General features: G+C 43.5%; 12 protein-coding genes and 1 long non-coding RNA gene across 15 annotated transcripts; 5 read left to right on the top strand and 8 right to left on the bottom strand.

Moving 5' to 3' along the window:
• Window positions 1-4346: 4346 nt before the first annotated feature.
• On the top strand, window positions 4347-51177 carry LOC311099595 (sodium/calcium exchanger 1-like; the record flags this gene model as incomplete). The annotated part of the gene is made up of 7 exons (XM_084140297.1): window positions 4347-5672; window positions 5884-6389; window positions 38218-38324; window positions 39669-39787; window positions 49720-49819; window positions 50387-50659; window positions 50798-51177. The coding sequence occupies 7 exons, from the start codon at window positions 4347-4349 to the stop codon at window positions 51175-51177; spliced, it is 2811 nt and encodes a 936-aa protein (XP_083996423.1).
• A 24618-nt stretch (window positions 51178-75795) lies between these two features.
• LOC311099459 (protein phosphatase 1 regulatory subunit 14B-like) lies at window positions 75796-80267 on the top strand. Its single transcript, XM_084140144.1, has 4 exons — window positions 75796-76212; window positions 77965-78048; window positions 78249-78281; window positions 78491-80267. Exons 1-4 carry the CDS (start codon window positions 76018-76020, stop codon window positions 78575-78577), a joined length of 399 nt encoding a protein of 132 aa, XP_083996270.1. The 5' UTR covers window positions 75796-76017; the 3' UTR covers window positions 78578-80267.
• A 77-nt stretch (window positions 80268-80344) lies between these two features.
• On the bottom strand, window positions 80345-84409 carry LOC311099332 (peptidyl-prolyl cis-trans isomerase FKBP2-like). The gene is made up of 6 exons (XM_084140053.1): window positions 84301-84409; window positions 83667-83824; window positions 82044-82156; window positions 81799-81845; window positions 81521-81556; window positions 80345-81394 (listed from the first exon to the last, which is right to left on the bottom strand). The coding sequence occupies exons 2-6, from the start codon at window positions 83820-83822 to the stop codon at window positions 81333-81335; spliced, it is 414 nt and encodes a 137-aa protein (XP_083996179.1). The 5' UTR covers window positions 83823-83824; window positions 84301-84409; the 3' UTR covers window positions 80345-81332.
• A 10175-nt stretch (window positions 84410-94584) lies between these two features.
• Window positions 94585-95645, bottom strand: LOC311099315. Its single transcript, XR_014609717.1, has 2 exons — window positions 95450-95645; window positions 94585-94923 (listed from the first exon to the last, which is right to left on the bottom strand). It is a non-coding gene; the product is annotated as an uncharacterized lncRNA (long non-coding RNA).
• A 4166-nt stretch (window positions 95646-99811) lies between these two features.
• Window positions 99812-212698, bottom strand: LOC311099505 (pyruvate carboxylase, mitochondrial-like). The gene is made up of 21 exons (XM_084140208.1): window positions 211236-212698; window positions 199771-199912; window positions 199437-199621; window positions 199149-199314; window positions 198817-198962; window positions 198603-198720; window positions 198360-198511; window positions 191409-191527; window positions 179654-179816; window positions 139483-139665; window positions 116084-116228; window positions 113464-113553; window positions 113117-113338; window positions 112042-112198; window positions 111619-111859; window positions 111201-111450; window positions 104943-105187; window positions 103674-103853; window positions 102561-102809; window positions 102277-102417; window positions 99812-102123 (listed from the first exon to the last, which is right to left on the bottom strand). The coding sequence occupies exons 2-21, from the start codon at window positions 199910-199912 to the stop codon at window positions 101872-101874; spliced, it is 3546 nt and encodes a 1181-aa protein (XP_083996334.1). The 5' UTR covers window positions 211236-212698; the 3' UTR covers window positions 99812-101871.
• On the top strand, window positions 124386-129520 carry LOC311099504 (leucine-rich repeat and fibronectin type-III domain-containing protein 4-like). The gene is made up of 2 exons (XM_084140207.1): window positions 124386-126431; window positions 128332-129520. The coding sequence occupies exons 1-2, from the start codon at window positions 124735-124737 to the stop codon at window positions 129422-129424; spliced, it is 2790 nt and encodes a 929-aa protein (XP_083996333.1). The 5' UTR covers window positions 124386-124734; the 3' UTR covers window positions 129425-129520.
• Window positions 212699-213847: 1149 nt separating the features above from the next.
• Window positions 213848-221615, bottom strand: LOC311100146 (calmodulin-1). Its single transcript, XM_084140923.1, has 6 exons — window positions 221124-221615; window positions 219730-219760; window positions 219488-219631; window positions 216733-216839; window positions 216367-216502; window positions 213848-215345 (listed from the first exon to the last, which is right to left on the bottom strand). Exons 1-6 carry the CDS (start codon window positions 221124-221126, stop codon window positions 215317-215319), a joined length of 450 nt encoding a protein of 149 aa, XP_083997049.1. The 5' UTR covers window positions 221127-221615; the 3' UTR covers window positions 213848-215316.
• A 1346-nt stretch (window positions 221616-222961) lies between these two features.
• LOC311099771 (amino acid transporter heavy chain SLC3A2-like) lies at window positions 222962-228805 on the bottom strand. Its single transcript, XM_084140515.1, has 9 exons — window positions 228668-228805; window positions 227572-227815; window positions 227251-227441; window positions 225715-225888; window positions 225497-225591; window positions 225274-225410; window positions 224548-224863; window positions 224347-224412; window positions 222962-224264 (listed from the first exon to the last, which is right to left on the bottom strand). Exons 2-9 carry the CDS (start codon window positions 227787-227789, stop codon window positions 223917-223919), a joined length of 1545 nt encoding a protein of 514 aa, XP_083996641.1. The 5' UTR covers window positions 227790-227815; window positions 228668-228805; the 3' UTR covers window positions 222962-223916.
• A 24304-nt stretch (window positions 228806-253109) lies between these two features.
• Window positions 253110-258415, bottom strand: tmem151a (transmembrane protein 151A; the record flags this gene model as incomplete). The annotated part of the gene is given in 3 exon segments (XM_084140545.1): window positions 253110-254925; window positions 258260-258337; window positions 258341-258415. Coding segments are annotated over 3 exon segments (1818 nt in total). The 3' UTR covers window positions 253110-253260.
• A 990-nt stretch (window positions 258416-259405) lies between these two features.
• Window positions 259406-264413, bottom strand: LOC311100248 (cofilin-2-like). 3 transcript variants are annotated; one of them, XM_084141090.1, is made up of 5 exons: window positions 264382-264413; window positions 263937-264040; window positions 260819-261129; window positions 260624-260700; window positions 259406-260507 (listed from the first exon to the last, which is right to left on the bottom strand). In XM_084141090.1, exons 2-5 carry the CDS (start codon window positions 263937-263939, stop codon window positions 260395-260397), a joined length of 504 nt encoding a protein of 167 aa, XP_083997216.1. In that variant the 5' UTR covers window positions 263940-264040; window positions 264382-264413; the 3' UTR covers window positions 259406-260394. The 3 variants fall into 3 exon arrangements, with proteins under 3 accessions (XP_083997216.1, XP_083997214.1, XP_083997215.1); XM_084141088.1 differs by having other exon boundaries at window positions 264354-264392; XM_084141089.1 differs by lacking the exon at window positions 264382-264413 and having other exon boundaries at window positions 263937-264044.
• A 1185-nt stretch (window positions 264414-265598) lies between these two features.
• tmem223 (transmembrane protein 223) lies at window positions 265599-267363 on the top strand. The gene is made up of 2 exons (XM_084141087.1): window positions 265599-266356; window positions 266464-267363. Exons 1-2 carry the CDS (start codon window positions 265735-265737, stop codon window positions 266760-266762), a joined length of 921 nt encoding a protein of 306 aa, XP_083997213.1. The 5' UTR covers window positions 265599-265734; the 3' UTR covers window positions 266763-267363.
• A 6980-nt stretch (window positions 267364-274343) lies between these two features.
• LOC311099568 (coiled-coil domain-containing protein 85B-like) lies at window positions 274344-274943 on the bottom strand (the record flags this gene model as incomplete). Its single annotated transcript, XM_084140266.1, has 1 exon — window positions 274344-274943. The coding sequence occupies one exon, from the start codon at window positions 274941-274943 to the stop codon at window positions 274344-274346; it is 600 nt and encodes a 199-aa protein (XP_083996392.1).
• A 1208-nt stretch (window positions 274944-276151) lies between these two features.
• fibpb (fibroblast growth factor (acidic) intracellular binding protein b) lies at window positions 276152-287993 on the top strand. The gene is made up of 11 exons (XM_084140245.1): window positions 276152-276163; window positions 276707-276799; window positions 277010-277208; window positions 283425-283551; window positions 283916-284016; window positions 284279-284412; window positions 286155-286263; window positions 286397-286460; window positions 286839-286925; window positions 287276-287373; window positions 287825-287993. Exons 2-11 carry the CDS (start codon window positions 276715-276717, stop codon window positions 287892-287894), a joined length of 1074 nt encoding a protein of 357 aa, XP_083996371.1. The 5' UTR covers window positions 276152-276163; window positions 276707-276714; the 3' UTR covers window positions 287895-287993.
• The last annotated feature ends 365 nt before the right edge of the window (window positions 287994-288358 follow it).

Genomic DNA, 288358 nt, shown 5'->3' with positions numbered 1-288358 from the left:
TGCCAACAAGGGTTTTGCCACCAAGTACTAAGTCATGTTTTGCAGAGGGGTCAAATACTTATTTCCCTCATTTAAAATGCAAATCAATTTATAAATTTTTTGTCATGCATTTTTCTGGATTTTGTTGTTGTTATTCTGTCTCTCACTGTTCAAATAAACCTACCATTAAAATTATAGACTGATCATGTCTTTGTCAGTGGGCAAACGTACAAAATCAGCAGGGGATCAAATACTTTTTTCCCTCACTGTACGTTACATGGCCTCGAAGAGATTGCCTTCATGGTAAGTCTCAGTATTAGAACGTTGGCACTGAATTGATTTTACGGTCCCTGGGCCACCATGAAAACTGCAAAAAGGAGAGTATAGGCATATCAATGATCAGTTACTGTATTGTACGATTTACATGATCTGTGTAGCATTGCTCAGTAGAGTGGAGGGAGTTGCTGTCAGGAGGTAGATGAAGACAGAGGGGAGGTGTGGTTAATATTGACTAGGCTGGACTGAAGAGGCAGAGTGAGGCAGATATGGTGTAAATACAGTATTGACTGCTTTTGGTGCCCAAACCTTAACCCCCTACCACATTGAATCTGCACAAGTACAACAGGTCTGAAATATATAGATGGTTTGGTATAGTTGTGCAGTGTTCCATAGACTCATACAAGACAACAATTTGCATTAATGCTAACTGACATCCATGGGTATACCATCAAGTCTATGTAGGTAACAATAAAATTGCTTTTGCACAGATATCCTACAAATGTTAAATAGCAATTGAGATGAAGTGCGGTACCCAGTCTAGACACAGTGGAACTTTGAGGGAAATTGAATCAATTTGTACAAGCATATTCTGCTCAAGAAAAATCAGAAATGGCACCACATTTATGGAGTGTATGGTTTGCTTATGTTGTTTCCAACTCTATTTGTTGTTTCTGGCCTGTTGGCTTTGGTCACTGTAGGCAGAGAGAGACGATGGCTGGCTGATTGGACCACTGATTAATTATCTACCACGCACACAGCTGATGTCCAGTTCTGGATCTGGTCTGAGTCTCTGAACCCAACGAATTGGTGTTGTCTGAAATCTGGATATTTGCACCTGATGTCTCTGCTGATGGGCTTGTCACAGTCTCTATACTGTATGCCTGGTCTGGGTCTCCTGAGATTCGGTCCTGACTTCCCCTCTGGTTGAGATGATTCTGTGTTTCTAAGGCCAATTGTGTCTGTCAGTCTATTTTAGCACCTGACTCACCTCCAAGAGCGAAGGGAGCTCCCTACAGAAAATCAGTATTTTTACTCCTCATCTAATCCAACCATAATCCTATCTTAATCCATAACACATCTCCTTCTCAATATTCATGCAGTCTTTTTCTTCTTGGCATCTTGAATTCCTGAATGACTGAATGTTTTTGACCCCTCGACAGTGTGCCTCATTTTCTAAAGGTTTACATGCTTGAAGACGTTTGCCGTTTTAAGGGTGCAAATCAATGAACCAAACCAATGGAAAGGGGCTCAGAGGCTTCGATGTCCTTTCGATGTGACGCAGACATTTTGTCCTTAGCTGACCGGACATGGATGCACACTGTTATCCAGATCTCTGTTCCTTATCATTAAATCAAATCAAATTAAATGTATTTGTCACATGCGCCGAATACAACAGGTGAAACAGTGAAATGCTCACTTACAAGCCCAGTTTTAAGAAAAATAAGAGTTAAGTACAAAATAGATAACTTAAAAATAACAAATAATTAAAGAGCAGCAGTAAAATAACAGTAGCGAGGCTATATACAGGGGGTACCGGTACAGAGTCAATGTGTGGGGGCACAGGTTAGTCGAGGTAATATGTACATGTAGGTAGAGTTAAAGTGACTGTGCACAGATAATAAACAGAGAGTAGCAGCAGTGTAAAAGAGGGGGTTTTGGTGGGGGGGACAATGCAAATAGTCCAGGTAGCCATTTGATTAGCTGTTCAGGAGTCTTATGGCTTGGGGGTAGAAGCTGTTAAGAAGCCTTCTGGACCTAGACTTGGCGCTCCGGTACCGCTTGCCGTGCGGTAGCAGAGAGAACATTCTATGACTAGGGTGGCTGGAGTCTTTGACAATTTTTGGATGTCATGGTGCATACATGTGCGTGCCTTGTCCACAGAATGTTTAGCCTGTTGATCATTAGGGAACTACAGCTACTCTCCAGTCTCACACTACGTTGGGCTATGTTGTGTGGTAAGTTAAGTTAATTTGCTAGCTGGCTCCATCACCCAGGACTAATAAAGTGTTGGCCTGATAAGGCGAGATAGCAACTCTGACCGTTGACTGGCAACACCGCTGCCGGAAGCTTCTCCTTATGGTAGTATATACAGACATTTCCTTCAACGCAGGAAATAACAGATGGGTTTCATGATTTACATAAATTCACTGAAAACCTGCACTAACTCACGGTTATATTAACAGCATTGCACTTTTCATGTAGCCTAATTTTGGCCAGCTAATAGCCTAACCACCGATCAAGCAACATTATGGACTAAACATTCAAATCCTGTTGCTGCAGGATTATTTTGCTGCGACAATACTGGTCAAATTAAGATCCAACATCTGTATAGGGCAAACCATGCATCATATACCGCACAGCAGTGTGTTTATGTAGGGGGGTTGGATTGCTTATAGTGGCTGCATGATTTTTCCTTGGGAAAATGGAAGGCAGGCAAAAATACTATAATTCCCCTCCAAGTAGTTGAAGTTCAAGGGAGAGCCATTGGAGTGTACAGGCAGGCTGATGAAAATGTCAGTGCACTGTGAATAGAGCACTAGATCCACTCCACAGATCAGTGATGCTGTTCGGTTCACCCACCTCTGAGTAATCTCTTCTTTAGTGCGTAAACCGCTATGGCCAAATGTACTTACCCAGAGAGGCTGTTTCTGTTGTTATTGGGGGTACAATAGCTGTCGGTGGTCTCATTGTTTGGAAACGAAGCAGTCCTGTAGTGTTGCTTATAGGGTTATGGCGGTCATCCAAAGAGGTGGGCGACTGGTGAGGTGTTCACATGGAGAGGGGAGGGGAGGCTGGCACTAGGAGGTGAGAGACTGTGGACATTGTATGGCTTGGAGGGACAGGAGCTGCTGATGTGACTGTACTGTGCTGTTTGTGGAGAAAGAGAGGCTAAGGAAGCAGAGGCATCATTGGTCATCCATGCGTGATACAGGCTCTTATAAAACACGCCTCAGCCAGGACATTTCAGGGATGAGAAGGAAAAAACACTTTCTCTTTCTGTGAATATGACACATTACTCTGTTATTGTTACCACTGACTCTGGGCCACGGTTTAACACATTTGTTAAGCTCCTTAGACAGAAACATTTAGAAGAGTGAGGGTTAGTGTTTTCAAAAAGTGTATTACAAAGTGAACACTCACTGTGCTTGCTGTATTACAGAGTTAACATTGACACGGCAGCATTATAGGCAGTCAGTCACACAACAGAGAGCTGTTGGATGTGATATTCAGATAATTAATGTTTTAAAGTACTGGTTGACAGCATCAGCTACAGCAGCAGCAATGGCTATTGTAACACCAATAACAACAGAAACAGGGTTACGGTAAGTGCATTTGGCCTGGTGCTTTATTTTCCAAAGAGGAGATTTACTCAGGTGGGAAAATAACGGTGGTGCTCATCTGTACTGTGATGACATCTGAAACAGCAGTCGATAATTCAGGTTCTGGAGATCTACTTACTTGGTCTGCTGGTTTTCATTGTCATCCAGGCCTCAATTAATGAACCAGATATGTGGGTTGGAATGAACTATCACTGTAACTAACTCCCCCATCACATTGTGATTGACCACTGGAACACCTAGCCTTAGGGAAAGATGAGGACTTGCAGACCCTACACTGATCTATCTGCAGCAGCTAACAATCAATATTCTGCTTGTGCTAGTCTTTCTTGTAACTCACTACACTTCTTCGCCTGAGTGGCGCAGTGGTCTAAGGCACTGCATCGCAGTGCTAACTGTGCCACTAGAGATCCTGGTTCGAATCCAGGCTCTGTCGCAGCCGTCTGCGACCGGGAGACTCATGGGCGGCGCACAATTGGCCCAGCGTTGTCCAGGGTAGGGGAGGGAATGGCCGGCAGGGATGCAGGGATGCAGGGTTGTGGGTTCGATTCCCACGGGGGGCCAGTATAAAAAATTAAAATAAAAAATAAATAAAAATATGTATTCACTAACTGTAAGTCGCTCTGGATAAGAGCGTCTGCTAAATGACTAAAATGTAAAAAATGTGTCTTCCAGGGGTGTCTGTTGAGACGTTGGATGTGAAGTGGACTGATCTCTGGAGCCAGCTGACTCGAATGTCCGGACGCCGGCATGTTACACACCCGCATTCTGAGCCTTGCCCACCCCTCCTCCTCCTGCCTCGCCACGTCCCTCTTCCTCCTCTTCCTCCTGGGGCTCACCCACCTCTCCCAGGCCGGCTCAGACCATGCACCACCCAGCAGCCCGCCCAGCAACTGCTCCGATGGAGACCCCTGCTCTGAGGGCGTGGTCCTGCCCATGTGGAACCCTCAGAACCCGTCGGTTGGTGACAAGGTGGCGCGGGCCATCGTCTACTTCGTGGCTCTCATCTACATGTTCCTGGGCATGTCCATCATCGCTGACCGCTTCATGTCTTCTATTGAGGTCATCACCTCTCAGGAGAAAGAGATCACCATCAAGAAGCCCAACGGAGAGACCACCACAGCCACCGTACGCATCTGGAACGAGACAGTATCCAACCTGACACTGATGGCCCTAGGCTCGTCTGCCCCAGAGATCCTGCTGTCTGTCATCGAGGTGTGTGGCCACTCGTTTGAGGCAGGCTCCCTAGGCCCCAGCACCATCGTGGGCAGCGCAGCCTTCAACATGTTCGTCATCATCGCCCTCTGTGTGTATGTGGTGCCAGAGAACGAGACACGCAGGATCAAGCACCTGAGGGTGTTCTTTGTCACGGCAGCCTGGAGCATTTTTGCCTACATCTGGCTCTACCTGATCCTGGCTGTCATCTCCCCGGGGGAGGTAGAGGTGTGGGAGGCCGTGCTCACCTTCATGTTCTTCCCCATCTGTGTGGTTCAGGCTTGGGTCGCGGACCGACGCCTGCTCTTCTACAAGTACATCCACAAGCGTTACCGTGTCGACAAGGCCCGCGGCATCATCATTGAGACGGAGGGAGACTGCATGTTCACCAAGATGGACATGGAGATGGATGGCCAGAGGGGCAACTCCCACCCCAAGGAGGTGCTGGACGGCATGCTGGAGGGGGTGGAAGAGGGCGGGGGGATGGGCTCAGAGGAGGATGAAGCTCGGAGGGACATGGCCCGCACTCTGAAGGAGCTGAAACAGAGGCACCCAGACAAGGACACGGAGCAGCTGATTGAGATGGCCAACTACCAGGTTCTGGTCCAGCAGCAGAAGAGCAGGGCCTTCTACCGCATCCAGGCCACACGCATGATGATCGGTGCTGGGAACATCCTGAAGAAGCATGCTGCCGACCAGGCCAGGAAGGTGGTGAGCTGCCATGAGGCCAGTGGACAGGAGGAGGATCCCCACACGATCTACCTGCAGTTTGAACCCTCCCACTACCAGTGCTTCGAGAACTGTGGCTCGCTCAAGCTGTCTGTTGGGCGCCATGGGGGCGAAAGCGGCTGCACAGTCAAGGTCAGTGGGGACAAGCTACTCGTATTTGTCTTTGTGACTAATTATACTGTATAAGATTATTATGTTAAAAATCAATCACTCAAGCTACATGTAATAATGGGAAAGGTTTTTAGATGAGATAAGGGTCGAGCCAGGAGGACATTTTAATTATTTCTGTCTAGTGAATAAATTAAATCGGCATTGAGTTGGTTTTGTTCCTGGGTCACCTCAGGTGGACTACCGGACCGAGGACGGCACAGCCAATGCTGGCTCAGACTATGAGTTTGCTGAGGGCACGCTGGTCTTCAAACCCGGTGAGATGCTGAAGGAGCTGACCGTGGGGGTTATTGATGACGACATCTTTGAAGAGGATGAGCACTTCTACGTGCACCTCCGCAACCCTCGCATCGTGCACCGTGCCGAGGTGGCTATCCTGGAGCCCAGCACCATCACCACCACCAGCAGCATGCGCAACTTGCCCCCCAAGGCCGCCCTGGGCAATGCCCACACCGCCACGGTAACCATCTATGACGATGACCACGCAGGCATCTTCACGTTTGAAGTAGATTCGATGAGGGTGAGCGAGAGCGTGGGCACCATGCAGGTGAAGGTGCACCGGATGTCCGGGGCCAGGGGTAAAGTGGCCATACCCTACCACACCCTGGAGGGCACCGCCAAGGCTGAGGAGGACTACGAGGAGGTAGCTGGGAAACTGGAGTTCCAGAACGACGAGACCATGTGAGTAACACCACTTCCTGTCCTGTCCACTGCTCGCTGCTGTTGATGGCTTGTGTGTTATATTTCAGCATAGTATTCTATGGGTCATTTTTTATGGCATAGATTGCACATATTTTAAGCAGGATTGGAGAGGAGATCAACAGCAGGAGATCTAACAGTGGGGCTGCAGTGTGGAGGACAGAGATAGAGGAATTGGTAGTGATAAAAGAGAGAAATAAATGTAGCTATATTAAAACACTATAGTTTCTATGGGAGTTCATTAATTGTAATGGGTAGATAATGGGTAAGTAATGGTTGGCATTTGGGATTTCACCATTTTCATAGATACTATGCCTTGCAAAAGTATTCATCCCCCATGGCGTTTTTCCTATTTTGTTGCATTACAACCTGTAATTTAAATTGATTTTTATTTGGATTTCATGTAATAGACATACACAAAATAGTGTAATGAAAAAAATAACTTGTTTAAAAAAATTCAAAAAAATAAATAATGGAAAAGTGGTGCGTGCATATGTATTCACCCCCTTTGCTATGAGGCCCCTAAATAAGATCTGGTGCAACCAATTACCTTCAAAAGTCACATAATTAGTTAAATAAAGTCCACCTGTGTGCAATCTAAGTGTCACATGATCTGTCACATGATCTCAGTATATATACACCTGTTCTGAAAGGCCCCAGAGTCTGCAACACCACTAATCAAGGGGCACCACCAAGCAAGCGGCACCATGAAGACCAAGGAGCTCTCCAAACAGGTCAGGGACAAAGTTGTGGAGAAGTACAGATCAGGGTTGGGTTCTAAAAAAATGTCAGAAACTTTGAACATCCCACGGAGCACCATTAAATCCATTATAAAAAAATTGAAAGAATATGGCACCACAACAAACCTGCCAAGAGAGGGCCGCCCACCAAAACACCAGGCAAGGAGGACATTAATCAGAGAGGCAACAAAGAGACCAAAGATAACCCTGAAGGAGCTGCAAAGCTCCACAGCGGAGATTGGAGTATCTGTCCATAGGACCACTTTAAGCCGTACACTCCACAGAGCTGGGCTTTACGGAAGAGTGGCCAGAAAAAAGCCATTGCTTGAAGAAAAAAATAAGCAAACACGTTTGGTGTTCGCCAAAAGCCATGTGGGAGACTCCCCAAACATATGGAAGAAGGTACTCTGGTCAGATGAGACTAAAATTGAGCTTTTTGGCCATCAAGGAAAACGCTATGTCTGGCATAAACCCAACACCTCTTATCACCCCGAGAACACCATCCCCACAGTGAAGCATGGTGGTGGCAGCATCATGCCGTGGGGATGTTTTTCATCGGCAGGGACTGGGAAACTGGTCAGAATCGAAGGAATGATGGATGGCGCTAAATAGGGATAGGGAAACCTGTTTCAGTCTTCCAGAGATTTGAGACTGGGACGGAGGTTCACCTTCCTGCAGGACAATGACCCTAAGCATACTGCTAAAGCAACACTCGAGTGGTTTAAGGGGAAACATTTAAATGTCTTGGAATGGCCTAGTCAAAACCCAGACCTCAATCCAATTGAGAATCTGTGGTATGACTTAAAGATTGCTGTACACCAGCAGAACCATCCAACTTGAAGGTGCTGAAGAAGTTTTGCCTTGAAGAATGGGCAAAAATCCCAGTGGCTAGATGTGCCAAGCTTATAGAGACATACCCCAAGAGACTTGCAGCTGTAATTGCTGCTCTACAAAGTATTGACTTTGGGGGGGGGGGGTTATGCACGCCCAATGTCTTTTTTCATTATACATTTTTTTTTTCACAGAAAAAAATATTTTGCATCTTCAAAGTGGTAGGCATGTTGTGTAAATCAAAGGATACAAACCCCCCAATATCCATTTTAATTCCAGGTTGTAAGGCAACAAAATAGGAAAAATGCCAAGGGGGGTGAATACTTTCGCAAGCCACTGTAGAAGGTAATATAGAGACATGAAAGAGAGACTAGTAAAAAAGAGAGGGTGAAACTAAATAAATATTGCTAGAAAAAGATGGTGGCCAAGTATGTAAAGGATGATAAATAAAGAACAGGGGACTGAGAGATAAAAGGGTAAAGCAGTGGGTTTAGAAAATGGAACCGGTTTGTGTGATAGTGATGATTTGAATGATGATTTAGGCTAGAGAAAAATTTGATTTCGCAGTAGAGAGGAGGTAAGAGGGCGTAAGGAGAGGTAGAGAGGGGATGAGAGTGCAAAGCTCTGTGTTTTAACATTCGTCTCTCACTGTAGGCAGGGTTGGCTGACTGATGAGGAAGAGAGCTTAGAGAGTGGTGTGTGGGCGTTTGTGTTTGTGCTTCATGGAGGGTTGTTCCACCTCAAAAAGCACAAGAAAGAGGATTTTGACACCCACCATCTCAGATTGTTCTGAAACCGTTTCTGTAGTTAGACTTAGCATTCCTGCCGCATCATTATTTTGTTGAAATATAATTTGATCTCTGATAAATTAAAGTAATTGTTTGCAACTAAATTTAAAAAAAAATCTAAAGCCACCCACAGACCCCCCAACCACACGCCAATCCCAGCCCAATAACCAGTATACAGTATAAGTTATCTATGTCTGACATGTAGTATGGTGCTGCGGCTTGGAGTATTCTTCATGCTATGTATTGTATTCCGATCGAATTTGGTGATGGTTATTTTCCCTGTTCAGAGAAATTTGTAATTGAAGTTGTTAGGTTTATGTCCCATCCTGCATCCTGATATATTTGTGGCACAAATCCAATGCAAGTCAATGGTACCTATATGAGCATTTTCATGCTTTATGTCAAAATCATCCTAAAGTATCAAAAAATTGATTGTGTAAATCAATGAAGTTACCAGCCAGGTCACCCGTGATACAAGTCAGTATTCGACAGCCATCCATTTCTGAGGACGTCTGGAGATGATGTGGAAACCGGCCACTAGGGGCAACAGTGAGCGCTGATCTACGGTGTCCACAGATCAATTTATAAGCAAAAATGTCGGTCAGAACCAGTACCAGAACCATGCAGCTCCCCTAACCAGGGGACTTTACATCTAAGAGGTATAACCATTCAGAGTTAATGCCTAACCTTAAGATTTCTGAGTTAATGCCTAAACTTAACCTTAAACACTTCGAAATTTGACGTTTGCAACAACTTCGAAATGTTATGTTTGAGGAACATGGATGAACGTCCAATTCTGACGTGAGACTGTGAGAGCCAGTTGGCAGTTACCTATGTGATTTGGGCATGAAGCACAAAATGCAAATAAATGTACCAGTAGCTAGGTTTCCATCCAATTTGTGACAGATTTTCATGCAAATATTATAACAACTTTTTTTTTTCACCAGGTTTGTTTCCATTAAAATGGCTTGTTGCAGATAAAAGCCTGTGCGTGATGATGTAGTGCACATTACAACCACTTTTGCACTAAAGTTGTACCGAATAAAAAACATAAGTTCAATGTGTTTCCATTGCATTTTCTACTCTATCGATGATTTTGTCACACAAACTGTTGCGATAAATGGCAAACTTGCCCAATTCGCGCATGCTCTCTAGACAACAGTGAACTGATAAAGTGGACAGGTTAGGTTATATGATGAGATGGATAAGAGCAAGATCATTCTTATTTGTTAATTGGCAGCTAAGCACCAATCATCATGTCACTCAGTGGAGGCTATTGATGGGAGGACAGCTCATAATAATGGCTGGAATGGAGCAAATGGAATGGCATCAAACACATGGAAACCATGTAATTGATGTATTTGATACCATCCCACTTATTCTGCTCCAGCCATTATCACGAGCCCGTCCTCCCCAATTAAGGTGCCACCAACCTCCTGTGATGTCACTAGCATACAAATTAAGACCCTCAATATTTATTGGAAAAGGGCATCAAGCTCATCACCGTGCACTTTCACCACCCTGTGAAGTTCATCATAACTTATTTCATCTGTAGCAAAAAAAAACAGAGCATTATTTTTCAAGTTGTAGTGAGAGGACCACACAACATAGCATCGCCTGACTGCAAATTTACCTCGACATGATGGTTATTCTATCAACAATTGCGCAATAAATAGTTTCCACCGCAATTTGTCACATAATTCGTTTTACAGACACAAAAAGATCCCACCATATCGAATGAACAAATTGTCTGTCGACATTGTCTGAAATTGTACCGTCACTTCCTGTTTCCATCACAGCTGTCGTGATTTTATTTTTTTATACTGTATGACTTTCCTCAAATAAAAACTGTGGATGGAAACATGGTTATTGACTTGCTTTGGATTTGTACCATAAATGCTACAACAGTGGCCAGGTAAACAACACCAAAGCATGGATTGCTGTCAATAGACTTCTTACAGGGTAAGGAAACAAATATGTCATTTTGTAATTTGGGGGGGAATTCACAAATTCTTTTCACCTAGGAAAATGCTTATCTTATCTGTTTCTAACTGCAGACAACATTTCAGAACAATCTGAGATGGTGGGTGTCATTGTTTGCTAAAATGACATGGAACAACCCTGGAATGTGTGACGAGAAAAGCGCTGGTAATCATGCCTGGGGAAAAAAGTGGTGTGTATACGTGTTAGATGAGTGGGTGGAGGGACAGGTGCATATGTTGTCTTCATCTGAGGTGGATCTGTGAGTGTGTGTGTGTTTGTGTGTGTTTGTGTAGGTTTGTGTGTGTTTGTGTGAGTGTGTGAGTGTGTGTGTATTTGTGTGTGCGTGACAGTGAGAGTAGAGGAGTAGTAAAGGAGGAGGCCAACTTTAACAGGCAAACTAATGAGCTTAGAATTGAAGCATGCAGTTTGCTGTGTTTGCCTTCCAGTTCTGAGCTCCATTAAATACACTGGGATTTGCAGACAAACCTCCCATCCTAAAAAAGAAACACGGAGAGATGTCACATTCTCTAGATTTGTGGATTAGTGTTTCTGTAAACACCCCTTTCTATTTTTCTATTTGTGTGTGTCTGTTTGTTTCTGTCTGCTCTTCAGTGTGTAGAGCACTGACTGCACTCTTGTGTTTATTCTCCTATTCTAGGCCCGAGAGGGAAAAACAAGCATAAAACAATGCAATGAAACAGGAAATGAAATGGGGAAAGGGGCCAGTTATATAAGCAGATGAGCTGGGAGAGAGACAGGCTCTACAGGGGGGAATCAATACAGCCATTTTCCTCACTACCCTGGGTCTACGACTTCACTGACTACTGGATCAATAACCACCTGAGCATTCTGACACACACACACACACACACACACGCTCACTCGTGGCAGGGTCAGGGGTTAGTTAAGCAATAAGGGCCGAGTACTGGTAACCTGTGTATATAGCCAAGTTATTGTTACTCATTGTGCATTTATTCCTTGTGTTATTATTTATATTTTTTAAGAGAAGCGGAGTGCCTGGATACAGCCCTTAGTGGTATATTGGGCATATACCACAAACCCCCAAGGTGCCTTATTGCTATTATAAACAGGTTACCAACATAAGAATAACAGTAAACAAGTAGTTTTGCTTCATACCCATGGTATATTGTCTGATATACACATAGCTAGAATGCTGTTCACCCAATCAGAATCCAGGTCCCAAATTACCCAGTTTATAATAGTTATTTGAACACATATGAGTCTATTTGAATTTCACCAGAAGAGTGATTTTTTTAGAAAGAGGTTACAAAAAGCTCTGAACTTTGAAGATGTTGTTATTTGGAAAGAGCAAAATAACACACCGGTTTGTTAAGTAATCCATATCTTTGGGAGAGGTGAAAAGCACTGAATTTTCCCAGTAGATGTCTTCAAGGTTTCTTTCTCTCTTCTCCCTTTTCATCTCTCTCTGTTCCTCTGTTCCTCTGCTCCTCTGCTCCTCTGCTCCTCTGTTCCTCTGTTCCTCTTCCTCTGCTCCCTGTCCTTATTTCTTATTCTGTACTACCTGGTATATTTCCCGCATGTCTCTCATCTGGCAGTCATTTGGAATAGCAATTACACTGTGTTACCCAGCTACTTAAATGAGTTAGGACACTCACAGTATGGGGAATAACATACCGTAGATACTGCAGCTATAGTGTTAAATACATTCACAGTTCTTATCCACATAATCATCTTGCCTCATTTTAGCTGGTCTTTTTGATGTGTTAAACAATCCTCTACCCTGGATTCATCCAAAAGACTGAAATACACACACACACACACACACACACACACACACACACACACACACACACACACACACACACACACACACACACACACACACACGGACATACACATTCAGTAATGTATGTACACACACATACACACACCCAGGGGGAGGGATATCTCATACGAAACAAGTATTATTCTAGCGTCTCCAATTCTTATATTATTTTTCTTTATGAAGGGAATTACAGATTGACTGGGGAAAATGTTTCCCCATGATAGTGGCAGCTTTGATTAGTATTTATAGTGTATTGTCTTTTTCTGTGTGATTTTATTTTCTTCATCCGTTTGATCAAATGGCCGCTCAGATCATGAACACACGCTGACTTTTGCCAAAGCACAGAACCATAATAGACTCTAATCCCTACGCTATAAGGTGCTGCTGCAGTGATGAGCAAATCTACATCTCTGCCAAAACCAAAAGCATCATTACATTGGAGATATATCAGGTGTTACAAATCAGGAGAAGAGAGGAGTCAGATTATTTCATTTATTTGTTTTGTTTTCATTTTATTTCCGTTGTGAATGTTTTGGCGAGATGTTAAAGGGTGTGTCCTATTTCACACTCTCCTGTATAACTAGAGCAGGAAACAAATACAATTAAACAAATAAATCAAAAGAAAAATACAGTAGTCTGAGTTTCCATGTTTGTCGAAAACTGGGTCATGTTCTCAAGTCTCCCCTGCACCCCTGCCCTGTGTCTCTGTGGTTATTGAGGACCTAGCCGTGCTCAGCAGGCAGTGTTGGGTGACCCCAGCTCCTCACCTGCTACCCCGCAGCCCACCAGGGTCCTCTGACACACCATAGCAGCTGCTCCTTGCCTCCCTCCATCACTCCCTCACTTATTCACTCACTTCAGCCTTCAGGGCCGTGTAGAGAAATCTGATGTGGATCTGTTGACTGTGTCTCTGTATCTGTTGACTGTATCTCTGTATCTGTTGACTGTGTCTCTGTATCTGTTGACTGTGTCTCTGTATCTGTTGACTGTGTCTCTGTAGCTGTTGACTGTGTCTCTGTAGCTGTTGACTGTGTCTCTGTAGCTGTTGACTGTGTCTCTGTAGCTGTTGACTGTATCTCTGTATCTGTTGACTGTGTCTCTGTATCTGTTGACTGTGTCTCTGTATCTGTTGACTGTGTCTTTGTATCTATTCACTGTGTCTCTGTATCTGTTGACTGTCTTTGTATCTCTTGACTGTGTCTCTGTATCTGTTGACTGTGTCTCTGTATCTGTTGACTGTGTCTCTGTATCTGTTGACTGTGTCTCTGTACCTGTTGACTGTGTCTCTGTATCTGTTGACTGTGTCTCTGTATCTGTTGACTGTCTCTCTGTATCTGTTGACTGTCTCTCTGTATCTGTTGACTGTCTCTCTGTATCTTTCCTGTCTCTGTCCTGCTCTTTTTCTCTTGCATGTATTTTAGGAGAGGATCCAAGTAATATCTGTGTACAGTAACGTCACAGTCTGTAGCTTTTCTCTCATTACCCCTCCTTAGTGCAGCAGTTTAGTGTTCTGTTATCAGCATGCTCTACTCAGTCATTACACATCAAATCAAATCAAATTGTATAGGGTGTGTGTGACGTCACACTGACTCTTCTGTAAAAGCCTTTTTATTTTTTTTGCTAGCCAAACCACTGCCTGTGCGTGTCCAAGCTTGTGTTTGTGTGTGTGGACAGAAATAGACAGCCGCCCACATATCATTAGGGAGATGGAGGGAGATGGATAGAAACTGAGGTAATTTGAGAGTGCAGGGGAGTGTGGAGGGCTGATGCAAACACACGGGCTCCCATTGAGACGTACTAAAGAGCACACCACAGGAGCCGAACATTTATAGTTTCAGACTACATTTACTATGTGTCTGGCTCTGACTGGGTGCTTCCATGTCTTTTGTACGTCAGTGAGTATAATATGCTACGCGCAGTAAAAAACACACATATATAGTATCACTTAAACAACCCACATGTACACACAAAACTCTGTTACCACACACTAATGGGAATATTGCCAATGCAGCAGTGTACTGGTTCTAGAGTTCTATACCGCAACTGTTTTTCTGCATGAAACTGAACAGCCCTCATATACAGTACATTTCACAACCTACTGCAGTAATTTTTTCTGGTTTATTTACGTTTCCCCCTTGGCCATTAACACTGCGTACACAAATATGTGGCATGGAACTCAAACACAACGTTGGACGCTCTGTCGCAGTTCACGAGAGCTTGTAATTAGGGACTAGGGACTTCTTCTCCGTCACAGGATCGTGTTGCCAAAGCTACCCCTACTATGCTACTTTACCATGGAGATTGTTGCTACCACTGCAGCTACTGTACCATGGTTAATGCTGCTATCACAATACTATCAGCAGTATCTGATGTCTGCTGTTAGGACTCATAAACACAACTGAATGTACATAATTGTATAGATATTGTAATGGTGGTAAAAGAGAGTTCTGTGTGTTGTTGCTTTGAAATTAGTTTGCCATTGAGCAGCGATGTTACAGGGGAAATGACACATACAGGAGAAATGAGCGTTAAGTGCCTTTCTCATGGGCACATCGACAGATTTTTCATCTAGTCGGCTCGTGGATTCAAACCAGTGACCTTTCGGTTATTGTCCCAACACTCTTAACCGCTAGGCTACCTGCCGCCCCAACATCAAAACTCAACATCTCAACATCAAAAATGTTTAGACAGATGACATCTATCTCTACCTGTCTCTATCTCGCTGTACTTTTGTCGTTACCACCTCCTCAGATTCACTGAGTAGAGAATTTGTAGTTTATATCTCAGCATCAGATGTATGTGATGAGAGGTGTATTTTCTATTTCACTGCAGAAAGAGAGAAGACAGGCTGCTGATAGATGGAGAGATAGCTCCCTGCATGCTGGGTTAGCCATTAACACGATCACCTTTTCCCTAGTCGCTCTCTCTCTCTCCCTCTTTCTCTCTCCTCATCTCTGTCTCTCGCTCAGTCTCCCCCAGACACTCACCCCCACAGTATATGTTAAACAATTAGGGACTACAGAGGGTTATAATTCCTACGCCAGGGAAGAGAACTGGGTGAAGATTAATTACGTTCTTCATCTTATATCATACCTCAGATCGCTCTCTCTCTCTCTCTCGGTCTCAGTCTCTCTCTCTCTCTCTCTGTCTCTCTCTCTCTCTCTCTCTCTCTCACAGTAATTATGAGGTGGCTCTGTTTCAGAGTTGTTCCCTAAATCCCTCCTCTCATCTCTTCCGTGAGGTTCTTCCTCTTCACCTCAGCAGCTCCTTCTCGCTTGCTCTAGCATTCTGTCTTCCTCTATGAAAAATAAAGAAGTATTGATAAAACAGGGCTTTTGATGTATGACTAACATTTTACAGTGATAATTTTAGGGTGATCAAAAATATAACAATACTTTTAGCAAAAATGTTTATTTTCAATTTACAATCTGTAGAAACAATGAGAATAGAAGGATTCAGAACTTTTATGAAACATCACAGTACAGTTGAAAAATATATGGCAAATAGAACTCCAATATGGATGGTGTTAAGAGACAGATGGGAGGTGTTGGATGGAGCTGAAGGACGAGACTAATAACAACTAACAACTAATAACAACAAGATAACTAATGTAAAGCACATTGTGTCCATAATAAGTATATAGGTTATAGATTGAGAGCTTTTGTGACAGAGCACAGTTAGAAAGATATGGCATATAGAAGCAAACCGGATGGACATCATGAAAATAATCGGAGAAGTTGAGGGTAGAGGAAGTTCAGGAGTAAAAACAAACAAAATATAATTATTGTAAAATTGACTGTGTCCATAAAATCTATATAGTATGTATAAGCTGGAAGTAGAGGCCTAAGCATTGTTGTTCAGTAGTTTACTCCAATTAGGGAAGGGATGGTGGGGTTGGAAAGTAATAAAGATAAATATATTTTTTTAAAGGATATGTATACATATGTATATGTACACTACCGTTCAAAAGTTTGGGGTCACTTAGAAATGTCCTTGTTTTCGAAAGAAAATCAATTATTTTGTCAGACTCTGGGATGCTGACCTTCTAGGCAGTGTTGCAAAGAAAAAGCCATATCTTAGACTGCCCATCTTAATATTTTATTTTTATTGTCCAGTCTGAGATATGGCTTTTTCTTTGCAACTCTGCCTAGAAGGTCAGCATCCCGGAGTCGCCTCTTCACTGTTGATGTTGAGACTGGTGTTTTGCCGGTACTATTTAATGAAGCTGCCAGTTGAGGACCTGTGAGGCGTCTGTTTCTCAAACTAGACACTAATGTATTTGTCCTCTTGCTCAGTTGTGCACTGGGGCCTCCCACTCCTCTTTCTATTCTGGTTAGAGCCAGTTTGCGCTGTTCTGTGAAGGGAGTAGTACACAGCGTTGTACGAGATCTTCAGTTTCTTGGCAATTTCTCGCATGGAATAGCCTTCATTTCTCAGAACAAGAATAGACTGACGAGTTTCAGAAGAAAGTTCTTTGTTTCTGGCCATTTTGAGCATGTAATCGAACCCACAATTGCTGATGCTCCAGATACTCAACTAGTCTCAAGAAGGCCAGTTTTATTGCTTCTTTAATCAGCACAACAGTTTTCCATTGTGCTAACATAATTGCAAAAGGGTTTTCTAATGATCAATTAGCCTTTTAAAATGATAAACTTGGATTAGCAAACACAACGTGCCATTGGAACACAGGACTGATGGTTGCTGATAATGGGCCTCTGTACGCCTATGTAGATATTCCATAAGAAATCAGCCGTTTCCAGCTACAATAGCCATTTACAACATTAACAATGTCTACACTGTATTTCTGATCAATTTGATGTTATTTTAATGGACAAAAAAATTGCTTTTCTTTTGAAAACAAGGAAATTTGTAAGTGACCCCAAACTTTTGAACGGTAGTGTATGTGTATGTATGTGTATGTATATATATATACAGTTGAAGTCGGAAGTTTACATACACTTAGGTTGGAGTCATTCAAACTCATTTTTCAACCACTCCACAAATGTCTTGTTAACAAACTATTGTTTTGGCAAGTCGGTTAGGACATCTAATTTGTGCATGACACAAGTAATTTTTCCAACAATTCTATACAGACAGATTGTTTCACTTAAAATTCACTGTATCACAATTCCAGTGGGTCAGAAGTTTACATACACTAAATTGACCGTGCCTTTAAACAACTTGGAAAATTCCAGAAAATTATGTCATGGCTTTAGAAGCTTCTGATAGGCTAATTGACATAATTTGAGTCAATTGGAGGTGTACCTGTGGATGTATTTCAAGGCCTACCTTCAAACTCAGTGCCTCTTTGCTTGACATCATGGGAAAATCAAAAGAAATCAGCCAAGACCTCAGAAAAAAATGGTAGACCTCCACAAGTCTGGTTCATCCTTGGGAGCAATTTCCAAATGCCTGAAGGTACCACGTTCATCTGTACAAACAATAGTACGCAAGTATAAACACCATGGGACCACGCAGCCATCATACTGCTCAGGAAGGAGACATGTTCTGTCTCCTAGAGATGAACGTACTTTGGTGCGAAATGCGCAAATAAATCCCAGAACAACAGCAAAGGACCTTGTGAAGATGCTGGAGGAAACAGGTACAAAAGTATTTAGTATATCCACAGTAAAACGAGTCCTATATCGACACAACCTGAAAGGCCGCTCAGCAAGGAAGAAGCCACTGCTCCAAAACCGCCATAAAAAAGCCAGACTACAGTTTGCAACTGCAGATGGGGACAAATATCGTACACCAGTTACACCAGCTCTGTCAGGAGGAATGGGCCAAAATTCACCCAACTAATTGTGGGAAGCTTATGGAAGGCTACCCGAAACATTTGACCCAAGTCAAACAATTTAAAGGCAATGCTACCAAATACTAATTGAGTGTATGTAAACTTCTGACCCACTGGGATTGTGATGAATGAAATAAAAGCTGAAATAAATCATTCTCTCAACTATTATTCTGACATTTCACATTCTTAAAATAAAGTGGTGATCCTAACTGACCTAAGACAGGGAATATTTACTAGGATTAACAAATAATAATAATAAATTTAGAGTGGTTTTTGGTGTATAGAAATAGTTAATTGTTGGAAGAAAAGCAGTTGCATTACCCTTATTAAAGGTATGGCTTTTACACTATTAGCATCAGGCAAACAAGGCAGACAGTGTGGGAGAGAGTATAAACGCTAAAGAAAAGGAGAGAGCTTTCCAAAGAAAGTGTGGGAAGAGAACAGGGACAGAGAAAAGAGGAGCTAGGGGAGAGATATCATTGATCTTGGCCATTGAGAATGGCTGACACAGACACCCTATTAGGAACAAGCACAGCTCATAGGGCTATGCAGGAGATTTACATTCATTTTTAAATGGAGAAGTACAGAGATAAAAAAGTAGAATTTATTGCCTAATATACACTTTCTCCAGAGGATCCTCACTCCCAGTGCCAGAGCAGCCTCCTCTTGGGAGAGGTATAATGTTTTCCAGCCCTGCCACTACAATGCACTAGCCTCAGGCCCACAGAGCAGTAGAATGGCCTCACCACTATCTCACCCTTTCAATGCTAAAGCCACATTAATACTATACATTTAACATTTAAGTCATTGAGCAGACGCTCTTATCCAGAGCGACTTACAAATTGGTGCATTCAACTTAGGATAGCCAGTGGGACACCACTCCCTTTTTTTTTTTTGGTGGGGGGGGGGGGGGGGGGGTAGAAGGATTACTGTTATACTATTCCAGGTATTCCTTAAAGAGGTAGGGTTTCAAGTGTCTCTGGAAGGTGGTCAGTGACTCCGCTGTCCTGGCGTCGTGGGGGAGCTTGTTCCACCATTGGGGTGCCAGAGCAGCGAATAGCTTTGACTGGGCTGAGCGGGAACTGTGCTTCTGTAGAGGTAGGGGGGCTAGGAGGCCAGAGGTGGATGAATGTAGTGCCCTTGTTTGGGTGTAGGGTCTGATCAGAGCCTGAAGGTAAGGAGGTGCCGTTCCCCTCACAGCTCCGTAGGCAAGCACCATGGTTTTGTAGTAGATGCGAGCTTCAACTGGAAGCCAGTGGAGTGTGCGGAGGAGCGGGGTGACATGAGAGAACTTGGGAAGGTTGAACACCAGACGGGCTGCAGTGTTCTGGATAAGTTGTAGGGTTTCATGGCACAGGCAGGGAGCCCAGCCAACAGCGAGTTGCAGTAATCCAGACGGGAGATGACAAGTGCCTGGATTAGGACCTGTGCCGCTTTCTGTGTAAGGTAGGGTCGTACTATGTGAATGTTGTAGAGCATGAACCTGCAGGATCGGGTCACCACTTTGATGTTAGCGGAGAATGACAGGGTGTTGTCCAGGGTTACGCCAAGGTTCTTTACACTCTGGGAGAAGGACACAATGGAGTTGTCAACCGTGATGGCGAGATCATGGAGCGGGCAGTCCTTCCCCGGGAGGAAGAGCTCCGTCTTGCCGAAGTTCAGCTTGAGGTGGTGATCCGACATCCACACTGATATGTCTTCCAGACATGCAGAGATGCGATTCACCACCTGGTTATCAGAAGGGGGAAAGGAGAAAATGAATTGTGTGTCATCTGCGTAGCAATGATAGGAGAGACCATGTGAGGATATGACAGAGCCATGTGACTTGGTGTATAGAGAGAATAGGAGAGGGCCTAGAACTGAGCCCTGGGGGACACCAGTGGTGAGAGCACGTGGTGCGGAGACAGATTCTCGCTACGCCACCTGGTAGGAGCAACCTGTCAGGTAGGACGTGTGCAGCGCCGGAGATGCCCAACTCGGAGAGGGTGGAGAGGAGGATCTGATGGTTCACAGTATCAAAGGCAGCAGATAGGTCTAGAAGGATAAGAGCAGAGGAGAGAGAGTTAGCTTTAGCAGTGCGGAGAGCCTCCGTGACACAGAGAAGAGCAGTCTCAGTTGAATGACCAGTCTTGAAACCTGAATGGTTTGGATCAAGAAGGTCATTTTGAGAGAGATAGCAGGAGAGTTGGCTAGAGACGGCACGCTCAAGAGTTTTGGAGAGAAAAGAAAGAAGGGATACTGGTCTGTAGTTGTTGACATCGGAGGGATCAAGTGTAGGTTTTTTGAGGAGGGGTGCAACTCTCACTCTCTTGAAGACTGAAGGGACATAGCCAGCGGTCATGGATGAGTTGATGAGCGAGGTGAGGTAAGGGAGAAGGTCTCCGGAAATGGTCTGGAGAAGAGAGGAGGGGATAGGGTCAATCGTGCAGGTTGTTGGGCGGCCGGCCGTCACAAGTCGCAAGATTTCATCTGGAGAGAGAGGGGAGAAAGAGGTCAAAGCATATGGTAGGGCAGTGTGAGCAGGACCAGTGGTGTCATTTGATTTAATAAATGAGGATTGGATGTCGTCAACCTTCTTTTCAAAATGGTTGACAAAGTCATCCACAGAGAGGGAGAAGGGAGGGGGAGGAGGAGGATTCAGCAAGGAGGAGAAGGTGGCAAAGACCTTCCTAGGGTAACAGGCAGAGGCTTGAAATTTAGAGTGGTAGAAAGTGGCTTTAGCAGCAGAAACAGAGGAAGAAAATGTAGAGAGGAGGGAGTGAAAAGATGACAGGTCCGCAGGGAGTCTATTTTTCCTCCATTTCCGCTCGGCTGCCCGGAGCCCTGTTCTGTGAGCTCACAATGAGTCATCAAGCCACGGAGCAGGAGGGGAGGACCGAGCCGGCCGGGAGGATAGGGGACATAGAGAGTCAAAAGATGCAGAAAGGGAGGAGAGGAGGGTTGAGGAGGCAGAATCAGGAGATCGGAGGGAGAAGGATTTAGCAGAGGGAAGAGATGATAGGATGGAAGAGGAGAGAGTAGCGGGAGAGAGAGAGCGAAGGTTGCGACGGCACATTACCATCTGAGTAGGGGCAGAGTGAATAGTGTTGGAGGAGAGCGAGAGAGAAAAGGATACAAAGTAGTAGTCGGAGACTTGGAGGGGAGATGCAGTGAGATTAGTAGAAGAACAGCATCTAGTAAAGATGAGGTCAAGCGTATTGCCTGCCTTGTGAGTAGGGGGGGGGGGGGGGGGGTGGTGAGGTCAAAAGAGGAAAGGAGTGGAAAGAAGGAGGCAGAGAGAAATGAGTCAAAGGCAGACGTAGGGAGGTTAAAGTCACCCAGAACTGTGAGGGGTGAGCCATCCTCAGGAAAGGAACTTATCAAGGCGTCAAGCTCATTGATGAACTCTCCAAGGGAACCTGGAGGGCGATAATGATAAGGATGTTAAGCTTGAATGGGCTAGTGACTGTGACAGCATGGAATTCAAATGAGGAGATAGACAGATGGGTCAGGGGGAAAGAGAGAATGTCCACTTGGGAGAGATGAGGATTCCTGTGCCACCTCCGTGCTGACCAGATGCTCTTGGTGTATGCGAGAACACATGATCAGACGAGGAAAGAGCAGTAATAATAATAATAATAAGCCATTTAGCAGACGCTTTTATCCAAAGCGACTTACAGTCATGTGTGCATCATTTTTTTTGTGTATGGGTGGTCCCGGGGATCGAACCCACTACCTTGGCGTTACAAGCGCCGTGCTCTACCAGCTGAGCTACAGAGGACCACGGTAGCAGTGTTTTCAGTGGAAATCCATGTTTCCGTCAGCGCCAAGAAGTCGAGGGACTGGAGGGTAGCATAGGCTGAGATGAACTCTGCCTTGTTGGCCGCAGAACGGCAGTTCCAGAGGCTGCCGGAGACCTGGAACTCCACGTGGGTTGTGCGCGCAGGGACCACCAGATTAGAGTGGCAGCAGCCACGCGGTGTGAAGCGTTTGTATGGCCTGTGCAGAGAGGAGAGAACAGGGATAGACAGACACATACAGTGGGGGAAAAAAGTATTTAGTCAGCCACCAATTGTGCATGTTCTCCCACTTAAAAAGATGAGAAAGGCCTGTAATTTTCATCATAGGTACACGTCAACTATGACAGACAAAATGAGGAAAAAAAATCCAGAAAATCACATTGTAGGATTTTTTATGAATTTATTTGCAAATTATGGTGGAAAATACGTTTTTGGTCAATAACAAAAGTTTCTCAATACTTTGTTATATACCCTTTGTTGGCAATGACACAGGTCAAATGTTTTCTGTAAGTCTTCACAAGGTTTTCACACACTGTTGCTGGTATTTTGGCCCATTCCTCCATGCAGATCTCCTCTAGAGCAGTGATGTTTTGGGGCTGTCGCTGGGCAACACAGACTTTCAACTCCCTCCAAAGATTTTCTATGGGGTTGAGATCTGGAGACTGGCTAGGCCACTCCAGGACCTTGAAATGCTTCTTACGAAGCCACTCCTTCGTTGCCCGGGCGGTGTGTTTGGGATCATTGTCATGCTGAAAGACCCAGCCACGTTTCATCTTCAATGCCCTTGCTGATGGAAGGAGGTTTTCACTCAAAATCTCACGATACATGGCCCCATTCATTCTTTCCTTTACACGGATCAGTCGTCCTGGTCCCTTTGCAGAAGAACAGCCCCAAAGCACGATGTTTCCACCCCCATGCTTCACAGTAGATATGGTGTTCTTTGGATGCAACTCAGCATTCTTTGTCCTCCAAACACGACGAGTTGAGTTTTTACCAAAAAGTTCTATTTTGGTTTCATCTGACCATATGACATTCTCCCAATCCTCTTCTGGATCATCCAAATGCATTCTAGCAAACTTCAGACGGGCCTGGACATGTACTGGCTTAAGCAGGGGGACACGTCTGGCACTGCAGGATTTGATTCCCTGGCGGCGTAGTGTGTTACTGATGGTAGGCTTTGTTACTTTGGTCCCAGCTCTCTGCAGGTCATTCACTAGGTCCCCCCGTGTGGTTCTGGGATTTTTGCTCACCGTTCTTGTGATCATTTTGACCCCACGGGGTGAGATCTTGCATGGAGCCCCAGATCGAGGGAGATTATCAGTGGTCTTGTATGTCTTCCATTTCCTAATAATTGCTCCCACAGTTGATTTCTTCAAACCAAGCTGCTTACCTATTGCAGATTCAGTCTTCGCAGCCTGGTGCAGGTCTACAATTTTGTTTCTGGTGTCCTTTGACAGCTCTTTGGTCTTGGCCATAGTGGAGTTTGGAGTGTGACTGTTTGAGGTTGTGGACAGGTGTGTTTTATACTGATAACAAGTTCAAACAGGTGCCATTAATACAGGTAACGAGTGGATGACAGAGGACGCTCTTAAAGAAGAAGTTACAGGTCTGTGAGAGCCAGAAATCTTGCTTGTTTGTAGGTGACCAAATACTTACTTTCCACCATAATTTGCAAATAAATTCATTAAAAATCCTACAATGTGATTTTCTGGAGAAAAAATTTCTCAATTTGTCTGTCATAGTTGACGTGTACCTATGATGAAAATTACAGGCCTCTCATCTTTTTAAGTGGGAGAACTTGCACAATTGGTGGCTGACTAAATACTTTTTTTTCCCACTGTAGTTGACAGGCTACAGAAAAGGCTACAATAATGCAAAAGAGATCGGAATAAAATTAACTAAACATCTGGGGAAGCGAGAGAGCGGGGCCTCCCTCACTTACCTTTCACTGAAATACTCAAATATAACTCTCCCAACTTCCACTTTAGAAATTATAATTGTTCTAAACTACAGCGGTTCAATGTTTTCTAGGAATAGACTTTAACTTAGTTTATTCAGCTAGCTAACTTGGTACAGTATTCTTCCGTGAAAACCACCCAGGGCACCGTATCCTATGACGCCATAGCTAACTAGCATGCTAGCTTCCAATAACACACGGTTTAGCACCAATACTCGGTTATAACAAACTAAACTGTGTTAACACACTAAACAGATAATTTGTGTCCGTGTCTAACGTTGTGTAAATAACATTGGAAACAACTATCCACAGTTGCTAATAGCTAATAGGCACCCATGCAAAGCACTGTGTGTCTGTCCTGCTCTGCTGTTGTCCAGATGTGAGGCTTCACTAACTCTGCATTAATGAAATAGATATATATATATATATATATATATATATATATATATATATATATATATATATATATATATACAGTTGAAGTCAGAAGTTTACATACACTTAGGTTGGAGTCATTAAAACTTGTTTTTCAACCACTCCACACATTTCTTTTTAACAAACTAGAGTTTTGGCAAGTCGGTTAGGACATCTACTTTGTGCATGACACAAGTACTTTTTCAAACAATTGTTTACAGACAGATTATTTCACTTATAATTCACTGTATCACAATTCCAGTGGGTCAGAAGTTTACATACACTAAGTTGACTGTGCCTTTAAACAGCTTGGAAAATTCCAGAAAATGATGTCATTGCTTTAGAAGCTTCTGATAGGCTAATTGACATCATTTGAGTCAATTGGAGGTGTACCTGTGGATGTATTTCAAGGCCTACCTTCAAACTCAGTGCCTCTTTGCTTGACATCATGGGAAAATCAAAAGAAATAAGCCAAGACCTCAGAAAAAAATGGTAGACCTCCACAAGTCTGGTTCATCCTTGGGAGTGATTTCCAAACGCCTGAAGGTACCACGTTCATCTGTACAAACAATAGTACGCAAGTAGCAAATAGAAATCCAATATGGATGGTGTTAAGAGATAGATGGGAGGTGTTGAATGGAGCTGAAGGATGGGACTAATAACAACAACTAATAACAACAAGATAACTAGTGTAAGACATGTTGTGTCCATAATAAGTATATAGGTTATATATTGTGAGCTTTTGTGAAAGAGCACAGTTAGAAAGATATGGCATATAGAAGCATACCAGATGGACATCATGAAAATGATCAGAGGAAGTTCAGGAGTAAAAACAAACAAAATATAATTATTGACTGTGTCCATAAAATGTATATAGTATGTATAAGCATGAAGTAGAGGCCTAAGCATTGTTGTTCACTAGTTTACTCCAATTAGGGAGGGGATGGTGGGGTTGGAAAGTAATAAAGGGAAATATATATATATTTTTAAAGGATATGTATGTATATACAGTGAGGGGAAAAAGTATTTGATCCCCTGCTGATTTTGTATGTTTGCCCACTGACAAAGACATGATCAGTCTATAGTTTTAATGGTAGGTTTATTTGAACAGTGAGAGACAGAATAACAACAAATAAATCCAGAAAAACGCATGTAAAAAATGTTATAAATTGATTTGCATTTTAATGAGGGAAATAAGTATTTGACCCCTCTGCAAAACATGACTTACAGTGAGGGAAACAAGTATTTGATCCCCTGCTGATTTTGTACGTTTGCCCACTGACAAAGACATGATCAGTCTATAGTTTTAATGGTAGGTTTATTTGAACAGTGAGAGACAGAATAACAACAAATAAATCCAGAAAAACGCATGTAAAAAATGTTATAAATTGATTTGCATTTTAATGAGGGAAATAAGTATTTGACCCCTCTGCAAAACATGACTTACAGTGAGGGAAACAAGTATTTGATCCCCTGCTGATTTTGTACGTTTGCCCACTGACAAAGACATGATCAGTCTATAGTTTTAATGGTAGGTTTATTTGAACAGTGAGAGACAGAATAACAACCAAAAAAATCCAGACAAGCATGTCAAAAATGTTATAAATTGATTTGCATTTTAATGAGGGAAATAAGTATTTGACCCCTCTGCAAAACATGACTTACAGTGAGGGAAAAAAGTATTTGATCCCCTGCTGATTTTGTACATTTGCCCACTGACAAAGACATGATCAGTCTATAATTTTAACGGTAGGTTTATTTGAACAGTGAGAGACAGAATAACAACAAAAAAATCCAGAAAAACGCATGTAAAAAATTTTATGAATTGATTTGCATTTTAATGAGGGAAATAAGTATTTGACCCCTCTGCAAAACATGACTTAGTACTTGGTGGCAAAACCCTTGTTGGCAATCACAGAGGTCAGACGTTTCTTGTAGTTGGCCACCAGGTTTGCACACATCTCAGGAGGGATTTTGTTCCACTCCTCTTTTCAGATCTTCTCCAAGTCATTAAGGTTTTGAGCCTGACGTTTGGCAACTCAAACCTTCAGCTCCCTCCACAGATTTTCTATGGGATTAAGGTCTGGAGACTGGCTAGGCCACTCCAGGACCTTAATGTGCTTCCTCTTGAGCCACTCCTTTGTTGCCTTGGCCGTGTGTTTTGGGTCATTGTCATGCTGGAATACCCATCCACGACCCATTTTCAATGCCCTGGCTGAGGGAAGGAGGTTCTCACCCAAGATTTGACGGTACATGGCGCCGTCCATCATCCCTTTGATGCGGTGAAGTTGTCCTGTCCCCTTAGCAGAAAAACACCCCCAAAGCATAATGTTTCCACCTCCATGTTTGACGGTGGGGATGGTGTTCTTGGGGTCATAGGCAGCATTCCTCGTCCTCCAAACATGGCGAGTTGAGTTGATGCCAAAGAGCTCGATTTTGGTCTCATCTGACCACAACACTTTCACCCAGTTCTCCTCTGAATCATTCAGATGTTCATTGGCAAACTTCAGACGGCCCTGTATATGTGCTTTCTTGAGCAGGGGGACCTTGCGGGCGCTGCAGGATTTCAGTCCACGGTGTAGTGTGTTACCAATTGTTTTCTTGGTGACTATGGTCCCAGCTGCCTTGAGATCATTGACAAGATCCTCCCGTGTAGTTCTGGGCTGATTCCTCACCGTTCTCATGATCATTGCAACTCCACGAGGTGAAATCTTGCATGGTGCCCCAGGCCGAGGGAGATTGACAGTTATTTTGTGTTTCTTCCATTTGCGAATAATCGCACCAACTGTTGTCACCTTCTCACCAAGCTGCTTGGCGATGGTCTTGTAGCCCATTCCAGCCTTGTGTAGGTCTACAATCTTGTCCCTGACATCCTTGGAGAGCTCTTTGGTCTTGGCCATGGTGGAGAGTTTGGAATCTGATTGATTGATTGCTTCTGTGGACAGGTGTCTTTTATACAGGTAACAAACTGAGATTAGGAGCACTCCCTTTAAGAGTGTGCTCCTAATCTCAGCTCGGTACCTGTATAAAAGACACCTGGGAGCCAGAAATCTTTCTGATTGAGAGGGGGTCAAATACTTATTTCCCTCATTAAAATGCAAATGAATTTATAACATTTTTGACATGTGTTTTTCTGGATTTTGTTGTTGTTATTCTGTCTCTCACTGTTCAAATAAACCTACCATTAAAAGTATAGACTGATCATGTCTTTGTCAGTGGGCAAACGTACAAAATCAGCAGGGGATCAAATACTTTTTTCCCTCACTGTATATATGCGAGAAAAAAAAAAAAAAACATATGGGGGATTGGAAGTGACGCAGACAATTACATTGATGGAAGTTACAATCTATCTGCAATATTAAAGCTGATCTACCCCCTAAAAAAAAAAAAAAAAAAAAAAAACTATAGTACGGAAGTATAAACACCATGGGACCATGCAGCCGTCATACCGCTCAGGAAGGAGACGCGTTCTGTCTCATAGAGATGAGCGTACTTTGGTGCGAAAAGTGCAAATCAATCCCAGAACAACAGCAAAGGACCTTGTGAAGATGCTGGAGGAAACAGGTACAAAAGTATCTATATCCACAGTAAAACAAGTCCTATATCGACATAACCTGAAAGGCCGCTCAGCAAGGAAGAAGCCACTGCTCCAAAACCGCCATAAAAAAGCTTGTACATTTTGGAGAAATGTCCTCTGGTCTGATTAAACAAAAATAGAACTGTTTGGCCATATTGACCATCGTTATGTTTGGAGGACGAAGGGGGATGCTTGCAAGCCAAAGAACACCATCCCAACCGTGAAGCATGGGGGTGGCAGCATCATGCTGTGGGGGTGCTTTGCTGCAGGAGGGACTGGTGCACTTCACAAAATAGATGGCATCATGAGGAAGGAAAATTACGTGGATATTTTGAAGCAACATCTCAAGACATCAGTCAGGAAGTTAAAGCTTGGTCGTAAATTGGTCTTCCAAATGGACAATGACCCCAAGCATACTTCCAAAGTTGTGGCAAAATGGCTTAAGGACAACAAAGTCAAGGTATTGGAGTGGCCATCACAAAGCCCTGACCTCAATCCTATAGGAAATGTGTGGGCAGAACTGAAAAAGTGTGCGCGAGCAAGGAGGCCTACAAACCTGACTCAGTTACACAAGCTCTGTCAGGAGGAATGGGCTAAAATTCACCCAACTAATTGTGGGAAGCTTGTGGAAGGCTACCCGAAATGTTTGACCCAAGTTAAACAATTTAAAGGCAATGCTACCAAATACTAATTGAGTGTATGTAAACTTCTGACCCACTGGGAATGTGATGAAAGAAATAAAAGCTGAAATAAATCATTCTCTCTACTATTATTCTGACATTTCACATTGACTGACCTAAGACAGGGAATTTGTACTAGGATTAAATGTCAGGAATTGTGAAAAACTGAGTTGAAATGTATTTGGCTAAGGTGTATGTAAACTTCCGACTTCATCTGTATATATAAGCTTTGATTTGAAAAGAGCCCAGTTAGGTGATGCAATATATAGAACAACATTTCACAGAGACACAGCGGATGAAGAGAATGGTCCCCCCCCCCATTTCACAGAGACACAGCGGATGAAGAGAAGCATCACAAGTCAGTTGTGCACCCCCCCCCCCCCCCTCCCCCCACAGGGATGCTGGCCCATGTTGACTCCATTGCTTCCCACAGTTGTGTCAAGTTGGCTGGATGTCCTTTGGGTGGTGGACCATTCTTAACACACACAGGAAACTGTTGAGCATGAAAAACCCATCAGTGTTGCAGTTCTTGATCCTTCTTTAATCTGTCTCCTCCCTTTCATCTACACTGATTGAAGTGGATTTAACAAGTGACATCCATAAGGGATCATAGCTTTCACCTGGTCAGTGTATGTCATGGAAAGAACAGGTGTCATTAATGTTTTGTACACTCAGTGTATACCAATTATGGGGTCAATTTTACTAATGGTTTATGTTCAGATTTGTGAAATATTTTCAGCGTTACTTTGAATGCAGCAACTAAACATTCTCAAATTCATTAGAGGCTAATTAATTTAGTATATACACCAAATCTGTAGTCAATGTGACTTATGGTTCATGTGAAGAAGATTTTTAAAGTATCTTTAGCATTAGCATATGTGCTAACGTGCAGCTATAGGTACAGTGCGCACATATTTGAATGAAGTAAAATATATATATATCTCAAAGCCATTAAATAAGTCTAAATAATGAGTCTAAATACAAATGTGTCGGATTCTGGAGTGAATCTGACATAAGGTTCATGAGGAGAAGAAGATTGCAGAAGATTTTGAGCATTAGCGTTACAAATGCAAAGAGTTGTTAATCGTCGTTAATAGTTTCCTCGTTTTTGACATATCAATACCAAATTCAGTGTGGTTAATCTTAGGGATGTCCATGGTAGCAATGACATGTTTAAAGTGGATAGACCATTGTGGACTGGATTTACAAAGGATATAAATGGATACCTAAAATCGGATTTTCCAATAACTCCGCCATCTCTTAACCAAACTAAGTTAAAAGATGTACCATGGGCCTACATACCGAATCTGGTGTTACAGTATATGGACTTACGGTTCATGAGAAGTTTTTCTAAATGTCCAAGATGGAGGAAAATCTATCTGGACGGACCTTATGGGTCCTTGAGGCACATTTTTTCAGCATGTGGAAAGACACCTACATACAAAGACCAAATAACTCATGGCCTCTAGTTTTTGTGTGCCAAATTAGAAAGAAAGTGACCAACCTATGCTTGAGTTATTTGACCATGTCATCAACATTTTTTACATCTAAGAATAATAATAGGTTAACCTCTTAAGGATCGGACCCTTTTTTTCCATTTTTGCCTAAGATGACATACGCAAATCTAACTGCCTGTAGCTCAGGACCTGAAGCAAGGATATGCATATTGTTGATACCATTTGAAAGGAAACACTTTGAAGTTTGTGGAAATTTGAAATTAATGTAGGAGAATATAACACATTAGATCTGGTAAAAGATAATACCAACAAAAAAACACACGTTTTCTAAACTTTTTTTGGTTCCATCATCTTTGATATGCAAGAGAAAGGCCACAATATAATATTGCAGTTTAGGCGCAAGTTAGATTTTGGCCACTAGATGGCAGCAGTGCGTGTGCAAAGTTTCAGATTAATCCAGTGAAGCATTGCAATACTGGACATTTTGTATCAAGTCTGCCCAAATGTGCCGAATTGGTCAATTGATACATTTTCAAGTCCATAACTATAGAGAACATACAAAAATGATATGGTAATACAAAATGTAAGTTTACATTTAAGTCCTTTCGCAGACGCTCTTATCCAGAGCGACTTACATTTACATTTTAGTCATTTAGTAGACGCTCTTATCCAGAGCGACTTACAGGAGCAATCAGGGTTAAGTGCCTTGCTCAAGGGCACATCGACAGATTTTTCACCTAGTCGGCTTGGGGATTAGAAGCAGCGACCTTTCGGTTACTGGCACAACGCTCTTAACCACTAAGCTACCTGCCGCCCCAGGATTGTCATACATGATGGATCATTAGCTTATACACCAACTTTCACACATCTAGATGGCCGGGCGGGGTGGGTGTGGAGCCAGAGACAGCAAGGGTTCAAACTGTAGAACCCAGTTCCTACATTTGAATATACAAATGGATTTTATCAAATAAAACTATGCTACATTTTATCTCTGGGACCCTCAGGATGACAAATCAGAGCCAGGTTACTGAATGTAAGTACATTATTTACCTTCAGAGGTGAATGTATCAACATTTTTCACTGTAATAGCTACTATAAAATGAACAGTGCAGTTAGATTAACAATAATTTATGCTTTCTGCCCATATAAGACGTGTCTATGTCCTGGAAAGTATGCTGTTACTTACAACAGTCATGCTAATCACATTAGGCCACGTTAGCTCAACCGTCCCATATACGGGACACCGATCCCGTAGAGGTTAATAGCTTCGCTGTGAACCCCTAATAGAATATGCAACGTATATATCGCTTTTCAATGACCCAAAGCCATACAGCAGTTGTGCAAAAACAATAAGCACAAGCAGCATGAGACAGAGAAAAGGATCTGAGAAGAAGGAAGTAGCTGGAATCAAAAGTTGATGAGTGGTGAACAATCCAGAATTGCGAATCAGACATACAGAGTATTGTAGAAGAACGAGGTAAAGAAGAAAAGGGGGAGTAAGACAGGAGACAGGAAGAGGGCGGGAAAAGGGGGAGTAAGACAGGAGACAGGAAGAGGGCGGGAAAAGGGGGAGTAAGACAGGAGACAGGAAGAGGGTGGGAAAAGGGGGAGTAAGACAGGAGACAGGAAGAGGGTGGGAAAAGGGGGAGTAAGACAGGTGACAGGAAGAGGGCGGGAAAAGGGGGAGTAAGACAGGAGACAGGAAGAGGGTGGGAAAAGGGGGAGTAAGACAGGAAGAGGGTGGGAAAAGGGGGAGTAAGACAGGTGACAGGAAGAGGGCGGGAAAAGGGGGAGTAAGACAGGTGACAGGAAGAGGGCGGGAAAAGGGTGCGTAAGACAGGAGACAGGAAGAGGGTGGGAAAAGGGGGAGTAAGACAGGTGACAGGAAGAGGGCGGGAAAAGGGGGAGTAAGACAGGAGACAGGAAGAGGGTGGGAAAAGGGGGAGTAAGACAGGAAACAGGAAGAGGGTGGGAAAAGGGGGAGTAAGACAGGAAGAGGGTGGGAAAAGGGGGCCAGCTTTCCCATCGTTCTCTCTAATCATCACTCCTCAGGGATTCTGGAGCTCCTTTTCATCAGCCATCCAGAAGCACATTGAGTCAGGGATTCAGATGCTGTGGTAGAGCGATTAACCAGAGCTGCAGGTGAACCCATACTGCAGCTCACAACCATTCCTCAGGTACACAAATCGACAGACACAACGGCTCTGGTTTGATGAGACAATAATTAATCAAACAAACTGTTACCAACATATTAAAATAACATTGAATTACATATTTTCATTAACCTTATTTTGATAAGTAAATTCATAGAATTTCATTTTTCCACCAGAAGATATAGTCCGGACAAAAATCTGGTTGTTAGTTCGTTTGGCCATGTTGCTAAAGATGTGTCCCAGACGCGAATTATTTTTGCATAGTTGCTATGCAAAAGGACTGGTCGTCCGTTATAAACAAAATGGTTCCAATGCAGGCTGGATAACGTTCTTGTCACTTAATAAATAAGGTAATTTTTGATCACACCTAAATGGTTGCTGTTTGTCATCAGTCTTTAACATGGTGCCACATGTGGCAGGGGCTACAGTCCATTACAGATTACAAGGAAGACCCAGCCGTGATCTGCCCAATGATGGCTCTCTACCAGACAAACTCAATGGATTTTATGCACGCTTTCGACAATAACAACACTGTGCCATGCGTGAGGGCCCACACTGACCTAGAGGACTGGGTGATCTCGCTCTCCGAGGCCGATGTGAGTAAGGTCTTTAATCAGGTCAACACTCACAAGGCCGTGGGGCCAGACGGTATTCCAGGGTGTGCTCTCAGAGCATGAGCAGAACAGCTGGCAGGCATATTCACAGTCATTTTCAACCTCTCATTGTCCCAGTCTGTAATCCCCACATGTCTTAAAGGGACATAAAAAAATATATATACTTCATATTCATCATCTACAGCACCACCCCAATATCAAAAACAGGTTTTTAGACTTTTTTGGCAAATGTATAAAAAAACAGAAGTACCTTATTTACATAAGTATTCAGACCCTTTGCTATGAGACTCGAAATTGAGTTCAGGTGCATCCTGTTTCCATTGATCATCCTTGAGAAGTTTCCACAACTTGATTGGATTCCACCTGTGGTAAATTCAATTGATTGGACATGATTTGGAAAGGCACACACCTGTCTATATAAGGTCCCACAGTTGACAGTGCATGTCAGAGCAAAAACCAAGCCATGAAGTCGAAGGAATTGTCCGTAGAGCTCTGAGACAGATCTGGGGAAGGGCAGCATTGAAGGTCCCCAAGAACATAATGGCCTCCATCATTCTTAAATGGAAGAAGTTTGGAACCACCAAGACTTCCTAGAGCTGGCCGCCCGACCAAACTGAGCAATCAGGGGAGAAGGGCCTTGGTCAGGGAGGTGACCAAGAACCCGATGGTCACTCTGACAGAGCGCCAGAGTTCCTCTGTGGAGATGGGAGAACATTCCAGAAGGACAACCATCTCTGCAGCACACCACAAATCAGGCCTTTATGGTAGAGGGGCCAGACGGAAGCCACTCCTCAGTAAAAGGCACATGACTGCACGCTTGGAGTTTGCCAAAAGGCACCAAAAGACTCTCAGACCATGAGATTCTCTGGTCTGATGAAACCAAGATTGAACTCTGGCCTGAATGCCAAGCGTCACGTCTGGAGGAACCCTGGCACCATCCCTACGGTGAAGCATGGTGGTGGCAGCATCATGCTGTGGGGATGTTTTTCAGTGGCAGGGACTGGGAGACTAGTCAGGATCGAGAAAAGATGAGCGGAGCAAAGTACAGAGAGATCCTTGATGAAAACCTGCTCCAGAGCGCTCAGGACCTCAGACTGGGGCGAAGGTTCACCTTCCAACAGGACAATGACCCTAAGCACACAGCCAAGACAACGCAGGAGTGGCTTGGGGACAAGTCTTTGAATGTAGGCGCACATGATTTAGCCACAGGGTCCACCGGGTAGGCAGTTTGTCTTTTTAGACAAATGAAATAGTTCAAAATGGTAACACTTTGCCTACATGGTGCACAGGGCTTCTGAATTAAGTGCCAACAGCGCAACACCAATAAAAAAAGTGCAAAACTTTGTTGGCTTTGCTACAGAAATGTTTGGTGATCGACTAGGATCACGATTGACTGGTTGGTGACCACTGGACTACAGGAAACAGGGGGGCGAGCACGCCCCCATCCACATCGGCAGGGCTGCAGTGGAGCAGGTCGAGAGCTTCAAGTTCCTCGGTGGCCAAATCACTAAGGAGGTTGAAAAGGTTTAGCATGGGTACTCAAATCCTCAAAAAGTTATACAGCTTCAACATTGAGAGCATTTTGACTGGCTGCATCACTGCTTGGTATGGCAACAGCACCGCCCTCGATCGCATGGCGCTGCTGAGGATGGTGCGGACATCCCAGTACATCACTGGGGGCCGAGCTCCCTGCCATCCAGGACCTCTATATCAGGCGGTGTGAAAGGAAGGCCCGGAAAATTGTTATAGACTCCAGCTACCCAAGCCATAGACTGATATTAATAGCCATAATATGGTATTGGAACTGACCCTCTATATACTGTAGCTTACTTACTTCTTGTGTTCTTGTTATTTCTTATTTTTGTTCTACCTTATGTTATGTTTAACTATATTGACACTGATTACTACATTGTTGGATTTACAACTAGCAAGACAGGCATTTCACTGTACCTGTGCACATGATATTAAAACTTGAAATTGAAATTGAAGCACTTCTCTCCTATACCATTTAAAAGATATGAGATGGATTACAACAGAAACATAGAGCGAAATACGAGGATACTTTTTTTTATTTTACTAGTCTCTCCTGCTTCCTCTACCTCTTCCACGCTCTGACTACAGCTATCTTTGCGAAGTCCATGACTTTTTAACAGAACATACACTATTGCCACCTGTTGCCATGCCAACACCATGAATTTGTGTTTCATACACTTCACCCACAGCTGCGCATGCAAAACCATAATTTGACCGTGCTAATGTGTTAGTGTTGACGTTAATATTCTACACCTCATTTATGTTTGCCTTATGTTTTATCTGTCCATGTTCTCTCACCGGAGAGAAAGGCATCCTGGTCAGTCTGTAATTCATTTTCAGTGTTCCCCTCCCATATACTGGTGTACCAGAGGCCAACTGCAACCCACGCAAAGCTGGAGGGCCCCAAGCAATTCAGGGCCCCTACCCACACACTCATCTGTAATGTATTGGACATTTGGAAAATGTCTGTTCAACAAATGTTGTGATCCCACCCAATCCATTTCTATTTATTCGGGCACATTATCTTGTAACTACCTCAATCATGATGGCTGCAATCAAATGCAATGGGAGAGTTTGTTCTCTAATTGGTTGATGTATCGCAGGCGTACAGACCCGGGAAGAGGCCAGACTCTAAATGAACATAAATGAACTTTTAGTTTTATAAAAACAAATAGCGTCTCTGCTAGGGGTGTAACGATTCGTTTTAACAACGATTCGATTTGTATCACGATTCGTGGTTGTCGATACGATTCAAGGACGATATTGGTTCATTTAGAACGATACGATCCGAAACGATTCAGTGACTTGAAATCGATTCAGTAACCTTTTAGCCAAAAATTCAACCAGTGTGACTGAAATAAATACCTGGATACTGGACAGTGCAGGTGAAGTTTCCTAGATTCCTGTTTCTTGTAAGGACCGCAATGGTGGCTTGATAATTTCTCGCTCGTCGGCTTCTCCTCTGTCGTCCGCCATGCTATGTTTTGTTGTCTTGGCGCCTTTGCGCTGCAGCTGGCGCGATGACGTCACGGATAGGCAGACTGAATCGAGTAATGTTTAAAGCCTTTATCAATAAAAGTGCTAAGAAAAAACATCCATATAAAGTCTGACGTGCTTAAATCCAATGGGTTATTTCCTAGTATCGATACAATCGATTTATTACATTTTAAAACGATGTTAGATCGATATATGTTGTCCAAAAGGCCAACTCGCCGAGCACAGATCGATGTAGTTGGATCATAGGAATATAAATCGATACATCGATGTAGTAGATGGATCGTTACACCCCTAGTCTCTGCTGAAGAAATAGAACGTAATTCAATCTGTAGCTGCACTTTTTCACACAGTCTAGCATGGGCTACTATCTGCATGCACATTAAAATTCAACTCAACATATATTTCACACTCCCAATTAATGGAATAATATTATGTAGCTATCAACATTCAAAACAGTAGGTTCGTTAGACACTATGCAAGGTCTCATACTTGGTATTTCATTCACTGCACTGCTCGATGCGAGCGTGCTGTTGGGGTGTACCCAGGGGAGTAAGTCAATTTGTATGTGTGTGGAGTGGTTATTTTCAGTCTACTTACTGTTTGTTTGTGTGTGTGTGTGTGTGTGTGTGTGTGTGTGTGTGTGTTTGTTTTGAGTTTTTGCTCCAGTGAGTAACAGTGCCATTCAATACCTGAAGGCCACTGTGTTAGGGCGGCAGGTAGCTTAGTGGTTAAGAGCATTGTGCCAGTAACCGAAAGGTCGCTGGTTCTAATCCCCGAGCCGACTAGGTGAAAAATCTGTCGATGTGCCCTTGAGCAAGGCACTTAACCCTAATTGCTCCTGTAAGTCGCTCTGGATAAGAGCGTCTGCTAAATGACTAAAATGTAAATGTAAGGCCTCGTGCTTAAAGAGATAAATGCACAAATGCAGTTTTCCTGCTCGCTCACGTTTCCTCCTCCTTCCTCCTGTTCTCATCATCCGTCTCAATCAGGCCGTGTGCACCTTTTCCTGTCTTCCGGGACGGCCCGTCAGTCTGCGTGGGGACTGTGTAGGCAGGGGGAGTTGACACCTGGGTTCCTCTCCACTCATCTGTGTGTACCAGAGCCTGTCTGCCAGAGGGTGTCTGTTTGTGTGAGGCAGAGGTCTGCTGGGCATAGGAGCACAGTGGATCCGGGACTATTCTTATCTCTACACTGTGTGGCTTGGCCCATCTGCTGGAGCCAGCCCTGCAGTCTTAACATGGGCTGATAGGCCTCTCTGATAGCTGTCCACCGCTGTCTGTTTGGCTTGGAAGTGTTTGGCTGCCGTGGAGCTTAGAGTTCAGCCACCCATGGGAATAGTCCAGCGAGCGACAAGGCTGCTTTAGACACATTTACACTGATATGAGGCACCACTTGGACAGGCTTTCTGGGTCACTGGAATCTAGTCAAGAGAACAGAGAGATGGGGGGGAGGGAGCAGTGAGGGGTGGGGAGAAATCATGTGATTAACACTGTGCCATCCAATACAAGATTTCCTATTAAATGTAATTAAAGTGAACTCTGTGAGGGCTTAAGCATCGAGTTTGGGTTGCAGGGCAAGATGGAAAGGACCATAAGATAATGAATTGCATTTAAGTGATAACTCATAGACAGACACATTAATTAAAAAGGTAGCTAGTGATAAGGTTAGAGGAAAATTAGGGGTTGTGTGTGTGTGTGTGTGTGCGTGCGTGCGTGTGTGCATTCGCATGTGTGTGTTTGTGCATCGTGGCCGTAATGCATATGGCTTAACCGCTTAATTGTTTGTTCCCAGAAGTGTCTCTGTCCCTGTCTGCCTTGGTGCCTTTCTTCATTATTCATTAACCCTAATTACCAGCATCCTGGACATCTGTGCCGCCCACCCTGCTCTCCTCTTTCTATCACTCTCACGTTCTCATCCAGCCAATGGAAGAAAATAAAGAGATAGCAAGCTGTTTTCTCTCCATGCTGCTATTCATCACCCCTAATCTATTTCTTTGCCCTTCCTCACCTCTGTCTCTTCACCCTTCTCTTTCCCCATCACTCTCTCCTTCTGAAGAGCTTCTCCATTCTCTGTCCCCATCTCTCTCTCCTTCTGAAGAGCTTCTCCATTCTCTGTCCCCATCTCTGTATCCTTCTGAAGAGCTGTCTGGTTCTATGTCTCTGACCCAACATGTATGTTTTTCCCTGTCTGTCCCCATCTGCAGGAAGCTGTTGGAGGTGAAGGTCATTGATGATGAGGAGTATGAGAAGAACAAGACCTTCATCATCCAGCTGGGCGAGCCTGTGCTGCTGGAGATCGGACGGAAACATGGTCAGTGCAGAGCCCTGCGGGTGCAAAGCTGCCATTTAGCAGCCTCATGTTATCACTGTCATATTTAACAGTCTTAAATGTTCTGTTTCACACGATCAGTTATTGGAAAAACACAACAGCTGTATATGAAGGATAGAATGATAATTCTGGTAGTGCTGTAGTTTTTTGTTGTTGCCCCTGGCAGATCCATGTTGTTGTAAGTGATGAGGTTGCGGCACATAGAATCACAACACATGACATCCTTAACCTGTCATTTATGTTATTCCAAATATAGGGATTATGTTACTTTCATAAACCCATTAGTGGGGATTGGTAACATAAACGCCCATTAAGAAATACATATTGAAAAACAAACACATCACCGAAATGTATGTTATGGCCAGGATATGTCCCTGAGTGTACTAATGGTTATAGCTGCACATTAATTGGCATTAGTGACTTGGGGGGGATTTCATCAAGACTGAGAGTAGTTGGTTCATGTTGGAGCTGTTTCTCCAGGCTATTCTTCTCACTGCACATGAATTATAGTCTTTTACACTAATGTAATGTTGTTGGTGCATTTAAATGATTCCTGCAACGCTGATACCCACGATAACTTTTTTTAAAAATAATCCCCCCTCACAGAACTCTGTATATTGATACATAGGTATAGTGTTTATGCACAGAGCATTAATTTGATAAGTAAATTACATTGCGTTTTTGTATACAGTGAGCTCCAAAAGTATTGGGACAGTGACATTATTATAATTTTTTTGGCTCTGTAATCCAGCCAGCATGTTGGATTTGAAATGACACAATGACTATGAGGTTCAAGAGCAGACTGTCAGCTTTAATTTGAGGATATTGTCATCCACATCTGGTGAACCGTTTAGAAATTACATCCCTTTTGGTACATAGTCCCTCCATTTTAGGGGACCAAAAGTATTGGGACAAATGCACTATATTAAAGTAGTAGAAAGTTAAGTATTTGGTCCCATATTCATAGCAAGCAATGACTACATCAAGCTTGTGACTCTGCAAATTTGTGGGTATGCATTTACTGTTTGTTTTCGTTGTGTTTCAGATTATTTTGTGCCCAATAGAAATGGGTGGTAAATAATGTATTGTGCCATTTTGGAGTCACTTTTATTGTAAATAAGAAACACTTCTACATTAATGTGGATGCTACCATGACTACGGATAATCCTGAATGAATCGTGAATAATGATGAGTGAGAAAGTTAGATGCACAAATATCATACCCCCAAGACATGCTAACCTCTCACCATTATAATAACAAGGGAGGTTAGCATTTTTTGGGGGGGGTATGATATTTGACATTGAAGTGTTCCTCTCTGCTTCACAGGAGACTCCAATGAGAACAAGCCAGCCAATGATGAGGAGGAGGTGTCCAAGATGGGCTGTCCCAGCCTGGGAGAACACACCAAGCTGGAGGTGGTGATAGAGGAGTCCTACGAGTTTAAGGTAACCCACAAAAACAAACCCCCACAGACACCCCCTCTCTCCCCTGTCCCCCTCTCTCTTCTGTCCCCCTCTGTGCCCTTCTCTCCTCTGTCCCCCACAGACACACCCCTCTCTCCTCTGTCCCCCTCTGTGCCCTTCTCTCCTCTGTCCCCCTCTGTGTCCCTCTCTCCTCTGTCCCCCACAGACACTCCCCTCTCTCCTCTGTCCCCCTCTGTGTCCCTCTCTCCTCTGTCCCCCACATACACCCCCCTCTCTCCTCTGTCCCCCTCTGTGCCCTTCTCTCCTCTGTCCCCCACAGACACACCCATCTCTCCTCTGTCCCCCACAGACACCCCCCTCTCTCCTCTGTCCCCCTCTGTGCCCTTCTCTCCTCTGTCCCCCACAGACACCCCCCTCTCTCCTCTGTCCCCCTTTGTGCCCCTCTTTCCTCTGTCCCCCACAGACACCCCCCTCTCTCCTCTGTCCCCCTCTGTGCCCCTCTCTCCTCTGTCCCCCACAGACACCCCCCTCTCTCCTCTGTCCCCCTCTGTGCCCCTCTTTCCTCTGTCCCCCACAGACACACCCCTCTCTCCTCTGTCCCCCTCTGTGCCTCTCTCTCCTCTGTCCCCCTCTGTGCCTCTCTCTCCTCTGTCCCCCACAGATGCACCCCTCTCTCCTCTGTCCCCCATAGACACACCCCTCTCTCCTCTGTCCCCCTCTGTGCCTCTCTCTCTCCTCTGTCCCCCACAGACGCACCCTCTCTCCTTTGTCCCCCTCTGTCCCTGCAGCATCATATTTGTGACCGGTCTTATGTTGGATAAAAGTAGAGACTCAGAGCTACAAAATGGTATATCGTACACTGCAGTTGAGGAACAATGGGAAAGTAATTTTGCTTTGAAAGTTAATAAACTTGTAACCCCACTTTTTAGAAAATGGCCCTTGAATGTTTTGGTACACCTACTGGAGAGCTCTTCTTTGTCTACACCTATTCAGCATCTTTCACACCCTTTTAAGCCTTAACCCCACCCATCACTTTAAGGATTCACATGTGAGGCCATGTGCTAAACAGAGTGAGTAAAGAAGAGCAGTAAACAACCAATGATTTTCAGACTAAAAGTCTAAAAGATACAGTGGGGAAAAAAGTATTTAGTCAGCCACCAATTGTGCAAGTTCTCCCACTTAAAAAGATGAGAGAGGCCTGTAATTTTCATCATAGGTACACGTCAACTAGAGACAAATTGAGAATTTTTTTTCCAGAAAATCACATTGTAGGATTTTTTATGAATGTATTTGCAAATTATGGTGGAAAATAAGTATTTGGTCACCTGTAGCTCAGCTGGTAGAGCACGGCGCTTGTAACGCCAAGGTAGTGGGTTCGATCCCCGGGACCACCCATACACACAAAAAAAAAATATGTATGCACGCATGACTGTAAGTCGCTTTGGATAAAAGCGTCTGCTAAATGGCATATTATATTATATTATATTACCTACAAACAAACAAGATATCTGGCTCTCACAGACCTGTAACTTCTTCTTTAAGAGGCTCCTCTGTCCTCCACTCATTACCTGTATTAATGGCACCTGTTTGAACTTGTTATCAGTATAAAAGACACCTGTCCATAACCTCAAACAGTCACACTCCAAACTCCACTATGGCCAAGACCAAAGAGCTGTCAAAGGACACCAGAAACAAAATTGTAGACCTGCACCAGGCTGGGAAGACTGAATCTGCAATAGGTAAGCAGCTTGGTTTGAAGAAATCAACTGTGGGAGCAATTATTAGGAAATGGAAGACATACAAGACCACTGATAATCTCCCTCGATCTGGGGCTCCATGCAAGATCTCACCCCGCGGGGTCAAAATGATCACAAGAACGGTGAGCAAAAATCCCAGAACCACACGGGGGGACCTAGTGAATGACCTGCAGAGAGCTGGGACCAAAGTAACAAAGCCTACCATCAGTAACACACTACGCCGCCAGGGACTCAAATCCTGCAGTGCCAGACGTGTCCCCCTGCTTAAGCCAGTACATGTCCAGGCCCGTCTGAAGTTTGCTAGAGTGCATTTGGATGATCCAGAAGAGGATTGGGAGAATGTCATATGGTCAGATGAAACCAAAATATAACTTTTGGTAAAAACTCAACTCGTCGTGTTTGGAGGACAAAGAATGCTGAGTTGCATCCAAAGAACACCATACCTACTGTGAAGCATGGGGGTGGAAACATCATGCTTTGGGGCTGTTTTTCTGCAAAGGGACCAGGACGACTGATCCGTGTAAAGGAAAGAATGAATGGGACCATGTATCGTGAGATTTTGAGTGAAAACCTCCTTCCATCAGCAAGGGCATTGAAGATGAAACGTGGCTGGGTCTTTCAGCATGACAATGATCCCAAACAAACCGCCCGGGCAACAAAGGAGTGGCTTCGTAAGAAGCATTTCAAGGTCCTGGAGTGGCCTAGCCAGTCTCCAGATCTCAATCCCATAGAAAATCTTTGGAGGGAGTTGAAAGTCTGTGTTGCCCAGCGACAGCCCCAAAACATCACTGCTCTAGAGGAGATCTGCATGGAGGAATGGGCCAAAATACCAGCAACAGTGTGTGAAAACCTTGTGAAGACTTACAGAAAACGTTTGACCTGTGTCATTGCCAACAAAGGGTATATAACAAAGTATTGAGAAACTTTTGTTATTGACCAAATACTTATTTTCCACCATAATTTGCAAATAAATGTCAGGAGTTGCTATGGTAGGTGTGGTGTGGAATCAGGCGCAGGAGGCAGAAGTAAAGTCCAACAAAAATACTTTAGTAGATATCACAATAAATATCCAAAACCAGCCCGGAGGCGAGAAAAGCGCGCACAGGCGTATACAAACGGGCGCAATCAACAAGTGCGTAATCTACTCCTAAAACACAAACAAGGAGGAAAGCACAAAATAGCGCACCAAAATACATGCAGCGCAGCAACACGACATGGAACAATTACACACAACACCTAACTAACAACAAGGAAACTAAATAGGGTGCTAATTGAGACATAACACAAAACAGGTGTGACAAACAGACAAAACCAATCAAACAAGAAACATAGAGCGGTGGCAGCTAGTACTCCGGAGACGACGACCGCCGAAACCTGCCCGAACAAGGAGGAGGGGCCGCCTCGGCCGAAACCGTGACAGTACCCCCCCCTTGACGCGCGGCTCCAGCCGTGCGCCGCCCCCGGCCTCGGGGACGACCAGGAGGACGCGTAGCAGGGCGCGTAGGATGACCACGATGGAATTCGGTCAGCAGGGACGGATCCAGAATGTCCCTCCTCGGCACCCAGCACCGCTCCTCCGGACCGTACCCCTCCCACTCCACAAGATATTGGAGACCCCCCATCCGGCATCTCGAATCCAGGATGGTCCGAACAGTGTACGCCGGAGCCCCCTCGATGTCCAACGGGGGCGGAGGAGTCTCCTCAATCTCAAAGTCCTGGAGTGGACCAGCTACCACCGGCCTGAGGAGAGACACATGGAACGAGGGGTTAATATTCTTGTAATCAATGGGCAGTTGTAACCTGTAACACACCTCGTTCAATCTCCTCAGGACTTTAAAAGGCCCCACAAACCGCCGACCCAGCTTCCGGCAGGGCAGGCGGAGGGGCAGGTTTCTGGTTGAGAGCCAGACTCGATCTCCAGGTGCGTACACTGGCCCCTCACTGCGGTGTAGGTCGGCGCTCGTCTTCTGTCGACGGATGGCTCGCTGCAGATGGACGTGTGCAGCGTTCCACGTCTCCTCCGAGCGCCGCACCCACTCATCCACAGCAGGGGCCTCGATCTGGCTCTCATGCCAAGGTGCCAGAACCGGCTGGTACCCTAACACACACTGGAAAGGGGTTAGTCTCGTGGAGGAGTGGCGGAGAGAGTTCTGTGCCATCTCGGCCCAGGGCACATATCTCGCCCACTCCTCCGGCCGGCCCTGACAATATGACCTCAGAAACCTACCCACATCCTGGTTGACTCGTTCGACCTGCCCATTACTCTCCGGGTGGTAACCCGAGGTAAGGCTCACCGAGACCCCCAACCGTTCCATAAAGGCTCTCCAGACTCTGGAGGTAAACTGGGGGCCTCGATCGGACACTATATCCTCGGGTACCCCGTAATGCCGGAAGACGTGAGTAAATAGAGCCTCAGCGGTCTGTAGGGCAGTAGGAAGACCCGGCATGGGAAGGAGACGACAGGCCTTCGAGAACCGATCCACAACGACCAGGATGGTGGTATTCCCTTGTGAGGAGGGAAGGTCGGTAACAAAATCCACCGAGAGGTGAGACCAGGGTCGTTGTGGAACGGGCAGGGGTTGTAATTTACCCCTGGGCAAGTGTCTGGGCGCCTTACACTGGGCACACACTGAGCAGGAGGAGACATAAACCCTCACATCCCTGGCTAACGTTGGCCACCAGTACTTCGTACTAAGGCAGTGCACTGTCCGGCCAATACCTGGATGTCCAGAGGAGGGGGACGTGTGAGCCCAATAAATCAGCCGATCCCGGACCTCGAGCGGGACGTACGTCCGACCCACCGGACACTGTGGAGGGCTAGGGTCGGTGCGTAATGCCCGCTCGATCTCCGCATCGACCTCCCACACAACCGGTGCCACCAGACAAGACTCCGGTAGTATGGGAATGGGCTCCACGCACCTCTCCTCCGTGTCATACCGCCGGGACAGGGCATCTGCCTTCCCGTTCTGGGACCCAGGGATGTAAGTGATCTTGAACACAAACCGGGCGAGAAACATAGTCCATCGAGCCTGGCGAGGATTCAGTCTCCTAGCTGCCCGAATGTATTCCAGGTTACGGTGGTCGGTCAGAATGAGGAAAGGGTGCTGAGCCCCCTCAAGCCAATGCCTCCACACCTTTAGGGCCTGTACTACGGCTAACAGCTCCCTGTCCCCTACGTCATAATTCCGCTCCGCCGGACTGAGCTTCTTAGAATAAAAAGCACAGGGGCGGAGCTTAGGTGGTGTGCCGGACCGTTGTGAAAGAACTGCCCCGATACCGGCCTCAGACGCGTCCACCTCTACTTGGAAGGGTAAAGTGGGATCCGGGTGCGCCAGCACCGGAGCCGAGGTAAACAGGTCCTTCAGTCTCCCAAAGGCCCTGTCCGCCTCAGCCGACCACTGCAAGCGCACCGGACCCCCCTTAAGAAGAGACGTTATGGGAGCTGCCACCTGTCCAAAACCCCGGATAAACCTTCGGTAGTAATTCGCAAAACCCAAGAACCGCTGCACCTCTTTAACCGTAGTTGGGGTTTGCCAATTACGCACGGCGGACACTCGGTCCACCTCCATTCTCACCCCTGACGCAGACAACTGGTAACCCAAAAAGGAGACTGACTCCTGAAAGAACAGACATTTCTCGGCTTTGACATACAGGTCATGCTCCAACAGTCTCCTCAATACCCTGCGCACCAGGGCTACATGCTCGGCCTGAGTAGAACTGTACACAAGAATATCATCTATGTACACCACTACTCCCTGCGCCTGCATGTCCCGGAAAATCTCATCTACAAACGATTGGAAGACTGATGGAGCATTCATTAACCCATATGGCATGACGAGATACTCGTAATGGCCGGAGGTAGTACTAAATGCTGTCTTCCACTCATCGCCCTCCCTAATGCGCACCAAGTTATATGCGCTCCTGAGGTCCAATTTTGTGAAGAACCGTGCCCCGTGTAATGACTCCGTCATGGTCGCAATCAGCGGGAGTGGATAACTATATTTCACAGTCACCTGATTGAGACCGCGGTAATCAATACACGGACGCAAACCTCCATCCTTTTTCTTCACAAAAAAGAAGCTCGAGGACGCGGGAGAAGTGGAGGGCCGTATGTATCCCTGTCTCAGAGACTCGGCAATGTAAGTCTCCATTGCCCTTTTCTCCTCCTGTGACAAAGGATACACATGGCTCCGCGGGAGCGCAGCTCCTGTCTGGAGGTCTATCGCACAATCCCCCTGTCTATGAGGTGGCAACCTTGCCGCTCTGGTCTTACTAAACACGAGTGCCAAATCCTCATACTCAGGCGGAATGTGCAGTGCTGGCATCTGGTTCGGGCTCTCCACCGAGGTCGCCCCTACGGAAACACCCAGACATAGCCCCTCACACTGAGCAGACCACCCTTTAAGAGCCTTCTCTCGCCACGAAATCGTAGGATCATGGGTAATCAACCAGGGAAGCCCCAGTACCACCGGATACGCAGGAGAGTCGATCAGATAGAGTTGAATCGTCTCCTCATGACCCCCCTGCGTCATCATCCTAAGTGGCGCCGTGACCTCCCTAATTAACCCAGATCCTAACGGACGACTATCTAAGGCATGTACAGGGAAGTGTTTATCGACTGGAAGGAGGGGAATCCCTAACTTAACACAGAATTTACGATCTACAAAATTCCCAGCTGCGCCTGAATCGACTAGCGCCTTATGCTGGGAACGAGGTGCAACCTGTGGGAAACAAACAGGTAATGTAATGTGTACGACAGAAAGCTCTGGGTAAGTAGGGCGCCTACTCACCTGGGAGGACTCCCCAATGTGTGACCTGCCATCTCCCTCACCAGGGGACCCTCCCCAGCACCTAGCCGCGGTGTGCCCTCCGCGGCCACAGTTGGTGCAGGAGACTGCCCCCCTCGGGTTCCTTCCTCTCTTCCCTCTAGCGCCAGCACCTCCAAGCTCCATCGGGCTCTGCTCGGAGGCGCTGGAGGGTGGAATGGGAGGCCCCCACCTGGGACGTCCGCGGGTCGCGAGCAGGGTGTCCAGCCGAATGGCCATGTCCACCAGCTGGTCAAATGTTAGTGTAGTATCCCTGCACGCTAACTCTCTGCGGACGTCCTCACGAAGGCTACATCTAAAGTGGTCTATGAGGGCCCTCTCATTCCACCCTGCATCGGCCGCTAGAGTCCGGAACTCCAGCGCAAACTCTTGAGCGCTCCTCATCCCCTGTCGGAGGTGGAATAGACGCTCCCCCGCCGCCTTCCCTTCTGGTGGATGGTCGAAGACAGCACGGAAGCGGCGGGAGAACTCCGCATAGGTGACTGTGGCGGCGTCTATTCCCCTCCATTCGGCGTTGGCCCACTCCAACGCCTTGCCGGTGAGACAGGAGATGAGGGCGGAAACGCTCTCGTATCCCGAGGGCGCCGGGTGTATGGTGGCAAGGTAGAGTTCCACTTGTAATAGGAACCCCTGACACCCGGCAGCGGTGCCGTCGTACGCCCTCGGGAGCGAGAGCCGAATCCCACTGGGTTCCGGTAGTTGGACAGGCGGGCTGTCCGATGGTGATGGTGCGATAGGTGGGGGTGTGGGTACCCCGCTGGTTTCCCATCGATGGAGGGTGTTCATTACGCGGTCCAAGGCGTGCCCGATCTGGTTGATTCGATCCTCTTGACCGCGAAGACGCTCCTCCATGATGTCGGTGGGTGCTCCTGCTGATTCCATATGGGGTGTGTAATTCTGTCAGGAGTTGCTATGGTAGGTGTGGTGTGGAATCAGGCGCAGGAGGCAGAAGTAAAGTCCAACAAAAATACTTTAGTAGATATCACAATAAATATCCAAAACCAGCCCGGAGGCGAGAAAAGCGCGCACAGGCGTATACAAACGGGCGCAATCAACAAGTGCGTAATCTACTCCTAAAACACAAACAAGGAGGAAAGCACAAAATAGCGCACCAAAATACATGCAGCGCAGCAACACGACATGGAACAATTACACACAACACCTAACTAACAACAAGGAAACTAAATAGGGTGCTAATTGAGACATAACACAAAACAGGTGTGACAAACAGACAAAACCAATCAAACAAGAAACATAGAGCGGTGGCAGCTAGTACTCCGGAGACGACGACCGCCGAAACCTGCCCGAACAAGGAGGAGGGGCCGCCTCGGCCGAAACCGTGACAATAAATTCATTAAAAATCCTACAATGTGATTTTCTGGATTTTTTTTTCTCATTTTGTCTGTCATAGTTGATGTGTACCTATGATGAAAATTACAGGCCTCTCTCATCTTTTTAAGTGGGAGAACTTGCACAATTGGTGGCTGACTAAATACTTTTTTCCCCCACTGTATAGTCCTTGGCCTATATCGTAATCTGACTTTGATGCAGGTCATATTGTTCTTCACATTACTGTCTCTGGTAAACACACACTATATCAAATAAAATCAAAGTTTGTTTTTCACATGCACAGAATACAGAAGGTGTAAATGGTACAGTGAAATGGTTACTTGCATATTTGCCTAGTAGCAATATCAAAAATAGAAAGTGTCCAGATAAAAATATTTTATAAATATTCTATAATTATTAGATGATGCTTACCCAGACACCTGTCTAAATTGAGGGGTCATGTGAAATAAATGCTATAACCACCCCCCAGCCACATCTAGCTAAGTGGATGGGTCCCATGTAGCTCAGTTGGTAGAGCATGGTGCTTGCAACGCCAGGGTTGTGAGTTTGATTCCCACGGGGGGCCAGTATGAAAAAATGAAAAAATGTATGCACTCACTAACTGTATGTCGCTCTGGATAAGATCGTCTGCTAAATGACTAAAATGTAAATGTGAAATGTCACTATTTTCTAGACATTTTCATAAAATACAACAGATGGCTGTAATCACCCCCAGACACACCTGGCTAACTTGAGGGGTCATGTAATCATCTATCATCTGGCGAAGTGGAGTCTTTTTTTAAACATAGCTAGTTAGCTAAACAATGAACCATAATCCCAACCCATACTACTAGCAATACAAAACAGATTGTCATAGCTAGCCACCATTCATGAAATGCTGTAGTATGAATCTGCAGGTAGCTAACCAACTAGGTTCAATGTTATCTAGATAGTTAGCCTTACAATATGTTATAACTAGCAATGCAAATGGATTTCTGAGACACTAATAATATTACTACACAGATCATACATGTAATGTTAGCTAGCAGTACGCTTGAACTTTCAATGAAAACAAATTTCTGACAAAATTAGAAACGTATAATATCTGAAAATGTAGCTAGACTCTTACCCGTATACATGGACGAACGCTTCACAGCAGACTTGAACCCCTTTAACTTTTTTTTTGTACAGCTTGTTTAGCCTGCATTGTGTCAAGTCACTCCGGTTCATGCTGACTGTGTGCAGAAAGTAGTCCATCGCTAAATTCAGGGCAGTAATGTTGTTGAGAGCAGTAGCAACACTTTTGCAGTTCTCCATGGCTAACGTTATATCTTTCAAAAAAGCTGCAGTAGCAATGATTATCTACACACACTGAGCAGCTCATGTTATAGACAGAAGCATGCTACATGGCAGACCAATCCGAACTCATCTCTCGGCATGTCCAGCCCATCCATTATCTCAGGCAATCATAGCTAGCGGGAAGGTTCCTGTCTTTTTCCATGGCTAAACCAACTAGGCTTGTAATTTAACAATTTTATTTATATTTACAGATGACATACAAGTTTGTTTTTAAGGCACATGAAGGTTCACATGTTCCAGAAGGCATTTCTGCCAAAAAAAACGAATTGCCTCTCCTGTGACTTGCGACATACGCCTAGCTTCCTGAAATGGGTCACATTTATTAAAAGCATTTCTTTCGCCAGTGAGAGAGGTCACTGTCTTGTTACTCCTGTCGAGGTCTGCCCTCCCTCCTCCTCCTGAGAGGAGACAGTCTGGACAGAGAGGCCAGCCAGGTCGCCCGCTCGGTAGAGCCACTGAGAAAGACGGATGGGTCATTGCCCTCTGCCAAAGGAAAAACAAACGGGGCGAGATGACATTGACAAATGACAAACCACACAAATCGTAAACATCAGACCAACCCTGACCCCTTCCACTCAAAATATGACATCACTTCTATCCATTCTATGTATTGATAACTCTAGTCTAGGCTGAAATCTGTTTTTATTTTCTTGCTTTTTTGTTTGTTTGTGTGTTTGTGTAGAACACAGTGGATAAGCTGATTAAGAAGACTAACCTTGCTCTGGTGGTGGGCAGCAGTAGCTGGAGAGAGCAGTTTGTCAATGCTGTCACTGTCAGTGCAGGTGAGTGCCTCTCTCTCCTTCACTCCTAAATCTCTGGGACAGACTCACTAACGCTGCATGCTCTTGTATTAATGGAGAGTTAGAAGTGTGGTGTTCAGGTCAGAGAAATCACACTCTCTACTTTGGGAGGTAGCAGTAATGAAGTCACAGACATGCAAAGTTGCTGTTTGAAAATGTATAGATGCAAGAAGCAGTGTCAAGTTCAACTTCATCCCAAGCAAAGCAATAAAAGGGTAATGAATTTCGAAACTATATAATTGCACCAACATTCACACTTTTAACACACACTTTTATTTTCCTACTAGCACTGACTTTGTTGATAACTACTGTACCTTATTGAGGAAAAATGGCCTTACTATGACTGTGATATGTTGTTGTCTCACCTAACTATCTTAGGATGAATGCACTAACTGTAAGTCGCTCTGGATAAGAGCGTCTGCTTGCTAAATTACTCAAATGTAAAATGTAACTGTAATTTTGTACCACATAAAAGTTGAATAAAACGCTGTATCTCATTAGAATGATTTGTACTGCATGTGTAAACACCTCTGTCATTCTCTCCCCCAGGGGATGATGATGAGGAGGAGAGTGGGGAGGAGCGCCTGCCATCCTGTTTCGACTACATCATGCACTTCCTCACAGTGTTTTGGAAGGTTCTGTTCGCCTTTGTCCCGCCCACAGAGTACTGGAATGGCTGGGCCTGCTTCTTTGTGTCCATCTCCCTGATTGGTGTTCTGACGGCTGTGACCGGGGACCTGGCCTCTCATTTTGGCTGCACAGTAGGGCTCAAGGACTCTGTCACTGCCGTAGTATTTGTGGCTCTGGGGACTTCCGTTCCAGGTGGGTGCCTGTCTATCTCTGTGTAGCCTACTCTCTCTGTCTGTCACTCTTTCTCTGGGCTGTATCTGTGTCATGTCTCTGTCAGAATCAGTTACTGTTTTCTAACTGTCTATTTCTACTTACTTAATGTTCTCCCAGACACCTTTGCCAGTAAAGTGGCGGCCATCCAGGACCAGTACGCTGATGCCTCCTTCGGCAACGTAACGGGCAGTAATGCGGTGAACGTGTTCCTGGGCATCGGCGTGGCATGGACCATCGCGGCTGTCTACTGGAAGACCAAGGGCAAGAAGTTTCTTGTAGAGACTGGCTCGCTGGCCTTCTCCGTCACCCTGTTCACCATCATGGCGTTTGTGTGTGTCCTGGTGCTGATGTACCGCCGCCGGGCCGGCGTGGCAGGGGGAGAACTGGGGGGCCCACGGACAGCGAAACTCCTCACCTCCCTCTTCTTCTTCTCCCTCTGGTTCCTCTACATCATGCTGGCCTCCCTGGAGGCCTACTGCCACGTGCCAGGCTTCTGAGAGAGAGAGCGAGAGGGAGAGGGAGCGAGAGGGAGAGGGAGCGAGAGGGAGAGGGAGCGAGACAGAGAGAGAGAGAGCGAGAGGGAGAGGGAGCGAGAGGGAGCGAGAGAGAGAGAGAGAGAGCGAGAGAGAGAGAAAGTGGAGAAAGCTTGTCTCCTATTGTTTACATGTCTATCCCTCTCATTTTGGTGTACAGTGGCTTGCGAAAGTATTCACCCCCCTTGGCATTTTTCCTATTTTGTTGCCTTACAACCTGGAATTAAAATTGATTTTGGGGGGGTTTGTATCATTTGATTTACACAACATGTCTACCACTTTGAAGATGCAAAAAAAAAAATTTTTGTGAGACAAACAAGAAATAAGACAAAAAAAACAGAAAACTTGAGCGTGCATAACTATTCACTCCCCCAAAGTCAATACTTTGTAGAGGCACCTTTTGCAGCAATTACAGCTGCAAGTCTCTTGGGGTATGTCTCTATAAGCTTGGCACATCTAGCCACTGGGATTTTTGCCCATTCTTCAAGGCAAAACTGCTTCAGCTCCTTCAAGTTGGATGGGTTCCGCTGGTGTACAGCAATCTTTAAGTCATGCCACAGATTCTCAATTGGATTGAGGTCTGTGTTTTGACTAGGCCATTCCAAGACATTTAAATGTTTCCCCTTAAACCACTTGAGTGTTGCTTTAGCAGTATGCTTAGGGTCATTGTCCTGCTGGAAGGTGAACCTCCGTCCCATTCTCAAATCTCTGGAAGACTGAAACAGGTTTCCCTCAAGAATTTCCCTGTATTTAGCGCCATCCATCATTCCTTCAATTCTGACCAGTTCCCCAGTCCCTGCCGATGAAAAACATCCCCACGGCATGATGCTGCCACCACCATGCTTCACTGTGAGGATGGTGTTCTCGGGGTGATGAGAGGTGTTGGGTTTGCGCCAAACATAGCGTTTTCCTTGATGGCCAAAAAGCTCAATTTTAGTCTCATCTAACTAGAGAACCTTCTTCCATATGTTTGGGGAGTCTCCCACATGCCTTTTGGCGAACACGTGTACATTTTACATTTTAGTAATTTAGCAGACGCTCTTATCCAGAGCGACTTACAGTTAGTGAGTGCATACATTTTCAAACACCAAATGTGTTTGCTTATTTTTTTCTTTAAGCAATGGCTTTTTTCTGGCCACTCTTCCGTAAAGCCCAGCTCTGTGGAGTGTACGGCTTAAAGTGGTCCTATGGACAGATACTCCAATCTCCGCTGTGGAGCTTTGCAGCGCCTTCAGGGTTATCTTTGGTCTCTTTGTTGCCTCTCTGATTAATGCCCTCCTTGCCTGGTCCGTGAGTTTTGGTGGGCAGCCCTCTCTTGGCAGGTTTGTTGTGGTGCCATATTCTTTCAATTTTTTAATAATGGATTAAATGGTGCTCCGTGGGATGTTCAAAGTTTGACATTTTTTTATAACCCAACCCTGATCTGTACTTCTCCACAACTTTGTCCCTGACCTGTTTGGAGAGCTCCTTGGTCTTCATGGTGCCGCTTGCTTGATGGTGCCCCTTGCTTAGTGGTGTTGCAGACTCTGGGGCCTTTCAGAACAGGTGTATATATACTGAGATCATGTGACAGATCGTGTGACACTTAAATAAAGTCCACCTGTGTGCGATCTAACTAATTATGTGACTTCTGAAGGTAATTGGTTGCACCAGATCTTATTTAGGGGCTTCATAGGAAAGGGGTTAAATACATATGCACGCACCACTTTTCCGTTATTTATTTTTTTAGAAACAAGTTATTTTTTTCATTTCACTTCACCAATTTGGACTATTTTGTGTATGTCCATTACATGAAATCCAATTAAAAATCAATTTTAATTACAGGTTGTAATGCAACAAAATAGGAAAAACGCCATGGGGGATGAATACTTTTGCAAGGCACTGTACTTTTCTGAGTATTTTAAAGTATTTATATTGTTTATTATTATTGCTACTGTGGATGCTTGACTCTGATGACTTTTATCCCATTTACAATGACGTGGATGGCAGCCTTAGCCATTCTCTTGGAAGCGTGCTGGGACCAGCTAATGACTTGGTGTATATTTTCGGAGGACTCATGCCTTGAGGCATAGCTTTATCTAACTAGGCTGTGTGCACAAACGAGGGATATGAAATGACCCTTGACTCTTCTGAGAATGCTCCTATTTTATTTATAGCCTATCCTGAACCCTTAGCTCTTTTAGCCCCACGGATCCTCTCCTGCATCTCTACATTCAGATAGAGGATGACCCTAGTTAATCAGTCTGAATGTCTTGAAGGTGATGCACACTGACTCAGAAGAGCTGGCCCAGATCCTCCCTCTCCCCATGTCTGAACATGGTTCCTGGTTGACCAACTATCTAACCCCTGATGCCTACCAAGCACAATCATTCCCATGAAGGTTCTCAGCCTCTGCCCTGAACAGTGACTACTACCCTCACCCCATCCCACCCCGCTCTTCTTTTTCAACAACGTCATGTGCTTGTCTTGTGGAAATTTTAGAAAATGATTTTCTTTTTTGAAAAGCCAAGATAGTCAAGATGTTTGAAAAATCTTTGAACAGGGTCTAAAAAGAACTTGTGATAGGAGTTAGTGGGATAACTACAGTTGGCATGGTACTGCATTAGAATTAGCAGCCACTGAGACCAAAACATAATGTCAGATGTTATTCAGGAAATGGTGATCAGTTTAACAAAGCTGTTGAAGTTTGTTAATAAGATTAATATTAATATTTATTATCTCAATCTATTTGTTGTATATCATGTCAAAATAATAATATTACTACTAGGTGTGTACATGTGGGCGAGTGTGAGTGTGTTTTGTTGTATTGAGTGAAGAATTGTATGATAGAAACATTTTGAAGTATTGTATGTAACATTTGAATACGGTTATCCTCATGAGTGAAAGTCTAGATGTGAATCCAAGCTAAACACAGTAATGTGAGTATATCACTGCCTGGTTCCCTGATCCACACTGCCTGGGGACAACCTTAGTCTCATAAGGACTTCTTCCAATATACTTTTTATACAGGACACTAATCTATGTGAGATTTCCAGCTTCTTGAAAAGTGTGCTTTAACATTTAAATTTGGGACCATGTTGAAGTACATTTTTTTCCAAGGGTTTTGTATGAGTGTGCTAGCGTGTGGATGTGAATCATAATTGAAGTTATATGTGCTCCTTGTCTTCAAAGTTTGATGGAAGGCATGGCTTTATTCCATCCTAAATGTTTACTCAACATGGGAGTATGGATTTCAATGATGAAATGTCTACACTTCTGAGTTATGTGTCAAGGAGTCCTCACAAATCTTTTTGCATTATTCTCTGTCACATTCAGGCTTTGAACATATTTCAAAGCACTGCATAGAGGAGAAAAAAAAGTGTTGTTTATTTCCTAAACATAGCACTTACGGTGTACGGTTTTTGAAATGGCAACAAATTAACAAAACTATGACGATACTGTACTGTTATGAAAAAATACCAAAACCAAATGATTGCCAAACCTTACTATAATTTGCATAAAGATATTGTGTAGGCCTTATGTTTTTAAAATGTAGGATCCTCAGATACATTCTTATTATTTCTAGATGTATTTATAATTACATGATCATTGCTGCTTTTATTTTGATTAATATGCACGCTTAATGTATGATCAGTGGAAATAAAAGTTGTTTTTCTCAAAATTGAGTTTTATTTATTCTTTAATCAGGACTTGGATCCCTTTTTAATCATAACTGGTGGCTGATTTTACAGGATATATCAAAAATAGCATTCTTCCCATGCAGAGAGAAAGCATGTTTAGATCAGTATGCTGTTTCTTATTGATTCAAATGGGTAAACATTGTTTTGTTGAATCTGAACCACATTTGTCAGTGTAAAACAATGTGCTTGACAGATCCTGGTTACTGTGATTGATCGAGTAGGTTCAGTAATCCAGTTATTGCCACAGCTGACCCATCGCTGCACATTCATTACTCTCTCACTGTTTACTTTTTGTTCAGTGTAAAAGTCTCCATAAATAACTTTTCTTACATTAGTCTCTGCACCCTCATTTCTTCGCCCTCCTCCATCTGCTCTGATCAACCTGGGACATATGCTTCTAGAAGTTTTCATGATGCTTGTTGTTGTTTGGCATCTCAATGGCTCACACACCACAAGCAGGGAATTTATGACTTTTTTTCTCTAACCCCCTAAGTAGAGTCCCAGTTTCTCCACAGACAAGACATTTTCCAGGTTGCTAAAACGGTCACATCAGTCTGTAGCAATTACATTTTAGTCATTTAGCAGACGCTCTTATCCAGAGCGACTTACAGTTAGTGAGTGCATACATTTTCATACTGGCCCCCCGTGGGAAACGAACCCACAACCCTGGCGTTGCAAGCGCCATGCTCTACCAACTGAGCTATAGGGGACTTTGGCATGAAACACGTTTCTTTGATGCAGATCCTGGTGCTGCGACAGCAGATTCAAGTAGAGAGAGTTCTACAGAGAATTCCTGTAGTTGATTAGTTACATGTAGTTAGTTAACCTTAGTTATTGGACTTTGGATTGAATCAACTGAACAGTATTAGGACACTAACATTTTAATTCAATCTCAGAAATATTGATGTCAGGGTCATCAAGCACGAATCTGAGTCAGATCTGAAGTCATAGTCTGTATTTTTGCGACTTAGCACTCTATTCAATCTGCATTGCTGAAACGTTAGAGATTGCACAATATAAATTAAAGGTAATTTCAAACTGAGCCGACATATACAGCGTTTACCGTGAATGCAGTCTCCTATAACTCGGGAATATTGCCTTTAAGGTCTCTATTTAATCCGTATCCCGGAAATTCAGCGTTATAGTGTAATTGAAGGGGGGGAGGGGGGTTCTAAGCTGACATATGGAATTGTTTTAAGATGGTGATACTATGGATCATTCAGCTATTTGATTTTGAATTTTAGGATCCCTTTAGATATAAAAAAATATATATAGAAAAATGTTTTTGGATAAAATATTGAATTTGGCCTTTACTACTATAGCCCATAGAAACGCATTGAATAACATTCATAAATGGCAAAAAAAGACAGTCAAAACATAAATCATAAGAAACAAGGTTTTGAAGTGTCTGTCCTATATCTAGGGGATATAAAAAAAGCTCTGAAAATATATACAGTTGAAGTCGGAAGTTTACATACACTTAGGTTGGAGTCATTAAAACTTGTTTTTCAACAACTCCACAAATTTCTTGTTAACAAACTATAGTTTTGGCAAGTCAGTTAGGACATCTACTTTGTGCATGACACAAGTAATTTGTCCAACAATTGTTTACAGACAGATTATTTCACTTATAATTCACTGTATCACAATTCCAGTGGGTCAGAAGTTTACATACACTAAGTTGACTGTGCCTTTAAACAGCTTGGAAAATTCCAGAAAATGATGTCATGGCGTTAGAAGCTTCTGATTTACTTTATTTATTTAGCTAATTTACATCATTTGAGTCAATTGGAGGTGTACCTATGGACAGTGGCGGCTCCTGAAAAAATTCTCAGGAGGGGCAATTTTTCTGATGATTTAGGTGACCTACACACATTTTAAAAAAGATATGTCCAGCAACAACATGAAGACAGGGGCAGCATATAAGTCAATACCAGAAGCATTTATTGACTGATCTGGGGAGATGGATTCCAGTTTCTGTGACAGATTATAAATAATCTCTGATGCCTTTGTTATATTAGCTTTTGGTTGAATGTACTGTCGTAGTAAATATATAATGTTATAGCTTGGTCTGACTAAAATCTTGTGCATGACCCATTTTGTGTTGGGCGTTTGTTTTCAATCAATGCTGTTCCTATCCTATAACAATGGACAAAAGAGTCCTATCTTGTCAGCCTTGTCAGCAGGTGGCCAAGGACAACACCCACGCCATAGGTCTCTCAGTTCTTCCAACTCACGAGTTCTTGCTCTGAGGACACACACACACACACACACACACACACACACACACATCATCACTGATAACACACACACACACACACATCATCACTGTTAAACACACACACACACAAAAATCCCCTCTCTTTAGGCTGAACATTTGAAGACAGAGAACCCGACTCAGAGCCAATGCAACAGTGGAGGGGACCTCGCCCAACTCATCAGGACCAATCAGAAGATCAGAACTACTAGATTCAACCTACATCATTTATTGTATAAAATGTCTGCACACAATGTTTTCGGGGCTCTCTTCAGATAGCTCCCTAAGAGTTTGACGAACGAGTCCGTGCACGCGATTCCAGATATCTTTACCTCTGAATAAACTGCCTTTATTATACCATATCCACCCTGTCCAAAGTCTCTACTTGGTCTCAGTTCTCCAGTAAACTTGTGATTATCAACAGTACACAACGGTAACAAACAATTGGGGGAACTCACGGGGCAGATAGTAAGGTCGCAGTGACACAGAAAGCAGTTCAATGTCGGGGGTACAGAGTCGCTCTCTTACCAGGATCGATTTTCCCTGTGACTGTCAGATCGCGGTCCGCTCTGACCAGGGTGAAGCCGGCCGGCTCCACTTCTCTGTCCGGGACTCTGTCATCCAGCCAAGTCTCCCAGCTGTATTGGATTCCGCTGCCAGCAGCGTTTTCATTATTTAGTCCGTTCGTAGCGGGTATGTACACGATCAACAAGATCAGTCCAAAACCCACCACTGGAAATCCATGGTTGGCAGAATGTTTGTAAACTAAGTGTACAAATTAAAAACATAAAATAACGGCACTAAGTGTACAAATTAAAAACATAAGATAACGCCACACTGCAGGTCGCAACAGAGACGCTGCTAGCCGCTATTTTCTTAGTTACGTTCATGGTTACGTCACGTATGACGAAAGCGCGTAAGTGCAAGCCCACAGACACCCATAGAGATTGTATTGAAAGCTTTGAAATTTGAAAAAAATAGATTTTACATGGGAGTCTATGACAGACTTCTGGGCGATTTTCAACCTGACTGAAATCGCCCCAAAAACGGGCGGGGCCATTTGAAGCACGACTTTAGCCTGATTTGACATTTAGTGGCAGTCAGATCAGATTAGAACACTGATAACTACTGTTGCCGTGATATAATTGATTAGAAAAAAAATCCCTTCCTTTTCCCGTTTGGCAGTGCGTCGCCCATATCGCCCTATTGAACACACCGCCCCTGCCTATGGATGTATTTCAAGGCCTACCTTCAAACTCAGTGCCTAGGTTTTCGACTCTGTCAACCACCGCATTCTTATTGGCAGACTAAATAGCCTTGGTTTCTCAAATGACTGCCTCGCCTGGTTCACCAACTACTTCTCAGATAGAGTTCAATGTGTCAAATCGGAGGGCCTGTTGTCTGGACCTATGGCAGTCTCTATGGGGGTGCCACAGGGTTCAATTCTTGGGCCGACTCTTTTCTCCGTGTATATCAATGATGTTGCTCTTGCTGCTGGTGACTCTCAGATCCACCTCTACGCAGACGACACCATTTTGTATACATCTGGCCCTTCATTGGACACTGTGTTAGCAAACCGCCAAACAAGCTTCAATGCCATACAACACTCCTTCCGTAGCCTCCAACTGCTCTTAAACACTAGTAAAACTAAATGCATGCTCTTCAATCGAACGCTGCTGGCACCCGCCCACCCGACTAGAATCACTACAAATACCTAGGTGTCTGATTAGACTGTAAACTCTCCTTCCAGACTCACATTAAGCATCTCCAATCCAAAGTTAAATCTAGAATCGGCTTCCTATTTCGCAACAAAGCCTCCTTCACTCATGCTGCCAAACATGCCCTCGTAAAACTGACTATCCTACCGATCCTTGACTTCGGCGATGTCATTTACAAAATAGCCTCCAACACTCTACTCAGCAAATTGGATGTAGTCTATCACAGTGCCATCCGTTTTGTCACCAAAGCCCCATATACTACCCACCACTGTGACCTGTACGCTCTTGTTGGCTGGTCCTCACTACATATTCGTCGCCAAACCCACTGGCTCCAGGCCATCTATAAATCACTGCTAGGCAAATCCCTGCCTTATCTTAGCTCATTGGTCACCATAGCAACACCCATCCGTAGTATGCTCTCCAGCAGGTATATCTCACTGGTCATCCCCAAAGCCAACACCTCCTTTGGCCGCCATTCCTTCCAGTTCTCTGCTGCCGATGACTGGAACGAATTGCAAAAATCTCTGAAGCTGGAGACTCTTATCTCCCTCACTAACTTTAAGCATCAGTTGTCAGAGCACCTTACCGATCACTGCACCTGTACACAGCCCATCTGAAATTAGCCCACCCAACTACCTCATCCCCATATTGTTATTTATTTTGCTCATTTGCACCCCAGTATCTCTATTTGCACATCATCTCTTGCACATCTATCATTCCAGTGTTAATACTAATTGTAATTATTTTGCACTATGGCCTATTTATTGCCTTACCTCCATAACTTGCAACATTTGCACACAGTGTATATATATTTTTTGTTGTATTTTTGACTTTGTTTTGTTTTACCCCATATGTAACTCTGTGTTGTTGTTTTTTATTGCACTGCTTTGCTTTATCTTGGCCAGGTCGCAGTTGTAAATGAGAACTTGTTCTCAACTGGCTTACCTGGTTAAATAAAACATTTAATAAATATACAGTGGGGAGAACAAGTTTTTGATACACTGCCGATTTTGCAGGTTTTCCTACTTACAAAGCATGTACAATGTTATTTTCTGGATTTTTGTTTTAGATTCCGTCTCTCACAGTTGAAGTGTACCTATGATAAAAAATTACAGACCTCTACATGCTTTGTAAGTAGGAAAACCTGCAAAATCGGCAGTGTATCAAATACTTGTTCTCCCCACTGTATATACAGTACCAGTCAAAGGTTTGGACACATCTACTCATTCAAGGGTTTTTCTTTATTTTTACTATTTTCTACATTGTAGAATAATAGTGAAGACATCAAAACTATGAAATAACACATATGGAATCATGTAGTAACCAAAAAAAAGTGTTCAACAAATCAAAATATATTTTATATTTTAGATTCTTCAAAGTAGCCACCCTTAGCCTTGATGACAGCTTTGCACACGCTTGGCATTCTCTCAACCAGCTTCATGAGGTAGTCACCTGGAATGCTTTTCCAATAGTCTTGAAGGAGTTCCCACATATGCTGAACACTTGTGTGTAGATTGATGAGGATTAATTTTTCAGTTCCAAACGCTGCCAGAGTCCAGGAATTCCACATGGGTTGTGCACGCAGCGTGCACTAAATTAGAAGGGTTACAACCAAGGGGTGGGGAGCGTCTGTAAAGCCTACAGGGAGACGAGCGAACAGGTATAGAAAACACACACATAGTTGTCAAAGCTACAAAAGAGCTAAATTAGATCATCATAAATAACTAGGTAAGATACTCAAGTGAGAGAGTGGTGTGGAGTCTTCCTCTCTTTCCTTCCTTGAACAACTCGGCAGAACCATCTTTGTTACGGCAGCGGTTTTAGTTTTGGCGCCGAGACCGCCGCTGACACGACCACCGCTGAGAAAACAAGGGAGACTAAAGTACTAACAATAATGGCTAATTGCCTTGAAGAGGTGAAGAGCACACCTCCCAGTACTAATTACTGATTGCCTAGGAGAGGAGAAACCACTCCCCCTCCAATACAGCCACTGATTAAGAAAACAACAGTCACAAATTGCCCTTCCCCTTAATCCTGGTTGTCAACAGTCATCTGCAAGTTATGAGCAGTCAGCAATTCACACACCAAGTAGGCTACTGGGAAGACAGGCAGCACTTAAAGTAGATGGCCCTAGCTAGCAAAAAGACAGTACTAGACAACAACAGATGAAGACAAAAAATTATACTTATCACTCCTGGAGATATCAGGAGTCCTCTCGTTATAGAATGAAGCACACTGATATGGAGCCTGAGAACCTGGTTATATACTCAGCGGTAATGCTGACCTTCCGTGATACGGATTGAAAAGAGGCCTTAGGTGTGAGTCCTCAACTCTGGTAGAAATGTTGCCTCTACTGAATGCCTGTGTCTCTCATATCAGGTCCTGTACGGCCACGGACCTGGCTTGCTTTAAAGAGCAATCCAAAGTCAAGGTTATACCAATCAAGCCACAGAACACTTCAAATTGGGCAATTATGACTGTTGGAGTGAAACCATGCCAACTTTGTACCCTGCAGCACCTGGCATGATTCCCTCTTCCCCCCAATCCCCTCTTTATCGGTTGAACTTTTCTCCTATTACCCAGTCGATGCTGGTTACTGTGGTGTTTCAGCAGTAGAAAGCTATTTTATGATCTCTTATCTATGAGAGTAGCAATTAATTTAAATAATTTAGACGCTTGACCTGTCGTAAGCCTTGCCAGATGTCAAACGTCACAGGTCAATTGTTATTCCAGACAGTTTTCAGTATCAAGAGTTGGTTTGACATCAAGCACAGCATAGGAGGATAAAGATCACAATTCAATTTCAAGGGCATGTATAGTCAATATGAACATTCAATATTCTATAATATACTATGTATTATTCATTCTGGTCCATTGAACACTTCACATAAATCACAGAAAAAATGTCACAGTACATCCTTGTTGTTGATATTGTCCTTAATCAGATATGTTTTGCGACATCACCAGAAATAGGAAAATAATGTTTTTCAGGTATGGGGCACCCCTGGGAGGGAAGTTTCTGCTCTACAGCTTCAAATGGATTTCTCTGGTCCTTAGGCTGTAACAAAAGTTAATGTGCTCATATTTCGAAGTGTGTTTAATACATTTATTCATATACTTGTAGCAAATAGAGGCAAGATAAAGTGCGCACCTCTGTATGTATTTTTAGTGCTTCTTGTTGCTAGGCGACCTCTCAAAGAGTCATTGTCTTTCTGTCATTGTGTTGTCTGTTGTCAGTGCAGTTAAGTGGGCGTGTTGTGGGCGTGTTGTGGGCGGGTTGGTTGTAATTTCCATTTAAGGTCATTCTCCTCGTCTCTCTGACTCACTGCATATAGAGTAAATTAGTTATTGTGAAAGAGTTAATCTTATTCAAACAAAAATAGGTATCTCTTCGAGAGAGAGAGAGAGAGAGAGAGAGAGAGAGAGAGAGAGAGAGAGAGAGAGAGAGAGAGAGAGAGAGAGAGAGACAGAGAGAGAGCGAGAGCTCAGGAATAGACTAGCAACGTTAACCCAGGCACGGATGCCCTAGGATAGTGAGTCATAATAGCCCCCACGCCATGAGGAAAGTTTAGCAGCACAACTACTGTATGATACGTTGGCGTATGCTTTTATATGATTCAACTTCCTATGTAAAGAGTATTTTGAGAGATGCACTGTTTGTGTTGTGTTCTGCATGATGTTTGTATGGTGCTATGCTTTAAGCTCTGTATACCAGTTGATGCATTAGGCTGGCCAGTTTGTATTTTCAGCAATCCTATGACAATCTGTGCTTGGTTTTAAATGAAATACTATTTGACAGAAATACCTGGGTTGTTCCATGAAATGAGTGCATTTCTTGTCCCTTTGATATTTTATTGAGAAATTGTCCACCAATTTTGAATTTGAAAAGCCTGCTATATTTAGTGAAGTTCCCTTTAATATTGACCACATGGAGAATTTAATAAATCTAATTTTTTAATATAAATAAAGACTTGCTAAAGTGACAAAACTCTGCATTTTGACATGTCCCTCCGTGCACCCTCTGTGACGTCCAGGAAGATTTTAAACCACTTAATCCCACAATTTCTTCAAGTTTTCACCATCATTGTAAAGCCTTAGTTATTTTGTTGCTTTGACAAAGTCCTTTCCGAAGATTATTATTTATTATGTGATTCATAAAAAATTTAAATAAACTGTCCCTCATTTTAAGGTCAACCCTGAACTGAACTCTCATTTTAATATGGTGAAACTATTTTAATTAGATTTTTTTAAATCAAAAGAAACATTGAACAACTAATAGTCAAATCATAGTGTAAAAGTAGGTGAGCTGGCTCTACTCTTTTTGGCAATTTTCTGGTGTTATGTGGTGGAAAACTGAGTGGGTCAAGCATAACATGTCAATCCTGTTACCCATAGATAGACAGGCAAAACATTTTTATAACTATTTCGTTTTTTTGGTGAAGGTTGCAGTCAATTGCCCCTCTCCCTGTTGCACACAAGCTTACATTTCCCCTGTCACAAGGGGATTTATGGCTGATTTAAGATGAAATCGTCAACCCTGTTACGGTCAACTGTGTTGCTTTATTTGGCACTTACTATACTATTTTTTTCATTGACCTCTTGAGATGGGAAAACTTGTTTTTTATTAAGTTCTCTTTATGACAGAATTTGATGACATAAAATGTTTGTTTTTTTAACCAAGTTACCCATCTTTGGTGGAACGACCCAACACCTAGTTCAACTAAAACATTCAGTAATTGTTCTACAGTATTATTGTCTTGTATTCTGGTCTATGGGTACATATACTTCCCAACAAAGAGTGAGTGAGTAGGTGCAAGAGTGCGTGAGTGATGGGTGAGTGAGTGAGTGCGTCAGTGAGTGAGTACGAGAGTGAGTGAGTCAGTACTTAAGTGAGTGCTTGAGTGAGTGTTGAGTGCGTCAGTGAGTGCACATATAAGAGAGTATTACTTTCCAAGCATTCTTATATTCCAATTGCACAGTCATGTTAAAATGACAGATAATTTTTCGTAATAAACATTTTGTTTGCTGTTCTCTAATGCATTACCTTTATTAATTGAATTTCACAATTTCTTCATTATGAAACTATGATATTGATGAACATTTATTGCTAACATTTATCTTCCAAAATCCAAAAAAGCAGAAACTAAGTTTTAATGAAAAGAAAATGCAGGCATGAATGGGGAGAGACATTATATTGCTTTCTAAGATCCGGTGTTACCAGAATGTCTGACAGATTGTTCCTGACCCAGACGTATTCTCCCAAAGACAGGAGAACTGCACAGCAGTGCAAAACAGTCACTAGAGAGAGAAAAGGAGAGAGAAAAAAGAACAAAAAAATCTGAAATGCAGAAAGAAAAAAGAATTGAAGCCTCACAGGGAAATCAGATAGAGCTGCCGTAAATACCCGTATTAATTCAATTACTTCAGAACACTGCAGCAGAGACTTGTCAAAACATTACTCTAAAGCGATACGACTGGGCCAGGGTGATATGGAAATAGAAGCAAAATAACTGTTGGCACTATGCATTCGGGCAGGTAGCGTTCTACAGATTCGTCCGTTGGACTGCCAGATGGTGAAGCGTGATTCATCACGCCAGAGAACGCGTTTCCACTGCTCCAGAGTCCAATGGCGACAAGCTTGACACCACTCCAGCCGACGCTTGGCATTGCAAATGGTGATCTTAGGCTTGTGTGCGGCTGCTCGGCCATGGAAACCCATTTCATGAAGCTCCTGACGAACAGTTATTGCGCTGACGTTGCTTCCAGAGGCAGTTTGAAACTCGGTAGTGAGTGTTGCAACCGAGGACAGACGATTTTTACGCGTTACGTGCTTCAGCACTCGGCGGTCCCATTCTGTGAGCTTGTGTGGCCTACCACTTCGCGGCTGAGCCGTTGTTGCTCCTAGACGTTTCCACTTCACAATAACAGCACTTACAGTTGACCGGGGCAGCTCTAGCAGGGCAGAAATTTGACAAACTAACTTGTTGGAAAGGTAGAATCCTGTGACGGTGCCACGTTGAAATTCACTGAGCTCTTCACTAAGGCCATTCTACTGCCAAAGTTTGGAGATTATGGAGATTGCATGGCTGTGTGCACGATTTTATACACCTGTCAGCAATGGGTGTGGCTGAAATAGCCAAATCCACTAATTTGAAGGGGTGTCCACATACATTTGTATATATAGTGTATATATTCATACTGATGCGATGATCGAGAGCTCAGGCACATCAAATACCAGAGCTGGACAAGAGTTTGAACTTAGATGTAGGGCTGGTAGTTAATAATGCATTTGAGCTGAATCACATTCTCTGCATCTTAATGTTCGGCTTCACCCAAAGGAAAAGCAGCATTTTCTCAGTGATGGCTAAGTGCCTTTGGACTGTCAAGTGAGCCTTCCTTGTGTCTAAAACCCTGTGGCTGCCTCTGCTTTGGTGATCGCCCATCCTCCCTCTCTGAGCGTGCAGTGTACACCTCCCCAACACTGGTGCATCTAATCCACATAGATGCCTCCCAGCATTTCAATCAATCAATCAAATTGTATTTATAAAGCCCTTTTTACATCAGCAGATGTTACTAAGTGCTATACAGAAACCCAGCCTAAAACCCCAAACAGCATGCAATGCAGATGTAGAAGCACAGGGGCCTAGCGTTTGTGTTTAGGATTAGTATTGTTTGCGACACTGTTTCTTTTTGTCTTTGAAAGAAGTCTGTGGGAAAAACCTCCTCCGCACCTGCCACAAGCCTCTCATCTTGAGAAAAGGATTCTACCTCAAGTGAAACTTCCTGGTTCTCACCTGTAGTTTGAGTGGATTCTGTGAGGATTAGTTACCTACATCTGCTCTTAGTTGTAACTGTTTAATGTGGCCCTCCATCTGGGTATGTAGCTGTCGATGGCTAAGCTTTGAAAGTGCCAATCCGCAGTTGAGAAAATAACAAAGTGGTCACCCTGCCTCTGTTTTTGTAAAAAGCTGAGGGAGGGCTTGGAGAAATGTGGGCACAGACGTTAATTCAACGTCTATTTCACGTTGGTTCCACGTAATTTCATTGCGTTGACGTGGAAACAACGTTGATTCAACCAGTGTGTGCCCAGCGGGATGCCATTATGTGTACCGTATGTCTATGCTTTGTTGAGCTCCATCAGTTACAGTAACAGAACCTTGTGACTCAGAGCCTGATGCTGGCTGCCAGAGGGGAAAACCTTAAAACACCATTGTTTTTATGATACAGTGACCTGAGCCAGACTCTGTTATTGCTAGCTGTGTTTTCACGTGCACCGCAGTGACAACCACCTCCACTGTAATTCACTGTCATCCATCACACATCGCAGTTGCCACGACAGCAATTCATGCATGACTCAGCTTAATGGTCAGCGGATCACTTGCACGTAGTTGTTATTGGAAATTGATTCCATTCTGTTCAATTATGCTTGTCATGTTTCATGTATCTAAACTGTAGTGTTAGTCATCTGACACATGAAGGGCACACTTTTTGCTAGAGTGACATCATTTTGTTCAGTGTCACAAATGAAAACTATTTAATATAATGACTTACGTAACTGGAACATGGATATTGCAGGGGGGACATGAGTTTGAGTTGTTTTGTAAAAATAGCATGTACCCGGCACATATACAGTAATTTAAATATCAAGAGTACAGTAATATATCTGTCTATTCATCATCACATATTATTCTTCTTCAAAAGTGGATGCACAGAGCTTTTGAATTACACTATACAGTGCATTCGGAAAGTATTCAGACCCCTTCACTTTTTCCACATTTCGTTAATTTACAGCCTTATTCTAAAATTGATTAATATATTTTTTTCCTCATCAATCTACACACAATACCCCATAACGACAAAGCGAAAACAGGTTTTTAGAAAATTGTGCACATTTATAAAAACGTAAAAACAGAAATACCTTATTTACATAAGTATTCAGACCGTTTGCTATGAGACTCGAAATTGAGCTCAGGTGCATCCTGTTTCCATTGACCATCCTTGAGATGTTTCTACAACTTGATTGGAGTCTATCTGTGGTAAATTCAATTCAAATTCAATTGATTGGACATGATTTGGAAAGGCACACACCTGTCTATATAAGGTCCCACAGTTGACAGCGCATGTCAGAGCAAAAATCAAGCCATGAGGTCGAAGGAATTGTCCGTAGAGTTCCGAGACAGGATTGTGTCGAGGCACAGATCTGGGGAAGGGTACCAAAAATATTCTGCAGCATTGAAGGTCCCCAAGAACACAGTGGCCTCCATCATTCTTAAATGGAAGTTTGAAACCACCAAGACTTCCTAAACTGAGCTAACGGGGGAGAAGGGCCTTGGTCAGGGAGGTGACCAAGAACCCGTTGGTCACTGATAGAGCTCCAGAGTTCATCTGTGGAGATGGGAGAACCTTCCAGAAGGACAACCATCTCTGCAGCACTCCACCAATCAGGCCTTTATGGTAGAGTGGCCAGACGGAAGCCACTCCTCAGTAAAAGGCACATGACAGCTCGCTTGGAGTTTTCCAAAAGGCACCCAAAGGACTCTCAGACCATGAGAAACAAGATTCTCTGGTCTGATGAAACCAAGATTGAACTCTTTGGCCTGAATGCCAAGCGTCACGTCTGGAGGAAACCTGGCACCGGTCATCACCTGGCCAATACCATCCCTACGGTGAAGTATGGTGGTGGCAGCATCATGCTGTGGGGATGTTTTTCAGCGGCAGGGACTGGGAGAATAGTCAGGATGGAGGGAAAGATGAACGGAGCAAAGTGCAGAGAGATCCTTGATGAAAACCTGCTCCAGAGCACTCAGGACCTCAGACTGGGGCAAAGGTTCACCTTCCAACAGGACAACGACCCTAAGCACACAGTCAAGACAACACAGTAGTGGCTTCGGGAGAAGTCTATGAATGTCCTAGAGTGGCCCGGACTTGAACCCGATTGAACATCTCTGGAGAGACCTGAAAATAGCTGTGCAGCGACGCTCCCCATCGAACCTGACAGACAGAGCTTGAGAGGATCTGCAGAGAAGACATGCACTGTCAACTGTGGGCCTTTCCAAATCATGTCCAATCAATTGAATTTACCACAGTTGTACTCCAATGAAGTTGTAGAAACATCTCAAGGATGATCAGTGGAAACCTGAGCTCAATTTCGAGTCTCATAGCAAAGGCTCTGAATACTTATGTAAAAAAGGTATTTCTGTTTTCAATTTTTTTAAACCTGTTTTTGCTTTGTCATTACGGGCTATTATGTGTAGATTGATGAGTAAATAAAATATTTAATCCTTTTTAGAATAAGGCTGTAACAAAATGTGGAAAAAGTGAAGGGGTCTGAATACTTTCCGAAGGCACTGTAAATACAATAGAATTCATCAGAACAAACTTGGCTGTTTTGGACAATGAGTCACATAGTGAATCGTGTTAGTCATCATGATAGTGTCACCTCCAAGAGTGAGGATGAATCAGACACAGAGAAAAGCAACCCAAAGACATGGCTAATGTAATCCCACTTGATTAACCCTGATACACAGCTATGCTACTGTTTGTAGCACCACTTGATCCAGTGTTTTCCATTTCAATAATAAATGGAATATTGGTGAGTGTGTTGCAATAGAGCACAAATAATTTAGGTAAGATGAGAAATAACGTCTAGGGGAGGCTCGATTAAATCTGTATTGCTGAAGCATTAAAGATTGTGTGATCGAAATGTCATATTGAGCCGACATATGCAGCGTTTACCGTGAATGTAGTCTCCGCTAACGCGGGAACATTGCCTTTAAATTTTAATCACGCTGTAACACTGAACTTCAGCGCTACGGATTGAATCCAGCCCCATTCTCCCAAATGTCTGGTGGCTAAATCAAGTGGAAATGCCCTGCTAGAGTTCCCACACACTTAATGATAATCACATCAGTACCAGCACAACACTTGAACAGTAAGGCACCACAGCTCTTCACGCCTGTCAGATCGTTGAAAATGGAATTGATATTCTGCTTAGAGAGTTCATGTTTGTGTGCCTTTTAATGACTTGAGAGAGGAGAGTGAGAGAGAGAGAAAATATTAAAGCTAAAAGGCTTTCTGTTATGGTAGATTTTACCCTCAACCCCCTCCACACACTTAAGGAAGAGCTAATACAGCAAAATAAATGTATTTCATTTTTTTACGCTTTGCTACATTTAGCTGATTAACTTTTAAACAACCGAGCCACTCCTGTGAAATCCTCATGTATTTTTGATTGGCTTTTTGTAGGACTGCAATCTTCACTTGACAAAGAGCATTCACTGAGAATGAGGAGGGAGGAGGAAAGTGTGCCGTGGAGGACCATACTTCTCTAATCTGGATCACTGATACACATGACCCCTGAGCCAATGACATTAGGGATGAAGGGATGAGGTACACAAACTCTGAAACCCCCCCCCAGACTGCAATAAACAGATGGAATTTACAGGTCCTGCTCGGGCACATTCTCAGCCAGGATACTGTACAGCTAGGATACTGTAGGCTCCACTGTCATCAGCCTTGCTGGAGAGAAAATATGCCATCTGAAGGCTCAACACAGTAGGTGTTCCTCAGTAACCGTAGGGACCATGTCTTATTGATAAGGCATGATGATAGAGGACGTGGCTTGGAACCAAATTTCAGAGAAGTGTACATTACAGTTGACCTTCACCAAGCTCCATGCATGACCAAATCCCCGCTTCGGTTGACCTTCACCCCTGCTTCCCTCACCAGTTCTATTTAATCTGAGTCCTAATATTCTTCCAATATCAGCCAGCCTGATCCCCATGGCCTCTGTGTTCATAGATACAGTCTCATTCATGCCTCTGTTCTGGCCCTCCAGTGGTGGAATGACAACACTGTCAACCATGGTAATGGATGAGGCATTGCTTCCCAGGTATTGTAGATACGAATAATGGTTGCTGTCTGCCCTCTGGTGGTAGGCCTACCTTTTCACAATGACCTTTCTCACTTATCTTGCTTTCTTCATAGCGTTGATTTCACTTTGCAATTGTGTTAATACTCACAGGGCAAAAATGAGTTGAATCAACGTTGTTTCAACATAATTTCAACCAAAAAGTTACATGTGATGACGTTGAATCAACGTGGGAAACTGATTGGATTTGCAAAAAGTCATCAACTTAAGGGAATTTTGTCATTTTTTTTCTCACAAAACTTAACCTAAGGGAGTGAAGTTATATATAATAAGGGTTACTTTATATTTGACCTAAACCGCTTGAAAAAAAAACGCTTGAAAAAAAAAAAATGGTGAACCTCCCCTATACCCAAAATAATAACTACAACATGAAGTGGATAGCAGAGAACATGTATACTGTTTACCCTAACTTCTTGGACAGACCAGAGCCTTAGATATGTAGTTTTAGAAACCGTCCTGTAAGCATTACATGGTAACGCAGGAATTTTGATAGCGCACAGGGCTGCGGGCCAGAAGGTTGTGTGTTCGCAGACCCCGGTGGAGAAGAGTAGAAGTGGAAATATCTACGTTATAGTAAAAGCATTGCATGAATCTATCATTGTATTTGCAGGTCAGAGAAAAAATTGACTTTTGTAAACATTTCATGCAATTCTACGTCATTTGACATATTAGCAGAATCATTTTTAATACCACACAAATGACTGGAATTACAGGCTAAGAATGGACAGAGAGATAGGCCTATGTGTTCATCTTATCATATTTCTCCAATGCCAAATCAGTGTGTCTTGTTTGCAACGAAACTGTCCTTGTTTGCAAATAAATAAATCTGAGATTAGGAATCTAGCGCTGTTATAGATTACTTTATATAATCAGATACGTTTTATTTTCTTCAAAATCTTAAGCTAACAAGGGGTAGGCCTGTGCTTTTTGCCATTTTCTTTAATAAAAACTAGGCATATGGCATACCCTCTCAATTCGAGTCTTGGTTTGAACTTAATAGCCCTTCACTGACACCGAGGTAGGCTATTTAAAGAATGCGTGGGTGGAGGAATTGACTGACAAATCTATGGATATAGCAGCCTATAGCTTAATTTCGTCTGTCAAACAGTTAGGCCTACCTCTTATTTCTTAAATAGAAAGGAATAGTTAAGTATAATTAAAATGAGGACGGTTGAAATGAATTATGCCTACTCGAATTTGCTTACTTTCAGCACCATGAGCTGTCCATTTCCGATTAATTGTTCCACGGCTGCTGCTTCAAGTTTTAGCGCCACAATGTAAATTACTTGAATCTGGCTTATTGTGAGGTCAATCAATCTGATAAATAGGCCTACATCATGGGCAAGAAACATATAGTTTATAATCTAATCAATTATAGTAGTAGCAAGCTATCAAAGTTGACTTCCGGTCCTCCTCAATTTGGCGCTCTCCTTCTCAAACTGAACAGAACATAGGCTATAGGCTAGTTCCCCGGCAAGATAGTGCATTTTTTGGACTAGGCCTAATAAATAAAAACATTAGGAAGAAGCCTTTGACTCTCCTTCTGAACTTCCACCTTAGGCCTACACAGCACAACCATTGGTTAGGCAGCACACAGAAACGTTTTTGATCAGCAAGAGCAGAGCAGGCCGGGTCTCAGGGTTGGAATATCCATTGTAGCGTGTAATGCAGCCTAGTTTTATTTACACCATCCCAGCAGCTATCTTAACCCTCCCGTTGTCCTAGGGTCAAAATGACCCGCCAATGTGTTGAACCAACTTACTTTAATTTTTATATTTTTTGGATCATTTGTGAGAAGGAGGCAGTGATACTTTCTTTAAAGTCTCACTGCCTCCTTCTCACAAATGATCCCAAAAATATAAAAATTAAAGAAAGTTGGTTCAACACAGTGGCGGGTCATTTTGACCCTAGGACAACGGGAGGGTTAACAAATATAACTTTGCTCTGTGCTTCTCCGAGCATGCACTTCGTAGCCTATAGGCTATGGATCATTTGATTGAGACCACACTAAATAGCCTATAGGCACACTTGATATAGCCCCAGCTGAGAATCAGAGATGAGGGGTGGCATCGGGCACACATCGATATACAGTGAGGGAAAAAAGTATTTGATCCCCTGCTGATTTTGTACATTTGCCCACTGACAAAGACATGATCAGTCTATAATTTTAACGGTAGGTTTATTTGAACAGTGAGAGACAGAATAACACAAAAAAAATCCAGAAAAACGCATGTAAAAAATGTTATGAATTGATTTGCATTTTAATGAGGGAAATAAGTATTTGACCCCTCTGCAAAACATGACTTAGTACTTGGTGTCAAAACCCTTGTTGGCAATCACAGAGGTCAGACGTTTCTTGTAGTTGGCCCCCAGGTTTGCACACATCTCAGGAGTGATTTTTGTCCTACTCCTCTTTGCAGATCTTCTTCAAGTCATTAAGGTTTCGAGCCTGACGTTTGGCAACTCGAACCTTCAGCTCCCTCCACAGATTTTCTATGGGATTATGGTCTGGAGACTGGCTAGGCCACTCCAGGACCTTAATGTGCTTCTTCTTGAGCCACTCCTTTGTTGCCTTGGCCGTGTGTTTTGGGTCATTGTCATGCTGGAATACCCATCCACAACCCATTTTAAATGCCCTGGCTGAGGGAAGGAGGTTCTCACCCAAGATTTGACGGTACATGGCCCCGTCCATCGTCCCTTTGATGCGGTGAAGTTGTCCTGTCCCCTTAGCAGAAAAACACCCCCAAAGCATAATGTTTCCACCTCCATGTTTGACGGTGGGGATGGTGTTCTTGGGGTTATAGGCAGCATTCCTCCTCCTCCAAACACGGCGAGTTGAGTTGATGCCAAAGAGCTCCATTTTGGTCTCATCTGACCACAGCACTTTCACCCAGTTCTCCTCTGAATCATTCAGATGTTCACTGGCAAACTTCAGACGGGCCTGTATATGTGCTTTCTTGAGCAGGGGGACCTTGCGGGCACTGCAGGATTTCAGTCCTTCACGGCATAGTGTGTTACCAATTGTTTTCTTGGTGACTATTGTCCCAGCTGCCTTGAGATCATTGACAAGATCCTCCTGTGAAGTTCTGGGCTGATTCCTCACCGTTCTCATGATCATTGCAACTCCACGAGGTGAGATCTTGCATGGAGCCCCAGGCCGAGGGAGATTGACAGTTCTTTTGTGTTTCTTCCATTTGCGAATAATCGCAACAACTGTTGTCACCTTCTCACCAAGCTGCTTGCCGATGGTCTTGTAGCCCATTCCAGCCTTGTGTAGGTCTACAATCTTGTCCCTGACATCCTTGGAGAGCTCTTTGGTCTTGGCCATGGTGGAGAGTTTGGAATCTGATTGATTGATTGCTGCTGTGGACAGGTGTCTTTTATATAGGTAACAAACTGAGATTAGGAGCACTCCCTTTAAGAGTGTGCTCCTAATCTCAGCTCGTTACCTGTATAAAAGACACCTGGGAGCCAGAAATCTTTCTGATTGAGAGGGGGTCAAATACTTATTTCACTCATTAAAATGCTAATCAATTTATAACATTTTTGACATGTGTTTTTCTGGATTATTGTTGTTGTTATTCTGTCTCTCACTGTTCAAATAAACCTACCATTAAAAGTATAGACTGATCATTTCTTTGTCAGTGGGCAAACGTACAAAATCAGCAGGGGATCAAATACTTTTTTACCTCACTGTATAGCCTAATAAGCAACTAATTCTAAAACACTGAGAAACATAGAATTGTCATCAATTACAAATTACATGACCCTCCCCTGGACTAGATTAAAAAATATACTATACCCTGCACTTAACTGAAATTGGAAAACGCATGGCCCTCCCCCATTTTCCTCCAGGTACCCATTATGTAAATTTCCATCCACCCCTAAATCCAATGACAGGGTGAAATGTTTGGTTGATTTTATGTTGAATTCACATTAGTTGACAACTCAACCAAATGTAAATCAAAACTAGAAGTTGAACTGACGTCTGTGCACACTGGGGTATATCCAATGCATGACAGTCTGATGTGTAGGCTACAGCCCTTTAATAAACTCCATCCAGTCTGCATGTTGTAATTATTATGTCATCATTTCTGGAGAATTGCAGACCACTGTTCAGTGTTATAGGCCTATACAGTGCATTCGGAAAGTATTCAGACCCCTTGACTTTTTCCACATTTTGTTATGTTACAGCCTTACTCTAAAATGTATTAAATTATATTTTTTCCTCATCAATCTACACACAATACACCATAATAACAAAGCAAAAACAGATTTTTTTAAATGTCGTACATTTATTAATAATAAAAACAGAAATACCTTATTTACATAAGTATTCAGACCTTTTGCTATGAGAATCGACATTGAGCTCAGGTGCATCCTGTTTCCATTGATCATCCTTGAGATGTTTTTACAACTTGATTGGAGTCCACCTGTGGTAAATTCTACTGATTGGAAAGGCACAAACCTGTCTATATAAGGTCCCACAGTTGACATTTCATGTCAAAGAAAAAACCAAGCCATGAGGTTGAAGGAATTGTCCGTAGAGCTCTGAGACAGGATTGTGTCGAGGCACAGATCTGGGGAAGGGTACCAAAACAATTCTGCAGCATTGAAGGTCCGCAAGAACACAGTGGCCTCACTCATTCTTAAATGGAAGAAGTTTGGAACCACCAAGACTCTTCCTAGAGCTGGCCGCCCGACCAAACTGAGCAATCAGGGGAGAAGGGCCTTGGTCAGGGAGGTGACCAAGAACCCGATGGTCACTCTGACAGAGCTCCAGAGTTCCTCTGTGGAGATGGGAGAACCTTCCAGAAGAACAACCATCTCTGCAGCACTCCACCAATAAGGCCTTTATGGTAGAGTGGCCAGACGGAAGCCACTCCTCAGTAAAAGGCCCATGACAGCCCGCTTGGAGTTTTCCAAAAGGCACCTAAAGGACTCTCAGACCATGAGAAACAAGATTCTCTAGTCTGATGAAACCAAGATTTAACTCTTTGGCGTGAATGCCAAGCATCACGTCTGGAGGAAACCTGGCACCATCCCTATCAGGATCGAGGGAAAGATGAACTGAACAAAGTACAGAGATCCTTGATGAAAACCTGCTCCAGAGCGCTCAGGACCTCAGACTGGGGAGAAGGTTCACCTTCCAACAGGACAACGCAGGAGTGGCTTCGGGACAAGTCTCAATGTCCTTGAATGGCCCAGCCAGAGCCAGACTTGAACCCGATCGAACATATCTGGAGAGACCTGAAAATAGCTGTGCAGCGACGCTACCCTTCCAACCTGACAGAGCTTGAGAGGATCTGCAGAGAAGAATGGGAGAAACTCCCCAAATACAGGTGTGCCAAGCTTGTAGCGTCATACCCAAGAAGAATCGAGGCTGTAATTGCTGCCAACGTTGCTTAAACAAAGTACTGAGTAAAGTGTCTGAGTACTTATGTAAATTGTATTTTTAAAACATTTGCTAAAATTTCTAAAAACCTGTTTTTGCTTTGTCATTATGGGGTATTGTGTGTAGATTGATGAAGAAAAAAATAACTATTTAATCAATTTTAGAATAAGGCTGTAACGTAACAAAATGTGGAAAAAGTCAAGGGGCCTGAATACTTTCCGAATGTATTGAATGTCACTATGGCGTGGCCAATCCATAAAAATGTGAAGTAAATGTGCATGATTCATAATCATTGACATTTGGTACTTGGGATAGTCCAAAATAGAAATATGGGGAATGGGAGACTGCAATGACGAATTATGTAAGAGTTATTACCATGTGATTTATCTATAAGAATTTTGTCGGCTACAGGTACAATTAAATGCATATTGTTTTTAACTTGGTATATAACGGTGTGTTAGTAAGTACCAAGTGACAGGGCCTAATACCGGATTTGGACTGTGCAACAACCTTGCCTATACCAGTATAGGACTGTAGGCCTACAGCTGAATGAGGTGAATCTGCTCTATGCTCACTCATTTTTCACCTGCCTGTAATCTTTTGTAATCGATCATTGTAATTTAATCAGTGTGAATCGCTTGCGTGAGTATTCTAGCCTAAATTATTTTAATGAGTAGTTCAGTAATTTTGGAAAATACAATGCAAGTTCGGTCAGAGAGAACTATAGCGTATTGCACACCCGGTATTTAAACTGCTGATAAGAAAGAAAGACCGAATAACCGCATCTAAATTCGTACCGGTCTTATCTAGACGGGAATAGGACAATGGCGACGTTAACAAGCCAGGACTCAACCGCTCAAGCGCGGGTTTATTTCCAAACGCCTCCCGGTACCGAGGATTCAGAAGTCGTCCAGAAGCAAGGGCGGGTAACCGTGAAATACGATAGAAAAGAGCTGAGGAAGCGACTCAATTTGGAGGAGTGGATAATTGAGCAGTTAACGGATTTATACGACTGTGAGGTAGGCAATGACACAATCTATTCTTTGTTTACAGTAGACTTTTCCCCATTCGTTTTTTGTTTTTGTTTTACAATCTTCAACGATCTCTACCTTGATTGGGATCTATGTAGGCTATAGGATTGCAGTAATATTAAAACATAGGGGCTACAATAATATAACAAAATATGAGTGGGAATTACAGACACAATGTAGGGCGTGGCCACATCATTGTAATACTGTACTAAACAATAGAAGAAATGAGGTGTTTCCTCAAGTAGTGAGGGACAAAATGTGCTGTTTCAATAAAATGTGTGCATAATATATTGACAAGTAGGAGGATAGGCCGGTTGGCACTGAGCAATATGGCCACTGCACCTGCGAAGCAATTACAGTACAGCCTACCTACTCTGTAGGATTAGCAGATGATGACCACTTCAAATGTTACATAATGGCAATGCCTGATTGTCTTTAACAAAGAAAATATCATTGACTATGGATAGATATCCCACCCCACCCTCTCTGCTTCTCCATGGAAATGGCACATACTGCACTACAGTGCACAGCATTACATGTTTGTGATGTATTCTGCATGAAGTGATCATCTTCATGAATGACCCCTGTAAGCAACATATTTTTACAGCACCTCTTAGACATGTCTAGAGTCCAGTGGTTCCCAACTCCGGTCCACAAATACCCCTGAGGGCCTGATAATTAGTTGACAAGTTTAATCAGGTGTGCTTGTCTGGGGCTACAATAAAAATGTGTACTGTTGGGGATACTCGAGGACTGGAGCTGGGAACCACTGGTCTAGACCACTGAATTGATCAGTTTGTTTTGACACACAATAACACATGAACTATTCACATAAAAGGGTTGCAGCAGCACCTATGCATCAGCTAAGTTGGGAACAATGTGGTTAACATTATAGGTTGAGAAGTAACATGCAGCACCGGCACATTACGCATTATTGGACTGTAATGACATTGACCATTACTTATGTCAAATGGTCCTCAAAGAGACCATCTGGACTAGTAAAATGCTAATTGGACTAATAATGACCTTGGCTGGAGCAGACGGTGACATATGGTGGGAGATATGAATGTGATTGATCAGCGTTTGATTTAGGCAACTCTGCTCTTCAGGGTTGTGCCAGGGTTGGATGAGATGCTGAGTGTTTTCTGATTGTTCTATGTTATGTGAGTGTGGGCTCTTGCAACTACTCCTTGACCTCCTGACTAGGTCCTTGGGCTGTAGATTATAGTCATTTAAACAGCAATACAATGTACTAACTGGATATTGTATTGTAATATTGTATTTCTATAGTGATGGCTACTTCTAGACAGTCATGTTTAAGGCCTCCTGTAGCTCAGTTGGTAGAGCATGGCGCTTGCAACGCCAGGGTTGTGGGTTCGATTCCCACGGGGGGCCAGTATGAAAAATGTATGCACTCACTAACTGTAATTCGCTCTGGATAAGAGCATCTGCTAAATGACTAAAATGTCATGTTCAATTGAGTAGACAGCGGTCAGGAAGTCAGAGTGTATTGTTATCAGTACACACCACATAGGGGGTTCAGCCCATCCTGTTATGTTGAAAAGCAAAGGGAGGAAGCCAGGGACCTATGGAGGATGTTCAGAGGTGAGACTGTTGTGCAAAAATATTTAGCCTGTCTGATCTATTCATTACAGTTTTTTCCTCCTCTCCTTGTTGTTTTCTGTTTCTATGTCTTTGTCTATCACTGTCTCTCTCTCTCCCTGGCTTTGCCTCTCTCAGGAGGAGGAGATTCCAGAGTTGGAGATTGACGTGGATGAGCTGTTGGATATGCTCACTGATGGAGACCGGGCCTCCAGGGTCAAGGTGACCACTAAACCCTATTCGATGTTGACTACAAATCCATTATTGCTCATTTGTATCAAGGGTCGATCTCAAAATGTTATTGCAAATCTCCCATTGATATCATTACATGCATTTACAACAGTTACCCATGTGGATTTCAAGTTAGGATTCGGCTCTTCTAATAGAGTTAATTTCCTCTTTCACTTCCTATTGTTTTGCAGGGTTTGCTGGTTGACTGTTACAAACCTACAGATGTAAGTTCAAAATTAGAATCAGATTATTCTCTGCTACTGTTAAGCTTTAAACCCAGCATTAGAGTGACTGATCAACTGAAAATAACTCTCTGGAACCAACTTCCCATCCATTGTTTTGACCAAGTTTCTCAAATAAATGAGTAATACAGTAACATGTATGATAATAGTTGTTCAGTCTCACACCACCCTCCATTGTTCATTTACTGCAGGACTTTGTCACGGCTCTCCTGGAGAAGGTTAAAGGTCTGCAGAAACTCAGCACTCTGCCCAAAAAGAATGAAAAATCTCCTCCTTAGCCTCAGAACGACCCCAACCGATTACAACTCAGTTCTACACAGGGACACCCAGCTAGAATCCCTCAGCATCTAGAATCCTTCAGTCAGCAGGATTGATAGAGGGAAGAAGATCGACCAATCAAATCTCTGCAGCAGGGATTACTATGTCTCTGTCTTTGTTTAAACAACTTCTTGTCAATTTATAATCATGTTATACATATACAGTAGTAAGTGATGAGTGTTATATCATAATAATATAGTACATAATATTGATAAACTGATAAACTGATTTGTTGACACGGAGGAAGAATATAACAACATTTAACTTGAGCTATAGGTCACCAGCAAAGCATGACAAGTACATAAACATCATGACAGCTCATAGTGAGTCATGACAGAGGCAACATTATGCAGTCTAACAAATGTAACTCTTTGGTTAGTTGATTAGTTAACTTACATTATTGTATGTATAATGACAGCTAGAAATAGTGAACTGTCATTGGTTGGTAATAGCTGGAGCCATGTCATTTTTACGATGCCATTTTAACCAGGATTTATAGAGAAGCAAAGTGTTACTGAGAATGGTTTATGTAGGAAACGGTAGTTAAGTCTGTGTAATGATTTCAAGCCGAGCACTGTCATCATCTGTCAAATATTTTTTTGGGAAAGGGAAGCATGAAGGGCTTTTTAACATTTCACACTAGACTACTGGGAGTGAACATTATGCTTTTCTTTGTTATACCTTTGACATGAGCAAGTGTGGACAGTTGTCAAAGACAAACACCAGCATGCCACACATAAGGTACTGTAATAACATCAGTAGCCTACACATTTTCATTGCGCAAAAATTGTTATATAATTTTGGGAGTAATGCATGACTTACTCCATAAAACACAGGAAAACATTAGGAGATTAGGGTTAGGGTCCATTTAAATCCATTACATGAACTGTCACTACAGTAAACGCTTTTGAGCCCTACTATAACATATGGTTAAACTGTTTTCCTCTACACATCCTCCACCCTGGTGCCTGAGAGTTAGGGGGTGGGTCTGTTTCTCTCAGACCTGCCTGACCCAAGTAGATAGAAAGGCCTTTGCTTTATATAGCTTTTTATTTGTTTCTCAAACCAAATAAACCTTGTCATTAACCATACAGTAAGCACTGCGAAAAGGACATGAAAGGCCTTAGAAGACAATGGCAATGATTGTATTGACTATTGTGGATTAAGCAATGTCTTTGAAAAGTATGACAATTGGTCCTGCATTTCGCTGCACCCGCTATAACATCTGTTAAACTGTGTACGCGACCAATAAACGTTGATTTTGGAGTGTAGAAATGTACTATACTGTATGCTGGTATCCACTGTACCAAGAAGTTTCCTTGATATGTAAATTGACCGTGTATACCATACGACTATCATGACTGGGTGGATACCTTATTACTATAATTCCTTCATCTTTTGTACCTCATTGAGATGTTATTTTGGGCAGGCTTTTAACTACCAGATTCACAGTGTATCCCCTAGAACCTGCATCACGTTGAAGACTGAATCAAATCATAAACTGAGTGCTGGAGGTAGGCGACTGCATAATCTGTGGTGTGTGTGTTCAAGATGTGATTGCAAAACTGTAGTGACGTAATGTAGCAATACTTAACGGTGCTGTTTAACAATTTGTTAAATTTTTATTAAAATTCAATAAGTGTTTTACCTACTCTGACTTGCGTGCACTTTAGATGTTACTGTAATGTACTGTAGCTAAATATCTTCCAGGACAGAAATACTAGCAGTCACACTTTGAAAATCCAAATCTTTAATGAATTTAAACATACTGAAACATGAACATTGGTCAAGTCTTGTACACCAATTAAGTGAAATGGGAATTCCAAAACTAAAATTAATTAATTGACACATAATCCATTCAATAGAGCCCAAAAACCTATTGAACAGTGCACCATCGCTTATCTTGTGCTACCATATAGCATGTGTGTTGTTCGACTAGTTCCCTCAGCATGATACTTACCCTGTAAGTTACACTTATCAGGCTGGTAAATTACTCAAAAATGTGAATGACGATTCATTTAAGTCAAGAGCTAGTTGGTCTCACATTCTGAAAAACGTAACACTGGAATGATGGAAGGGGCAACTTTGAATGCGGAACTAAAAATTATTATTTGTTTGCAAAAACGTATAATTTTTAAGGCATTGGAGTTCAAATTCACCAGGGAGTACCACAGTTACATATGATGTTAGCTATAGTTGAATAGTATCTATATTATGGAACTCCTGAGTGGCGCAGTGGTCTAAGGCACTGCATCGCAGTGCTAACTGTGCCACTAGAGATCCTGGTTCGAATCCAGGCTCTGTCGCAGCCGGCCGCGACCGGGAGACTCATGGGCGGCGCACAATTGGCCCAGCGTCGTCCAGGGTAGGGGAGGGAATGGCCGGCAGGGATGTAGCTCAGTTGATAGAGCATGGCGTTTGCAACGCCAGGGTTGTGGGTTTGATTCCCACGGGGGGCCAGTATAAAAAAAACAAATATGTATTCCCTAACTGTAAGTCGCTCTGGATAAGAGCGTCTGCTAAATGACGTAAATGTAAATGTAATGCAGGATCTTCAACAGCTTTTAGCACCATACAGTATTTCAGTGCAATGACTAATGGTAAAGAGAAACGGTCACCCTGTGCGTTGGTCTTGGGTAAGTAGGAGTTATGGTAGGGCACAGTGACTTAAAAACAGCACTAACAGGCAGCTTTTTTGTTTTAAATTAATGTTCACTATAAGTCAGACCTCCTCTCGATGCCGAGTAGTTCCACTTCAAAAATGAGAGTGGCACCACCTGTTGGAGAGACAGGGTAGTTACAAACTAACATGGTGGAAAGATATTCACAATAAAGACATGGTTACCCCAGAGACTGACTTGTGGAGCAAGCCAGTGGGAGATCTAGAGAAATATCCGAAATACCTGGAATCTTAGGAGGTGCTCCTCTGTCTCCGTATCCTACAAAAGAAGGAATGTGAATGGTGAGGTCAGAACAGTGGGAGTGGTTAGGAAAATGGACTACAAGGCATTACTTTTATCTTGCGTAATAATGGATTGGGTTTATATAAATCTAAGTGGGTAATGCATGCAATATAATGAAAAATGACCTAGATTCAGTCAGCAGTAATGTGGTGAAGCCAGTGAAATATATAAGTGGTCATTGGGACGGTGAAATGTGAAATATCAGTGGACAAACTCACCAAGCTCTGAGGGGATGACCAGTTTCCTCTTCTCTCCCTCACACATTCTAAAGAGAGAAAGTAGGATTGATGGATTAAGAACCTTGCATGCAGAGGTCAGAAATCTATGTGTTTTTACACCTTATATCCAAAAGAACATCACTCTATAGTTTTTACACTGTCTGCAAATGGAAGTCCTCACAAGTCATCCAGTGCATGAGGACACTAGTAGTCAATAGGGGAACAAGTAAAGAACAGGCACCAACCCGAGCAGGCCCTGGTCCCAGCCTTTGATGACTTGTCCGGTTCCCAGAGTAAAGGTGAATGGCTGGTTCCTTGGAATGCTGCTGTCAAACTCTGTTCCATCCTCAAGCTTTCCCTGCAGACAACCACAGATATTGACTAAACACACATGTTGTCCACCCAATCAAAGGATCAGATAATTATTCTAGTACTGAAAGCATAAGCTACAGCTAGCTAGCACTTCAGTGCATAAAATGAGGTGAGTAGTTGACTCCAAAAGAGAGAAAGACAATAGTTGAACAGGTAGCCTAGTGGTTAAGAGCGTTGGGCCAGTAACAAAAAGGTCACTGGTTAAAATCCTCAAGTCTGTTAGGTAAAAATCTGTCGTTGTGCCCTTGAGCAAGTCATTTTCTTTTACTTTCAGTTTCACTTACTTAGCTAGCAAAGGCAGCTAGCTAGCTTATTCTACTCAACCCTGCTCAAACAGAGGGATGCTATGTTAGCTAGCTGGCTATGACTATCCAGCACAACACTGGAACTCTTCCAAGTCAAGGTAAGCTTTTGGTTTTACTAATTTATTGCCACCGGGGCCCGCCGGTGTAAGTGCTAAACTGCTTCCTGACTGTACACTAACGTTACTGCATGATTGTAGCGGGTTTACTAACGCCTTAGTTCTATTAGCTATGTTGACTATGACGTTACTTTAGCTAATATGTTGACAACAATGTATGCTGTGTGTATCGGTTATGATATGGTTTGCCTTGGAAAGGTTTTTCTTCTGGTCATATACGTCTGATGTATTGTGCATTGAAGTCCACAAGCAAAGGTAAAAGGTGAGAGGAGGACAGCGAGAAGGAATACAACGTGGCTTTTATGAAAGTGAACTGCGCGATCAGGGCTGTATTCATTCCGCCAATTCATAAATGTAACAAAACGGGGATAAACGTACCTGAATTTGTCCAATAGAAACTCTTGTTTGCAACTGTTGGACTAATGATTACACCGTATATCAGCTAGATGCAGGCAAGAGTGTGCAAGGCGGTATTGAATGTGTCACTGTCTGTCCATGTGTTTGCCTGTCACCTCGAATGTTTCTCTCGACCTGTGTGCACCTACGTTGTAAACTTGCATTCATAGGCTAGGTTGTAGCAACTTCATGATGAGTATTGGGTAAATTAGAGTATCATGTTGTAGCCTAAACCTAACGCTGTTAAATTGAACTGGGTGAATTGAATATGAATGACAGTCATCCAGTATGCTGTAATAGAATTAAGGCCATGCTCATGAAAAAAAAGAAGTGTCCTCCCTCATCTTAAACGGCACTGACCGCCACTGCACACAGTAAGTGTATATTTTGCATTTGTACAATTACTTTGATGTGATGTGATATGAAAGTAGAGGGCTTTATGTTTCTCTAACCGTACCGCAATTGATAATCGATTCACGTTTAAATTAAGTATTTGGCTGTTTTGGCTGCCAGAGCCAGCCCCACATATAATGGGGTGTTAGACGTCAAAGGAGTAGGCTAGTAAGGCTAGCCTATACTCCTTAACAGTACATCTTGGCCTAAAATTGAAATATATACTGCTTTAGGACATGTTTTTCATTCAGTGTCCAAATGGAGAAGCATCTCCATCTTTACTCACGGTGTAGTGCATGTTCAGCACATCCCCTTTACGGGACTTGATGGAGCAGTTGTCAACTCTTTTCTTGATGCCAATTTGGAGTTTCTTTTTGTCGCTCCCGCGAACTGCCGGGGCCAGGGACACCAGAGTGACCACAAACAGCAGACACAGCCTCATATCTGGAGTACACATGAGAGTTAATGAATGACAGAGTAAACGCAAATCTCACAGGCTTCCATCTGGCTACCTAACGTAGTTTATAATCTTGCTACACGTCATCATCAATGGGCGCATGATAGAAAAAATAAAATGGAAGCTGTGTAGCTTAGCTCACTACATCTATAAACTATTTGTGATTCAATCATAAATGGGAGCATATGCCTACATATAACTCCAACAGGTACTATATCATTGTCATAATCAAAACATAAACATATGTTTAATACAGTTATATGGCTAACGTTACACAGAACTAAATGCCTCGAGCCTGACGATTGGGGCAAACAAGCTAGCTAGCTAACGTTAGCTAGCTAGTATCTGTTATGCCAGTATGTTATCCGTTATGCCAATTGCTTTAGCTAGGTTCCTCAATACATGTATTTAGCCTTCATGCGTTTCAGAAAGCTAGTCACTAATCATTTCTCAAGAAGCTTACCAGCGTTTTAATTTAATAAAACACAGAAGATGGTCAGTGTGTGCTTCCAAATTTTCCGAAGCAGAGCGATTGAATGAATGTCCCCGATATGTCTACGCAATGATTTTCTGTCCTGCTATTGGTCCATTCTCAGAGCTGGCAGAGAAAATAGCTCATCTTGAACCTTCCGGCAGGTGGTGCCAAAGTAAGTGATGGCAACGAAGGCACTAAATTAAACTGCTATGTTGTACTAGCTACAGTATATTAATAACAATAAACAGGAGCACAATCTTTTGAATTATCATTTGACACACACAATTATCACACACACACACTCTCTTATGCATGCACACCAGAGGAGGCTGGTGGGAGGAGCTATAGGAGGACGGGCTCATTGTAATGGCTGGAATGGAATAAATGGAACTGTATCAAACATATAGAAACCACGTTTGACGCTGTTCCATTCCAGCCATTACAATGAGTTCGTCCTCCTATACCTTCTCCCACCACCCTCTTGTGCACATGTAACAGGTCAAAGAATTACAGATTTTTGCAACCGTTAATTTTCTATTTTTTATTTTATTTTGTGAGTTGATTTCACCAAAATATTGTATTGTTCAGCATTTCGTGTAGTTTACAGATATTGGGAGAGTTAGTTGTGTAAGTGCGCCCTCTAGAGTGTTGGTTTGGTTATATGCGGAGTGGTCTCATGCTTTTCTCAGTCTGCATTCTACTCGACTGAGAGAGGTATATGTTCACTTCGGCGTGATATAAACTTGATATACCTGTTAAAACTAAAACGTTTTAGTGCACATAGTAACTTGTATGTATATTATATGATGAGTGTATGTACATTTAATCAAGCTGTGTCGTGAATTTAGCTATTTTTGAGAGTTTGAGAAATTGCTAACTTAGCTAACCTCGTGTTTTGTTTAGCTGTAAGTTAGCAATCGTCATTCTATCCTCTTGTGTTGAAGCCCACGTTGTTCTTTTTATGTTAGGCGGATTCTGGTCGAGGGTAGAGTTTTGAACATTTTCTCTCCTTGATGTTGAACAGGTATGTATTTCCTATATCAGGTTAAAAATATGTGTTCATTTAAAATGTTTTCATGTATTGATTAGTGTTTAATGGCACTGAAAAGCTCAAATGTGAAGGATTACATGTTGCTTCGTGCATATTACTGTATGTATTACCTATTTGAAAGATGGTTTATGTCATGTTGCACAGTATTAATGTAAAGGCTAAAAGCTCAGAGTTTTTGGCAGAGATAACATGCAATATGACACATACATAAGATATACACCAGATGCGATGTTTATTTTCCAATTATGTTGTAGTTTATTCCTTGTATTTTTGAATGTGATTATACTCAGGCTGCATTGTACTCGACTGAGAGAGGCGGATTCTGGTCGAGGGTAGAGTTTTGAACATTTTCTCTCCTTGATGTTGAACAGATTGAGAGAGTTGTACACAATAAAGTGCCTTCAAGTACGCCAGTGTCTTGTCTTCAGTGCACCGGAACACAACGCAGTAGTCGGCAACGAGCAGACCGCGCCGGCTACATTGGTGCCGTGACCCGGATATCTTCGCTTCAGATCATCGCCAGGGTGATCGCCGGTGGTTGCTGTGACGAGTAGGAACCTCTTCGGAACGTTGACAAGTATAAGGGCAAACATTAATGTGTAAATTGTAGCTCTTAATTGCTTACCTCAGCTACTTCTATCATTTTACAAATTTTTTTCATATTCACATGTTCTGGTGATTCACATATCATTACCATAGTCTATTACAACTTTCTATTTTTTTTTTTAAATGGCTGATGGTAAGGATGCGCAGACACCATTTAGTGTTGGAGATGCTGCAGGGGCAGGTTTATGAGTAGGGTGGAGAGCACGCCGGTTAGGGGTGCTGGTATACTAGGCAGACCTGTACTCTCGTCCACACGCTTACGCACTGATGAATATTCCCCCGCACCACACATGCGTAGCTTAAGAGATGCTCCAGACATTGCAAGCAGCGTTAGTTCAGTGGGCCATTCTGCATTTTCATACACTCACACCCAAACAGATGAACATTCTCCACGTCAGCCAGTGTCTAGTTCACATGTGAGTTCTGCAGACCTAGGGAGTCTCATCACACAGTTAGCTCATGAAATAGGAGAGAACATTGCTAGCCAATTACAGAGATCTGTTGGTAGTGCAGATAACCAAACCACTCCTACGCCTAGCCTGAACTTAGGATATGGACAGTCTGATTTGAACATGACAGGAGTAAAGTTAGTCATGAAGACAGATGTCAAAGAGCCGCCGTACTTCAGGGGTGATGGAACAGACAAACACACAGTGCATGAGTGGGAAGCGATTATGAGCGTTTACCTGAATAAGAGGGGTGTACACCCGCAAGAGCACTCCCAGGAGATAATGTCAAGACTAATGGGAAAGGCTAGAGACATTGTTAAAGTTACCCTGCGCAATATGCCATCGCTGCAGCCAGCTGAGAACTCCAAGCTCGTCTTTGATATTCTGAAACAACATTTCAGTGAGTTAACCTACTCCTCTATGCCTTTAGCAGATTTCTATAACACACTTCCTCTGGCCGGAGAAAGTCCCATGGACTATTGGATACGCTTGAACAAGGCTGTGGATGTCGCAGATGAGTGTCTGAGAAGGCAGGGGCGAAACATTGAGGACCCCTCTCACGAAGTCACAATGATGCTGGTGAAACACTGTCCCGACCCCGCTCTTGCAAGTGTCCTAAAGTGCAAAACAGCTGAAAAGTGGACAGCAAATGAGATTCAGGAACACCTCGTTGAACATCAGAGAGAGGCTAGAACAATGTGTCAAGCCAAATCTTATCGGCCAAAGAACATTGGTGCACATGCTCAGGCATTAACCACAGAGACAGTCGCTGCTGAAAACCCAACAGACCTTACTGGTTACCCAAAGGCAATGGGGCTTCCATCCTCTCCTCAGACAGAGAGCATCTGCATGCAGTCTCTCATTGGCTTGCTGAACCGTGTGCTAGAGCAGACGGCACACACAACAGCAGTCGTGCCACCAAGCAGGGGGCCAGCAGCCATTGTTCAGAGTAGATGTAAAGTCTGTCAGTCTGCCGAACATTCAACTACTGCACACTGTAGACAGGCGAACCTCTGTATGGGCTGTTACAAGCCCGGCCACTGGAAGAGAGAATGCCAACAGCGCCGGCCAAGAATTAACGCTCAGCCACAGTTAGCGCACACACCACCTAACTCTGAGCAAGGTGGAGCCAGTTTAAACTAGATAGCTCACATACGGAAAGGGGATGTGTGAGCGTTGAAGATTCAACCCTTGAAGAAAGTGAAGAATTGAAGGAGATGTATGTCAATGTCTGTAAAGCAATGTCTGATAATTGCACGGTAATTGTTCAGAATATTCACAGAGTTGAGACATTCAGTGAGTTATTTCACGCACCGGTGACAGTTAATGGCTGTGCTCAGTTGCAAGGGCTCCTCGATACAGGCTCAATGGCCTGCACGATAAGTGAAGAGGCAGAGCAGAGACTACTATCGGATAGCGTCTTGACCCCACATCAAGAACTCTCACAGCATATCATCCTTGTTGGCTGTGGAGGAGTACAAGTGCGCCCCAAGTGCATGTATGACATGGAACTAAGTCTGTATGGGGTAAAGTGCATGGTCCCAGTTCTGGTGATCACTGGTCAGAAAGACGACATAATAGTAGGCACCAACATGTTGAAACGTGTACTGCATCAGCTGAAAAACGAGAACAGTTATTGGACACTTATCTCGAGCAACACAAAAGGGTCTCCAGATGGTGAACAGTTTCTAGAAATGATGACCAGTCTCACAAGATGGAGGGGTGAAGATGTCCCAGGAAAGGTAGGGACAGTGAAGCTAACTCAGTCGGTGACTCTCCTTCCCAAACAAGAGTACCTGCTGTGGGGAAGACTGCCAAGTAATATACCCAAGTCACCTGGGAGTACAGTTATGGTGGAGCCTACAACCTCCAGGTGTGTGCCTCGGGGCATTATGGTGGGGAGAGTGGTAACACCGCTATGGGGAGATGGCTGGACTCCCATGAAAATCACTAATATCTCAGACAAACCACTCACACTGAAAAGGAACAGCAAGCTTGCGGACGTCTCTACTTGTGTTGCAGCTGAAGATCTCACACTGTTCCAGGGTTCCTGTCAGAGTGATGCTGGCTCTGTTAGAGTGACTCATGTGGAACAGGACGACAACGGTGACCTGAAAGACAGACTGCAGAAGTCTGGTCTAGGAAATGTCGACATTGATCATTGTGAAGCGAGCCCCTCCACCAAGCTCCAACTTGTGACATTGCTGGAGAAATATCAGGATATATTTTCAAAGCATCATCTTGACTGTGGAGAAGCCAAGGGCTTTGCCCATAGGATCTGCCTCACTGACGACCGTCCCTTCCGTCTTCCATATCGCAGAGTGCCGCCAGCCCACTATCAAAAGCTGCGCCAAGTTCTCACCGAGATGGAGGAACAGGAAATCATACGGAAATCAATGAGTGAATATGCTTCTCCACTCGTGATGGTTTGGAAGAAAAATGGCGACCTTCGGATATGCACAGACTTTCGATGGCTGAATGCAAGAACTATCAAGGATGCTCATCCTTTGCCCCATCAATCGGACTGCTTGGCTGCCCTTGGCGGTAATGCTGTCTTCAGCACCATGGACCTCACGTCTGGATTTTATAACTTGCCCATGCATGAGGAGGACAAAAAGTATACCGCCTTCACAACACCATTAGGCCTGCACGAGTATAACAGAATGCCACAGGGGCTTTGCAACAGTCCAGCGTCCTTCATGAGGATGATGCTGAGTATCTTTGGCGATCTTAACTTCAGCAGTCTCTTGTGCTACCTAGATGATCTCTTGATATTTGCCCCCAATGAACAGCAGGCCCTCAGCAGATTAGAGGTTGTTTTCCAGAGGCTACGGGAGCACAATCTAAAGTTGAGTCCAAAAAAATGCCATCTGTTGCGGAGATCTGTGAAGTTTCTCGGACACATCGTTGACAGTGACGGTGTTGCTGTTGACCCAGAGAAGGTCGAGGTCATCACCAAAATGTCAAAGAGGGACTTGATGGAAGATGATGGCTGCACTCCTTCAGTTCGCAGAGTGAAGTCGTTCCTGGGGATGGTATTTTATTACCAACACTACATACCAAATTGCTCCTCCATCGCAAAACCCCTGTTTGCTCTCACAGCTGGCCAGAAACGGAGAGGAAAGGCCGGGAAGTACAGTCAGAATGCGGGAGTCTACAGAAAGCTCAAACCTGCGGATTGGACCCTTGACTGCGATTCCGCTTTCGCCGGCCTTAAGGGGAAGCTCCTGAATTGTGTGGTCCTTAGCCATCCAGACTTTTCTAAGCCCTTGGTTCTGTCCATTGATGCGTCTCTTGATGGCCTTGGGGCAGTTCTGTCCCAGATACCAGAAGGAGAAACGAAGGCACGCCCGATCGCCTTTGCCAGCAAGACCCTCACTGGCTCACAAAAGAGGTATCCTGCTCACCGACTGGAGTTCTTGGCGCTCAAATGGAGTGTTTGTGAAAAATTCAGCCACTGGTTGAAAGGCCACACTTTTACAGTGTGGACCGACAATAATCCTTTGACCTATATAATGACCAAACCAAAACTTGACGCTTGCGAACAGAGGTGGGTGGCAAAGCTTTCCCCATACACCTTCAGTATCAAACACATTCCTGGGGTAAAGAACATTGTGGCAGATGCCCTGAGTAGAGATCCGTTTGCTAAATCAGTGAGCCAAAGGTTGATCAGTGAGCCCTATGGAAGTCTTTTGGCTGAGGCGGAGGGAACCAAAGAGGAGAAAGTCCAAGATCTCTTCCGGAGTAAGACCCAGTGTCTCCAGGCACATGATGCAGGGTGCTGTGTAACTATGGACCCCACTCAAGACAGGCTGGCCGGCAGTCAAGAACCCTCTCATGTGAAATCTGCTTGTGAAGCTCATGTAGAGTGGGAAAGGGGAGCAGAGATAAGAGCAACACAGTTTCTCAATGCTCTTCCCCAGGCGGTGCCCTCAGAACAAGACACACTTCCAGCCCTCTCCATCGGCGAGCTGAGGCACAGCCAGGAAATAGATCCAGTTATCAGGGAAGTCCTGCCACTCATTCAGAGGGGTGAGCCACCACCTAGGCGAGGGAGGAGGAGGTTAGCTCTTACGACCCAGACACTGTGCAAGCAGTGGCATCATCTAAAAGTCCAGGACGGAGTCCTATATAGGGTAACCAAAGACCCATTAAGCAGAGAGAAGAGGTATCAGTTTGTGCTGCCTGCTAGCTTGAAGGCCAAAGCTCTCGCTGGTGTGCATGATTTCGCTGGGCATCAAGGGCAGGCTAGAACAGCACACCTCGCCCGACAGCGTTTCTTCTGGCCGCAAATGGGAAGAGACATCAAGGAATATGTGAAATGCTGCCAACGCTGTATCCTTGCAAAGACCCCTGAACCAGCTGCCCGAGCTCCCTTGGAGAGCATTCGCACTTCGGCACCCATGGAGCTGGTGTGCATTGATTTTTGGAGTGCTGAGGACTGTAAGCAAAGATCTGTCGATGTGTTAGTCATAACAGACCACTTTACAAAATTGGCTCATGCCTTTCCCTGCATAAACCAAACTGCAAAGCAAATAGCAAAGAAGTTATGGGATAACGTATTCTGCATCTACGGTTTCCCAGAGCGAATACATTCTGATCAAGGGGCCAATTTTGAAAGCAAACTCATAGCTGAACTCCTCAGCCTCACAGGGATTATGAAAACACACACAACAGCATACCATCCCATGGGAAATGGGCAAACCGAAAGGTTCAATAGGACACTTGGCAGTATGTTGCGTGCCCTACCCCTGACAGCTAAGCAACACTGGGTCCAACAGATACAGACTTTGACTTTTGCGTATAATGCCACCACTCATGAAACAACTGGATATCCTCCATTCTATTTGATGTATGGTCGAGTCCCCAGACTCCCAGTAGACATGGTCTTCAAACAAGTCTTGAGGGATCCAGTCGTGGTGAATTATAAGACCTATGCAGAGAAACTGATGGCGAACCTCCATGTGGCTGCCGACATAGCTCAGCAGCATGCGAGGAAAGGACAGCAACATCAAGCTGATGGCTACAACAAGAGAGTTCGTGGAACCCACTTGAACGTTGGCGACCGAGTTTTGTTAGCTAATAAAGCAGAGAGAGGGAAGAGGAAGTTAGCGGATAAGTGGGAAGCCACTATGTATACCATCATAGACCGGAACCCTCAGACTCACGTTTACAAAGTCAGAGACGAAAGTGGGAAAACAAAAGTTGTTCATCGGAATTTGATGTTGGACGTGAGCTTCTTGCCCATGCCAGAACTAAGCGATGAAGAGATTAATGGAGCTGCCTCGGATGTGGCCAGTGAGTTTCAGCCTCCTTCTGTTGATGCTTTGAGTGGCCTAGCAGTAGATGCTTCTGAGGACCGTACATGTTCGTGGTTAAACGCATCCTCTGACTCTGAGTCTATTGGAGAAGCTGATGAGTCTGAGATGGAGAATGAGATGCCCCACTCTCTGTCCAGGAAGTCTGTTCAACTGACACCTACGAGAGCCCAGTCTAAAGAGGTCAGAGGCCAAGGGGAAAATGAATACTCACCTGTGAGAGACTTGTCGGATTCCAGTGACCCCCCTGATTTGCACATGACTGACACTGACTCTGTTGCCCCAATTGATGTTCCTGACTTAGATGAGACAGGGTCTTCGGACGTCAATTCACCTGTTACACTGATTGATAGTCAGATACCCTCCCAAGTACAAGGGTTTGAAAGTCAGGTTGTCAGAACACGTACTGGCAGGGTTGTTAAGGCAGTCGATCGCTTGATAGAGAACATGGTGCAAAAACCACTCACCAAGGGTTTTGTTACAGGAGTCAGAAGGTCACTGTCTTTCCGTTCTTTATTTTAGATACATTTTTGAGATTAAGATATTTTTCTTTATTACCAGTAGTATGACCTGGGTCATGAGATGTTCATATTGGAGGGAAAGTGTTCCAAGATTTCATATGGTGTATAAGGCATCATATTCACTAGAAGGGGCAGTAGCCTGATCAACTGCTGTTTTCTTTTAACTTACTTTGTAAGTAGCTTTATGCGCTGTATATGGGAAATGGAGTCCTAGGGCTATCTTGGACCAAGTGGACAAGAGTTTTATTCTATATGTTTTTGGTTATTTTCCACCCTCGATGTGCGAAGGATTTGGGTGAAATTAAAGAGGGGTGAATGTAACAGGTCAAAGAATTACAGATTTTTGCAACCGTTCATTTTCTATTTTTTATTTTATTTTGTGAGTTGATTTCACCAAAATATTGTATTGTTCAGCATTTCGTGTAGTTTACAGATATTGGGAGAGTTAGTTGTGTAAGTGCGCCCTCTAGAGTGTTGGTTTGGTTATATGCGGAGTGGTCTCATGCTTTTCTCAGTCTGCATTCTACTCGACTGAGGTATATGTTCACTTCGGCGTGATATAAACTTGATATACCGGTTAAAACTAAAACGTTTTAGTGCACATAGTAACTTGTATGTATATTTTATCCTCCTGAGAACCAAGGAAAATATTGTTTTTCCTAATCATATTTTTTGTGATTCAATAACTGTTTAGGGTTAAAAAAAGCATCCTACAATTTCCACATTTTAATTTTAATTTTAATTTTTTATTTTACAGCATGTCCACTGTAGTGGACAACAGGATCATTTGAGTACGAAAAGAGACACATTTGGTAGATACAAATTTTTACAGAGTTCTTACAGATTACAGAGTTTTTATGAACTAAGAATACATACATTTTGGGCTGTAGATTGATTATTATCCAAGAATACAGACATTTTGATTATACAATACACATTAATCATTCTTGAATCCTTTTCCTTACATTTCGCAATGATAGCTTTACTATTAAAGCTTAACACTTTGTTATGTCCATATCCTTTGATTGGTCCCCTTGAATCCTTTCAGTGTTATTTGAACAATGAACATATAACTAATGTGTAACAGATTTATTTTGGATTTTTTCCTTCTGTCAAACTGAATCCAATCTAGCTTTTTCCTTCACTTTTCATTTTGTTCTTAGTATTTTCTTTGTTAGTGGTGAAAGTCCTGGAAGCAATTTCTCTTTTTGGTAATGCAGAGGAACATCTTGCATTTGGTACATCTCATGTACGTCTTGCTCTTGCAGCCCTTATTTCTGCATCTTTCTGCATGCTTGGTATCCATCATCTCAGGCATGTGCATGGCTCCTAGTCTGCGCACAGATGGCTCTGGTTGTGGGATCCTCATTTTAGATGGTGGCTCATACTCATCCTCACTCTCTTCACAGCTGTTTTCCAGTTCCGGACTCTCCAACAGCTCCTCAGCTAGGAGTAGTTTGAAGTCCAGGTACTGATGTGTGTTCTTGGATGGTCTGTGCAGAGCTTTGCTGTCAGACTGGTATTGTATCCAGGAGTTGGTGATGGCAACATCAAAGAAGTGACTGATCACGCGCGATGTCCACTTCTTGGTCCTGCTTGACATACGATAGAAGCTAAGCATGCGATCACAAAGATCTACGCCACCCATGTTATCATTATACTGCTTGATTACTGCTGGTCTTTTAACCTGGACCAGGTGCTTTTCTTTCTGGGACCATCTGGTACAGATGTCTTCTGGGTCTTTCCCATGTACAGTGGATGCCATGAGCACTGGTTTGTTGTCGAACCATTTTGTGATGGCCAGCTCAGGACTCTTTCTGGCCACTGACACTGATGTTCCTCTCCCCTCTTTTTTCAACTGTTTGTCTACTGGCAGCTGGCACAGCTTTGGGACACGGTTCTTCATTATAGTTCCAGTTGCAGGAAGGCCCTTTGCCAGCAATGCATCCAATAGATCTATGGTTGTGAAGTACCTGTCAAATAATATGTGGCTTCCTGTTGGAACAGATTCAACCATGCGTAGAACTGCTGCAGCTCCAACTCCTAACCTTTGGACTGTAAAGGTATTCTTCCCTTGGTAGACTTCAAAATCAAGCATCAGACCATTTGGGGATGCAAGGACAAAGACCTTTAGGCCAGTAGGGTTTGGCTTGCCGGGAACATATTGCCTGACTGGACAACGGCCTGTGAATGGGATGATTTGCTCATCAATGCAGACCCTTTCTGGCTTTGCAAGGCTGAGACAGCCTTGGCGCACACGATCGAGTATTGGCCTGACTTTCCAAAGAATATCTGCCTTCTTTGTTTCCTCTGTTACAGCCAGGTCATTGACAATCTTGAGGGAATTTCTTATCCTGAAGAATCTATCCCTAGTCATTTTGCTACTTATGACTGGCACTTTAGTTTTGTTGGCCCAAAACATTTTAATTCTGGGATAGCCAAGGCAGGCCATGTGGACTGAAATGCCCAAGAAGATTTTTATTTCTTGTGGCGTGGTGTTCATGCACACTCCTTTGATTTGCAGCTCTCTTTGATTTGTGTATGTTGCCAAATCTTCAAAGACCTTGTTGTCAATGTACTGTGAAAAGTATTCAATTGGACTCCAGTCTGCACGTGTTGTAGGGTCATCTTGACACACAGGAAGCCCAGGTAACACAGGTGCAAATCTGATATGAAGGAAAAAAGAATAATAAATGATAAGTAATAACAGTTTAAATACTCAATGCAGCTGAATTTAAAATTGTGGAACTGCATCAAACATACATGTTACTCCTGGCCCACAGAGGGCGACGAGTTTCCTGTTCATCCCTGTCTGTATCTGTGTCTGTGTCTGCATCTGTCCCTTCAACTGAGCCTTCTGCATTGTCTTCCTCTTCTTCATCACCGTTTTGTATCACTGGTTGAAACTTATCCTCATCTCTCTCATCATCTGACAACTCCAAATCTGAATCTCCCTCGGTAAAGAATTCTTTCTGCTTCAGTTCTGTTTCCTACGACAATGTGGAGTCATTATTTACATGAAGATAGTCCTGATGTCCACTATAATTGACATTCATAAAATGGCAAATCTTTCAAAAGATACATAATTTAGTTGCTATCAGAACTAAATATATGATTCCTAACACCTTCATGAACAAGAAAATATATGATTATCATAGTAACAAAACCATAGACAAACAATATTTGACTTACCTCTCATCTTTCCATAAAATGTGCTTGTTCCTATGCCGTCCATTTTGAAAGGAAAGATAGAGGCGGTTCCCGGCCTCCCAGCCAATCAAATGACATATCACTGAAAAGCCCAGGATGTCCTCTGTACAGTACATCAGGAATTAAGAGACTTGCACAAAAGATTCCAAGAAGAGGGATGAAACTCAAATGTCCACTACAGTGGATATAAGTCAATGGGCTGGGTCTCAGGAGGATATGATGAGTGTACGTACATTTAATCAAGCTGTGTCGTGAATTTAGCTATTTTTGAGAGTTTGAGAAATTGCTAACTTAGCTAACCTCGTGTTTTGTTTAGCTGTAAATTAGCAATCGTCATTCTATCCTCTTGTGTTGAAGCCCACGTTGTTCTTTTTATGTTAGGCGGATTCTGGTCGAGGGTAGAGTTTTGAACATGTTCTCTCCTTGATGTTGAACAGGTATGTATTCCCTATATCAGGTTAAAAATATGTGTTCATTTAAAATGTTTTCATGTATTGATTAGTGTTTAATGGCACTGAAAAGCTCAAATGTGAAGGATTACATGTTGCTTCGTGCATATTACTGTATGTATTACCTATTTGAAAGATGGTTTATGTCATGTTGCACAGTATTAATGTAAAGGCTAAAAGCTCAGAGTTTTTGGCAGAGATAACATGCAATATGACACATACATAAGATATACACCAGATGCGATGTTTATTTTCCAATTATGTTGTATTTTATTCCTTGTATTTTTGAATGTGATTATACTCAGGCTGCATTGTACTCGACTGAGAGAGGCGGATTCTGGTCGAGGGTAGAGTTTTGAACATTTTCTCTCCTTGATGTTGAACAGATTGAGAGAGTTGTACACAATAAAGTGCCTTCAAGTACGCCAGTGTCTTGTCTTCAGTGCACCGGAACACAACGCAGTAGTCGGCAACGAGCAGACCGCGCCGGCTACTTCTCCCACCACCCTCTTGTGCACACACTCATTCACATGCGGGCACACACACACACAAACACAAAATGCAGCTATGCAGGAATGTGATTACCTGTGTATGATCTGTAGCAGCATATTGATTGAAAGTCCTCCTGGACACTTTTAGCCTCCTTTCAGATGAGAGCCGTCTGTTGTAAAGTAGTTTACAAAAGTTCAATCAGGGAGGCTGGTCTGAATGCCAATGTAACATAATACAGTAAGCATAACATAATTGACTTTTGTTTCCTATTCTAGGGGCATAGTGGGAATGAATACACACGTATCATCAGCATAGCCTCTTGTTTCTTCTCAGCTTTCCTATTAGCGGAATGTCAATCACCAATTTACCTTATAGCCTATTAGCACAGCGCAATAATGCACATTCCTCAAGCTTGCCGTTTAACCTACACTCTTAGAAAAAAAGGTGCTTTCTAGAACCTTAAAGGGTTCTTCAGCTGTCCCCATTGGATAACCATTTGAAGAACCCTTTTGGGTTCTATGTAGAACCGTTCCCACAGAGGGTTCTACCTGGAACCCAAAAGGGTTATCCTATGGGGACAGCCTTAGAACCCTTTTTTCTAAGTTGTCTTCGACAACTACCCACCACCACCAGCCTGTACTCGATTGAACCGTAATTACTGCATTATTTTCCAACAAGGTTTTCCATTAGGGTTCATATGACAGTTTGTGTGTGTGAGAGAAACAGAGCGCGAAAGAGGCGAAACCATTATAAAGGTTATCGTTGCCATGCATACCAAATATTTACAGCCTTCCTCATTCTCTCTCTACATTCGGACTCCATTCCTACGCGTTACCAATTTACTGTCTTTGTTGGTCTCCCCTCTCGCTTCTCAATGTTTCTTTATGTCTATCATTACTTATTAATAGATACACAAATTAGACCTAAAATAACTCTGAAAAATAAATGACTGATAACATGTATTTTATATGCATGTCCACCACTGCCATTCGTAATGTGCAGCGAACTGCTTTCATTTAGAAATTAGAAATTACCGTTTGTGGGTAGCCTGACATATACTTTAAAAACTAAAACAAGCCCTTTCCACCACCAAAATAAATTCAGTGCTGCTCAACCCTATGTCAGAATCTTAAGATCTTTGTTTTGACAGCTCGGATACTTGCATTATTCATATAGTTGGTGTGTTTGTGGCTTCTGTTTTTGCATGAGCGCAGAGAGCTGACATTAGAGATGAGTAATTAATAGACTTGGCTTCAGGCTTCCCCGGGGGAATCCACAGAGTAACGTCTTCATTTCTAAATCAGAGGGATGAAAGAGACCATTTCCAGGAAACAAGCACACCTCCGTTGTAAACACAGACTTATTGAACTATGTTTAATGCTGGCACACAGATCATTGTATGGCACAGTGGCAAGACAAATCCCATCAAAACAGGTCACGCAATAGGAAAGCTGCAAGTATCCCACAGACCTTGAGGCATTATATTATATCAGTATATATAGCTTTATAAAATGTAGTTCAAACATAGGAAATATATTATTTTAAGAACGAGTCATTAAATTCAGAGATGGGATTGACTCAGTATTCAATGGTAGCAAGACATGAGCCAGTAATCTCTAATATCTATCAGCCTGTTGGGGTATTTATCAAATTTCTTCTTAAATAAAAACAAGCAGGGAATTTATGATGGTAGTTAAGCTTTATTAATAACTTCCCTGGTGACTAATTACGAGTCTGGGATTCAAGGGCTGTTTGAAAGCCTGAAATAGAGCAGAGAAACAACATCTCCATATCTGTGGGTGATATTGTTAATTAAGAGTCATGCATTTGTTTAAAAAACATTTTTTTAGGCAATTGCACAAAGTGGAATATTTACAATGCCAAAGTCACATAGGCATACGTTTACAAAGTCTGACAAAAGTCCTATATCTCTATATTCTAACATATCCCATGGCAAAGTTCTGTGTATCAAAGCCATGCTCCAATCGGACCAATTTTGTCTGATTAACACTCCCAACACTCCCACTCCTCTCATTAGACCACAAACATGATCGTACTAATGGACAAATCTCAGCTCTCTGCACCAAGGCACCATTTTTCTTCTCTAAAGAAGCCTGGGCTTCATTTAATTAACAACAAGACTTAACACTGAGGTATTAGGCTACTGGATTGATATTAAAATCATGAAGAATACTGATGCCAGTTAGGTACTTGACCTCATTCTGTGGGAACTTCAGTGTCTTCCTCCTCCTACAGTGTTCTGTCATGCTGGGAGCATACACTAGCCCAGGGTGAACCCCCTCGTCACAGCAAGCTCACCAAACATCACAAATTAAAGGGGATTACGACAGAGCAAAAAACTGAGGGGAGAGGACCAGCTATCATTAGCTTTGTTACTGGGAGAGAGCCTGAGCCACACCTGTATAAACTAATTATGTTGCTGAAATGTCCTGCAAAAGTGGCTGCACTGTTTACTTGTGGGAGGAGGGCAAAGTGAGCGTAGCTGATGGAGAGGAGCCAGAGATGAGCGATGTCAGATACATTAGGACTGAATGGGAGGAGGGCAGGGACACTGTATCAAACATTTATGGCAGACTGCCACACAGGCATATTTCTAATAGCAAGGAAGCACACTCATGATGAGGTATGATTATCTCGGGGGTTAACTCCCTCCTTAAAAAAATATAACATTTGAAACATAGCCATTTAAAACATGCACTTTACAACCCATCTACATCTCAGTGAGCAATAAGGGCTCCCAGTCTCTTCTGTCTAGTCATTCAGCCTCCTACATTTCCTCTGCCCCCAGTCCTGGCTGCACATCAAACCATCACATGGCCATGTTCAGCACCCACAGGTAGACTACCCTGGCGCATTCGGAGCAATCAATCAACGCCTGGAAACACCCCCTCACTTCTCCTCTAAACGAGCATATGCCTGCTCTGAGGCCCATCATCCATCAGTGCAGTAATGCTATAGAATAGTACACTACTCAGTATCGAAACTGTGAGGCTGTGCAAACGCATGAATTGCAGGCTTTAGAAGAGATGACGTGTAACTGTTTGAGTAACTATTGACTTGGAATGTCAACATTATTAACAGTGCGTCATGAGAATGAATGGACACACACACGAGTTGTCCTCATATCTATCAATTTGTATCCATTAGGGGATTACGCTATTGGCAACCAATCGATGTGCACCATCTGGTTTGGTAGTTTAGGGTCGTTCCTGTCCGTTTACATTAGAGTGGGCCTTATCAATCAACTGCCTTTTACACCCCTGCAACTCATTTTTCACGCTTTAGAATAGCGCAATTGAACAGAGCCGCACACCAAGTCTTAGATGCACCATTGCACACAAGCTCTATTATCAAAACATTAAAATGACAAAGAGCGAGGCAACTCTGTTATGCTCTTTTAATTTCTTTCAAAGTTCTGTCACATTGAAAAGAACACGAGGTTACACAGAATTAGTATTTGCATATTTTAAAACTGATATGAGACATGAGAAGGATGGAAGGATGAGATAAATGCCACAAATCCCCAGCAAGGTTCTAGAATACAAATTACATTACTATTCAACATATCGGTAGTAATGTTAACGCTTACAATACATCTACTTATAAAGCTCACTAACATTTCTTCCCCCTATGTATAAGTCTCCTATTTGCCTTAGATAACTGTGCGTACTGTACGCAAAAATTATATGTAGCTCGTAAGATAACAGGCTCAATTGTTGCATTCTTAAATTGTTTTATTACTGGGCTTAGGTCCTATGTTTCACATACAAGAGTTATGAGATTAAGAAACATCTGATTACAAAGGCTTAATACAACTGTTTATGTTAAACAATTCTAAGACAGTAGCTCAAGAGATGATGTGTATTTCATAGATTACAGATGCTACTTACTCATGACAAGGCTATGAGTTTTTATGTAAAAAACAAAATCAATGACATTTCCCTTTGCACTGCAAATACTGCATTCAATTACAATGCCTAGTGTGCTCATGATCATCAACACACCCCAGATGTAAACCAGATGTAAACAGTCACAAAGTGGTTACCATGACAGCTGACAAATTGAGACTCTATAAACATTTAACATCACCCACTAGCACTCAGACATTGGCCAGCATGTACTGCAAGGACACCATATACAGCAGTAACATTCAAATATAGCCTACCTAGGTTATCCGGGTCAAGTTCTATGGGGTCTAACAAGTCAAGTTTACAAATATATGGGGAAACTAAGCAAAACAACAAAAAGCTGGGGGCAAGAAAGATGCACAGTAAACATATGTATTCTACAAACTAAAGCCCCTTAGTAATCTATTACCACAGATTGACCACATTAAACTGCCCCCTACAATCTGTAAATCTCACCAGTGTCCAGTCAGTCCCAATGAGTACCAGAATAACTAAAAATGCCCAGTTAAGTATGATTCATTTCTACTTTAAAAAGTCACAACAAGTTGCCAAAATATCAAGCGTGTATCAGAATATCAAGTATATTCACATTCATGTACAAAGCAAGGCAGTTGGTCGAACAAATTATGGTATTTTAGGTTCTGTGTCCAAAAGAAGAGTTTTGGTCAATTGAGTCACTTGTGCTTCAAAAAGACATAGGCTATGCACTTTCAGATGCAAAGGAAATCTACAGTAAAAGCTCAATTCATTTTTAAAACGGGTTGGGAAAAATGAGTGAAAGTAATGCAGTGATGAGTGAACAGTGATGAGAGCAGATGCTTAGAACATCTTTACCCATTCAACATAGTGAGATGGAGGGAAGAGTGAGTGAGAGGACAATTAGGAAGCGAACACTTTTTATGCTTGAACACCTATATTATTACATTGATGTTAACTTTCATTTTTCTATTTAAACATTTTATCAGATGATGAAAATCATGGAGGGTGATGCTTATACAGGGATGGCCTAAAGTGTACTGTGCAATTTAAAACATGATTAGCCAAGATTAAGCGTTTATATTACACTAAATACCAGAATGTCAACGGCTTATCAATTGCTTTCTACTTATTTATTGCATCATTCATCTTCATATTGGCATAGCCTCAGCAATTTAACTCTTCAGGAAAGCATTAGACAATGACGTATATTGATTAACATTAATATATTAATATGAAAACTTCTAGATTTAATTCCCTTCCAAGTCATGATTAATGGTTAATGATTGTTCTTTTCAGTTTCTAAAGTGACAGTGGATTACCATACATATCACAAGAGCAATCACCACAGGAAGCTCTCCAATAAACAAAAAAATAAACGTTAGTTCATTAATAGATTACAATCAATCATACTATATATTTTTTCCAGAATTTCAAAAATAGATCCATTTCCCTCCCCGCCTCCCTCTCAACAGTTGGAATTGTACTTTAGCGCGTGCGACTGAAGGGGCTAAGGTTGTGCTCATATTAATGGTTCCTACTGGTGCCCTGTCCTGTTCTACTCAGTGATCTCCAGGATGAGGTCGTCTCCCTCCAGGCTGCTGTCGGCGTTGACGTAGATCTTGACCACTGTGCCAGAGAGGGGAGAGTTGACCACCGTCTCCATCTTCATGGCGCTGAGCACACACAGAGGCTGGCCCTTCTCCACCGTCTGGCCCTGCTTCACCTTCACCTCCACCACCTTCCCCGGCATGGGAGCCCCCACCTGGCCACGCACATCCTTCAGCGCCTTGGGGTGGAAGTGCATCTCCTGGATGGGGGGGCGGGTCAGAGAGAGTACACTTGGTGAGTTTGCAGGAACACCAATGTGTCTATTGAGATATATAATGGTGAGGTTAAACAACTTCTAAAACAGTGAGAATAGCTTTAATTTGTTATTATGCGTTGTAACTATGTACTGTACCTTCATGGCCACTGTATCCTTGACCAGGACAGATCTGAGCGCTCCATTCAGCTCAAAGAACACCTCCCTCTGGCCAGCCTTGTTGAGATCTCCCAGGGCCAGGGCTTTGATGTGGAGGGTCTTCCCTCGCTCCAACTCCACCTGACAGACACAGGGACACAGGAAGTGTGATCCGAGGAAAACAGAACATGTAAGCAAATATATTGTAATCAGTCAGTTCATGTCAAATGAATCACTTCTCATCCACTTGAAGAATATGAATGAACGCAAATGGTGAGACTGACCTCAAACTCCTCAGCGATCTTGGGTCCATCGAGGAACAGGCGTGTGTTGAGGCAGTCTACAGGGCCAAACTGATGGGTGAACTCCTTGAACTCCTGGAACACCTTGGGGTACATGGCTGCTGACATCACATCCTCAGGAGTGATGTCATCTCCGTGCGTCTCTCGCAGCTGTTTCTCTAGGGCCTGGAAGTCCATGGCGGGCAGAGAGGCACCCGGGCGGCCTTCCACACGTGGCATATTCTTCAGCACCTGCAGCAGAGGTTAGAAATCAGCCACTAACAGGCCAAAGGGAGCTAGGCAGGCTACAAGCAACGTTTGAACATCACAAGTAAACATGAGTGTAATAATGAATAAAGATAATGCTAGGCATCTGTTGGAAATGATGGCTGAAATAGCTGCTCCATAATGGCTGTACCATTCCTTTGTTATACATGATGTATGCTAAGCAGATGGCCTATTTATTTATGAACTGCAAAATAAATTACTCAAGTGCCACTGTGCGTCCAATGGAAAACAAAACAAGGGGAACTGCATTGTGCACTGGTGATGTGAGGCACAAATTTGTCCTAGAAAACAATTGATCTTCCAGAGAAATGCTTCTGGGTAACTGTGGTTTTCTTAGAGATGGGGAAAGAAATTATATTTATTCAAATTTCAAACAGAAACAATTGTGATCGAGCTCCAGGGACAGTGGAGACAAAAAAAATGCAAACTTCTCAAACAAACGAAGTATTTCTATGACTTAAGGGGATCTTGCACTGGGTTATTAAAACAGCCTTTTCTGTTCTATAAAAGAAATCGACTGAAATGTAAGTGGAGTACAAAAACCTTATCATCTGGAATACAAATCCTGCCATTATGGTTGGCTGTGAAAAGGCAGATATAAAATAGCTACATGTTTTCCATATACACTCCGTACCCCATTCCCAAGGGCAAGCTATTGATTACTGTAAGTGCAGCTGCCCAATGAGAGATAGATTGTGATGCACACACAGTTTTCATTTGAAAACATTAGCCCATCAGTGTGTTAAAAAGAACAATGTTGTTGGGTGCTGAAAAAAACTAGGGCATATTGGGAAATTGTGAAGTGGGTGTGGAGTGTGTGTGTGTTACCTTGGACCTGAAGGGCTCAGGGAAGCCTCCGTGTGGAATGCCAATATGACCCTGCAGGAACTCCACCACAGAGAGGGGGAAGGAGAGCTCATCAGCCCTCTCCTCCACCTCCGCCCTCGTCAGAGAGTTCTGCACCATGAACTGGGCCAGGTCGCCCACAATCTTCGAGGAGGGGGTCACCTGCAGGCAGGGAGACACAGAGTGGGCGGAGGAGACGTGGAGAGAGACGAGCAACAGATGTTATCCACAACATTACTGGTGCTACAGCCCATCTGTCATAGACCATTGTGTTTCACCCTAGTAACTTCCAGGCTGGTGTGCAAATTGGAAGTGAACAGTGGTAGTCAGGAGAGGAGAGAGGACAGAGAGAGGGAGGTGAACAGAAGTGTGGTAGTCAGGAGGAGAGAGCGAGCGAGAGAGAATGAGCGAAAGAGCGAGAGAGAATGAGAGAGTAAGTGCGAGAGAAGTGAACAGAAGTGTGGTAGTCAGGAGAGGAGAGAGAGCGAGCGAGCGAGCATGAGAGAAAGAGAGAGAGCGAGAGAAGTGAACAGAAGTGTGGTAGTCAAGAGAAGAGAGTGAGAGAAGTAAACAGAAGTGTGGTAGTCAACAGTGGGAAATTGTTTGAGAAAAATGATTTTTTTGCAGACAAGACAAGGAAAGAGGTAGCAGAGAGGAGAGAGAATAGAGAGGCATAATGAAAGCAAGGTAAGCGTGTCCGCTACTGAACAGACACTCAGACTGATTCACTGTGCCTGTGATATGGACAATATTAGAAGGAAACAAAGGAAATGGAGGAGGACAAGAACAGAAAGTCAACTATCGCTGATCATTTAATTAGCCCTAGGAAATGAAAACCAGCAAGGCGAGACTAAATGCTAGAAGATGCCATTGATTGGAGAGATCAGACAGAAGCGTGGAGAACATAACAGATAAGCTTGCTCAAAGCTCCTTGGTTAATCTGACGTTAGGCTGCGGCGAGATCAATGGCTCCCCTTTCTGCAAAGGTATTCCCATTTTGTTTTATTTAGTTTTTGGCACAGTACAGCCTCCCTCACACACATCATTGAGAGAGAGTCTAAAGAGGATGGTGAGTGAAGAAATTGAGTGGGCAATTAATTCAGAAGTTCAAAACGACTTTCCTCCTCAATCAGAAGAATCCTTTTAAAAATCTGCTTTCATAGAGAGAATTAAAAAGGCACAAAGACAATTTGTGAATTGCGGATTGTGAGTTTTATCACTTAAATTTGAATAGGTGGCCAGTCGTCTCACCTTGATGAGGTCACCCAGCAGCTTGTTGGCCTCTGTGTAGGACTTCTTCACCTCCTTGAACTTGTGCCCCAGGCCCATGCTGTGAGCCTGGAAATGCAGGTTGGTGTACTGGCCCCCAGGGATCTCGTTCTCATACACGTCAGCATTGCCAGACTTCATAGTGGCTGTACAGTCAAAGGGGGCATAGAGCCCGCGAGCAACCTCCCAGTACTCACTGTAGTCATACACATTCTCCAGGGATATGCCTGTCAAAGAGAGGGCAGGACAGAGAATAATGACACTGAGGTATCAGGGATACACTGAACAAAAATATAAAAACGCAACATGCAACAATTTCAAAGATTTGACAGAGTTACAGTTTATATAAGGAATTCATTCAATTGAAATAAATAAATGAGGCCCTAATCTATGGATTTCATATGACTGGGAATACAGATACACATTGGTTGGTCACAGATACCTTAAAAAAACAAAACAAAAAACATTTGCCTCACGCATCGAGACATACAGTGGGGAAAAAAGTATTTAGTCAGCCACCAATTGTGCAAGTTCTCCCACTTAAAAAGATGAGAGAGGCCTGTTATTTTCATCATAGGTACACATCAACTATGACAGACAAAATGAGAAAACAAAATCCAGAAAATCACATTGTAGGATTTTTAATGAATTTATTTGCAAATTATGGTGGAAAATAAGTATTTGGTCAATAACAGAAGTTTCTCCATACTTTGTTATATACCCTTTGTTGGCAATGACACAGGTCAAACGTTTTCTGTAAGTCTTCACAAGGTTTTCACACACTGTTGCTGGTATTTTGGCCCATTCCTCCATGCAGATCTCCTCTAGAGCAGTGATGTTTTGGGGCTGTCGCTGGGCAACACAGACTTTCAACTCCCTCCAAAGATTGTCTATGGGGTTGAGATGTGGAGACTGACTAGGCTACTCCAGGACCTTGAAATGCTTCTTACGAAGCCACTCCTTCGTTGCCCGGGCGGTGTGTTTGGGATCATTGTCATGCTGAAAGACCCAGCCACGTTTCATCTTCAATGCCCTTGCTGATGGAAGGAGGTTTTCACTAAAAATCTCATGATACATGGCCCCATTCATTCTTTCCTTTACACGGATCAGTCGTCCTGGTCCCTTTGCAGAAAAACAGCCCCAAAGCATGATGTTTCCACCCCCATGCTTCACAGTAGGTATGGTGTTCTTTGGATGCAACTCAGCATTCTTTGTCCTCCAAACACGACGAGTTGAGTTTTTACCAAAAAGTTCTATTTTGGTTTCATCTGACCATATGACATTCTCCCAATCCTCTTCTGGATCATCCAAATGCACTCTAGCAAACTTCAGACGGGCCTGGACATGTACTGGCTTAAGCAGGGGGACACGTCTTGCACTGCAGGATTTGAGTCCCTGGCGGCGTAGTGTGTTACTGATGGTAGGCTTTGTTACTTTGGTCCCAGCTCTCTGCAGGTCATTCATTAGGTCCCCCGTGTGGTTCTGGGATTTTTGCTCACCGTTCTTGTGATCATTTTGACCCCACGGGGTGAGATCTTGCGTGGAGCCCCAGATCGAGGGAGATTATCAGTGGTCTTGTATGTCTTCCATTTCCTAATAATTGCTCCCACAGTTGATTTCTTCAAACCAAGCTGCTTACCTATTGCAGATTCAGTCTTCCCAGCCTGGTGCAGGTCTACAATTTTGTTTCTGGTGTCCTTTGACAGCTCTTTGGTCTTGGCCATGGTGGAGTTTGGAGTGTGACTGTTTGAGGTTGTGGACAGGTGTCTTTTATACTGATACCAAGTTCAAACAGGTGCCATTAATACAGGTAACGAGTGGAGGACAGAGGAGCCTCTTAAAGAAGAAGTTACAGGTCTGTGAGAGCCAGAAATCTTGCTTGTTTGTAGGTGACCAAATACTTATTTTCCACCATAATTTGCAAATAAATTCATAAAAAAATCCTAAAATGTGATTTTCTGGATTTTTCTCCTCAATTTGTCTGTCATAGTTGACGTGTACCTATGATGAAAATTACAGGCCTCTCTCATCTTTTTAAGTGGGAGAACATGCACAATTGGTGGCTGACTAAATACTTTTTTTCCCCACTGTATCCTTCGCATAGAGTTGATCAAGTGGTTGATTGTGGCCTGTGGAATTGTTGTCTCACTCCTCTTCAATGCCTGCACGAAGTTGCTGGATATTGGCAAACTGGAACGCGCTGTCATACACGTCCATCCAGAGCATCCCAAACATGCTCAATGGGTGACATGTCTGGTGAGTATGCAGGCCATGGAAGAACAGGGACATTTTCAGCTTCCAGGAATTGTGTACAGATTCTTGCAACATGGGGGGTGCATTATCATGCTGAAACATGAGGTGATGGCGGCAGATGAATGGCATGACAATTGTCCTCAGGATCTCGTCACGGTATCTCTGTGCATTCAAATTGCAAATCAATAAAATGCAATTGTGTTCGTTGTCCATAGCTTATGCCTGCCCATACCATAACCCCACTGCCACCATGGGGCACTCTGTTCACACCGTTGACATCCGCAAACCACTCGCCCACACGACGCCATACACGCTGTCTGGCCATCTGCCCGGATTCATCCATTAAGAGCACACTTCTCCAGCATACCAGTGGCCATCGAAGGTGAGCATCTGCCCACTGACGTCGGTTACGAAGCCGAACTGCAGTCAGGTAAAGACCCTGGTGAGGACGATGCACATGCAGATGAGCTTCCCTGAGACGGTTTTTGACAGTTTGGGCAGAAATTCTTTGGTTGTGTAAACCCACAGTTTCATCAGCTGTCCGGGTGGCTGTCTCAGACAATCCCGCAGGTGAAGAAGCCGGATGTGGAGATCCCGGTCTGGCGTGGTTACAGGTGGCCTGCGGTTGTGATGCCGGTTGGACGTACTGCCAAATTCTCTAAAACTATGTTGGAGACGGCTTATGGTAGAAAAATTAACATTAAATTATCTGGCAACAGCTCTGGTGGACATTCCAGCAGACAGCATGCCAATTGCACACTCCCTCAAAACATGGAGACATCTGTGGCATTGTGTTGTGTGACGAAACCACACATTTTAGAGTGGCCTTTTATTGTCCCCAGCACAAGGTGCACCTGTGAAATGATCATGCTGTTTAATCAGCTTCTTGATATGCCACACCTGTCAGGTGGATGGATTATCTTGGCAAAGGAGGAATGCTCACTAACTAACAGTGTTGTAAACAAATTTGTGCACAATTTGAGAGAAATCAGTTTTTTGTGCATATGGAACATTTCTGGGATATTTGATTTCAGCTCATTAAACATGGGAACACTTTACATGTTGCATTTATATTTTTGTTCAGTGTATATAGGCATCTACAGATGCAAATACAATGAAACATTCTTGTTAAACGTGTTGTGTTAATCTATTGCATGTGGGAGGCATGCCAGAGAATACATTAAAGTCTATCAGTGGGTGCCCGCCACTTACGCGTTCACTGGCTTCCAAAGCAAGAACATCAGTCAGTCAATCAATGCACCCTCTTTGCTGCCAATACACTGAACGCGCATTTAACCCCGATGACCTATCAAATTGCGGTAATTACAATTACCTCCATGCTTCAGCTGACAACACTCAAACAGACAACCCCCCCACCCCACCCACACACATTCTCCCTATCCATCTCAGAGACCACAGAATTTTAAGCTTGGATATTAGCATCAATCTGAAGCTTCCCACTCCTTCATCCATACACATCTGTTGGTACATAAACATCAGCAGAGAGGAGGAAAATGAAAAGAGAGAATAGCAAGGGAATGAGAAAGCGAGAGAGAGCATGACATTGACCACAGTTCCTGTCCCTCAGAGGACTAGAGCCGACTTAAAGATGATCTATAAGCATCACGGGAGAGAACATGATGCAGAGATCAAATATGGATGGAAAGATTAAAGGAGTGAAGACCTCAGAAGTCATTTAAGAGCAGAAGCATGTGAATGAGAAGATGGGATCATGGAAAAGAGAAAAGGTGAAAAAGAGTAAGATGAAATGAGGCACTTGAGGATTTTCAGCAAACAAGTACAAATAAGTACTACCAATAAATATGACCAATGTCAGCAGGACCAAGGCAGTTGTAGACCAGAGAGAGCTTAGACAAGTAAGAGAGGGTATGAGTGGGAAGAACTACGAATTAGAGCAGTCTTGTCATCCTGTCTCATGCATGAATGCCCAAATTGTAGCCTATTTGGAATGAATTTAGAAGTTATTTTACAATACATTTATAAAAATTGTATGGCACTAAAGCGCAACATTGCAAAGAGAGAAGGGAATTGTAACTTGATACCACATTTTCTTGGGCAAATGACATCCCCCTGACATTTCAATTACCTAGGCAGCCTTGTACTCAGTGAAAAGGAGCAGGAGGGGGAGACAGGTAGACTTAGAGAAATACACAAAATCAACAACGAAAATAACATGTCTTTTTCCCAGAATGTGAGCATTCTGATGGGATTCTAACTGCATTCATACACACACTCAAACAGGACATCTTATAGTTATGTTTTATGACCTTGAATAGTAATTACCTGAATGAGGGAATTTGGAGACCATAGATACACACGTTCTGAAATGGAACATTGGAACCAGCAAAACAAAGATGCTAAATTGCACCTCTAGGCTGTCTGCGCTTTCAACGACTCGCATCCAACAAAACAATGTCTGGGTTATATCATTTTGAAAACTACCCAATTTCACACCATTGATTGTCTTCTAATTCTGTCCTGCCATATTTCATTTTCTAAAGAGGACATTTAGATAACTGGATTAGAATGAGAAACAATGAACTAGCTGTTAACTGCTCATTGTGCTCAGGTAGCGTAATATTCCCCAATCGTACACCAGTACATGGTCAAGTCATTTCAGAGCAGCTACTACCTCCATGCTCCTCATGACTAATTCATTATATTCTCAAGTGTTGTTCAATTCAAAACAAACAAACAGCAACTCCATTATTTTATTTTCAGCCACTTTATTTCAGTAATTAAGGGCTTACAAGCAGCTAATCAAAGCCTGATTAATTGAAGAAAAAAAAGTTATATGGCGAGATTAGATTAAATGCTCATCAGTTGTGAGAATATTTCAAAGGGTTTCCCATTTCATCTGCTGCTCTTTGTTCATTGAACCAATATGAATGAAAGAACAGCCTTTCACCTTGTCTGCCATCGTTCGTGAATCAAAGCACACGGTAACCGTCAGTCACGGCTGGTGGCAGGGTGATAACAGGCAACACTAGCCTGCAGCTGACGGATTCCCTCCTGAATAACACCTCAACACAAGGGCAATGATCTGGTCTCACCGCCGTTCCCCTAGCAACAACATGGCTGGCTGCAGCCAGGGGAACTTGGTTCTGACCACATTCCTGTTCCCACGCTGAGACAGACCTTCACGGAGCCTTGCAGGCCAAGGTTACTACATCGGGTTAAGACTTGCCTGCTGCTGTAATGTCTCAATTAACTGAAGGTCGCAGGGTTGTATGTGAGCTGTGAAATGACGGCTGTGTGCGGCGACCTTCCTTGTGCCCTTTCTTTCTGCCACTCTCTCCCTCTGCCTTTTCCCCTAGTTCTCTCTCTCCATTTCTCTCTTTCTATTTCTCTCTCTGCCCCTCTCTGCAACAATCATGCTTCATTTGGCCCTTTTTACATTACCGTCTGCACATGTACAGTATCGCCTCCCATGTGTACCATATTCTTTGGGTTATATCCATTAAGACAGTCGTTTGTTTTTTCTCAACCGCAGTGGGAATATGCACTAAGCGTCAGCATAATTAAATTGTCACTAGCTGTTGCAGTCGGTTCTACAAACACATTTTGAAGTGTTATTCAGAGCCATCTAGGCAGAGTAACCTCCGTCACAAACAGAAAATGGATCTTTAAAAACACTTGAGGATGTCATACATACGAATTAACTACCCATTTCTACAGCCATAAACAGCTTGAGTCAGTAGCTACATTTTCATGACTTATCATGACTGCATAATATTGTCTCTCTTCATTGGTTTTCCTTGCCATTGTTGAATGTAGCATGCTTTCGTGGGGGTAAAGGTCTCAGCCTTTTACCTTGTTAAATGCGACAACATACCAACAAAGAATGAAAAAGTGGTTCACTGCTCCCCCACTGTGTGTGTGTGTACACAACCGGTCAGCTTTTTATATTTGTTCTTGATTGGCTGGCAGCTCACTTTAGTTGTCCTCTATTGGCTGGCAGCTCACCTGTGTTGAGTTTGGTTCCCTTGGTGCAGGCGACAATAGCTCCCATGCTGGGCTGTGATGTCATCCCAGCCATGGAGTCCACAGCGACGTCTACGATGTCGGCCCCGGCCTCGGCACAAGCCAGCATGGCGGCCACGCCGGCGCCTGCCGTGTCGTGGGTGTGGACGTGGATGGGCATGTCAGGGAAACGGTCCCTCAGAGCACCAACCAGCATGCGGCTGGACTCAGGCTTCAGCAGCCCTGCCATGTCCTGCAGGAGGATAGAGGAGTCAACAACATGACACGACTCCTTTCTCTTTAGTTATTTATGCCCGAGTCACTGACGAAAGTATTTATAAATAGTGTAATATAAATAGAACATGTAATTGGTTGAGATAAACTACATCAGTGGGTTTGGTTCAGAGCCACCCTAAAGTACCTTGATGTTCAGTATATGTGTTCCAGCTCTGACCAGCTCATCAGCCAGCTTCAGGTAGTACTCCAGAGAGTACTTCTGCCTCATGGGGTCAGACACGTCTCCTGTGTAGGAGATGGAGGCCTCCACCACGCCCCCAGCAGCCCCAGCAGCCTCCATACCCAGCATCAGGTTGGGAAGGTAGTTCAGAGAGTCAAACACACGGAAGATATCCATGCCGTTCTCCTTGGCCACCTCACAGAACCTGGTCAGAACAATTGAAAAATGGATGAGTGCATGCTTCAAGTGAAGTGCCCTTGGGTTCAAGGGTGATGCTTTCAAGAAATACCATGCATGACCCTCAAACTGCGAGGGCTGAGGTGACGCTTTACGTGTTCTGGTTGGAATTAGGATTAAGGGGTGCATGACCAGGGCAGAGGTACTGACTTGAACACAGCGTTGTCGGGGTAGTTGGTGTAGCCCACAGCGTTGGCTCCTCTGAGCAGCATCTGGAAGGGCACGTTGGGCAGCAGAGCCCTCAGCTCCTGCAGCCGTTTCCATGGACACTCACACAGGAAACGCATCGCCACATCAAAGGTAGCACCTGCACAGAAGAGGAACAATCAATAACTGCCATAGCAACAGACTCCATTGATGATGGGGCGGCAGGTAGCTTAGTGGTTAAGAGCGTTGTGCCAGTAACCAAAAGGTCACTGGTTCTAATCCCCGAGCCGACTAGGTGAAAAATCTGTCGATGTGCCCTTGAGCAAGGCACTTAACCCTAATTGCTCCTGTAAGTCGCTCTGGATAAGAGTAAAATGTAAATGATAAAGTCCATAAACATCAGCATTTGGACTGCTTCTGTATCTACTAGACAGTATATGGACAGATTTCCTGAATAGACTATGAATCTCTCCTATTCATACAGAGAAGGAAGGACTTTCTCCCTAGTCTGATGTCCAGCTCCCTCAACATCAAAATGTTTTTGAACACTGTCACAGTAGATTCACTTTTCAGGGTGCTAAGGTGACCTCCTGTAGCTTATTTTGTAAAAAGAGTTACCCAAATAAAACATGTATTTTCATACGTCATTTTGCTACAGATGAGGCAGAGCCTTTCTTCAGTCTTTATTTAGAAACGTACCGTCAGTCTGCCCATATCAACTTCAACAGTGGGCCCTCCTTTTCCTCAGAGACATGAGGAGAGGAGAACCCACCCCTGAATAACCCAGATACAGTACAGTACACTAACTTGCTCTGCTCAATGATGTGAACCCGGCCCTGAGGCAGTGTCATATTTTAATTGACCCTAGCAGTTAATTCTATTTGACCTTTCAACTCAACTGTGATCTTTGAAAATATAACATTTATAATGAGGCCACTAAATCATAGGCAGGTGGCAGAATCGGCCAGAGCAAAGCAGAAAGCGCAGATTGAGAATGGAAAATGTGTGGTAATAGAAAATAGAGAATACATTTTTTTTAAAGAGTGCGAGCACTGGTGGTAAACAAAGATTTCCTCACCTCCCCAGTTCTCCACGCTGAAGAGGTTGTTAAAGTTGTGGGCCACGAAGGGGGCAATCTGTTTGAGGTCGTGGGTGCGGACGCGGGTGGCCAGGAGAGACTGGTGGGCATCTCTGAAGGTGGTGTCCATGAGCAGCAGACCCTTGTGGGCACGCACCGCCTTGGCAAAGCCCTCTGGACCCTCCTTCAACAGGACGTCACGGAACCCAACCGGAGGCTCACCTAATCCACATAAATACACACAGTTTTTACTATGTTGTACTGACTGGATTAAGACAAAATGGGCTGCTACAAAAAAAGATGTTTCACAGAAAGCTGGTAGGAGGTTGTGATGTTTGGAGTCTTACCCAGAGGAATGGGTGGGATCACAGGATCGATAGATGAGGGCTTAGCCTTCACCGGTATGGGAGTAGTGGGTCCGTTTACCATCACATGACCTGAAACAGGACAGCAGGAGAGCATCAGAAAACCTGAGTTGGCCATTGTCGTAGGCATGTAAAACCTACCAATACATTATATTAGTGATGGGGAAAAAATCCAGAGTTAAATACCGCAATATTATTTTGGACGATATTACATTGAAACTTTGACTCCAAGTATCGATTTTCTTTGCTAGGTTGCATTAGCTGGCGCTAAATCAGCTATACCTGTGCCAAAACTCTGGTATTTTCCCATCCTATAGCTTGTTCTCCATCTTCTTTTTAAATAGTGAACTTTTAGCACTTTTATATCCGTGAATGATCAAAACTAATTTTCTCATGGCTCTCTCTTGTCCCTCTGCAGCAGACATATGGTGAGCAATATGTTTGGTATCAAATCGCATTACCGAATAGCATTCGCAATACATATTGTATCGTTCCCTAAGTATTGTGATGATATCGTATCGTGAGGTCCCTGGCAACTCACAGCGCTACATGATATGGGAGAAAAGCATACCATTACTCCAGATAGCATACAGTGCATTCGGAAAGTATTCAGACCCTTGACTTGGTCCAAAATTTGTTACGTTACAGCCTTATTCTAAAATGGATTAAATAGTATTTCCCCCCCTCAATCTACACACAATACCCCATAATGACAAAGCAAAAACAGGTTTTATGTTTTGCAAATGTATTAAAAATAGTATCACATTTACATAAGTATTCAGATCCTTTACTCAGTACTTTGTTGAAGCACCTTTAGCAGCGATTACAGCCTCGAGTCTTCTTGGGAATAACGCTACAAGCTTGGCACGCCTGTATTTGGGGTGTTTCTCCCATTCTTCTCTGCAGATCCTCTCAAGCTCTGTCAACTATTTTCAGGTCTCTCCAGAGATGTTCGATCGGGTTCAAGTCCGGGCTCTGGCTGGGCCACTCAAGGACATTGAGACTTGTCCCGAAGCCACTCCTGCATTGTCTTGGCTGTGTGCTTAGGGTCATTGTCCTGTTGGAAGGTGAACCTTCTCCCCAGTCTGAGGTCCTGAGCGCTCTGGAGCAGGTTTTCATCAAGGATCTCTGTACTTTGCTCCCTCGATCCTGATAGGGATGGTGCCAGGTTTCCTCCAGATGTGACGCTTGGCATTCATGCCAAAGAGTTCAATCTTGGTTTCATCAGACCAGAGAACCTTGTTTCTCATGGTCTGAGAGTCCTTTAGATGCCTTTTGGCAAACGCCAAGCAGGCTGTCATGTGCCTTTTACTGAGGAGTGGCTTCCGTCTGGCCACTACCATACAGGCCTGATTGGTGGAGTGCTGCAGAGATGGTTGTCCTTCTGGAAGGTTCTCCCATCTCCACAGAGGAACTCTGGCGCTCTGTCAGAGAGTGACCATCGGGTTCTTGGTCACCTCCCTGACCAAGGCCCTTCTCCCCCCGATTGCTCAGTTTGGCCAGGCGGTGGCTCCAAACTTCTTCCATTTAAGAATGATGGAGGCCACTGTGTTCCTGGGGACCTTCAATGCTGCAGAAATGTTTTGGTACCCTTCCCCAGATCTGTGCCTCGACACAATCCTGTCTCGGAGCTCTACGGACAATTCTTTCGACCTCATGACTTGGTTTCTGCTCTGACATGCACTGTCAACTGTGGGACCTTATATGGACAGGTGTGTGCCTTTCCAAATCATGTCCAATTAATTGAATTTACCACAGGTGGACTCCAATCAAGTTGTAGAAACATCAAGGATGATCAATGGAAACAGGACGCACCTGAGCTCAATTCGAGTCTCATAGCAAAGGGTCTGAATACTTATGTAAATAAGGTATTTGTTTATTTTTAATAAATAAGCAAAAAAATTTAAAAACCTGTTCTCGCTTTGTCATTTTGGGGTATTGTGTGTAGATCGATGGGATTTGTATTTATTTAATTCATTTTAGAATAAGGCTGTTTCGTAACAAAATGTGGAAAAAGGGAAGGGGTCTGAATACTTTCCGAATGCACTGGTAAATAATTATTCATAGCAAAGGTGTCATTTGTTTGAACGGATGTTGTCAGAGTGTTCAGTGGAGTCAAGGACGTGATGTACAATACAATAGACTCCATGGGTAGGCGATGCTTGAACAAACGGTTGTGCCCTAAAAAGGCTTTAATTCCAGCCAGGTATGAATTCAACTAACTATCTCACATCTTGATCTAGGGAGGGAAGCTTCAATTTTTTAACGAATCAAGACCATCATTAGCTACACGTCAGATGACTGAGTAAGTGGTGTCTAAAGTTGAAATATAATAAACTATACCAGGACTGCCCAACCCTGTTCCTGGAGAGCTATAGTCCTGTAGGTTTTTGCTCCAACCCTAATCTAGCACACCTGATTCTAATAATTAGCAGGTTGATAAGATGAAATCAGGTTAGTAACACCTGGGGTTGGAGCAAAAACCTACAGGAGGGTAGCTCTCCAGGAACAGGGTTGGGCAACCCTGAGCTATACCAACATAAAGAGACAAAGAATTCCTAAATAAATTATTTTAAATTGTGAATTGAAGACATCATTTTACCCAGGTAGTGCAGCAGCTTCTGGGCTCGGTTCTGGACCGGCTTGAGATTGAAGAGTTCCTGGTTCTCATCTATGAACTGGGTGTCAACGGTGCCGTACAGGAATTGATCGTTACTCAGAACGTTCTGGAGGAAGGGGATGTTGGTCTGTGCAGGAAAAAAGAAGACGGGGAGAGAAATAGAAAAAGCAAGAGATTGCTGTTACCATGACAAAATGGTAGAGAAGACAGTCTGCATGATACATAACACTAGGGACCAAGATATAGGGCAAAGTGCCTGGACATGCAAACGCACAGCTCAAGTGCAAATGGTCTTGGAGGGCTGGGTCATTTTGTGGTCAGTCCCGAATCAAAATGGCTTAGAACACTCAATACCGCCACACTGAGTCCCTTCCTCTGTGAGCACTATCAGGCCAAAACACACAGTGCCGAAAACACAGTGTGATCACTAAGCAAAACAATCCCAGAATCCCAGCTAATCCTCAACATATGCCCTGCATGTTCCTCTGTGCCCTGCTACACATCTGTCTCAGCCAGGTGCCCTGGGGTACACACACACAGAGAGAGAGAGAAGCAGGAAGCCAGAGCCAGCAAGAGTGAGACGAAATGAGAGACACAGAGAGAGAGAATAAATGAGAGAGAGACAGAGAGAAGAAATGCGAGAGCGAGTAAGATAATAGAAATGAGAAGGATAGTAGCTATAGGCTACTGCTCCAGTCCTTAGTCCATTCTACCATACACTTCAAAACAGCAGCAAATAGCCTAGTAAGCCTACACAGCACCAGAGCTCTGACCCAGATTCCTCTACATGTAGACCTAATTACAGGTCTTACAACAGAACCAACCCTCCCCAAAAGACTAAAGCAAACTAAGAACATTACAGAGGAAGTTAATAACGTATGTGCAAGTCTGCATTGGCAATATTAATTCACAAACTAAATAAGATTAGTTTATTTTCTGAGAAGAGACAAATTTGTTCATAAAAGTTGCATCATTGTCAGTATGACGTTATGATTACAGTATGGTGCAATTCATTCATTTGGTACTGAATGTCGATAGAAATAAAACGTACAAAACAGATGGTTCTTGTTCTCTAGTTATATAAGAATGGAGGATGTAGCTTGTGCCCTGACACTCCTTGCTCTGTACTTACCATTTTATGAGTCCTGCTGTTACGAACTTTCTGGGAAACCATCAAAATCACAGCTAACTAAGCTAGTTTTTTTTAACACTACGTTTTCATAATGACTGCATCAAGTGGGCGGGAAAGAGGGGGGGGGGACACAAGGCCTCTTCTTTGGACCGGGTGATCAATTATGCATCCATGACACCACTTCCAAATTAGCCATTCATGATTAAGAGAAAAGGCACAAAAAGCCAGGGTTGTTTGCTTCCAAATATTGAACAATTTGTCAACTGGCAAGAGTTCTGACAGTGCTGTCAAGATGGCCAGCCCCAGCGGGTTTATACTGCTCTCTGACAGTACTGTGCTGTAAGGCTCAGAGTGCTGCTGTCCTTGGTCCTGAAGAGATCCTCTCTGCCATTGGCCGCGCATCCTCCATTGTCCAGACTCTGAATAGCTATGGATTGAATCAAATTCAATTTCCCCCTGCAGCTTCCCCAGGTAAATCATTTCTCAAATTTCCTGCAGATAGATTAACCCATTTTCCATCTAAATTATACATAATAGTCAAAATGAGGGTTAGGCCCATGTGGTGAAAGATAAGAAACGCCTGAGAAAATCACTAGGCTGAATAATCATTATGTATGTACACTATCATTCAAAAGTTTGGGGTCACTTAGAAATGTCCTTGTTTTCCATGAAGACATACATGAAATGAGTTTGAATAGAAAATATAGCAAAATGAATAGGAAATGTAGTCATTGACAAGGTTAGAAATAATGATTTTTTATTGAAATAATAATTGTGTCCTTAAAACTTTGCTTTCGTCAAAGAATCCTCCATTTGCAGCAATTACAGCCTTGCAGACCTTTGGCATTCTAGTTGTCAATTTGTTGAGGTAATCTGAAGAGATTTCAACCCATGCTTCCTGAAGCACCTCCCACAAGTTGGATTGGCTTGATGGGCACTTCTTACGTACCATACGGTCAAGCTGCTCCCACAACAGCTCAATAGGGTTGAGATCCGGTGACTGTGCTGGCCACTCCATTATAGACAGAATACCAGCTGACTGCTTCTTCCCTAAATAGTTCTTGCATAGTTTGGAGCTGTGCTTTGGGTCATTGTCCTGTTGTAGGAGGAAATTGGCTCCAATCAAGCGCCGTCCACAGGGTATGGCATGGCGTTGCAAAATGGAGTAATAGACTTCCTTCTTCAAGATCCCTTTGACCCTGTACAAATCTCCCACTTTACCACCACCAATGCACCCCCAGACCATCACATTGCCTCCACCATGCTTGACAGATGGCATCAAGCATTCCTCCAGCATCTTTTCATTTGATCTGCGTCTCACAAATGTTCTTCTTTGTGATCCGAACACCTCAAACTTCGATTTGTCTGTCCATAACACTTTTTTCCAATCTTCCTCTGTCCAGTGTCCGTGTTCTTTTGCCCATCTTAATCTATTTTTTGCAACTCTGCCTAGAAGGTCAGCATCCCGGAGTCGCCTCTTCACTGTTGACGTTGAGACTGGTGTTTTGCGGGTACTATTTAAATGAAGCTGCCAGTTGAGGACCTGTGAGGCGTCTGTTTCTCAAACTAGACACTCAAATGTATTTGTCCTCCGGGGCCTCCCACTTCTATTCTGGTTAGAGCCAGTTTGCGCTGTTCTGTGAAGGGAGTAGTACACAGCGTACTACTATTTCTCGCATGGAATAGCCTTCATTTCTCAGAACAAGAATAGACTGACGAGTTTCAGAAGAAAGTCATTTGTTTCTGGCCATTTTGAGCCTGTAATCGAACCCACAATTGCTGATGCTCCAAATACTCAACTAGTCTCAAGAAGGCCAGTTTTATTGCTTCTTTAAAATCAGCACAACCGTTTTCAGCTGTGCTAACATAATTGCAAAAGGGTTTTCTAATGATCAATTAGCCTTTCAAAAATGATAAACTTCGATTATCAAACACAACGTGCCATTGGAACACAGGACTGATGGTTGCTGATAATGGGCCTCTGTACGCCTATGTAGATATGCCATAAAAAAATCAGCCGTTTCCAGCTACAATAGCCATTTACAACATTAACAATGTCTACACTGTATTTCTGATCAATTTGATGTTATTTTAATGGACAAACAAATTGCTTTTCTTTCGAAAACAAGGACATTTCTAAGTGACCCCAAACCTTGGAACGGTAGTGTACCTGTCAGGAGGGCAGCGTTACCTAGCTCTTATTGGTTGGACACATACAACAGTGTTCCTGTAGGGTGCGCATAACACTCCAGCATGGCTGTACTCAGTCCTCTAGAAAAAGCCCCAGTTTGTGTCTGGCTGAGGGTGAGTCACTCAGTCCTCCTCACCTAAAACACACACACACGGCTAGCCCAGATTAGAACAGAGACAAGAGGGATGTATGGAACCAGGGGGAGGACGAGGAGCTAAGCCTCCCCTCCCTCCTTTGTCTCCTTCCCTCAAACTCCAGGGCAAAAAGCCACGCTGTCAGATTCAGCCATGGTGCTGGTGTTGACCTGTATTAACCTTCATCACTTCTGTTTGGGTTGAGAAACCTACTGTAGTTTCTCTCCTCATCTGTATTGATTCTCTCAGATTCTCTCTCACTCTCTACAGCCCCAGACCACAGCAGGGAAGACAAGAAAGCACTCCAATCAGACTTCTTTATTCACTCCAAAAACTGCTGAACAATAAGATACTCCTCACCACCGCGACCACACTTAACATTCAGGGTACATTGGGGACCATTGCGATCAACTTGTAGTAATCAAATGTTGAATAATTGATGAAAGGACTTTTAAACCGAAAATTGATGATTTAACAAAACAGGCCTCTTGATAGTAACCAACCAGGACTGTCTCTGCAATATCCCATTTCAGACACCTCAGCATAAAGCTACCTTATTAGACTCCAGTGTCTCCATAATGTTTCTCACTGGAGCAGTGGTCTACAGGCGATTGCAGACAGGAAAACACCAACTGATAACCAGCTGAATGTAGTCTGCTAAGGGCTTGTGTAAATAGAATGCTGACTGCTTTAATCCCAGCAGTAATGAAGCCGTCCCTTATTTTGGCCCAACTGTTTGGCTAATAAATGATAAAGCCGGGGGTGAGGCTGCTGGCTCTCCCTCCTCCAAAACCTCCTTTCTTCATTTTGACTCATTTCTCCTATGCTCATTTTCTGCATTTTCTCCTAGCTATTCCAATTCCATCTCTCCCATCTATGGAAAGCCAGGACTGCTTCAGGCTCTCCCTGCCCCCTCCCGTTCCATCTCACTCTTCCGTTCTCCCCTCTCAGTAGCACACACATTGCAGTCTCTCCCTCGCTCACACACACACACACGCTCGCTGCAGCAAGAGCCACAAATCAGACTGGTACAGCACAGGACGGCAGGGGAAAAGAACGATTGAGTTGTGAGTAAGCACGGTGACCACAGAGGTGAAACATGCGATCGTAATAGGTTGTTGACGTCTACGGTTAATAGCTTTCTACTTTAACAGCACTGTTCTTTTCCCTGGGCTTGTCTGGAGGACTACAACAAAAAAAGGTAGCATGACAGAAGGAACCAGGGAGTGAAAAGGGATTGTTACCCTTCCCACACAGTGGGGAAGCTGGGAGGAAAAAGGGGGTTTGAGAGGACGGGGTTGGACGTCAGATGGCTAAGGCTGCTCTCCAACAGAGATATGACACAGACTTAAGGATGTTCTAGAGCCGCATTGCTTCTGCAAAGGACAGATGCACCACGTGAGGAAAGAGGGGTCTGAATACCAATAACTGCAGAGTAAAGAGAAGAGACTGGATACTGTCCTGGGAGAAGACTGAAGGCTGCAATTAGTGAAAAGATGTAAGATAAACGATACGAAGCAGACTGAAATGTTTCACACATTTCAAATATTTTGTTCATATAGAAAACATAAGCTTGTCATCTCTGAAAACCTCGGGGCTCATGCTTGAAAAACAAAACAAAAATCGGATTATTTCGATTCATGCTCCAGTTACCAGAACGAATCAATGGATGTGACATCCTGAACAGCATAAGCAGCAAACTTCTGTAAGTATATATTCATTTATTTTCTTCACACTAGAATAGAACCCTGTGTTTATCTTAATAGAGCATCTAACTCGCAGTCTGTCCTGACTGTATTGCACACTGCTGAGGAAATGTGATTATCTGTGCCCATGTCACTCTGCTAATCCTTGCTCTCTTCATATTCTGGAGGATGTATACAATGGACTGACTTAGCAACAGTTCTGAGTGAATCCCAGAGAACAAGGATATTAACAACAGGAATGACTGAGTAAAATATAAATGACAAACTGACAAGCAACAAATTGCTCATACGCTTGTTGATTTGGGGGATGAGCTCAAGTCAAAGTAAATATGGATAGGTGGACTAAGAGGGATGGTGATGCAACAACATGGAAAAGGTGTACTAGGTCTTTCCTCTGTGCGTTTAGCCATTGATCATAAAGCACTGAAGAGAGGGAAACATATCGAAGCCAAGAGGATAACTAGGGATAAGAGCAGATTTAAAAATACTAGCAGCTATAGCAAGCAGATTGTTTTTATTTAAAACACTGCCATGTACAGTGCCTTCAGAAAGTATTCATACCCCTTTACTTATTCCACATTTTGTTGTTACAGGCTACATTCAAAATTGATTAAATAGAAATGTCTATTACATAAGTATTCACATCCCTGAGTCAATACATGTTAGAATCACCTTTTGCAGCGATTACAGCTTTGAGTCTTTCTGGGTAAGTCTAAGAGCTTTGCACACCTGGATTGTACAATATTTGCACATTATTCTATTTAGAATTCTTCAAGCTCTGTCAAGTTGGTTGTTGATCATTGCTAGACAGCCATTTTCAAGTCTTGCCATAGATTTAAGACGATTTAAGTCAACACTAACTAGGCCACTCAGGAAAAATCAATGTCTTCTTGGTAAACAAATCCAGTATATATTTTGGGCCTTGTGTTTTAGGTTATTGTCCTGCTGAAAGGTGAATTTGTCTCCCAGTGTGTTGGAAAGCAGATAGCCAGGTTTTCCTCTAGGATTTTGCCTGTGCTTAGCTCTATTCCGTTTATTTTTATCCTAAAAACTCCCTAGTCCTTGCTGATGACAAGCATACCCATAACATGATAGAGCCACCACCATGCTTGAAAATATGGAGTGGTACTCAGTGATGTGTTTTGTTGGATTTGCCCCAAACATAATGCTTTGTATTCAGGACATAAAGTTCATTTCTTAGCCAAATTATTTTGCAGTTTTACTTTAGTGCCTTATTGCAAACAGGATGCATGTTTTGGAATGTTTTTATTCTGTACAGGCTTCCTTTTCACCCTGTTATTTAGGTTAGTATTGTGGACTAACAAGGTTGTTGATCCATCCTCAGTTTTCTCCTATCACAGCCATTAAACTGTTTTAAAGTCACCATTCGCCTCATGGTGAAATCCCTGAGCGGTTTCCTTCCTCTCCGTCAACTGGGAGAGGAAGGTGCCCTTCTTTGTAAGGCACTGGAAAACCTCCCTGGTCTTTGTGGTTGACTATCAGCTTTTCATTTTTAAGTAAACATTTCTAAAAACACAACTCCACTTTGACATTATGGGGTATTGTGTGTATGCCAGTGACACCAGATCTACATTTAATCAATTTTAAATGCAGGCTATAAAAACAAAATTTGGAAAAAGGCCAGGGGTGTGAATACTTTCTCAAGGCACTGTAGATGAGGGCCTGGGGGTTCTGTTTGGGAGAACAGGGTATTCACACACTAAGGTAGGAACCATTACTGTGCAGTCCTCAGTCACTGTGACTATGAACTAAGGGGGATGCACAATCCATTCAAACCCTGTTAGATATGGGATAGAATGTCAAGCTTAGAATCTAACCCTGTTACCATGCCTCCCTCTTCCCTCCCTCCCACTCAGACATACAGGTCCAAAGGTTAACCCCATACACAGACTTCTGATAATGCAGTGAAGAGCCTCTTATCATAGCATAAAACATTACAGTGAGCACACACACCAAACCCACCACAACATTTCTTGTAGGTGTCTATGTGTACCATTGCACAGCGCATGCACAGAGACAAACACAGTTTATACTATTACACAGTTATTTATAGGTTGTATCCATCATTCCCCTGGTGGGTCCTTCATCTCCCCCTCTCATTCTCCCCCACACACACACTCAAACAGTGCTTTGTGAGCGTGACAGCAGAAGAAGCTTGCCTTTCATAATGCTCAAACGAGCACAAATGTAATATTCTCAACCCAGTGAAACGCAGCAGCCGTGGAAAAGCACAACAAAGTCACATTAATCAGGCCTGTAATGTAACTCAGATAATTCAACTAGCCTTCCATTCAAAGTCCATTTGCACAGAATGACCTGGAGACTCAGTCACCCTACAAACCACTATTCTGCTTCATTAAGGACCTGCCTTTGGTAGTCTGGCTTTTAACCCAATGTCATTCCTTCTCATTAGATGGAACATGTGTGTCAATGTTCATGTTCAACACACACACACACACAGTAATGCATCAGGTTAATGGGGCAATCACAGTGACAGAACAGTGGGCAGTGGAAGGTGAGAACAAGAAGGCCCCAGTAACAGTGGAACTCCGTAGTCATGGCTACAACCCCAGAACCAGTAACAGTGGAACTCAGTAGTCATGGCTACAACCCCAGAACCAGTAACAGTGGAACTCAGTAGTCATGGCTACAACCCCAGAACCAGTAACAGTGGAACTCAGTAGTCATGGCCACAACCCCAGAACCAGTAACAGTGGAACTCAGTAGTCATGGCCACAATCCCAGAACCAGTAACAGTGGAACTCAGTAGTCATGGCCACAACCACAGAACCATTAACAGTGGAACTCAGTAGTCATGGCCACAACCCCAGAACCAGTAACAGTGGAACTCCGTAGTCATGGCTACAACCCCAGAACCAGTAACAGTGGAACTCAGTAGTCATGGCCACAACCCCAGAACCAGTAACAGTGGAACTCAGTAGTCATGGCCACAACCCCAGAACCAGTAACAGTGGAACTCAGTAGTCATGGCCACAACCCCAGAACCAGTAACAGTGGAACTCAGTAGTCATGGCTACAACCCCAGAACCAGTAACAGTGGAACTCAGTAGTCATGGCCACAACCCCAGAACCAGTAACAGTGGAACTCAGTAGTCATGGCCACAACCCCAGAACCAGTATCAGTGAACAGTCTGAGGAAAACCACCAGGCTTGGAGGTTTATATCAAATCTAGCCTCACTCATATCTCACTGAAATTACACACATAGGCCTACACAAACAGAACTGAACCACATCACAGTTTACAAAATCTGTATTGACCAACATGTTTGTGGAATTGTCAATATCTAAAACTTCAAATACCAATTGTACAATCCAATACCTCTACTGCACTGATGTAAAAGCCACTGAATGGGAAAACCAATGGAAATGAAGGATCTAACGATTTCCCACTTGTCCTTCCGTAGGTCTGTGGATAACCAGCTCAACAATGCCTAAATCCAAATCACAAATATCACACTCATACTCGGCTCCACACCACTCAAAATCCTCTCGGAGGCCCTTTCCAAAGCAACACTCTCTAAAAGGTGTCCACCCGGAAATAACCCTGTTATCTCCTACTGAACTCAAGCCAAAGGTCACCAGCCCTTCCCTGAGACCCCCTGCCTGCCCTCTGACCCCACAGACTGTAGTCTGGCTGGCCGTGGTGATCTGCTCCTGTGTGTTCTCTGCTCTGCTGGGCCCGGGCGTGTCCGCTGGAGAGACCTGGGGCATGGTCTCCATCTGTCCCTTCCACTGTGTGTGCCGAAACCTCTCAGAGTCTCTGAGCACGCTCTGTGTCAACAAGGGCCTGCTGTTCGTACCTCCCGACATTGACCGGCGCACCGTGGAGCTCCGTCTGGCTGACAACTTCATCCTGGAGGTGGGAAGGGTGGACTTTGCCAACATGTCAGGCCTGGTAGAGCTAACTCTGTCCAGGAACACCATCCATGCCCTGAAACCTCTGGCCTTCGCTGACCTTGAGAGCCTGCGCTCACTCCACCTGGACACCAACCGGCTGACAGTGGTGGGGCCAAAAGACCTGTCCGGCCTGACCAACCTGCAGCACCTCATCATCAACAACAACCAGCTGACCGACGTCTCCACCGAGGCCTTTGATGACTTCCTGCAGACGCTAGAGGATCTGGACCTGTCCTACAACAACCTGAGGAAGGTCCCCTGGGATGCCATCCAGAACATGGCCAGCCTGCACACCCTCAACCTGGACCACAACCTCATAGACCACATCGCAGAGGGCTCCTTCGGAGAACTCTACAAGCTGGCCCGTCTGGACATGACGTCCAACCGGCTGCAGACTCTGCCCCCCGACCCCCTGTTCACCCGCTCCCAGACGGGCGTGGTCAGCCCCACCCCCTATAACGCTGTCATCAGCCTGAGCTTCGGGGGGAACCCCCTGCACTGTAACTGTGAGCTGCTGTGGCTGAGGCGGCTGATCCGCGAGGACGACATGGAGACGTGTGCCACTCCCGTCCACCTGGCCGGGCGCTACTTCTGGTCCATCCCAGAAGAGGAGTTCACCTGTGAGCCTCCGCTCATCATGCGCCACTCCAACAAGCTGTGGGTGCTGGAGGGCCAGAGGGCCACACTGAGGTGCCGTGCCATCGGAGACCCAGAGCCAATCATCCACTGGATCTCCCCAGACGACCGCATCGTGGCCAACTCCAGCCGTGTGCACTCCTACTACAACGGCACCCTGGACGTGCTGGTGACCCGTGCCCGTGACGATGGGGCCTACACCTGCATCGCCATCAATGCTGCCGGGGAGGCTACGGCCCTGATAGACCTGAAGATCATCCCCCTCCCTCACCGCGGCAACAACACCGTCCCCCTAACCAGCCCTCGAGGGGATCCCGGGTCCTCAGACATCTCCAGTGGGAGAAGAGGAGGGGCAGGCTGGAACAGGAAGGGTGGTGGAGGGGTGGTGACCGTCAAGAACACCACAGAGGGGGAGAGTGGAGAGAGGGGGGATGGAGATGCCAGTGCCAGTGAGCATTTGATGGGGGTCATGGGGGTGACTGCCACCTCTGCCCAGGTGCGCTGGGTCCTGGGCCAGGCCACTGGGCCGTACCTGGTGTGGATGTACCAGATCCAGTACAACTGCACTGCAGACGATGCCCTGGTGTACAGGTAAGCTCCCCTCAGCGACACAGCCATCCTACAGAACCTGAGAGCCAGTTCCAACTGGGTAAGCATGAATCGATCAGGAGGCTAGATGCAAAACAAACACCTCTGTGTGGTCTATTGTAATACTGTCATGTACAAAACACCCCAGTGGTTTTACAATTGATCTGAGTTATCACAGAGTGTCCTTGAATGACAAGGACCAGGAGTGATGAACATGAACACTGACACATGAATTAAAGGAGAGCAGGCGTAGTGGACTGTAAAGTATGAACAAGGGATTTATAGAGGGATAGGAAGGAGATGGGAAGGGAGATGGGGCAATGGAAGGAGAGCGAGAGAGCGAGCGAGCGAGCGAGAGAGAGAGAGAAGACTGTGGGAAAAGGAGGATGAAGTCCTTATAAAAGAGTGCAAGCTGCAGATCTGAGGACAGTGTCACATCCCATCAGTCTGACAAATGGAGATGAATAGGGAGATTGTGGGTTTGGGTCTAGGGAACACTGAACCCAGGTAGGGAGAGGTACCTAAATAGACATGCAGTGTTTTATATCAAATACTGAACGATTCTCAAGGACTTGTCAGGACATTGTCGACAAAACACACTAATGCGTGCGCGCACACACACAGCTGTCAGAATGAAAAACGGGAAGAAAGCCTCCCAATTCGCCATTTCCATCTCTCATCCCCCACTAAGTCAGGAAGTGATGGTTAGTCTCATACGCTAAACATTTGATGCCTCATAATATCCCATAATTCCCTGATGTCCCAATCAGGACAGGTGACTGCTTGTTAAGCCTTCCAAGAGAAAAGAATAAGTATGCAAATACACACATTTGGATGACTAATATATGCCAAGGTATATGTAGTCTTCATTGCTAAATAAGATGGATGACGGCAAACATTAATTTGTACCGTCCCTGGGACTCCATCGCTCATTTGTTTAAACAGCATATCCCTTTGACAGGTTTTCAATAGAGCTTACAATTCATTTATTCACCTAATATAAGCCTATGGAGATAATAGCTCGCACATTCTGAGTTAATGTTCCGCGTAAAGCCCATCTTTCCAATTTTCATTACAAATCCTGCATGTAAACAACAAAATGTATTAACAAAGTAATTTGTAACCCAAAGCTAGAGATCATTTGAGGATAGTGTGGAGGAATGAGGGAGAGCAAGGGCACCAGAAAGGGTAACTGCCCGCCAGATGAGATTAGAAATTACTCAAGGTCTGCCTTGGAGAGCTCGCAATTACCTCTCAATGGTAAACGCATTCATCACCCGTATTTATATGCTGTCCAATAAATTTTCATTACTGTTCTACACTTATATACACAGCCGTCTGAATCCATACGACAAGCTGCAGCATTTAGGAAGAGATTTTCTGACAAGAGCAGTCGGTTGGAAGACCGGGAGGGGTGAAAGACTTTAAAAACGCCAGAGTGTTTGCCATCTCGTCCTTCCTGGCATACAGTGTTTGGCCTGGGGTAGTGGTAATTGGGATGCGAGTATGTGTCACTGCCTCGGAGTTGTCTTGAATAGCTCATCGCTTGGCATGACACGTTTCAGAGGAGATGAAAAAACCTTCGTAAACAGACTCTGGTCTAGTCCGCCTCCCGTTTTCCTGAATATCAATCTCAGCCTCTATTGGCCTTCTCCCTCTACAGCAGAGTATTATTGATTAAGCCCATTTCCACAACAAAGGAGCAGATCTGACGCTGCCTCCTTCCTCTAGCTGGATGCTCATTATCATCATTAGCGTTTAGGAGTTGTACTGTAGCTTATTGCATTTCATTAGATTTATCTCCCTCTCCTAGCTGCTCTCAGAGATTATCTTTCTCGTCTCAGCAAATGACTCAATATCCTTTTTTTCCCCCATTACTCCTCAACCCCCCCCCCCCCGTTAGGATTCTGCCTCCTACAAGCAACTCTTTCCTGCTAAAGAACCTTGTGTCTGGAGCAGACTACAGCCTGTGTGTCCTGGCCATCTTTGACGACGGGTTGTCCACCCTGGCCACCACCAAGGTCCTGGGCTGCACCCAGTTCAGCACCAAGGAGGACTTCCCAGAGTGCCGTTCCCTGCAGGCGCATTTCCTGGGCGGCACCTTGACAATCATGGTGGGCGGGGTCATCGTGGTGACGCTGCTGGTGTTCACCGTGGCGATGATGGTGAGGCACCGCGTCTGTGGAGACTGCCAAGACGAAGGCCACTACCCTGCCCATCACCATGACGACTTCCTGCCCTCTAAGGGAGAAGTGGACGTTTACGCTCAGACCAATGGGAACGGGAGAGTGATGATGGTGGCGCTGCCCAAAGGCATTCTTGGCCAACATGCTAAGCCCCTGCCATCGAAAACCAAACCCCAAGCCAAGAACAAGCCCAGGACACCGTCAAAGTCAACGCTTGACTCTGATCAGCTCAGTGGAGAGAGAAAGGCTGAGAAGCAGGGTCTGGAGGTGGGCATGAAGGGGAAAAGATTCCCCCCTTTCACCCCTGAGAGTGAGAGAGTGACACTGTACTACTCCCCTGCCAACACCTCCCAAACCTTACCCCATCCCAGAGCTCACAAGACCCTGAGACACTCAGGCAAGCTCAAGCTGCGCCGCTCTGAGGAGAGGGAGAGTGACTTGGACAAAATGGTGGGCTCCAGATGCAGCCTGGACTCTGGGGCCCAAGGGGAGGAGGAGGGGCGGGTAAAGGACTGGAGGAGGGGCGATCGTCCGCCACTCGGGAGGACACGCAGCTGCTCCTTTGACGTGGGCGAGATCACCACGACAACCTGCTACAGCTATGCCAAGCGACTGAGTGTGATATGGAGCAGGAGGAGCCAGTCGGTGCACGGCATGCTGGTCCAGTGCGCCTCAACGGCCAGTTCAGCGAGCAGCATGGGCAGCGATCACAACCCCCCTGCCCTCACACATGGCTACCTGCACGCCTTCAACACCTCCAACTCCAATTCCAATGTGGCTGCCAAAGATCTGGAGGAGTGTGTTGTGTAGGGTGGAGAGGAGGAGAGGAGGAGTGTGTTGTGCAGGGTGGAGAGGAGAGGAGGAGTGTGTTGTGTAGGGTGGAGAGGAGGAGAGGAGGAGAGGAGGAGTGTGTTGTGCAGGGTGGAGAGGAGAGGAGGAGTGTGTTGTGTAGGGTGGAGAGGAGGAGAGGAGGAGAGTGTTGTGTAGGGTGGAAAGGAGAGGAGGAATGTGTTGTGTAGGGTGGAGAGGAGGAGAGTGTTGTGTAGGGTGGAGAGGAGGAGTGTGTTGTGTAGGGTGGAGAGGAGAGGAGGAGGAGAGTGTTGTGTAGGGTGGAGAGGAGGAGTGTGTTGTGTAGGGTGGAGAGGAGAGGAGGAGGAGAGTGTTGTGTAGGAAGGAGAGGAGAAGAGGAGGAGAGTGTTGTGTAGGGTGGAGAGGAGGAGAGTTGTGTAGGGTGGAGAGGAGAGGTGGAGAGGAGGAGAGGAGGAGAGTTGTGTAGGGTGGAGAGGAGAGGAGGAGAGGAGGAGAGTGTTGTGTAGGGTGGAGAGGAGGAGAGGAGGAGAGTGTTGTGTAGGGTGGAGAGGAGAGGAGAGGAGGAGAGTGTTGTGTAGGGTGGAGAGGAGGAGAGGAGGAGAGTGTTGTGTAGGGTGGAGAGGAGAGGAGGAGGAGAGTGTTGTGTAGGGTGGAGAGGAGGAGAGGAGGAGAGTGTTGTGTAGGGTGGAGAGGAGGAGTGTGTTGTGTAGGGTGGAGAGGAGAGGAGGAGGAGAGTGTTGTGTAGGAAGGAGAGGAGAAGAGGAGGAGAGTGTTGTGTAGGGTGGAGAGGAGGAGAGGAGGAGAGTTGTGTAGGGTGGAGAGGAGAGGTGGAGAGGAGGAGAGGAGGAGAGTTGTGTAGGGTGGAGAGGAGAGGAGGAGAGGAGGAGAGTGTTGTGTAGGGTGGAGAGGAGAGGAGGAGAGTGTTGTGTAGGGTGGAGAGGAGGAGAGGAGGAGAGTGTTGTGTAGGGTGGAGAGGAGAGGAGGAGAGTGTTGTGTAGGGTGGAGAGGAGGAGAGGAGGAGAGTGTTGTGTAGGGTGGAGAGGAGAGGAGGAGAGTGTTGTGTAGGGTGGAGAGGAGAGGAGGAGAGTGTTGTGTAGGGTGGAGAAGAGAGGAGGAGAGTGTTGTGTAGGGTGGAGAGGAGGAGAGTGTTGTGTAGGGTGGAGAGGAGAGGAGGAGAGTGTTGTGTAGGGTGGAGAGGAGGAGAGTGTTGTGTAGGGTGGAGAGGAGAGGAGGAGAGTGTTGTGTAGGGTGGAGAGGAGAGGAGGAGAGTGTTGTGTAGGGTGGAGAGGAGAGGAGGAGAGTGTAGTGTAGGGTGGAGAGGAGAGTGTTGTGTAGGGTGGAGAGGAGGAGAGTTGTGTAGGGTGGAGAGGAGGAGAGTGTTGTGTAGGGTGGAGAGGAGAGGAGAGGAGGGGAGTGTTGTGTAGGGTGGAGAGGAGAGGAGGAGAGTTGTGTAGGGTGGAGAGGAGGAGAGTGTTGTATAGGGTGGAGAGGAGGAGAGTGTTGTGTAGGGTGGAGAGGAGGAGAGGAGGAGAGTGTTGTGTAGGGTGGAGAGGAGGAGAGTGTTGTGTAGGGTGGAGAGGAGGAGAGGAGGAGAGTGTTGTGTAGGGTGGAGAGGAGGAGAGGAGAGAGGGACAAAATGGAAACAAAGACTGAAACTGACAAAATGGTGGATGTAAAATATTATACAAGCCATTTGGCTTTAAAGCTAGAATCCTTAACTGAAACAAAGCGTTCTCCCTGCCCGTTTTAGCCAAAAAGCTAAGGGATGGGCCTGGATAAATGTAACCACTCTAAGGGATGGGCCTGGATAAATGTAACCACTCATTTACATAGACAGAGGTACGGATGCAAGGACTGACAATATCAAATGTATAGTTTTAACTATGTTTTAAGGCTATACAGTGTTTGCTTACATTTACTTTATTTACAAACATTGGAGTAAAACAAGCTTATATTTTGGGTTCTGAAGGGGTATGACAGTTGAACTAAGCTCATTAGGAATTTAAGTTATATTCTGCAAGAATATAAGTCCGAAATGGATGTAGCAACCAAGGATTCTAGTTTTTTTCAAAGACAAGGACTTAAAATATAAAAGCACAAAGTGCATTGCACAAGGAACCTAGCACATGCTGAAGAAGATAAGCCATGTATGGTGTGGACAGATGGGAGTGATGACAACTATACAAAATAAATGTAAAAAAAAGGTAAAACGAAGTCTGCTTTAATGCTGTAAGAGACTGACTACAACCTGAGACTTGTTTCAACAAGATAAATGAAACAATTAATGAATTACGGTAAATAAATCAACCGTTACTCAACAGCAGCACGACTCGACATTGAATGCCAAACCGCTGAGTAGATCAGGCATCAAAATGGTTCATATGAAAACTGTGATAATCAGATGCCAGTCAGTGATCATGTGTTTGTTTGAGAAGACCAGGAAGCAGCCTATCGGCAAACACAGAGGTGTTTGTCTTCGAGCTGAGAGAGGGAGAGAGATATGGGGAGAAAGAGGGGTAGAGAAGGTGGCTGGGGGAGGAGATGGATGAGTCAGGGAGGAGCTCTGAGAATGCAGTACACAGGGAAAGGCTACATGTCTATTGGTGCCATTTGTCATATGAACTACTTCTCTGTAGTGTATAGTCTACTTCTCTGTAGTGTATAGTCTACTTCTCTGTAGTGTATAGTCTACTTCTCTGTAGTGTATAGTCTACTTCTCTGTAGTGTATAGTCTACTTCTCTGTAGTGTATAGTCTACTTCTCTGTAGTGTATAGTCTACTTCTCTGTAGTGTATAGTCTACTTCTCTGTAGTGTATAGTCTACTTCTCTGTAGTGTATAGTCTACTTCTCTGTAGTGTATAGTCATACCCACAAAGCCCCTCTGAGCTCACTTAGCATGAGCTGTGTGATGGAGGCCGATCCACACATCAAATCAAATGTTATTTGTCACATACACGTGTTTAGCAGATGTTATTGCTGGTGTAGCGAAATGCTTGTGCCTCTAGCTCCGACAGTGCAGTAATATCTAACAATTTCACAACATATACAGTGAGGGAAAAAAGTATTTGATCCCCTGCTGATTTTGTACGTTTGCCCACTGACAAAGAAATGATCAGTCTATAATTTTAATGGTAGGTTTATTTGAACAGTGAGAGACAGAATAACAACAAAAAAATCCAGAAAAACGCATGTCAAAAATTTTATAAATTGATTTGCATTTTAATGAGGGAAATAAGTATTTGACCCCCTCTCAATCAGAAAGATTTCTGGCTCCCAGGTGTCTTTTATACAGGTAACGAGCTGAGATTAGGAGCACACTCTTAAAGGGAGTGCTCCTAATCTCAGTTTATTACCTGTATAAAAGACACCTGTCCACAGAAGCAATCAAATCAATCAGATTCCAAACTCTCCACCATGGCCAAGACCAAAGAGCTCTCCAAGGATGTCAGGGACAAGATTGTAGACCTACACAAGGCTGGAATGGGCTACAAGACCATCGCCAAGCAGCTTGGTGAGAAGGTGACAACAGTTGGTGTGATTATTCACTAATGGAAGAAACACAAAAGAACTGTCAATCTCCCTCGGCCTGGGGCTCCATGCAAGATATTACCTCGTGGAGTTGCAATGATCATGAGAACGGTGAGGAATCAGCCCAGAACTACACGGGAGGATCTTGTCAATGATCTCAAGGCAGCTGGGACCATAGTCACCAAAAAACAATTGGTAACACACTACGCCGTGAAGGACTGAAATCCTGCAGCGCCCGCAAGGTCCCCCTGCTCAAGAAAGCACATATACAGGCCCGTCTGAAGTTTGCCAATGAACATCTGAATGATTCAGAGGAGAACTGGGTGAAAGTGTTGTGGTCAGATGAGACCAAAATCGAGCTCTTTGGCATCAACTCAACTCGCCGTGTTTGGAGGAGGAAGAATGCTGCCTATGACCCCAAGAACACCATCCCCACCGTCAAACATGGAGGTGGAAACATTATGCTTTGGGGGTGTTTTTCTGCTAAGGGGACAGGACAACTTCACCGCATCAAAGGGACGATGGACGGGGCCATGTACTGTCAAATCTTGGGTGAGAACCTCCTTCCCACAGCCAGGGCATTGAAAATGGGTCGTGGATGGGTATTCCAGCATGACAATGACCCAAAACACACGGCCAAGGCAACAAAGGAGTGGCTCAAGAAGCAGCACATTAAGGTCCTGGAGTGGCCTAGCCAGTCTCTAGACCTTAATCCCATAGAAAATCTGTGGAGGGAGCTGAAGGTTTGAGTTGCCAAACGTCAGCCTCGAAACCTTAATGACTTGGAGAAGATCTGCAAAGAGGAGTGGAACAAAATCCCTCCTGAGATGTGTGCAAACCTGGTGGTCAACTACAAGAAACGTCTGACCTCTGTGATTGCCAACAAGGGTTTTGCCACCAAGTACTAAGTCATGTTTTGCAGAGGGGTCAAATACTTATTTCCCTCATTAAAATGCAAATCAATTCATAACATTTTTGACATGCGTTTTTCTGGATTTTTTTGTTGTTATTCTGTCTCTCACTGTTCAAATAAACCTACCATTAAAATTATAGACTGATCATGTCTTTGTCAGTGGGCAAACGTACAAAATCAGCAGGGGATCAAATACTTTTTTCCTTCACTGTACCTAATACACACAATTTTTTTTTTTTTTTACATTTTAGTCATTTAGCAGACGCGCTTATCCAGAGCGACTTACAGTTAGTGCATACATTTTCATACAAATCTAAGTAAGGAATTCACACAAAAGGGAGACAAGGAGAGAGTGGATAGTGAGAGTAGTGCATGCAGCAGTTTCCCCTTTTCTTGCCAGAGGCAAACTGGTGCCCTATTTCACCCAATTAAAAACTGCTGATTGGTGAATTCACACAAACACATCGTGAACTCTGTCCACCGGTGCTCAAACCACTGACCTGCAGTTCTGCAACCAACCACTGTTCACATTGTAGAGCACATATGTCATGTTCTGCTGATAAGTCCTATTAATATCAGATCTGCAGATCTGGTAGGCTGTGGATAAAATTGTGCAGTTTAGACCAGGAGTTCACCATCTCAGAAATAGCTCTGACATCTCCAATTTGCTGGATAAGAAATAAAAATGGTTCAGAGTCCTTTTAGCCAGTCCTGATTTCATTTAGCCTCATACCATCCAACTCATTCACCATGGTTGGCTGTTCTCTGCCCCTGCATCTAAAACCCTACCCTAGCTGTGAGACGGCCAGAAGGAATAAGTGAGTGCTTTGACCTTTTCACCTCAGATGTAGAGCCAAGGTTTTCCTATTCACGACTGGAGATTTGAACAGAAAAACAGGGTGACTTAACTGGACAAAACATCTTGGACAAGCATTCTAACCCACCCATTTGAATTTAAAATCACCAATCTCTACTCCCCGTTCCACTGAAGCACCTCTACCCCAACCACACCCTATGATCAGCAGAAAGGAGTGTGTGGGTGGTTGTGTTGCTAGAGAAAGTGGATAAGACTGACACTCAATCCACATAAAACGACCAACATTAATCAAAATTCTTAAAAGGGCACTTTCGTCCACTACCATCAGTCGTCTACATTTTAAAAAGTGAAATGACCATTTCTACAATATATAAACAGAATTCTGACAGTATTCTGGTCGTTTTGTGGTTTGTTTCATGTTCCTTGAGGGAAGTATTTCCTTCCCTTGAAGCAAATGCTGCAGAAGCAATCAGCAGATGCAAAGTGGGAAATAGTGCTGCAATATTAATTTAGCCAAACAAACAGTACAATTCTATTTGTGTGTGCGATAAACGTGGGAGACAGAGGGAGAGAGAGGGAGAGTGTGAGGGAGTGAAAGAATGAGCGTTGGAGGGGGTTGAGTATTATTCATGCAAATGACTCATGTACATGCATGTTTAAGTGGTCATTAACAGATTGCTGCATACAGCATTAAAATCCTTGTTTATCTTCTACCTTGGTCCTACAAAGGTCTCCTCATCACACTAAACTGCATAGAGGGGCAGTTTGGAGAGGAGTGGGTGTGGGGTGTTACGGTGGAGGGGAGCAAAGCAGAGGGGGGATATAATGACAGTGAGTGTTACAGCTGTGAAATATTTAGATCCTTATTGCACGTCTCTAATTCACTATCCCACTTCGAAGCAGAGTGCAGCAAAGCTTTCAAATTCTAATGACTGGAAAGTATCCATGCATAATAATAAATCAGATATGTGTTCATCTGAGCGAGATATTAAATAAATGGAACCATCTGCATCTAGCCTGCCTGCACACTCCATCTGCATCTAGCCTGCCTGCACACTACATCTGCATCTAGCCTGCCTGCACACTCCATCTGCATCTAGCCTGCCTGCACACTACATCTAGCCTGCCTGCACACTACATCTTCCTCTTCTCTTTAAGCAGCCTCCCACTCATCTCGATTTTCACCCAACTCCTCTCCATATCTCCCCACACCCCGTTTCAGTTTGCCATATCTCCCTCTAAAGCCAGTCACACCTCTGGGAACCATTTAGTGCAGATTAGGGCTTCAAAGACCACTGTTCTTTGCGGTACACAGTGCCAGTGAATGTGTTGGTGTTTAATATGGAGCACTACATCTCCGTTTCTACTTGTAAAGGAAGGTAGTAGTTACATAAGCTGGCAACAACCTATTGCCAATTGATTTAGACCCTCGTCTTCGCTCTCATCCTCGTGTGCACTGTAAATGCATAACTGAGGGAGGGTGGGAGCGGGAGAGCGAGGAGGTGGGAGGAGAAAGGGACATACAATAGATATAACTGTGATGGTGGGCACAGGAATCATTGCATAGTACCCAAAGGAGTGATTTCTCAGACCACTTAAGGCAATTTCTATCTGCGGGTGAGCAAGGGGTAAAAAATTTAATAATTTAAAGCGACAGCTACATGTAATGGATATTGAGCTGGTAATGTTGGTTAGTCTTCCCAAGGTGTATGTAGTCCCCTGTAGCTCAGTTGGAAGAGCATGGCGCTTGCAACGCCAGGGTTGTGGGTTCGTTTCCCACGGGGGGCCAGTATGAAAATGTATGCACTCACTAACTAAGTCGCTCTGGATAAGAGCGTCTGCATGCATCACTACAGCACACTGCAAAATATATTAGCCCGACAGTACAGTGGGTAACATGATCTCTGGAATAACTGAAATCTTGTTGAAGCTGAACTTCGGAGGCTCCAAGTCTGTTGCTACGCCCAGAAATGACTGTGGGATTGCCTTTAAAAAGGATTTCAACGTGTTTACGGATGTTTTGTCACATACACAGCCGGATTGGTGCAATGAAATGTTGTTTTACAGGGTCAGCCATAGTAGTACAATAGGTGCAGTGAAATGTGTTGTTTTACAGGGTCAGCCATAGTAGTACGATAGGTGCAGTGAAATGTGTTGTTTTACAGGGTCAGCCATAGTAGTACGATAGGTGCAGTGAAATGTGTTGTTTTACAGGGTCAGCCATAGTAGTACGATAGGTGCAGTGAAATGTGTTGTTTTACGGGGTCAGCCATAGTAGTACGATAGGTGCAGTGAAATGTGTTGTTTTACGGGGTCAGCCATAGTAGTACGATAGGTGCAGTGAAATTTGTTGTTTTACAGGGTCAGCCATAGTAGTACGGCACCCCTGTAGCAAATTAGGATGAAGTGCCTTGCTCAAGGGCAAATCAACAGATTTCTTCACCTTGTCGGGTATTCAAACCAGCGCTGCCTAGGGCTAGGATGATATCACATTTTCGGACCGTTCTTTCAGCCAATATGTTTTGCTTGTAAATCTGGGCAGCACGTCCTCTGCTTCTCTAACACCTAATGCTGCTGGAGGGGAAATCACTTGGCTGTACTCTTATTTGAACAGGTAATTAAATCTCTGGTGGTGTCAGTGCTAAATAAATTAGCCATTTGAAGCTGCGGCACTGCTGCGGTCCAATGGGGTTCGAGTGGCCTTCCCCTGCTGGGAGGAACAGCGTGACAGCGAATTAGATGGAGACATGGGAAAGGAGGGACGCATGATAGAGGGGGAAAAGGAGTTTAGTTTATGCTGTGAGGGAAATTAATCAAACATGCAAGGAAATGGAGGGAGGGAATTGTGCGACCAACATGGTTTGAACTTCTTCACCCATCCTGAAGTGATAATGAGTCATCATTAAAACACATGTGACAGTTCGCTTGTTAGTGCCCTTGTGGAGCAGAGAGGGGATGATCTGGAGCAGCTTTAATGTCTTTGATATTTTGGAGTGCTGCAAATAATCATGCCAACAAAATACCTCTGGGGCTGAAGAGAGGGTGAGCGGGTGAGAGGGTGAGCGGGAGAGGGTGAGCGGGGTAGGGAGAGGGTGAGCGGGGTAGGGAGAGGGTGAGCGGGGTAGGGAGAGGGTGAGCGGGGTAGGGAGAGGGTGAGCGGGGTAGGGAGAGGGTGAGCGGGGTAGGGAGAGGGTGAGCGGGGTAGGGAGAGCGGGGTAGGGAGAGGGTGAGCGGGGTAGGGAGGAGGGTGAGCGGGGTAGGGAGAGGGTGAGCGGGGTAGGGAGGAGGGTGAGCGGGGTAGGGAGGAGGGTGAGCGGGGTAGGGAGAGGGTGAGCGGGGTAGGGAGGAGGGTGAGCGGGGTAGGGAGAGGGTGAGCGGGGTAGGGAGAGGGTGAGCGGGGTAGGGAGAGGGTGAGCGGGGTAGGGAGGAGGGTGAGCGGGGTAGGGAGAGGGTGAGCGGGGTAGGGAGAGCGGGGTAGGGAAATAAGATAAATGAAATATTCCAACTACAGGGCAGTCGTCTCAGTCTGTCACACTGTGTCAGGTCAACAAGAACAGGAGAGGAAGGAAACGACTGAGGACACTAGACAAGTGGAAAGGAAGAAGAAACTTGACAATCAAGAGAGAATCATGTTGGTGAAGCAGAAGCTGATCCAGGAAAGGTAAGTGTGTGGAGGGCTCGGACAGTCATAAGATGTTAGAGCGTTCCCCTGCTGCATACCCTTCAAAAGCGCAGCTGGCCATGGTGCAGCTGCTGCCACTAACCCTCACTCAACACACACATGCGCACACACACACACACACACACACACACACACGTTTCCCAGTCAAAGGTTTCATTCAGAGCCATGGAAAACTAGGGCTGGCAGAACAAGAATCCCATCCCTTAAATCCAACAAAAAGACATACATACAGCCATTCATACTGTGCTTTCAAGTGAACATATGTTGTTATTGACACTAGTATTGTATAAACAAAAACATCCCTCTGATCTGCAACTCTGATTCTCTACTTTACAATTCCAAACCAAAGCCCTCTTCGATACAAGTTGAAAGTAGAATTTCATTTTTTATCCTCTCCGTCACATGCGTAGACACAAGCCATCCAATCCCCTGTATATTTAGCTTCTACTTCCCACTACTACTTAATAATTCACCAATTAAAAACGGTGCCATTTAAAAGATGCACTACTGACAAGAAAGAAAATCTGGGTTTTGAGGGGAGAAATGTTAATACATTTCAGCTCTCCAGAATGTTTATCATTTACTTAATCTGTGGTCCACGGATTAGATTAAACTCTGAACAGACTTGACCTTGCAGTACATTTACATTTTTACATTTTAGTCATTTAGCAGACGCTCTTATCCAGAGCGACTTACAGTTAGTGAGTGCATACATTTTCATACTGAGCATCAGGATCAGATTCATCATAAATGCATTGATGACCTGTCTGGCCTTAATGACATCCCTTTCATGGAGCTCCTGCTTTCCACTTCTGTTCTCCAGTTGCCACTTTCAGCACTTTTCCCTTAATAAGGATCTCGTGCTAAAAACCTCTGACCATTACACAGTAATGACACATGCAGACAGTTTTAGGTGAGGGTAAAACGGGGCACTTCAAAAGCTGCACTTCCAAGCACTTTTGAAAAAAGGTTATTTGATAAGTTCAAAAAATTATTGATGACTGGATTGAATGAGGATTCGAAGCCATCCACCTCATACTACTCTCTTCACTTGAGTCGCGCGGCAGGAGATTAAAAAGACAAATGTGACACAATGTGCTGTAATTAATGACCCTACCTTGACCCCACGGACACGGAACTCCGCCAGCGCCCTGTTCATCTTGGCGGCAGCGGCAGGCAGGTCCTTCCCGCTAGCGATGACTTTGACCAAGAGGGAGTCGTAGTGGGGGGAGATGATGGCTCCCTGGAACGCAGAGGCACTGTCCAGACGGATGCCCATGCCCTCGCCACTCCGGAACACCTGAGGATTTGGGAGAGAGGAATTATTGGTATGCAGATAGAGCCGTTAAGACAGGAGTCAGGAAGAGAGTAACCCCATCTATATGATGCATGCACATTTACAAATGTAGCAATACATATCCTTTGACAACACTTAACTTTTTCCAAGTTTCACGTTTGTCAATTCACTCAAATCAAATTTGGCTTGTCACGTACACAGTTTACAACAGGTATAAAAGGTGCAGTGAAATGTTTGTGTGCTAGCTCCCTCAACATTGCAGTAAAATAATCTATCAATAATAAGAGTCAAGACAAATAAAAAATAACCAGTAATAGAAGCGGTAGTATGCCTAGTAATAGCCTGATATATACACACACACACACACAATAGGATATACAGAAGAGATAATGTGCCATGTCAAGTATGACTATTAACAATATAAAAGTAAACGCATGACAATAGCCCCCTCCCGTTTCCTGTAGACCCCGATCAACTCCTTGGTTTTGCTGACGTTGAGGGAGAGGCTGTTTTCCTGGCATCACTCCGCCAGGGCGCTAACCTCTCTGTAGGCTGTCTCATCGCCATCGGCGATCAGGCCCACCACCGCCATGTCATCGGCAAACTTAACGATGGTGTTAAGAGTTGTGTGTGGCGGAGGTGTTGTTTCCCACCCTCACCACCTGGGGTCTGCCTGTCAGGAAGTCCAGGATCGAGTTGCAGAGGGAGGTGTTCAAACCCAATTAGTCAGCGGTAGTCACGACTGTAGCGGTGTGGATGTTTAATTAGCTGATATCCTTTAACAACCTCCAATTTCATGGTCCAATTAAGATTCAAAGACAGTTCATTTGAAGACTCTTGATTGAAGTTATTTTTGATTCAAAACACACAGGGTGTCAGTAAAGGTAACGTTCCAAATGAAAAGGTTTGATGTAAATGACACACAAATAGAGGGTGTTTCAATCAGTCTTGGGCTAGGCGCTGTGCAATGTCAGAACAGACCAAAGACAAAAGCTAGCCTTTCAATCAGCAGATACTGCTCTTGATGGGTGACAGTGTTGGCTTCCAAAAACACAAATCACTGAATTATTCAAGCTTGGTATTACCGTGCTGTGTTGATATCATTATTGGTAGAAAATGGCATACTGAAAATACAGCCTGAACACCAGTAAAAACGGAAAGTTTTATTTGACCAGGTAAGTCAATTATGAACAAATTCTTATTTACAATGATGGCCTGGCAAGAGGCCTCCTGTGGGGACGTGGCAGGGATAAAAACAAACAAACAAAAAAACATTTCAACAAAAACAGACAGAAGACACTATCAACAGCAAACAGTGGATGTGTGTGAAGTAAAACATGCTTCCTTAAATAAGGCAACACAAACTAGTGACAGTGACAACTAGAAACAACATGTTTAGCTCCACAAGGGTCAGCCTCTCATCCTCCAAGCCCCCATCGCTCTGCCTTCATGTGCCTTCCAGCACTGGGATTAAAGCCCTGTTAACCCTATTCTCACTGTGTGAGATGCACTGCAGGGAGGACTCCCACACAAATCAGAACAATCACAGCCAAACAGCCTGCCAACACTATTAAACATGTCCACCTGCGGTGCAAGAGCCCCAGCTCTCGTGTTGTGAGCCGGAGAGGCTGGAAGGGATGATCTGTTCCGTGGTGTGCTACCTGTACCCACCCTTGGTGCAGCTGCGTATTTGGAGCGCTCACATTTAACATTCTTTAAATCTCTCAATTAGATATGAACACGATATGACAATCTTATCCTTAGAATGTTTTACGGTACAAATTAGCATTTTTCAAAATATTGAAAAGTAACCTAATGAGGTTACAACTATGATTGCATTTCATTGTCTACCAAACAGTAGGCCAACAGATGAAGAGCATTTTCTGATAAAAGTTATTACCACAGTATGAATGGAATCTACCAGGAGGAATGTAGCCCCACAGCAACAGTTACACAGTAATAGACAATGGCAGAAAAACCAACATGCCATGTTTGTTGCAGAGAAAGGAGATCACCCCATGGCTCCAAGACAAATCAGCTATATGTATTGAGCTTGTCTGATGCTTAAAGCTTACAGTTTGATGAAATAAGAAAATGCCTCAAGAGGGCACCAGAGATCTAGATAAACAAAAAATAAAATCACTTGACCCAACAATTCTCCTCCCCGCTCCTGCTGGCTTTCGCAGACTCTGCCATTACTCTCCTGATGTTGCTGGTAATAGGCTACACGAGGAGTCGGCAACCTTTCTCACGTGGAATGCCAATTTATCTTACAATTTCTACCAATCTGCATGCCAGTTCTGGTTTTCCTATGCACATTTTTGTGAAACAGTTTCATTTAATTTATAATTAAGTCTTCATATCTCAAAATCATTGTCATGTGGTTAATCAAAATTATATACAAATCTAAATGAAAACTATACAAATCTAAAAAGTAACTTCTATTGCCATTGCCAACTATGTAAAAATAGCCTACATAAAGCCAACAAATAAAAACATTGCAGCTTGCAGGTAGAAAATATCCTGATAAAAATAAATATCCTATAAATCACATTGGCTACACATGGCCTGTCTGCAATGAACTTGAAACATTGTATCAACTATTAACTTGGGTCCGGCCTAAACTTGCACTAGTGAACTTGCAACATTGTATAAAATATTCTGGGCCCAAGGGATAAGAAGCAGTGCTTGACTTGGGCAGGAGCTCACCGGAGCTGAGTACCGGCACCTCAAATGTTCTACTGCTTGAGTTCCGGTTCCTCTCATAGAATTTTAGCTTGAAAGTATTGTGGAGCTCCTGCACCTAAATATAAAAAGTCCCAGCACCCAAATTGAGTACCGGAACCTATTTCAGTCCAAGTCAAGCACTGATAAGTAATCAGGTAGGCCTATTTTATGACGTTTCCATTGGATGAGAGAATGACATTGTTCCCTTTCACGCTGACTGGTTATCAAAAGGGAGAGAGATGGAAAGATTTTTCAAATACATTGAGGAATTATTGTCATTCTCAATGGATGTAAAAACAGACTTAATTTGCTTGCTGTTTTAGGTGAAGAAAACATTACTTTGAGAAGCTCCACAGGTCATTAGTGGTGGTGCGTTAAGCCAAAGCAGAAATACTATCAGATCCCCAAATGGGCACATTTATATGCCTACATTTGCGCGCAGGCCAGGTAGCCTATAGGCCTACTTCCATGCATGCGCCTCCTTACTCATCATTGACAGAAGCTTTCCAAACAACTGACAATGAGTAAATTGCCAAAACTCGTAAATGGAATGAAATAAACCTAAACTTGTTTCTCACAAGTGTAGCATAGGTTGTGCACTCTGTAAACAATGTGTCTACTCTGACAATGACAACGGGAAGACTGGAATAATAATATTAAATGCAAAACAAGCTTTCTTGAGTAAGGCAGCTCCAAAATGCAGGTGTTTCAGCCTAGCTCAGTGCTTTCTGTGGTGGTGGGGCAGCCAGCGGAAAATACAGAGCGTAGGGGTTTGTAATGTTCAATAGTTGCGGCGTGATTGGCTCAGTGTTCTGTCACGCATTGGGACACTACGTCTATGAGTAGAGCTCAAATTCAAGCCCCTTGGGTGCTGCCATAGAGTTACATTAGAAGTGCCCATCCAATAAGGCTCAAGGTCATTGGCCACAGATAAAATTATGTCAAATCACGTTACCTACAGTAGCTTTGATTGGACTGATCATGTCAACATCATACTTTCGAAATCTTAGCTAGCAAGCTAGCAGTCATCATCAAGTCGACAATCTACTGGCAAATCCTTTTCAATCCTTGTCATATGAAGAGAAATAATGAAGAGAAATTATAGATAAAACGTATCGGTGCTCATCGGCCATTAGCCTTATTTTCAGCAAACTTAACATTAGTAAATATTTGTATGAACATAAGATTCAACAACAGACATAAACTGAACAAGTTCCACAGACATGTGACTAACAGAAATTGAATAATGTGTCCCTGAACAAAGGGGGGGTCAAAATCAAAAGTAACAGTGTGGCCACAAGCTGCATTAAGTACTGCAGTGCATCTCCTCCTCATGGACTGCACCAGATTTGCCAGTTGTTGCTGTGAGATGTTACCCCACTCTTCCACCAAGGCACCTGCAAGTTCCCGGACATTTCTGGGGGGGAATGGCCCTAGCCCTCACCCTCCGATCCAACAGGTCCCAGACATGCTCAATGGGATTGCGATCCGAGCTCTTCGCTGGCCATGACAGAACACTGACATTCCTGTCTTGCAGGAAATCACGCACAGAACGAGCAGTATGGCTGGTGGCATTGTCATGCTGGAGGGTCATGTCAGGATGAGCCTGCAGGAAGGGTACCACATGAGGGAGGAGGATGTCTTCCCTGTAACACACAGCGTTGAGATTGCCTGCAATGACAACAAGCTCAGTCCGATGATGCTGTGACACACCACCCCAGACCATGACGGACCCTCCAAATCGATCCTGCTCCAAAGTAGATGCCTCGGTGTAACGCTCATTCCTTCGATGATATACACGGATCCGACCATCACCCCTGGTGAGACAAAACTGCAACTCGTGAGTGAAGAGCACTTTTTGCCAGTCCTGTCTGGTCCAGCGACGGTGGGTTTGTGCCCATAGGCGACATTGTTGCCGGTGATGTCTGGTGAGGACCTGCCTTACAACAGGCCTACAAGCCCTCAGTCCAGCCTCTCTCAGCCTATTGCGGACAGTCTAAGCACTGATGGAGGGATTGTGCGTTCCTGGTGTAACTCGGGCAGTTGTTGTTGCCATCCTGTACCTGTCCCCGCAAGTGTGATGTTTGGATGTACCGATCCTGTGCAGGTGTTGTTACACGTGATCTGCCACTGCGAGGACGATCAGCTGTCCGTCCTGTCTCCCTGTAGCGCTGTCAGTACGGACATTGCAATTTATTGCCCTGGCCACATCTGCAGTCTTCATGCTTCCTTGCAGCATGCCTAAGGCACGTTCACGCAGATGAGCAGGGACCCTGGGCATCTTTCTTTTGGTGTTTTTCAGAGTCAGTAGAAAGGCCTCTTTAGTGTGCTAAGTTTTCATAACTGACCTTAATTGCCTACCGTCTGTAAGCTGTTAGTGTCTTAACGACCGTTCCACAGGTGCATGTTCATTAATTGTTTATGGTTAATTGAACAAGCATGGGAAACAGTGTATAAACCCTTTACAATGAAGATCTGTGAAGTTATATGGGTTTTTACTAATTATCTTTGAAAGACAGGGTCCTGAAAAAAGGATGTTCCTTTTTTTGCTGAGTTTAGTTATATTAACTACGTCCGTCCTAGCTCGCTCATTAAATGTCTTAAAATAAATTACGGATTGCCTCTTATCCGCTCGTCGTCCCCTGTGCTCCCGAGTGGCGCAGTGGTCTAAGGCTGTGCCACTAGAGATCCTGGTTCGAATCCAGGCTCTGTCGTAGCCGGCCGTGACCGGGAGACCCATGGGGCGGCGCACAATTGGCCCAGCGTCGTCCAGGGTAGGGGAGGGAATGGCCGGCAGGGATGTAGCTCAGTTGGCAGAGCATGGTGTTTGCAACGCCAGGGTTGTGGGTTCGATTCCCACGGGGGGCCAGTATGAAAAAAAAAAAATATATATATATATATATATATATATAATGTATGCACTCACTAACTGTAAGTCGCTCTGGATAAGAGTGTCTGCTAAATGACTAAAATGTAAATGTAAATAGTTTGTACATCTCAATTGTCAGTAGAAACCACATTTGTGACCGACCGGCTTGATCTTATGTACCAAAGTTTGAAATGGTGTTTTATACATTGGATAAATGTAGAGACTCAGAGCTAGAAAATTGTATATCATACACTACAGTTGAGGAACAATGGGAAAGTAATTCTGCTTTGAAAGTTGATAAACTTGTAACCTCACTTTTGAGAAAATGGCCTTTGATTGTTTTGGTACACCCACTGGAGAGCTCTTCTTTGTCTACACCCATTCAGCATCGTTCACACCCTCTTAAGCTATAGCCCCGCCCGTAAACTCAGAGCATTGTCAGATTGCCTGTAGGGTTGATCTGAGCGTTCTGTCCTAACAGCAGCAGTCAAGCACCCAAGCTAACTGGCTAACGTTGGCTAGCTTGCTAGCTACTTCCAGACAAATGAGAGAACTTCTCACTGACCATTTTAGCTAGCTAACTAACTAAACAATGAATCATAATCCCAACTCATGACGCTACTACCCTGCATGAATCTGCAGTTAGCTAACCAACCAGGTTCAACGTTAGCTAGCTAACATTAGGCTATAAATAGCAAAGCAAATGGCTCTGAGATACAAATAATATTACTACACAGATCATACACGTAACGCGAGCCAGCCAGCTAACTTTAGCTAGCTAGTCAACAGTACACTTCAACTTCAAATGAAAACGACTTTGACTAAATTAGAAGTGTGTAATATCTGAAGATTTTGCTAGCTAGATTATCTTACCCATATACATGGATGGACGCTTCTCCCTCTCTGTCACGGATGCCATGGTTGCCCTTAGTTTGAAGATGTAATCCGGAGACAGGTGTTTTCTCCATCTCCTTAGCTATCTTCCACTGATTTCAAAACTCGATCTCTCGGCATGTCCAGCCCACTCATTATCTCAGCCAATCATGGCTAGCGGGAAGGTTGCTGTCTTTAACGGTGGCTAAACCAACTAGGCTCGTAATTGAACAATTTTATACGTCTTTACAGATGTCATACAAGTTTGTTATTAAGGCACATGAAAGTTCACATGTTCCAGAAGGCATTTCTGCAACAACAAAAAGCTTTTTGATTAAAAAAAAATTTTTACGTTCAAATGGCTCTCCTGTGAAGTAGTGACGCGCGACATAAACCTAGTTTCCTGAAACGAGTCACATTTCTTTAAGCAAGTCAGCCATGTTTTTTTTGTTTAAAGGCAGTAAAATGAGGCTGAATGAACTGTTTTGCTCCGCTAATAGCCAGGTGTAGAAGTGATAAGGTGTTGGGACTCTGCTGTTGGGACAGCTTTATGTAGGCCCTAACAGTTTGTCACCGTTATAGTGCAATTAATGTATTGTTTAGTGTTGTGTAGTGGCTTTGCTGGCAAGCAGCTAAAAAAAAGAAAAAACAATTGGGAGTTTGCCCCACCAAGATGTACATGCTAAAATCGCCACTGTATACACTAACAATCAAACGTAAACAATTCACACGATTAAGTTATGAAACAATGAACGTGCACAAATTGGCAGGAGCGAGCAGATTCTGGAGAGAGAAGTGCATTGTGCATCTGGGCGCACGGTCAATCAGACGTCTGCATTGGCGTCTGCATCAAGGAAGTGAGTTTGTGTTTATACAGGATGTACCGCTCCCACCTACCGTCAACAAATCATGTAAATGCGGAGCTATACAGAGCCCTCCACAACATTTGGGAGGCGCATGGCAATGCGGTACAGAGCTCGATTTGGCCTCAGAAGGCTCCGCAATTGCATCCATATGGAGCCTCCTACCACATTTCGAATCAAGCATTAATTGGCTTTTAGTCTAGGCCTCCGCAATGGATTAGTTCACTGAAATGGGTGTACACACACACACACACAAACTGCTCGACTAAAACAATCTTGGTTGACCAACAGCCTAACGACCAAACAATCGACTAATTGGGGTCAGCCCTAGTGTGCGCGCGTATGCACTGTGTGTGCAATTCGTGTGTGTGTCCTCCATCTCGCTGTCTGTCTGGGAGAATAAACTGATCTGATGTTTAATGCGCTCTGATATTGGAGCGCATGCAACATCATGGGAGGGAGATTGAAGAGGGTAAACGTGCTCGTTTCGGTCAGGATCCAAGTGTGATGCTTCAACCTCTGTCGCCAAGGCAACAGGGTCAATAAAGATGGCGGCCTGCCAATCCAACTCCCCTCCGCTCCTCCCCCTCTCATTAGACACAGCAACCCTTTTCCAAAAGTAGGTCACAACACCTCCACTCATTCCCTAACAGCCTAAAACATCCATGTCAAGCATGAACCAGTACCAAAAACTATTGACCCAAACTGACTAAACAGTCATCCAACAAAGGCATCGCACCTTCATCTCCCCTACCTCCCTACCTGCCTTCCTCAGACAACTTCAAAAACACGTTGTCAGTTTGACATGTTGAACCGGGGGTTTGCCCAAGCTATAGAGAATTCAAAAATGCATTACCCGGCTGTGTAGAGCGCATCTACAACAGCAGTGGGGTCCTCTGGTGGAACGCCGTACTCCAGATAGACATGTTGAGTATGTCTACTTAACACAGCAAAGGATGACCCCCTCCTAAAGACCTCTCCAATAACATCACACAGGAGTGGAATTAGAACCACTGCACAATGTATCCAACTATGACGAGACAACTGCCATTGCATTCAAACTAGGGGAACAAGGTTTTTGCTGCTAGATATTTCTGCTCTGTTTTCAGAGCAGAAAGTCAAAATATTTGTTAAAATATTCATCTCTGCCTTGCGAGGGTGTGTGCTACGCCATGGCTTATAACTATAAGAATAAGAAATCTAAGATGTGGCAAATTATCAGTGGTGGAAAAAGTACCCAATTGTTATACTTGAGTAAAAGTAAAGATACCCTAATAGAAAATGACTCAAGTAAAGTGAAAGTCACCCAGTAAAATACTACAAGTAAAAGTCAAAAAATATTTTGTCTTAAATATACTTAAGTATATTTTAGCAATTACATTTACTTTCGATACTTAAGCATCAAAAGTAAAAGTATAAATCATTTCAAATTCCTTATATTAAGCAAACCAGACGACACCATTTTCTTTTTAAACATTTTATTTACGGATAGCCAGTCGCACACTCCAACACTCAGACATAATTTACAAACGAAGCATGTGTGTTTAGTGAGTCCGCCAGATCAGAGGCAGTAGGGATGACCAGGCATGTCTTGATAGGGGTGTGAATTGGACCATTTTCCTGTCCGGCTAAGCATTCAAAATGTAACGAGTACTTTTGGGTGTCTGGGAAAATGTATGGAGTAAAAAGTACATTATTTTCATTAGGAATGTAATGGAGTAAAAGTCGTCAATAATATAAATAGTAAAGTACAGATACCCCAAAAAACGAATTAAGTAAAAATACTTTAAAGTACTACTTAAGTACTTTACACCACTGCAAATTATATCCAGCTCAGGGCTACAGCAATGCATTTGGTTTGCTAACTGGCTAGCTAAGTGGGCTAGATGTCAAGATCAAGCTTATCATCTACAACAGAGACATTCAATCCCCTCCTGGCTCAAGACCCCTGTTGTCTAAATCGTTCTTTTTTTTTTTTAATAGTGCGCCTTGTGTGCACTTCTGGTAACACCATATACCCAGATATGGTACAGAAACAGTATGAAAATCTGGATCCCGCCCAACCCTAGCACACAGAGACACAAACCGCTTCACTCAGTGGACACCTGTTACGAGACTTGAAACCTACATGGCAGTCAAAAGGGACCATATCATTAATAATTCCAAGGTTTAGGCAGGAAAACACTGCAGACAGCATCTCTCTAGATGCTGCAAAAACATACACAACCTGACATCACCCAGTTGGAGACCGCAAGCAGACAGAACAAATGCATATTCACAAAATGTTAACATATACACACAGGCAGACTAATGAGTCAGGGATCAGTGCCTGGGAGACTAGAGCAGTATCAAATATGACCGGTTAATTAGATCGGATCTCAGAGGAAACCGAGCCAGGTCAGAGGAGAACATTGAGGTGAAGCGGAGAGGGATTAGGAAGCACTGATCCCTGGAACACGCAGAAGTACAGGGTAAGCAGTCATACAGAGAGACTGCAAATATGACTCACAATCACATTAGGCTGGACAGAGAGACTCAGAGGTGGGGTCAGGGTTGTGGTGGTGGTGGGGTGGGGTCAGGGTTGTGGTGGTGGTGGTGGTTGGGGGAGGCAGTGTGTAGGAGACTCATCAAGAGCCAACAAACACTTAGAAGAGGGGGATGGGAGGGAATGAAATTGCATGAGAAAAGAAAATGTCAAGCAGATGGAGAGATTGTGGAGTTAGGGAAACCCCCAAAAAATGTGTTTAAAACTAAATGTACATGCGAGACGGAAAGAGGAAGATTGTGAAAGAGGGGGAGGGGTGGAAAAATTGAGAAATTAAGCGACACCGAGGGAGGAGATAAGGGAGGAGAATTACATTATTTCAGGAGAGCAAAACAAAATTGAAAATTAGAAAGCGCAAACTAGAGTCGACAAGGATTGGGGAGGGAGGACAGAATAACGGGAACTAAACAAATGGGAAGAGTGAAAGTAAACAGAGGATGAAAAGAAGGATTAGAGGAGGTGGAGAATGTGGTTGGAGGGGGAAGGAAAACCTGCTTAAATGGGTTATTGAAGAGTGGAGAGAAGGGGGCGATTTTATTACCTATAAAATAGACAGTGGTACAGGCACATTTTTAATAAGGAAATGAATGTCCATCATAGTTAGTGAATTGTTTGTTTTTTTAGAAGGCGAAGGACCAAGGGGGATGTGCAATGATATTCATTTCAACATATCAGCAAATGGGAATTTTTCATTTTCGTTTGGGGCAGCAGGGATTGATTTGGTTTCTGAGAGGTTATTTTTTGGGTCTGCAACAGATTGGGTTCTCCTCCCATGAACAACACTGCCTGTCTGAACAGGGTAGCCTATACACGTTTACTGTACCTCGAATATTATACAGAGGCGCTATACCAAGAGTTAAAAAAACAACAAAAAACAGACATGATTTTAACCAAGGCATTACATTGGACAGTTCTGTTAAACATGGTTAAAAATCAAGCCAGACTGGTTTGTTATTGTTAACATATCACAATGAAGACAACACAGAATAGTAGCCTAACGCCAACTAGAATAGTAAATAAAATGGTAAAGATTGAACAAATGGAAGGTACTGTAAGCATTTCACGGTAAGGTCTACACCTGTTGTATTCGGCACATGTGGCAAATAACATTTGATTTGATTTATAAGTAAATGCAAACATGGTACGCTTAAGTCCCAGCAAGAGAAAATAAGAAGAGTCAAGCATGCAGAGGCATTCATTCAGTGGATTCAGTAATTTAGTTTGTGGGTGTACAGCATCATTTCAAGCCCTTAGATTTCATTCCATTGGCCATGAACCACTATTCAATGGTTGATGAAGACATGAACTTGATCAGTTTAGAAGGATGGAACAGAACAAAAGGGCTCTTTTAACACTATTAATCCAATGATTAAATTCTTCCTCCCCCTACCTTCAGCTTCCATTAACGTTGTATAAATGCAGTCGTGGACTGATTCAGTTTCTCCTCCCCGTACCTTCCAACCTACACCACAATAGTCACTTCACACACTGCGTTAGAAGGCCACTAATGGCAACTGAGAACGGAGGGACAAGAAACAGCCATCTCCTTGCTTAGTGACAGTATAAAATATTGCAGCAAAAACAGCCAGACAAACTGGAGGAGGACCGTCTCCTTTTCTAATCTCACCTCAATGCAGTAGTTTGAGGTCAGCTGTTCGCACATTATCAGGGGAGAAGGAGAACAGCAGGAGGCAGTAGAACAATAGATCCAGACAGTGCAACGGGGTGTCAAACTCCTTAGGGAGTATTGAACGTGGCTGAGAATTGCAATCTAGATGTCAGCACTGCCTTGATCCGCCTTATCTAATGCCAGCTAGCTATATCATTAAACACTTTGGTCACAAGTGAGAAATTGCCTAACTCACCACAGCAGGGGAGAAAAATGGCATACAAGATTCAAGTATTTCAAAAGGGTAATCTTCCTGGCTTGATAGAAAGAGGGAAACTAGTAGGGCTGACCCCATTTAGTCGACTGGTTGATTGTTTGGTGATAGGCTGTTGGTCGACAGAGATAATTTTTTTGAGCAGTGGCAAATATTGTAAAAAATTATGGCACACGAGACACCTGTCTGACTCGCGCCTGTCTGAGTGGACTAATCCATTGTGGAGGGTGCAGGGGTGACACACCCGTCTGACTCACGCCTGTCTGAGTGGACTAATCCATTGTGGAGGCTGCAGGGATGGCACACCAGTATCACCAGCAGTACATTTACCATTAATTATAATAATTTCTAATCTACAATGTTTGTTTGGTCAAGGTAATTTCTGTTAATGCATTCAATATATTATTACAGTCTTACTGTTGTCATTGTAGGAGAGGACACGTTGTTTGCTGAGCGCACAACCTAAGATACACTTCGGTTTATTTCATTCTATTTACAAGTTATCCATTTATTCATCGTCTTTTGTGTGGAGCGCTCCTGTCAATCTTGAGTAAGGACATGCACCTGATTACGCATAGAACTAGGCCTAGGCTACCTGTCCTGCGTGCAAATGTAGGCTTATAAATGTGCCCATTTGGGGATCTGATACTATTTCTGATTGTCTTAACTCACCATCACTGTGGAGCTTCTCAAAGAAATGTTGTCTTTGCCTCAAAAAGCAAGTAAATTAAGTCTGTTTTTACATCCATTGAGAATGACAATAGTTACTCAACGTAGCCTATTTGAAAAATCTTTCCAGATCTCTCCCTTTCCATAACCACTCAGCATGAAAAGGTGAAAAAAAGTCATTCTCTGATCCGGTAAAAAAAGGCCTACCTGATTACTTCTTATCCCTTGCGCAAATAGCCAACAGCTGTGTCTACAGCCGTGTCTGTCTGTCCAGAGTTCACTGGTGCAGGAAACTGAGGGCCCAGAATATTTTATACAATGTTGCAAGTTTGCTAGTGCAAGCTTCAGGCTGGACCCAAGTTAATATAACGTTTCAAGTTTATTGCAGATAGGCCATGCATAGTCAATGTGCGTTATAGGATATATATTTTTTTTTAAATCAGGATATTATAATTTTTTTTACATATTGGCAATAGCAGTTACTTTTAGATTTGTATAATTTTCATTTAGATAGAAATATGATTAACTACATTACATTTATTTTGAGATATGAAGACCATTATAAATTAAAAAGAAACTGTTCCATGAAAATATGCATTTGAAAATCATAACTGGCACGCAGATCATTAGAAAATGGTACGATAACTTGGCACTCCAAATGGAAAAGGTTGCCGACTGCTGGTGTAGCCTCTTACTGACAACTTCAGGAGTGTAATAGAATAATCTGCGAAAGCCAGCAGCAGCGGGCGGGAGCAGTCGGGAACAGGTTTTTTCTTCTGGTTAGGCTATAGTGAATCTCTGGCTCCTCTTTAGTAATTTGTGTGTCTTCATTTTTAATTGCAGTGCTTAAAAAGCATCAGACAAAGTAGCCTACATATAAAAATGTAGCCCAATCGATTGGTCGAAAGAACAGACGACTCTTGGTCGACCAATATTTTTTGGGGTCGGAGACAGCCCTAGAAACTAGCTACTTGAGCACAGAAAATACCCACTTTGTCGACTCAACCTTGTAATACAAATAATTATGTTATTCTAAGAATTGGATGAGGAAGTCATTTGAAAAGTGGACAAAGACTTTCTAGGGGTATCTAAAGTCATTCAGGGGTCATTCTGAATGGAGCTGGCGACGTCTCATTGTGCTGAGAGTGGGGTGTGGCTGGAATGGAATGCAGTCCTAAATTAACTGCTTACGTAAAACATGTACAGTTGATTTTTTATTTTAATTTTTTATTTCAACTTTATTTAACCAGGTAAGCCAGTTGAGAATAAGTTCTCATTTACAACTGCGACCTGGCCAAGATAAAGCAAAGCAGTGCGATAAAAACAAGAACACAGAGTTACATATGGAATAAACAAAACGTACAGTCAATAACACAGTAGAAAATCTATATACAGTGTGTGCAAATGTAGTAAGTTATGGAGCTAAGGCAATAAATAGGCCATAGTGCAAAATAATTACAATTTAGTATTAACAATGGAGTGATATATGTGCAGAAGATGATGTGCAAATAGAGATACTGGGGTGCAAATGAGCAAAATAAATAATGTAAATAACAATTTGGGGATGATGTAGTTGGGTGGGCTAATTACAGATGGGCTGTGTACAGGTGCAGTAAGCTGCTCTGACAACTGATGCTGTTAGTGAGGGAGATAAGTGTCTCCAGCTTCAGAGATTTTTGCAGTTCGTTCCAGTCATTTGCAGCAGAGAACTGGAAGGAATGGCAGCCAAAGGAGGTGTTGGCTTTGGGGATGACCAGTGAGATATACCTGCTGGAACGCATACCATGGGTGGGTGTTGCTATGGTGACCAATGAGCTAAGATAAGGCGGGGATTTGCCTAGAAGTGATTTATAGATGACCTGGAGCCAGTGGGTTTGGCGACAAATATGTAGTGAGGGCCAGCAAACGAGAGCGTACAGGTCACAATGGTGGGTAGTATATGGGGCTTTGGTGACAAAACAGATGGCACTGTGATAGACTACATCAAATTGTTGGAAGCTATTTTGTAAATGACATCGCCGAAGTCAAGGATCAGTAGGATAGTCAGTTTTATGAGGGCATGCTTAGCAGCATGAGTGAAGGAGGCTTTGTTGCGAAATAGGAAGCCGATTCTAGATTTAACTTTGGATTGGAGATGCTTAATGTGAGTCTGGAAGGAGAGTTTACGGTCTAACCAGACACCTAGGTATTTGTAGTTGTACACATTCCAAGTCAGACCCGCTGAGTAGTGATTCTAGCCGGGCGGGCGGGTGCAAGCAGCGTTCGATTGAAGAGCATGCATTTAGTTTTACTAGCGTTTAAGAGCAGTTGGAGGCCACGGAAGGAGTGTTGTATGGCATTGAAGCTTGTTTGGAGGTTTGTTAACACAGTGTCCAGTGAAGGGCCAGATGTATACAAAACGGTGTTGTCTGCGTAGAGGTGGATCTGAGAGTCACCAGCAGCAAGAGCGACATCATTGATATACACAGAGAATAGAGTCGGCCCGAGAATTGAACCCTGTGGCACCCCCATAGAGACTGCCAGAGGTCCAGACAACAGGCCCTCCGATTTGACACATTGAACTCTATCTGAGAAGTAGTTGGTGAACCAGGCGAGGCAGTCATTTGAGAAACCCAGGCTATTTAGTCTGCCAATAAGAATGCGGTGATTGACAGTCAAAAGCCTTGGCCAGGTCGATGAAGACGGCTGCACAGTACTGTCTTTTATCGATCGCGGTTATTATATCGTTTAGGACCTTGAGCGTGGCTGAGGTGCACCCATGACCAGCTCGGAAACCAGATTGCATAGCGGAGAAGGTACGGTGGGATTCGAAATGGTCGGTGATCTGTTTGTTAACTTGGCTTTCAAATACTTTCGAAAGGCAGGGCAGGATGGATATAGGTCTGTAACAGTTTGGATCTAGAGTGTCACCCCCTTTGAAGAGGGGGATGACCGCGGCAGCTTTCCAATCTCTGGGGATCTCAGACGATACGAAAGAGAGGTTGAACAGGCTAGTAATAGGGGTTGCGACAATTTCGGCAGCTAATTTTAGGAAGGGTCCAGATTGTCTAGCCCAGCTGATTTGTAGGGGTCCAGATTTAGCAGCTCGTTCAGGATAACAGCTATCTGAATTTGGGTGAAGGAGAAGCGAGGGGGGGGGGGGGGGGGGGGGCGGCATGGGCAAGTTGCAGCAGAGGGTGCAGAGCTGGTGGCTGGGGTAGCCAGGTGGAAAGCATGGCCAGCCATAGCAAAATGCTTATTGAAATTCGATTATTGTAGATTTATTGGTGGTGACAGTGTTTCCTAGCCTCAGTGCAGTGGGTAGCTGGGAGGAGGTGCTCTTATTCTCCATGGACTTTACAGTGTCCCAAACCTTTTTGGAGATAGTGCTACAGGATGCACATTTCTGTTTGAAAAAGCTAGCCTCTGCTTTCCTAACTGATTGTGTATATTGGTTCCTGACTTCCCTGAAAAGTTGCATATCGCGGGGGCTGTTCGATTCTAATGCAGTACGCCACAGGATGTTTTTGTGCTGGTCAAGGGCAGTCAAGTCTGGGGTGAACCAGGGGCTATATCTGTTCTTAGTTCTACATTTTTTGAACAGGGCATGCTTATTTAAGATTGAGAGGAAAGCACTTTTGAAGAACATTCAGGCATCCTCTACTGACGGACTGAGGTCAATATCCATCCAGGATAGCCGGGCCAGGTCAATTAGAAAGGCCTGCTCGCTGAAGTGTTTTAGGGAGCGTTTGACAGTGATGAGGGGTGGTCGTTTGACCGCGGACCCATTACGGACGCAGGCAATGATCGCGGAGATCCTGGTTGAAGACAGCGGAGATGTATTTAGAGGGTAAATTAGTCAGGATGATATCTATGAGGGTGCCCATGTTTACGGATTTAGGGTTGTACCTGGTAGGTTCCTTGATAATTTGTGTGAGATTGAGGGCATCTAGTTTAGATTGTAGGACGGCCGGGGTGTTAAGCATATCCCAGTTTAGGTCACCAAGCAGTACGAACTCTTGAGGATAGATGAGGGGCAAGCAATTCACATATGGTGTCCAGGGCACAACTGGGGGCTGAGGGGGGTCTGTAGCAAGAGGCAACAGTGAGAGACTTATTTCTGGAAAGGTGCATCTTTAGAAGTAGAAGTCGGAAGTTTACATACACCTTAGCCAAATACATTTAAACTCACAATTCCTGACATTTAATCCTAGTACAATTTCCCTGTTTTAGGTCAGTTAGGATATTTTAAGAATGAAGATGAATAAATGAATCATATGAATGATCCTTGTCCAGGTAGTCCAGTCAGTCTACAATACAGGATATGGAAATAGTAATATTCTTTATTCAACGGTGGTTTGGTTAATGTGGAAGCTAATCTGCAGAGTGCAGAAACCACATCCAATTCTGGTGCAAAAACCTAAGAGAGCAGTAAGTATTGTCTTGGACCACCCTATTAGACATATTACACTGCCAGAGAGCCTAGAAAGCCAGCCACCACTAACATACTTCACATGTTTATAGAATGTCTGCAAGTAACTTCGTTCCCTGCTCGGAATTCACAAGTACATGTTCCATTCTACGACGTCTCTTCTTGGGAATATCCTGGCACTTTCCACATTGACGGTTTTGAAAACATGGGGCCAACACACGGCTTAATACAGAATACTAATGTACTGGTCGGCTTTGCCTTTATTCCCTGGGCTATCTGAAAAGCACAGGCAATAAAAACAAATGGCACTACTTGCTCAAAGTTATGCTGGTAGAACTGTTAAAGCCAACAAATCATAAAAGCATTGAAGTCTTAATGGACCAATTCAGCAAAACTCTTGCTAAATGTGTAGCTACAACCTTGAGTTTTGTTTAGTATTCTCATATGCAAGCCCAACTGTCTCCAAGGTATTGGTCATGCCCTTGAGAATATCTACAGGAAGAATGGTATGCGTGGAGTTTAAATTACAGCTAATCAGATGACTAAAGAGAGATCATTGGTGCCCTCCAGCACCTCATCAGTAGAATGGGGAGCTCACATTCCAAACAGACTGGAATTTATCAGCTCAACATTCATCACAGTAATTATGTTTATCAAGACCATAATGATGACAACGCAGCGATAAGAAAAATAAAGCACGTCAATTTCTTGGCATACTGAACATTTCCTTGCCAGATGGATTTACCTCTGCTTACTTTGAAACTTCGATCATTTTCATGTGTAGTTACTTCATTTACCACCTGTCCAGTTAGTGAACAGAATATAAAAAAACATCTTGACTGATGTCAAAATAATTTGAAGGAACCGTTGACAACCTAACAAACTAAACTGGTCCAACGGCAGTGATTTCCTATTAATTAATTAAGTATTAATGTTTATTTTCCCTTCCTATTAAAATGGTGCTCCTACTCTCCCTGCATATCTGAATTCCATCCATTAGGAGTCATAAACAAATGATAAAATATCTAGTAGTGATAAGTCGACAACACAGAATAGTTGCCCAACAAAACTAGAACAGTAAATAAAATAATAACGGCACAAGTAAACATCCTGGTAAGTTTCAGTCCCAGCAGGAGAGACCCTAATAAGAAGAGTCAAGCGTGCAGAGGCATTCATTCAGGGGATTCAGTCATTTAGTGGGTGGGTGTAAGGCATCATTTCAAACACTTACATTTCATTGGCCATGAAGCTCTATTCAATGGTCGCTGAAGATGTGAAACGATCAGTATAGAAGGATGGAACATACAGCAAATGGATCTTCTTTAAATGAGCAACTGCCCCTGAAAACCAACTTCACATTTTAAAAAAAACAGCCCGTGGCATCAATATGAGTCAGAAACGTTTATTCTAGCATCAAAATTGACTACAAAGTGTAAATAGGATAATTTGGGTCATAAAGTCAGTCTTGTCCAAAACTGAGATTTGCCAGATGATAGGGAAAAAATGGTATGTCATGGAATGAAGGGTACCGTAAAAGTTTTCCTTTGGTTGGGTTTACATCAACCCTGCCCACAGCTGGCAGCACCCAAGTAAATCATCAATCCGGAGCGCAGATGCACATGACCTGATCATAATCCCCATGGTTAATTTGGTTCAACATTCGGTATCCCTATGGGGCTAGTCAGGTACCATCAGTAAATTACACAAATGTACATGGGACATCTTAAAACATCAATAGCTCCAAATTACAATGACTTAAAAACCTCAAACCAACTATAAATTGTAGACATTCATTTACAAATATCGAAAGCATTTAATAAGACAACTAAAAGATGATCAACATGAAAATTGTTCCATTTCCAGTGCATTCGGAAAGTATTCAGACCCCTTCACTTCTTCAACATTGTTACGTTGAAGCCTTATTCTAAAATTGATTAAATGGTTAGCTTTTTCTCGTCAATCTACACACAATACCCCTTAATGACAAAGCAAAAACAGGTTTTTAGAAAATGGTGCAAATGTATAAAAATACAATAAGAAAATGAAATATCACATTTACATAAGTATTCAGACCCTTTACTCAGTACTTTGTAGAAGCACCTTTGGCAGCGATTACAGCCTCAAGTCTTCTTGGGTATGTCGCTATAAGCTTGGCACACCTGTATTTGGGGAGTTCCTCCCATTCTTCTCTGCAGATCCCCTCAAGCTCGGTCAGGTTGGATGGGGAGCGTCGCTGCACAGCTATTTTCAGGTCTCTCCAGAGATGTTCGATCGGGTTTAAGCCCTGGCTCTGCCTGGGCGACTCAAGGACATTCAGAGACTTGTCCCGAAGGAACTCCATCTTTGTCTTACATTTACATTTTAGTCATTTAGCAGACGCTCTTATCCAGAGCAACTTATTATTTTATTTTTTTCATACTGGTCCCCCGTGGGAATCGAACCCACAACCCTGGTGTTGCAAGTGCCATGCTCTACCAACTGAGCTACACAGGACTGTGTGTCTTGACTGTGTGCTTAGGGTCGTTGTCCTGTTGGAAGGTGAACCTTCTCCCCAGTCTGAGGTCCTGAGTGCTCTGGAGCAGGTTTTCATCAAGGATCTCTGTACTTTTCTCCATCTTTTCCTCGATCCTGACTAGTCTCCCAGTCCCTTCCACTGAAAAACATCCCCACAGCATGATGCTGCCACCACGCTTCACCGTAGGGATGGTGCCAGGTTTCCTCCAGACATGACGCTTGGCATTCAGGCCAAAGAGTTCAATCTTGGTTTCATCAGACTAGAGAATCTTGTTTCTCATGGTCTGAGAGTCCTTTAAGTGCCTTTTGGCAAACTCCAAGCCGGCTGTCATGCGCCTTTTACTGAGGAGTGGCTTCCATCTGGCCACTAACATAAAGGCCTGATTGGTGGAGTGCTGCAGAGATGGTTGTCCTTCTGGAAGGTTCTCCCATCTCCACAGAGGAACTCTGGAGCTCTGTCAGAGTGATCATCGGGTTCTTGGTCACCTCCCTGACCAAGGCCCTTCTCGCCCGTTTGGCCGGGCGGCCAGCTCTACGAAGAGTCTTAGTGGTTCCAAACTTCTTCCATTTAAGACTGATGGAGGCCACTGTGTTCTTGTGGACCTTCCATGCTGCAGAAATGTTTTGGTACCCTTCCCCAGATCTGTGCCATTACACAATCCTGTGTCGGAGCTCTATGGACAATTCCATCGACCTCAAGGCCTGGTTTTTGCTCTGACATGCACAGTCAACTGTGGGACCTTATACAGACAGGTGTGTGCCTTTCCAAATCATGTCCAATCAATTGAATTCACCATAGGTGGACTCCAATCAATTTGTAGAAACATCTTAAGGATGATCAATGGAAACATGATACACCTGTTCTCAATATCGAGTATCATAGCAAAGGGTCTGAATACTTACGTAAATAAGGTATCTTTTTTTATACATTAGCAAAAATTCCTAAAAAACCTGTTTTCACTTTGTCATTATGGGGTAGTGTGTGTAGATTGATGAGGGAAAAAAATTAATCAATTTTAGAATAAGGCTATAATGTAACAAAATGTGGAAAAAGTCAAGGGTCTGAATCCTTTCCGAATGCACTGTACATTGTGTAATTTATTGACGGTCCCTAACTAGCCAAAGAGATAGGCCAACCATTGTCAAACCAACTTAGCCACGGTTGCACACCAGCCGGCTGAAGCTAATTGGCTAAAGAAGTCGGCAAGCGCTAGCATAGGCAACTTCAAGACAAGACCTGCTTAGACAGTTTCAAGTTATCTAGATGGATGAGTGACTAACTGTTTACTGTTTTGGCAGAGTGAATGTTCAAATGCTTGCTACGTGCAAACACACACACACACTAAAAAGACAACTCTCGTTTTGGCTTCAGTCATGGCCGCTGCATTTCTTAATCACCAAGCCAAAAAATGAGGCCAAATCAGCCCACCTTTGATGCTATATATACAGTCGTGGACTGATTCAACTCCTCCTCCCCCTACCTACCTTCCAACCTAAACCTAAAGTCACTGCACACAGGGTTGGAAGGCCACTAATGCCAACTGAGGTACATGAAACATCCATCTCCTTGCTCAGTGACATTATCAATATTGCAGCAAAAACAGCCAGACAAACTCGAGCACATGAAATATTCAGATCCATCAATCTCATTTTCTAATCTCACCTCAATGCAGTAGTTTGAGGTCAGCTGTTTGTACATTATCAGGGGAGAACAGCAGAGGCAGTAGAACAATAGAGAGACAGCATAACGGGAAGAAATACTCCTCAGGGAGTATTGAACGTGGCTGAGACTTGCAGTCCAGACGTCAGCACTGCCTTGAGCCGCCTTCTCTGTCTAATGCCAGGTAGCTACGTCATTAAACACTTTGGTTACAAGTGAGAGACTAACCAAAGCAGGGAAGAGAAATGGCGAACAAGATTAAAGTATTTCAAAAGGGTAATCTTCCAGAAAAATGGATGGAAACAAGCAACTTTTTTGTAAACTTACAACCTTATAATACTAATAATTATGCTATTCCAAGAATTGGATGAGAAGTTAAAAACCTGTCTGAGGACAACGACTTTCTAGGGGTATCTAAAGTCATTCAGGGGTCATTCTGAATTTAAAACCATGAATAAATGTGCCAGCCAGTATAAGTTAGTCTGAGCAGGAGATATCAGAACACCCAGACAGAATGCTCTCCTGGAACATGCACTGCTCAGTACATTGGCTCAAGTATTCATCCCCCTATGGATGAAGAGAACAGGACCGGTACTAATACATATTCAGAATTGGAGGGAGCTGGCGACGTCTCACTGTGCTGAGTGGGGTGTGGTTGGGATGGGATGCAGACCCAAATTAACTGCTTACGTAAAATATGTATCTAAATGAATAAATGAAGCACATGAATGATCCTGGTCCAGTTAGTCTACAATACAGGATATGGAAATAGTAATATTCTTTATTCAACAGTGGTTTGGTTAATGTGGAAGCTAGTCTGCAGAGTGCAGAGACCACATCCAATTCTAGTGCAAAACCTAAGAGAGCAGTAAGTATTGTCTTGGACCACCCTATTAGACATATTACACTGCCAGAGAGCCTAGAAAGCCAGCCACCACTAACATACTTCGCATGTTTATAGAATGTCTGCAAGTAACTTCGTTCCCTGCTCGGAATCCACAAGTACATGTTCCATTCTATGACACCTACAGTGGGGGAAAAAAGTATTTAGTCAGCCACCAATTGTGCAAGTTCTCCCACTTAAAAAGATGAGGCCTGTAATTTTCATCATAGGTACACGTCAACTATGACAGACAAATTGAGAAAAGAAAATCCAGAAAATCACATTGTAGGATTTTTAATGAATTTATTTGCAAATTATGGTGGAAAATAAGTATTTGGTCACATACAAACAAGCAAGATTTCTGGCTCTCACAGACCTGTAACTTCTTCTTTAAGAGGCTCCTCTGTCCTCCACTCGTTACCTGTATTAATGGCACCTGTTTGAACTTGTTATCAGTATAAAAGACACCTGTCCACAACCTCAAACAGTCACACTCCAAACTCCACTATAGCCAAGACCAAAGAGCTGTCAAAGGACACCAGAAACAAAATTGTAGACCTGCACCAGGCTGGGAAGACTGAATCTGCAATAGGTAAGCAGCTTGGTTTGAAGAAATCAACTGTGGGAGCAATTATTAGGAAATGGAAGACATACAAGACCACTGATAATCTCCCTCGATCTGGGGCTCCACGCAAGATCTCACCCCGTGGGGTCAAAATGATCACAAGAACGGTGAGCAAAAATCCCAGAACCACACGGGGGGACCTAGTGAATGACCTGCAGAGAGCTGGGACCAAAGTAACAAAGCCTACCATCAGTAACACACTACGCCGCCAGGGACTCAAATCCTGCAGTGCCAGACGTGTCCCCCTGCTTAAGCCAGTACATGTCCCGTCTGAAGTTTGCTAGAGTGCATTTGGATGACCCAGAAGAGGATTGGGAGAATGTCATATGGTCAGATGAAACCAAAATAGAACTTTTTGGTAAAAACTCAACTCGTCGTGTTTGGAGGACAAAGAATGCTGAGTTGCATCCAAAGAACACCATACCTACTGTGAAGCATGGGGGTGGAAACATCATGCTTTGGGGCTGTTTTTCTGCAAAGGGACCAGGACGACTGATCCGTGTAAAGGAAACAATGAATGGGGCCATGTATCGTGAGATTTTGAGTGAAAACCTCCTTCCATCAGCAAGGGCATTGAAGATGAAACGTGGCTGGGTCTTTCAGCATGACAATGATCCCAAACACACCGCCCGGGCAACGAAGGAGTGGCTTCGTTAGAAGCATTTCAAGGTCCTGGAGTGGCCTAGCCAGTCTCCAGATCTCAACCCCATAGAAAATCTTTGGAGGGAGTTGAAAGTCCGTGTTGCCCAGCGACAGCCCCAAAACATCACTGCTCTAGAGGAGATCTGCATGGAGAAATGGGCCAAAACACCAGCAACAGTGTGTGAAAACCTTGTGAAGACTTACAGAAAACGTTTGACCTGTGTCATTGCCAACAAAGGGTATATAAAAGTATTGAGAAACTTTTGTTATTGACCAAATACTTATTTTCCACCATAATTTGCAAATAAATTCATAAAAAATCCTACAATGTGATTTTCAGGAATTTTTTTCTCATTTTGTCTGTCATAGTTGACGTGTACCTATGATGAAAATTACAGGCCTCTCTCATCTTTTTAAGTGGGAGAACTTGCACAATTGGTGGCTGACTAAATACTTTTTTTCCCCACTGTATCCTTGGGAATATCCTGTCACTTCCCACATTACCCCCATGTTTACAAAACCGTCAAACACAGGGCTTAATACAGAATACTAATGTAATGGTCAGCTTTGACTTGATTCCCTGGGCTATCTGAGAAGCACAGGCAATAAAAACTGAAATGCCACCACGTGTTTAAAGTCATGCAGGTAGAGCTGTGAAAGCCAACAAATATCAAAACATGGAAGTCTTAAAATTGACCAATTCAACAAAACGTAACGTGTACAACCTTGACTTTTGTGTAGTATTCTCAAATGCAAGCCCAAATGTATCCAAGGTATTGTTCATGCCCTTGAGAATATCTACAGGAAGAATGGTATGCGTGGAGTTTAAATTACAGCTAATCAGATGACTAAAGAGAGATCATTGGTGCCCTCCAGCACCTCATCAGTAGAATGGGGAGCTCACATTCCAAACAGACTGGAATTTATCAGCTCAACATTCATCACAGTAATTATGTTTATAAAGAAATACTATAATTATCATGATGACTGATGATGATACAGCGATAAGAAAAATAAAACACGTCAATTTCTTGGCATACTGAACATTTCCTTGCCAGATGGATTTACCTCTGCTTACTTTGAAACTTAGATCATTTTCATGTGTAGTTACGTCATTTACCACCTGTCCAGTTAGTGAACAGAATACAAAAAAACATCTTGACTGATGTCAAAATAATTCGAAGGAACCATTGATGCAGTTAAGTCTGTCAACCTCGAGTCCCTAGTGTTCGAGTCCAAGTCATATATACAATGAACAAAAATAAACAAACATTTCAAAGATTTTACTGAGTTACAGTTCATATAAGGAAATCAGTCCCCACTAATCTATGGATTTCACATGACTGGGAATACAGATATGCATCGGTTGGTCAGACGCCTTAAAAAAAAAAAAAAAAAGTAGGGGCGTGGATCAGAAAACCAGTGAATATCTGGTGTGACCACCATCTACCTCATGCAGCCCGACAACTCCTTCGCATAGTGTTGTTCAGGCTGTTGATTGTGGCCTGTGGAATGTTGTCCCACTCTTCAATGGTTGTGTCGAAGTTGCTGATATTAGCGGAAACTGGAACACGCTGTCGTACACATCAATCCAGAGCATCCCAAAACATGCTCAATGGGTGACATGTCTGATGAGTACGCAGGCCATGGAAGAACTGGGATATTTTCAGCTTCCAGGAATTGCATACAGATCCTTGCGACATGGGGCTGTGCATTATCACGCTGAAACATGAGGTGATGGCAGCAGATGAATGGCACGACAATGGGCCTCAGAATCTCGTCACCGTATCTCTGTGCATTCAAATGGCCATCGATAAAATGCAATTGTGTTCGTTGTCCGTAGCTTATGCCTGCCCATACCATAACCCCACCGCCCCCATGGGGCACTCTGTTCACAACGTTGACATCAGCAAAAGTCAGTTACGACATCGAACTGCAGTCAGGTCAAGACCCTGGGGAGGACAACGAGCATGCAGATGAGCTTCCCTGAGACGGTTTCTGCAAAACTTATTTGGTTGTGCAAACCCACAGTTTCATCAGCTGTCCGGGTGGCTGGTCTCAGATGATCCCGCAGGTGAAGACCGATGTGGAGGTCCTGGGCTAGCTTGGTTACACATGGTCTGCGGTTGTGAGGCCGGTTGGACGTACTGCCAAATTCTCTAAAACGACGTTTGAGGCCGCTCATGGTAGAGAAATTCATTTCTCTGGCAACAGCTCTGGTGGACATTCCTGCAGTCAGCATGCCAATTGCACACTCCCTCAAAACATGAGGCATCTGCGGCATTGTGCTGTGTGACAAAACTGCACATTTTAGAGTGGCCTTTTATTGTCCCCAGCACAAGGTGCACCTGTGTAATGATCATACTGTTTAGTCAGCTTCTTGATATGCCACACCTGTCAGGTGGATGGATTATCTTGGCAACGGAGAAATGCTCACCAACAAGGATGTAAACAAATTTGTGCACAAAATGAGAGAAATAAGCTTTTGTGCATATGGAAAATTTCAGGGGCCTTTTAGTTCAGCTCATGAAACCAACACTTTACATGTTGCGTTTATATTTTTGTTGAGTGTATATAGGCATCTATAGATGCTGTCAGCACAAATACGATGAAACATTCTTGTTAAACGTGTTGTGCTAATCTATTGTATGTGGGAGGCATGCCAGAGAATACATCGAAATCTATCAGTGTGGTGCCCGCCACTTACGCGTTCACTGGCTTCCAAAGCAGGAACATCAGTCAGTCAATCAATGCACCCTCTTTGCTGCCAATACACTGAACGGTCATTTAACCCCGATGACCTATCAAATTGCGGTAATTACAATTACCTCCATGCTTCACCTGACAAACACACACCTGTCAGGTGGATGGATTATCTTGGCAAAGAAGAAATGCTCACTAACAGGGATGTAAACAAACTTGTACACAAAATCAGAGAGAAACTAGCTTTTTGTGTGTATGGAACATTTCTGGGATCTTTTATTTCAACTCATAAAACATGGGACCAACACTTTACATGTTGCATTTATATTTTAGTTCAGAATACTTCAGTCCCAAGTCGAGTTAATAGTCCCTTGGTAGGCTAAAAGCTGTAGTCCAGCAGTCTTTGAAGCTACATTTCATAATGTAGAAAGCAAGCTGATTTACAGTGTTGCACATTACCAACTCTGTGGCATTGTGGTTATTTTCCACCCTGAGATTAGGACGGCAGGTAGAGCGGTTAGAGCTTTGGGCCAGTAACCGAAAGGTCACTGGTTCGAATACCCGAGCCGACAATGGATTATTTTTTTCGATGTGTCCTTGAGCAAGGCACTTAACCCCTAATTTGCTCCAGGAGCACTGCACTACTATGGCTGACCCTGTAAAACAATATTTCACTACACCTAACCGGTGTGTGACAAAACATAATTTTAAAAAAGGAGTTCGATCCCCAGCCGAGTCATACCAAAGACTAAATGTTCTTTTCAGCATAATGTCAATGCAGGTATAATTATCAGGTAATTAACTGCATTCTTATGCCACAAAGATCACAGCAGGCAAAGTTCCACTAGGAACGTTGACACGCTTAAAAAGGGGATACTGTTCAAATTCCCTTTTATTACATAGTGGCAATTTGACTAAATTAAACCATTCTACCCTTACAATGGGGACTTCATAATTAAATATTTGTGAAGTAGTCCTGATCGGGTCAGTTTCTCAATAATCTGTTAATTCGGAACTAAAGTCTTGCATAATTTGGTCAGATTATGTTTACATAGTCTGTCCACAAGAGATTCATTTCCCTATCCTTAATCAATGATCTAGCCAAAGTTGTGCTTTCAAGTATGAGCATCAAGAGTTTCCTGGGCAGTGGGCACCAGTGGGTGGAGAGACGAGCAAGTGTGACAAACAGGGCAACACGTTTTCAGTAAATTATTTCAGTTGCTAAATGTTTTGCTACGCCCCAGGTTGTGTCATTGGTTGCAGTTTCTGTTCATTCATTGCTCACATTTTTTCCACCTCCACTAAATAATGGGGGAATATACAGTGGGGAGAACAAGTATTTGATACACTGCCGATTTTGCAGGTTTTACTACTTACAAAGCATGTAGAGGTCTGTAATTTTTATCATAGGTACACTTCAACTGTGAGAGACGGAATCTAAAACAAAAATCCAAAAATCACATTGTATGATTTTTAAGTAAATAATTTGCATTTTATTGCATGACATAAGTATTTGATCACCTACCAACCAGTAAGAATACCGGCTCTCACAGACCTGTTCGTTTTTCTTTAAGAAGCCCTCCTGTTCTCCACTCATTACCTGTATTTACTGCACCTGTTTGAACTCGTTACCTGTATAAAAGACACCTGTCCACACACTCAATCAAACAGACTCCAACCTCTCCACAATGGCCAAGACCAGAGAGCTGTGTATGGACATCATGGATACAATTGTAGACCTGCACAAGGCTGGGATGGGCTACAGGACAATAGGCAAGCAGCTTAGTGAGAAGGCAACAACTGTTGGCGCAATTATTAGAAAATGGAAGAAGTTCAGGATGACGGTCAATCACCCTCGGTCTGGGGCTCCATGCAAGATCTCACCTCGTGGGGCATCAATGATCATGAGGAAGGTGAGGGATCAGCCCAGAACTACACGGCAGGACCTGGTCAATGACCTGAAGAGGGCTGGGACCACAGTCTCAAAGAAAACCATTAGTAACACACTACGCCGTCATGGATTAAAATCCTGCAGCGCACGCAAGGCCCCCCTGCTCAAGCCAGCGCATGTCCAGGCCCGTCTGAAGTTTGCCAATGACCATCTGGATGATCCAGAGGAGGAATGGGAGAAGGTCATGTGGTCTGATGAGACAAAAATAGAGCTTTTTGGTCTAAACTCCACTCGCCGTGTTTGGAGGAAGAAGAAGGATGAGTACAACCCCAAGAACACCATCCCAACCGTGTAGCATGGAGGTGGAAACATCATTCTTTGGGGATGCTTTTCTGCAAAGGGGACAGGACGACTGCACCGTATTGAGGGGAGGATGGATGGGGCCATGTATCGCGAGATCTTGGCCAACAACCTCCTTCCCTCAGTAAGAGCATTGAAAATGGGTCGTGGCTGGGTCTTCCAGCATGACAACGACCCGAAACACACAGCCAGGGCAACTAAGGAGTGGCTCCGTAAGAAGCATCTCAAGGTCCTGGAGTGGCCTAGCCAGTTTCCAGACCTGAACCCAATATAAAATCTTTGGAGGGAGCTGAAAGTCCGTATTGCCCAGCGACAGCCCCGAAACCTGAAGGATCTGGAGAAGTTCTGTATGGAGGAGTGGGCCAAAATCCCTGCTGCAGTGTGTGCAAACCTGGTCAAGACCTACAGGAAACGTATGATCTCTGTAATTGCAAACAAAGGTTTCTGTACCAAATATTATGTTCTGCTTTTCTGATGTATCAAATACTTATGTCATGCAATAAAATGCAAATTAATTACTTAAAAATCATACAATGTGATTTTCTGGATTTTTGTTTTAGATTCCGTCTCTCACAGTTGAAGTGTACCTATGATAAAAATTACAGACCTCTACATGCTTTGTAAGTAGGAAAACCTGCAAAATCGGCAGTGTATCAAATACTTGTTCTCCCCACTGTATATTACCATGACTCAATCCAATGTTCTTTACATTTTAGTCATTTAGCAGACGTTCTTATCCAGAGCAACTTAGTGAGTGCATACATTTTCATACTTTCCAGCATAATGTCACTGCAGGTATAATTCTCAGGTGATCACCTACATTCTTATGCCACAAATAACACAGCAGGCAAAGTTCCATTTGGAACTTTGACATGGTTATGGAGATATTGTTCTAATTCCCATTTATTACATAAATTGTAGCAATTTGACTAAATTCAACCATTCTACTCATACAATGGAGACTTGATTGTAAAATTTTTGTGAAGTAGTCCTGTACGCAGTGTTGTAGTCAAGTCCCTAAACCTCGAGTCAAGTCCCTAGTGTTCGAGTTGTCGTTCACACTGCACCTTAGCCCAGGGCTAAGGGAGTGTTCACACTTCCACATTCTAAAGTAGGCTAGCACCAACCTTAGCCCAGGGCAAGCTGGCCTTGCTCTGGAGCAGGATTAGCACCGACTTTTCGGGGCTAGCCCCAGAAACACTGCCAAAATAGCCAGTGTGAAACTGGGTCAAACTTAAATTTGCACATGCTTCTGATGCGTTCTGCAAGCTATTTGAAGTACATTTATACCATTTCATTTGACGACAAAAAAACAAAAAAATATTTTAATTTAATGTGCAAAAACATTGGTTGCCATGGCTGACAAAAGTGGTTGCTATGCAGGCTGGCTAATGTCTTCTAATGGTGCATGACTCCAGGATTTTTGGAGACGGGTCCGACTCCTGTGATTGGAGTCGAAAGGAGTCGACGCTTGCGTAACTCCCAAAACATGCTGAAACGGATGCGCACACACCACCTCATTATCGCAGACCTACTAGGAAGACTACATTTGCGTTCTAGACTGCAGCCTTAAAGTATGGGTTGCGACCCAAAGTGGGTCACGGACCTGTTATTGTTGGGTCGCGACGTCTCAGTAAATGTATAAATTATTTCATTAATTACTGGAATTGATTTGGCCAAGCGCAACTGCACTCTCTGTTTATCAGCGGTGTCTGCTCAGTTTGGCAGCAGTGCGAGTAGGAGGGAGATGACCGTGTGCTTCGCAATTTACCTAATATTTTTTCATCAGTTTTCTTGAAGATCACACCCACACGATCTTGAAACCCACACGTTGGTGCTAGTCCAGCAGCAGATTGTGCCTTCATGCAGCGTTCAAATCATCTGGGAACTATGAAAAATACGAGGTCAAATCATGAGGTCAGTGATCTTCAGGTCAGTGATCTTCAGGTCGGAAAGTCTGAGCACTCGTAAGAGGCCAGTTAAAAAAAAAATGTAAAACCTTTATTACAGCAAAGACTAAACAGTCGCAAGCATTCGAGAATGCAATTGCCGAAATGGAAGGGTTTATTTATTGTTTACGCTAATTATTCAAGGATCGCTTTGTTATTTTATTTTAAAAGTAAAATGCTTGATAGCATTTCAAATCATGAATGACTTATACGCTGTGTGATGACATGAAGGAATTAATCATTTATTGATACAGTAGCCTATATAAAAGTATTGAAATATAGGCCTAAGTTACGGTATCAAGACTGAACAGGATGCACTTAGGCCTACAGCTCGATGGTGGTTATACAAGGCTGCTATAAAACTACTAAGCCTACTAATGATAATGACATTACTTATTGTTATTATTACTATTATTATAATAATAATAATAAGTAAATTAAGAAAAATTATTTGACAATTTGGAAGAATGTAAACACTAAATAAATAGTAAGTAATACCAGAGAGGCTGTTAAAGAAAAAAAGTGTAAGCATAGCAAAGATTAAAAACAGCAGAATTTGTGAAATTGTTTTTCGGACATGTGTTGGTGCTCATGGAATCAGTAGGCTATTAAACAAACACGCAACAGAAGCAGGATCTGTCTTATTTCAGTAGATATACAGAATATGGATGATTTTATAAAGCCAGGCACATTTAACAGTTAGGCTATTGATTATAGATCTAATTAAGTTTGGGTTTCCCCCCTACTCACTTTTCTTAAATTAAGGCAAGGGCTGTTTTCTCGTCTCCTAACTCTGCTGCTGCCTCCGCCGCATTGTTCTCAACACCAATATACTGGTTAACTTTGCTATTATGCACATAACAACATGGTCCAGGAAAAAGGGCCAATTCAACAGCGCACTGATGTTTCAGAACAGCAGACAGCGACCGCTATCAAATGCGGGAGAAAGTGCATTTGCTACACCATTGTTCTTACTTAATATAACCATATACAATTTCAGTAGCACATGTCTTAGACTGATGGACTGTGCCATCCCAACAGCCTCCACAATGGATCAGGCCAATCAGACAGGTGTCTTGTACACCATGAAATATATATTTTTGTGCTACTGCTCAACTAAAGAAATCTTGGTCGACCAACAGCCTATCGACCAAACAATTGACCAGTCGACTAAATGGGGTCAGCTCTATGTGATGTGATCAGTCAGTTTATTCTAGTTCAGAATGAAAATGATTTATTGTATTTTAACAGCAACAGTTCCAACCTAGAGAGATGTGTTTTTAAATGGGGAAAAATAAACATGAATTGCTATTTATATGGGTATTTTATTTCATTGTTATTTGTTTTAGTCTATATTACATTTGTTTTAGGCATAAGGGCAATGAAATGTACCGATATGTATAGTTCCATGTTTTCATAAGCTTGGATCCCAGGAAAACACACCATTTTTAATATGGGTCCCAGGCTGAAAAAGTTTAAGAACCCTTGAGAGGACTGACATGAGCATGATGCTGCCAATTTACCTATAAAAGGGCCTATTTTGTTTGAATATAGAAGGTGATGTGTAGGAACTAGAATATTTCAGTGATATTTCTAATTTGTGCCGCCTTGATGGATCCCATGGGATGACGCGGCGCACTCTATGCTGATAAACCTATTCTTTGCCATGTTATAGCCCTTTTCGGACAGGTATTACTAGAGACGTTGGTTTTGTAATTATTATCCAAGCCTGTGCGTTATTCCAGAGGACGATTCACATAGGATTAGTCATTCTTATGATGGAAGCCGGGAGATTATTATTGTAGGCGAAGATATTTCAACGTCATGTCCAGACGATAAGCTACACTGATAACTCGTGTTGGCTGCCAGATGTATAGGTCTCCCCATTTCCAAAAGGTTTAGCGTGGATGCTGCTTTGTGATCTTTTGCCTAGGACAGGGCTCTCCAACCCTTTTCGTGGAGAGCTACCATCCGGTAGGTTCACTCTAAACCTAATCTAGCGCATCTGATTCAATAATTAGCTGGTTGATAAGCTGAATCAGGTTAGTTACAACTGGGGTTGGAGCAGAAACATACAAGGTAGGTAGCTCTAGAGGAACAGGATGGGAGAGCCCTGACCTAGGACATCAACAGCCAGCCAGAGTTTCACTAAATAAGCTATAGATAATACTTTTTATTGCACTTTTAGGCCTAATTAAACTAATGCATTTGGCGATGTTCAACTTCAATTCACTGGCACTATGAAGAATAGCTTAGCCATACTCATTGATAGCCTAATATTATACCCTACTTGAATATACTTTTGGTGAATTTACGAGGCATTGCTAGATTACTAAGATATAGCCTATGTGCACGGTTCTGACTGCCCCTCTGCTCGCCCCTCGGCTCCCCTTTCTCTTCCCTATGAAAACGCTGGTGTGTGTTTGAGCTTCAGTCTGTTGTGTGTAGAATAGCTCAACCTACTGACTGATAGCCCCTACTTTAGTGAACTTTCGTGAGACATTGCAAGCAAAGAAATTGCGAAATACAGCATTTCAATAACCTACATCTGTTGATTAGCGATGCACGGTTCTGACTGTCTGGCTCTGCCCCTCCCAGCTCTCCCTCACTAGCTCACTCTTTCTTTGCTGCGAGATGTGAGAGTTTGTGGTCTCGAAGTAGACTATGGAAAATAGTCCTCTCCGTTGCAAAAATACAAAATCTTAGGAGTTAATCCATAGCGGAATCGAAGCTTGACACTCAGAAATAGGAGGAGTCGAGGAATCGATTATTTTGGAGTCGACTCAACCACTAACGTCTTCTCACTTAGCTAGCCAACTGAAGCCACAAACTCTACAGCTGGAAGGGCAGCAAACGCTCCATCTGTTCTCATAGCTTTTTTATTTACATTTAATTGGATATAGCTATCCATAATAATATTGTTGTACGATTTCGCCTGGATGAGAAAAGTTGATGTCTTGTCCGTGCACAGCATTCTCTGTAAAGGGGCGAGATCGCTTTTCAAAAGTGAAACATTGTTTCCGAGGTCGGAGGGGCAAGGTTTATACAAACCATCAATGTTGGAAATAATGTGTGTTTGTACGTTAGCCCAGGGCTTTGGAATACAAGTGTGAACCCTGGGCTAAAGCTTAGCCCGTGGTTAACAAATGCCTGTGTGAACACGGGATAAGCTAGCCCAGGGCCAGTCTTAGCCCCAAGTCAAGTCACGAGACCCTTGCCAGACTAAAAGCTGCCATTCAACAATGTTTGAAGCTACATTTCATAATGTAGGAAGTAAGCAGACTTACAGCGTTGCACATTAGTAGGGCTAGCTAATACAGTAGCTATTGCAGTGAATTATGCAATGGAGAGAGATTTTCTTGACTGGTCGAGTCACGAAAATTGTGACTTGAGTCCAAGTCAAGTCCAAGTCCTGGACTTGAGTACTACAACACTGCCGTTGACAACCTAACAAAGTAAACTGATCCAATGGCAGTCATTTCCTATAGAACCAATGACAAATATTAAAGTATCTGTCCAGTGTTCCAAATTCTATGAAATATTACCGAAAATGAACTACAATATAAAAAATTAATTTTAATTATAAAATAATAATTAAAAGGATGTAAAAAGCAGCTTTTCTGTGCCCCCTGCTTGGCCTGTTGGGAAACAACAGAGTGGTTTGGCGTATACTTCAGAAAAACTGCTGATTGTCCAGCTCAACCAATGACACACCCATGCACTTGGATATTCAAAGAAGCTGCTACCTGGGGGCACACGTCCCGATCCCGGCTGCAACAAGTCAAATAGTATCGATGGATTCAGGATTTGGAAACACACAATGGAACAACTAGGGCACTTTACTATAACAGCAATAAATGCAAACTGATTATTACTATTCCTGATATTTTTTGGTTAGCTACCTAACTAGCTAGTTAGTCATGACGCTAGCTACTGCTGCAACCTACAGTCAGGTCCAAAATTATTGGCACCCTTGATAAAGCGGAGCAAAAAATACACAAATAAATACTGAGCTATATTGTATGCTCAAAAAAATTCTAACATTTTATACTAATATAATTGCTCAGATAGACATTTTTTGATTTTGGTTTTTTCCCCCCTTGCACACCAGTGGTGGGTTTGGCATCGAAATAAGGATGCATAAGCAGAAAAGTACCCCATACCTACTGTAAAATATGGTGGAATCGCCTTGAATGGCGCGAAGGATATCCTACAGACACCCGACAAGGCCCAAATCCCCGTAATTCGCATGAGGAAGAGACGACGATATCGTAGACGTAGGTCGGGGTGCCTTGTAAGGATCCGACGGCGAGCGAGTAAACTGCCGCTCCCATCAATCCTATTAGACAATCTTCAATCCTTGGAAAATAAATTGGATGACCTAAGATTACAGTTATCCTACCAACGGGACATTAAAAACTGTAATATCTTATGTTTCACCGAGTCGTGGCTGAACGACGACATGGATAACATACAGCTAGCGGGCAATACGCTACATCGGCAGGATAGAACGGCTGACTCCGGTAAGAAAAGGGGTGGCGGTCTGTGTATATTTGTAAACAACAGCTGGTGCACAAAATCAAATACTAAGGAAGTCTCGAGGTTTTGCTCACCTGAGGTAGAGTATCTTATGATAAGCTGTAGACCACACTATTTACCAAGAGAGTTTATCTATATTTTTCATAACTGTCTATTTACCACCACAAACCAATGCTGGCATTAAGATTGCACTGAATGAGCTGTATAAGGCCATAAGTCAACAGGAAAACACTCATCCAGAGGCAGCGCTCCTAGTGGCCGGGGACTTTAATGCAGGGAAACTTAAATCCGTTCTACCTAATTTCTACCAGCATGTTAAATGTGCAACCAGAGGAAAAAAAACTCTAGACCACCTTTACTCCACACACAGAGATGCATCCAAAGCTCTCCCTCGCCCTCCATTTGGCAAATCTGACCATAACTCTATCCTCCTGATTCCTGCTTATAAGCAAAAACTAAAGCAGGAAACACCAGTGACTCGGTTAATAAAAAAGTGGTCAGATGACGCAGATGCTAAGCTACAGGACTGTTTTGCTAGCACAGACTGGAACATGTTCCGGGATTCTTCAGATAGCATTGAGGAGTACACCACATCAGTCACTGGCTTCATCAATAAGTGCATTGATGATGTCGTCCCCACAGTGACCGTACGTACATACCCCAACCAGAAGCCATGGATTACAGGAAACATCCGCACTGAGCTAAAGGGTAGAGCTGCCGCTTTCAAGGAGCGGGACTCTAACCCGGACGCTTATAAGAAATCCCGCTATGCCCTTTGACGAACCATCAAACAGGCAAAGAGTCAATACAGGACTAAGATTGAATCGTACTACACCGGCTCTGACGCTCGTCGGATGTGGCAGGGCTTGAAAACTATTAGACTACAAAAGGGAAGCACAGCCGCGAGCTTCCCAGTGACACAAGCCTACCAGACGAGCTAAACAACTTCTATGCTCGCTTCGAGGCAAGCAACACTGAAGCATGCATGAGAGCACCAGCTGTTCTGGATGACTATGTGATCACGCTCTCCGTAGCCGATGTGAGTAAGACTTTTAAGCAGGTCAACATTCACAAGGCCGCAGGGCCAGACGGATTACCAGTACGTGTACTCCGAGCATGTGCTGACCAACTGGCAAGTGTCTTCACTGACATTTTCAACATGTCCCTGACTGAGTCTGTAATACCAACATGTTTCAAGCAGACCACCATAGTCCCCGTGCCCAAGGACACTAAGATAACCTGCCTAAATGACTACCGACCCGTAGCACTGACGTCTGTAGCCATGAAGTGCTTTGAAAGGCTGGTCATGGCTCACATCAACACCATTATCCCAGAAACCCTAGACTCACTCCAGTTTGCATACCGCCCCAACAGATCCACAGATGATGCAATCTCTATTGCACTCCACACTGCCCTTTCCCACCTGGACAAGAGGAACACCTACGTGAGAATGCTATTCATTGACTACAGCTCAGCATTCAACACCATAGTTCCCTCAAAGCTCATCACTAAGCTAAGGATCCTGGGACTAAACACCTCCCTCTGCAACTGGATCCTGGACTTCCTGACGGGCCGCCCCCAGGTGGTAAGGGTAGGTAACAACACATCTGCCACACTGATCCTCAACACGGGGGCCCCTCAGGGGTGCGTGCTCAGTCCCCTCCTGTACTCCCTGTTCACCCATGACTGCATGGCCAGGCACGACTCCAACACCATCATTAAGTTTGCCGACGACACAACAGTGGTAGGCCTGATCACAGACAACGATGAGACAGCCTATAGGGAGGAGGTCAGAGACCTGGCCGTGTGGTGCCAGGATAACAACCTCTCCCTCAACGTGACCAAGACAAAGGAGATGATTGTGGACTACAGGAAAAAGAGGACTGAGCACGCCCCCATTCTCATCGACAGGGCTGTAGTGGAACAGGTTGAGAGCTTCAAGTTCCTTGGTGTCCACATCACCAACGAACTATCATGGTCCAAACACACCAAGACAGTTGTGAAGAGGGCACGACAAAGCCTATTCCCCCTCAGGAGACTGAAAAGATTTGGCATGGGTCCTCAGATCCTCAAAAAATTATACAGATGCACCATCGAGAGCATCCTGACTGGTTGCATCACCGCCTGGTATGGCAACTGCTTGGCCTCCGACCGCAAGGCACTACAGCAGGTAGTGCGTACGGCCCAGTACATCACTGGGGCCAAGCTTACTGCTATCCAGGACCTCTATACCAGGCGGTGTCAGAGGAAGGCCCTCAAAATTGTCAAAGACTCCAGACACCCTAGTCATAGACTGTGCTCTCTGCTACCGCACGGCAAGCGGTACCGGAGTGCCAAGTCTAGGTCCAAAAGACTTCTCAACAGCTTCTACCCCCAAGCCATAAGACTCCTGAACAGCTAATCATGGCTAACCGGACTATTTGCACTGCCCCCCCACCCCATATTTTTACGCTGCTGCTACTCTGTTAATTATTTATGCATAGTCACTTTAACTCTACCCACATGTACATATTACTTCAACTACCTCAACTAGCCGGTGCCCCCGCACATTGACTCTGCACCGGTACCCCCCTGTATATATAGCCTCCCTACTGTGATTTTATTTTACTTTGCTCTTTTTTTCTCACTTTTTTGTTGTTTTATTTTACTTTTTTATAAAAAATAAATGCACTATTGGTTAAGGGCTGTAAGTAAGCATTTCACTAATGTCTGCACCTGTTGTATTCGGCGCATGTGGCCAATAAAATTTGATTTGGTTGATCTTTGCTGTTATGGGGCAATTTTTATGGTCCTGGGACCCCTTGTTAAGGTCAACGGCATGATTAACTTTACCCAGTACCAGGTAATTTTAGCCAAAAACCTGGTTGTCATAGACTGTTCTCACTGCTACTTCACGGCAAGTGGTACCGGAGCGCCAAGTCTAGTGGTACCGGAGCTAAAACAGTCAGCAGGCCAACTGACATAATTTGAAATATACAGTGCATTCGGAAAGTATTCAGACCCCTTGACATTTCAACAGTTTGCCTTATCCTGGGGCGGCAGGTAGCTTAGTGGGTAAGAGCGTTGTGCCAGTAACCGAAAGGTCGCTGGTTCTAATCCCCGAGCCAACTACGTGAAAAATCTGTCGATGTGCCCTTGAGCAAGGCACTTAACCCTAATTGCTCCTGTAAGTCGCTCTGGATAAGAGCGTCTGCTAAATGACAAAAAAAAAAAATAATAAATAAATAAATAAATAAATTATCCTAAAATGGATTTTAAAAAATTCTCAATCTACACACAATGACAAAGCGAAAACAGGTTAACATTTTTGCAAATGTATTACAAATAAAAAACTGAAATACCTTATTTACGTAAGTATGAGACTCGAAATTGAGCTCAGGTGCATCCTGCTTCCATTGATCATCCTTGAGATGTTTCTACAACTTGATTGGAGTCCAGACACACCTGTCTTTATAAGGTCCCACCGTTGACAGTGCATGTCAGAGCAAAAACCAAGCCAGGAGGTCGAAGGAATTGTCCATAGAGCTCCGAGACAGGATTGTGTCGAGGCACAGATCTGGGGAAGGGTACAAAAACATTTCTGCAGCATTGAAGGTCCCCCAAGAACACAGTGGCCTCCATTGTTCTTAAATGGAAGAAGTTTGGAACCAACAAGACTCTTCCTAGAGCTGGCCGCCCGGCCAAACTGAGCAATCGGGGGAGATGGGCCTTGGTCAGGGAGGTGAACAAGAACCCGATGGTCAGTCTGACAGAACTCCAGAGTTCCTCTGTGGAGATGGGAGAATCTTCCAAAAGGACAACCATCTCTGCAGTACTCCACCTAGCAGGCCTTTATGATAGTGGCCAGACGGAAGCCACTCCTCAGTAAAAGGCCCATGACAGCCCGCTTGGAGTTTGCCAAAAGGCACCTAAAGACGCTCAGACCATGAGAAACAAGATTCTCTGGTCTGATGAAAGCAACATTGAACTCTTTGGCCTGAATGCCAATCGTCACGTCTGGAGGAAACCTGGCACCATCCCTACGGTGAATCATTGTGGTGGCAGCATCATGCTGTGGGAATGTTTTTCAGCAGCAGGGACTAGGAGACTAGTCAGGATTGAGGGAAAGATGAACGGTGCAAAGTACAGCGAGCTCCTTGATGAAAACCTGCTCCAGAGCACTCAGGACCGCAGACTGGGGGCGAAGGTTCACCTTCCAACAGGACAACGACCTTAAGCACACAACCAAGACAATGCAGGAGTGGCTTCAGGACAAGTCTCTGAATGTCCTTGAGTGGCCCAGCCAGAGCCCAGACTTGAACCCGATTGAACTCTCTCTGGAGAGACCTGAAAATAGCTGTGCAGCGACACTCCCCATCCAACCTGACAGAGCTTGAGAGGATCTGTCAAGCTTATTAAATTATTATTTAATTATTTATTATTTTTAGGATCTGCAGAGAAGAATGGGAGAAACTCCCCAAATACAGGTGTGCCAAGCTTGTAGGATCATACGCAAGAAGACTCAACGCTGTAATCGCTGCCAAAGGTGCTTCAGAGTACTGAGTAAAGGGTCTGAATACTTATGTAAAATGTGATTTTTCAGTTTTGTAATTTTTTATAAATTAGCAAACATTTCTAAAAACCTGTTTAGAAAGACGGGTGATTACGTGAATGCATGTAGCTTCTCAGGTGAGAGGATTTACAGTAGTAGGGGTGCTAGTGCTGATCTGTATCGAACATCACCAGACCTGACATGAATATGTCAACTTCCATCGATAACTTCGAAAATCACCAGTAGGGAAAACCCCTGTACAAACAGAACCAGATAGCATGAGTTTGTGAGGGAGCTTAAGTTTGAGAGAGCGAGAGACTGACCTTAAGGTTGGCAATTGAGCAGATACGTGCTCAGGTAGACCTCCCCCGAGGGCAGTCAGAGCAGTTCTGAGGCCGAACTCTTAATGCATTAAGAGAATATCCAGCTCCTCAGTGTGAATCAGAAAGACCATGGAGATGACCAGACAATCTACAGCCGCCAAGTATTTTGGACTAATTCAAGGCCTACATGTCAAACATAACCAGTAGGGGGAGGTTGATGTCAATATTTGTTCAATTATGTATTTCCAAAAGCAACTCATCCCTAACAAACATTCAGAGCAGAGATGGCCCAGTCTAGAGCATCCACTAAAACACTTGCATACAAAAAATGCTACCCTTACAATGGACGTGCATAAGTAGGGCCAGGAGTTTCTTCCTGCCCACGTGACATGAGTCTGATCAGGAAAATTCTGGCCAATAGTTCTCAGTCAGGGCTCATGGTCAGGAAACCTTTTGGCCCTACATGGAGAAAATGCAGCTCATTATAACTGAGTGGCAGTAGTCTGCAGGGAGGTGGAGCCTGTTGCTTACCTCAAGCCGCCCAGTGTCAGGCTGGAAGCCGCGGGCAGGGTCCTCTGTGGTCACACGGCATTGGATGGCGAAGCCATTGATCCGGATCTTATCCTGCTTCAGGCCCAGCTCTGGCAGGCTACGCCCCTCACACACACGCAGCTGAGCATGAACCAGGTCCACACTGACAGGAGAAAGAGAAGGGGGTAGAGTAGAAAGAAAATTTTACTGTTAGAATTTATAAGGAAAACACAAGAAAATGCATTCCGTGGTGCCTAAAGTAACCACCCTGGCATGTCTATTCCTCTACATGATGCACAGACAGGGTGGTGACATTCACACCTGATGTGAAGATGGGAGATCAACACCGTTCACATTTTAAAACGTGATATTGTGTTCATGACATGCTTCAGTGCACTTGAGGAAAAAAAAGAAAAAAAAAACTTGAGATGGGGTGGGAAAAGGGAGGGGGGACTTCAGTTCAATCCAAAGGGAACAGAGCAGAGAAACGGTCTTCAGGGTTAGGGAGAGATAACGGACACCAGCTCCGCTGTGGTCACAGCCAACAATCCTGAGAACTAGAAATAAAAACTTGAGAAAAACAAAACCCATTGTTACTTTTACAGAAATGATTGTCCATTTATCAATTCTAATTAAGAAAAAAGTTTTGTAGAGAATCAATTCTGATCATTTGATCTTAGATCTCCAGACGATATGCAGGATTTTTATTTTTTTACTGCTCATAGAGAAAACAAATCCAAGTCAATGATACCACTTTTCTACCCCTTTTTGAATGGCTAAAAGGCGGAACACGTTCTTACCAATTGAAGAGGAAGGGACAGAGTTGTACTTGCTTTAATGTTGAACAGCAATAATTTAACGAACAAAGTGTCTTGGCTGGAAATTGTTGTATCACAAACCACGTCACTGTAAAGCCCCAAGTCCCTCTCAAACTGCCTCAAATAGCTCCTTTGTTCCACCCCCCATAAACGCGGAGACCGGCTCAAATCGGTGCCTCCAGTGATGCTCTCTCTTTCATTGTTACCCAACGCTTAGGTTTACCTCCCCTATACTCATATCCTTCCATATCCTTGTCTGTACATAATGCCCTGAATCTATTCTACAACGCCAGGAAATCTGCCCCCTTCACTCTCTGTACCCAACACACTAGAAGACCAGTTCTTAAAGCCTTTAACCGTATCCTTATTCTAGTCCTCCTCTGTTCCTCTGGTGATGTAGAGGTTAACCCTGCAGCCCCCAGTATCACTCCTACTCCCCAGGAGCTATCATTTGTTGACTTCTGTAACCTTAAAAGCATTGGTTTTTTGCATGTTAACATCAGAAGCCTCCTCCCTAAGTTTGAGTTATTCACTGCGTTAGCACACTCCGCCAACCCTGATGTTCTAGCAGTGTCTGAATCCTGGCTTAGGAAGGCCACCAAAAATGCAGAAATGTCCATCCCCAACTACAACATTTTCCGACTAGATAGAACTGCCAAAGGGGGTGGAGTTGCAATCTACTGTAAAGATAGCCTGCAGAGCTATCATACTATACAGGTCTGTGACCAAACAGTTTGAGCTCCTATTTCTAAAGATCCACCTTTCCAGAAATTAGTCTCTCACTGTTGCCGCTTGCTACAGACCCCCCCTCAGCCCCCAGCTGTGCCCTGGACACCATATGTGAATTGATTGCCCCCCATCTATCCTCAAGAGTTTGTACTGCTTGGTGACCTAAACTGGGATATGCTTAACACCCCGGCCATCCTACAATCCAAACTAGATGCCCTCAATCTCACACAAATTATCAAGGAACCTACCAGGTACAACCCTAAATCCGTAAACATGGGCACCCTTATAGATATCATCCTGACTAACTTACCCTCTAAATACACCTCCGCTGTCTTCAACCAGGATCTCAGCGATCACTGCCTTATTGCCTGCGTCCGTAACGGGTCCGCGGTCAAACGACCACCCCTCATCACTGTCAAACGCTCCCTAAAACACTTTAGCGAGCAGGCCTTCCTAATTGACCTGGCCCTGGTATCCTGGATGGATATCAATCTCATTCTGTCAGTAGAGGATGCCTGGTTGTTCTTTAAAAGTGCTTTCCTCTCAATCTTAAATAAGCATGCCCCATTCAAAAAATTCAGAACTAAGAACAGATATAGCCCCTGGTTCTCCTCAGACTTGACTGCCCTTGAACAGCACAAAAACATCCTGTGGCGTACTGCATTAGCATCGAATAGCCCCCACGATATGTAACTTTTCAGGGAAGTTAGGAACCAATATACACAAGCAGTTAGGAAAGCAAAGGCTAGCTTTTTTAAACAGAAATGTGCATCCTGTAGCACTAACTCCAAAAAGTTTTGGGACACTAAAGTCCATGGCGAATAAGAGCACCTCCTCCCAGCTGCCCACTGCACTGAGGCTAGGAAACACTATCACCACCGATAAATCTACAATAATCGAGAATTTCAACAAGCATTTTGCTACGGCTGGCCATGCTTTCCACCTGGCTACCACTACCCCAGTCACCAGCTCTGTACCCTCCGCTGCAACTTGCCCATGCCCCCCCCGCTTCTCCTTCACACAAACTCAGACAGCTGATGTTCTGAAAGAACTGCAAAATCTGGACCCCCACAAATCATCTGGGCTAGACAATCTGGACCCTTTCTTTCTAAAATTAGCCGCCGAAATTGTCGCAACCCCTATTACTAGCCTGTTCAACCTCTCTTTCGTATCGTCTGAGATCCCCAGAGATTGGAAAGCTGCCGTGGTCATCCCCCTCTTCAAAAGGGGGTGACACTCTAGATCCAAACTGTTACAGACCTATATCCATCCTGCCCTGCCTTTCAAAAGCCAAGTTAACAAACAGATCACAGACCATTTCGAATCACACCGTACCTTCTCCGCTATGCAATCCGGTTTCCGAGCTGGTCATGGGTGCACCTCAGCCACGCTCAAGGTCCTAAACGATATTATAACCGCGATCGATAATAGACAGTACTGTGCAGCAGTCTTCATCGACCTGGCCAAGGCTTTCGACTCAGTCAACCACCGCATTCTTTTTGGCAGACTAAATAGCCTTGGCCTATTTATTGCCTTACCTCCATAACTTGCTACATTTGCACACACTGTGTGTGTACATACATACATACATACATACATACATACATACATACATACATACATACATACATACATACATACATACATACATACATACATACATACATACATACATACATACATACATACATACATACATACATACATACATACATACATACATACATACATACATACATACATACATACATACATACATACATACATACATACATACATACATACATACATACATACATACATACATACATACATACATACATACATACATACATACATACATACATACATACATACATACATACATACATACATACATACATACATACATACATACATACATACATACATACATACATACATACATACATACATACATACATACATACATACATACATACATACATACATACATACATACATACATACATACATACATACATACATACATACATACATACATACATACATACATACATACATACATACATACATACATACATACATACATACATACATACATACATACATACATACATACATACATACATACATACATACATACATACATACATACATACATACATACATACATACATACATACATACATACATACATACATACATACATACATACATACATACATACATACATACATACATACATACATACATACATACATACATACATACATACATACATACATACATACATACATACATACATACATACATACATACATACATACATACATACATACATACATACATACATACATACATACATACATACATACATACATACATACATACATACATACATACATACATACATACATACATACATACATACATACATACATACATACATACATACATACATACATACATACATACATACATACATACATACATACATACATACATACATTTTCTATTTTCTGTTGTATTTTTGACTTTGTTTTGTTTTACCCCATCTGTAACTCTGTTGTTGTTTTTAAATCGCACTGCTTTGCTTTATCTTGATAAGGTCACAGTTGTAAATGAGAACTTGTTCTCAACTGGCTTACCTGGTTAAATAAAGGTGAAATAAAAATCATGCAGTTTATTAGGCTAAAGAGAAATATGATGAACTTCACAGGGAGGTGAAAGTTCATGTCATCTTTATGCTCCTTTCCAATAAAGATCGAGGGTCTGATTCTGGTGACGTGATGATCCATGCTTGACTGTTTTTGTGACAAAACAAAAAATAGGTAGAGTTGAAAATGCGATGGAAACACATTGAACTTTAGACTTATTCGGTACATGAAAACATAAGCGAAAAGGTACATTGCGTATTCGCACACTGATGTTTAGTCAGTTTGGTGGAAACCCACCAATGGTGGGAAAATGTGCATATTTTCTTTATGTGGATTTTAGAATATTCGTTTGAAAATGTGTCCCTAGTTGGATGGAAACCTAGCTATGGAATGTAATTATTTTGGCTGGTAGTGACACATACTTTATGAACCCTCACACACACACCAAATGTTTTGATACAAGACATGACAAACAGAATTTCAGGCCTAGGAATAGACTGGATACTGATTATGTGTCAGACACAGAATATCTTCCAAACCGACAGAAACAACTGGACAGGCAGAGCCGACAATCATTTCATACTTTCATTTAATTTATACCATTATTTATTTGTAGGCAGTCTCTCATCACCAGATTTTACGCAAATATAATCATAAGCTAATGAATAACCTAATAAAAACCTATGCGTACGTTCAATCTAAATCAGGAATGCTCTTCACCAGACAATACATTTGATGTAGAAAAAGCACTTAGAAAACACCTTTATACGTCTTTATCTACAAAAAGGGTCAAACTAAAGTGTTAGTTGTAAGATAATTGCATACAATTGCACAATTTTATAAATTTAGTTGCTGCCTGGTACATTACATATTTCACATAGTAGCTGACATTTCACATTCTCTACAAGGCTCTTTAAACGTGTACCCGGTCAAACAGGATTCTCTTTCATTTAGTAGTAAGTGGCTGCATTTTAAACTTGGTAAATAAAAAGATGTCAACAGGTGTAGGGCTCATCTGGTGAGATCACTGGGGGGGGGGGGGGGGGGGAAGATTAGCTTAACCAATGTCTCAGTAAGACATGACAACAAATGTGGGCAGTAATCCCTTTAAACATGTCAGACATGCTTGTAAACAGTGAGTCCCTGCTTTGTTTTACTGTTATCTAACCTAACTCTTATATCCAGAGACCACAAGACTGACATTCTGCTACAGCTCCAAACAGTCTTGGCAAGAAGAAAGAAAAAGAGGTGGACAATAAGAACAACACCGAAGGACACGAGGACAGAGGAGAGGCGGAGGAGACCGCATTGCACAAAACCAAAGATGTGATATGAGCTGGAAGCAGAGGGAGGGAGGGAGGGAGGGAGGGAGGGGGAGACAGAGGGGGTTAATATATTCAGTCTGACTTCCTATTCCACTTTAATTGCTGATGCCATGCAGCGTATGTGGCGCTGGTGTGGAGGAAAACGCTCCTCTCCCTCATAATAAACGAAAATCCTTCCCCTGAAAGTCTCTCTGCTTTACCCCACCTCTATATAGATAAGATCCAGGTCATCTTTAAACCAGCCCCCAACGCACCAATCCGTTGACAAGCTTTCCTCATCCTTGTGTGCCAGTTTAGTACCCTTCTCTTCTCCCCTCAGCCCGCTCTCGTTTCCCATTCCTAATTTCTCGCAGACTAGACAAATATGCAGCTGCAATCTAGCCACAACTCAGTGATTAGAAACCCATTACAGGGTCAGTGCCAGACAGGCTGTAATGACTGAGCTGTACACACACACTGCAGAAAGATACTTTAATTGAGGGAGAGGAGTGGGAAGGAGAATTGGAGTGGTGCAAATGCTGAGAGAATTGAAGTCTGCCATAAGCCTGAATTGATAGAAGGGAAAGCACAACAGCATAATGCACTCCACCCAGAGTGTGTACAGAGCATTCGGAAAGTATTCATACCACTTCCCTTTTCCATATTGTTACTTTACAGCCTTATTCTAAAATTGATTAAAATATCCCCCCCCCCCCCCCCCATCTACACACAATACCCCAAAACGACAAAGCAAAAACAGCTTTAGATTTTTTTGCATATGTATATAAAAATTTCAAATTATATTTACACCAGTATTCAGACCCTTTGCTATGAGACTCGAAATTGAGCTCAGGTGCATCCTGTTTCCATTGACCATCCTTGAGATGTTTCTACAACTTGGAGTCCTGCTGTGGTAAATTCAATTGATTAGACATGATTTGGAAAGGCGCACACCTGTCTAGATAAGTTCCCACAGTTGACAGTGCATGTCAGAGCAAAAACCAAGCCATGAGGTCGAAGGAATGGTCCGTAGAGCACCGAGACAGGATTGTGTCAAGGCACAGATCTAGGGAAGGGTACAAAACAATTTCTGTAGCATTGAAGGTCCCCAAGAACAGTGGCCTCCATCATTCTTAAACGGAATCTTGGGTGTTGCTATGGTTTGTAACAACCAAGACTCTTCTTAGAGCTGGCCGCCCGGCCAAACTGAGCAATCAGAGAATGGCCTTGGATCAGTGAGGTGACCAAGAACCCGATGGTCACACTGACAGAGCTCCAGAGTTCCTCTGTGGAGATGGGAGCATCTTCCAGAAGGACAACCATCTCCACAGCACTCCACCAAATCAGACCTTTACGGTAGAGTAAAAGGCACATGACAGCCCGCTTGGAGTTTGCCAAAAGGCACCTAAAGGACTCTCAGACCATGAGAAACAAGATTCTCTGGTCTGATGAAACCAAGATTGAACTCTTTGGCCTGAATGCCAAGCATCACGTCTGGAGGATACCTGGAACCATCCTTATGGTGAAGCATGGTGGTGGCAACATCAAGCTGTGGGGATGTTTTTCAGCGGCAGGGACTGGGAGACTAGTCAGGATCGAGGGAAAGATGAACGGAGCAAAGTACAGAGAGATCATTGATGAAAACCTGCTCCAGAGCGCTCAGGACCTCAGACTGGGGCGAAGGTTTACCTTCAACAGGACAACGACCCTAAGCACACAGCCAAGACAATGCAGGAGTGGCTTTGGGCCACTTAAACCCGATTTAACATCTCTGGAGAGACCTGAAAATAGCTGTACAGCGACGCTCCCCATCCAACCTGACAGAGCTTGAGAGGATCTGCAGAGAAGAATGGGAGAAACTCCCCAAATACAGGTGTGCCAAGGTTGTAGCGTCATACCCAAGAAGACTCGAGGCTGTAATCGCTGTCAACGGAGTATTGAGTAAAGGGTCTGAAAACTTATGTAAATGTCATTTCAGTTTATTTTTTATAAATTGGCAAAAAAATCTAAAAACATGTTTTTGCTGTGTCATTATGGGGTATTGTGTGTAGATTGATGAGGGGAAAAAACTATTTAATCAATTTTAGAATAAGGCTGTAACGTAACAAAATGTCGAAAAAGTCAAGGGGTCTGAATACTTTCCGAATGGGCTCCATACCGCAGGATACTGTTCCTAGAGCCCGTTTGAAGAGAGGTGGTGCTATGGCAACGCAAGAAAAAAGGATGAAAGCACCAAAAATGACAGATCTACATTGACTGAAATGAGAGAAATGCATTAGCCTACATGTGAAAGGAGGAAAAAGGAGCTGTTATGAGAATGGGGAAGTTACACAGGTTGACGAGTTAACACATTGCGATGTCATGGGCCATTTCCAGTGATTCCCATTACCACACAACTTACTCGGAAATAACAGAAGAGGGCCTTAATTGGTCTTAATCACTGTGACCAATTGAAAGTCATGATAAAGGAACAGGCAGACAGCCAAAAACAGAGCTGTAGTGTAATAGCCTGCTCACCAGAGGACTATATTCAGACCTGAGAATTCAACACAGTCAGAGGAGAACATGGCCAGCGGCTGAGGACATGGCTTGAATGCCTCTTTGGTGAGTTTCCGAAATAAGAATCAAGTGCATTAGTCATGTGCATTTCCAGACCCAATCACTCAGAGGTGTGCTCCCGCTGAATGCCAATTGCAGTCTGACAGTTTCAATTTCATGTGACAAGATGGACATTTATAATGAATGAACCTACATTCCTTCCACACGACCAGACAAGCACAAATACAGAAGTATGTGCCAGGAGCACAGGAGAAAAACAAAACAAAAAATCATTCATTTCAATCTGTGTGTGAGTCAGTGTTAAAAAAGGATGCTGCATTGCTTTCATCCCTCCTGAATGATTAAATGGATGACTTTTGCTGCATCTGATAAGTGCACAACCCATGCATGCTATTGTCAGTGTTTCACCTCTGACCCTCTGACAGGTGAGATTAGGCATTTTATCATCTTTAGTCTCCAGAGTAGGAACTCCAAATGACATAGCACTGTGAGACTATTTGTGGACTAGGACTGAATGTAGAGCTCACAGACAACCTGGACTGTGATTCATATGGAAAGGAAAACTGCATAAGAACATAATGTCCTAAACCATCTGCTATACAGTGGGGGAAAAAAAGTATTTAGTCAGCCACCAATTGTGCAAGTTCTCCCACTTAAAAAGATGAGAGAGGCCTGTAATTTTCATCATAGGTACATGTCAACTATGACAGACAAAATGAGCATTTTTTTTCCAGAAAATCACATTGTAGGATTTTTAATGAATTTATTTGCAAATTATGGTGGAAAATAAGTATTTGGTCAATAACAAAAGTTTCTCAATACTTTGTTATATACCCTTTGTTGGCAATGACACAGGTCAAACGTTTTCTGTAAGTCTTCACAAGGTTTTCACACACTGTTGCTGGTATTTTGGCCCATTCCTCCATGCAGATCTCCTCTAGAGCAGTGATGTTTTGGGGCTGTCACTGGGCAACACGGACTTTCAACTCCCTCCAAAGATTTTCTATGGGGTTGAGATCTGGAGACTGGCTAGGCCACTCCAGGACCTTGAAATGCTTCTTAAGAAGCCACTCCTTCGTTGCCCGGGCGGTGTGTTTCGGATCATTGTCATGCTGAAAGACACAGCCACTTTTCATCTTCAATGCCCTTGCTGATGGAAGGAGGTTTTCACTCAAAATCTCATGATACATGGCCCCATTCATTCTTTCCTTTACACGGATCAGTTGGCCTGGTCCCTTTGCAGAAAAACAGCCCCAAAGCATGATGTTTCCACCCCCATGCTTCACAGTAGGTATGGTGTTCTTTGGATGCAACTCAGCATTCTTTGTCCTCCAAACACGACGAGTTGAGTTTTTACCAAAAAGTTCTATTTTGGTTTCATCTGACCATATGACATTCTCCCAATCCGCTTCTGGATCATCCAAATGCACTCTAGCAAACTTCAGACGGGCCTGGACATGTACTGGCTTAAGCAGGGGGACACGTCTGGCACTGCAGGATTTGAGTCCCTGGCGGCATAGTGTGTTACTGATGGTAGGCTTTGTTACTTTGGTCCCAGCTCTCTGCAGGTCATTCACTAGGTCCCCCCGTGTAGTTCTGGGATTTTTGCTCACCGTTCTTGTGATCATTTTGACCCCACGGTGTGAGATCTTGCGTGGAGCCCCAGATCGAGGGAGATTATCAGTGGTCTTGTATGTCTTCCATTTCCTAATAATTGATCCCACAGTTGATTTCTTCAAACCAAGCTGCTTACCTATTGCAGATTCAGTCTTCCCAGCCTGGTGCAGGTCTACAATTTTGTTTCTGGTGTCCTTTGACAGCTCTTTGGTCTTGGCCATAGTGGAGTTTGGAGTGTGACTGTTTGAGGTTGTGGACAGGTGTCTTTTATACTGATAACAAGTTCAAACAGGTGCCATTAATACAGGTAACGAGTGGAGGACAGAGGAGCCTCTTAAAGAAGAAGTTACAGGTCTGTGAGAGCCAGAAATCTTACTTGTTTGTAGGTGACCAAATACTTATTTTCCACCATAATTTGCAAATAAATTCATAAAAAATCCTACAATGTGATTTTCTGGAATTTTTTTCTCAATTTGTCTGTCATAGTTGACGTGTACGTATGATGAAAATTACAGGCCTCTCTCATCTTTTGAAGTGGGAGAACTTTGCACAATTGGTGGCTGACTAAATACTTTTTTCCCCCACTGTATCATTTACTTAATCGTTACGGCACTTCTGTAGGGTTCCTTTGCTTTATTACAAGGCAAGATTTTCAGTCCTTGACTGAGTAGTGTCATTGTCTTCCCTGTTTTAGCCTCCCATCTGGTTCCTTTTCTTCCTCCAGGCTAAAGTTTTGTTAATCAACTCTTCAATCAAGATCCCAAGCAGAAGAAAGCCAAGCCAACCATAACAATCAAGCAGACAAAGCATCTACAAACAGAAATAACTAAACACTCACTCATTGGCTAGACTCAAACTCTGCTTTCCTTTGTGCCCACTCATCTGGAAAGACTGATTGTAGATTACCTACATGACTATATGGGTTTGACTGAATGTATATTACCCAAGTTTTTTGTCCATTTTATTTCAAGTAGGATAGCAGCCTACACAAGAAATAACTAATATTGCTAACCATCTAGATGTCACCTTGATACATACAGTCTACTCAAAGGGGAAGGGATGAACGGCAACAACACCAGGACAGTGTCCTTCGCTCCCGCTTGACAAGCACTACTGTCTGGCAACAGCGTGGGAAGTAGCTACCTAGTAGCCAACATCAGGGTGACCGTCACAGTAAGTACAAGCATACAACACATGAAGCAACAGTACACCCATCTTCAATACTTTTAATCTAAAATAAACAAATCGTCAGTTTTATAACTAAACATTTACAACTATTTCTGTAAAACTAACAGTGAAATACGACTCAAGCTCATCCTCTGGCTTCAAAACAGAAGTCCAAACTCTTGCGGTACGGTAGTTGCGTGGTAAGAAACAGCTCAAAACAGTCTAAACTATAGCAGAGCGCTTTCCATACACCCACTCCTTTCCATACACCCACTCCTTTCCATACACCCACTCCTTTCCATACACCCACTCCTTTCCATACACCCACTCCTTTCCATACACCCACACTCCGGTCGTCATATTGGGCTGCAGCTACCCCCTTCTCAGTTGAGCTGAATGAACAAATCACAGCACAGATTGGTAGGTACACTTCCTGCTTTTACTTCCCGCTTTGCACCCATGGGTACACTCACAAATGGCCGCCAGTCCACCCATCATGCCATAATTTACTTGAATCCGTTCTATTCATTCTATTTCTTGCTATTCGAATGGCCAATTACCTTCATCCAACATTTCATGACTGTCACAGCCCTAGGTTTGACTGAATGTGCATTACCTACAAGACTATATGGGTTTGCATGAATGTAGAATACCTACATGGATATGAGTTTGCCATGTTTCCACCCACATATTTTTTTCAGATCAGTTGACACAATGAAGCCCTTTAGAAGTATTGGGACCCAACCTTTATAAAAGACAGTGAGCAAAAGGACAGTCATGACACTTACTGACACTTGCCATGAACAGACATCATTTGACCAGACAGGGAACAGTCTTACAGGTTGTCAGAGAGGTGACATTGTAACGCCAGGTAACGGCTGTGACTCACGCCGTGGCCTGCTCGGTAACGGCTGTGACTTACTCTGTGATCTGCTCGGTAACGGTGTGCTCCACCTGTAGGCGGGAGTTGACCTCAATGAAGTAGTGCCTTCCATGTTTATCCACCAGGAACTCCACTGTGCCAGCATTCTCATAGCCCACCTGTACACACAGACAAATCCAATTTGATACAAAACTCTACCAGAGGACATGGAAAGATATTTGTAGAAATAAGTATGACTGGATTTCTTGGCAAATTCTCATTCTGAATTCTATTGTAAGAGTTCACAAGTTCTGTGTTCCAAAAGCTAAAATTAACTTCATACAATGAATAATGAAATGAACCAATCACACACCAATTGAAAATATGTTTTTTATTATCTTCTACAGAAAACAAAATCTACTAAAAGGGGAAGCGACAACAAGACTGACAGCTAATATCTACAAAAGTTTGGGATTATAGTTATGAATGTCCGTGGTGTCATTTTTAGACAGCCTTACTAGAGCTCAGCCAAGGAGGAAGCAGGATATCATTTATCAGACCATTTCCACCACCACAGCGCTGCGGGGTGGTGGTAGCTCAGCTGGTAGAGCACGGCGCTTATAACGCCGAGGTAGTGGGTTCGATCCCCGGGACCACCCATACACAAAAAAAATAAAAAATGTATGCACGCATGACTGTAAGTCGCTTTGGATAAAAGCGTCTGCTAAATGGCATATTATTATATTTTTATTATATTAAAATAGCGCTAGCCAAATTCACTGAAATCTGAACCAATCTCTGAAATTCATCCCTTGCACCAAGACTAATCTCTGCCAACTAGGCAGGCGCCCTCTCAACCATTCACAGTCACCCATGTGAAGGTGCAGGCTCATGGCTAGGCAGCTCATGGCACACACACACACCCCATAGTCAAAGTCAAATTATGTTTAAAGATTTTTTTACAAATTAAATTTTAAAACATGAAGCTGAAATATCTTCCGTCAATAAGTATTCAAACCCTTTGTTATGGCAAGCCTAAATAAGTTCAGGAGTAAACATTTGCTTAACAAGTCACATAAGTTGAATGGGCTCACTGTGTGCAATAATAGTGTTTAAGATGTTTGAATAACTACCTCATCTCTGTACCCCATACATACAATTATCTGTAAGGTCCCTCAGTTGAGCAGTGAATTTCAAACACAGATTCAACTAAAGACCAGCGAGGGATTCCAATGCCTCGCAAAGGGCAACTCTTGGTAGATGGGTAAAAAAATAAAAAAATAATAATAGACCTTGAATACACCTTTGACCATGGTGAAATTATGATGATTATTATTATTATTATTATTCTTTGGATGGTGTATTGTGACTTTAAAACAGTTAGAGTTTAATGGCTGTGATAGGAGAAAACTGATGATAGATAAGCATTGTAGTTACTCCACAATACTAACCTAAATGACAGAGTGAAAAGGAGGAAGCCTGTACAGAAAACGTTTTTCTCCAAAACATGCATCCTGTTTCCAATAAGACACTAAAGTAAAATTGCAAAACAATTCTCTTTATGTCCTGAATATGAAGCGTTATGTTTGGGGCAAATCAAACATCACTGAGTACCACTTCATGGTGGTGGCTGCATCATGTTATGGGTATGGTTGTCATCTACAAGGACTAATGATCAACAACCAAATTGACAGAGCTTGAAGAATTTCTAAAATAATAAATGTGCAAATATTGTACAATCCAGGTGTGGAAAGCTCTTAAATACTTAACCAGAAAGACTCACAGCCAAAGGTGATTCTAACATGTATTGACTCAGGGATGTTATTACCGGTACTTACGTAAATGAGATATTTCTGTATATAATTGTCAATAAATTAACAAAACATTTCACTTTGTCATTATGTGGTATTGTGTGTAGATGGGTGAGAGAAAAAAAAAAGTTTTTAATTCAGGCTGTAACAACAAAATATGGAATAAGTCAAGAGGTATGAATACTTTCTGAAGGCACTTTATTACAATAATGTTTGGCAATAAAACTGTTAATGGAGAGTGCCACAGCAATACAGTCATTTCAATCCAATTACAAACCTGCTTGCACCCATATTCCACTCTAAAAAAATATTCTGAATCTCTCACATTTGCATAGAACAGGCTGCATTTCATAAATGGGCTTTGTTTGCATACTTAAGCTGTCCCATAACTACTGCCTACTGTTAGTGTTATGACAAACTTAAGACGTAGCAAACATAAGGAAAGGCATGGAGAAGCAGGTGTTTCTTAAAACCACAGGGAATTGGGAGTCAAACAGTACAGCATCACTACAGAGACTGGCATGTGGATAGAAAGGTTTGAGTAGAAAGGGAACAGATGGTATTCCACAGAGGTATAGAGGAAGCATGACCGAGGGAGTGGGTGCGGGAACGAGGCCGAGGGAGCGGGTGCAGGACCGGGGGAGCGGGGACTAGACCGAAGAACTGAGGGAGGGGGAGAGGGGACGAGACCGGGGGAGTGGGGGAGGGAGAGAGAGAGGGGACGAGACCGGGGGAGTGGAGCCAAGACCGGGGGAGTGGGGGAGGGAGAGAGAGAGGGGACGAGACCGGGGGAGCGGAGCCAAGACCGGGGGAGTGGGGACGGGACGAGACCAGGGGAGCGGAGACCGAGGGAGTGGGGGAGAGGAGACGAGACCGGGGGAGGGGGGACGAGACCGAAGGACCGAGGAAGAGGGGACGAGACCGGGGATGAGACCAGGGGAGCGGGGACGAGCCCGAAGGAGCGGGGACGAGACCAGGGATGAGCCCGAAGGAGAGGGGACGAGGTAGACACTGGCAGATAGGAACACTGGGCTTCAATCACCAAGGACAGGTCCTGTACATGCAAGCACAACTATTCAGGAACTAAGGCAATCTGCTGTGTTTTAAATATGTCAATGCTGGCTGAGTTGAGAACAAAAAATTCAGTTGGAGAGTGTTCGTTTGTGTGGGGGTGCAAAATGAATTAAATGAGCATGTGGGCTAGAAGAGAAAATAATGGAAGTAGTATGAGACCGTATCAAGGCTGTGACCACACCCCTACATGTTCTTAAGAGGCTCTGTGTAGAGCGGTCACCATGGAAACCAGACAAAAAAAATAGATATTTCATTTCATTAGCACTTTCAGTTATTCTTGTTTTATTTTCTGACCTTATCAAAACTCCCTGTGCTAGCTTCCCTTGACCTGAGCTTTCTAATTGAATGACAACCAACTAAAAAACACTTATCCACCAACTATCTACTCACAATCACATCAAAATATGTTGAGATTTGTTACTGCTTAAAAATCCTTCTTTAACCCGTTAATAACGGATCATAGCTTTCACCTGGTCAGTCTTATGGAAAGAGCAGGTGTTTTCATAACTCCGTGTCTATAGCCGACATCTCTACGTACTGGATGTTCCATTCAGATACAAGAGTGGTAATTATAACCACGCCTTGACAAGCACATGTATCAATATTCTAATGTATTGTTGAAGAATGAATTTATTACCGTAGTATTCTAGTGAAAAAAATCTATTTCATATCTCAAATCCTAACTAAGTCTACCCCAAAGCATGTTTCACACTGATATTTTGGTCCACAGCTTATTCCTGAGATAAAGGGCTGGAACACACTATTTTAATGAAGTTGTAATCAAGTTTCCTAAAATAACCGCAGATTACTAAAATTGGGGGATGCTTTAAAATTACAATAGATCAAAGTGATCATACATTTGCCAAGAGTTGCTCTCTGAACGGATTTTCTCTCATGAATGACTCGAGTATGGGGAAGGTGCTATTTAGTCAGGTGATAGTAAAGGTATAAGGGTGAACATTATCCTCATTAGATAAGTCATGGACTTGTCAGATGTGGGATATCCATAGATAAATCATAGGATTATAGAAGAACAGGAGAATCATTGAGCCTTAAAATGTACTCTACACTTCATTTATAGATAAGACCAACAAACTAATCCGTTTAAAAATTCTAATGGATAAATTGAAAATCCCTTTGACATGAAAAGCTGGACCCTAGTGGAAACGCATGCTGAAGGACTTAACGCATCTGATAACCAATCAATCAATGCGCATGTGGGAGCAGTCTGACAGTGAACCACCACTGGCAGGGTTTTGTTTTCGTTAGGAGAGCAGGTTTCTAGAAGTGCCTGCATAGCCAAATGTTCTCCTCATCGCCGCTCCTCTTCATTCCTCACTGCCATATGATTGAACAGATGGAGAGAAATTCTGTCCCTCACTCACACCCTGGGACTAAACACCTCCCTCTGCAACTGGATCCTGGACTTCCTGACGGGCTGACCCCAGGTGGTAAGGGTAGGTAACAACAATCCTCAACACAGGGGCCCCTCAGGGATGCGTGCTCAGTCCCCTACTGTACCCTCTGTTCACTCATGACTGCATGGCCAGGCACGACTCCAACACCATCATTAAGTTTGCCGATGACACAACAGTGGTAGGCCTGATCACTGATAACAACGAGACAGCCTATAGGGAGGAGGTCCTGGCCTGGCCGTGTGTATTTGTATTTGAATTTCTTTCTCTCGCTCTCCCTCCCTCACACAGAGACCAATGGTAATGTAGTCATATTTTCCATTCTGTTAAACTATTGACAGAGCAGATGGGGTGGGAGACTGGTCACCGTAGTGTCTGTCTGGGTATCAGACTGGATGGATGAGTTCACGCAGTACAACAGCAGGCGATCCCAAATTGCAGGCCACAGGTCTTTCTTCTCTCCCTCAAACATACCAAACTCCTCCCACCCCCTGCCTCCCTCTTTCATCCCTAAAAACAGACAGCAAAAAAGGCAATACAAGCACTTGCAAAATACAGCTAACTCAAGGGTGCACATGACAGGCACACCAGCTAGTGTGTACACAACATCTAATAAGCTTATCACACACAGGATGGGGAAATCGGTGGGATGCCACTGTCAATAGTAATTGTTTTCAGATCAAAGTAATTGCTTCCACCTCAAGATAAACAAAAAAAGTCAGCTTGATTGCAATCAGGAAATTCTTCAATTGCATATTATTAGGGCGTTTTAGCACAGTGCTGAGCTATAGTTCGAATCAGAGTTCGATTATTTGTTACATTGTATTTTTTCCCCCCCACTTGGTCTGGTTGGTTTCACATTGTCAAACGAACTAACATGCCTAAACAAAACCATGTGTCTATGCAAGTCATTTGTTTATTGGACAAAAATGCACACATTAAATTAATCTGATTATCATGAAGCATCACTTGCGTGTCCCAATCTTCATATTACTGTAATGACACGGGCTGGTTGTTTACGAAGCATGTGACAAAAATAAAATGTGATTTGATGTAGAGTTGAGTATTGATAACTGGTCGCGCCATTTGCTAACAACAACATTGACACACCATCCGAAGATACTTGTAAAAATGTCAATTCTGAAAACGCGTACCTGTAGCCTACTTATGTATGTCCTGTACAACTGTGGATCTTCCGCAGGGTGCCTCAATTCATAATAAAAACCTATCGAATACAACCACCAACGTTTTACTAATTTGTGTTGCTCAACTGGAGACGTAGCGGCCTTAACGTAATACGTAAACAGATTCAATTGGCACATGCGCCGAGCAACACAAATGAGGAAAAAGTCAGTGGTTGTATTCTATAAAGGTTTTTATTCAAAGTATGAATTTCAGCACCCCGCGGAAGGACCGCAGTTGTACAGGACAAACATAGGTGCTGGTACGCGTTTTTAGACTTGACATTTTTACAAGTATCGACTGACGGTGACTCAATGTTGCTGCAAGCAAATCACGCGACCAGTTATCAATACTCAACTCCGCCTCGATATAAGATAACGGAGTTCAGCGTTCCTCAGCTACCGTTTCCCCCAATCTGCATAAATGTGCTACTATAGGCCTACTCGCAGAATGTTTCAGAGATCTACTTATGATGCAGCATGCACTTCATCAAATGCTCGCAGTCAATCAACCAATAATACTGCGCAACTTTTTCCCTGTGTTTGGTCCAGACTGCCATCTCACCTGCAGCGAACCACACCACGGTACGAATTTAATCGGACCGAGACCACCCTTTTTGAGCCACGGTGCATTGTTTAATGCGCTCCCAAGTGCAGATAGTGTTCACACCAGTTCAAACCAACCGAACTAAGGGGGTAAACGCACCAGAGTTCGGAAAAAACGCTCTGGTGTGAAAGCCCCTATACTGGTGATCTTTATTATCAGTGGGAGTGGCAGTCCCAGGAGTTTACTACTAGTGGCAGCCGCCCCTGGCCATCTGTGTTGTTGAATGCTGCCATCTAGTGTGCCAATCGGTAGCCTGCAGATGGAATTACATCCCACTGCTTTAATTAGGCTCCAGTCTTTTACTTTGATCCTTTCTTCCTTCCCTGTAGGACACTTATTCATCGAAATGGCTCTTTCGGTTTCTAAATCCCTTTCTTAAACTGCAATATTCCGCTCAAGGTTTTCATCCTCCTCCCACACGTCTCCACTGCCTCTGAGCACAACACAGAATGAGAGCACCCATTTGGAACAGCTCAGTAGCTTATAATTGACTTTAAAACACATTATGCTTTGAGGGCCTTGCCTTTCTACAAAAAAAAAAAAAGAACAAACACCTCAGCTACACAGACTGGGAGGGAATGAAGGTAAGAATGAGGGAGAGGACATGTTTCACTATGAGCGGTCTTGAATAAAAAGGCCAAGAACAAACAAACTCAGAGTTTCTCAACTTTCATCCTTGATGTTTATGGTGTCATGGCTCTGTGAGAAGTGCTTTTGCAAAGTACAACAGACTAAAACTCCACTCAATTCAGACAATAATCATCTGATATGCCATTCAAAACAGCAAATACATACAGCTCAGCCATTTGAAAGGCAGCAGTGCCAAAATTCTAAACATTCAAAAAATTCTAACTGAAAGGAATATGAGGTTTCAGCTCTACACTCCCTATTAAAAGAATGTGCGCGCGCGTTGCATCCTGTACCTGTCTGGCCAGGTTGACAGAGTCAGCGGTGAGTCTGTCTCGGAGGTGGGGGTCCAGCTGTACAGCCGGGGCGATCTCCACCACCTTCTGGTGCCTCCTCTGGATGGAGCAGTCCCTCTCATAGAGGTGGATAACATTACCATACTTATCACCTGGTAGAGATGGGATGGCAATGTGATTAGATCTACTGTATACATCACTTTTAAAAAGACTCAACAAAAATAGTCTATCAAACAAACTCACCTAGGATCTGCACTTCAATGTGTCTGGGTCTCTCAATGAACTTCTCCACGAACAGAGCACCGTTCCCAAACGCAGCCAGGGCCTCAGAATATGCGCGCTGATAGTTCTCCTCCAGCTCCTACACACGTCGACCGACGGGATCAACAAGTCAGCCAGCACAAAGACAAAACACTCAGATTGGAGCCTCTACTTAGGCCCAGATATTTCTACTCACCTCGTACTCTTTGACCACCCTCATTCCCCTGCCCCCACCACCGTAGGCAGCCTTGAAGATGATGGGAAAGCCATAGGTGTTGGAGAACTCCTGGGCCTCCGATAGGCAAGTGATGGGGCCGTCTGTCCCTGGTACCACTGGGACTCCTGGAAGCAAAATCAAACAATATGAGCTTAGCTGAGCTTAACTAAATGGTTAACTTAACAGTACACAATGTCAGCTGTATGTTTGATGATTTTGCTGAAAAAATTAAAAACAGAAAACGCCCATGAAAACAAACATCCATTAGACAGTTCTGAACATGACAGTGAGTGAGTAGGGGTCCGGCCTACCTGCACGGATAGCGATGGATCGAGCCTCCACCTTGTCTCCCATCTTGCGCACCACTTCAGGGGAAGGGCCAATGAAGCGTACCCCAGCATCGACACATGCCTGAGCAAAGTCTGATCGCTCAGACAGGAAGCCATACCCAGGATGGATTGCATCCACATCATTTTCCTGAGAAAAATTATAAAACACAAAATGAAAAACTTGTGGAAAGACAGTATAAAGGTGTGATCTTAAAATGCAGTAACAGTTGGTTCAGAAAAGTTTCAACAATACATATTCACATCTCTGACCTTAGCCACTTTGATGATGTCAGGGATGTCCAGGTAGGCAGCCACGGGCGGCAGGCCCTTCCCTATGAGGTAAGCCTCATCCGCCTTCTGCCTGTGCATCTGGCCTGTGTCCTGTTCAGAGTAGACAGCCACTGTCCGGATCCCCAGCTCAGTGCACGCCCGGAACACACGGATGGCAATCTCACCTACAAGTAGTTGGATTAGTCAGCTGTGATCATGCGGCCTCAGGAAAATATGATAATGTGGTGAGAGGAAACTAACTACAACACTTTGGCTGACATTTCAGTGTTTTTATAGTGTCAGAATTACCAAGGTGGGCGAATTGTTACTGTACCTCTATTGGCCACCATGACCTTTTTGATGGGCTTGTACTCCAGAGTCTGAGGGGAGTTGTGGGTGGAGCGGGACAGGCAGCATGCCCTCCTGACAGCCAGCAGCCCCAGGGCCGAACGCATGCCTCCAACGTGTAGCAGCATCTACACAGGGGAAGGACAGGAAGGAGAAGAAGAACAGGAAGGAAGGGTGTGGTTAAGGAGTAAACAGACAGCCCATGCATGATGAAACACAGGTCCTGACCTATATACAGTAGTATGGAGTCTGACTTAACGGACGGTAAAAATGTAAAACTTGTCAAGGAGATAACCTGTAGCTGTAAAGCAGACACATTTTGCGATAAGATGCAGACAACTAATAGCTCATGATAAGATAAGCCTAACACTTCCTTTTGCTTTACCTTGGAAGGAATTTGGGAATACTAGATACATTTTAGTCATTTAGCAGACGCTCTTATCCAGAGCGACTTACAGTTAGTGAGTGCATACATTTTCATACTGGCCCCCCGTGGGAAACGAACCCACAACCCTGGCGTTGCAAGCGCCATGCTCTACCAACTGAGCTACAGGGGACTAAACTGTAGAAATATCAGTTGTATCTAAAAACATTTGCTCCAAACCTTTTTTTTTGCCTTTAGTGTGTGTAATTTACTGCATTTATACTTGAGATATGTCTGCCACCCAGACAGCTGGCGTCGGGTAAGTTTGGCTTTATACATAGCTTGGGCTTTGTCGAGTAAGGCTTAAGCTATGTATTTAGATTGTAGTTAGGTATTATAGGTAGGCATCGTGGGCTGTATATTATTAGGTATTATAGGTAGGCATCGTGGGCTGTTGTGGGTAGTTATTGTAGGTTAGCATTGTATTCGGCGGTGCCGGGTGTAGCACGAAGCTAGCTAGCTAGCTAACTCACCTCCTGGACTAGCTGGCGAGTAGCTATTAGCAACGGTAGCAACTAAATACAATATCCTTTTAGCCAGCTACATTTGTTCGCAGCGCCGCCGTTATTCAAACAAAGTCAACACAGCAGCCATTGCTAGCTAGCCAACACGACCAGCTAGCTGTACTGTAGCAGCTAAATACTATATATTTGTGCTAGCTAGCCAACGTTTAATTATTGCTGCGTTATGAAAGGAACTAGACACGGACACTAATTATCTGTTTAGTGTGTTAACACACTATTGGTAGTTTGTTGTAACCAAGTATTGGTGCTAAACTGTGTGTTATTGGATGCTAGCATGCTAGTTAGCTATAGCGTCATAGTTAGCTAGCTGAATAAAGTAAGTTGAGTCTATTCCTTGAAACATTGAACCGCTGTAGTTCACAACAATTCTAATTTCTAAAGTGGAAGTTGGGAGAGTTTTATTCGGGTGGTTCAGTGAAACAATTATAGTTTCTGAGGTGAAGTTGGGAGAGTTATATTTGGGAGTTTTGGTTTTTACTCTCTCCTTTCCCAGATGTTTAGTTCATTTCATTCCGATCTCCTCTGCATTATTGTAGCCATTTGCTACAGCCTGTCAACTATGCCTATCCCTGTTCTCTCCTCTCCGCACAGGCTACACAAACGCCTCACACCGCGTGGCTGCTGCCTCTCTAACCTGGTGGTCCCTGCACGCACCCCACACCTGGAGTTCCAGGTCTCAGGCAGCCTCTGGAACTGCCGTTCTGCTGCCAACAAGGCTGACTTCATCCCAGCCTATGCTACCCTCCAGTCCCTCGACTTCCTGGCGCTGACGGAAACATGGATTACCACTGAAAACACTGCTACTCCTACTGCTCTCTCCTCGTCTGACCATGTGTTCTCGCATACCCCGAGAGCATCTGGTCAGAGGGGTGGTGGCACAGGAATCCTCATCTCTCCCAAGTGGACATTCTCAATTTTTCCCCTAACCCATCTGTCTATCTCCTCATTTGAATTCCATGCTGTCACAGTCACTAGCCCATTTAAGCTTAATATCCTTGTCATCTATCGCCCTCCAGGTTCCCTTGGAGAGTTCATCAATGAGCTTGACGCCTTGATAAGTTCCTTTCCTGAGGATGGCTCACCCCTCACAGTTTTGGGGGATTTCAACCTCCCTACGTCTACATTTGACTCATTTCTCTCTGCCTCCTTCTTTCCACTCCTCTCCTCTTTTGACCTCACCCTCTCACCGTCCCCCCCTACTCACAAGGCAGGCAATACGCTTGACCTCATCTTTACTAGATGCTGCTCTTCTACTAATCTCACTGCAACTCCCCTCCATGTCTCCGACCACTACTTTGTATCCTTTTCTCTCTCGCTCTCCTCCAACACTACTCACTCTGCCCCTACACAGATGGTAATGCGCCGCCGCAACCGTCGCTCTCTCTCTCCCACTACTCTCTCCTCTTCCATCCTATCATCTCTTCCCTCTGCTCAATCCTTCTCCCTCCAATCTCCTGATTCTGCCTCCTCAACCCTCCTCTCCTCCCTTTCTGCATCCTTTGACTCTCTGTGTCACCTATCCTCCCGGCCGGCTCGGTCCTCCCCTCCAGCTCCGTGGCTTGATGACTCATTGCGAGCTCACAGAACAGAGCTCCGGGCAGCGGAGCGGAAATGGAAGAAAACTAAAGTCCCTGCCGACCTGGCATCTTTTCACTCCCTCCTCTCTACATTTTCTTCATCCGTTTCTGCTGCTAAGGCCACTTTCTACCACTCTAAATTCCAAGCATCTGCCTCTAACCCTAGGAAGCTCTTTGCCACATTCTCCTCCCTGCTGAATCCCCCCCCCCCCCCCCCCCTCTGTGGATGACTTCGTCAACCACTTTGAAAAGAAGGTTGACGACATCCGATCCTCGTTTGTTAAGTCTAATGACACTGCTGGTCCTGCTCACACTGCCCTACCCTATGCTTTGACTTCTTTCTCCCCTCTCTCTCCAGATAAAATCTTGCGACTTGTGACTGCAGGCCGCCCAACAACCTGCCCGCTTGACCCCATCCCCTCCTCTCTTCTCCAGACCATCTCCGGTGACCTTCTCCCCTACCTCACCTCGCTGATCAACTCATCCTTGACCGCTGGCTATGTCCCTTCCGTCTTCAAGAGAGCGAGAGTTGCACCCCTTCTCAAAAAACCAACACTCGATCCCACTGATGTCAACAACTACAGACCAGTATACCTTCTTTCTTTTCTTTCCAAAACTATTGAGCGTGCCGTCTTTAGCCAACTCTCTTGCTATCTCTCTCAGAATGACCTTCTTGATCCAAACCAGTCAGGTTTCAGGACTGGTCATTCAACTGAGACTGCTCTTCTCTGTGTCACTGAGACTCTCCGCACTGCTAAAGCTAACTCTCTCTCCTCTGCTCTTGTCCTTCTAGACCTGTCTGCTGCCTTTGATACTGTGAACCATTAAATCCTCCTCTCCACCCTCTCCGAGCTGGGCATCTCCGGCGCGGCTCACTCCTGGATCGCGTCCTACCTGACCGGTCGCTCCTACCAAGTGGCGTGGCGAGAAGCTGTCTCCGCACCACGTGCTCTCACCACTGGTGTCCCCCAGGGCTCAGTTCTAGGCCCTCTCCTATTCTCCCTATACACCAAGTCACTTGGCTCTGTCATATCCTCACATGGCCTCTCCTATCATTGCTACGCTGACGATACACAACTAATCTTCTCCTTTCCCCCTTCTGATAACCAGGTGGCGAATCGCATCTCTGCATGTCTGGCAGACATATCAGTATGGATGACGGATCACCACCTCAAGCTGAACCTTGGCAAGACGGAGCTGCTCTTCCTCCCGGGGAAGGACTGCCCGTTCCATGATCTCGCCATCACGGTTGACAACTCCGTTGTGTCCTCCTCCCAGAGTGCGAAGAGCCTTGGCGTGACCCTGGACAACACCCTGTCGTTCTCCGCTAACATCAAGGCGGTGACCCGATCCTGCAGGTTCATGCTCTACAACATTCGGAGAGTACGACCCTGCCTTACACAGGAAGCGGCACAGGTCCTAATCCAGGCACTTGTCATCTCCCGTCTGGATTACTGCAACTCGCTGTTGGCTGGGCTCCCTGCCTGTGTCATTAAACCCCTACAACTCATCCAGAATGCCGCAGCCCGTCTGGTGTTCAACCTTCCCAAGTTCTCTCACGTCACCCCGCTCCTCCGCACACTCCACTGGCTTCCAGTTGAAGCTCGCATCTGTTACAAGACCATGGTGCTTGCCTATGGAGCTGTGAGGGGATCGGCACCTCTGTACCTTCAGGCTCTGATCAGTCCCTACACCCAAACGAGGGCACTGCGTTCATCCACCTCTGGCCTGCTGGCTCCCCTATCTCTGCGGAATCATAGTTCCCGCTCAGCCCAGTCAAAACTGTTCGCTGCTCTGGCACCCCAATGGTGGAACAAGCTCCCTCACGACGCCAGGACAGCGGAGTCACTCACCACCTTCCGGAGACATTTGAAACCCCACCTCTTTAAGGAATACCTGGGATAGGATAAAGTAATCCTTCTACCCCCCCCCCCTAAAAAAAATAAAAATATATATATTGTAAAGTGGTTATCCCACTGGCTATAGGGTGAATGCACCTATTTGTAAGTCGCTCTGGATAAGAGCGTCTGCTAAATGACGTAAATGTAAGATATCACGTTTCAACAGTAGAAGTAATTTTTTATATACAAAATGAAAATCACTGGAGGACATCTTTAACCTCTATTACAGTACACTCTGACCACAGACCTCAATCAATCAATTTCAATTTTATTTTATATAGCCCTTCTTACATCAGCTAATATCTCGAAGTGCTGTACAGAAACCCAGCCTAAAACCCCAAACAGCTAGTAATGCAGGTGTAGAAGCACGGTGGCTAGGAAAAACTCCCTAGAAAGGCCAAAACCTAGGAAGAAACCTAGAGAGGAACCAGGCTATGAGGGGTGGCCAGTCCTCTTCTGGCTGTGCCGGGTGGAGATTATAACAGAACCATGCCAAGATGTTCAAAAATGTTCATAAGTGACAAGCATGGTCAAATAATAATCAGGAATAAATCTCAGTTGGCTTTTCATAGCCGATCATTAAGAGTTGAAAACAGCAGGTCTGGGACAGGTAGGGGTTCCATAACCGCAGGCAGAACAGTTGAAACTGGAATAGCAGCAAGGCCAGGCGGACTGGGGACAGCAAGGAGTCACCACGGCCGGTAGTCCCGACGTATGGTCCTAGGGCTCAGGTCTCAGTTGGCTTTTCATAGCCGATCATTAAGAGTTGAAAACAGCAGGTCTGGGACAGGTAGGGGTTTCGTAACCGCAGGCAGAACAGTTGAAACTGGAATAGCAGCAAGGCCAGGCGGACTGGGGACAGCAAGGTGTCATCATGCCCGGTAGTCCTGACGTATGGTCCTAGGGCTCAGGTTCTCAGAGAGAAAGAGAGAACGAGAGAATTAGAGAGAGCATACTTAAATTCACACAGGACACTGGATAAGACAGGAGAAGTACTCCAGGTATAACCAACTAACCCCAGCCCCCCGACACATAAACTACTGCAGCATAAATACTGGAGGCTGAGACAGGAGCGGTCCGGAGACACTGTGGCCCCATCCGAAGAAACCCCCGGACAGGGCCAAACAGGAAGGATATAACCCCACCCACTCTGCCAAAGCACAGCCCCCGCACCACTAGAGGGATATCCTCAACCACCAACTTACAATCCTGAGACAAGGCCGAGTATAGCCCACAGAGGTCTCCACCACAGCACAAACCAAGGGGGGGCGCCAACCCAGACAGGAAGATCACGTCAGTAACTCAACCCACTCAAGTGACGCACCCCTCCCAGGGACGGCATGAAAGAGCACCAGCAAGCCAGTGACTCAGCCCCTGCAACAGGGTTAGAGGCAGAGAACCCCAGTGGAGAGGGGAACCGGCCTGGCAGAGACAGCAAGGGCTGTTCGTTGCTCCAGAGCCTTTCCGTTCACCTTCACACTCCTGGGCCAGACTACACTCAATCATATGACCTACTGAAGAGATAAGTCTTCAGTAAAGACTTAAAGGTTGAGACCGAGTCTGCGTCTCTCACATGGGTAGGCAGACTGTTCCATAAAAATGGAGATCTATAGGAGAAAGCCCTGCCTCCCTCTGGCCTAACTCTCCACACCCTGTAAGGTCACCATACCAAGTGACTAAACAAGACATTAAATGTGCATCCCAGGGGTCAATGACAAAAAACAGTAAGTGGAATTTAAAGAAATAGTTTGGTAAACACTTTCCATCTGAACAAATAGTGACTGCGACTGAACACAGTAGGGGTCGAAGCTCCATGGGACGCAGACAGGAAAGGAGTAAAAATAAGTTAAACATTCCAATTCAGAGGACCTGTAGAGGAGCTCAATTAGGCAATACTTGATTCATTAGAAAAGGCCAAGGGGAAATTAAAATCGGGTTTGAACTTGAACTTAACAAGAGTTAAATATAAATTGTTGAATGTCCAACTGCCTCTAACACACCACACTAGCGCACAAATCAATCCAAACCCTTCAGAGTATCTGAAGACTGTTGGCCTGTTGATGTGACAATATCATGAGACTGGTCCTCCGATACAGCAGCAGTGACCTCTAGTAGCTCCAGCATAACACAAAGCTCAGTCGTCCATGGTCCCACCAGTTCTACAGATCAAGGAAATACCTAATCTGGATAAGTAGTGGTCACATGAACAGGCTAACCGATCAACACTAAGAGGTGGATCTGGTTAGATACACCAGAATTCAATCCAAACACTAAAAGCTAGGCATAAACAGCAATGGCACGTCCACTGCTGTGTTGACAGGAGCAAGAGATTGTGATAAGCCATATCAAGTTCAGTACTTTGTGATCCAAAATATAGGACATCAAATGAAAAATTCAGTATCATAAGGGCACTTCATCATAGTTGTACCTGCACTGCATGATGAAAACAAAACAGATTTGGCCAAAACCAAACAATATCGCACAAGTGCACATTGCAATAACAGGTTCAAAGGTTTAAAAAAATAAAAAATAAATGAAAAAGGGCAGTTGGCAGGAATGCTCTTTTGATGTCAGATTCCCTTGTTCACAAATATTTGTTTTGCCTTGCGGACAAATGATAGCATTTATTATGAAATTCTCATGGCACGGTCATTTTGGCATTAGAATAAAACCAAACAATTGATAAGCAATCCCTAACCTACATTACTCCAAATGACACCCTTTATTTATAACATCCTCAATAAATGCAGGTAAACGAACCTAAGACTTAACTATGCTCCCATGAATAGAAATGACTTGAAAATAAAGCAAAAGGAAAGAGCGGAGGTAGAGAGGTAAGCAGAGAGGGGACAAAAAAATTAAATGAGGCTAGTCTGTGAGGCTGAATGAATGGAAGTGGGCCAAATGAAAGAGGATATTCTTGACGACATTCCTCGTCCAATCAGTTGTGAGACATGTTAAAAAGGCAGCTTATTGTAATACAACCTAGCACATTGTCTCCAACTGTAATTTGACCTGTCAACCATTTCTGCCCAGTTTTCTCCCTACAAAAATAAGCTGCAAACGTATTTCAGGCTGACAGAGTGTGTTTGCTTTATGGCTTAATGAGGGCTCTGGAGAAAGTCTGGCACCAAGGAGCTCACATCAGCAGACTGACCTTGTTGAACAGTCTCTCCATTTCTCACCTACAGTGTCTTCTTTCCAGACAAGAGAAATAGCCTAGGTCTCACATTGTAAAACTTGTTGGCTATTCTAATAAATTGACTCCTTTAAATGAGTTAACACTACACAGAGAACTTTCATTACGTTTCAGGGATTGACATTAAGGTGTTGCCCTAATGCCTGGGGAAAGTAAAATGAACAGTCGCGCAAGTTGAGCCAGCACTGAGGTTGCCCCATTTGGGCAGGTAATTGAAAACAAACAAACTGCAAAGAATTCCAGTAGCCTAAATCTGATCTTTCTGGTTAATCTCGGGTCATATGGCTATGGGTCATCCTTTTGTTTTAAGCGAAAGAGACAATTTATAGCGGTCAAGCAAGTTTAGCCTGCTCTGAGATTTTTACTGATAACCAAAATGCAAAGAATTCAAGTACTGAGTTTCTGATTCCGCCCCTATGTTTAGGTGAAAGGCAGCCAATATGGCACTTCTATATGTAAATAACTCATTTACTTTTTCGACCAAGTGATCATAAGTCAGGCAACCAAAAAAATACTCCTGATTTACCAATGGGCCTTTCAAATGTAATGTCAATCCCTGGGTTTGACAAACCAACCTATAGCGTAGGCCAAGGGCCCGAGGCTTCACTGCTACCATGTCACTGTTCTTACCCAAATATTGCCAATATGTCACTCACATAAATACATAGGCCTACACAAGGCCATCATGCATACCCTGATGACTTTGAAAATGGGCCACAACAGGCAGAACAAGGTGGTTTACATTTTCCATAAAATTAGCCTACATGTAGGCAGGCTTAGTCTCTGTGCTGGTCTTTCCCACGCCACAACAGACACACCAGAGTCGTGAGACAATATAATAGAACATGTTGGGGCAATTAATTGGTCTTAAAACCAGATTACTTAACACACATTAAAACACTTAGTTCAACAAACACTGATGTGGCATAGAGTAAATGGCTAGCACTAGGCCGATAGCCAACTAACAAAAACAAAGTTGTAGCCTGTTCACTACTATCATTACAAAAGTTTAATTGTATTCAATTTAGAGGCTGAATCCTAAACACTCTGGAACACAGTACCCAAGACATAGGCTACTTGTGTTGATAGCACTGAATGTAACCAGAGTGCAAGTGTAGCAAGTTGAGGTTGTTGTTGGGTAAACCCCCTCCCCCAAGCAGGTATAAACATACATGAGGTATGGAAGCGGTGTTGAAGAAACAAAGCCTCAACTTTATCAACTCATCTGGAACAGATCCGACATGCACTTGACAACGAACACCTTCATTCAACAATTCATTTTATTTAATGTTTTATTCTGGGAAACATGGGGAGTTGGTGAAATTTATTTTATTTTCTTCACATTTTGCCCGCAATAATCTTCTTTACAGTAATACACAATTGTAGTACAAGGAGTCCATGTTGTAGACTACCATTAAACAGATGAGAATGACCTCTGACCTAATTAGAAAAGTGTTGCAGGAAGTCTACCTTTGACAAGGTAGCTGAACAGGTTTCTGCAATAACAATAACTCGCTCGAGTGGCACAAAATGGAATATAACGTTGCAGATAAAGTTCAGAATGACAATTTCACATACCATATCTACAAGACCTGCATCACTATACTGAGAGCAATGCTGTTTCTATAAGGATGTATTTAGGCGTTTTTGTGCATGTTTTATCCACGCCCTGGCACTGCAGAACGAGCATGAAGAAGTTCATCGCTGCTTGGGTAAGGTCTCAAAACCAAGTAAAATCGGCAAGCAGATACCTATAGACTTCCAGTCAATGCACTAAAGCTAGTTAGCATTGGCTCGCGAAATAACTTCCTTCACACTTGACACAGACATAAAAATGTTATCCCTAGGTCATCCGACTCTGGGGAAGTAGATAAAGGGCCTCATTGCCAAAAATCACTAAGTATCCTGTTAAGTTTGATTATGGTTGATCATTCCCTTTAAGACAGTACATGCAAATACACTGCAGGTGGAAAACAAATAGGCTAGCACGAAGAGCATGCCATATTTGAACGTAGTCTCTTTTCCAGCGATGTGTTTGGTATGCTGTAAGCCTGGCAAGGGTAACTTGAACCTAGGCCTAAATGGCATCGGTAACCATGACATTCAAAAACCAAGTCTAGCAATGTTGCAGACTGAAAATGTAGGGACAGCCATAGCCCCACAGTTACTTTTGCAAATGTTGAATAAAATGCCATTTGAACTTACTCTACCCATTGTCAGCTGATTTCTGCCTGTGGAAATGACAAAATATCCACAGGAATGTATTATTAAACAGACTTCAAAATGCAGGTCTCTGTGTGTGGCTATTATGATTTGTTTGCGCATCACCTAAGGCACGTTACGTGCACAAGACGGAAGTAGCCTACATGTATGCGATGCATGCATACTAACTGAAGTCAAGCAGGTATTGACATGGTTTTGCGCATATGCCAGGTGATAGAAATCTCAATGGCAGTTCAGTCGCTCTAAAAAGTTGGGTAAATAATACTTTCCTGTGGATATTTTCTCAAATTATGACCCGAATAAAGACCAACCGCAGCGTAAGTACACGTGATTTTGTTCAACATTCTGACTTGTAAGTAAACTTAAAGTGTTTGCAGTGCTTTATTTAAGATTATAAACCGGGTGGTTTGGGCCCTGAATGCTGAGTGGTTGAAAGCTGTGGTATATCAAATCGTATATCACATGTATGACTTTTTTTTTACTGTTCTAATGACATTGGTAACCAGTTTATAATAGCAATAAGGCACCTCAGGTGTTTGTGGTATATGGCCAATATACTACAGCCATAGGCTGTATCCGGGCACTCCACGTTGCGTTGTGTTTAATAACAGCCCTTAGCCCTGGTATATTGGCCAAATACCACACACCCTCGGGCCTTATTGCTTAACTGTATACCAGAAAGCTGGTATCACAGTCTGATTTAGTCTGATTAGGCAAGGACAGCAGTTGGTTGGTAAAATATGAAAAGTAGAAACCATAAGAAAATATCACAATAGATGGTTGGGACTAATGCACAATAGACTATGCCATGGCAGTGTTCTTCAGACTGGTCCTGCAGACCCAAGCCAAGGGTCTGGCCTACACTTCGGACTGGCCTGCACTTTGGACTTGTCTACACACCTCATGGGTCCCGAGGACAATAATTGAAAAACACTGCTAGGACTAGGAGTCAGAATGAGTAAACAGGAGTCCAGAAGTTAGGCGTTGTTGCATGCTATAAACCAGATTTTATTAGAGAAACCTTTCCAGACATTCCCACAGATACAACATGCACATGAACCTTTCCAGTTATTGTTCCACTGAACGCTTGACTGATTCACCAATGTGCTTGTTGCAACACCAAAGTCAAGGTTCTTCACTGATAGAAAGAGCAAACAAACCAATATCAATCAATGTTCTCACGTTTGACGTCGTCTATTATTTGTCAGAACATAGAGAATATCTGCATTACTAATTTTTTTACTGGAGTCCAAAAGTGCATTGTCGCGGAGAATTCTAAATGGCTAGTTATGTTGAAATGTCACCATAATATGCGGGAGTTGTCGGCTGCATTATCCACTTTTGCACGGTGCTTAGTATGCAGCCACCTCACAACCAACTCTCCAAATCAACTAACTAGCCTGCATCTAGGGCTAGTTGGCATAGCTAACTAACTAGCTTGCTAGCCAACCAACTGTTAACTAGCTAGCTAGCAGCTCTGTATCTGCATGCAAAAACATTGCAGTATGATGGATATTGGCCAACTACCTCGGGATAAGCAACGAAAACAACTCCCAAATTGTCTATTTTTCTCTAAGACTTGTAACGGGGAAAAAAAACTTACCTTAAAATCTCAAGTCTACAGTAGCACGCTTGAATCGCTGAGTTATAAAGAACGGGCTTTAAAGTCTCCCAGCTAACGTTCAGTTGCTATCTGACATTAGCATGGGTGTTGGTGTGGCGCTTTTGACTGTTGCTGGCAGCTCGCTCTTCTCTTCAGTCAGCGTAAATTAAGCTAGCTGGGTACTGTGGTCCACCTCAGTACATGTGGGTTTTTATGATTATTTTTTTTTCTTCTGTGCACCCTAGCTAACAGTCCTCATTGATGGCTGAATAAAGTCTGGGGTTTAAAAGACTAGCTAGCTGTCTATATAGCCAAGACATTTAAACCCATTCAACCACTCACCCACCCCTTGGCTACCTGCTATTGGTTAGCTTGACCATAACGCCCATTTAGTTTCCAGGGGTATATTCATTCCGCCAATGCTGTTGCAAAACGTTTCTTAAACGTAACGAAACGAGGAGAGGCCTACATGACATTGTCCAATAGAAACTCACGTTTGTTGCAAAACGGAAATGTTTGTATTAATGATTACACCCCTGGTTAATGTTTGGATTTAACGTGTGCTATTCGTAATACCCAACGTCAATCAATGTACACACACACCGGTTCAGCTATTGGTTGATGGTGGTAGAGGATTAGTGCAAAGGGTTTATCATAAGACAGCCGGCACTGTGAAACACAAATTGTGATATTTTTAGAGTAATTATAACATGCCACTGTTATTCATTCTACATAAAACATTTTCACACTTCTGGTATTCATTATGCAATGAAGAGATCCTTAGGATTCGTAAAGTCTCTGGTTACCAGGTTAGCATTCTGTGTGTGTCCACCGACCCAAATTGATTTTCAATTAGGTACAGACCATAAACACAAGATGCACTACTATTGCACAGTAAACATTGCCAGCTATAAAGATATTTTTGCAAATGTGTAACTAACCGTTGAGATATTAAAACTTGACAGAATACAGCTACGAGGTAAAATACTGTCTTTCCATATTCTTGGTAGAATTGTCAAACACTTGCTTTCATTGCACAGTACAAGTATACAGTGCATTCATAAAGTATTCAGACCCCTTGACTTTATCCACATTGTTATGTTACAGCCTTATTCTAAATTGGATTTGTAAAAATATATATCCATCAATCTACACACAATAAAGCAAAAACAGGTTTAGACATTTCTGCTAATTTATTCCAAATAAAAAACTGAAATATCACATTTACATAAGTATTCAGACCCTTTACTCAGTACTTTGTTGAAGCACCTTTGGCAGTGATTACAGCCTCAAGTCTTCTTGGGTATGACGCTACAAGCTTGGCACACCTGTATTTGGGGAGTTCCTCCCATTCTTCTCTGCAGATCCTCTCAAGCTCTGTCAGGTTGGATGGGGAGCGTCGCTGCACAGCTATTTTCAGGTCTCTCCAGAGATGTTCAATCAGGTTCAAGTCTGGGCTCTGGCTGGGCCATTCAAGGATATTCAGATACTTGTCCTGAAGCCACTCCTGCATTGTCTTGGCTGTGTGCTTAGGGTCGTTGTCCTGTTGGAAGGTGAACCTTCGCCCCAGTCTGAGGTCCTGAGTGCTCTGGAGAAGGTTTTCATCAAGGACCTCTCTGTGCTTTGCTCCGTTCATCTTTCCCTCGATCCTGACTAGTCTCCCAGTCCCTGCCGCTGAAAAACATCCCCACAGCATGATGCTGCCGCCACAATGCTTTACCGTTGGGATGGTGCCAGGTTTCCTCCAGACGTGACGCTTGGCATTCAGGCCAAAGTGTTCAATCTTGGTTTCATCAGTCTGAGTCCTTTGGGTGCCTTTTGGCAAACTTCAAGCGGGCTGTCATGTGCCTTTTATTGAGGAGTGGCTTCCGTCTGGCCACTACCATAAAGGCTTGATTGGTGGAGTGGTGTAGAGATCGTTGTCCTTCTGGAAGATTATCCCATCTCCACAGACGAACTCTGGAGCTCTGTGAGAGTGACCATCGGGTTTCTGACCAAGGCCCTTCTCCCCCGATTGCTCAGTTTGGCCAGGCGGCCAGCTCTAAGAGTCTTGGTGGTTCCAAACTTCTTCCATTTAAGAATGTGTTCTTTGGGACCTTCAATGCTGCAGAACTTTTTTGGTACCCTTACCCAGATCTGTGCCTCGACACAATCCTGTCTCGGCGCTCTACGGACAATTCCTTCGACCTCATAGCTTGGTTTTTTACTCTGACGTGCACTGTCAACTGTGGGACCTTATATGGACAGGTGTGTGCCTTTCCAAATCATGTCCAATCAATTTAATTTACCACAGGTGGACTCCAATCAAGTTGTAGAAACATCAAGGATGATCAATGGCAACAGGATGCACCTGAGCTCAATTTTGAGTCTCATAGCAAAGGGTCTAAATGCTTATGTAAATAAAGTTTTTTATTTTATTTGTAATAAATGTGCAAAAATGTCTAAAAACCTGTTTTCGCTTTGTCATTATGGGGTATTGTGTGTAGATTGATGAGGAAAAACATGTATTTAATCAATTTTAGAATTAGGCTGTAACATAACAAAATGTGAAAAACATCAAGGGGTCTGAATACTTTCAGAACGCACTGTAAATGAAAAGGCAGGAGTCTTGGTATAGAAACACTGGTCAAAGAGTTTAATTAGCAATGGAATGCATAATCTCTCATTCTCCCCCAAACAACTTACAACTTTAAAGGGCAGGGGAAAGAACATGACAGCTGAACTGGCAAAGTCTTCAAAGAAATTTGACAAAGATCATGAACAGAAAGAAAATAACATTCATGACAGTAAGAAGCAAACTGGGTAATGCGAGGGGGAAACCGAAATATTGATGACAACATGAAAGGTTGTCGAGTTAAATATGCAATATGGCACGATCTGATGCATAGGGCAGCGACAACACATCAGACCGTGCCTTCCATCACATACACACAAGTTAGGTACAAAACCACAAGCAGCAGACTCTCAAATAACTTGGGATTCACCCTTCCACAGGTAACATATTTTCAAAATAGTTGTTCAGAGCAGGTTTGAAGTTAATTGCCACTTTTGCCCCTACTTTGTACTTATTTTGTCAAAACAAACCAGTAAAAAATAGTAATGCCTTACACCTTTGCGCATAAGTGAAATGTACATTAACTCATTACATGATTGTTAAAATGGCATAATTCATCATTTCTAACGAGACTGTGGTGGTGCTGAACAGAAAGACCAGGGGCATATTCATTACGGAAACCATTTAACGTTTAAGAACCAAAACACAAGTTGTTCTGTTTGCATCCGTTTAAGAAAAACATTTTGCAACAGAATCTGCATAATGAACATGCCCCTGCTCAAGCGTAAGAAAATGTTACAACATTTTGTAATGTCAGGACATAATGGAAAAATGCATGCAGCACCGCACAGGGGGTCCTTGGACAACCATGTTTTCTATACCCAAACGGTCAACTTTGCAGCCAACTAATGACTTTGTAAGCATGCATTTAAGTCTGGGTACATGCTTAAATAGAAATGTAACAATTTCAAAGAAACATTAAGAATGCTAAAAACATACCAAACATGCGCATACACGCAGAAGTACATTAGGGTCTATTTTATTGTTAAAATCCTGTCACCTCCCATCATGGTAATCCTAGGCACTTCTAAAAAGATAGCAAATATCTACAACCATAAATTGGCCATGTAATAAACAAACAAAAAAATGCAAGCAGAGTAGCACAAAAACATTCCCAAAGAAACAAAGCATGCATTTCTCTCTCCGTATATATTTTAGCTTGAAAATATTGTTCACATTATTTATTTTTTTATTCACCATTTTACTATATGTATGTTTATCTGTATATGTAAATCTTTTATTTTATTTGAGGAAAAACAGAAAATGTCAAAGAAAACAGCTTAAGAGAGGAACAATGAAAGGAAACGCTGAGCTTTATGCAGCTGAGCCTGAATCAAGCACAATGGACAGAGGGGGGAAAGCAAAGAAACGCAAAGTAAAAAAAACAAGAGGACAGTCGAGTGTTGACAGTGAGAGTGCTGCCCACTGTTTGGTCTTGTGGTGAAGGGTTCTTTTGGGTTTCCGGTTTTATTTTGCTGTCATCATCTGCACAAATTCTGAAAGACAAGATTGGAACCAACATTTGGAGGAGGCATACATTACACTGGCAAATGGTTCTCCATTCTTTACATTCTGTAAGATACCACTTGTGTCTTAGCTGAAGTGATCGACACACTGCACATGAGAGGAACCAGAAGAACAGCTGAATTTGGCCTAATGTCTCTAAAATATCAAGCATGCAAGAAATGCAATACCCAAGATGATTTGTGGAATTGGGCCTGACCATATTTGACAGTGAATTATTTATTTTTTTATACACATTTGGGAGCCATCTCCACAACCACGAGTTAACAGAATCTAAACTGCGACTTGAGGTGCAAGTTGTTGAAGGGATCACAAAGAATTGTGGAATAATGCCATGGTTAATTTTTCATCAGAGCTATATTCTGTTATCCATGCCTCGGGTGGTAGTTGAGAGCAAGGCTGAGGGCACTTAGATATCTTGATGTGATGATCAAATGTATTTCTGCACTCAGCTGCATGCCCTTCATTACGCTCTTCAATGTTGAACCTTTTCATTAGCATAGCATGTCCCAACAGTTTGCTCCATCTGCGCACACAGTTCATAATATGGAGCCATTCTCCAAACATTTACATTTGATTATTGCAGTGACATTTGTCAATAGTTGCCTTTAAAAAAACATTTAACAGAATAAATTACACAAAACTGACACTAGGAAATATAAGTAGCAGAGCAAAGAGGATGTGATGGTCAAAATAATGTTCCTTTTTACAGTAACAAGTGACTCAGCCACTCCATCTTGACCAAACAGAGGAATGAGAACAACGTTGTCTAACTGCAGCATTAATACCTAAAACAACCTGTTTTATATATTGCTATGACGACAACAAAACAAGGCAAGCTAGAATGCATGTTGTTGAATGGATTTAATCTGGTTTGACAGCATTCGTTTAGTACTTTTCTTGGCTTGTGAATGGACAATTAAATTGTCTGACTGATATGCAATGTTGTTCAGGTTAACGTAAGTGTAAGAGAGAGAAGATGGGGAAACTGACCTTCGTAGTTGACCTGTCCATCTCCATCAATATCAGCCTCCCGGATCATCTCATCCACCTCCTCGTCTGTCAGTTTCTCACCGAGGTTTGTCATAACGTGACGCAGCTCTGCAGCACTGATATAGCCGTTACCGTCCTGCAACAAGAAATCAATTCATTTTTTTGGTTTGCATTTAGTGTTAACTAACATGCAGATCTTATTACTGAGTGATTCCTGAATATGAAATGTCAAATAATTATGAATTTTATCAACTCTGGAGAGGTTTGAGACATATCTTTTGGGAGTGATGAAACCCATTGGTTAATATTTGCACTACTATGACTGGTAAGAAATTCGAAAATATTATATTCCTCTGATTAGCTGACCTTGTCGAAGACTCTGAAGGCTTCTCTGATCTCCTCCTCACTGTCGGTGTCCTTCATCTTCCTCGCCATCATGGTCAGGAACTCAGGGAAGTCAATGGTTCCATTTCCTGTGGATGACAAAGATAAATGCTGTCACAGGAGGAAAACTGTTTTTCTTACAATGTTGGTATTTCAGCCCAATCAGATAATGCTTTGTGTGTTAATCTGTGAGGGAGAGATGGAGAGCATTTGTGACCCGTTTCAGGCAACTTGGCACATGTAGCAAGTCACGACTTCACAGGAGAGCCATTTGAAAGTTTTTTTTGTTGTTGTTTTTTGGCAGAAATGCCTTCTGGAACGTGAACTTTCTTGTGCCTTAATAAAAAACTTGTATGCCATCTGTAAGTACGAATAAAATTGTTAAATTACGAGCCTTGTTGGTTAAGCCACAGAAAAAGACAGCAACCTTCCCACTAGCCATGATTGGCTGAGATAATGAGTGGGGGGGGCAATGCAAATAGTCTGGGTAGCCATGATTAGCTGTTCAGGAGTCTTATGGCTTGGGGGTAGAAGCTGTTAAGAAGCCTTTTGGACCTAGACTTGGCGCTCCGGTACCGCTTGCCGTGCGGTAGCAGAGAGAACAGTCTGACTAGGGTGCCTGGAGTCTTTGACAATTTTTAGGGCTTTCCTCTGACACCGCCTGGTATAGAGGTCCTGGATGGCAGGAAGCTTGGCCCCAGTGATGTACTGGGTCATACGCATTACCCTCTGTAGTGCCTTGCGGTCAGAGGTTGAGCAGTCCACCACATTACCCCCTGTAGTCCACAATCATCTCCTTTGTCTTGATCAAGTTGAGGGAGAGGTTGTTATCCTGGCACCACACGGCCAGGTCTCTGACCTCCTCCCTATAGTCTGTCTCATCATTGTCGGTGATCAGGCCTACTACTGTTGTGTCGTCAGCAAACTTAATGATGGTGTTTGAGTCGTGCCTGGCCATGCAGTCATAGGTGAACAGGGAGTACAGGAGGGGACTGAGCACGCACCCCTGAGGGGCCCCCGTGTTGAGGATCAGCGTGGCAGATGTGTTGTTACCTACCCTTACCACCTGGGGGTGGCCCGTCAGGAAGTCCAGGATCCAGTTGCAGAGGGAGGTGTTTAGTCCCAGGGTCCTTAGCTTAGTGATGAGCTTTGAGGGCACTATGGTGTTGAACGCTGAGCTGTAGTCAATGAATAGCATTCTCACGTAGGTGTTCCTCTTGTCCAGGTGGGAAAGGGCAGTGTGGAGTGCAATAGAGATTGCATCATCTGTGGATCTGTTGGGGCGGTATGCAAACTGGAGTGAGTCTAGGGTTTCTGGGATAATGGTGTTGATGTGAGCCATGACCAGCCTTTCAAAGCACTTCATGGCTACAGACGTGAGTGCTACGGGTCGGTAGTGATTTAGGCAGGTTATCTTAGTGTTCTTGGGTACAGGGACTATGGTGGTCTGCTTGAAACATGTTGGTATTAGACTCAGTCAGGGACATGTTGAAAATGTCAGTGAAGACACTTGCCAGTTGGTCAGCGCATGCTCGGAGTACAGGTCCTGGTAATCCGTCTGGCCCTGCAGCCTTGTGAATGTTGACCTGCTTAAAAGTCTTACTCACATCGGCTACAGAGAGCTTGATCACATAGTCTTCCGGAACAGCTGATGCTCTCATGCATGCTTCAGTGTTAATTGCCTCAAGCGAGCATAGAAGTGATTTAGCTCATCTGGTAGGCTTGTGTCACTGGGCAGCTCGCGGCTGTGCTTCCCTTTGTAGTCTGTAATAGTTTTGAAGCCCTGCCACATCCGACGAGCGTCAGAGCCGGTGTAGTACGATTCAATCTTAGTCCTGTATTGACTCTTTGCCTGTTTGATGGTTTGTCGGAGGGCATAGCGGGATTTCTTATAAGCGTCCGGGTTAGAGTCCCGCTCCTTGAAAGCAGAAGCTCTACCCTTTAGCTCAGTGCGGATGTTGCCTGTAATCCATGGCTTCTGGTTGCGGTCACTGTGGGGACGACGTCGTCGATGCACTTATTGATGAAGCCAGTGACTGATGTGGTGTACTCCTCAATGCTATCGGAAGAATCCCGGAACATATTCCAGTCTGTGCTAGCAAAACAGTCCTGTAGCTTAGCATCTGCATCATCTGACCACTTCCTTATTAACCGAGTCACTGGTGCTTCCTGCTTTAGTTTTTCAGGAGGATAAAATTATGGTCAGATTTGTTGTTTACCTAGCTAGGTTCATAGTTTACCTAGCTAGCTACATGTCTTAAGCTAAAGTGTACAACACCCGTTGAATATTGCCGGTGTCAGTAAACGTCGGCAAAAAGGTTTAATGAAATTGTTGCCAGCGGAGCTGGTTAGGCTGTTTTCATGTTATCCAGAGGTAAACAAATCATCGGCCAGAGCATCAAGTTCGCTCTGAATGCTCAGAGCGAAACGAGATGGGTGGGGCTAAAGCTTAAGAGGGTGTGAATGATGCTTAAATGGGTGTAGTCAAAGAAGAGCTCTTCACTAGATACCAAAACATTAAAAATGCAATTTTCTCAAAAGTGAGTTTACAAGTTTATCAACTTTCAAAGCAGAATTACTTTCCCCATTGTTCCTCAAAAATGCAGTGTATGATATACAATTTTGTAGCTCTGAGTCTGTACTTTTATCCAATGTAAAAAACAGCATTTCAAATTTTGCTACATAAAACCAAATCCAGGTGGTGAGTCACATTTGTGCTAGTGGTTGAGTCGCTCACCATCAGCATCCACCTCATTTATCATGTCCTGCAGCTCGGCCTCTGTGGGGTTCTGTCCCAACGAGCGCATGACGGTGCCCAGCTCTTTGGTGGTGATGGTGCCATCTCCATCCTTATCGAACAGCGAGAACGCTTCTTTGAACTCTGGATGAACAAATGTAGAAGGTCACTCCACATCCATAATGTTGACTGAAACATCTGTAAACTCCTTGGTAATGTTTAAGCAAATATAGCCATCTTACCAGCGATTTGTTCCTCTGTCAGTTGATCTGCCTGAAAGCAAAAAACACAATCGTGAATGACACCTTTTGATTTTTGGATTCTCCCTTCTTTGCACTTGAAGAAACTTTAACTAATTTCTTTCAAATGCCACCTACAATATTCTAACCCAATAGTTCATTCCCATATTATATCCTAGGCTGCCTAAAAATTACCCAGGAAAAAGGATAAGTAACTAGCGTTAGTTACTTGTGATGTAGAACACATGGCTATCTATACGTCCATCTTCAGTTGCAACATCGTATTATTAGCTAGCTAGCGTGCTAGCAAGTGATGTTCTGTCTAAAATTAGTCAGTCTTGCACCATATTTGCCGCAATGTTTGATCAGGCTGCCGCACAGTGCTCTAGAAAGCAACACATTGGATCAGGGGATATCCCACTGGATCTCAAATTAGCCACACAAATATATACTAGTAACGTTGCTTCACCAAGTTCGGAACACATTGAAGAAGCTAGTTTACAACACTTTGAGGAACCCAACTAATTGTTAAATAGACACACTGCTAACCGACAAACTGCAGATGATACGTTAATGTCTAGAAGGGATTCAGCTTTTGTAAAATTAACGTCAAAAGCATAAAAAGAAAAAACGAATTTGAGCTAACTAACCGTTTTCCTAACCTTAATCTTATTATCCTAACCTGCTACGTTCATTTTCCAAACCTCCTGCGTAAATTCTCCTAATTTGCTAAGAGAAGTCACATCTGCTGTTAATTTGACAAAAGCTGGATACTTTCTAGCCATGACCAGCGCTCAGGTCCAGCTAGCTAGCGTTAGCTACCTGGCTAGCGCATCATACTCGAGGATTGATAGGCTAGCCAAACTAGTTAACGTTAATTAACTACACAACTAGTTAGCTAGTGACTGTACAGGTAGTTAACTAGCGTGGCTAACTATCGAATGTTAATGTGGAACAAAGACGACAGTGACACCAAGCCAAGGTGGATAGTTTTGACAAACAGCCATACTAACTTTAGCTAACCAGCTAGCTAGCTAGTTTCCTCGTAGCGGAACTGGCTGTCTATGACGGACACAACTAACGTTAACCTTATTTGACGCAGATCTCTAGCTACCTACCACATTGATAATACATGTAATTAACGTTACTGTATCTCGTTAGCCATCATCATAATGTGAGTAACCAACAGTCTGCTGTGCTGGCTGTGGTTAGCTAACTAACTAATCAATCGCCCAGTTAGAAAGCAACATAGCCAACAAATTAGCTAGCCAGGTAGTGTAGCTTGTTAGCTAGATTGCTCTAATACTGTATGGCTGCACACATGACATGCATTTGTTTAGCCAATTCTATTAATCCAACGTGTATTTAATAAAAAATGTACAGCAAATGGAACTTACCATTTTGTTATGTTGCTAACGAGCTAGTTATGTTGATTTGATCTTGCTATCTACTGTACCTAACGAATTTGTAGATATGATAATCAAATTTTCCACAGTCCTACGCGCCTTTGCCGCTTCAAGTTGTGTATCACTCCGCTTTGGTTTAGATTTTAAACGGGACACTGCACTCCCTAGCAACTACGCTGTCATTATGGTCTCCGCGCACCGAATATACATTTTTAAAGACAGAGTGGCACAAATTTGATTTATCTGCAACGTGGACTATTCTCTATTTTGTCCTTCACTAAAAAGTTGCGTTTTAAAGTATCCAATCGTGGACAACTTTCGTATTTGAAAACGAACTACACAATGCTCTGAATAATGCTCATTCTCTATTTCCTTTGGAAATGTAAATTCGCTTATGTCTTTGTTTGAATGAGCTACTCGGGGACTTTATAAATAGAGAGAGCAACGGCGCACATCAGCTGACCCGGTAAACCTGACTAGATTGGTTTTCAGCCACCTGCAATGCGTCATGGAGGGTTTCCACTAGTTACCACAGCATAACAATTCATGAAAACAAAAACGTGCTTTTTGGTCTTAATTTAAGGTTAGGCATAAGGTTAGGTTTAAAATTACATGATAAATTATAGAAATAGGCGGGGTTTATGACTGTGGCAACGAGTGATGACCAGAAGTCTTCCCAGGGAGTGGAGAGGCTGTTCCAATCTTAAAGGGATAGTTCGGGATTTTGTCAATGAAGCCCTTTAGTCAGATTAATTTGTGGATTTTTGCTATAGTAGAAGGGCCCTGTTTAGGCATGGACTACCTGTAGGCTCTATACAGTGCATGTCTAGACTAGAGAACAGTGAGAATGCTCGAGAGAACAATTTGAGATCTTGCAAGTTTTGAATTCCAACTCATTAACACATTAGAACAGATTAATTTAGAGCCAGTGTGACCCCAATTAAGAAAAATAGTTTGAGGTAGACAAATGAAGAGCTAGAAACCCCTTTACAATTCCTGGAAAGAAGGTTTTGGTATTTTATTAGGATCCCCATTAGCTGTTTGTGAAAGCAGCAGCTACTCTTCCTGGGGTCCATACAAAACATGACATAATACAGAACATTAGACAAGAACAGAACTACATCAAGGTTGACAGTTAAGCACCCTCAGGACTACCTGACACACAAAATCAGACCAGAAGAAAAAGCCTTCTCAGAAATAATCATTTATTAAAGATTCCATCGTTTCTTTCAGCATCAAGGTCTTCATCGCTCTGCTGAGAAATTTGTGTGCAGCAGGTCTGGTGTCAGTGATGATATTCCGTTTTCATCCTCCCCCCCTTTCTATCACTCATTCTTACATGACAACTACAACCATTATCATGAGATCTGTGTAGTGGTTAGATCAGGCATCCATTCAAAAGCATATCATGCTTTTCAGTATTCTACCAGTCTGCACCATTACAACCCAAGATTCTCTCTCAGAGGCCATTGTTGTGAACCCAAACATATAGTAAGGGGTAGTTTGACATGTCTGAATGAGTGTGTGATACAAGAGGTTAAGTAGTTTATACACAAACGACACTAATAGTATATAGTGTAGGGTTTTGTGACCTTGTGAATAGTGTCAAGCAGCTAAATTTAGAACCATTACACGAAAAGTGCAAAGGATAACCTTTTCCCCTTTCTGATGGAAATCAACATTTTACATTTTAGTCATTTAGCAGACGCTCTTAACCAGAGCGACTTACAGGAGCAAGTAGGCCAATGGCAGTGGAATGGCGTGAACGTCACTATTATTTGTGCCCGCCCCCCACGTCATCCTAGGCTGATCAAATAGATGGTCCCAGCTAATTAACGAGTCTGTTTATTATCCATTAACACTCGAATGCATACATTTTGTTCAGTACTCGATCACTAGGTCTTAACCAACTTCTGTGGGTGCATACAGCAGCAGTCACTGTGTCCGTCTATAGCAGCGTCTCTCCCAGTGTCGGTAGATAAATGTTTAAGAAGTGTTATAATAGTCAGGTGAGACAGAGCTCCCTGCGTGCACTATGGATAGGTCTAAATCAAGGCCTGTGAGGGACACCTGATGCCAGGAAGAGACGTTCAAGTGCAGAGTGGAGAGGGCTAGCTTTAATGTTTAACCTAGGGTTTAGATTTCACCACATCATTGGTAGCACATGCTAGCCAAAATAAAACAGACTAGTAAAGGTTGTATTCAGTTTTAGATCATGCCAATTTAATTTAGGAGGAAAGAAATTCAGCCCCTCCACCTTTGTGTTTTACAACTTCTGCTGCAAAAGCAATCATAACATCAGATAATTCTTGAAACGTGAGAAACATTTTGAAAACAATTACAACATTTCAGTAAGGGGCCAACCATGCCCCGAAAAGAAACAACTTTAAAAATAAATTTAAAAAAAAAAAGGCCAATAAAATACATTTAAAAGTATCAATTCAATCATGGCATTTAATGGTCTGGAATGTATTTTCAGTAACAGCAAGATAGCCCGATAGTTGAAGGGTTGACTGGTGCTTGCGATGAGCAGACAGGTGTTTGTATGTCTGACCAACACCCCATACTAGAATACCAGACTAATTCACAGCAGTTTCTATGTTCTAGGAGGAGTTCAAGTAAAATCTATTGATGAGTGCATGCTAAAATTCTATGACCATTTGAATGATAGTGACTATTTTTCAGACTTAAAAAACAGGATGCCCTAAAAAAAACAAAAAATACAAAAAATTGACAACTACTTTATCAATGCCCACACAGATGGTGCTGGGATCTCTCCCCTTTCTAGGATATGTAGGGGAACTGTAGCAGGACAGCCTGGCCTGGCCCTAGCTCCAGCGCAGAGAGCTCAACAGTACTGTCGGGGGCCAGGTTGACCTTGTCTGTGCTCACCTGAACCACAGCCTTACCAGGCAGGTTAGGGTGGGCCAGCTGAATGGTCACCACGTCGCTGCCCCAGTTGAAGGCAGCGATGTAGCGCCCACTCTGGTCCCACTGGCGGAGGTAAGCCAGGGCAGAGGTGGAGTTGAAGAGGGGAATGTAGTCCCCATGCTGCAGGGAACGCTCTTTTCCACGTAGTTCACTCAGCGTCTTGAAGAAGGAACGGCAGGAGAGCCTCTGTTCTTTCTCCTCCTGAGGGTGGCAGGAATTAAATATTTTAATTGCTTTGCCTTTCCAACAGTTTTATGAATATTTTCATTATCATCCAATTTACCTTAGCAGTTCCATTTGTATCCTCATCGTCGGCGGGATCCCACAGCATCTTAGGGGACTTTGTATCCTGTTATACAAAGACAATCAAGACATTAGATATCCAGAAAAATCAAGACCTTTTATTTAAAAAAAAGTGTGAATCTCCAAGGCTAAAGCTGTTATTTGTTTTATGATACATTAGTTATTGAAACCCCCTGCTCACCGCATCAGCCAGGGCGATCTCATCCCCATAGTTGAACACTGGGGTTCCGGGCAGTGTGAGCAGGAGCATCTGGTTGAAGTTCACCATGTCTGGGCCCACCAGTGTGGCTAGGTGACCCTTCTTCCTGTCCCCAATGTTCCAGGCCAGCTGGGTCTGGTTGTGAGAGGAGAGCAGCTGCTGGACAGTCTGAGCACGATCCGTAGCGGTCATGCTCTTAGACCTGAGGGCCCCGGATAGGAGTAGGTCCACCCCAGTGGAGTTCAGCAGTTCAGAGACTTCAACAGCAGAGGTCTTCTCAGTCACTCCAATCAGAAGTCTGAGCAAAAATACACAAATAACATTTACTTGAGGAAAGGAATTCTATCTACAAAAGTCACATAAGTCTAATGTACCCACTGTAATAGAATCAAGATACAGTATCAGCTCTCTTTTCAGCAGCAGTCAGTGTAGTTTATGCCACTAGAGGGCACAAGTTAGCCAATAGCCATTTTGTGGATGATGAAAATGTGATGAAACAATACCATCACTAAACCGCTAGGTGGCTCCCATGCATAACAATCTACTGAGATGCCTAGTTATGTTCTAAATCAAATCTAATTTTATTGGTCACATACACATATTTAGCAGATGTTATTGCGGGTGTAGCGAAACGCTTGTATTCCTAGCTCCAACAGTGCAGTAGTATCTAAGGGAGTGATGTGTATATAATGGTGGACATTTGCTCACCTTCTCTTTCCCTCAGTCCCATTCTGTACAATGGCTCGAATGTCAGCCCAAAGAGACGGAACCACACTGGCCACACGCTCAACACCAGACAACTGGATCCCATCCACACCTTGGTTCAGCCAGAACACCAGGGCAGACTGGGGAGGAAAGAGGGTTCACACATTAGATTGATGAACTCAAGTGGATTTAATGGGTTCACTGAGAAGAGACGCTCAATTCTTACCTTGAGTCTCTCAGCAACGTTTGTGACACTAACATTAGAGAACCATGGTCCGCTTCCCAGATAATTGGGAGTCAGATCCAGGATCACATTGATGCCTGTCAGACGGAAGAGAGTTAGTCCATCTGTACACCACTGCCTAACCAATGAACAGTTAAGAGAAAAATTTAAAGGACATCATATAAATTAAAAGACACTATAAAAAGAGGGGCTATACTCACTCTTCTTGTGCGCAGCTGTAATGAGGCCTTTGAACTGTTCCAGATTGCCAGCGTCAGAGGAGATCGCCTCAAAGTTCAGGCTCACAAGGTTGTCTAAGGGTGCAACATGGATGGGCCCAATGATCAGACCCTTCACCTTCAGCTGGCTCAGACGGTCAATCTTGTTCTCCACACCTGTTACACAGTAGAAAACTGCTGACTAAAAGTGGACATACATCGGTGTTGTTCTTTATTGAAGGCACAACATCTGGATAAAACAAATGTTATCCTTTGAAATCTTATTTTGTTAGACATCTGTTCACTTTCATCAGTGTCAATATTTTATTTTCTATAAAGCCCTATCAAGTGAATAGTAATCGCCCACTGGCATTGTAGCTGTACTCCCACAAACAAAAACAAGTTGTTTCAGACATCCATCATGTAGCCCAGTTCCTGGAGTGTGACTAAAGGTGTTTGCGTGCTTCCCAGCCAAAACAGTTCGGAAGAGTTTGTGCATATATTATGACGAAATTGTGACGATTTGGACGTCGGTAAGGGTTTTTTCGGCCAGCCCAAGTTTGGGAGCCCAAGTCTACGCCCCTTCATCCGTGATTAGTCAACTGCAGGGATTCTTCAATAAGTATGTAGTCATTCAATGAGAACTCATTTTTCATGCACATTTTTTCATTGAGAAATACTGCAACAAACATCTTAGTTAGATGGAAAATTGCGCAACTAACCTCTCCTTGGCAAAAATGTCAGTGAATGACATTTGAGTCATCTTAGATTAATTCTGACTTTTGAGGAAGTGTATACTGGCTACGGCGTCACAAATAAGACAAATTGTACTATTCAAGCTAAGGTCTTTTACGGGAGTATGCGAGCACACTCGTTCGGGTCGCCTAGCTGACTTCGGCTAGCCGAACTGAAGCATGCAGACACCTTAATACCCCCAAACAAGAAACCTGCCAAACCAATCAGTTTAGGGTGTAGGAGGGAGGATTCTGCTGGTTCAGCAGGATGCTTAAAAGAGCCGCCCCCCCCCCTCCATCCCCTGGAGCGGAGTCAAGGAAGTGGTAAACATGTTTACGTGCAATAAATGTGACCTCAATTCTGAGAATCCTATGGCGTACACTTGGAAGCTAAAGCAGACGCATTTTAAAATCTCATGTCTCGTCACATGCACTGTTGCTCCCTGTAATCAACACTGGTCAGACCCCTCAACAGACACTACCACCCGAAACCCACTTTCAGAGTCTCCAGAATTTCTCATTCAAGCTGTTTACACAGGCAGCCCACTTCTGATAATTTGCCACTAATTGGTCTTTTGACCAATCAGCTCTTTCACCAATAATTGGGCAAAATATCAGGCTTGGGCTGCCTTTGGAACTGCAGCCTCAGTGACCCAACCCAATCGCAAATTGTAGCCTATGTGGTTCAATGTATTCAAACTACTTCATATGAACTGTCTGACCGACTAGTGAGTTTTACATGAGGTGAAACCTATAGTGGGTTTCATCACAAATCTTAGTCATCACCCCTTTCAGGGGGTCTTACCCTTTAGATTCTGGGACTCGCTGAAAGCTTGCACATCTCCAATTTGGTACAGAGGTCCATAATTCCACCAGTTCATGGCAGGAAGGTCTTTGCAGCGAGGTGCTTGAACAATGATGGCCACAGCTCCAGCCAGCATCCCCAGCCAGCCCAGCCAGAACAGAATCAGAAGGGCCCATCGTGTCCGGACCCACCTTTAGGTGATGGAGGGAGAGAGATTATTTAGTAAGGCAATATTATACCCTAAATGTTGACATTGCAAACATCCGTTAACCTATTTTTTTATAAGCTAAAGTCTATTGCATATATCTTAATAGTTCTTACCCTGGTGTTCCAGCGACTCTGAGGAGTTCATCTTTGGATAGACCGGTAAATTTAGTCTCCGTCTCCTCCGGGATTTTCACTTTAACGCTGCCGTTCTTCTCCGTGCCATTAGGAGAACCAGCATCCCCGTTCCCTGCCCCGCCCGTCATCGGCTGCTTCTCCTGGTCCATATCATTGAGCTCCACGTCCTTCATGTCTACTTCGGTGTCCTTACTCATTGTGACGTTGGTTGAGTTTAGATTTTCTTTATAAAAATAAAAGATTAGTCAATTGGAATTGCTGCCGGGAACAGTCTTTAAAGGAGAGTTGAGACTGACTGATCTACAAATCACCTTACATCCTAAATAACTACTCAACATTATTTGTATATCAGTCAGTCACAATTTACCCATGACACATCACGGTTTTGACGCTCTCGAACACAGCCTGTCACGTGACACGCACATGCGCAAACGATGGTCTAATACAATGGCAATTTGAAGAAGCGTTGCATCACCTTTTAATGTCAAAGAAAGCCCAAGCGAGCAAATATGTAAATTACAATATATTATAGTCTATAATAGTGTTACATTTGACAGAAATAGGCTAAAATATCTAGCCTCTGAGCCAGGGCGGCGAAAGGGGTTACATTCCCATCTCTTGTTCAAATGTTCAAGCAATTGCCACCTATGCAACAATTTCATTAGATAATGAATGTAAGTAACATCTTCATTCAATGGTTAAATATTTACAGCATACAACATTATTGGATACATTGTAGCCTATGGCAAGTTTGTAGGCCTAATCTAGCGTGCGTTAGACAGGATTGGTCCAGTTTTTTTCTAATGAAGGCACCAGACTAAGTCACACGCCAAACTGAAAACAGAAAAGGTAACATACCATAAAATGTTTTCTAAATTGCCACTAGATTAGTTAACAAATGTAACGACACTATATTTCAGTGATTTAGTGGGCTACAAACAGTTGAAATAGGGACCGAACAAACCAATGATTACATACAGTATCTGTGTAGGCTATGCCTAATGAAAACACCTGCAATTCAAGAGATATTTACCTATATTCACCTGCATTAACATAATAAGCAATCCATTATTACCTGTTGAAGATAACTGGTCGAGTAAATAGTTTAACTCCCCATCAGGTTAGCCTTGTTGCTGAGGAAAATAGTTTATCCACAGCCGCCGTAATGCGCTCTTTATATAGCAGTGTAGACGCCAGTAGCCTCACAACCGCCCAATTTTAAGGAAGGGCCAACGTCACAACTCGCAGACTGATAAATTATTATCAGTGTGATCAAGTTAACACAAATTCGATAACTTTGTCAGTGTGAGTGTACTCTATTGAGAGTTAAAGTCGACTTGCATTTCATGGGTTGGAAATTCAAATATTTGCGTTTGATAAAGAAAGTCCACCTTAAGCGGTCCGCCATCTGCCAGACATGCATCACGCTCATGTTTTCATGAGTTGGCAAGAAATGTCACAAACAACTAGTGGGAAATAGATATATCTGTGCTCTAGTCTATAAAAACAGAGGATATGACTTACAAATAGGGAATAATATTATAGGCAGAGTGAACTCCTCTATAATAAAACTCATTCTATTTCTGTGATATTGTCTGGTTATGATTTCCATCCATCCTGCTAGAACATCTGAAAAAGACCGAAATGATCGTTTCTAGAAAAGATAAGATTGTGTTCCAAAGTAGATATTGCCAATTTGATATACTGTACCAAAAGTCTAAAACATCCGAGTAAATAGCCCACAACCTTTGACCTAGAAAATGTATTTCCTAAATTGCTGCAAAAATCCCCTGTGTTTGTAACCCCTCTTTGGTTTTTGGACTCCAGACTCTTTGGACTTGTTTGTTATTCTCAAGAAAATTCATGGAATATTTCTTCATATTGATTCGCATCCACCAATCAATGCAATGACTATAATACCTTAAAAACAATCTTGATTACAACATCTATTTTTAAGACAAAGAAGAGATGAATAAAACACCACTTGAATTAATTATAGGCCTATGAATGGAAATTATACCATTAATGATCAAGTTACTGCATATCTTTCTATGTTGACACAGTTCTGTCCAATCTACAAGACACATTTTCATTTTGTAATCCCTCACCGACTCTGCAGTGATAGAGTAATGTCTTGTTACATCCCAAGATTACAGAAGTCACCACTATTTAGCACAAATGTCCGCTGATAATGCAGTGAAACTGTTGTAGGCAGAGGTTGTATGTAGCCTTTGACCTATTTTCATTTGCAGTATGGTAGAGTATAGCCATGGGGAATTCTAGATTAAAATCAAAACAACCTCAGACATGATCAGACATGATGATCACTAACAGATCGGTCTTGGATCATAACTATATACAGGCTATATACAAGGAGTACAGGTACCGAGTCATTGTACTGAGGTATGAGGTAGTTACATTTACATTTACATTTACGTCATTTAGCAGACGCTCTTATCCAGAGCGACTTACAAATAGGTGCATTAACCCTATAGCCAGTGGGATAACCACTTTAGTTGGGGTGATTTGATTGAGGTAATATGTACATGTAGGTTTGGTTAGGTGATTGATCAAAGTACTATGTACATTTTTACATTTAATGTCATTTAGCAGACGCTCTTATCCAGAGCGACTTACAGGAGCAATTAGGGTTAAGTGCCTTGCTTAAGGGCACATCGACAGATTTTTCACCTAGTGTAGGTAGGGGGTGAAAAGCAGAAAGTCTGTGGTAGCTGTTTAATTAACTGTTCAGCAGTCTTATGGCTTTGGGGTAGAAAGTGTTCAGGAGCCTTTTGGTCCCTTTGGATCAATGCCAACTGTGTTATAAACCCCTATATATTCCTGATCCCATAACAACACTAATGTTGCATACTAGTTGAAGGGTAGAGTTAGAGGTGGGCTGATCAAGGACTATCATTAACTATGTAAAAACCTTTCAAACAGTGCTTTGTGACTGAAGATTTTGCCTAAAATACAGTTACTAGTGGTAACTGAAGATAACAGAGCCATAGGCTCATGCTTTTGGAATGGGAGGGCTGCAAGAAAACGTGCGCCCCACACGGTCCATGAAATATGGTGGAATGATGGTGGAATGTGTTGAAGAATTGAAAAGGGGGCACATACAGTATATATAGTGTGTGTTTTTAAGTCATCAGCCAGGTCACCGTACTTGCTTTAGTGCATTTAAAATGTCCGCCAAGCCACAGTCTTTAGATTATAGGCCTAGTTCCACATACAGTACAGGAAAACACTCAACAAATTACAGTCCCTCCATAAACCCATGTCCCTCCCTCTGGAGGGCAGAGACTGAGGGGTGTCCGGTATCATGTAAACGCAGCGGAGCTGAGCACATTGTGTCCTAAGGCCCTCTCTGAAAAACACGCGCTGTAGAATGGAAGATCAACATGTTTTATTGAAGAGGTCTAAGAGAGGGGTGGGCCTGGCCTACAATCTTCTACACAAGAGTTGCGATTAATGAACACAGTAGAGAACAATGGAAGTATGATCGATGTTCTGATCCTATGATCAAAGTCCTTCATCAAAGGACTATGCTGATTGGTCAGATCATTAATTGCATTTAATGGAAGTACACTGTGATCAACTCAAGAGCAGTGTTAAAAGCTTTGGATTAAGTAAAATGCTTCTCTGTTAAGCTAAAATCTTTTTTTCAGTCAGCTTAATCTGCATTTATCCAGCTTGACACGACTGCGAAAGGTTACAGAATGCACAAATTCAAAAACAACAGCAAAACCCCACTGAACCAAACATTTAAAAAACATTTACTTATCTGATTCAAGCAGATTGCTCAACCTGGTGAATCATTGGTTTGATATTACAGGCAGACACACATTTATCTGGCTTTAAGCCACAGACGTTTCCCGTCTGCCCATTTAATAACTTTTTACCTCCTGTTATTTGTTTCTTTTATTATTGTGCTGCACAGCGGATATTAAATGTCTGAGACATCCACCTCCAGGTCACTCCGGTTCAGGCTACATTGTGTAAAACAGAACATTTGTATGAAGTCAAGGTGTGTTTATACAATTTTTAAAGAAGAAGAAAAAAAATTGGGTGTAGATCAGCTGTAATATTTCAGATAGATTGTAACTTCCATCAATGTAATAGTCTGCATCACTTCCAATCCCCCATATGTTTTTTTTCTCTCGCAAAAATAAATAAATATATATATATATATATACAGCTCTGGAAAAAAGTAAGAGACCACTGCAAAATTATCAGTTTCTCTGGTTTTACTATTTATAGGTATGTGTTTCGGTAAAAATAATATTTTTGTTTTATTCTATAAACTACTGACAACATTTCTCCCAAATTCCAAATAAAAATATTGTCACTTAGAGCATTTATTTGCAGAAAATGACAACTGGTCAAAATAACAAAAAAGATGCAGTGTTGTCAGACCTCGAATAATGCAAAGAAAATAAGTTCATGTTCATTTTTAAACAACACAATACTAATGTTTTAACTTAGAAAGAGTTCAGAAATCAATATTTGGTGGAATAACCCTGATTTTCAATCACAGCTTTCATGCGTCTTGGCATGCTCTCCACCAGTCTTTCACATTGATGTTGGGTGACTTTATGCCACTCCTGGTGCAAACATTCAAGCAGCTCAGCTTTGTTTGATGGCTTGTGACCATCCATCTTCCTCTTGATCACATTCCAGAAGTTTTCAATGGGGTTCTGGTCTGGAGATTGGGCTGGCCATGACAGGGTCTTGATCTGGTGGTCCTCCATCCACACCTTGATTGACCTGGCTGTGTGGCATGGCGCATTGTCCTGCTGGAAAAAACAATCCTCAGAGTTGGGGAACAATGTCAGAGCAAAAGTAAGCAAGTTTTCTTCCAGGACAACCTTGTACGTGGCTTGATTCATGCGTCCTTCACAAAGACAAATCTGCCCGATTCCAACCTTGCTGAAGCACCCCCAGATCATCACCGATCCTCCACCAAATTTCACAGTGGGTGTAAGACACTGTGGCTTGTAGGCCTCTCCAGGTCTCCGTCTAACCATTAGACGACAGGTGTTGGGCAAAGCTGAAAACTGGACTCATCAGAGAAGATTACCTTACTCCAGTCCTCTACGGTCCAATCCTTATGGTCTTTTGCAAACCTCAGCCTGGCTCTTCTTTGCTTCTCATTGATGAAGGGCTTTTTTCTAGCTTTGCACGACTTCAGCCCTGCCCCTAGGAGCCTGTTTCGAACCGTCCTCTCCGTGCACTTCACCCCAGCTGCCGTTTGCCATTCTTTTTGTAGGTCACTTGATGTCATCCTACGGTTGTTGAGTGACATTTTAATGAGTTGGCGGTCATCCCGGTCAGTAGAGAGTCGTTTTCGCCCTCTGCCGGTTTTGTTGTCCCCAATGTCTGCTGCTTGACCTTGTTCTTATGAACTGCCTTCTTTGAAATTTTAAGGATGGAAGCAACCTGACGCTCACTGTATCCCTCTGCCAGTAAAGCCAGAATTGAACCCTTCTTTTCCTCACTCAAAACTTTCCTTTTCAACTCTTTTGGTATGGTCAATAGTTATTTTTTGATTAATATTACTTTTGAAGTACTATTAGCACTGTTTTTGCCATCCAGCTGGTCCTATTGCAAGAGGATAGTGATGACTACAGCAGTGGTTTTTATACTTTTCCTCGTTAAATAAGATTTGGTTCAGGTGATCACCTAATCACTACCTAATTCAGTAGAATGAGGTGTGCCTGTGTTGGAATTCAACAAACACTGGAATGGAATGGCTGTCATACATGTAGAGATGCTGATTTAAGAAAAATGTGCAGTGGTCTCTTAATTTTTTCTGGAGCTATATATATACAGTGCTATGAAAAAGTATTTGCCCCCTTTCTAATTTTCTCTACTTTTGCATATTTGTGATACGGAATGTTATCAGATCTTCAACCAAAACTTAATATTAGATAAAGGGAACATAAGTCAACAAATAACACAACAATTACATATTTATTTCATTTATTTCATAAACAAAGTTATGCAACACCCAATTCCCCTGTGTGAAAAAGTAATTGCCCCCTTACACTCAATAACTGGTTGTGCCACCTTTAGTTGCAATGACTCCAACCAAATGCTTCCTGTAGTTGTTGATCAGTCTCTCACATCGCTGTGGAGGAATTTTGGCCCACTCTTCCATGCAGAACTGCTTTAACTCAGTGACGTGTGGGTTTTCAAGCATGAACTGCTCGTTTCAAGTCCTGCCACAACATCTCAATTGGGATTAGGTCTGGACTTTGACTAGGCCATTCCAAAACTTCCAATTTGTTGCTTTTTAGCAATTTTCATGTAGACTTGATTGTGTGTTTTGGATCATTGTCTTGCTGCATGACCCAGCTGCGCTTCAGCTTCAGCTCACAAACGGATGGTCTGACATTCTTCTGTAGAATTCTCTGATACAGAGCAGAATTCATGGTTCCTTCTATTAAGGCAAGTCGTCCAGGTCCTGAGGCAGCAAAGCATCCCCAAACCATCACACCACCACCACCATGCTTGACCTTTGGTATGATGTTCTTACTGTGGAATGCAGTGTTTGGTTTTCGCCAGGCATAATGGGACCCATCTCGTCCAAAAAGTTGACTCAAGTTTGCCAAAAAGCACCTGGATGATCATCAAGACTCTTGGAAGAACGTTCTATGGACAGATGATTCAAAAGTATAACTTTTTGGACGACATGGTTCCAGTAATGCCTGACGAAAACCAAACTCTGCATTCCACAGTAAGAACATCATACCAAAGGTCAAGCATGGTGGTGGTGGTGTGATGGTTTGGGGATGCTTTGCTGCCTCAGGACCTGGACGACTTGCCTTAATAGAAGGAACCATGAATTCTGCTCTGTATCAGAGAATTCTACAGGAGAATGTCAGACCATCTGTCTGTGAGCTGAAGCTGAAGCGCAGCTGGGTCATGCAGCAAGACAATGATCCAAAACACACAATCAAGTCTACATAAAAATAGCTAAAAAGCAACAAATTGGAAGTTTTGGAATGGCCTAGTCAAAGTCCAGACCTAATCCCAATTGAGATGTTGTGGCAGGACTTGAAACGAGCAGTTCATGCTTGAAAACCCACACGTCACTGAGTTAAAGCAGTTCTGCATGGAAGAATGGGCCAACATTCCTCCACAGCGACGTGAGAGACTGATCAACAACTACAGGAAGCATTTGGTTGGAGTCATTGCAGCTAAAGGTGGCACAACCAGTTATTGAGTGTAAGGGGGCAATTATTTTTTCACACAGGGGAATTGGGTGTTGCATAACTTTGTTTATGAAATAAATATGTAATTGTTGTGTTATTTGTTCACTTATGTTCCCTTTATCTAATATTAGGTTTTGGTTGAAGATCTGATAACATTCAGTATCACAAATATGCAAAAGTAGAGAAAATTAGAAAGGGGGCAAATACTTTTTCATAGCACTGTATATATATACACACATACATATACATATCCTTTTAAAAAATATATTTCCCTTTATTACTTTCCAATCCCACCACCCCTTCCCTAATTGGAGGAAACTAGTGAACAACAATGCTTAGGCCTCTACTTCCAGCTTATACATACTATATACATTTTATGGACACAGTCAATTGTACAATAATTCTATTTTGTTTGTTTTTACTCCTGAACTTCCTCTACCCTCAACCTCGCCAATCATTTTCATGATGTCCATCCGGTGTGCTTCTATATGCCATATCTTTCTAACTGTGCTCTTTCACAAAAGCTCTCAACCTATAACCTACAGTGAGGGAAAAAAGTATTTGATCCCCTGCTGATTTTGTATGTTTGCCCACTGACAAAGAAATGATTAGTCTTTCATTTTAATGGTAGGTTTATTTGAACAGTGAGAGACAGAATAACAACAAAAAAGTCATGAAAACGCATGTCAAAAATGTTATGAATTGATTTGCATTTTAATGAGGGAAATAAGTATTTGACCCTTCTGCAAAACATGACTTAGTATTTGGTGGCAAAACCCTTGTTGGCAATCACAGAGGTCAGACATTTTTGTAGATGGCCACCAGGTTTGCACACATCTCAGGAGGGATTTTGTCCCACTCCTCTTTGCAGATCTTCTCCAAGTCATTAAGGTTTCGAGGCTGACGTTTGGCAACTCGAACCTTCAGCTCCCTCCACAGATTTTCTATGGGATTAAGGTCTGGAGACTGGCTAGTCCACTCCAGGACCTTAATGTGCTTCTTCTTGAGCCACTCCTTTGTTGCCATGGCCATGTGTTTTGGGTCATTGTCATGCTGGAATACCCATCCACGACCCATTTTCAATGCCCTGGCTGAGGGAAGGAGGTTCTAACCCAAGATTTGACGGTACATGGCCCCGTCCATCGTCCCTTTGATGCGGTGAAGTTGTCCTGTCCCCTTAGCAGAAAAACACACCCAAAGCATAATGTTTCCACCTCATGAGGCAGCATTCCTCCTCCTCCAAACACGGCGAGTTGAGTTGATGCCAAAGAGCTCGATTTTGGTCTCATCTGACCACAACACTTTCACCCAGTTCTCCTCTGAATCATTCAGATGTTCTTTGGAAAACTTCAGACGGCCCTGTATATGTGCTTTCTTGAGCAGGGGGACCTTGCGGGCGCTGCAGGATTTCAGTCCTTCACGGCGTAGTGTGTTACCAATTGTTTTCTTGGTGACTATGGTCCCAGCTGCCTTGAAATCATTGACAAGATCCTCCTGTGTAGTTCTGGGCTGATTCGTCACTGTTCTCATGATCATTGCAACTCCACGAGGTGAGATCTTGGATGGAGCCCCAGGCCGAGGGAGATTGACAGATATTTTGTGTTTCTTCCATTTGCGAATAATCGCACCAACTGTTGTCACCTTCTCACCAAGCTGCTTGGCGATGGTCTTGTAGCCCATTCCAGCCTTGTGTAGGTCTACAATCTTGTCCCTGACATCCTTGGAGAGCTCTTTGGTCTTGGCCATGGTGGAGAGTTTGGAATCTGATTGATTGATTGCTTCTGTGGACAGGTGTCTTTTATACAGGTAACAAACTGAGATTAGGAGCACTCCCTTTAAGAGTGTGCTCCTAATCTCAGCTCGTTACCTGTATAAAAGACAGCTGGGAGCCAGAAATCTTTCTGATTGAGAGGGGGTCAAATACTTATTTCCCTCATTAAAATGCAAATCAATTTATAACATATTTGACATGCGCTTTTCTGGATTTTGTTGTTGTTATTCTGTCTCTCACTGTTCAAATAAACCTACCATTAAAATTATAGACTGATAATTTCTTTGTCAGTGGGCAAACGTACAAAATCAGCAGGGGATTGTGACACTCTGGCTCCAGGGACTCTGATTGTTGAGCCAGGGTTGTTATTTTCATTTAGGGTGTATTTCTATGTTGGATCTAGTTGTTCATTTCTATGTTTGGTTTTGTTGTTGATTAGTCATATGACTCCCAATCGGAGGTAACGAGTGTCAGCTGTCGGCTCGTTATCTCTGATTGGGAGCCATATTTAAACTGTGTGGTTTCACCTGGGTTTTGTGGGTTTTTGTTCCTGTACAGTATTTGTAACTGTGGACTTCACTAGTCGTCTTGGTTTATTGTTTTTGTCGTTCGTGTACTTTTCTCTAATAAAGTCATGTTCGTTCAACGCACTGCGTTTTGGTCTCCTTCGCTCATTGACGACCGGGACAGAAAAACCCACCATCAAAGGACCAAGCAGCGTGTCAAGCGGCAACAGGACCCAGCTCCAAAGGCTTCCTGGACATGGGAGGAGATTTTGGACGGAAAGGGGTCCTGGACTTGGGAGGAGATCCTGGATGGGATGGATCGCCGTCCATGGAGCGAAACGGTGGAGAGGCGACGGCGAGAGGAGCAACGGCGTCAGCAGGGCCATCGTCGGAAGGTCGAGAGGCAACCCCAAAAAGTTTTTTGGGGGGGGCACATGGCTTGGGCGGCTGGGCAGCGGGAGGCTGCCACAGGACTGACGGAGGCAGAGAAGGGGCGAATTCAAGAGGCAACCAGGTTACGGGGGTCACTGGCCAAAGTAGGGAAAGGAGATGTAGGGGCACGGCGAGTGGCACTGGGGTGTATTACCAGTCCGGTCCGGCCCGTTCCAGTTCCCGGGGTAGAGCCAGTGGTGTGTGCCTCCAGTACGGTCCGGCCTGTTACGACCCCTCGCACCAAGGATACGGTGCGCTTCGCCAGCCCGGCCCGGCCTGTTCCGGCCACTCGCACCAGGGATACGGTGCGCTTCGCCAGCCCAGCCCGGCCTGTTCCGGCCACTCGCACCAGGGATGCGGTGCGCTTCGCCAGCCCAGCCCGGCCTGTTCCGGCCACTCGCACCAGGGATACGGTGCGCTTCGCCAGCCCGGCCCGGCCTGTTCCGGCCACTCGCACCAGGGATACGGTGCGCGTCGCCAGCCCTTTCCCACCAGTGCCTACACCACGCCCCAAGCCTCCTGTGTGTCTCCCGAGTCCTGTGCGTCCTGTTGCTGCTCTCCGCACTAGGCTTTATGTGCGTTCCCAGGGTCCAGCATGCCCTGTTGCTTCTCTCCGCACTAGCCCTTATGTGCGTTCCCAGGGTCCAGCATGCCCTGTTGCTGCTTCCCGCACTAGCCCTGAGATGCGTGTCCTCAGCCCGGTACCTCCAGTTCCGGCACCACGCATCAGGCCTACGGTGCGTCCCCAGGGCCAAGTATGCCCTGTTGCTGCTTCCCGCACTAGCCCTGAGATGCGTGTCCTCAGCCCGGTACCTCCAGTTCCGGCACCACGCATCAGGCCTACGGTGCGTCCCCAGGGTCCAGCATGCCCTGTTGCTTCTCCCCGCACTAGCCCTGAGATGCGTGTCCTCAGCCCGGTACCTCCTGTTCCGGCACCACGCACCAGGCCTACGATGCGCCTCAGACGGCCAGAGTCTGCCGTCTGCCCAACGGGGCCTGAACTGTCCGTCTGCCCAACGCCGTCTGAACTGTCCGTCTGCCCAACGGCGCCTGAACTGCCCGTCTGCCCAACGCCGTCTGAACTGTCCGTCTGCCAAGCGCCGCAGGAACTGCCCGTCTGTACTGAGCCTGCAAAGCCGCCCGTCTGCCATGAGCCTTCAGAGCCGTCCGCCAGACCGGAGCCGCTAGAGCTCTCCGCCAGACAGGAGCAGCCAGAGCCTTCCGCCAGACAGGATCAGCCAGAGCCTTCCGCCAGACAGGAGCAGCCAGAGCCTTCCGCCAGACAGGATCAGCCAGTGCCTTCCGCCAGACAGGATCAGCCAGAGCCTTCCGCCAGACAGGATCAGCCAGAGCCTTCTGCCAGACAGGATCAGCCAGAGCCTTCTGCCAGACAGGATCAGCCAGAGCCTTCTGCCAGACAGGATCAGCCAGAGCCTTCCGCCAGCCAGGATCAGCCAGAGCCTTCCGCCAGACAGGATCAGCCAGAGCCTTCCGCCAGACAGGATCAGCCAGAGCCTTCTGCCAGACAGGATCAGCCAGAGCCTTTCGCCAGCCAGGATCCGCCAGAGCCAGCCAGCCAGGATCCGCCATTCAGTCCGGTGCTGCCCCTCAGGCCGGTGCTGCCCCTTAGTCAGGTACTGTCCCTTAGTCCGGTGCTGCCCCTTAGTCCGGTGCTGCCCCTTAGTCCGGTGCCGCCCCTTAATCCAGTGGGGTTTAGTTGGGGGGTGGTCAGGTGGAGGGGGCTACGGAAGCGGATAGTGACTAAGGTGGGGTGGGGACCACGACCTGGGCCAGAGCCGCCACCATGGACAGACGCCCACCCAGACCCTCCCCTAGACTGTAGGCTGGTGCGCCCGGAGTTCGCACCTTTAGGGGGGGGTACTGTGACACTCTGGCTCCAGGGACTCTGATTGTTGAGCCAGGGTTGTTATTTTCATTTAGGGTGTATTTCTATGTTGGATCTAGTTGTTCATTTCTATGTTTGGTTTTGTTGTTGATTAGTCATATGACTCCCAATCGGAGGTAACGAGTGTCAGCTGTCGGCTCGTTATCTCTGATTGGGAGCCATATTTAAACTGTGTGGTTTCACCTGGGTTTTGTGGGTTTTTGTTCCTGTACAGTATTTGTAACTGTGGACTTCACTAGTCGTCTTGGTTTATTGTTTTTGTCGTTCGTGTACTTTTCTCTAATAAAGTCATGTTCGTTCAACGCGCTGCGTTTTGGTCTCCTTCGCTCATTGACGACCGTGACAGGGATCAAATACTTTTTTCCCTCACTGTATATACTTATTATGGTCACAGTATGCTTACATTATTAGTTATCTTGTTGTTATTAGTTGTTGTTAGTTGTTATTAGTCCCATCCTTCAACTCCATTCAACACCACCCATCTATCTCTTAACACCATCCATATTGGATTTCTATTTACCATATATTTTTCAACTGTACTGTGATGTTTTACAAAAGTTCTGAACCTTTCTATTCTCATTGTTTCTACAGATTGTAAATTGAAAATAAACATTTTTGCTAAAAGTATTATTATATTATTGATCGATTGACTATGACTTTTCAGATCACCCAGTAATGCTATCTGCAGGGTTAGCTCCAGGTAAATATTGCAATCCTTTAGCCATTCCTGGACCTGTGTCCAAAAACAAGCTACAAATGGACAGTACCAAAACAAATGATCTAATGATTGTCTCTTCGCAGCAAAATCTGCAAAGCTGGGAAGATTGTATCCCCCATATAAATAACATTCTATTGGTAGCAAGAATTTTATATAGTAATTTAAATTGAACAATTCTAAGTTTTGAATCCGGTGTCGTTTTGCGTATCAGTTCATAAACACTATGCCATGGAATCGGTACGTCAAAAATCTCTTCCCAACTATTTTGCAATCTATATGGGACGGCTGTCAATCCTTTGGTCCTTAAATGAAACTGGTATACTTTTTTATTTATCACAGTTTTCTTTAACCAATTATGTTCTTTAATGCAAGGCCGACAGACAAGTTCCTTACTTTTTCCCCCTTCCACTTTCCTCTTCCATTTTTGCGGTAAAGCTGCAATTATTTGGTTGTAATTTTGGGTAGAGCAGACATTTCCATATGTTTTTGTTAGCTGCATGTGCGACATAACTCCACCAGTCCTACCGATAATATCATTTACGAAGATTATACCTTTTTTTTTTTATGTTGTCCAAAAAAATGTTTTTTTAATCAATTAGTATATTTGAGTTTAACCACAATATTTGTTGCATTATTTGTTCTGTCGTTTCTGGACTAAATTGATTAAATTGATTAAATTGAAATTGCAACCAACTTTCAATGGCTTGTTTTAGAAATAGTGATATTTGGGAAATTATTTCCTTTTCTAATAACTGAAAGTGAGAGGTTGTAATCTGAATAAAGGGAAAAAGGCCATTCTTGAACATTGGGTGAGACAATCTTACTAATCTGCTAGAGAACCAGTTCGGATTTAAGTATAACTTTTGTATGACTGAGGCTTTTAGTGATTGGTCTAATGCTTTAATATTTAATCATTTCTGTCCTCCGAATTCATATTAATTATATAAATAGTCCCGTTTAATTTTATCTGGCTTGCCGTTCCAAATCAAATGGAATATTTTTTCTCATATAATTTAAAAAACTGTTCGCTAGGCGTAGGCAAGACCATAAGCAAATAGGTAAACTGGGATAATACTAAAGAGTTAATCAGGGTGATTTTTCCACAAATTGACAGGTATTTACCTTTCCATGGTAGCAAGATCTTATCTATTTTATGCTAACTTTCTATTAAAATTTATTGGAGTGAGATCATTTATTTCATTTGGGATATGTATTCCGAGTATATCCACATCACCATCAGACCATTTTATTGGTAAACTACATGGTAATGTAAAAATTGTATTTTTTAATGATCCAATACGTAATATAGTACATTTATCATCATTTGGTTGTAATCCAGAAAAGTTAGAAAATGTATCTAGATCTTCTATGAGGCTGTGGAGGGATTCAAGTTGTGGATTTAAAAGAAAACATGAATCATCAGCCCTGGATTTCTAATCCCTTGATATTATTGTTGGATCTGATTTTAATAGCTAACATCTCGATGGCCATAATAAATAGATATGCCGATAGTGGACAACCTTGTTTCACTCCTCTTGACAGTTTAAAACTTGCTGAGAAATAGACATGATTTACTATTTTACACCTAGGGTTACTATACATGATTTTAACCCAATTTATAAGAGATTCTCCAAAATTGAAATGCTCCAGGCATTTATATATAAACCCCAGTCGTACTTTATCAAATGCCTTTTCGAAGTCTGCTATGAATAGCAGGCCTGGTTTCCCAGATTTTTCATAGTGTTCTATTGTTTCCAGTACTTGCCTTATATTATCTCCAATGTATCGTCCATGTAAAAAACCTGTCTGATTAGAATGAATAATGTCTGACAATACCTTTTTAATTCTATGCGCTATACATTTTGCTAGAATTTTTTGCATCACAACACTGAAGTGTAAGGGGCCTCCAATTTTTTAAATGGACTGGATCTTTATATTTTCCACTTGTATCCTGTTTCAGTAATAATGAAATCAGACCTTCTTCTTGAGTGTCTGATAATCTACCATTTACATAGGAGTGGTTAAAACATGCTAATAACGGTCCTCTGAGTATATCAAAAAAGGTTTGGTATACCTCGACTGGTATGCCATCCAACCCTGGAGTTTTCCCGGACTTAAAGTCTTTAATTGCATCCAGAAGTTCCTCCTCTGTAATTTCACCTTCACATGAGTCTTTCTGTATGGCTGTTAATTTTACATTATCAGTAAAAAAAAAAATCGCTACAATTAGCTTCAGTTAGAGGAGATGGAGGCGACTCAAATGAAAACATATGCTTAAAGTACTTTGTTTCCTCCTTCAAAATATAATTTGGTGAATCATGGGTGACTCTGTCATTTGTAACCAGTTTCAGTAAATTATTTTTGGTAGCATTCCTATGTTGAAGATTAAAAAATAATTTGGTGCATTTTCCCCCATATTCCATCCAGTTTGCTTTATTTTTTATAATATATTACACTTGATCTTTCTTGAATAAGTTTCTCAATTTCTTTTTGTTTTTCCTCTAATTTATTCTGATCCTCTATGTTACCGTTTTTATTGCTATCTATCTGTTCTGTTAGACCTTCTATTTCCTTTGTTAGTATGGACTCTTTTGACCTAAATTGCTTTTGTTTTCGGGATGAGTACTGAATTGCATGGCCTCTAAAGGCACATTTAAAGGTGTCCCATACAATAAGGGGATTTGCTGTACCTATGTTATGTCGGAAAAAATCTGTTATAAATTCTTCTGTCCTAGTTAAAAACAAGTTATCATCCAATAAGCTTTGATTAAATTTCCAATATCCTCGCCCTTTTGGTGCCAACGAGAATGACATAAGAAAGAAGTCAAGACTACTAGCTTGATTGCGTCTCCGCCATGTATATCTCACTAGATCAGGATATTTAAGCCATATATCTACTAGTTGTAATGTATCCATGACATTCCCGATTTCCTTAAGAGCATGAGGGTGATCGTTTATAGTGTGATTTCCTTTACAGTCCATTGAGCTATTTAAAACGGTATTATAATCTCCCACCATAATAGAGTCTTGAATTGCTTGCAGGGTTGATAATTTATTATACACTGCTCAAAAAAATAAAGGGAACACTAAAATAACACATCCTAGATCTGAATGAATGAAATAATCTTATTAAATACTTTTTTCTTTACATAGTTGAATGTGCTGACAACAAAATCACACAAAAATTATCAATGGAAATCAAATTTATCAACCCATGGAGGTCTGGATTTGGAGTTACCCTCAAAATTAAAGTGGAAAACCACACTACAGGCTGATCCAACTTTGATGTAATGTCCTTAAAACAAGTCAAAATTAGGCTCAGTAGTGTGTGTGGCCTCCATGTGCCTGTATCACCTCCCTACAACGCCTGGGCATGCTCTTGATGAGGTGGCAGATGGTCTCCTGAGGGATCTCCTCCCAGACCTGGACTAAAGCATCCGCCAACTCCTGGACAGTCTGTGGTGCAACGTGGCGTTGGTGGATGGAGCGAGACATGATGTCCCAGATGTACTCAATTGGATTCAGGTCTGGGGAACGGGCGGGCCAGTCCATAGCATCAATGCCTTCCTCTTGCAGGAACTGCGGACACACTCCAGCCACATGAGGTCTAGCATTGTCTTGCATTAGGAGGAACCCAGGGCCAACCGCACCAGCATATGGTCTCACAAGGAGTCTCAGGATCTCATCTCGGTACCTAATGGCAGTCAGGCTACCTCTGGCGAGCACATGGAGGGCTGTGCGGCCCCCCAAAGAAATGCCACCCCACACCATGACTGACCCACCGCCAAACCGGTCATGCTGGAGGATGTTGCAGGCAGCAGAACGTTCTCCACAGCGTCTCCAGACTCTGTCACGTCTGTCACATGTGCTCAGTGTGAACCTGCTTTCATCTGTGAAGAGCACAGGGCGCCAGTGGCGAATTTGCCAATCTTGGTGTTCTCTGGCAAATGCCAAACATCCTGCACGGTGTTGGGCTGTAAGCACAACCCCCACCTGTGGACGTCGGGCCCTCATACCACCCTCATGGAGTCTGTTTCTGACCGTTTGAGCAGACACATGCACATTTGTGGCCTGCTGGAGGTCATTTTGCAGGGCTCTGGCAGTGCTCCTCCTGCTCCTCCTGCTCCTCCTTGCACAAAGGCGGAGGTAGCAGTCCTGCTGCTGGGTTGTTGCCCTCCTACGGCCTCCTCCACGTCTCCTGATGTACTGGCCTGTCTCCTGGTAGCGCCTCCATGCTCTGGACACTACGCTGACAGACACAGCAAACCTTCTTGCCACAGCTCGCATTGATGTGCCATCCTGTATGAGCTGCACTACCTGAGCCACTTGTGTGGGTTGTAGACTCCGTCTCATGCAACACTAGAGTGAAAGCACCGCCAGCATTCAAAAGTGACCAAAACATCAGCCAGGAAGCATAGGAACTGAGAAGTGGTCTGTGGTCACCACCTGCAAAACCAGTCCTTTATTGGGGGGTGTCTTGCTAATTGCCTATAATTTCCACCTGTTGTCTATTCCATTTGCACAACAGCATGTGAAAATTATTGTCAATCAGTGTTGCTTCCTAAGTGGACAGTTTGATTTCACAGAAGTGTGATTGACTTGGAGTTACATTATGTTGTTTAAGTGTTCCCTTTATTTTTTTGAGCAGTGTATATATATTGTCAAAGAAGTGTGGATCATAATTATTTGGTCCGTAAAGGTTAATGAGCCATATCTATTTATGGTCCAATAACATATTTAAAATAATCCATCTACCTTGCATATATTTTTGGACAATTTGCACATTCGGATCGAAATTACTGTTAATTAATATCATCACCCCTTTTGAGTTTCTTTGCCCATGGGAGAAGTATATTTCGCCCCCCCCATTCCTTTTCCCACGCAACTTCATCTAGAATTGTTGAATGAGTTTCCTGTAAACAATGGATATTATATTCCTTCTCTTTGAGCCATGTAAATATTGTTCTTCTTTTGTTATTTGAAGAAAACATTATTGGAATTAAAATGAGAAGCTTAAAACAGTAGTTAAACAGTAACTCCGTTTAGCAAATAAGCAAAACAGATTCTGCTGTAAGTGTTCTGTTATCACTTAGGAACACTTCTTTACTAATTAATCACAAACCGCCAGAGTAAGAGGACAGCTACTGATGATGAAGCGTCCGTGCACACACAGACACACACACACACACACACACACACACACACACACAGACAGAGAGAGAGAGTTTTCAGTCTCTCGGAGGACAATACAAGATCCAAAAAGTTGGCTTTGCGTGGAATTTTTAACTGGATTAGGGTTAGAGGGTGCTGATTACTGAGTGAGGTGATTAGATTAGTTTATGTACATGTTGGCGAACTGGGTCTAGTAATAAAAGTTGCCTGTGGATATGGCAGTGGAAGTAACAAGAAATGGAAGTAAAAGGAAACAGGCAAAATATTTGTAAAGTCAGCAATAAAAATAAAAACATAATAATAAAAATCCAGTGGTGTAAAGTACTTAAGTAAAAATACTTTAAAGTACTACTTAGGTCATTTTGGGGGGTATCTGTACTTTACTATGTATATTTTTGACAACGTTTTACTTTTACTCCACTACATTCCTAAATAAAATGTCATTTTTCCTCAATACATTTTCCCTGACACCCAAAAGTACTCGTAATATCTTGAATGCTTCGCAGGACAGGAAAATGGTCAAATTCATGCATTTATCAAGAGAACATAATAATAATAATAATAATCCCTGGTCATCCGTACTGCCTCTAATCTGGTGGACTCACTAAACACAAATGCTTCGTTTGTAAATTATGTCTGAGTGTTGGTGTGTGCCCCTGGCAAAAAAAAACATGAACATTGTGCAGTCTGGTTTGCTTAATATAAGGAATTTGAAATGATTTATACTTTTACTTTTGATACTTAAGTATATTTAAAACAAAATACTTTTAGACTTTTAGTCAAGTAGTATTTTACTGGGTGACTTTAACTTTTACTTGAGTTATTTTCTATTAAGGTATGTACACTTTTACTCAAGTATGACAATAGGGTAATTTTCCCACCACTGTCATAATCTCAATCATGGATCAATGATTCAGATAAGGTTGCCTGTGCCATCATCAGTGTAATGTAGTAGTGCACAGACCTACTGGTTTGTGTGGATGGGTAACAGGCCTATTGACGGCTCTGGTTATATTTGGTTACAGGTTACACAGCGCCGTTATGTGGCCATTTATTTTGTCTCATGTAGAGGCCTAATTTAAGTATTCCATCCCAATCTTGCAATCAACCAATTATAGTAAATGCATTGCATTCGTTGATCATATATTTAATTGAGGTTTATAATTAACAAAAATGCGTGAATGGGTACATTTTTGCAAAAAAAAGTTGGAGCTCGCATTCAAGTGTCCATTGTAGAGCTTTACGCAGAAGTAAAACGCGCTTGGAACAGAGTGCGTTGACCTGGTGCTAGGGTGTCCTCGATGGGTATCATAGGATGGGTTTGCAGAGTTGTTCGTGATGGCGTTGCCGTGGCTGCTCGTTTTGGAGCTCGTACTTTACGCAGGTTGTTTCATCTGTGGAATAATGTCTGTTGCCTCACTGACAAACACCCAGGTATGAACGCATTCATGTTTGAAATGTCGGACCTTTCAACTGCAGATGGGACATTCTAAACGTGAGAACACTTATGAACCAACTTGATAGCACTCTTTTTTTATCCCTTTATAAAATTGATCAATAGACAATATTGGAAACACAGCCTGATAGGCTACTGTCTGCTGCCACACTACTTTCACTCTCAAATGGACACTAGGCTATGAGTAGGCAGCTGCTGGGTATTGAGACGTTTTTATCACCCTCTCAACAATGTCAAACTTTTGGTTGCTACATCCAATAGTTTAGTAAGATTTTATCAGATTTTCAAGAACTTTTCTCCCATATTATATTGTATTTTCCTGCATTTCTCTCAGCGTTTGTAACACAACCCAAAACACGGGGACTAGCCATAGGAGCAAATAATGAGAGAATAAATTAAATCAGTAGAGATCATCACGTGACTTTTTAAGTCAGGGAATATCTGATTATTTTTATGTCTTAGTTGACTTCACCTAAATGCACTATTGACATTGCAATATATTAGGCCTCCATTTCCATATAGATGGCAATGCCTGTTTGAAATTAAATGTGAGTTCTACATGAGTTCTACATTCAGAGATCTCCCTGTTGTGTCACATGGCCCAGTGGCACCATATGATAATCATCTAATGTCCTAAAATAATATAACTATTCATTTGTGCACATGAATGGAAGAATGGAATTTCTCAAGCATCAAGTTGAATTAGGCTCCCTATCCAGGCCAGGAGAGACAGTGAGGCCTGTGTGTGACAGACAGACTATAGGTTGTGTAACATGCATTACATTATTTAAATTGCATACTGTAGAATAAACTATATAGTTTTACTGAATGCATCTGTAAAATGTGTATGTCATGATGGGCCACTTTACAAGCCAGTGCATTCGTTATGGGACTGTTGAGTACAACACATCTGGCCTGGTCATTGAGAGCCCAGCCATCCCTCCCTCTGCTACTTAGTGTCTACTGGATCTACACCAGCTGTGTGGAAGAGGAGGTCAACTCTATGGCCCAGCAATTGTGTTAATAATATCGATTTCCATGCCCAAATAGTGTGGCATCAACAGAAATGATTTGATTTGTTTGTTGTTGATTTGATTTTGACTGTATTTCTTTACCTATCTCCTATCCTGCACCCCCAGGGAACATGTGGCTGAATGTGACTCTGGGCATGTGTGAAGATATTGTTCTTCCTGGCGGTGTCAGGAGGTACTCTGAGGATCGTCAGGGACCGCCTCTGTCTGTCTGCCCTTCACAATGTGCCCTCCATAACCAGGTGAGATGGCTGCCTTGTTTTTCTGTCTTCTCCTTCTCTGTGCTCAGTGCCCTCTTGTCTCTCATACTGTATATGAAATGTAAAATATTTTATGCTGTTCTTTTTCATCTGGAGGACTTCTTTAATTTCAGTTGTGATGAAGCAGACCATAAAACCTGGGTCAGCCCCTACGATGGGAATCAGTTCTACACAGGCTTGTAAACTCAGCAAAAAAGAAACGTCCCTTTTTCAGGACCCTGTCTTTCAAAGATAATTTGTAAAAATCCAAATAACGTCACAGATCTTCATTGTAAAGGGTTTAAACATTGTTTCCCATGCTTGTTCAATGAACCATAAACAATTAATGAACATGCACCTGTGGAACGGTCGTTAAAACACTAACAGCTTACAGATGGTAGGCAATTAAGGTAACAGTTATGAAAACTTAGGACACTAATGAGGCCTTTCTACTGACTCTGAAAAACACCAAAAGAAAGGGTGCGTGAACATGCCTTAGGCATGCTGCAAGGAGGCATGAGGACTGCAGATGTGGTAATGTTCGTACTGTGAGACGCCTAAGACAGCGCTACAGGGAGACAGGACGGACAGCTGATCATCCTCGCAGTGGCAGACCACGTGTAACAACACCTGCACAGGATCAGTTACAGGGAAGACATCCTCCTCCCTCATGTGGTACCCTTCCTGCAGGCTCATCCTGACATGACCCTCTAGCATGACAATGCCACCAGCCATACTGCTCGTTCAGTGCGTGATTTCCTGCAACACAGGAATGTCAGTGTTCTGCCATGGCCAGCGAAGAGCCCGGATCTCAATCCCATTGAGCACGTCTGGGACTTGTTGGATTGGAGGGTGAGGGGTAGGGCCATTCCCCCCAGAAATGACCAGGAACTTGCAAGTGCCTTGGTGGAAGAGTGGGGTAACATCTCACAGCAACAACTGGCAAATCTGGTGCAGTCCATGAGGAGATGCACTGCAGTACTTAATGCAGCTTGTGGCCACACCAGATACTGACTGTTACTTTTGATTTTAACCCCCCCTTTGTTCAGGGACACATTATTCAATTTCTGTTAGTCACATGTCTGTGGAACTTCTTCAGTTTATGTCTCAGTTGTTGAATCTTGTTATGTTCATACAAATATTTACACATGTTAAGTTTGCTGAAAATAAACGCAGTTGACAGTGAGAGGACGGTTTCTTTTTTTGCTGAGTTTATAATGCAGAGGTCTGTCCTGACACTATCCATACCATAATAATAACACACAAATCAAAACGCTGTTGCCTTATTAGACCACAAGCTGCTTCAAAAACCACAGATACTTTTTTATAGCCCTTGTATTGTCATTCTTTTTTAAAACCAAATATTGTATTCTTCATCTGTCCTCTATTTGTCTTTCCCAGAAGTCTGTGTGGGTGAACGTCTTCTTCTGGGTGCTGATCGTGGTGGCGGTGTTTGTCCAGAAACATCAGGTGTTAGGGTCAGAATGGAGCATGTCTGAAACAGAACCCTTCTTCCCCTGACCCCACTGACCTAACCTATAGCCTGATGGGTGCCATTGTGTCCTTGGATCCAGTTCCCTGCATGCAAGAACCTAGTACTGGCCCAATATCAAATAACAGGGGCTTGTAAAACAGGATGTTTAGGTCATCAATGGGGCAACCTAACTACAATGTGTTTTCACTATGGAATAATGGGAAGTACAATTAACTTGGGAAGTAACCTCTTCCATTTTTGTATATTTAAATCAATTAGTTACACAATTCAGTCCCTCCCTGTTACATAGGATGACCTGTTCAAAGTATACTGTACTGATATGTAACAGCTGTGAAAGACAAACCATTTCCTGTATAGAGTATCTTATACATTTATATCAAAAGAAAATGTCATTGCTATAATCTTTATTTGATTATTATTCATTAAGTACAGATCATTACTATTTATTTTCTAGTATTGAATGATTTACAATTTTACATTTTATGAGAAAAGGGTTTGCAATTGAAAAATTTAATCCATCACAACCTTTATAAATGGCATTAACTACACTGTCTTCAGTCCCAACCACTTCATCATTCTGTGCCTCCTCTCACCATCCATCCATCCCTCTCCTCTCTGCCCTCTTCTTCACGCGCTGTCTTTCGCCCCATCTTTTACAATTGCTTGGCGAGTTTGCGAGCTTGTCCTTATTTTGCTTTAGCGACGGCCTTGGTGTCCAGGAGCTGCTCCAGCTGCCTGCGTATGTTGGATATGTCTAGCTGTGCTGCTTATATCTGCTGGCGCAGGCCCTTGCACTCCGCCCTCAGCTGAGCTGTGACCAGGGCCAGCTGGGTGCTCTGCACCTTGCATTGGGTCCTAAGCCATGCTGCCTCCACCAACAGGCTCTCCATGTTTCTTACAACAGAATCCACCTGCTCCTGAGACATTTTATGGACTGGGGGAAAGTGAAAAGTGAAATATTACAGGACAAATGGGGCACAAAACGCACAGTAGTCTGGCATTAACACCAAGCAGAGCATAAAACATCTGACATGGCTTTGCAATGAGGTGAATCAACACTATCTTAAAACCACTAGATAAGATATTAGCCACCCTCCTGTAAATGTTAATAAATACTGAAATGTTCATGACGGCAGCATGTCTGATTCATCGGCCCCTGAGACGACTGCTAGTAGCTTACCGTGGAGCTTATCTCTCACCTACAGTGCTATCAACAACAGGCAACACATTTTCACCAATCAACCACAAAATGGCATACATTGTTTTACATCGATGTCTCCATAAGGGAAGCCAACAAATAATTTGTGGATAACACATTGCATGTGACAATATAACAGAATATTTCAGTGTAACTACCTGCAGTTATTGGATTATAATTACGTGGTTACCAAAGTTCTTGCATAACTGCATAGTACAACATTTTGCTGTAAGTGTTTAAACAGTTTGCTCTGATTTATACAAACTCATAATATTGTATGTCTACAGACATTTCTTGGAAGGGCCACTTACCACAGTGAGAAAAGTTTAACATCTGCAAATGGAACATGTGCTGCAGCAGTTTCTTCTCTCCTCTTCACCCAATTTATTTATTTTTTACCTACTACCTACTTAACAATTACTGGTAGATTCCCATGCAGTTGATGTGCAGACTCTCATTTGTCATATGAAATGTGACGTGTGCTTAGCCCTCCTTTAAAACCAGCTTAGGGTGGGAGGGAGGGAGAGTGAGACTTTGCTTGCATGCAGAGTCATGCATGGATGTACTGAGAACCAAAACCAACACTTCTAATTCTTTACAAAATGATTTTATGAATCTGGTTACAATATGTAGTTACAAGAACACTGGTAACAACAATGTAACCTAACAGTTATAGGCCTAATGCAATTTCAAACAGTTACTGTACTTGACACTCAACAACAATTTGAATTTGTATTGGTAACACATTAGATACAGCAGAATGGGTACATACAGGAGTCTTTTCAAGATAAGGTGTGGTTTTAAAGTGTATGTGGGATGAGTCACCGCACACATTTAGTTGTTCTGTACTTCTGTCCTTGACCATGTCAATACCTTCATACTTATGAATGTTTACATGGCCATTATTTGAATTTGAAGTAGGTCCATATTCACGACCATGGATCCTTTTACTGTTAGTAAGATGGCTATTTGTGCTTAATAATGTGCACCTACTATGGCAAGTGTATATGCTGATGTATAGAAGTGTAAATCCTGACATGCTATTTCGCCTGGCTGTCAGTCTTTGTATGGGTGTGTCTTTCTGTAATTTTGTTAAGTTGTGTTTGAGCAAAATATGCTGTGCGTTATGTCAACTATGTGCTGTCTTTTTTTTAATTATCTAAATAAAGGCAGATAATACATTTATTGAAATAAATATTGTGTTATGAATTTGCTCTAATTCCAGGCCCATTTTTGGCTCTAGTTCCAAGGCTTCCGAGCATCGGTCACATATGGTGCTCCTATTGGCCTCAGCTGAGTGAGGGGTGGGGGAAGTGTGGATATGTACTCTACTGCATCAAATCCATACTTGACCATGATGTTTAACTACAACAGTGGGTAGAACTGAGACATGGGGAGAACACCTTTCGAATTCTGGTAAAGGCCAAATTGCTAAGAGGCATTTAATAAAGGGGTTAATCATAAAACATAAAATGGGACAATTGCTCTCTCCATAACTCTCTCTTTCATCATATTCCATCTCCTGTTCCCCCTATCCATGCTGAAAAGTGAGTGTCTTTCTCCACATTCCTGTTGTCTGTGAGGGGGGAAATTGATGTTTTTGGCTGACAGTGAGTCACAAGGCTGAGCAACAAGGACATGTTTTTTTAAGGCCTTGTGGGTCATACACAAACAATCCTTTGTGTTAATGTATACTGTTCCGCATTCTTATAAAATCATGAAGTTTCTCTTAAAGTAGCTAGGTTTTTAGCAACTACTGCATCTTTGCTCAAACATACCCATATGTGCACTTAACTCTTAAAAAATGATTCACTATATCTCTGATGTCATATCGTGGACAATATTGTTGGCCGCTTGGATCTGCATGATCTCAAGAGGAAGGCGAGTAGGTGACATAAGCCTCATCACTACAGTGTCTTGATCAAATGATTTGTTTTACATCTAAAAAATAATATAAAATAGTATTACTATAGACTCTTTGTGGGATGATAATCGTTTTTTGATTTCATTGGCATGAGAGTAATGCTCCACTTCACCCGGGAGTTCTGTAAGTTTACACAATATACAGTGCCCCTTGAATTCATCTAATAGCTCGGTGGACTACTACTACTCTTGATACGCTAACTCAGCAGCTCATTGATACATCCATACATTCATGAACATACATTTCATACATTGATGAACAAAGATACAAAGCGATTGTTGTTCATTGTGGACAATGGGATACACATATTACACACTCTTAAGCAAGAGCAACTACATAATTGTCATTTAATCTACTGTGACACAATAGTTTTGTTTCCCTACACATTTTGCACACACAGTAGTCCTTTGTCGCAGGTCTGGAAACCTGGATTTTTCCATTTGTTTTCTTTCTCCTTCTTTACCCCTCTTCTTTCCAAATCACCACTTCTTTTTCATCCATCCCTATTTTCCTCTCCTCTGCTCTCCTCTCATTCATTTCTTGCATCATCTTGAGCAGATTTGCTTATCTACTCTCCATCACCCTAGCCAATCACAATGACTATCCTGCGTTAAGGTCCTCCCCTCCATGGCAGCTCTCCTCACCATGGATGATCAACAAAGGCAAGTGGAGAGCTTCCTGATAAGCTGGTGGTCTCTCTGTCACACAGGCCACTCCCTGCATGATCTCAGCCCTCACTCTCTCTAGTTCCTGCTCTCTATCCTCTTCTTGCTGCAGACTATTCTCATCCTCTTCAAATCCTTCTCCCTCCAGGACCCCTCTGCTCTCTTCGTTAGCCCGGCGGAGCCCCAGTCCCAGAAACCCACCACCTTCGTCCCCTCTACTCCCCATCCCTGCACCAAGGCTCCGGGAGTGAAACAGGCAGGCCTGCCGCACTGTGTGCAAACGGCCAAGAGAGAATCCACTGCGGCTGAGGGCTAGCCTTCCTCCTCCCATCCTTCCCACTGTCCCATATGTCAAAGAGCCCGCCCCCATCGCCACGTTCCCCCTGACTCGCGAGGGGAGCGAGGAGCTGCTGGTGGACCTACGACAGCGGGGGCAGCTCTGGAGGACGTAGCTGGAGCTCCGCCTCATAGGGACACGTGTTGCCCTGGTAACTGCAGAGGGCGAAGATGTTGTGTTGTTGGTGTTCAGGTCCATCAGCAAGGCCTCGGAGTAACTGGGTACCATCTGCTGGTTGCAGCGAATGTGCCACTCCAGTTCAGTGATGTCCACTGTGTTGACCCTCGATATGACACGTATTCTGGGGCCACCACGTTGCCCATTCTCCTGGCCTGAGCGATAGTTGCCCATCTCAGTGCTGTCATTTTCATTGACTTCCTCGTTCTCACCAAACAGCTTCTCGACATGATAGTGAACATATGCCGTACGGTACTCCGACACCACACGTAGTGGCCAGGACAACATCAGGGCTGAGATCAGCCAATACATGCGCCGACGAGAGAACCAGGGCGGCCATGCCGGGTCAGGAAAGGCTAGCATGTGCTCACGGAAGTCCACGTTCTTCAGGTGCATGCCCTCCCGCGCCTCCATGTAGTCATCCAGACCCTCGTTCTCTGCGAAGAAGCGTGCACGCTGGGTGAGGTAGGCGGCCTCGGCATGGGCACTGGCAAAGCTGAAACACTTGGTGAAACGAAGGCGTACGGCCGGGTGCTCCAGAAGGCCAAGCAGCTCCTTGGATACGTCCTTGACACCATGTCGGGCATAGTCAAATTCAGAACTGGCTGTGTGTGTGTTGACCCGCTCATGGTACACCTGTGTGGTGGTGTAAGCGTCACCATTGCGGTATCGAGTCACCTGCCGTGTCCGTCTCACATAGTGATAGCTGATGGCCTTCCACCAGATACAGGGCATGGCCTGCTGCAGCCTCTGGACCCTGTTGTACACCTTGCTGATCCTCACCCGGGCCAGAGAGGATGTTTTAGAGAAGCAGTGCCAGCACTCCACCAGGTAGACCAGGTACAGCATGATCAGGAAGGCCACCGGGATGTAGACGTAGCCGTTGGAGCAGGGGCTGTCATGGTAGAGGCGGGCGCGGCCGCCGTAGTAGAGGCCGTGTTCATCGGCAGCCATGACAGTGACGCGGTAGAAAGAGCACCATCCCAACGTGGCGAAACAGCCGAACATCAGCAGCGTGAGAAGCAGGCACTTCCAGTGGGACTCTCGGCATAAGGACCTGGGAAGGGACTGTTTACAGGGACGCTGCTACATGGGGGAAGGGATAAGAGACAAGGTAAAGCAGATGATGGGGGGGATGGAGGATCGAGCACAAATACGGGTAGAAATTTGGTTAAGATTTTATAAATGGGAGTAGCAGAGTTTGAGTGATGGGATCAGGAGCACAGGTTGAAGGTTGGGTAAAGGGAGGGATGCGAGAGTGGACAGGACATTGGAAAATGATTGTGTAAGTGGTGGGGATGGTGATGGGGTTTTAACGATAATAAAACATCAAGCGTAATGGATCGTATGAGGGGTGATAAAAAGGAGAGGAACAGGATTGGCAGAAAGACAAGGAAAGGAAAGGGTGTTAAAACTGGATTTTTCTGCAAGAAACAGAAACAGAAAAAACAGAACATATATTAAGTGTATTCGATAAGAATACAGATGATTGGGCATCAATCACACCATGGCCTTTATGTCAAAACAATATTAATAAACATCAATGTTCTCTCCTCTCTTGCTCCCCTTCTCTTCCAGAGATGGAACATTCCAGTCTCTGGAGGCATGGACACATTTCCTGGCAGAGTGAAACCCAAACCATGAAGTCCATTTTAAACACTTGGTATTAGTTGGCACTGGAAAAGGTTGATGCTTTTAGACCTCATCAAGAGAGAGAAAGAGAGTGCATTCAGCTCTCTGTTGCCAGTGGAAGTTAGTGGTACTGTGGCCATCCCTGCTTCCCATAGGGAGATGCACATGGACAGCGGGTAATTGGAAAAGCAAAAAAGCATAGGGTCACTCTTGGCCACACAAAGAGCACAGAAAAGAACCAAAAGGAAAACAAAGAAAGAGCTAGCGAGATAAGAGCTGGGCCTGTATCTACAAAGAGTCTCAGAACGAATACGATTCTATGGACAGATACTAGAACAGCACTTCTATTCTGAGATGCTTTGTGGATACAGGCCCTGAGATCAGAGTATCTGTCTATCTGCTTCACTTTTGAAGTAGTCAAATGGGCCTCTCAGCCATGACAGTGACCTTGCAGGGAAGGTTTGTTTTGCTAAAAAGGCAGGCTGCTGTCCAAACGGTAGCTGTGAGGAGGTGTGTTCCTGTTGGCAGAGGTGCTGGGGTTTAATTGTGCCTGCGTTACAAGGACAAGGGAGCATGCTGAGTCAACGGGAGAGACCATTTAAGTTCACCATGAACCTAGAGTCAAGTGCCTCAATTGCTCATTTATTCCATATATACGTGTGTGTGTCTATATTAATGATGATGGGCTAATGCCGTACTCATCCCCACTTAAAGGCAAATAGAGAGGAAGAGATGAAGAGAAAGAGAGGGATGGGTAGTTTACTAGGAGCATCATGTTTCTTCCACTGTGCTTTTTCCCTCCCACTTGATCGCTTTTCCTCCCACTCCATATTGACATTAGCACTGTGAAACTACTTCGGCTGTAACACTGTTGCTTCAGTTTCTACTGCTTCAGTTTCACGCAGTAGAACATTTGTTTTTGCTCCTTCTTACTGTCATAAGCACAAGGGCAACGTATTTCACCTATCTACTATCAGAGCAAGTTGCCAAAATGAATAATGGTACAGGGAAGATCAATAAAGAAGGGGGCCAGAGTAATAATAATAATAATAATAATAATATGCCATTTAGCAGGCGCTTTAATCCAAAGCGACTTACAGTCATGTAAATATGCAATTTTTACGTATGGGTGGTCCCGGGGATCGAACCCACTACCCTGGCGTTACAAGCGCCATGCTCTACCAATTGAGCTACAGAGGACCACAATGGAGTAAATTCTTGTTATATAAATAAATCCATCAAAATGTAACATATCCTGATGCAACAGCAGGGAGAGAGATGGATAGTGGGTTTAAGTAGGTATATAAAGAGCATTTCAGTCTTACTCAACCAGTGTTAATTATTTATCAAGCCTAAGAACTACCGGTCTGAGACAGTTTTATCAGGAATGCCTCTCACATTAGAGGCAGGCAGAAACATAATGTGAGTTTGTGTGTGTATAAATTCAAGTAGGTCAGCCTGTAGTCTGCAAGTCTTTACTACATAAGAGTACAATTATTCTCAAAGTATGTGGAAGAAATCTGACCATAGATGGCTGCAAACACAACAGAAGACAAGACACACAGCTCAATGTGGGTTGACCCAACCAGGTTTTCTTCAACCAGTGTCCAAACTGTAATGATACTACAGACCTCCCTCCCTTCTTTGTTTTTATGTGTGTAGGAGCCTGTTTTCCACTTTCTTACCTTCACTTTGAGATGAAGGACAAAGCAGAGGAAGAGAGAAAGAGACGGCGGGCGTACAGTTCTGCCTGCACATCTGTCTTACTTCTCTCAAACCCCACAACATTCAAAGGAACACACAGGCCGCCCAAGTAGAAATGCAACCTCAGAAATAAACATTACCACACACAGAGGTGTGCTGATTTAGCCTGACAGGACATATGGACATCATATGTGCACATATCAACCATGCTCATGGGAAAGTAGGGCATTATAACATGAGACATGTAACTTAGGCCTGCTTAACAGTATTGATATGGTTGTGTGAGTATAATACAAACATTATGAAAACTCAATAGTGCTCTCCTCCCAATCTCTGTCTCTCTTTTTTTATTGATCACTCTGTAACATAAGAGCTGAGGTTACACCTCAGCAACTGAGGACTCAGTGCACGTTTAGGCTACTACTCAGACAGAACAGTGATCTTAGACTATAATGTAGCCAGATGCTGTACAGTTCATTCTAATAAGTAATCCCCAAAGATGATAAGTCTCCTAATCATGATGAGGAATTATTTAATAATTAATGTTATTATCGCGTCAGTAATTTTGTGTGGCATTCATATCTCAGCCCAGGCAAATATATGAGGGGGAGCTAAATCGTTCACCTCCAGTTCGACTGCAATGCAGTTGCGTCCCTCCATTAGTGAGGGGTGACTTCAAGTAACCTTGTAGTATACACGCACAAAAAAAAATACAACGTGACTGGTCTCTCGTTGCCTAATTTAAAACCCAGCGTTCCTCTGATCAAACTCGGACGCACCAGAGATGCAGAGTTCTGTTTGTGCTCAACATGTTGATTAGTGAGTGGATAACTGAGTGAGCTCCTCTGGTTACAGAAGAGTGAAAGCTGAGGTTGAGTAGCCTATTAGCTTGAGCTCACCATGCAGTGCAGACCTAAATATGATATGGATTGAATATCCTTGCAAACGCACATTCTATATGGGTATTAACAACATTGTAATCTTATTAGGCTGTATATAGTAGCCGCCAAAACAACAATTACGCACGCGCGCATTTAACCCCCCCCCCCCCATTTCCCAAACAACCTAGCCAAAGCTCTACTACCTCTTCTCTTCTGCTCCCGTTCAGTAAGGGCGCTTCTCCGGTCTCGGTCACCGCAGGCATTCTTTCGTTCCTCACAAGCTAGTATTTGACCGTGAGCATCGGGATCTGTCCGAGACTCCCACGATCAGGGGGTCCAGTGTCCGGACCGCCCCGCATGACAACTCAAAACTCATGTCTGCATTCGATTCTCCGAAAGCAAACGTATTCGAGTATCAAGTATTCCTCTTGCCAGGTTATTAACGCACCTCCTAGCATTGCCCCAACGGCTTGATTCGATCCTGTCCTGCGATTCTTGTCACACGACGACCGCGGGACATGGCAAAAACCCGTATTTTCAGGTGTTGTTTCTCGGGTGTCCGTTAAGTCACCGTATGTTGGTTGATCGCTAATGTATAGCTGTAGCCTACTTATCTACAGTAACGCCAGGCTCCAATATGGACAATCGAGCAGGGATGAAAAAAATAGGAAATACTGTAAGTCAAAACCGAGACATCGCGTTATTATTTGGTAGGCTACCTCCTGACGATGCAGCTATGGTCTGTCAAGTGCGATAGCACGTAAATAGATCCTCATCACACCATTCAAAAATTATGCTTGCCAGATCATTTCGTTCGCCACCCTCCTCGCGTTTGGTCATGTGTTTATCCTGTTTTCACCTGCACATTTCATCGTCGACGGTTAGAGCTGACGTCACCGAGTAAGGGACAAGCGCGCACCATCTTCTATAGGCCTACATTTGAATTAGTTGCCGTGGCAATATAGTAATCTTACTCCCAATGTGCGTTCGGTGAGCAAATCCTGCTTCTTCATTGGAACAGTTTGATGAGCCTAGTACATCGCCCTTTTCGCCCATGTTTCACAATGAACTAGTTCCATGGGAAGGGTCTAGGGCAGAACCAAGAAAGTGGGGACCTTTCACTTTCCTTCTGAAAATGGCATGGCCCGCGCGCTTTGCCTCCACTTAGCAGTGGCTATATTTGTGCTCTATCAAATTTAAAATATGCACATTATGATTAGGCTAATAAATAAGTGTTAGTATACTGATGCATCTACAGACTTGCTATTATCAGTTTTTAAAATATATAAAAAAGGCACGCAGGAATGGACAATTAACCATAAGAAAAAAATGCAACAGCCAACAGCTAGTAAATGTAAGTGCATTTTCTTTATTTAGACATATGGAGACAAAAACAAAAAACACCCACAATATATCTATCCACAATTAACTTTCTCTCAGGCTTCTTCCAACTGGAGCCACCAACATTACTACATCAGGGGGACTCCATCTCTTTAAACCATCAATCAATTTCTGTTTAAGCTGTTCTGAAATTTCATCACTAAAAAAGGAATGCATTTTTGTACACAGCAACTGTTTGCTCAAAGGTCTTGGAAATAATGAGAACTTCCTGGAATAATGTTATGTTTTTGAATTCTACTTGTACTGGAAGCATTTTTGAAAATAAACCTAGTTTTAGCTACTGATATGCTAAAGAACAACAAATTTGGCAATAGAGGAATTACCATCACATAAATTAGGTGTGAACAGAGTGCATAAATTGACAGGATTACCCACAATGACTGCATTGTTGGGAGCTAGTAACATAAGCATTTTGCTGCACCGCTAGAACACCTGCTAAACTGTCTGCGCGACCAATAAACTGATTTGATTTAGGATTTTTTGTTCCAGTCTCTTTTCTCTGCCTGATCCATACACACCATCATACAAGAGACATACCCAGTCCTCATCTGTTTAAAAAATATCATCCATAATGATTTAATTGTGTAAATCACATTTTGTTCTTCATTAGTTTAGAAATTGCAAGGACAATCTTGGAAATGTTGACGCAAATCTTCATCTATTTTGTCATAATCCTTCATCACAAATTAAGACTTGTCTATGTTTGTTCTTCATTGTGAGAAGTGGAATGATAACCACAATTTTAAACCATGAAATAGCATACTTGATTTTTCTCCCCACAACAAGATACCCTCCACCCTCAATCCCATCTTATTTGTACTCTTAAACCCCCCCACACCCAATTCCTTCTCATTCTGGAATGAACAGCCATACCCCCGGGACTTAAATTCTGTTTTTTTCTTTCCCTGTAGGCCTTAGTTGATATCAGACACTGGATTTATACAGGCCCACCTTCAAGGGTGACCACTGATGAGCCTCCTAGCTTCTCTGCTAAGGTGCGCCGATCTTTGATGTCCTCCAAACCGTTAACTTGCCATTCATGCTTGATACCTAGAATTCAGCAAAGTGGTCAATGTGAGAAAACAACAAATGAAAGCACCCTAATCATCGTCACAGTGGTTGGATGGGCAGTATGAATTTTTTTCAACCTAGTAAGTTTCGCTCACCTGTGAATTTCTTCTTAATGGCATCCTTTGAGCTGGCGTAGATCATTTTGCTCTTCAGTGGGGCACCATCTGGGGCCCTGAGATACAAAGGGAACAGAAAATATTACAAAAATATTATGTCTTTATATCAGCTGTGTTGACTAGTTGTAATCAAATTAAATCAACTTAAACCAGTGCTTAAAAGTTGACACTCACCAGAAGATGAAGACTAGGTCCTCCTTCTTGGTCTCCTTGGTCTCGTAGGTGGCGTCATAGAGGGCGTAGCGGCAGTCATCTGCGGGCAGCATCTTGACAAAGTGCAGGTAGGGGTCTGCGATGGTGGTACCCACGTCACCGGTCAGAATCTCTTTACCTGCTTCAAGGACAATGTGCTTCTTGTCCTCGCTCAGACAGAACAGCACCGCCTTCTTCCTCTTCTTCTTCTCATCCTCGTTCGCCTGGGCCTTACGCACCTTCATCTCATTGAAGACTGTAATAACTTCATCGGTCACTGTCACCCCAGAGGCCTAAGAGGAGAAAAACTGTTTAATGCATCAAGTACCCAAGAGGTCAATGAATGAGATCTCTCAGCTTTGGTCTGCATGTTTGGACTGAGGTTTAAAACAGTTTGCGGTGCTTTAAACAGCTTGTTTTTCAGACCAAATGATTGCTGACATCTTCAGCCCTTCTGACTAATCATTAAGCAAACACTTAGTGGGCACACTGGGATAAGGATTTTGATAAGTCACTATATGCCATTGAACTGCTAATATGAGAATATCACACCTGCACTGTTCATAGCAGTTGACTTTACAGTGGCAGAAAACATTTGGATCAACTGTCAGTCAGGTCAGTCCTTGAATTATTGAAATAAAAGGCCGGATGGGGAGTGCCAAAAGTATTCTAATTGTTTCCTCAAATCGCAAAAGATATACCACAAGTCAAACAAACAAAAAACTCAGAGGGTTGTGTCAGAACAAAAGATACCTATTCATCATGAACAAGCAAACAGAGAAAGAAGTCAGAGTGCAGTTAGTGTTCCTGAAATCAATATCTTGGACAAACTGACAGTGAAACATACCCTATATTTTCACAATCATCCACTTACATTCCAAAACAATCTCTAAAAGAGCCAGGGCAAACTTTGCAAAGAGAATATTAATAATCTCTAGAAAATACATTTCAGTTGCATTTCCAGTGGAATGAAGATGTTTTGGCTGCTAAAAGCACACATTACTCAGCTAACTAGCTACAACGTTGTTATAACCAAGGTGGAGAAAAGACACTTCACTAAGACCATATGTAGGGTGTCCAATCAAAAACATTTTGACCAATGGATAAAATGTTAGTTGTGTAGATAATCCTCTAAGAAAACCAATGGTCCGGGGCGGCAGGTAGCGTAGTGGGTAAGAGCGTTGTGCCAGTAACCGAAAAGTCGCTGGTTCTAATCCCCGAGCCGACTAGGTGAAAAATCTGTCGATGTGCCCTTAAGCAAGGCACTTAACCCTAATTGCTCCTGTAAGTCGCTCTGGATAAGAGCGTCTGCTAAATGACTAAAATGTAAAATGTATAATCCGTTCAAAATGTATTTGAGATTTTACCCTTATAGGATGGTCAAAATTATGGCGACTAAATCAATGGAGGCCAGAGAAAAAAGTGGTCATAAATCTGGAAAGAAAAGCATCGTGCTTGCTAGGCTGGATGCTGAGTGAGAATTAAGGCTACCTGACAGGTTTACCATTGAACTCATTATTTCTACTCAAATCCGGAGGTCATAAAACAATAGAAGTAAGATAGCTATCGATTAAGACATTTTAGTATACACTGTTCGCGAAGTTCCTGTTCTTTTTCGAAGACTTCTCACAAAAACAACCGTCTCTGAAATGTCAACGGAGCACTGTGCGTATCCCAAGCATTTTCTTTTCAAAGCCTTTTACATTTAATTCAGCTAAAGTCATGATAATTTTTCTATTTGCGACCAGCGGAAAATACTTGGGACGACCACAAAATGTAAAATCGTCAAACGTTTTGGCGATAAAGCTGCACGGCTGTGTCAGAGTTCGGTGCATATTATCGGATGTATTAGGTAACGAAATCCTTTTTTTATATGTTAATTATAATGTTAGAGAAAGACCCCACTGAACGATTCAGAACATGAAGAATTACATTTGTCTTGATAAAATGCATTTTATAACACAAGGAAGTGAAATGTCATCACTAAAGCTCGTTTTCAACCAGAGTGGGTGGACACCCTGGCATATGAACCAGGATGTCTACTAGCAAACAAACTGTGTTTGCATTTGCAATCGGAAGTTCTGGCACTTCCTCTTCTCTTCCCCAAAGCAGTGGTTACAGCACTTGGTCCATTCGCTCTTATGGTGGGTGTGCTGTAGCAGAAACCCATACTCTTTGAGTGTTAGAAATACACTGGCGTGCCGTTTTGTCAGCGCAAGTCAAAGGAGAGGGAATGCCATGGCTTTCTAGCTAGTTTGATGGAGCGGCTAACCCTTTCTCAATTATCATTCTCAACAATTATTGCCGAAATTGTTCAAGAAGTTAACATACGCAGTCAACAATAACGAATGCCATTGAACAAAGTCCATAGACATTTCATCTTCTAAGAACATTGCCAGGTAGCTTGCAAGCTTTGATGGCACACTTCCTTGTACTTGCAGTAAGGGTGGGGTCGGCTGGAACGGGAGGTAACGTTAGCTACCGGTACTAGCTAGCTGGCAGTAAATGTTAGGCTAACGCTTCATCGGCTATCTGACACTCGTCTGGCATGGTCTTGCTCAAACATAAAATTGTCACGTTAAAGCAATAACGGGTTACACTTCCAAGCAACACCAATGGTAGGTAACGTTCGTTTGCTAACAATTGTGCCATCTGAAGTCATCTATTTAGCTACGTATACTAACTAGTTAGCTAACTAATTTAGCCATCCGGTTAGCAAGAGGCCTAGTTAGCTTAGCTACTACTAGTGATACTATTAGGTCATGGTTGAGAGGAAATGCCGAGGGGCCAGGTGATACCCAAATTAACTCTGACCATGAATGACAAATGGTGGTTTAGTTAAATGCTAATTGTTGAAGCAGGTTAGACAGTTAACATTAGCTACGAAGCCAGCTGTGTTAGCTACCAAATGTGGGCTATTAGCTAGGTACGTTAGCTAACAAGGTGGCCAACGTTCATCGACTGTAAAACTGTGGTGGGGAAATAAATAACTTAATTTTATGATCAGCGGGCCAAGTAATTACCCCTCCTCAATACAGCTACTGTGGTTTGTATATTTAGGATAACTAAATTAGAGTTATAACCATAAAAGTAACGTTACCATGGTTGGGTCTTTCGTATATCAGCGTCTGAGTCGAAAATGAAATGTTCGTTCTTCTTGTTGAGCTCTACACTAGACGGGCGGACACCAATGCGGACACGCGCCTGACGGGCATCAGAACAAAGGGAGCAAGTGTCAACCAAAGGTATCATGGGAATTGTATTCCCCACACACCACACACACACAATCACAGTATGCACTTGAACAACATCCAGTAGGCTAAACTACAGATCTAGACTGTAACACTTAATGTCCATATAGAATAGAATATAAGAACGTTATAGAAGAAAACTGAGCTTTATAGCTACGTCTCTAGGCTATATTAAGAACATATTTTTCTAAATGCCTAATGATCTATTTGGTGAAAAGAAAAGTTTGCGCGCATTAAATCAGCTTAAAAAAATTATGTCCACTCACTGGGCCTAATGAGTAGCTTGTCTCTTACAATCAATTCCCTGTATGCATTTTTGACAGACACAGGGACTGACGTGTCTCTCTCTCGGATACATCAGTCATTCATTCGCAATGAGCAGGTTGGCTAAACTCACTTCCAAATAAGGAAACGAACGGCAGTAGGGCCTATGCGCGCCTCGTGCACACCCTGCGGTTCGCGGCATCTATATCTCCATATAAGGCCATTAGGGCATTTCGTTCTAATCTAGACCAAGACAGATGAGTATTTGCTGTGCAATATAAATGACAGGCTCAAACCAGAGCAAAGCGAGTAAAAAAGAGGAATAGAGAGAGAGGGAGGATAAACTCTCATTTCTATTAGGTGAAATACCACAGTGTGCCATTACAGCAGCAAGAAAATGGCAACCAGTGAAGCACAAACACCCTTGTAAATACAACCCATATTTATTTTCCCTTTTGTACTTCAACTATTTGCCCATTGTTACACTATACATAGCCATAATATAACATAATATAACATTTGAAATGTCTTTATTTTAAAACTTTTGTGAGTGTAATGTTTACTGTTAATTTCGGATTGTTTATTTCACTTTTGTTTATTATCAATTTCACTTGCTTTGGCAATGTAAACATATGTTTCCCATGCCAATAACGCCTTTTTGAATTGAATTGAGAGAGAGAGAGAGTGAGAATGAGTGAGAAGGAGAGTTACTACGGGGAGGGGAGAGAGTGTATCTGCATCCTTATTTTCTTCTGATCATCTTGGCCAAAGTGTTCATTCGTTGTTTAATAGCAACACCAGCTTTTCCACACATCCATACATTGGACTTGTCTACTGAGTGAGATGAGCAAGACAATAGCTTTGTGACACATTTTCTGTGGATAAAAATGAAGGGATGATAATTATAGCTATATAACACAATACATTCTCTTAAATTCGCTGTGTTGATATATAATATTCTTCATGATAGGCCTTATCAGGCCTAATTTACCGGTAGACCTAGTGATGAGACCGCTATCAGAGACGGAAGAGGAAGTGAGACATCCCACTCCCTCCTTTTTTCTGGCTCGTATATACAGTCAATGAACTAAGTAGACCAGACCCAGCTGCTATTGCATTGGTATATAGGAGAGCCACCCCTTAAGTAGACCGGAACTGTGACCATTTTTTCAATGGTAAACGGCCTGAGTAAGACATCTTTATTTATCTACCATCTTTGACACTATCACGCTTGCTTGCCACGACGTTACATTTTGTGCCAGTGCAGTCTCCGTAGACATCTAAACATGGCGGCGTCCTACAAACGAATGATGTAGCTTGTGTCCTGCTATGTTCTGATTGAAAACAATCCAAGGGTTCCATAAAATACTGACAGCAAGAATAATGGGATTTCAGTATTTGTTTAGCGGTAAAGCGGAGTGTTGGTCTAGTCTTGCACGTCATCGACTATCAAACGTTTTGCGATTGCGGAACCTCAGCGAAGTGACACCGAGAGAGATCTTCAGCCATCCATCACATACACCTTCACCATCGTCGACATGCACTGGCATAAGCAATGGCCACCTATACAGGCGTATAAGAGTAGCATACAGTTTGGGGAAAGAGGGTGTTATATGGGCAACAGATACGTTGTGTTTTGGTCTGTTATCAATCCCCTCAAGAGTGAACGCACAAAAACGGTACTTTCATGTTATGAAGAAACCGCACCAACAGGTACCTCTTTCCCGCCCTCTTTCTACATCGACAGCAGTTGCAAAAGACGTGATTCTGTTTGAGCACGACCGAACAAGGTTCTTTCGCCTCTTAGCAATCTTCTGTGGTGGTCAGTTTCTTTTCTGGACATACCTGGCCCATTTCGCCTTCACTGGTCTTCGAGACACTGGTGGAAGTGGTTCTGGTGGGAGACAGGTCTCCACTACTGGCTTGGCAGGACTTTGGAGTTTCGATATGAACCTGGGATCTAATACTTGGAGATATGGATTCACACTGGCATGCCTTGTTATTGGTATGTGTCAGAATTGAGTGTGCAGCATACTAGCGCCATTGTGAGTGGAGGCACCTATACCTGTGTGTGATTATATTAATACTTTTCTCTCTCCCTCTCTCTCTTAGGTGGAGGGATCATGGGACTTGGTGCTCTGTTCTGCCAGCGTTCTGTCAGCCAGGTGATTCTACATAAGGGGGGTGGGATGGTCACCGTGTCGACACAGTCACCCCTGGGATCAAACAAGGGACGGAGAATGACTGTACCCTTGTCACAAGTGGCCTGTTACGCCCACAGACAAGAGTCTCCCACTTTCATTCCCCTCAGGGTGAAAGGTCACAAGTTCTACTTTCTTTTGGACAGAGAAGGCACACTGAATAATCCCAAACTGTTTGATGTTACAGTTGGGGCATACCGACCATTCTAGGTGTGTTAAGATAACAGGCAGTGACTTGTCACCCATTGTCAATGCAACATTGTGTCAGTGCAAAGGGGTTGATTGGAATAAATTCAACAATCTGTTGGCTAAAGTTCTTAACATAAACCATTGATTATGTTTGCAAAATCATTTTGGCTTTTTGTTATTAATTTGACAAATAAGATATTGATATTAAAAACTGGATGTCAAAAAATAAAATGTTTCCAGTGCATTGAAGGGGACCATTTTCAACACTATTCACTACCTCCAAACCAAAAGTACAATTTTCAGTCAGTACTTTTACTCTGGGATTAAGATTGTTGTAACTGTCACTAAAATCTGCATCTGATAGTAGATGATCTTAGCAAAAAGGTGAGATGGGTCAGCACTAAAAAAAATATACAGTGCCTTGCAAAAGTATTCATCCCCCTTGGCGTTTTTCCTATTTTGTTGCATTACAACCTGTAATTTAAATGGATTTTTATTTGGATTTCATGTAATGGACATACAAAATAGTCCAAATTGGTGAAGTGAAATGAAAAAAATTACTTGTTTCAAAAAATTCGAACAAATAAATAACGGAAAAGTGGTGCGTGCATATGTATTCACCCCCTTTGATATGAAGCTCTTACATAAGATCTGGTGCAACCAATTACCTTCAGAAGTCACATAATTAGTTAAATAAAGTCCACCTGTGTGCAATCTAAGTGTCACATGATCTCAGTATATATACACCTGTTCTGAAAGGCCCCAGAGTCTGCAACACCACTAAGCAAGGGGCACCACCAAGCAAGCGGCACCATGAAGACCAAGGAGCTCTCCAAACAGGTCAGGGACAAAGTTGTGGAGAAGTACAGATCAGGGTTGGGTTATAAAAAAATATCAGAAACTTTGAACATCCCGCGGAGCACCGTTAAATCCATTATTAAAAAATGGAAAGAATATGGCACCACAACAAACCTGTCAAGAGTGGGCCGCCCACCAAAACTCACGGACCAGGCAAGGAGGGCATTAATCAGAGAGGAAACAAAGAGACCAAAGATAACCCTGAAGGAGCTGCAAAGCTCCACAGCGGAGATTGGAGTATCTGTCCATAGGACCACTTTAAGCCGTACACTCCACAGAGCTGGGCTTTACGGAAGAGTGGGCAGAAAAAAGCTGTTGCTTAACCTCTTAACAATCGGACCCTTTGTTTCAATTATCGCCTAAAATGACATACCCAAATCTAACTGCCTGAAGCAAGGATATGCATATTCTTGATAACATTTGAAAGGAAACACTTTGAAGTTTGTGGAAATGTGAAATTAATGGATGAGAATATAACACTAGATCTGGTAGAAGATAATACAAACAAAAAAACGTTTTTATATTGTTTGTTTTTTGTTCCATCATCTTTGAAATGCAAGAGAAAGTCCACAATATAATATTAAAGTTTAGGCGCAATTTACATTTTGGCCCCTAGATGTCAGCTGTGTGTGTGCAAAGTTTCAGATTGATCCAGTGAAGCATCGCAATACTGGACTATTTTGTATCAAGTCTGCCCAAATGTGCTGAATTGGTCAATTTATACATTTTCAGGTACATAACTATAGAGAACATACAAAAATGTTATGGTAATACAAAATGTAAGTTTACACACTCGCAGGAATGTCATACATGATGGATCATTAGCTTATACACTAACTTTCACACATCTAGATGGCCGGGCAGGGTGGGTGTGGAGCCAGAGACAGCAGGGGTTCAAACTGTAGAACCCAGTTCCTACATTTGAATATAAAAATAGATTTTTTATCAAACAAAACTATGCTACATTTTATCTCTGGGACCCTTAGGATGACAAATCAGAACAAGATTACTGAATGTAAGTACATTATTTACCTTCAGACGTGAACGTATCAAACCAGTTGCCGTGCTAAGTTTTTTGTTGTTGTGCACTCTCCTCAAACAATTACATGGTATTTTTTCACTGTAATAGCTACTGTAAATTGGACAGTGCCGTTAGATTAACAAGAATTTAAGCTTTCTGCCCATATACAGTATCTCACAAAAGTGAGTACACCCCTCACATTTTTGTAAATATTTGAGTATATTTTTTCATGTGACAACACTGAAGAAATGACACTTTGCTACAATGTAAAGTAGTGAGTGTACAGCTTGTATAATAGTGTACATTTGCTGTCCCCTCAAAATAACTCAACACACAGCCATTGATGTCTAAACCGCTGGCAACAAAAGTGAGTACACCCCTAAGTGAAAATGACAAAATGTTTAGACATTAATGGCTGTGTGTTGTGTTATTTTGAAGGGACAGCAAATTTACACTGTTATACAAGCTGTACACACTACTTTACATTGTAGCAAAGTGTCATTTCTTCAGTGTTGTCACATGAAAAGATATACTCAAATATTTACAAAAATGTGAGGGGTGTACTCACTTTTGTGAGATACTGTAAGACATGTCTATGTCCTGGAAAGTTTGCTGTTACTTACAACAGTCATGCTAATCACATTAGCGAACATTAGCTCAACTGTCCCGTATACGGGACACCGATCCCATAGAGGTTAAAGAAAAAAATAAACAAACACGTTTGGTGTTCGCTAAAAGCCATGTGGGAGACTCCCCAAACATATGGAAGAAGGTACTCTGGTCAGATGAGACTAGAATTGAGCTTTTTGGCCATCAATGAAAACGCTATGTCTGAAGGATTACTTTATCCTATCCCAGGTATTCCTTAAAGAGGTGGGGTTTCAAATGTCTCCGGAAGGTGGTGAGTGACTCCGCTGTCCTGGCGTCGTGAGGGAGCTTGTTCCACCATTGGGGTGCCAGAGCAGCGAACAGTTTTGACTGGGCTGAGCGGGAACTATGCTTCCGCAGAGATAGGGGAGCCAGCAGGCCAGAGGTGGATGAACGCAGTGCCCTCGTTTGGGTGTAGGGACTGATCAGAGCCTGAAGGTACGGAGGTGCCGTTCCCCTCACAGCTCCGTAGGCAAGCACCATGTTCTTGTAGCAGATGCGAGCTTCAACTGGAAGCCAGTGGAGTGTGCGGAGGAGTGGGGTGACTTGAGAGAACTTGGGAAGGTTGAACACCAGACGGGCTGCGGCATTCTGGATGAGTTGTAGGGGTTTAATGGCACAGGCAGGGAGCCCAGCCAACAGCGAGTTGCAGTAATCCAGACGGGAGATGACAAGTGCCTGGATTAGGACCTGTGCCGCTTCCTGTGTAAGGCAGGGTCGTACTCTCCGAATGTTGTAGAGCATGAACCTACAGGATCGGGTCACCGCCTTGATGTTAGCGGAGAACGACAGGGTGTTGTCCAGGGTCACGCCAAGGCTCTTCGCACTCTGGGAGGAGGACACAACGGAGTTGTCAACCGTGATGGCGAGATCATGGAATGGGCAGTCCTTCCCCGGGAGGAAGAGCAGCTCCGTCTTGCCGAGGTTCAGCTTGAGGTGGTGATCCGTCATCCATACTGATATGTCTGCCAGACATGCAGAGATGCGATTCAACACCTGGTTATCAGAAGGGGGAAAGGAGAAGATTAGTTGTGTGTCGTCAGCGTAGCAATGATAGGAGAGGCCATGTGAGGATATGACAGAGCCAAGTGACTTGGTGTATAGCGAGAATAGGAGAGGGCCTAGAACTGAGCCCTGGGGGACACCAGTGGTGAGAGCACGTGGTGCGGAGACAGCTTCTCGCCACGCCACTTGGTAGGAGCGACCGGTCAGGTAGGACGCAATCCAAGAGTGAGCCGCGCCGGAGATGCCCAGCTCGGAGAGGGTGGAGAGGAGGATCTGATGGTTCACAGTATCAAAGGCAGCAGACAGGTCTAGAAGGACAAGAGCAGAGGAGAGAGAGTTAGCTTTAGCAGTGCAGAGAGCCTCTGTGACACAGAGAAGAGCAGTCTCAGTTGAATGACCAGTCTTGAAACCTGACTGGTTTGGATCAAGAAGGTAATTCTGAGAGAGATAGCAAGAGAGTTGGCTAAAGACGGCACGCTCAATAGTTTTGGAGAGAAAAGAAAGAAGGGATACTGGTCTGTAGTTGTTGACATCAGAGGGATCAAGTGTTGGTTTTTTGAGAAGGGGTGCAACTCTCGCTCTCTTGAAGACGGAAGGGACATAGCCAGCGGTCAAGGATGAGTTGATCAGCGAGGTGAGGTAAGGGAGAAGGTCACCGGAGATGGTCTGGAGAAGAGAGGAGGGGATAGGGTCAAGCGGGCAGGTTGTTGGGCGGCCTGCCATCACAAGTCGCAAGATTTTATCTGGAGAGAGAGGGGAGAAAGAAGTCAAATAGGGTAGGGCAGTGTGAGCAGGACCAGCAGTGTCATTTGACTTAACAAACGAGGATCGGATGTCGTCAACCTTCTTTTCAAAATGGTTGACGAAGTCATCCACAGAGAGGGAGGAGGGAGGGGGAGGGGGGGGGGGGGGGGGGGGATTCAGCAGGGAGGATAGCAGCAGAAACAGATGAATAAAATGTAGAGAGGAGGGAGTGAAAAGATGCCAGGTCTGCAGGGAGTCTAGTTTTCTTCCATTTCCGCTCAGCTGCCCGGAGCTCTGTTCTGTGAGCTTGCAATGAGTCATCAAGCCACAGAGCTGGAGGGGAGGACCGAGCCGGCCGGGAGGATAGGGGACATAGAGAGTCAAAGGATGCAGAAAGGGAGGAGAGGAGGGTTGAGGAGGCAGAATCAGGAGATTGGAGGGAGAAGGATTGAGCAGAGGGAAGAGATGATAGGATGGAAGAGGAGAGAGTAGCGGGAGAGAGAGAGCGAAGGTTGCGACGGCGCATTACCATCTGTGTAGGGGCAGAGTGAGTAGTGTTGGAGGAGAGGGAGAGAGAAAAGGATACAAAGTAGTGGTCGGAGACTTGGAGGGGAGTTGCAGTGAGATTAGTAGAAGAACAGCATCTAGTAAAGATGAGGTCAAGCGTATTGCCTGCCTTGTGAGTAGGGGGGGACGGTGAGAGGGTGAGGTCAAAAGAGGAGAGGAGTGGAAAGAAGGAGGCAGAGAGAAATGAGTCAAATGTAGACGTAGGGAGGTTGAAATCCCCCAGAACTGTGAGGGGTGAGCCATCCTCAGGAAAGGAACTTATCAAGGCGTCAAGCTCATTGATGAACTCTCCAAGGGAACCTGGAGGGCGATAGATGACAAGGATATTAAGCTTAAATGGGCTAGTGACTGTGACAGCATGGAATTCAAATGAGGAGACAGACAGATGGGTCAGGGGAAAAATTGAGAATGTCCACTTGGGAGAGATGAGGATTCCTGTGCCACCACCCCGCTGACCAGATGCTCTCGGGGTATGCGAGAACACATGGTCAGACGAGGAGAGAGCAGCAGGAGTAGCAGTGTTTTCAGTGGTAATCCATGTTTCTGTCAGCGCCAAGAAGTCGAGGGACTGGAGGGTAGCATAGGCTGGGATGAAGTCTGCCTTGTTGGCAGCAGAACGGCAGTTCCAGAGGCTGCCTGAGACCTGGAACTCCACGTGGGTCGTGCGTGCAGGGACCACCAGGTTAGAGAGGCAGCAGCCACGCGGTGTGAGGCGTTTGTGTAGCCTGTGCGGAGAGGAGAGAACAGGGATAGGCAGAGGCATAGTTGACAGGCTGCAGCAGATGGCTACAATAATGCAGAGGAGATCGGAATAAAATGAACTAAACATCTGGGAAAGGAGAGAGGGGCCTCCCTCACCACAACTCCCAAATATAACTCTCCCAACTTCCACCTCAGAAACTATAATTGTTGTAAACTACAGCGGTTCAATGTTTTCTAGGAATAGACTAACCTAGTTTATTCAGCTAGCTAACTAGGTGCAGTATTATTGGTATGGTATGACTTAAAGATTGCTGTACACCAGCGGAACCCATCCAACTTGAAGGAGCTGGAGCAGTTTTGCCTTGAAGAATGGGCAAAAATCCCAGTGGCTAGTTTATAGAGACATACCCTAAGAGACTTGCAGCTGCAATTGCTGCAAAAGGTGGCTCTACAATACAGTATTGACTTTGAGGGGTTGAATAGTTGTGCACGCTCAAGTTTTCTGTTATTTTGTCTTATTTCTTGTTTGTTTCACACCCAAAATGTTTTTGCATCTTCAAAGTGGTAGGCATGTTGTGTAAATCAAATGATACAACCCCCCCCCCAAAAAAAAAACAACAATTTTAATACCAGGTTGTAATGCAACAAAATAGGAAAAATGCCAAGGGGGGTGTATACTTTCGCAAGCCACTGTATTGCATACCTACCTGGCGGCAGGTAGCTTAGTGGTTAAGAGCGTTGTGCCAGTAACCGAAAGGTCGCTGGTTCTAATCCCCGAGCCGACTAGGTGAAAAATCTGTCTATGTCCTTGAGCAAGGCACTTAACCCTAATTGCTCCTGTAAATCACTCTGGATAAGAGCGTCTGCTAAATGACAAAAAAAACGGTTAAATGTAAATAAAGCTTATTTCATTTTATTTGTTTTACTGCATCAGGGATAGCATACACATACGTTTCAGCTTTGCAGCCTTATTCAGTGTGTAGGTAGATTATCTTAAAAGGCATTCATATATGACTTGGTTATGAATTTGAATTCAAGATTAGTTTGAGATAACATGAGATAATCTCTCCTGGTTCAGTTCCCCACATACCCCCTCATTGAGACCGGGTGGAGTTACTGTAGTTCCCCCCCTTTTGAGTGCAATCTCCCCTACACATCGTTTACTCCACTTCTGACAGCTGTCACTGAACATACTGACTGATCAACAAATAATAATGAGTAGTTATTTATGATGCAAGGTCATTTGTAGATCAGTCAGTCCGCAGTCACCTGCAGTGTCGGCTGCAATGTTGAACAAGCCCAATAACTTGCATGTATAGGCCTAGACCTTGCTCCTGAACTTGATCCTGGATCAATAATGAATGCCTCCTCCATCCACTTCATCCTATGAAAGTCTTATAACTGTGAGACTGGGAGGTGGGTTTTTCAAAACATCACCATCAGACATTATTGTTTCTAATCTACCCAAATAGGGGTAATGTAAAAACAACAACAAGCTGTTACAGATCATTATTGTCATCTTTTAATCAAAACAGGATAAAAACATGAGGGTTTTCACAATTACTATAACGTTTTGTACAATTCGGTGTTTAAGTCTTACAAATATATGACATGCTATAAGGGGCACAGACACGACTTAGAAAAGGCTAACCAGCTCAAAGGATAGGATAGATAATGCTTTGATATTCAGAGTGAAAAGTGTTATTGAATGAATGAAGGGGAAATAAACACTATTAGTGTAAAGAACAATACGACAAAACTGAAAGGAAAATGGAACATGTGCCATGCAATCTAATAAAATAGAATTGAAGAATACAAATTCCCATCAACAGTCAATATAAAAAAGTTCGACATAAAACATTCCCGTGTCGGATGTTGCTTATTTCAGCACCAAGGTCAGCTCCCGTCATATTGAATGCGCGATAAGAACATGTCCTGTGATATGTTGCTAGAAATCTATAACATAGCATAAAAACGACACGTTCCCCTTTATTGTGACCTGATATGAGATTAACAACATCTTTTATATTTGATAGAAGAAGTTTGTTGATTTCCTCTCATTCATTGGGGGAACAGACTAGAAGAGGATCTGGACTACCGATGCTCCCAGCGCTGGAACTTCCGTCTCCAAAGTCCCGGGCCACAAAATACTGTAAACTCAACTCGGACGACCCGCCAGGACTGGAATCACCTCTGCTGACACAACCCTCCTCCAGAACAACACACAGTTCCTTGAGATCAAAATTCTCCTTTACCAATCCATCTTGCACTCGTTCCAAATCAGCCAGTTTCTTCAGATGTCCACCCAAGTCATCGCGCATCACTTTGGCGGCGTGGTGTCCAAAAAGTTGCCACTCTCGCGAAAGCGTTTTTATTTTCATTCTGTCATCATCCAGGAAACTACATAGTTCTCGCAGTTCTTGGTTCTCTTCCTGAAGCCTATTATTGACTACTTTGAGTTCCCTGATTTCGAGTAAATGCTCCTGCAGTTGTTTATTAACATCTTTAATTAAACGTCCTCGCTGTATAAGGGCTGTCATCTTGTTGGCCTCCTCTTTGCGTAACCGGGCCACAATATCTTTTTTGGAGAATGATAACAAGTCCTCGTCGGACATTTTAGAGAGCTCTCGGCTGTCAATCTCGCTGTTGCTGCACATTTTGTGTCATTTACTGTAGGCTTGGCGTCATGCGAGTGCGGCTCAATGACTGGAAATTTCAGTGGGAAATATGCCAATTTGCAAAATAATTCATAAAATAGGTCATGGAATGCTTACAAGATGATGATTTAAATTGTGACGCCCTGATCCTCAACGCTACGGAGGATGTATCTTGCAAAACAAGCCTTTGCCCACATTGTCTCTGTCATTGTCATTTTCACGATACGAAGTGAAACGAGCGTTTAATGTAGCGTTTTATGCGGTTTGTATCGATGCCTCTTCTAAAGCGCGGAATAAAATTGCTCTTAAAAATGGCCAGTTAAGAAGAAGACCATAATTCGTCACCACTAATGTTGATGTAAAAATACACTGTATTTTCTCACTTTCGCCAGGGTGGCGCTCAAGTCCAGTCCACAGAAAGATAAACGCGCACTAATATTTGGACAGAGGGAAAAAATGTGCATACAGATTTGTGGAACACAAGACAATGCCCAGGTCAAGTAATCTAAGAAATATATCCGTACTCAGAGAGAGTTTAGATTCGGCAAATATAATGGCACAACTATAAATATTGACCTAGACCATCATATTAGCCTACTACCTTAACTCCCATGCAGCAGACACGCCCATCTTCAACTGTTTCCATAGGAACGTTGCTGATTTCAACACCATGGATAGCCCCAGATTTGTGCTAATTTCAGAACCATGGACCGTTCCATCATTTTGTCCGTTTCACGACCATGGGCAGTGCTCGTCATATTGCGTGCGATAAAGACTTTCCTTCAAAGAACTTGGCCAGTGATATTTTGCTAGAAAACGGTCAATTAAAAAAAAATATATATAACGGAAAAAATATATTTATCCACTGCAGTAGATGGCAGTAAAGTGCCTTGTATGAAATGTGCTATTCTCTAGAGATATCCAGCAAAGAGAAACAAAGTTGCGCTTTCTGTTGTGGATTTTGAGAGGAGCCACAATTTACTTGTCAGCGACACCTTTGGACATCTGTCGTTTCGCTTTTATTTTACAATAAGGATAGTGTTTCTACGCAGTGTTTAGTGTTCTTTTGAATGCAGGTCTATGCAAATTTGATACGCTGTTTTTACTCTAATTCTATGCAGAACCCGACGTTTTAACTGCGCAATAAATAATACGCGTTCGCAGATGCTGTTTACCCAAACGGTCCCCTCGACTTGACAGATACATAACACTAGTTAAAGGTAAAGTAGCATTATTTTTTATTCCTAATGTGGCTATGTTACATAATGGCACAATCTAGTGACCCAGTGTGTCGTCGTGGTGTGACTACCCTTTTAAATGGGTAATCGATCCCTGACTGTTAATGCCAGCTTCACCTAGAAACAGGACCCTCAGTGGATCAACTTTGCAGTCTAGCAATAGTGAATGCCTCTGTAAGGCATAATGTATGTAAATATATATATATATTTTCAAATGTTTTTTATTGTCACATACAGTCAAATGTGTTGTTTTACATGGTCAGCCATAGTTGTATGGCACCCCAGGAGCAAATTAGGGTTAAGTGTCTTGCTCAAGGGCACATCGACAGATTTTTCACCTTGTCGGCTCGGGTATTCAAACCAGCCACCTTTTGGTGACTGGCCCAACGCTCTAACCGCTAGGCTACCTACTGCTCTATAGATATAAATAGGCTACCAAGATCATTCTGATTGTGTGTAGACTACTCTTTTTAACTATAGTCTTTCTTAAATTAACTCTCTGCAGTCTTTTTAATTCCTCATTAGCCTACAAGATGTCTATGGAACTGGATGTGTTTGTGGGGAACACAACTATCATGGATATGGACGTCTATCAGCTTTGGTTGGATGGCCTCACAGGTTTGTCTCTATCCTATTTTGTTGAGACTTTGGAATGACATAGTTGTGGTGACACTGCACTGTGTGACAGAGGAATGTATTGATTTTGCTGTATGAATATTACCTATTTGTTTTGAAATCACACATGCCTACACAATAGAATGTCAATGACCAGACCGTGACATCATTTACATTGTCTCTCTCCCATCTCTGCCTTGCTCTCCCTCACAGTGAGTGATGCAGTGAAGGTGCGGATGGATGAGGGGGCATTACTGGAGTGTGAGGCGAATGCAGAGGTCCTGACCAGCGATACCATGGACCAATTTAGAACCTTCCAGATGTGTGAGCGTCTCTTACACTCCCCCACCAAAGTGGGCAGTCAGCTGCTGTATCAGATCCCGGCCCAGCACCAGAGAATACTCATTGAAAGGTGTGAGTTCAATTCTATAAATTGTTATTGTTCCCAAAGCCAAGGGCAATTTGTGTGCAAACATAGAAATAGACATAGGACCAGTGGCGGTTGGTGCCGTTCAAGATTAGGGAGCATGGCCATATTTTATTTAATGAGCATGGCCATATTTCTATTACAGCATGTTGGATGACTGTCATTAATTTATCATTCACCCAGCTCAATGTAAGTAACATTGCTAGGTTCAGGCTACTACATGATACTCAAATTTTCCCTATACCCATCATGAAGTTGCCCCAACCTAGCCTACAAAGGAAAGTTTATCACATACAGTGGGGGAAAAAAGTATTTAGTCAGCCACCAATTGTGCAAGTTCTCTCACTTAAAAAGATGAGAGAGGCCTGTAATTTTCATCATAGGTACACGTCAACTATGACAGACAAACTGAGAAAAGAAAATCCAGAAAATCACATTGTAGGATTTTTAATGAATTTATTTGCAAATTATGGTGGAAAATAAGTATTTGGTCACCTACAAACAAGCAAGATTTCTGGCTCTCACAGACCTGTAACTTCTTCTTTAAGAGAAGTTGTATTAATGGCACCTGTTTGAACTTGTTATCAGTATAAAAGACACCTGTCCACAACCTCAAACAGTCACACTCCAAACTCCACTATGGCCAAGACCAAAGAGCTGTCAAAGGACACCAGAAACAAAATTGTAGACCTGCACCAGGCTGGGAAGACTGAATCTGCAATAGCTAAGCAGCTTGGTTTGAAGAAATCAACTGTGGGAGCAATTATTAGGAAATGGAAGACATACAAGACCACTGATAATCTCCCTCGATCTGGGGCTCCACGCAAGATCTCACCCCGTGGGGTCAAAATGATCACAAGAACGGTGAGCAAAAATCCCAGAACCACACGGGGGGACCTAGTGAATGACCTGCAGAGAGCTGGGACCAAAGTAACAAAGCCTACCATCAGTAACACACTACGCCGCCAGGGACTCAAATCCTGCAGTGCCAGACGTGTCCCCCTGCTTAAGCCAGTACATGTCCAGGCCCGTCTGAAGTTTGCTAGAGTGCATTTGGATGATCCAGAAGAGGATTGGGAGAATGTCATATGGTCAGATGAAACCAAAATATAACTTTTTGGTAAAAACTCAACTCGTCGTGTTTGGAGGACAAAGAATGCTGAGTTGCATCCAAAGAACACCATACCTACTGTGAAGCATGGGGGTGGAAACATCATGCTTTGGGGCTGTTTTTCTGCAAAGGGACCAGGACGACTGATCCGTGTAAAGGAAAGAATGAATGGGGCCATGTATCGTGAGATTTTGAGTGAAAACCTCCTTCCATCAGCAAGGGCATTGAAGATGAAATGTGGCTGGGTCTTTCAGCATGACAATGATCCCAAACACACCGCCCGGGCAACGAAGGAGTGGCTTCGTAAGAAGCATTTCAAGGTCCTGGAGTGGCCTAGCCAGTCTCCAGATCTCAATCCCATAGAAAATCTTTGGAGGGAGTTGAAAGTCTGTGTTGCCCAGCGACAGCCCCAAAACATCACTGCTCTAGAGGAGATCTGCATGGAGGAATGGGCCAAAATACCAGCAACAGTGTGTGAACCTTGTGAAGACGTACAGAAAACGTTTGACCTATGTCATTGCCAACAAAGGGTGTATAACAAAGTATTGAGAAACTTTTGTTATTGACCAAATACTTATTTTCCACCATAATTTGCAAATAAATTCATTAAAAATCCTACAATGTGATTTTCTGGAATTTTTTTCCTCATTTTGTCTGTCATAGTTGACGTGTACCTATGATTAAAATTACAGGCCTCTCTCATGTTTTTAAGTGGGAGAACTTGCACAATTGGTGGCTGACTAAATACTATTTTCCCCCACTGTAGGTGCACAGGTCGAGAGACACATAGAGTAATCAAGGTGACAGACAGTGACACATTCAATACTGCCTTGCACACTCTTGCCTGCTTCTAGCTGATCTGGGGTATAATCATTAGTCCAAATTCAGGTAGTTCCCTCCCAGTTTCGTTATGTTTGCTTCCATTTAAGGCACGTTTTGCAACTGAATCGGCGGACTAAATACACCCCTGATCACCCGCACACACAGTTAACTTTCAAAGCAACCACATACTGCATCATCACTTTGCTCAATGTATAATTCCTTCTCAAATCTACGTGCTCTCCTCCTCTCACCTTTTCCCTACGTTTGTGGACTTCAAGGCACAACACAACAGCTGTCTGTGACCAGGCGCAGAAACCTCTCCAAGCCAAACCTTCATACCATGTCCGCTAAAAGATACACAGCCTACATCGTTATCACCACATTAACGTTATAGTCAACAAATTAGAACTAACACATGAGTTAATCCACAATCCAATCCATGTGTACAATCACGCAGTACAGTGTAATGTTACAGCAAGCAGTTTAGTAGTTACACTGGTGGCCCCCGTTGGCAATAAATTAATAAAACCGAAAGCTTACCTTGATTGGAAGAGTTGCAGTGTTGGATATCCTAATCCAGCTAGCTAACATAAATAGCATTCCTCTCTGTCTGAGTCAGGTTGTTGAGTAGGCTAAATTAGCTGCATTAGCTAAGGAAGTGAAAGATAAACGAAGAAGAAGAAAATAATACTACGAAATATAGCTACAGTATATCTCTCCCTCGCTCTCTTTCTTTCTTTCTCTCTCTCTATCTCTCGCTCGCTCACTCTCTTTCTCTTCTGCTTGTCCTTCATTTGTTAAGAAATTAATTTGTTCAAAACTGTTCAGCTATTGTATTTCTCTCTCTTTGAGTCAACTACTCACCACATTTTATGCACTGCAGTGCTAGCTAGCTGTAGCTTATGCTTTCAGTACTAGATTAATTCTCTGATTCTTTGATTGGATGGACAACATGTCAGTTCATACTGCAAGAGCTCTGATAGGTTTGAGGACATCCTCTGGATGTCATCATACACTATATATACAAAGATATGTGAACACCCCTTCAAATTAGTGGATTCAGCTAGTTCAGCCACACTGACAGGTGTATAAAATCGAGCACACAGCCATGCAATCTCCATAGTAAAACATTGGCAGTAGTAGTAGTACTGAAGAGCTCAGTGACTTTCAGCGTGGCTCCGTCATAAGATGCCACCTTTCCAACAAGTCAGTTCGTCAAATTTCTGCCCTGCTAGAGCTGCCCCGGTCAACTGTAAGTGCTGTTATTGTGAAGTGGAAATGTCTAGGAGCAACAACAGCTCAGCCACGAAGTGGTAGGCCACACAAGCTCACAGAACAGGACCGCCAAGTGCTGAAGCGTGTAAAAATCATCGGTCCTCGGTTGCAACACTCACTACAGAGTTCCAAACTGCCTCTGCAAGCAACGTCAGCACAATAACTGTTTGTCAGGAGTGTCATGAAATGGGTTTCCATGGCCGAGCAGCCGCACACAAGCCTAAGATCACCATGTGCAATGCCAACTGTCTGCTGGAGTGGTGTAAAACCCGCCGCCATTGGACTGTGGAGCAGTGGAAACGCGTTCTCTGGAGTGATGAATCACGCTTCACTATCTGGAAATCTGACGGACTAATCTGGGTTTGGCGGATGCCAGCAGAACGCTACCTGCCCGAATGCATAGTGCCAACTGTAAAGTTTGGTGGAGGAGGAATAAGGGTCTGGGGCTGTTTTTCATGGTTCAGGCTAGGCCCCTTAGTTCCAGTGAAGGGAAATCTTAATGCTACAGCATACAATGACATTCTAGACGATTCTGTGCTTCCAACTTTGTGCTTCCAACAGTTTGGGGAAGGCCCTTTCCTGTTTCAGCATGACAATGCCCCTGTGCACAAAGCGATGTCCATACAGAAATGGTTTGTTGAGATCGGTGTGGAAGAACTTGACTGGCCTGCACAGAGCCCTGACCTCAACCCCATCAAACACCTTTGGGATGAATTGGAACATCAACCACAAGCCAGGCCTAATCGCCCAACATCAGTGTCCGACCTCACTAAATGGAAGCAAGTCCCTGCAGCAATGTTCCAACATCTAGTGGAAGGCCTTCCCAGAAGAGTGGAGGCTGTTATAGCAGTAAAGGGGGGACCAACTCTATATTAATGCCCATGATTTTGGATGTTGTTCGACGAGCAGGTGTCCACAGACTTTTGATCATGTAGTGTAATTACTGTGTAAGTCTATGGAGGTATGGAAGGGGGTGAGAACCATGAGCTTCCTAGGGTTTGTATTGAAGTCAATGTACCCAGAGGAGGAAGGAAACTAGCTGTCCTCCGGCTACACCATGGTGCTACCCCAGAGAGTGCTGTTGAGGCTACTGTAGACCTTCATTGCAAAACAGTGTGTTTTAATCAGTTATTTGGTGATAAGTGTGAATATACACTGCTCAAAAAAATAAAGGGAACACTAAAATAACACATCCTAGATCTGAATGAATGAAATAATCTTGTTAAATACTTTTTTCTTTACATAGTTGAATGTGCTGACAACAAAATCACACAAAAATGATCAATGGAAATCAAATTGATCAACCCATGGAGGTCTGGATTTGGAGTCACCCTCAAAATTAAAGTGGAAAACCACACTACAGGCTGATCCAACTTTGATGTAATGTCCTTAAAACAAGTCAAAATGAGGCTCAGTAGTGTGTGTGTCCTCCACGTGCCTGTATGACCTTCCTACAACGCCTGGGCATGCTCCTGATGAGTTGGCGGATGGTCTCCTGAGGGATCTCCTCCCAGACCTGGACTAAAGCATCCGCCAACTCCTGGACAGTCTGTGGTGCAACGTGGTGTTGGTGGATGGAGTGAGACATGATGTCCCAGATGTGTTCAATTGGATTCAGGTCTGGGGAACGGGCGGGCCAGTCCATAGCATCAATGCCTTCCTCTTGCAGGAACTGCTGACACACTCCAGCCACATGAGGTCTAGCATTGTCTTGCATTAGGAGGAACCCAGGGCCAACCGCACCAGCATATGGTCTCACAAGGGGTCTGAGGATCTCATCTCGGTACCTAATGGCAGTCAGGCTACCTCTGGCGAGCACATGGAGGGCTGTGCGGCCCCCCAAAGAAATGCCACCCCACACCATGACTGACCCACCGCCAAACCGGTCATGCTGGAGGATGTTGCAGGCAGCAGAACGTTCTCCACAGCGTCTCCAGACTCTGTCACGTCTGTCACATGTGATCAGTGTGAACCTGCTTTCATCTGTGAAGAGCACAGGGCGCCAGTGGCGAATTTGCCAATCTTGGTGTTCTCTGGCAAATGCCAAACATCCTGCACGGTGTTGGGCTGTAAGCACAACCTCCACCTGTGGACGTCAGGCCCTCATACCACCCTCATGGAGTCTGTTTCTGACCGTTTGAGCAGACACATGCACATTTGTGGCCTGCTGGAGGTCATTTTGCAGGGCTCTGGCAGTGCTCCTCCTCCTTGCACAAAGGCGGAGGTAGCAGTCCTGCTGCTGGGTTGTTGCCCTCCTACGGCCTCCTCCACGTCTCCTGATGTACTGGCCTGTCTCCTGGTAGCGCCTCCATGCTCTGGACACTACGCTGACAGACACAGCAAACCTTCTTGCCACAGCTCGCATTGATGTGCCATCCTGGATGAGCTGCACTACCTGAGCCACTTGTGTGGGTTGTAGACTCCGTCTCATGCTACCACTAGAGTGAAAGCACCGCCAGCATTCAAAAGTGACCAAAACATCAGCCAGGAAGCATAGGAACTGAGAAGTGGTCTGTGGTCACCACCTGCAAAACCAGTCCTTTATTGGGGGTGTCTTGCTAATTGCCTATAATTTCCACCTGTTGTCTATTCCATTTGCACAACAGCATGTGAAATGTATTGTCAATCAGTGTTGCTTCCTAAGTGGACAGTTTGATTTCACAGAAGTGTGATTGACTTGGAGTTACATTGTGTTGTTTAAGTGTTCCCTTAATTTTTTTGAGCAGTGTATTTAGTATAGTTTTATCTAAAAAGGATAACTTTTTAAATGTTTCTCTATTTTTATTTTAATGAAATTCACTTAGTACAATGGTTCCCCCTTCCTCCTCTGAGGAGCTTCCACTGCTCAGGACCACATGCAAATACAACTACTGTGTGTGCATGCATGCGTGCGTGCACGTGGGAGTGCGTGTGTGTATGTATTAGCCCTTCCTCCCCATGTTTTAGAGCTGTTGATGGAGGAGAGTTAACCAGTGTGTTGTTGTTTTCTGCAGGTACTATGAATTTGACAGTGTGTTTGCCAGAGAGGTGCTGGGGAAAAAGCTCTCCAAAGGGACCAAAAAGGACCTGGATGACATCAGCTGTAAAACAGGGATCACACTGAAGAGCTGCAGGAGACAGGTGAGACTAACACAAATACCACACTCACTGAGAAGAGGCTACATTACTGTAGCGCGACTCCTGACTGTATTAACACAGAACTCCCAGCTTGAGAAGAACCTGTCACTCAAGAGCAGCTTAAATGCAGAAGGACAGGCCAGGACCTTAGCTGGACAGCACTGCTCTGTAATTGAATTACCTGTCCAGTTTAAGCACTGTCATGCAGTGGGATTTGCCTGCCAGCCGTGGGGATTTTATAGTGAGGTCATGATCAGAAATACAAAAGCCTTCGGATATAGAGCATTCCAACACGAAGCACATCTCTGTCTCTGTCTGTCTGTTTGTCTCTTTGTCTCTTTGTCTGTCTTACTGTCTCTCTCTCCAGTTTGACAATTTCAAGCGGGTGTTCAAAGTGGTGGAGGAGCTCAAGGGCCCACTAGTGGAGAACATACAGCGTCACTTCTTGCTCTCCGACACACTGGCAAGGTGGATACAAGAATAGAGTGGGAGGAATAAGGAAGGAGAAACAGAAATAGTGTAGCGAAAGAGATCTGTCAACCATAAGTCTAGTAGTATATACAATATATTCACAGGGAATAGTATACATGCATCTTTGTTTATAGACGATTTGACGTTATGGTTTATAGAATTATGGATGAAAAAGGGATAATTGCCTGTGTTAGTTTCCTTGGGTTCAGGCCCTCCAACGTACTGTGCCTCCATCTCACTTTTCTCTCTATCCCTGCAGGGACTATGCTGCCATTGTGTTTTTTGCAAACAGCCGTTTTGAGACAGGAAAGAGGAAGCTGCAGTACCTCTCATTCCAAGACTTTGCCTTCTGTGCAGGCCAGCTCATCAGTTACTGGACAATAGGAGCAGTGGGTAAGATGCATCTCTGTTGATTTGACCAGTCACTAATGGCACCAAAGCATGCACAATGTTACTAACTGTAGTAGACAATGCAAAGAAGCCAGTCCCTGGGGAAAAAAGTATATAATATAAATAATTATTTGAATTCAAAGCTCTTGTCAGAAACAGTTTTATTTGGCCCGTAGAAGTAGTTGCGTTATGACAGGGGTCTCCAACAGGTTGATCGCACAGTAGCTCGCAGACCACTTATGAGTAGCACGCAAAACAATTGTGTTCCACCTCAAACTGTCATAACGCATCAGACACCGCAAGCTCCCAGCTACTATCTAACCAACGCAACATAGAAATTATCCCACCCTTGGTTAGCCACTATTTGCTTAAAAAGCCAAACCTAACACAATATCTGCCAATTAATTTCCAGCAATTTTTCCCCTTTAGGTCTGTGTGGTGCGGGCATTTGTCTATCACTCCTTGTGTAGCCAGTAGTGATGGCTCGTTCGCGAACGGCTCTTTTTGAACAGCTGTTTTTGGTGAACGCCGGGAACCGAATTGCGTATGTGAAAAATAAGTTAATTTGGCTCCCTGATTTGCATACTTTTACTATTACTTTTTGAGCCCCAGACATCGATTATCTGCAGATAAATTATAAAAACATTCTCTGAAGTTGGTAATTCCTCAGTGCAATAACAATAGTGAGGCGAGAGCCTCATTCTGGTCCACGCTCATTTTATCAGTGCGTAAAATGTTGTCTTCATTTTTTTTTGCAGGCCATCTAATAATTTGGTCAGGTAAACATTTATTTGAACTCACATTTCACGATATGACATAATGGTAGGCAACGTTTTAGGCTTTAAATGAGAGATTAAAGCCGTTTGGGAGCCAAATGAACGGCTATTAGAGGTGAAGGAAGCCAAATGATCCGGCTCACAGAGGACTTGGAATGCCCATCACTAGTAGCCAGTTGATGTGATAACTGTCTTGTGGGTTGACAGAAATACTTTCCACAAAGCCTTCTCAATTAAATGTTAAGTGCAAAGTAGGCTTACCTGGCAGAAGTATATCATGAGTAAGTACTGTATATTATTTGCAAACTTTGCCATGAAATGAGCAGCAGTACAGAACCATCGCTAGACTAGGGTTAGGGTTAGGGTTAGGGTTAGGGTTAGGGTTAGGGTTAGGGTCAGGGTCAGGGTCAGGGTCAGGGTTAGGGTTAGGGTTAGGGTTAGGGTCAGGGTTAGGGTTAGGGTTAGGGTTAGGGCAGCACATCAGACTGCACACTAGATGTGCAATTAAATTAAAGGGCCAGATGCGCATTTAAAGGGGAATTAGAATCTAAATGTGTTAGTTTTCTTCCAGACCCCCAAAAAATGGTCTTCTAGAGTGATTTAAGCATTGACATCGACTTAGAACATCTAATTTTGTTGTTTCGCTATGAACAATTGTAATTTTGAGAGTGAAAACCCCAAAAACGTTTAGAGTTGTTTATTAACCATTATCTAACCAGGTATTTTAACAAAAACATAGTGCACTACTTTCTCTTGTACACTAAGGACCCCGGGAAGAGTTGCAGGGGAAAGGAGAAGATACATTTTTTTGAAAGTTAGAGAAAAATGAGTAGCTTGCGACATGTTTCGTTTTTGTAAAAGTAGCTCTCATGAAAAGGTTGGAGACACCTGCTTTATGAGGTTTCAATGCTGCACATACTTGGCTTTCTAGCACCAGATCCCATTCATTTTTTCCCTCTCTCTTCACAGATAGCATGATGGAGGATATGGATGTTGACCTGGAGAAAGAGTTTCTGCATGAACTGAAAGATCTCAAGGTTTTGGTTTATGACAAAGACATGCTGGACCAACATAAAATGTACGATGGGTGTAACCATGTGTATGAAAGTGGTTGTGTGGGTTAATGTTGAGAGTTGTAAAAAGAATTCAGCCATTGATGTCTTTGCTGGTCCCCCTCTTGAATCTCTTCTCTCCTCTCGTCTCTCTCTTAGCTTGGTGTGTGCTGCTCTGCGGGGAAAGATCAAAGTCTACAAGTTGATGGAGGCTAACTTTAAAGTGAGCAACTAACTGATAAGTGCTTTTAATGTGTACAAAGACTAAGATATGCACATATCAGAGTTGGAGTTGTTTTTAACCAGAAGTGAAATACTATATTGCCAATGCATGAAGAATAATAGTTAATTTCAATTAAAAGTGTCTAAATTATGATGAATTAATAAGTTAAAGTAAAATATATCGAAGCTATATGAAACTGGTGACTAATAGGAATCGAATAGTCTAACATTTCAGACTTTGATTCCTAATCAGATTGAAATGAAGATCCCACATCCCTCCCCCAACTGAAACAAGACAAAATGGAAAGAATTTGAATCTGTTAGGTTGTAAGAATTAATATTTTGCTCTCTTTTCCTATCTCATTCTCTCTGCACACAGAATCTTTCTAGAGCGCTGATAAACCTTGCATCTAAACTTACACATACCAAAGATGTCAGAGATTTATTCATCGACCTCGTGGAGAAGGTACATCCCTAATAGCCAATAAACGTGTTATGACATATGTGACAAGTCCTCTTTTAACATGTTTCTAAAACTTGTTGTAGTGAAATTCCCTGTTTGGCATTATAGATTGTAGAAACAAATTAGACATGATCGTAGAGTTGGATGTGAAGTATATCTGGCAATGTATTGATGTAGTTTTAGTGGTTAACTCTTGTTGGTATAGTATTCAGTTTGACCTGTCTGTGGAATAGATTCTGTATCTACTGCCCTGATACTGACTATCATCCTATGACTAAGTTGCTTTTCCCCTGTCCTGATAAGATTGAGAAAAGCTCTGCTAACAGCCTTATGTCCTCCTCCTCTTCTCTTAGTTCATAGAGCCATGTCGATATGATAGATGGACAGTGGCAGAGATCACACTCTTCCTCACTCACTACACCAATGCCGCTCACTGTCTTGGCACATTCAGGTTAGTGTGTTTGTGTGTGTGTGTGTGTGTGTCTCTCTGTGTGTGTGTGTGTGTCTCTCTCTGTGTGTGTGTGTGTGTCTGTCTCTGTGTGTGTGTGTGTGTGTGTCTCTGTGTGTGTGTGTGTGTGTGTGTGTGTGTCTCTGTCTCTGTGTGTGTGTGTGTGTCTGTCTCTGTGTGTGTGTGTGTGTGTGTGTGTCTGTGTGTGTGTGTGTGTCTCTGTGTGTGTGTGTGTGTGTCTCTCTCTCTCTGTGTGTGTGTGTGTCTCTCTCTCTCTGTGTGTGTCTGTCTCTCTGTGTGTGTGTGTGTCTCTCTCTGTGTGTGTGTGTGTGTGTGTCTGTCTCTGTGTGTGTGTGTCTGTCTCTCTCTCTCTCTGTGTGTGTGTGTCTGTCTCTGTGTGTGTGTTTATACAGTCATTAATGTTGTTGTAATGCTTCATCTCTTCTCTCGTCAGGCATCAGATGATTTGGGACAGATACATGGGCGTCATCAAAAGCTGCATCCTCCAAATGTACCATGAATAGGCAGATCCCTGAACCCTGGTCTGGACCGCCTCTCCTGATTGATCTGTATCACAGGAGGCTGCTGAGGGGACGATGGCTCATAATAATGGCTGGAATGGAGTGAATAGAATGGTATCAAACACGTGGAAACCATGTGTTTGATATGTTCGATACCATTCCATTGATTCCGTTCCAGCCATTACTATGAGCCCGTCCTCCCCAATTAAGGGTCCACTGGTCGCCTGTGATCTGTATTGATCTTACTGTGAATCTCAGTCTTCCCTCTTGCATTTTTTCGTAACTACCTCAGCCCAGTGCAGTCCACTTCTCCACCTCTCCCTGATCAAAATGAACTAGCACTCTCAATCTCCTTCTATCTCTTCAGTCAGTCCCCCCAGTAAATATACTAAATGAACTGAAGACTTTTCTGATGTGTAAATTGTGACTTAAATGAAGTAAACATATTTGTTTTAGACAGATGTTTC

This window comes from Coregonus lavaretus (genome assembly GCF_964263955.1).
Source record: "Coregonus lavaretus genome assembly, chromosome: 24".
NCBI lineage: Eukaryota > Metazoa > Chordata > Actinopteri > Salmoniformes > Salmonidae > Coregonus > Coregonus lavaretus.
This window is presented reverse-complemented; position numbering and strand designations above follow the sequence as displayed.

What these genes read in the sequence shown, in the direction of transcription:
- LOC311099459 (XM_084140144.1), top strand. Translation starts at nt 76,018, where the DNA reads ATGGCGACGTTAACAAGCCAGGACTCAACCGCTCAAGCGCGGGTTTAT. An exon ending in CGGATTTATACGACTGTGAG is followed by an intron (nt 76,213 to 77,964) that starts GTAGGCAATGAC and finishes TGCCTCTCTCAG; the next exon opens with GAGGAGGAGATTCCAGAGTT. An exon ending in ACTGTTACAAACCTACAGAT is followed by an intron (nt 78,282 to 78,490) that starts GTAAGTTCAAAA and finishes CATTTACTGCAG; the next exon opens with GACTTTGTCACGGCTCTCCT.
- LOC311099504 (XM_084140207.1), top strand. Translation starts at nt 124,735, where the DNA reads ATGCCTAAATCCAAATCACAAATATCACACTCATACTCGGCTCCACAC. An exon ending in GACGATGCCCTGGTGTACAG is followed by an intron (nt 126,432 to 128,331) that starts GTAAGCTCCCCT and finishes CCCCCCCGTTAG; the next exon opens with GATTCTGCCTCCTACAAGCA.
- fibpb (XM_084140245.1), top strand. Translation starts at nt 276,715, where the DNA reads ATGTCTATGGAACTGGATGTGTTTGTGGGGAACACAACTATCATGGAT. An exon ending in CAGAGAATACTCATTGAAAG is followed by an intron (nt 277,209 to 283,424) that starts GTGTGAGTTCAA and finishes TGTTTTCTGCAG; the next exon opens with GTACTATGAATTTGACAGTG. An exon ending in TCATCGACCTCGTGGAGAAG is followed by an intron (nt 286,926 to 287,275) that starts GTACATCCCTAA and finishes CTCTTCTCTTAG; the next exon opens with TTCATAGAGCCATGTCGATA.
- LOC311099771 (XM_084140515.1), bottom strand. Translation starts at nt 227,789, where the DNA reads ATGAGTAAGGACACCGAAGTAGACATGAAGGACGTGGAGCTCAATGAT. An exon ending in AGAGTCGCTGGAACACCAGG is followed by an intron (nt 227,442 to 227,571) that starts GTAAGAACTATT and finishes CATCACCTAAAG; the next exon opens with GTGGGTCCGGACACGATGGG. An exon ending in ATACAAATGGAACTGCTAAG is followed by an intron (nt 224,265 to 224,346) that starts GTAAATTGGATG and finishes TGCCACCCTCAG; the next exon opens with GAGGAGAAAGAACAGAGGCT.
- LOC311099505 (XM_084140208.1), bottom strand. Translation starts at nt 199,912, where the DNA reads ATGCTGCTACACGTTGGAGGCATGCGTTCGGCCCTGGGGCTGCTGGCT. An exon ending in GGTCATGGTGGCCAATAGAG is followed by an intron (nt 199,622 to 199,770) that starts GTACAGTAACAA and finishes AACTACTTGTAG; the next exon opens with GTGAGATTGCCATCCGTGTG. An exon ending in GGGAACCAAACTCAACACAG is followed by an intron (nt 105,188 to 111,200) that starts GTGAGCTGCCAG and finishes TCTCTTTGACAG; the next exon opens with GCATATCCCTGGAGAATGTG.
- tmem223 (XM_084141087.1), top strand. Translation starts at nt 265,735, where the DNA reads ATGGGATTTCAGTATTTGTTTAGCGGTAAAGCGGAGTGTTGGTCTAGT. An exon ending in ACTGGCATGCCTTGTTATTG is followed by an intron (nt 266,357 to 266,463) that starts GTATGTGTCAGA and finishes TCTCTCTCTTAG; the next exon opens with GTGGAGGGATCATGGGACTT.
- LOC311100146 (XM_084140923.1), bottom strand. An exon ending in GACAGAGGAACAAATCGCTG is followed by an intron (nt 219,632 to 219,729) that starts GTAAGATGGCTA and finishes TTGTTCATCCAG; the next exon opens with AGTTCAAAGAAGCGTTCTCG. An exon ending in TGGACAGGTCAACTACGAAG is followed by an intron (nt 215,346 to 216,366) that starts GTCAGTTTCCCC and finishes CTTGTCTTTCAG; the next exon opens with AATTTGTGCAGATGATGACA.
- LOC311100248 (XM_084141090.1), bottom strand. An exon ending in GACCTAGTCTTCATCTTCTG is followed by an intron (nt 260,701 to 260,818) that starts GTGAGTGTCAAC and finishes TTTGTATCTCAG; the next exon opens with GGCCCCAGATGGTGCCCCAC. An exon ending in CATTAAGAAGAAATTCACAG is followed by an intron (nt 260,508 to 260,623) that starts GTGAGCGAAACT and finishes GCTGAATTCTAG; the next exon opens with GTATCAAGCATGAATGGCAA.
- LOC311099332 (XM_084140053.1), bottom strand. Translation starts at nt 83,822, where the DNA reads ATGAGGCTGTGTCTGCTGTTTGTGGTCACTCTGGTGTCCCTGGCCCCG. An exon ending in TGCTGAACATGCACTACACC is followed by an intron (nt 82,157 to 83,666) that starts GTGAGTAAAGAT and finishes GGTTGTCTGCAG; the next exon opens with GGAAAGCTTGAGGATGGAAC. An exon ending in GGTCATCCCCTCAGAGCTTG is followed by an intron (nt 81,557 to 81,798) that starts GTGAGTTTGTCC and finishes CTTCTTTTGTAG; the next exon opens with GATACGGAGACAGAGGAGCA.